This window comes from Thamnophis elegans, chromosome 7, assembly GCF_009769535.1.
Source record: "Thamnophis elegans isolate rThaEle1 chromosome 7, rThaEle1.pri, whole genome shotgun sequence".
Classification (NCBI taxonomy): Eukaryota; Metazoa; Chordata; class Lepidosauria; order Squamata; family Colubridae; genus Thamnophis; species Thamnophis elegans.
This window is the reverse complement of record NC_045547.1, coordinates 24,613,822-24,849,930: the sequence shown is the minus strand read 5'-3', so window position 1 is coordinate 24,849,930 and position 236,109 is coordinate 24,613,822. Positions and strand designations below refer to the sequence as shown.

The 236,109-nt window shown below is 39.2% G+C and overlaps 1 protein-coding gene across 2 annotated transcripts; it reads right to left on the bottom strand.

Annotated features, from left to right (window-relative positions):
- Positions 1–14,419: 14,419 nt before the first annotated feature.
- Positions 14,420–219,465, bottom strand: CHST11 (carbohydrate sulfotransferase 11). 2 transcript variants are annotated; one of them, XM_032222085.1, is made up of 3 exons: positions 219,297–219,465; positions 124,650–124,735; positions 14,420–15,291 (listed from the first exon to the last, which is right to left on the bottom strand). In XM_032222085.1, the coding sequence occupies exons 1-3, from the start codon at positions 219,412–219,414 to the stop codon at positions 14,437–14,439; spliced, it is 1,059 nt and encodes a 352-aa protein (XP_032077976.1). In that variant the 5' UTR covers positions 219,415–219,465; the 3' UTR covers positions 14,420–14,436. The 2 variants fall into 2 exon arrangements, with proteins under 2 accessions (XP_032077976.1, XP_032077977.1); XM_032222086.1 differs by having other exon boundaries at positions 219,312–219,465.
- Positions 219,466–236,109: the final 16,644 nt, after the last annotated feature.

The following is a 236,109-nucleotide window of genomic DNA, read 5'->3' as shown; positions in this document are numbered from 1 at the left end:
AGCAGGCAAAAGGGAGTAACTTAAGGATGACTTAAGGCTTAAGAAAGCAGTAGTGCCAATGGGATAAACTTCCCACAAGCACATGAAACAATACTGTGGACATTCTGACTTCAGAATTCTACTCCCATAAATCAAAACCTAGGTTAGTCGAGCTCTTTGCATATTATCCAATGTAAGAAAACCCTTTCTTTGGTCTATTGTCCAGTCATGTTAACTGATGCTCTCATTAGCCTATTGCATGGGTGTCAAAATTACATTGCTATCACATGATGATTCACAACGTTTGCCCCATTCGCGGAGCTGGGGTGGGCGTGGCCTGCACGTGATGCATCTGGCCCACAGCCACCAGTTTGATACTCATGGTCTATTGGATATGTTGTCTGTTTTGATAGTTAGGATTCTACAAATAGCTACCTGGGGTGTCCATAGACTATGATCAAAACACATGTATCTTTAATGCGCTCATGTTGCACATAAAGAGAGGACTTCAACAATTGCATGATTGTGGCTGCCTTCTTGATTATTTTGACCATCTTTTGCAGATACCCCTGCAACTATCCTCGAGGATTTTAATCTCTTTTGCATCAGCATTGTTTCACCTTACACCAAGCAACTACTCAGAATCACGCAGGGTTTCTCGTTTATTACATACTCTATTCAGCACACCCAAGAGATACCTTCAACAATAGCATAGCCTCATTCCACGGTGTTTTTCATTAGTCTCCAACTGATACTCTGCAGGAGAAGGTGATGATGTGTTTTTTTTTAAAGCTACTGTTTCTTAACTGCTGAAAATAAAGGGAGCACTACTATGAAAAATGGTGTGGGTTTTCCCTTGAAGCAGGTGGTTACATTTATGACACTCCCCAATGGGCAACAAAGAGATCTTTGTAATTAAAAAAAAGAAGGATTTCCCCCATTTCAGTGTCAGTGCTCGAAATGAATTGTAGAGATGTGTTTGACGAGATTGGATACTCAAATGCCCGCTTTGTAAACTGGGTTGCAAACTCTCAACCCTCGGCCAGTTTTCATCATATCAATTCTGTACCAGTTGCACCCCAGAGAGAGCGGAGTAAAATCCTTCTTATTGGAATACAATAATCAGCTGCCCAGAAACATAACTAATGTCATACAGCCACCTTGAGAATATTATACAGTTACGTACATTATTTTGAAGTGAGGAAGTTAAGTTTGAAATAGCATTAAGTACTAAAGCAAAATGATAATAATCCTGTGACTTTTACCTATTTTGGGCAACAAACCTAGATGCACCATTGAGAAGATAGCAAGTATATGCTGTTAAGTTTTGTCACACTAAATTGGGATATCCAGGCCAAAGTTTGTGTATAAAGAGCAAAATCAAAAATAAATAAATGTTATTTCAAGAGAAGCACAAATACATATACCCAGATATCAAGAACCAGGCAAATATAGCAAGTGTCACTAGGCAAAGTACTGGAACGATAATAAGCACAATTATACATTTGTTAAAAAAAGAAAGGAAAAAGGAAAAAAAATCCAGTTTGTCATTAGATTTTTTTCCAGTAATTTTACATAGTTTTTCAATTTCACCTACAATTTCAGAATTTCATTATATGGTAGTCCTTCAGTTTGAAGAGGGCACATTGCTGTGCATGTTATCTGTAAACATTGGAATGGCATTGCAATCTTAGTCTGGAAGGGTAGAGTCTTGCACCATGGAGATATTGGAAGTCCATTGTAGTCACTGGGTGTTATTCTTAGTGCTATTCTCATGGTTTTCTATCAGTTTTTGCTGGGACCTGTCCTCAGTTGGTGGAGGTTTAAAAGTACAAGCTTGTGTAGGGGTTTTGTCAGCATCTGCAGCTTCTAGTTCCTTTGATACATAGCATAAGGGTTTCTTTCACAATGTCTTGGTAGCACTTTCATGATTGGCCTTGAGATTGATATGCAGTAACTGGTGGAGCATATCACAGTCTTCCATTCTGATGATGTATCCCTCCCATCTCAACTGGGCTCTGATAATTGGAGTCAATCCTGGTGGACTCCATATGATCCAAAACCTCCAATGTAAGCCAAGGACGTGAAATTTCTCCAAATTATTTGACGAATGAGCTCCTGGCACACAAAAACAGAGACGTACCAATTCTATATTCTTCAGCCTGATAGCTGGAACAAAACGGTGTCAGCCTGTGCCAAATACCAAGCCGGTAGAACCAAAAATCACTGGCGATGACAGCCAGATCACCAATTCAAACAGCTTCAAATACTTGGGATGCCTCATCTTGATAGATGGGCCAGCTGGCTCCTGGGGTGACTGCATATTAAAGTGCTCAATTGACATGCCATCCATATCTCTACAAAGCTAAAAGCCTACAGGTGCTTCATTATAGTTTATGGGGGGGGAAGGGGAGGAATAAACTGGGTAAGAGGCATAGTAGATCCCTATGAGCTGCAGCGGCACAGTGGTTAGAATGCAGTACTGCTGATCACTGGCTGCCAGCAGTTGGGCAGTTCGGATCTTACCAACTCAAGGTTGACTCAGCCTGCCATCCTTCTGAGGTTGGTAAAATGAGGACCCAGATTGTTGGGGGGCAACATGCTGACTCTGTAAACTGCTTAGAGACAGCTGTAAAGCCGTTATACATAAGTCTAAGTGCTATTGCTATTGCTATCTTGAGCATCCAGAAAAATAGAATGCCTTTCAAATGAAATATGCATAATTGACTAACCATCTATTTTAACTGATTCAGATTAAGCAGACACAATATCGTCTGTCTCATTACTTCTGGAGAACAAAAGCATGGATGGGTACACTATGAGTGAATTATAGTCCCATTGGTAGGGACAAATAGGAACTATAGTGTTCATTGTAGAGTTTGGGTTTCAATTAAAATATAACTGCTTAAAATAAAATAATAAAATAAAATATAACCTAAATGGAACTTTTAATTGCCCATTGGTCATTTATGGAGTAGGAGTGATAGTCAAATGCTATTTTTTCTCCACAATTTAGATGCTGTTAATACATTTCATGTAATAATACAAAGTAATTATATTTCAACAGGAAGCTCTCCAACATGCTGGCTAGGAATTCTAGGGTTTCCAGCCCAACACACTAGGAGAAACCAAGTTGTTATGTTTACTCAATTGCCATTTTCAAATAGAGCATCTGTTGCATGACTACACATATATGCAAAGTATATGCTGGGGCTGTAGACTGGAAGGTTGGTCCAAGTACTGTGTGACGGGGTGATTCTTGCCCAAGCTCCTGTAAACCTAGCAGTTTGAAAGCATGAAAATGCAAATAGATAGTTAGGTACCACTTCGGTGGGAAGGTAACAGAGTTCCTATCCACAGTGTGAATAGTCATGCCGACCACACGACTACAGAAGTATCTTCCGAAAATGTTGACATCTTTGGCTAGGAGATGGAGATGAGCACTATCCCTAGTGTCAGTCATGACTGGAGAGGAGAAACCGTTACCTTTTACTTAGATTTTTGCTATCTAAAATATAAATACTCAAGTTCTTTGTTAGGGAGAGAGAGTAATGCACCAAACAACCTCTGTTTTTTATGCAGAAGGTTCTTAACACCATAAATGCCAGGTGATCACCTGGGAGTCACTCTTAGTCAGAGCAACCTGCATTAGGTTAAATAGCTACTGAAGACCATTGAAACCATGCTCAGCTGATCCAGTCTTTAAAGGATATACAATATTGCTTAGTACAATGTAATTCCAACTTGGTTTTGTTCATTCATTTTGCAGATTCATCTACCTTTACAGAAGATCCAATTAGTCAATGAAATTTATTTCAAGGTAGAAATAAATCTATGCAGTCCTGGATTGCATAGGACTGCAGTGTTAATCTCCAGTTCCCCAGTCACTTGCTCCTTCACCAAACATCACAGGATTCCTTTTATATCTTGATATAGACTACATTTTTGCATTGCAGTATGTTTTGCTCTTTTGATAAAATACAGATCAATCAAAACAACCAATGTTGTTTTTATGCAGAAGGTTCTTAACACCATAAATGCCAGGTGATCAAGGCATATTTTTTGTTCATGCAGGGACCAATTTCAGGTATAAAAATTGGTACACAACTAATTTCAGCAAGATGCAATATATATGAAAACTACTTGGAGTAGACCAATGTCAGCCTTGTTTTTGGCAATGGAAAATATTCTTCTCAAAGGACCTGGCAGTATGATTTTTTTATTTACTACATGGTCCATGACAGGATAGTATCATCTTGGTGGATAGTAGTTACCTCACTGTTATAAGAGAGTGTGAATATGAGTGTATCTGTTGTTGCTCTTGCATGTCTAACAGAGGTGATATTCAGCATGTTCTGGAGAACTGGTAGTGGAAATTTTGAGTAGTTCGGAGAACCGGTAAATACTACCTCTGACTGACCCCGCCACCAGCTATTCTCTGCCTCCTGAGCTCCAGCTGATTGGGAGAGAATGGGGATTTTGCAGTAACCTTCCCCTGTAGTGGGGAGGGAATGCAGATTTTAGAGTATCCATCCCCTGTCATGCCCATCAAGACACACCCACCAAGCCAAGCCACACCTACCAAGCAATGCCCACAGAACCAGTAGTAAAAAAATTTTGAATCCCACCACTGATGTCTACATATATGTGTATCAGTCTTTTTCAAGCTGGTACTGTCCAGATATATTGGATAATTATTCACAAAATTCAAGTCAACTTGGAAATTGCAATCTGGACAAATTTGGAAAGGCTAATACATACACACTCACAAACGTTGTTGGCAACCTATAAAGTGCCCTAAGCCTTTGGAGTGTAGAAGATTTGTTTCAGACAACTTTTTATAAACAAGATTGTCCATCCCCTTCCATCCTCCAATAATTCAGTTGTGTTAAAGAAAATTCAGACATTTATTCATACCATCTAGTTTTCCCCATTCTCAGGATAATTCTGAGCGTTATTCTGACAAATACTTGATTAAGACCCACTTAATCAGAGTAGGAATTCTACTCCCTTTTCAGTCACAGGAAATAAGACAGATGAGAACTGTAAAGAAAAGAATTCAATTTATTCTCCCCATAGTATATTTTTCTCTTGTCCGGTAGAACAGCTTTGTGGATAAAAATCACTCTGTTGCATCATAAATAGTCCTCTAGTTGCTTACCTAGTTCTGCATCTCAAAAGTAAAAAATAAAAATGAAATTGCAAACTACCATAACTCAACATTTGCCAGTGCCATTCATCAAACATAATTTTTTTCCGCTTTCATTGTAATGAATCAATCAGTCATGCGAATCGGTTTAAAACAACTTCTAGCCTATAATTTACTCATTTTGTCAAATTTTTGCGAACTCAGATGAGAAAGAGAGAGAGAGAGGGTGGGAGGCAGGGAGAGAGAAAGGGGGAAGAGAGAGAGGGAGGGAGGGAGGAGAGTGGGAGAAAGAGGAAGAGAATGGTTACCCTCAGAAATTTATCATTTGTGGGGTGGCTCAGTTCTTTTATCACACTTCAGTCGAATATTAATGTGATAATAAAAATTAAACATTACAAACAAAAGTATTAATAAGCAAGGTTTTAACTAGAAAGGCATTGGTTTATGAACACCTTATGAAATTCTGCAGAATAGATAAAAGGAATCTTTTGTTACATAATTCATTGAATTTATTTCTTCAGGCCATTAATCATGTCATCTTCTAGGTTAGGCCTGCTTCACCTATAATTCAGAAGAACTGCTTTGGACTTCACAGAAACACAGCATCTCTCTGCCATTCATTCAAGAATGACATTCATTAAAGAGGTCCCTTCCAGCCCTATGATTCTATACTTCTAAAGCAGCCACACTTTATGTAAGCAACGTGAGAACCTAGGAAAGCTACTGTGTAATGAATAAAAGATTTTGTAATTGTGCTCGCACAAAATTCAAAGCCATTCTTTTGAAACATGTGTAGAGTACCATCTTCAGGAGAAGAAGCAGTGTGCCTCTGCATTATTAGCTGCTTGGTATAAACATGGGAGAATGCTATTACTTCCATATCCTGCCGGGAGCATGACAGAAATGTTGCATATGTTTAGGTGGAACTGCCCCTAAATTGGATATTCAGGAATCTTTAAAACTGATTATGTTTTACTGCTTTAAATGTTCTAAAACCAGCTTATTAAATTTTGGCCAATATTTCTTAAATTGGAAGCAAGTATGATAATATCTTCCAGAGTTTTTGGACTTCACTTCCAACCAGCACTTCAAGAGGTTTTTGGAGCTGTAGCCCCAAACATTTGGAGAATGCTAGATTGTCAAGCCTTGAGAAAACAATGTCAAGATATGTAAGAACAACTGCTGAAGGGAGTTCTGAAGCATCTCATAATCAGCAATTGCATTCTAAGAATATCAGTTCTCAGGCAGCATTCATGATAGTGATTCATAGTGAGAATTGCTTTAATTTGTTGTTGACACTACAGTCTACAAAACTGTTTCTTCTTTATAAGATTGTCCTAAATGAGATGGTGGACCAATCACTGCAATTCCAAAGAACTATGGGAGACATGCTAGTACAGTGATGGCGAACCTTTTCGACACTGGGTGCCGAAAGGGAGCATGCGCACATGCACGCTCTTCGGGGATCCAACCCATAAGAGGAGTGGCCCAGGGGGCATGTGCGTGCCGGGAAATAAACTTCTGGTTTCTGGTGCGCACATGCACACCAGCCAGCTGGTCTTCTGGTTTCTGGCACACATGCACACATGACGATCAGCTAGCCAGCATGCATGCACACACCCGAAAATGGAAAACCAGGTCTTCCAGTTTCTGGCACTGCTGCATGCACAAAGGGCAGTTGATCATTGCGCTTGCATTCCCGAAACCCAAAAGAGGAATGGGTGACGCTGCACGTGCAAAGTGACATGGCTCCCCATGCCATTTCAGGAATGTGTGCCATAGGTTCGCCACCATGGTTCTAGCAGATTTCATATTTCCCCAAAGGATGCTAAGTTTATTTTGAGCAAAACACCTACAATTTACACCATCAGGTATGTGTGAAAGTCATGGCCATCACCTGCTGTTTGCTCCTCCTTGCTATCACAACCTCTCAGTCTGCTTACTTTTGGGAAGGGGATATGAGAAGGGGACGATAAACACTTCCTACAAGCAAATGAAAGAATGAGCTGCTGCAGGCATGCTGCCCAGGCCACTTCACCTCTGTCTTCCATTTCAAACTGTCACTAGATCCCTCTCCCTCTGTTTCTGCAGGATTACGTTCAGCTTTTGAAACATCTTCCTTTCTCAAAAATGCGGTGCTTTTTGACCTGCTGGTCGGCAGCTGAAACAAACATCTCAAACCCTCATGAGTGTGCAAAGCTAGTTGTGCGGCTTTTCGAGTCCCAGTTCCTTTTACAACAAAATTATAATTGAACATTTTGTCTGAGCTGATAAGTTAGCCCAATCCTAGCTTGCTCTGCCAACTATTTGTGGTTGCTCAGTGGTGGGTTTCAAAATTTCTTAGAACCTCTTCTGTAGGTGTGGCCTGCTTTGTGGGAGTGGTTTGCCAGCCATGTGAGTGGGTAGGCGTGGCCAACTTGTAAAATGTGGTGAAACTCACTTAACAACGCTCTTGCTTAGCAATCAAAATGTTGGCTCAGAAACTCTGGCATTTGAAGCACGCAAGTCTTAAAGCTGTCAAGTTACAAGACCCTTGTACCCCTAACCCTTTAGAAAAAAAACCCCAGGGGTGTTCAAACTTGACAGCTTTAAGACTTGTGGACTTCAACACCCAGAATTCCTCCTCTCGCTCTTCATCTTGATGATATGCGGATGGGTGGGGGGAGGCAGCTGGAACTGGTTCTAAACGGCACGGTAGATTTGTGGAACCTCTTCTATAGAAGAGGTTAGAACTGGCAGGAACCCACCACTGTGGTGGCTGCAATTTTAGGACGATAAGACTGCTATTCATTAAAGCCATTGGCCCTTTTTCAGATTTTTGCTTGAGCTATGCCTTGAAAGTCTGAAAAATGTCACGCTAGTTTAATGAATAGCAAAAATGCTGTACCTTCATGAAGCACATCTTCCAAATCATTTTCATAGCCTTATCAGCGATATTGAATAATTTATACTACATTTCAGTGAACCACATGGATGAAGGATCACAGTCCAAAATTTAAGTCAGGATTATGTAGATTAATATATAGGAGTAACTTCCCTGCTTTCTTACATTTTAAGAATTATTTTAGCTATACAATTTAAGATGAAGACCCTTTGAAGAGTGCGAGAGTAGGAATGGATTTCCAGAGGAAAAATTGTAGACTACAGGAACCAGGAACTAGTCAGGTGACCCTGAGGACACAGATAAACCTCCAAGTACTTCAACGACCCTCTAAAAGGATGCAAATGACCAGCTGTCTGCAAGGAATATAAATCCTTCCATTCCCCACTATCCTATCAGAGCTGAAGAACCTTCTTGGATGAAAAGTGAAATGTCTTCAAAAGAAAAAACAAGAAAGTCTAGTTGCCTCCTGAAAAAAGCACTGTTAAGGCAACCATGACCTGGACGATTAAAAAGCTCTACAGACTTTCTGCTTTCTTACAGTTTACCTAAGTTTCTCCAGTCGGATTGTCATTAAAATCATGTCATATTACACTATTTTTGATCCAGTGTGACCATATGAATGGAGAGGCCAAGTCTTTGAGATATTGCAGAGACTTACGGGCCATCCTGTTTCAAGCTGGAAGAAGTCTTGGGCAAGACAAATCGCTGTCCTGCAGCTGAGTAAAGTTACCTGTGAAATAAGAGCAAGCTTCCCATCTGGACTGGAATGATGTCATTGGAAAGGGAATCTGTCTCTGTCCCTGTTTAATATTTTTGCCATAGAAATACCTGGATTTTTCTCTCCCAAAAATAACAAAGGCAATCACAAGTTTATAGGTTTGCCATGGGTTTCAAGTTTGCTACAAAACACAATAGAATCTGGACAGAGTTGTTTGTTGTATTTCTGAAATCCACTAAGTTATAGTTTTATGTAACTCTCAGACTCATCTTCCACATAAATGTTACAAATGAAAAATATTCATCTTTAGATCACGAAGCTAAGCTGGATTTTCAAAATCATTACTGTGTTAATTTGGGATATGTTGAGCTACATGTTAACAATAATAATATTTCATTTCATTTCATTTATTTGGGATTTATAGGCCGCCCTTTTCCCTGAGGGGACTCAGGGCGGCTTACATTCATAGGAAAAGGGGGGTGCAATACAGAGACATAAACAATATGTGAATAAAATAAACAGTAAAAACACAACTTTCATTCAACACTCAACACTCGGGTGGGGCGAATTAGAAACTTATCCCCAGGCCTGACGGGATAGCCAGGTCTTAAGGGCTGTGCGGAAGGTCTGGACGGTGGTGAGGGTGCGAATCTCGACGGGGAGGTCATTCCACAGGGTCGGAGCTGCTACTGAAAAGGCTCTCCTCTGCGTAGTCGCCAGTCGGCATTGACTGGCGGATGGGATTCGGAGGAGGCCCAATCTGTGCAATCTAATTGGTCGGAGGAAGGTAATCGGCAGGAGGCGGTCTCTCAAGTACTCAGATCCACTACCATGGAGGGCTTTATAGGTGGTAAGTAATACCCTGAAGCGCACCCGGAGATCAACAGGTAGCCAGTGCAGCTCGCGGAGGATAGGTGTTATGTGGGCGAACCGCGGTGCGCCCACTATCACTCACGCGGCTGCATTCTGGACTAACTGCAGTCGCCGAATGCACTTCAAGGGCAGCCCCATGTAGAGCACATTGCAGTATTCCAGCCTAGAGATCACAAGAGTTATCCTCCAATTAAATCAATCTCAGTTGATTAATCCAGAAGTTGTGAATGCCCCAACACTGGAAGTCTTTAAGATGATGTTGGATAGCCATTTGTCTGGAACGGTATAGGGTTTCCTGCCTAGGCAGGGAGTTGGACTAAAAGACCTCCAAGTCCCCTTCCAACTCTGCTATTGCATTGTATTGTATTAATTACATGCTTTTAATTGGTTGATTAAATTTTATTGTATATAAATCAATAGTTACGAAGCAAAATACTTCTTCAAATGTTTTAGATGATGTATGTAGGCACTGCTTAAAAGCACGAGAAGAGAAAGTAATTTTTTTCTAAGATACTTGTCATCTATGTTTAGAGAGGAGCCTTTATTTAAAATTGTCAAGTTTAAAATTTTGCTATCCAATTAATTGGGAGTACCATCCAATGAAGTGATTTAAATTATTTGATCATCCTAACTATGATGACTCCCCTGGACCAGGAGTGGGTACCAGCTTCTTCTACTGCCGGTTCACTCAGGGATGTGCTTCAGGTGTGCATGCATGTGCAGTAGTAAAAAACAAAAACAAAATGGCGGTGCCTATGGCGCCGAAAGAACTGGTGTGGCAGGCTGAGTTACTACCTATTCGGCTGAACTGGTAGGAACCCACCTCTGCTCTGGACACTTCCCCAGATGTCAGCTTGGAGGAAGACGAACCAGTTCTAGGAGGCACATCTGGAGGGGAGTTGGTTCATGGCTCCAAGCAGCTGTCTGAGACAGCTGCAGCACAGCTGCAGGAGGACAGCCCTGAGGCTTCAGGTGGCGAAATCATGCAGCTGCAGCCAGTCAGTGATGAAGAAGAGGAACTGCCTTCTGCCCCTGATTCAAGAACACACAGGGCAGAGAAAAGGCAGGAACAGAGAAGGTCATCCAGACCAGGGGTCTGCAACCTTGGCAACTTTAAGACTTGTGGACTTCAACTCCCAGAATTCCTCAGCCAGCTTTGCTTAAAGTCTTCCAAGTTGCCAAGGTTGGAGACCCCTGATCCAGACTACTCGTGAAGAGAAAGCCTCATCCTTCTTGATGGGCTGCACCAGAAGCTGGCTATTTAGCACAGCAGACAGATGGAAGCGATGCTGGGAACAACGTGTTCATTTCCTAGCTGTTGTTGTGATTCTTGCCTTGCTTGGATTGGCAACGTGCCTTGACTTGCATCGTGCCTTATGAACTCTAGACTTTTGTTGCCTCGTGAACCCTCTTGTGGATTTAATTTTGCTATGTGAGTTTATTTTGACAGGGAAACTTTCAAGTGCCTTGTGGCCTCATTGGCCATTGCCTGTGGACTAGCATTGGTTTGCTTATGGTTGGACCTCATGGGGACAGTCCTGGGTTTTTGGTGACGGGAATTGCAGGGGAATATTAATAAATAAACCCACTAAACCACAGGTGTGTGTGTGTGTGTGTGTGTGTGTGTGTGTGTGTGTGTGTGAGAGAGAGAGAGAGAGAGAGAGAGAGAGAGAGAGAGAGAGAGAGAGAGAGAGAGAGAGAGAGAGAGAGAGAGAGAGAGAGGGACAGCACATTAACCAACTATTTAAGGGAACTGGGATCCTAAATAATATTACTACAGCTATTTGTAAAAAAAAAACCCCATCATTATTACGCATATTAAAATCAAACAAGTAGGAATGCAGAAATAATTTTAACATGACCAACAAAGTAGAATTTTGAATATACTTCTCTCTAAACCAGTGGTTCTCAACTTTTCTAATGCCGTGACCCTTTAATACAGTTCCTCATGTTGTGGTGACCCCCAACCATAAAATTATTTTATGTTTTCCATATTTTTTCAAAAACATGTGTTTTCCAATGGTCTTAGGCGAACCCTGTGAAAGGGTCATTCAACCCCCAAAGCGGTCCTGACCCACAGGTTGAGAACCACTGCTCTATATAATATAGTCACATTTCATTCAGTCACAATCTCTCTCTCTCTCTCTCTCTCTCTCTCTCTCTCTCTCTCTGTGCGTGTATGTGAACATACTTATATGTAAAAATCAGTGTTTCTTCTTCCCAATGTTAAAAGATAACATCATAATATCATTTTCTTTAAAAATAATTATTGTTGAAGTCTGGAAGTGAGATAAAATTGCATTACTGCAGGATTTTTCTTTCTCCTCTTATTCTAGAGTATACATTTTGTAAATATTTAAGTATATCCTGCCAGCAGTTTATCCATTGATGGCTGTGTTGTGTTATTTTGAGGGGACAGCACATTTACACTGTTATGCAAACTGTATGCTCACTCCTTTACATTGTAGCCAATTGTAGTCATTTTTTCAATGTTGTCACATGAAAAGATATACTTAAATATTTACAAAATGTGAGGGGGATGTACTCACCTCTGTATATACTGTAGGTAACCACCTACAAGAAGATTAGGTATTATTTAATATTGCAGGCTATGCAATGAGCCTTTTAAAATTTGGCTATAATTCAGAACATGATATACAGGAAAACCATCCCTAAATTGCAGTTTATTCTTTGCTATGGCATGAAGTTTAGGTTTGGGATGTCATTTAAATCTGTGGGGCATAAGGGGACATTCCCTTTTGTGGAATGATCTTCTCCAAAGACCCAAATTGAGGAATGATGGATGCAAACAGCAGTGTATAGATCTGAGAACTCCTATATAGATACTGTATAGTTCTATTGCTCAGATATGTTATGAAGCAAAGGAAGTGATTGCGCTTTTTTGAATAGGAAAAGAGCCAAAGATTCTTTTGTGCACTGACCTGTTTCAGAACTTCTGGGGGGGAAAAATCCTAAGTCTCATTCAGAGGAAAAAAACGTTACAGTAATTGGATTCACTTACCTTCCCTACCGGTTCACAAATGTGAGCATATGTGCCATGTCTGCACATGCGCACCGCCTTCTGCACATTATGTCGGGGTGGGTGGGTGGAGTCTCTTGCAGCCACTGCAACCGGTTCTCCCAAATGGGAGAAAACCGGCTGAATACCACCTCTGAGCCCTAAGAATGTTCTGTCTATGAAAGATTTGTGTCTAATCAATCGATGATGCCTCCTTGCATGTGATCAGATGAATTCCCTATTGGACTAGGATTCCCTCTAAGGATAACTGGGAATCACAAATAACTTTAAGTAGTCTCTGGCTTGGTTGTCTCCTTTAGGGGGCAAGAGACTGAGTCATGCTATCACTTTCCAGGACATTTCCTTCCTTCTCCTATTGGTATTTTGGATGCACAAAGGTATGACATTTTAATAGTCTAAACCAGGGGGTCAAACTCAAGGCCTGTGGGGCGGGCCTGGAAATAGCAAAGCACCTGCCCATGGCGTCTCTGCAGCCAAAATGGGATATGGGGGCATGTGTGACCCCCCGCTGCACCCCATTTTCAGCCTGGAGGGCCTCCTGCAGCAATCTGCCAGACAAAATGGGGCATGGTGAGCCTGTTTTAGCTGGCAGGGTGCTGCAAAAGGTGTCCGTCACATCTCTACCCCCCAGCCGGCCAACAGAAGAGAACTACAATGCTGATCCACAGTGGTGGGTTTCAAAATTTTTTAGAACCTCTTCTGTGGGTGTGGCCTGCTTTGTGGGAGTGGCTTGCCAGCCATGTGTGACTGGGTGGGAGTGGCTTGCTGGCCATGTGTGACTGGGTGGGAGTGGCTTGCCAGCCATGTGACTGGGTGGGTGTGGCCAACTTGTAAAATGTGGTGAAACTCACTTAACAACACTCTTGCTTAGCAACCAAAATGTTGGTTCAGAAACTCTGGCATTTGAAACATGCAAGTCTTAAAGCTGTCAAGTTACAAGACCCTTGCACCCCTAACCCTTTAGAAAAAAAACCCAGGGGTGTTCAAACTTGACAGCTTTAAGACTTGCGGACTTCAACTCCCAGAATTCCTCCTCTCACTCTTCATCTTGATGATGTGCAGACGGGTGAGAAGAGGGAGCTGGAACCGGTTCTAAACGGCACTGTAGATTTGTGGAACCTCTTCTATAGAAGAGGTTAGAACTGGTAGGAACCCACCCCTGCTGATCTGTCCCTTGAAGAAATCCAGTTTGACACCCCTCTCTTTATTCGTCTTGCAAAGCAGAGAATCGGAAGGTCCATAAATCTATTGTAGCTCCTGGGCCTTACTGCCCATTGCAACATTTCCAATTTTATGAGCACATTTATTCCCCCCTTCCCATAATAAAATAATATTTACGGCAGAGGAAAATTCCAGCAATAAGAACACAAGAAACTTTTTTCTTTTTTTTCTTTTTTTTTCTTTGCCTAAACAGCATTGCATTTCAGCTTTTAACGAGGAATCTATTCTGTAAGCATAAATAACCTAAAGGCTCGGATTTATTAAGAATGCAAAAAAAAAAAAAAAGAATTAAAAAAATAAATCAGGGCAAAAGAGACATTTCCACCCCAAAACAGTGTAGCACTTTTACTTCTCACATCTAGAGCTATTGTCACTGCAATTTTCTTACCCTGCAAACAAGGCTGTCATTCCTTACCAACCATTTAAATAATAAATTTCCAACTATGCTGCTCGCAGCATTACTAAAAAAAAGAGAGAGAAAATATTAACTTACAAAATAACCATACATAATGATGACAAATAAAAAAATCTTAAATTAAACAGCTTTCTGTCATTCTCTGGGTATCCACATTTCATTCCAGTTTCAGGTAGCTTGGCACTGAGTAATTAAACATTAAAAAATCAAGTTTGTAGACGTCATAGAGCTGTGTTTGGTGCTCCGAACTGATGTTCTGGAAGAACTCTGCAGTCATTTCATCAGTAGTTCTTGTAGACTTTGCATAAGTGGGGAACTTGAGATAGTTTCCTACTCCTGCTAGTTGAAGGATGTAGTTGGAATCCTCCTCAAGAGTCTCGTACTTCCCTATGAGGTCATAATGGATGTGACAAGGATGGCACAGAGAAAAGACAGTTTGCCAGTGTTCATTGAATGGCTCTTCTCTTTGAGTTTGCGGGTCTATGAGATAAGCCACAAACTCTTCAAATTTTACATCATCACCTTTCTGCAGAGCCTCTTGTGTCGCATTTTTCCTTTGGCGTTTCACAATTTTGGTACCATATCTCTTGTGAAAGGAGGTGTTATATTTTTGGGTGAATTTGTTTCTGTAGGCTGACACCAGTCTCTCAAAAGGCTCACGGACAAACAAGAACTTCATGTAGTTTTTCAAGCGATGGTTGATCTCTGGAATGCTGTACTGGTTGAGGGTTTTCAAGTTGGATGAGACATGGGCTTCATTTGCTGGTATCTCCATAGGATCTGTGTATTTTCCTCTCCCAGTCAACACCATCATGACTCTTTTCCAGTTGGTACAGGCCACTTTGGGGACATAGCAATAAATCAGTTCATGATCTTCATCAACCACTAAATGTTTGAGATCGTTAGGGGTCAGGACACGGCGCTTCTTGGTGGACATGCTGTTGGCTCGACAGGTATCTGTCACTTGATCTCTCCGGATTTGATGAAGGATTGCAGTGCTGGATAATTCCAACTATGTAAATAAAACACAAATAAAGACAACTTAGTACTGTTTGAAAATATTTTTCCATCTTGTTATTAATACTGTCTATTATCCTTCTTGCTAAAGCCCACTGAAGTGGTACACTAGGTAAAGTAAATGTTCCTCTCACACATATGTGTTAGTCGTTCCCAACTCTAGGAGGCAGTGCTCATCTCCGTTTCAAAACTAAAGAGCCAGCACTGTCCAAAGAAGTCTCCGTGGTCATGGGGCCAGCATGACTAAACGCCGAAAGCGCGCAGAATACAACAGCCTTCCCATGAAAAGTGATTCCTTTTTTTCTACTTTTTACGTGCTTTTGAACTGCTATTTTGGCAGTCCATTACACGGCGCCAGGGATTCAAACCGCCAAACTGCTGACTTTTCTAATTGACAAGCTCAGCATGTTAGCCACTGAGCCACCGTGTTCCTATATCTTAGGCTAGATGTCAAACTCACGCTGTCACATTGTCGACACGTGACGTAATGTGATTTCCCCCTCCCCCTTTGCTAATGCAGGTGGCGTGGCCAGTACTTGAAGCATATGGCCCACGGGATACGAGTTTGACACACCTGCCCAGGCAGAAATTGTTTCTAATTCTATGCTAGAGCTGCTTCTGTAGAGATTCTTCTGCTGTTTGATTGACAAACAAAACTTACAGTTACCACTTTGAAATAAAACAATTACTAAAAATGCACTTTCCTGGAAAACTAGTGGCTTGTTCAAGACCCATCTATCCAGTCTTCTATGTCCAAAAGCAATATTACAACTTAGGGATGATGCTGAATCTTGTACTTTATAGGTATACTTTTTAAATGAAGTCTGGAGTTCATAAGTTACAGTACACTGTTTGCAATTCTACTAAGAAAAAAAGGTACAGTTCCTTTGTGTATCCTCTGCTCTAAAAGAATCCCTTGGTGATGATAGCATTCTATTTATCAGTTGCTGCATTACACTCCAGCTGGGAACCCAGAAGACAAATTTGCATGTAACATGTTCTCTTTCCATCCTTTTTCTCCCCTGTGCTGGATTTTGATGCATCTGTGGTTTATCAAAGTGCAATTCCCTGTTGCCTTCAAATTATGAAATAGATTTTATACTGAACTTCAAATGAGGATCAGATCCTGATGCATTTCCAGTGTCTAGTTTAGTAAATAAACCGATGTTTACCTATGTGGAAGCAATGGAAATTGAGGTTTGATTAATTCTACATGTATTGGAATCGGCCCCAGGCAGTAAAGAAGGATAAAGAAAGACTATAAACAAAAGATCCCTTCTCTGGTCAGATCAAGTTGCTTTCCCTGTAAGACAGGGGTGTCAAACTGGATTTCTCTGAGGGCCGGATCAGCATTGTAGCCCTCCTCCATGAGCCAGCCAGAGATGTTTGAGGGGGGGAAGACAGGATGGGCAGCGAGGCCCCCCTGTGCCCCATTTTTGGCCTGGACGGCCCTCTGCAGTACTTTGCCAGCCAAAATGGGGCATGGGAGGACCGTGTGAGGCTGTCTGATTCCCCCACATCCCGTTTTTGGCCTGGGCTGCCTCCTGCAGCATTCTGTTGGCCAAAATTGGGCGTGGGTGATTCAAGAGGTCATCCAGGCCAAATATAGGGTGTGGGGGTTAGAGTTAGGGTTACTCTAACCCTAACCCTCACCTCATTTTGGCTGCCAGAGGCATCACGGGCCAGTACTTTGTTATTTTCAAGCTATCCCCATGGGCCAGATTTAAGCACCCCCATGGGCCGGATACAGCCCAAGAGCCTTGAGTTTGACACCCCTGCTGTAAGAGCTAAGATATCCTACTGGAAACATAGCCTATAGTGTAAATCAATTAGCCTGGTTTAATGCTGAACCTACTGAAAGGCACTGGCAAGCTGCTAAGAGGATATTAAGATATCTTAAACAAGCGATGCATTATGCATTGTATTTAGAATCTAGAGATGATCTGAGCTTAACTGCATATGCTGATGCAAGTTTTGCTACAGATCTCCCAACGGGGAGCTTACATAACAAAGGGTATAGAAGATCAGGTTCTGCAGAAATGTGGAATGGCATTTACCAGAACGTAATGTCCTTTCAAAGCGTTCTACTTACAATAATTGTATTTCTTAACAAGTGCAGAAAACTCATGTTTTCCAAGAGTTGCCAAGAAGATTTTGGGATTTCAAGCAAGAATGAGAATGAATTTCCTACTCGTTTGCCCTAGAAATCCTGCAATCAGAATCTAACATCTCTATGGACAGCTGTTTCTTTTGCAGATGAGATAATTATGGCTGTTATCCTAGCCCTGCCCAACCTGCAAAGGCACTTATGGCCATAATTACAGGTGAAGCTACAGATGGAAGCAAACACATTTTATGGGCTCCTAAGGACAATGCAGCCATAACCTGGGTACTGCAAGTATTTCAGTCCACCTTTCTGAAACATGGCAATAGAAATCTTTCCCTTGTCCTCAAAAGACTTCTTCCCGCAACTCTGGTCAAATTCATTTTGAAAGAAGATCAAAACTTGGTGTGACCTTTGATGCTGAGAACAGAAGGAGGACACTGGTTTCCAAGCACTTTGAAAATGAACACAGTATGTGCTCCTGCTGTTGATATGTATCTCAACCTAAGATTAATTGTTTTGTCTTCCTCATTGGCAGTGACCTTGGCGTGTGAAATAAACTTTGTGGAAAGGCACCAAAGGAATTTTAAAACATGCTTCCCAGAAGTAGTTGTTTTATTTTGTTTTGCTATCAGTGCTGGCTTCTGAGACTCACAACATCAAATAGACAAGCATCCATTGGCTTTGAACATGCTTTTTGCTTATCATGTTCTTTGTTTCTAGATGGATATATATTAAGGATTTTTGTAGTTCTAAATTGAATAAATTTTCCTTTGTAGAATGGGTTAAATTATAGGATAGGATTACATTCTTTTTCCTATTTTATTCCTCTAATCCTTCTCACACTGCAAGTTTTCTGGGGTAGATTATTTAGTTACTTAAGATATCGCAGCAAAAACGAACAACTCTATAATACACTGGAACTAGAGGAGGTAAGCAAGTTCTGACCAGTTCTGGAGAACCAGTAGTGGAAATTTTGAGCAGTTGAGAACTGGTAAATACCACCTCTGGCTGGCCCTGCCCCCATCTAGTCTCTGTCTCCCCCGTCCCAGCTGATCAGGAAGAAATGGGAATTTTGCAGTAACCTTCCCCTGGAATGGGATGGGAATGGAGATTTTACAGTATCCTTCCCCGTCACGCCCACCAAGCCACGCCCACAGAACCGGTAGTAAAAAAATGTTGAATCCCACCACTGACTGGGACATAGCTCATGGATGTTTCAATCTATTAAAACAGTCATTATAACAATATGATGTCAAAGGATGTCAAAAATCACTTAGCAAAAGCCATAACAGTTTAAGCATGAATATCCCAAATTTCTTTTCCATGTAGCCAGGAATATGTGTTGTAAAAATTGTGCTAACCCAATTAAATTCCATTATATTGACCAACCTATTGTTAAGCCATGAATTATTGATCAATGGGATTGGTTTCCACAACTAGCCATTGATAATATACAATGCAGTAATTCAATAGCAAATTACACTATTTGTGCAAAATCATGATATAGAGGACATTACATACCATCCCTTGCTGCCACTTCTGGACATCCATGCAGGGATTATAATTTTTAAGTGCTGCTTTCATCTAACATGCTGAGCTTACTATAATGCCATAACTCAGATATTACTGAGAAGTGACCCATTAAATATACTTTGATTTTCCTTTTAGGAGAAATATTGATATTATCAATATTCTAATAACCAGACTATTGTAATACCCAGGTATGTGATGGCTAAGATGCTGAGCTTGTCGATCAGAAAAGTCGGCAATTTGGCAGTTCAAATCCCTAGCGCCATGTAACGGGGTGAGTTCCCATTACTTGTCCCAGCTTCTGCCAACCTAGCAGTTCAAAAGCACATAAAAATGCAAGTAGAAAAATAGGGACCATTTTGGTGGGAAGGTAGCAGTGTTCTGTGCACCTTCAGTATTTAGTCATGCCGACCACATGACTACGGAGACATCTTTGGACAGCACTGGTTTTTCGGCTTTAAAACAGAGATGAGCACCACCCCTAGAGACATATGTGCGACGGGAACCTTTACCTTAAAATCCAGAATGCATTTTCATAAGTAGCAACTTTTTACATTTGCATTAGTATTGGCTGCGTCCATTAAAATAGGCATTATCCCACCCCCCATCATTTACAAGCACAGTGCTCAAATACCCCATTTTCTGATCTGAACTACCTTAAAGAGCTGATTATAACCTATCTTCATTTCCCCCCTTTCTCCCTTCATTTCAAAAGTTCCACTTATTTGCCATGTATGAATGAACACGCAAACATTCATAAACATTCTGATACCATTAACAGGCTTCATAATTTACACAAAGTCTAATTGCAGCAGGAATGTAGCCATTATATATTACCAATAGCAATCAATGTCTTTCCTTTTTCCCCTTAATTAATACTCACATTGCATTGTGTTAATTTATTCCTTTGATCTGAAAGTTAAACTTTCATTTAAAGTAAAGTGCCATGTAAATGCCATCAAGGTCCTGGAATCATATTTTCATGATTTGTAGACCCCCCTCCAGTGTTTACATTTTGTTCCTGCTGCGGTGTCTGTGTCACCTTGAGCTCGTGGTTGCCATATGTGACTGCCATTCCTAATGTGCATATGAGACAACTGACCTAATGACCTTTATCCAAAGTCTTAATGACAACAAATTAAAAGTCACATTGAAGCATATCTGCTTTTTTGGCTACTGACATACCTAGAAACCCTCGCACAATTAAAAAAAAGACACAGAGTTAATTGCAAATTAGCTTTCTAGCTAGCGGATCTTTTGATTGAAGCTGCACTGCAACAATGCTAATTTTTGAAGATACGAATTTGCATCAATAATGCTTAAGGGTTTTTTGGCAAACATTTTGAAACTAATAATAATAATTGTTTTTTTATATGCCCACTGTTTTTTGCTGTAGGCCGCTCAGAGTCACCTTTTTGCAAGATAGTTGGCCATATAATTTTGATAAATGCATAAATAAATATTCTCAATATCTTTAATAGCTAGGGACAGATGCCTCTTCTCCGACCTTTTACGACACAATCCACTATCAGTTGCAAGAAGAAGGCAGGTGTGACACTTGTCCAGGTGGTAGACCTTGGCTTACAACCACAATTAAGCCCAAAATTTCTGTTACTAAACGAAAAATTGTTCAGTGAAATTGGCCCCATTTTACAACCCCTCTTGCCATACTTGTTAAGTGAATCACTGCAGTTGTTAAGTTAGTAACATTGTTGTTAAGTGGCTTCCCCATTGACTTGGCTTGTCAGAAGCTCACAAAAGGTGATTACATGACCCCGGAACACTACAAATATCATAAATATAAGTCAGTTGCCAAGTGTCTGAACTTAACTTTTTGGGTGCATCTCCCATGGATAGACCTGTCTGAAATAAGCTTTTCTATTACCTTTTAACTAATAGCTTTTGCGATCTTGAATGCATCGTTCCATCTGATAAGTCTCAAATATTAAACAATTGTGCTTAAATTAGGGATAGGAAACAAAGCACAGTGGCCCCAATTTTTATGAACATCATAGATTGGAAAGGCTAGAGGTAAGTATTGTGTGGGTTCCAATTCAAAATACAGCCCCAGGTACTACCGGTAACTAAAAAAGAATCAAGGTTGTAGGCAATTCATTTCATGGCACATTTAACTAAGACATATTTGAAGGGTGGGGAAACATTATTTGTTTAAAACTCCTGTAAATCATAGCTTGCTATTTTTTTCTGAATGAAAAGAAAATCCTTTCATTTTTACCTTCGGTGGGTTTTTGCTATGCTTCTTGCAAGTACATATTTTATTTACTTTCTTCTTAGTTTTCCTCCCTTTTGTTATTTGCTCCTACAGTAATTTTACTTCATTTGCAGATAGTCATTGCCTGCCTTGCATTATAATCCTTTCATCAGTTTTGAACATCTGCCAGGTCCTAACTGTTTCATTCTGTTGATGTATTTGAAGATGCTAATTTCACTTTAGATGGCTTTGTATCCTATCCCAACTCATTGCATAAAACCCCACAGCAAGTCCAGAAATCTGGCATCTTTGCCAGATATGTACATGCAAGATCCTCCACTTTGTCTCCCTGCTAGACTTCAAGAGACAATCAGATAAGGTGGTCCTTATAGCCCCTCTGGTCTATGACCTCCAAATGTGATCCCATTGTGCCTTCTCAAGCATCACTTATGTGTCCACTTACGCTCTGGGTAAGTTCTTTCATAGAAATGAATATATTGGTTTTCACCTGTAAGTCAGTCAAATTACAATGAGTATAATTTCCTTGGGAGGAGAGAGAAATAATGTAGGTGCAACACACTTTGTGATTCAACAGTTCAAATGATCAAATGGATTTATATTTTTCATTTCAGGGGAAAAAAAATCCCCAAGCCTAATAGTTAAATATAATCCCAAATGTTATTTCAATTTTAGGAGGTCTCTTATATATGCCTTTTGATATGGCCATTGTCTCCAGTGGACAAAAAATAATAGCAATAGCAATAACACTTAGACTTATATACCATTTCAGCATTTTACAGCACCCTCTAAGTAATTTACAGGATCAGCATATTGCCCTTTATCAACCTTGGAAGGATGGAAGGCTGAGTCAACCTTAAGCCGGTCAGGATCGAACTCCTGGCAGTGAGGAGAGTTGGCCTACAATACTGCATTCTAACCATTGCGCCACTAAAGCTCGCAAAGCAAGAGAGGAATTGGATGTTGATGTCAAGCAGAAGGAAGGTTCTCCTGGACTTCTTAAAATATACCACCAATGCAGATGGTGAAGATGGAAGCAGCAGTGTGGTTCAGTGAGATTCCAAAAACAAAATACAATGGCTGCATCCTGGGAAGAATTGTCTCAGGTATTGGAGAAAAGTAATTTACCTTGTTAAATTGAATGAAATCTGGTGAAGAAAAATAGAGGTGAAAGTTTTGGCTTGGTAAAAAGCAATGCTCACATCTTTTGCTAGCATTTAGTTTGACTGGAAACTAATCTGTTAGTTCACTATTAAGTCAGAGTAATTTATAAAGGAAGAATGTGGAATGAGTTTTAGGATAAATATTTAGCAGCCTAAGCCAAGCATGGAAAATCCTCACATAACTTTCCAAAATCTTTGGTGTAGCTCCAAAAACTCCCCCATTGCTATTAAATTAATTTAGTATAATAAAATGGTGAAATTAATTGATGCATATAATCATATTATCTGTCAGTAACAATGTAAGATGAATTAAATTTTAACTATATCAAATTCTACCATCCACTTTTTTGCCTTGCCCCCACCCAGTAAAAGTGTGGCTAATTGGAAGCCAAACACCTCATCCTGAGCTTCACAAAAGTATTCTATTTTTCAGAATATTTACTCATCATTTCTACTTTGGTAAGGGTTAACCTCTTAGTGTGCCCACATTCAAGGGATGGGTATGCTAATTGAGAGTGGTTGTATTTTCTCTAACTTGCCATACCACATTTTATTTGCTTCCCTTTGAGAGAAGATAACTGTCACCAGCTGGAGTGGAGAAATGCAATAGATCTCTTAAAATACCTGAAATAATGTCTCATAGATGAAGGTCAAGACTTGACCTCTACTATTTAATCCTGTAGGACAGGGGTGTCAAACTCAAGGCCCATGGGCTGCATCCGGTCTGCAGGGTGCTTAGATCTGGCCCAAGAGCCACCCTGGAAATGAAGAAAAGTGAAGGACTGGCCTGCCTGAGCTCTGTTTTTGCTGGCAGAGCACTTGGGCACCACAGGCAACCCCCCTCCCCCCAACACGAGTGTCATTGAGCTGATCCACCTACCCTATCCCCCTAGGGTCAAACACAACCCTGATGTGGCCCTCAATGAAATCAAGTTTGACACCCTTGTTGTAGGACATAAACTAATGGATTGGCTAATGGTTTAAAGTTATGGGAAGACAACTTCCAAATAGATATTGGGGTGGGGAGGACGTGTTCAGGATGAAGGTGAACATTCATTTGTTGAGGTAGCTTTGATCTGGATGCCTGGAAGATGGGGATGGTAAAATGCTCTTCCAACTTCATGTTTCCCCGCTTGTCTGACTTGGCAGCTTCCCTTTCTGTGCAGGTGATATTAAGATTCTGAGGTCAAACCTCCCTTCTGTTGCTTTTCAGTGATTATGACCTTTGAAAGATACTGCTCAGATTCTTTGGCATGCTGTCATTTCAGCCATCTGGAAGAGGTTTTCTGTCCTGTGTTTTTATTTTTACTCCTTTGTTTTCTTTTGTGTCTTCAGAGGGGCTCATTTTCCTCTGTTCTACCAGCAACAACAATAACATGAAACGGAAAAGTTAAATGAAAGCTACATGGGTGTAATAGATGATAGATGAGCTTTCCACTACCAGGAAGTCATCTTTCAAATGTATGGAAAGGGGAAAAGAATACTCAGATGTATTCTTACAAGACAGAATTGTTTACAATCATGCACAAGGCTTTCCCCTTAATAAAAAAAATTAACCTCCACCCAACCCCAAACAATCAGCCCTCTTGTTTGTGATGTGTCCAATAATTATAATGGCCCTTTTTCATATTTACCTTTGTTTACGTTGACATACGTCAAAAAGGCATGTTAGCATTTTGAACCATCCTTTGGAATTAGAAGCTATTTTCAGATCTACTTTAAAAGCTTGATATCTAAAATTATGAAGCTTGCTAGAACAAAATGTCAGCTGGATGTGACAGCTCCTTTATGGTGTTTTTTTTTTAAAAGTTGTTCTGGAAACTTTTGAGAGCACCTGAATAAAACCAGTAAAACAGTGGCTGTCAAATTGTGGTTTATGAAGACATTGAATAGATCAGTGATGGTGAAACTTTTCAGCATTTGGATGTGCAGGTGGGCAGCATCAAGTGCCAAAAAGGGAGTGCATGCTCGCCTGGGCTGCAACCAGAAAGAGAAGCTGCCCAGGGCGCATGTGCGCACTGGAAAATGAACTTCCAGTTTCTGGCACACACATGCACACTGGCCAGCAAGTCTTGCACCAATCAGCTGGCCGGTGCGCATACTCACGCCAGATACCGGAAGACCAACTCTTCCAGTTTCTGGTACTGCCACATACATAAATTCCAACTGATCATTGCGTACACATGCGTGCCAGAAACTCGGAAGAGGAATGGGCGAGGCTGCATATGCCAGGTGACATGGCTCCACGTGCCACTTTGGGCACTTGTGCCATAGATTTGCCATCACAGGAATAGATCATTGATTGCAACATTCCTACATCCCCTAACAATCAATTGGTCAAACCAGACCAAAACCCCTCCCACCTCTTTCCCTGTGTTAGTTGATTTGCACAAATGGATCAGAACCTGAAAACGGATGCATTTGTGCATGGGAGTGATAGCACAAGTAGTTTGTGTGTGAGAGGAAATAAACATGACTTGAGTGAAGTTAATGATTGTAAGCTGTAGATTCTGTGCTAAGTGGAACTGGGATTCCACAAAATCAACATGTAAGAAAAAATGCAAAATGAAAATATGGTGATTAATATAAATATATATAACAAGGATTTCATTGGCTTAGAAATCCACTAATACCTAGCCCACAGAAATCCACTAATGCCTAGCCCACTAATACCTAGCACATCAGAAATTTCGATTGAACATTCCCGAATGACAGTTGTTATGATGGTACAAGTTAAAATTATGAGAACAGCAGTAATATCAAAATCTTAGAAGATAATCTTTTTTATGTTCTCATCATCGGAGATTCTGCAAAAATGTCCTTCCTTCCTTCCATCCATATTGCATAAAATTCAAGTAATGGTTCCTCTGATTAGCTGATCTTAATGTCAAACCATAAACTCTTCTACAATACGTAGACCTAAATCACCACATTATGGTTTACTCTGAGGTGAAACGCCAATCATTTTGTCTGTACCAACATTCACAAACTCTACTGCTTCCTTCTATAAATACTTGCAAGAAAGTCCCCCAAATGAGAAACAGCATGGAAATCTGCCTTTTTTTGTTTTCTTTTGGAGTTTTCTTTCTTTTGTTTTCTTTATTTATTCATATACAAACTTCTCAGTTGTCCTTTAGGGGAAGCATACACTGAGAGTGCTTATTTCATTTGAGCTTTTAATCTGACAAAAGAGAGCAAAGCAAATATTTACACAAGGTAGTGAGGCCAAGACACAAATAACTGAAACTTGCCTCAAGAGTCTACAGATTCATAATTAATCTGACATTACTTTTCATCTGTCTCCCTTGTATAAAACCTGTTTGGTCCGTATGTATCAATTGTTGAATGACCAACATTAACCTATTTGCTAATATTTTAGTAAAAATTTTATAATCTACATTCAGTAATGAAATGGGTCTATAATTTTTGGGTTGAGTAGTATCTTGATCTTCTTTGGGTATCAAAGATATAAACGCTGTCTTCCAAGATGGAGGGACTTTACCTTCCGTTTGAATCATATTAAATAATTCTCTAAGAGGTTCTACCATTTCTAACTGTAAGTTTTTGTAGTAAACCACTGTCAAGCCATCTGTACCTGGTGCTTTCCCTGGCTTTAATTGCTTAATTACCTGCAGGATTTCCCCCGAGGTTATTGGTTGATTCAATTTTTGCCTGTGTTCTTCTCTAACTGAAGGTATTTTCTCCTTGTCTAAATATTTGTCTATGTCTAAACCATTAATTTTATCCCCTTTATACAGTTCTGTAAAAATTCCCAGAAAGCCTTTTGAATCTCTTCCTGTTGGAACACCTCCTTCCCTCTGTAAATCAGTTTAGATATATTTCGAGTTTTCCTTTTTTTCCTAATCTGATAAGCTAACCATCTGCCAGGTTTGTTTGCATTACAAAAAGTATTGTGTTTTGCATATAATAAATTAGTAGCTACCTGGTCAGAGATCAACATGTCAAATTGAGATTTTAATATGTTAATAGCTTCCTTAACCTTTGTATCGTCTGGTTTCCTTGTTAACTCCAGCTCTTTTCTCTTAATTTCCTCTTCCAGTTCTGTTCGTTTTAGCCCTTGCTTATTTCTATGTGTTTTATTTATATTCATCAAAACTCCTCTCATATACGCTTTGCTTGCATCCCATACAAATTCCATAGATGTACCCTTATTCATATTCAAAACAAATATTCAGATAGTAATTTTTTACAATCATTAATATAGTTTTCATATCTAAATAAATTTTCATTCAGTCTCCAAAACCTTCTTGCCTGCACTACCCTTCCCAACTCCATCCAAACTGGGTTATGGTCCGAAAGGACTCTAGCTGCAATCTTTGTTTTCTTGACCCTAGAAAGCAAATCATTAGTGGTTAGAATAAAATCGATCCTTGAAAGGGATTGATGCCTGTCCGAGAAGAAAGTGAAGTCATATTCCTCTGCATTTCTTTCTCGCCAGATATCTCTCAATTCAAAATCATCCATAATGTCAAAGAAAGATTTGGGTAACTTTGCTCGCATCTTGGTATTTAGGCGGGAAATCTTCTTATCTCTCTTAGTGTCTATCACTCCATTCCAGTCACCCAATAGTATACAGGAACTATAGTCCCACTGTACTAATTTAGCATGAAGATTTCTATAGAATCTATCTTGCTGTTGATTGGGAGCATAAATTCCCAAAAGTAATGTCTTTTTCCCTTCTAAGATTAAGTCTAAAGCAATATATCTTCCGAAGGGATCTGCTTCTATTAATTCAGCTTTCATATCTTTTCTTAAGTATACAACTATACCATTCTTCTTTTCCATAGCAGAAGCTGCAAAATGTTGACCAAGTTTTGAGTTGATCAAATATTTTTGATCAGTTGACTTGATATGAGTTTCTTGCAAACAAATTACATCGTTCTTAAACTGTTTAAGATAATGAAATATTTTCTTCCTCTTCTGTGGAGAGTTCAGTCCGTTGACATTCCATGTTAAAATCTTAGTTGTCATCTTTGGTTGGTTGAAGCATTTTTAGAGCTTCCTGCACGGCCTGTTTAACCTTAGGTCTAGCTCCTCCCACTGCTTCCAGATTTGTTGTTGTAGTTCCTTGATCGATGGCCGATGATTGTTGATGCTGTTGCCTCTTAGCTTGTTTCTCCATACGTCTAGTAGTCATGCGGCTAGGTCTTGGTTCCATAGCACCTTGCACTTCTAGAGAAGAGAGATGCTCCATCTTGTCTGGTGGTTGTGTAGTTTGCTGTCTATCCTGTCCTTCTTGTGGTCTTTCTCTAGGTCCAGATGGTGCAGGGTGTCCGGCCTTCAATATATTATAATAAAAATCTCGGGCTTTCCATACAGAGTTGAGGCGGTACCTTTGCTTATCAAATGTAAATATGATGCCAAATGGTGCATCCCATCTATACTGTATCTGACGATTTCTGAGTTCTTCGACCAAAAAAGCGTAGTCTCTTCTGGCTCTTAACATTTGAGGTGGTATCTCTTTCAAAACAGCCAGGTCTTGACCGCCAATTTGAAGCTTAGTGTTATAAGACGCTTGCAGTACCATATTTCTGAACTCTCTTGTAGTAAAATATATAACGATGTCTCGAGGAAGCTGCTTCTGCTTTGCCAGCCAGGAGTTAACGCGGTAAGCTTTGTCAATTTGCCAGCCTTGGTTGGTCCCTGGTCTTCCCATCAGGCGGTCAAAAGCTTCCGATAGGATCTGTTTCAGGTTCTCCTGTTTCTCCTCACGCAGCCCCCTTACTCTTAATGCGAACTCCATTTGTCGGTACTGTATCATAATAATTTCTTTTTCAGCATTTTCCACTTTTTGTTCCACCACCTCTGTTTTCAATGTCAAGTTAGCATTGGCATCATTAAGAACCTCTAGAGTATCTTCCACTCCAGAAATATGTTCTGTTAATACAGTTACAAGACTCAGCATGTCGTCTCTAATTTTATCAACCTTAGCCTCAAATTTCTCATACAACTCCTGTTTAAGTCCTTTTATTTCACTTTTAATTTCACTTTTAATTTCTTCTTTCATTTCTTTTATTTCCTCTTTTCTCTCCTCTCTATTATCTCTAAATTTATCTTCCATTTTAATTGTCTGTGCATTAAGAGCCTCGCTTAGATTACTCAGAAAAAATTCTTTCGTTAACACATCCCCAGCAGGGGGCGTAGGAAGCGGAGGCTGCAGCTTTGTACCAGGCACTGAGGATGTGCCCCTGGAAGTAGAGGGTGACGACTTCAAGTTAATATTTGGTTTTGAGGCCATTTCAAAATTTGTCTGCCTGCAGTTAATAAAACTCTATTGCCTAAATATGCAGCTTTAAGTAAAGAGGCTTTTATTTTGAAGTTTAAGGCTTGGCAAAAGTTTCAGTGAGTAAACATTGTAACAAGACCGTTCAACAGATTCATCACCATTTAACTTCCAAATAAGCAAAGTTAATGAAGGAGTAAAATTCTTCTATTGTGAAACCAAAACATGTGATAAGCTATCCCTGCTGCGTTTATATTTTTGGATGCTGAGAAGGCCTTTGATCGAGTTAACTGGCAATTTCTGCTGAAGATATTGCAAAAAATGCAGATAGGAGATAATTTTTTACAGTCAATTAAAGCAATATACCAACAGCAAACAGCACAAATCATAGTCAATGGAAGTTTAACAGACTCTTTTCAAATTGGAAAAGGTACAAGACAGGGTTGTCCTTTGTCCCCATTATTGTTTATTATAACTTTGGAAGTATTGTTGAATAAAATACGGGGCTTGGATGGTTTAAAAGGGATCAAGATTAGGCAGCAAGAATATAGAGTCCGCGCTTTTGCGGATGATTTGGTCATAATATTGGAACAACCGCAGGAATCCAGTATGGTTTTAATGAATACGATTAATCAATATGGTCAAGTGTCTGGCTTTAAAATAAACTTAGGAAAAACCAAAATATTAGCTATAAATATGAATATTAAACAAAAGGAAGAATTAGGAGTGATGCTAGGATGTGAGGTAGTTAAAAAAGTCAAATATCTTGGAGTTAACATTTTAACTTCAAATGGGAAATTATATAAGGATAATTATGAACCACTTTGGCATAGCATACAGACAGAGATGAAAAAATGGGAGAAATTGCACTTATCTTTGCTGGGCAGGATAGCGGCAGTGAAAATGAACATTTTACCAAAATTTTTATTTCTTTTCCAAATGTTACCTATACTTAAAAAAGATGCGAACCTTTTAGAATGGCAGAAGGGTATCAACAAATTTGTGTGGGCAGGAAAGAAGCCGAGGGTAAAGATGAAAATAATGCAAGATGTACGCGAGAGAGGAGGATTGAAACTACCTAATTTAAAACTATATTATGATGCAGTGGCATTATCTGTAATTAGTGATTGGATTCATTTAACCAATGATAGAATATTGAACATTGAGGGACACGATCTGGTATTTGGTTGGCATGCTTACCTGTTATTCAACAAAAAATTGGATAAGAACTTTAAAAGTCATATTTTGAGAAATGCTTTATTGCGGGTTTGGAAGAAATACCAATATAAATTAAATGACAAGATACCCATGTGGGCAATTCCTAGACATGCAATTGAAAATATGAATACAGCACAAAAACAGGACAGATTTACTTACAGACAGCTTCTTACCTCGGAAAGGGGGGTATTACAATTAAAATCTTTAGAGGTATTAAAAGAGGAGAAGGTAGTTCAAACATGGTTCCAGTATGGGCAATTACAGGCTAGGTGGAAAATAGATCAAAAAATTGGCTTTATTCAAGTTGAGGATAATCTGTTTAAACAAATAAGAGATCAAAGCTTAATGCATATAAAGAGGATATATAATGTATTAATACAGATGGATTCGGAAACAGAATTAGTTAAAGATTGTATGATAAAATGGGCTCAAAATATTGAGGAACCAATAATGTTGGATACATGGGAAAGAATTTGGGTAAGAAATGTGAAATTTACACAAGCTCAAAATCTGAGAGAAAATTTTTACAAGATGTTTTATAGATGGCATTTAGATCCTAAAAAGTTGGCTTCTATGTATCCGAATGTACAGCCTAAATGTTGGAGGTGTGGTTCTCTCGATGCTACATATTATCATATATGGTGGACCTGCCAAAAGGTTAAGGCATTTTGGATAAAAATATGGTGGGTCATGCAAAATGTTTTTAAAAAAAGGATAAAGTTTATTCCTCAGTTATTTTTACTAGGTATATGTACTGATTTTACAGTGGTAGAGACCAATTTGATTCTGCACCTGATAACTGCAGCAAGACTGTTGGTGGCGCAATATTGGAAGAAGGAAGACTTGCCTACAATCCAAGAATGGACATTGAAAGTAACAAACTTAGCTGAAATGGCTAAAATATCGGCATATCTCAAAGATCATTCAAATGAGAGATATAAACGAGACTGGAAAAAATGGATTGACTATATACAAAATAAATACGGGACTAAGAAATTCCAGTTAGCCTATGCTTAAGATCAGAAATGATTTAAACTGTTAAAAGTTAGTTCAGTAAGAAGAAGCTAAGTTCAATCTAGAATGTCATTAATTTCTTTATTTCTTTTTTCTCAATAGATTTTAGACTGTGTTAGTTAAAAATCCATACCGTGTACGGGTTCTGGGAAGTCGGGGGGGGAAGGAGGAGGGGGGATGGGGGGGTGGAGGGAGGGAGGGGTACACACAACAAAAAAAAATTGTATTTCAATGTCTTAATGATTGACAAATGATGACATATTTGTGTTTGTTTTTTTTAAAGAAAAATAAAAAAGTTCTCTTAAAAAAAAAAAAGAGTCTACAGATTCAAATAACACAACTCTCTCTGTCCTACTTTAAACCTGATGCAAAACATTTGCTCCTGCTTACGGTAGGTTTATGTCATTTCTGTTTTCTTACCTAAACCTGTAAAGAGAAGGTGGGGCCAGATATGACCAGATATAAATGAATCTAAAATTCTTGCTAGAAGTAGAGAATCCTTATTGTGCCCAACTGAATATTCAGAAAGATACCCAACAGACTGAAAGTTCAGGCAAATAAGGGGGAGATTCATTCTTTGAAATCCTCTCTTAATCTGCCTTTTTTGTTGCCCTTGTACCCTAAGAAATCTAAGTTATTGATTTTGTTAGAAAGCCCAAAGGGAAAAAAAGAGGAGTGTGGAGAAGAGATTAAGAGAGAGACAGAGAAAACAGGTATTATAGGAAAGAGAACAGTGTATAAATCAAGATTTTAAAAAAATATTTGTCTTTGAGTGTCAAATCCTGTCTAAGCTTAAAAAAAGAGACTTCAGAATTGTTTGATTGTTCCATGAAGGAAAGGCACTATCAGATGTCCCCCTATTCCATACAAAGAAACTGAATCAATTGGCAGCTTAGGTTGACAGTAGAAAGAAGTCTCAAATCCTAGGCTCATTCTGAGGTTACAAGCTACTTCCAAGTGGGGAGGGAAGCAAGTTCAGGTACTAGAAAATAGTACAGGCCTGCAGAGATTTCTTTGCATCATCTTCTGCCTGCCCAGAGTCAGTGCTTCCAGTATTATGACTTGTTGACATGGATTGTCCTAAGAAAATTGTTTTTATACAAATTTAAACAAACTTACTTTGAGACCTATGTAAAATGCATCTATTTGTAATAGTTCTTCAGATTTTTAATTTATAAGCAGAAATATATGGGAACCAGCAAGTTATTCGGTAAATCTTACTTTTTCTAAGCTGAGAATCACATTCTTTACCAATAGATTTAATATTCTTCCATCTGCACTTCTTCAAGGAGGTATAATAAAATCCTTGTAGTTGAGGACATTTACCCTTGTAAGGTTAGCCTTCAAGGAGGTTGAACTCATCTCTCATGTACTATTGCATTTTGTAAAGACATTAGATCAATCTTCATTATGCCACTAATAGATACGTTTTCTGGGAAGCCAAATACATTTTATGTGAATCATCTCCTTTGGGATTTAAAACCATTCATTATATGTAAATAGCTAAATTTTGGGTTGCTGCCATTGAAGTATGATATAATGAATTAAATATTTAATTACTTGGTTTTAAATATTACTTTTGGTTTGATGCACCTTAACTAATAAATTGTGTGTTTGTGTGTGTATATGTATGTGTGTGTGTATGTATGTATACACACACACACACACACACACCTATCAATGTTTTAGATTTATTACCAGGTAACAGCTATATTAACATGGTAATAGAGGAGTGAATGTTGCATTGTGTGATTTATTTTGCTAGTTGTTAGTATATTATTGTATTTATTTGCTTCACTCTGTTTTTGTTCTTTTAAATTTTGCTAGTCATTGACTGAATAAATATTGATTGAATTATAATTTATGGTGAATAATAATGCAACATTGAATGGCATACATAAAAGGTATATATGATTATATTATCTCCCCTGACACAAATTATGTATACTTCCCACATGGACAATAGGTTAGGAATTATAGCATTATCTTATTGGCATAATTATTAAATAATTATGGCATTATCTTTCATTGACTAGATTATTCTTCATGAGTCATACAGAAGGTAATTGGCAGGCACAAGAGAAAAATCTAAATAGTGGAACCAAACAGCAGTAAAAATAAAATACAAGTGTGGCCTATAACAATAATTAATAGGTACTAACACAATGGAGTTAATTCCAGCTTTACCAGTGTACTTCCTCTCTTGAGGTTTTTAAGAGATTGGACAGCTACTTCTCAAGGATGTTCTAATTGGTTTTCTTGCACACTGAAAAGGGTTGGACTAGATGATCTTTAAGATACCTTCCAAACCCATAATTCTACGATTCTGAAACCAGTTGCACTGTGAATCCCAGCACTTTAATTATATTGCCTAGAGTAAATAGATGTGGGAGTAGGTGAATGGCACTGCACTTGTGGGCAATTCAATAATTAATTGAATTAGTTGAGGTAGGTAGCCACACCAATCACACAAGTTGAGATAGGTAGCCACTCAAATAAAAAAAAAGATTTGTGTGGCCTATCTAGCTTAAAGCACAACTCTGGGTGGCTCACAACAATAAAACTACAAAACCCTAGTGTATTTGTTTTGTTCAAACACCAAATATGTTTGCACATACTTGCCCTGTATGTCAATGTCTTTGTGAAAGGAAGAATATTTACTCTTCCTGCTTGAAGCCTCTTCTCATACCTCTGTTTATGGCTGGCTATGCAACAAGTAATTTTTGTCACACACACAAAATCAGCGGGCTTCTGTACACTGCATGCCAGAAATACAAAATCCTTTGGAAACAAATTAAAAACAAGTATCATGTGTACTTTACTCTGAAGTGAAGACTGTAAAATTAAACAGACTTCTGTTGGCGGGATACCATCCTGGGCACTGAATGAGGAGATAACACAAGACTCTTGTCTTGTTCCCTTGGAAAAATACCACAGGAAGGAAGACAAGGAGAGCTTAGTTTCTGCAGCTGAGCTATAATGTACCCAAAGGAGCAAGATTAGAGGCCTCGAGTTAATTATGAAAAACAGTGTTTTCATAGGAATGCACTTTCAGGCACCCAAATTACCATGTATATTTAACCAAGGCAAATACCTGTGTTGGGAGAGGGACTGAAGAACATAAGGGCTGTTGTATAGAATCAAGCCAACAATCCTTTGGAGCAGGCAACCATTTCCCACTGAAAGTAGCAGGAGCATGGGAAGAATCTGGGAGAGGCACGCAGGGATGGGTCCCATGCCACTTGCTGGGAATGTCGAAGCCACTGTGGATGAGGGCAATCATCCTCTCTGAAGACACTTTTGGGGGGACATCTATTTTTCCCCTCTTTTTGACACCCTCCTTTCTTTTCTGTTCCCATCAAGCAAGCTCACAGAGAAATGCTAGATTCCTTTGTCCAGTGGTTTGAATTGCAAAACTTGCAAAATTGATAAAACTTTTAGGTTAAGAGCTGGTGGCTTCCCCCGTTTTGAGGTATGATTTGAAGCAGGGGCCACAGGTATTTTTTCCCAGCCCTGCAACTCTGGGAACTACCTAAAAAATAGAGGTTGATAGCAGTGGTGGTTGTCAATTTTTTTTACTACCGGTTCGGGTGCGTTCCCACATATGCTCACGTTCGCACGCAACACTTATGCACAAGCGCAGAAGCATCCGGGTGGGTGGGTGGAGCCTCCCACCACCACCGCTACTGGTTCGCCCGATCCAGTCTGAACCATAATAAACCTACCTTTGGTTGATAGAATGATATCACAGAACTGGCTAGAATAATTTCTTTTCTTTCATTTTTGTATGGTTTGAATTTTTATTTATGGTCACGTAGCTGAATATCTAAAAGCATTCTGGGTGTCACATGGTTATGGAGGGACAAGCCAAGAGCTACGTAACATATCATTCTTTTGCAGTTTTAAGATTCAATCACTTTAATAAAAATGTCCGGAATAATCAACGCTGAAACATTAAGTTATGTTAACATCACTTCTTAAGTGGAACTCTGGTTACACAATTATGTTTGAATTTCCTTCTGGACGTCAGGCCAAAATGTATAGACTGTTCCTCATCATTAATTCCTGTAATTGCCTGTATTCCTTTACATTACGGTTTTCCACCCTAAAATAATACGAACTCTACATGTCTGTCTGACAAATAAAGTAGACATATTACTATCCATTTATCATATGCTCCACATTTTCCCCAGTTAAGAATTTGACACTTCTGGCACAAACCTATCATGAACTAGCAGGATCAATTATTTTCAGTTAATGTGAATTTACTCTGGGCACGTAAAATGCATGCAAGCAATTCATTTTAACTTGTTAGAAATGCATAGGGCATATTACATGCCCTATCTTATATTGCCTAGGCACTTTTGACAAAAGAACACCCTTCTTTTACAAAGCAAAAATATTTGTCCGCCCGCCCTCCCGCCCATCCATCCATCCATCCATCCATCCATCCATCCATCCATCCATCTATCTATCTATCTATCTATCTATCTATCTATCTATCTATCTATCTATCTATCTATCATCCATCTATCTAATTTATATGGCCACCCATGTTATTTGTGCTCTCAGGTTTGGCTTATGGTCCCTCATTCACACACTCACAGTCCTGGTCAACAACTGGAAAATAGTTAGGATGCTAATTTACCTCCATCTCAAGTAGACTGGCACACAGGATTAGCCAGAGGGATGGAAGCTGTCAAGTTGGGATCCAAAGACAACTCAAAGAGGAAGGATGTTCCATAAGGCAGAGGAGGCCCACCTCCTAGGATCTGCCAAGTGTAAATCCCTAGCAGACGGGACCCGCAGCACGCCTTCTTCTCTGCCAGACCGAATGGACTGGACTTGAGCATTCATGATTGCTAACACGTTTAGTAAAGGTGATGGAATTGGCAGAGATGGCAAAGCTGACTGTTTTAATAACGGTAAAGAAATTTTATCTTATTTTGTTTCTCCTTGGAAACCGCTTCTGGATTTTTTGCTCAAAACCGAAGAAAATGAATTTTGGATTTGGATGATTAGGATGATTTTCTTGTAATAGGAAACAGCTTGAAATGTTGAGAAATATAAAGTAAAAGGTTGATTTTGTAATTCATTCACACACACACACACACACACACACACACACACACACACATATACACACATCCTCTCACTGAAAAAAGTTGGAAGTCATTACTCACTTTTTCTTTGTTTTCTAAATTTTGTTTCTTTTTGCATTTTTATCATGATAAACTTTAATAGGTTTCTTTAAAAATGATTGCTAACCAATTTAATGAAATTTAAAAGGGAAAAAATGGTTTCAGAGTCATTAAATTTAAAATCCTGAGGGGATGAGATGGTTCTCTATATTGATTTTGAAAGAGTTTCAACAACAAAAATTCAAAGACTACTTATTTTTATTTCACGAAGGAAGGCAAATATTTTTATTCATTGAAGTATTATTAAACCTAGGAAATTAAATTATTATGTAAACATTAATACAAGTCAATGTAAACTTCAGGAATATTTATTGTTTGCGCCAAAAACTCACAGAATTACAGCATCAGATTTTTCTTGGTAGGATAGCAGCTTTAGCTGCGCCACATTAACTGGTGTTGAAATATGTGTTTATCCTCAAGAGAGTTTCAGCCAATAACTGAAAAATGCTGTGCAGATGATCTCGCTCTCTCTTCACATCCAAAGTAGACAGATGAAAAGTTGTCATCCTTCAGCTGGCTAAAAATATTGCTGCCAGAGAGTGAGTTAACTGCACATTATAGCATATTGTCTACACTCTTCTGACACTTGAACATGTGTTCATTTTTTATTAAAAAAAAACCCCAACAACCCTAATCCGCTGATGCATGGAAGAAGTTTCAAAACACTTGGCTTAGCTAATAATGAAGCCCCAGGAGCCACCTCTCAGGCAGCAAGTGAACAAAGAACGTTCAAAGGAAATCTGGGATATGAAAAAGATGGATCACCGAGAAGCCAATTTGCATGCAGAAGGAGAGGCCAATATTGCAAGCATCTTTTCTAATAACACTGACCAGGGAGTCCACAGGGCAGTAATGGCTAAACTTTCTCTCATTGTGTGCCAAAAGCGGGGATAGCGCAGGGGGGTCATGTGCAGGCGTGCCCACACTAATAATTCTATGCGTGTGACACACACACACATACACACACACACACATGCATTCCCTCCGTTTTTTTTGCCTCCGGAGAGCGAAAAATGGTTCTGGGCAAACCGGAAGTCTGTTCCTGAAGCCTCCAGTGGGCGAAAAATGGGTGAAAATGAAGTCTGAAGTCAGCTGGCCAGCATGCGCATGCGTGCTGGAGCTGACAGGGCAACACCTCGTATGCCCTAACAAATGGCTCCGCGTGCCACCTGTGGCCTGCGCACCATAGGTTCGCCATCATGGCCAAAGGGTGGGTGGGTGGGTGTAAGATGGTGGGTGGGAGCTTGCCACAAACAAAATGAGTAGGCCTTCAATCTGTTATCTTATTCTTCTACTATTATTTTAGGGTTTTCCATTTTTATTCTCTTCCAGTTCTGCATCTCTGGTTTTTTCCCCCCCTTCTGGAAATTAATCTCTTTTGATCCGCTAATCCATTTTCAATGATATTTGAGTCTGGATAAATGTTCAAACATTCGCTTTAAGTATTCCTACTCTTAGTAGGATTTATACTAGCAAGCCGTAATGATGTAACTTTCAAACACAGTATACTTTTTTCTTGTCTACGTTTGTCGTTCTTCCGGTGATGCTACAGGGCTAGGCCCTGGTTGCCTAGATGTTGCTCCTGAGTTCCATTGCCCATTTGTAAACAAATGCCCAGGAACTCTAACATCTGATATAGTCATTGTTGATTTGGGTGATAATCTCCCCATATTAAATGGGTTGATGGGAGTGGTGCTGTGGCCTAGAGGTGGAGCTCTTGCCTCACAATCAGTAGGCTGTGAGTTTGATCCTAGGTAGAGGCAGATATTTCTCTCTCTGGGCACACTGAGACTATATCTGCTGAACAAACCTCCGCATCGGTGACAGGAAGGGCATCCAGCCATTAAAACACTGCTAGCTCCATTCAGTTGCCCAGACTCCACCCCGCAAGGGATTATGGGGTCGTTAAAAGACAATGAAAGATTAAATGTGTTGATGAATATAGTTAGTCTGGCTCCTCTGCTAAAACTAGTCTGGCATGAGTGACCTTTCTGGTAGAATACACTACTGCCACCAAGCTCTCAAATTCATCAGAACAGCTTCCAAAAAAGCCAACACAGTTCTAGGCTACATAAACAGACGGATAGAATCGAGATCATGTGAAGTGTTAATACCACTTTATAACGGCTTGGTAAGGCCACACTTGGAATATTGCATTCCGTTTTGGTTGCCATGATGTAGGAAAGATGTGGAGACTAGAAAGAGTGCAGAGAAGAGCAACAAAGATGATTAGGGGACTGGAGACTAAAACATGTGAAGAACGGTTGCAGGAAATGGCTATGTCTAGTAGTTTGATGAAAAGAAGGACTAGGGGTGACATGATAGCAGAGTTCCAATATGTCAGGGGCTGCCACAAAGAAGAGGGAGTCAAACTATACTCCAAAGCACCTGAGGGGAGAATAAGAAGCAATGGATGGAAAATAATCAAGGAGTAAACCAACTAGAACTAAGGAGGAATTTCCTGACAGTTAGAATAATTAATCAGACTTGCGTCCAGAAGTTGTGGGTGCTCCAACACTGGAGGATTTTAAGGAGAGATTGGACAACCATTTGACTGAAATGATATAAGTTTTCCTGTTTGTGTAGGGGTTGGACTAGAAGACTTCTAAGGTCCCTTCCAACTCTGTTATTCTGTTCTGTTCTGTTTCTCAAACAATTGAGAAAACTATTGCATATTAGCAGGGATCTTGGTCTAATTTCTGCTAGCATCTTCTCTAAAGTTTAGGGCATGGAGGACCTCCTAGATAAAGTCTTTGTGTGAAATAAAAAAAATATATGAACTAACACACAAAAAGCAAACAGAAGTATAAACGTCACTTGTAAATAAATGTTTCTGAAATATCTGCCTTTAGTATACAGTGAAAAATCAAATTTCTGAACCTCAATTGAATTACCTTCATGTGCAACTTACCATGTCCCATTGCAATTTCTTACACTTGCATCATCACAAAAATGAAATGATTCAAATGGGGAGATTTATACCATTTTCACCAACATAATGCCACCTCTTTAATTTACCAGGCTTTCAAGAAAGTAGTTATTCTTCTCCCTAGCTAGACCGTTAAAAAGTGACTTCACTATTCTATTTTTATTTCATTCTATAATTATTATGCAGTCGATAATGGGAGAATTGTCATAGAAATATAAAATAAGAGTACTGTATAGAAACAGCATGACCTAACTGAATTGTGTTTCTTCAGTAACTATCACTATGTGTGTATTAATCGTTAGATGGCAGCACGAAACACAAAACTTTGATCGCTTATACAATTTCCTATTATCCAAAGCAGTAAATGAAAGACTAAACTATATTAAGAGGTCCCAAAAAAAAATTAACAAAGCAAAATTTGCTTTTTTTTTGGTCATCTATCAAAGTGATAGTTGCACTTTTGCAACAATGTCAATATCACATTTCTAGTGATGCTTATTTATGGGAGAGGTAATAAAAAAAATAAAGCAGATACCGTATGTTGAAATGTTCCCCTATTATTTACCCCAATGACCAGAAAAAATGTGGGGTTTTTTTTGCCACAAATATTGATTCTATTGCCACTGAACTAAAGTATTTTTGTAAATAAGAACTAGGCTCGTACGATATCTGTTCTGTGATGTTCCTGTTGCTATAACAATGAACGCTAGATGCAGAGATTCCTAGATTTCATTTACAGTGAGCTACTTGGTATGGAAAGCATTTCTCTGTATTTTTGTAGCTGTTATTGTTCATTTGCACTTTGACTTATTTTGCTTTTCAACGATCTCTCTGCAGTCAAAGCTTCAGTCCATGCAATTGATATTCAGCACGACTACTAAATAAACAGTAGTAGATGATGGGCTCCCAGGAAAAGCAAACTCAAAGACTAGGTGATATTACACAGAATATGCAGCATTAACTACAGCTCTTAATATTACATAGAGGTAATTTACCTGAAGTGAAAAGAAAAATAATAATAATGACAGTATAAACTCTAAGACGTAATGCCAAGTTCTTAAACTTTGATTCTAATCTCTAGCCTTTGTACCATGAAGTCACAGATGGATAAAGCAAAGACAATTATTTATTCATTATTTCACATTGTTTGGGTCCAGTTTTTTTAAAGCCAGAAAACAGTTGAATAATGAATTGTTAGTTACAGCCCTTATCGAAGTTCACAATTGAGTTAAAAGAAAGACTGACTTTTAGCTGGACCTGCTGGTGCCATTATCAAGTGATTACAGCTTTTTGCACTAATAATCACTGCTTGGTACTACGAATACCTATGAAACTCTTTTGTTAGTAAATAAGGTACATTTCTAGTAGCTCCAGCCACTTGAACATTATTTCTCAACCTTGGCAACTTTAAGATACTGTATATGATTGGGGAATTCTGAAAAATGAAGTCCACACATCTTATAAATTGCTAAGATTGAGAAACACCACACAAGAGATATCAAGATTTTCTTCCTTTCCAAGCCAGGGGCAACTGAAATAAGACACTAAATATGTCTTCAACATCATTTCAAACAACCTTAATAAAGAATAGCAAGATCTTTCATAATTGCATTCATTAAAACACTTTGGGGCTGCCCTTCATCCTTGCAAACACCAGAGCAGTACATAAGGCTTCAAGCAGAATTATTATACAATGTATCAAAAAAAGCAATTAGAATCATTTCAACAAACAGCAAAAATTCAACAAAGGCAATGAACCAATCTGATTAATCAATTACAGCGACTGTGCCAATTGTGAAATATAATTGATACTGAACAGATTGCAGTGCTGATATAGCAACTGCACTTGAAAGCAGACAGCATTCTAGAACTGGGAACCCTTACAAAGAAGGCTTTATGGTCACATATTGTAAGAACATATGTAGGATTGGAAGTTCAACCTTTTTCCATTCACTCTGTAGTCTCCAGGCAAGTCCCCCTTCCATTGCAACAGTTGATAGCTGAGGCGGAGAAGGTTCCATTTACGCTACCGAGTACTTCCTTTCTGGGACTACTCGCAACCATAAAAGCAGACTGAAATTGCATTAGAATGTGTGTGGTATTAAACCAAACCATAACCATTACAGAGTTAGTATTTTATTGCTGTGCTCTCTGGTCTAAAGACCTCAGTAAAAAAAGGTTGGTTTTGGAACGTGGGTTGAAGCTTCTCGTCCTACTGGATTCATTGCTGATGAAATCACCCTGCCTCTACTGATTGTTTAATTGGTAGGGATATTGTTATTGGCCACTGCCTTTTTTCTAATTCAAAAGACAGTGGATAACTGTTCAATCAAGTAGATGTCTTCTATTGAAGAGGCATATAAGCATGGTTATGTGAAAACTATTTCATGATATTTTGTGATGAGTTGACCGATCACAGGTATAGTTATTACCTTCTAAGACAGGAATGTCAAATTTGTGATGACATGTCATCTTGTGACGTATCACAACCCCCCCCCTTCGCTAAACCCGGGGTAGACATAGGCAGTGCATGACACATCCGATCCATGGGCCACGGGTTTGACACCCTTGTTCCAGTGGTGGGATTCAAATTTTTTTTTGCTACCAGTTCTGTGGGCATGGCATGGCATGGCTTTGTGGGCGTGGCAAGGGAAGGATACTGTAAAATCTCCATTCCTCCCCACTCCAGGGGAAGGTTACTGCAAAATCCCTATTTCCTCCCGATCAGCTGGGACTCGGGAGGCAGAGAATAGAGGGGTGTGGGGCTAATCAGAGGTGGTATTTACCGGTTCTCCGAACTATTTTAAATTTCCACTACCGGTTCTCTAGAACTGGTCAGAACCTGCTGAATACCACCTCTGCCCTGTTCTAAGAGATGCTATGATAGTAATGGCTCCTAGCGTTACATATTTGAGTTTCCTACAGAGGTGGCCTTGATCCAGGCATTAGGGTTTACTGTTTTATCCAAAACGGATAACCACAGAGGATCTTGCCAATCTAGTTCCTCACCATGAAAATCAAAAACAATACATGGTAATTCAGGCCGCTTGTATTAGTTCTATCAAAGATTTGCAGGGTTATGGCATTTACTGTCATAAGCTTGTAATTCAGCTAGACAACCAGTCTGTTAGGTAAGCTCCCCGTTGGGAGAGCGAGTACGTTCAGAGAAGCATTGTGAGAGTGTTGTTGGAGAACACACAAACCAGCATACAGAGACACTGCAGTTTAAATAGGCTTTTACTTTTGTGGAAATAGAGTCCATCAAACAGTCCAAGTCATACACGGATAAGACAGTCAGTCATCAACGTCTTTCAGTTAAGGGATAATCCAAATAACATAGTCCAGTATCATATAATCAGTTCGGTACTCAAAGTTTGCTAGCAGTTGCAAAATTTACAATAGCTCAGGGCACTTTCTAACAGCCAGCTTCCAAAAACACTCAGATCAGATCAGCCCAGCATATAATAAACAGAGAGCTAACAGTCATTCTGGCTCCCTCTTATGGCTGATTGAGGGAAAACAGCAATCAATCACATTTTACAGTATGATTTAAAGAAACAGGTATAGCATTGTTACAAATGTATAGATTGCCAACCCAACCATTAGATTATATTCCTAACACAGTCCTTGTAGGCAAGCAGGGTTAACAGTAGAGCTGGACAACTATCAGCACTGCCGGAGGCTCTATACGATGTAAAGACCTCTTTTTCTTAGTGTGGTGCCCTTACTTCTTGTCCTCATTTAAAAAGCTGTCACAGACCTTTCACAAAGAACTCTCATCATTCTGTGTCAGTGACATAATACTTGCTAACGAAGTGCGCCCCTTTTAAAAACTATTCCCCTGAGCTTCGTATCTGTCATAATCTCAATGCCTCATTTTTATCCTCTTATCATCAGAAGGAGGCAACATCTGATACCCAGCTATTCTTTCATCAGTTTTGCATCAATAAGATGATTTATAGCATGACATTGCGGTTTTGGAAAATAGCATTAATAAAACATTTTAAAACGAGCGCAAGTTTTTGCAAACTACCCCTTTGGCATGCATTTAATCCTAAAATATGACTTTTTATATTTATTTTAGCCTGAAACTCCCATTTGGAGGAAGCATGTTGCTACCATAAAATGTGAAGAAGCATAAATAGAGATAACTGGATCCCAGTTTGTCCAGAAAAGTTTAACAACATAAATCAAGTCTCTTTGGAGTTTTGACTTACAACAATTCATTACACAGAGATGTCTCCAAAGTTTTTTTTTTAGTAGCTAAAGGCTTTTTTTAACTTCCCAGTTTGGCTTCAGATTTTCTGATGCACTTACATCCAAATACTAACTGGATCTAACTATGCTCGTTTTTTCAAGATCAGCAAATTGGCTTGATACTATCAACTTACAAGTAATAACATCACTTGTACAAATAAGCCGCACAAAAAATATTTGCAGGGATTTTTTACTAGGGATGGGATTCAGCCGGTTCAGACTGATTTGGGTGAACCGGATGTTAGTTTTAATCTGGATCGCTGAACAGATAGTTAAAAGGAATGGCTGACCCTGCCCCCTCCCCTCCCCTCCTCCCAGGAATCTTCACACCACTCCTTTTTGGATGCCAGATAAGTGCAGAGCCCGCGCAGAGGCTCTGGGAGAGCAAAAAAATGGGCCTACCAGAAGAATGGAAACAGGCCCAGAGGGCCTCCAGAGCCCAGAGAGGCCGTTTTTGCCCTCCCGGAGGCTCGAAAATAACCTCCGGAGCCTGGGGAGGGTGAAAAATGCACCTACTGGAAGTACCAGAAGTCCATAAATGAGTCGGAAGGTAATGGGTCTTAACGGGTTGGAAACGGGTCGGAAACGGATCTTAAGGGCAAACTGATAGCAAAGGTAAGTTGATTTCACCCCTGGTCTGGTCACATTGTTGACATGACTTAATGACAATTTTTTTTGGCTCCATTATGGTTGTAAGTTGAGGCTTACCTGTATTTTGCAGATAATATTACAGGGGAGTATTACCTATCTGGGCTACAAAACACGAAGGTGTAACCATGTCGTCAGGCAAATATAGCACAATGATATCTAAATGGAACTTGTTAAATATGAAACTGAATAGCTGACAAACTATTCTGAAAGAAATGCACAATTATATATGCTTACAGGAGGGAGAGAAATATGCATTATTGACTTCATTGTTTTATGCCAATGTGGATAAGGATGGTTTTATTTTAAGAATAACTGCCAGTTGTCAGGATAGCTGCAGCTTTAAAATACAGTCAGTTGCCTTATAATGCAATATTATGAACTCTACATGTTTGCTTGACAAATAGAACAGCAATAGGGATTTTTCAGCATAACCAAAGAAGTTGAATGAGATGTTACCATTTTAAAATAAAATTACAGTGAAGGTTTTTTAGAAAGCACTTGCATCCTACACAGACTTCCTGTGGTTTGGTATGTACCTTAGAAACAACTTTGTCAAACATAAACAATCATTTCCCACTACTTTTTAGTACTATATAATAGGCACAAACTTTTCCCAGCATACAAAGATGCTTTTTAGAGGAACTGTAGAATGAACAAAGGTGGCTCTGAAATATTATTTAAAAGTGTCAACCATTATGTCTATTTTTAATGCATGCTCTTCTCTATAAGTTGCTATCATCGAGTTTTTGCTAAATTATACTAAAATGTCAACACCAACAAGCCTTCTTTTGTATTCCATATCCAAGAGCTGAAGCTAAGGAAAATGGGTCACAAGTTGAACCAAAATATGCTGGTGCAAAATATGAGCTACTGCATGACTGTAACTTCAAACTGCTACTTCAAACAGAAGAGTTAGGTTGCAGAAAAAGAACTTTAATAAAATACTGAGATAAACATAATAGGAAACATTAAGAGGAACTGAGCATTTGGCTTGAGTTTTAAGGGCCAATCTCAACCCAATATCTAAAGCTGTACTTATAATAAATAGAAAGCAACCTTATATTCTGTCAGAACTTTGTATCCATTTACCCATTAAAAGTGGAGTGTAATGGTATACTGGGAACAGAAAGTCCTAGGTTCAGAGAGAACTCACTTGGAAATTTTGAGGTGATCATTAATTCATATTCCAGTAACTTCATATGTTTGTTTCTTATGAAGATGTGACGAAGGGAAACACTCCCATTTGCCGCTTTAAGCTTTTAAAGGAAAGAGGATATGAATGTAGTAATAAATAAACACTTGTCTACTAAATGGTGATCCAAATTCCCTGCTCCAGGGCTTTCACGTTGACTGCTACATTAATTGGCCAAAATATGGTACAGCTAGTTAAATATATTGCTTCAAATAACCCAGCTATTAGCAATGAACAAGGATCTAACCAGGGGTGGGCTGCTGGAGTTCACAGGGGTTCGGGAGAACCTCTAGCTAAGATTCTGTGCAGTTCAGAGAACCCCCAAATCCCACTCCTGGCTGGCCCTGCCCACTCTGCCCCACCCATTTCAGGAGTCCTCACGCGGCCAATTTTGGAGGCAGTAAGTGCAAAGCATGCACAGAGGCTCTAAGAGGGCAAAAATTGGGCCTTCTGGAAGTTCAGGAAGGCTGGAAATAGGCCCTATTTCCGGCCTCCAGAAGGCCTCTGGAGCCTGGGGAGGCCATTTTCACCCTCCCGGAGCTCGAGAAAAGCCTCAGGAGCCCGTGGAGGGCAAAAACACCCCCCCCTGCCATGGTGCAGGTGGTCGATAGGCCACGCCCACCATGGTCATGCCCACCCAGCAACCTGGCAGAGAACCCCTTGCTAAAATATTTGAAGCCCACCCCTGGAACTAACTTTTTCTCTCTCCTTAAAATCATGTATTTATTATCTCCTGGTTCCACCGGGATTTTCCTTCAGCAGTTCTTTATCAGCTTCAAACAGGAAAAGCTGTAAAGCAGTTTAGTTTTTTTTCTTAAAATACAGTTAACGTCTTATTAAAAGGAACAGTTACTGCCTGTAAAACACATAAACAACAAACACACTTAGGAACAGAAAAATAATATTAAAATGAAAAGTTTGAAAAAGAATTTTAAGTGCACAATATGCTTCTACAAATCACACCTTCTTGTACTTGCTACAAATTTGCTAGATACGGTCTCACACACTTCTTTACAGTGATTGGAATATATAGTGCCTGCAGGGCACATTTTAAATCTGTGATGACGTTCCTTTGAATTTCTGCATAATCTCCCCAGACCTTTTACTGGGACTTGCATATTTTGCAATCACAGCTTTTCTATCCTGAAGATTTGTGATATGATGAGGTGCATTATCATCTCTCCTGATTAGTTGTTCTAAGTAATATTCTTGTAATTGTTATTTTACAATTATTCCACAAGTAATATCTTGTTATTGTTATTCTACAATTGAAGCAATGGGAAGCTGTTCAGGGGTGGTATTTACTTACTGTCCCTACCAGTTCGCAAATGTGAGCCCGTGCGCATACTCTGTGCATGTGCTAGGCTTTTTGCGCATGCACTTTTCACTAAAAAAGGGCCTAAATGGGATGCCGTAGAGCCAGGGAGGGTTGGCAGGGCCACCTGTGATTTCTGCTATCGGTTCGGGCAAACCGGTCATCATTTAGAAATATTGGGAGAAACTGTAGGATACAAGGGCACTGAAGGGGATGTTCTCCAAGTTAAATCTGAGACTCTCTTGAAGGCCTCTTATCAAATGTTTTAACCTCCATTAGCCTCCAAGAAATCTTCCATTTCTTTTTAGATCTGTTTAAAAAGCTAAAGCAAATTAGAGCAGACAATTCTAATGTATTTTCATTTTTTCCTTTACAATAATGAGGATAAGAAACTTCCTTCCATCCAAAAATTAGTACACTTAAACTGCTGATTTTAAATAAAAGGAAACATCACATAAATCAAAGGTGGTTTAAAAAAAAAAAGCTTGAATCATGGCTTTCCTAAATATAAGTTGGGATTTTCAGGAAACCAGATGTAACATTCCATAGAGTATAAGCACATAATGACCTGGCCAAGCATATTGAGTAACCAATGTCCATAGGAACGCAACTGGCCTTTGATTTTAATTTTATGGTGCTCTACGTGTAAGTTCAAAACTCTTTTATATGTGAACAGTTTGAAAAGAACATTGTAATGCTCAGAGGTGATATTCAGCAGGTTCTGACCATTTCTGGGGAACCGGTAGCAGAAATTTTGAATAGTTTGGAGAACTGGTAAATACCACCTCTAACAGGCCCCACCCCCATCTATTCTCTGCCTCCTGAGTCCCAGATGATTGGGAGGAAATGCAGTAACTTCCTTTGGAGTGAAGAAGGAATGGAGATTTTACAATATCCTTCCCCTGCCATGCCCACCAAGCCACGCCCACAGAACCGGTTGTTTAAAAAATGAATCCCACCACTGGTAATGCTTCCATCAGCAGCATGTTTCACAAGGAGAAAGAAAAGAGGGAAACAAGGGAAAAAAGAATAAGTCAACAATTTTGATCTGACTGATGGGTTCTTTTTTTTGCCAAAGATTTGCTTTCCCAAGAACATTATTCTTGAGCCCTTTGACAAAAAGAAAAAAAGTCTCCCCAGTTCTGCAGTGTAGTAACACTTTATGACAATTTTTATTTGATGAATAAGTAGAGTCAGAAACCTTCTGGTGCAAAGGAAGAATGGAACATTCTGGAGTTGTCCAGAACTTTCCATCTTGAGAACAGGATGTTTGATATATTTCCTCTCTGCTTTCCTGTATATAAGAATGTGCTTTTGTGGATTTTGGTGGAAAGAGAGATGAAAGCATACTTAAAAATAGGACACAATCAGAGGTGGTATTCAGCAGGTTCTGACCTGTTCAGGAGAACCAGTAGTGGAAATTTTGAGTAGTTTGGAGAACCAGTAAATGTCACCTCTGAGTGGCCCTGTCGCCATCTATTCTCTGCCTCCCGAGTCCCAGTTGAGTGGGAGGGAATGGAGATATTACGGTATCCTTCCTCTGGAGTGGAGAGGGAATGGAAATTTTATAGTATCCTTCGCCTGCCATGCTCACCAAGCCACACCCACAGAACTGGTAGTAAATAAAAATTGAATCCCACCACTGGATGCAATAATTATACAACCCAGAGAGATCCACTTGTTCTAGGATCAAGCTGTTTACCACAATTTCAGCTTTGTCTGAGCATTTTAAAGATTGCGGAGTGTCTTTATTCCTATCCCCATACCAAGAAGCACTCTAGGCTTTGATATAAAAAAAATGTAACCAGTGATACTGGAATCAAAGAGGCTAAAATCTGGCCTTCGTATCATAACCAAGTCTCCACACTCTGGTCTGTAAAACAGGAATTTCAGTTTTTTGGAGTGCTGTCTTTTAGCAGCTTCCCTAATAAATTGATCCCTTCTGCACCAGGCAACTGCACCCACATTTGAGTGTGTAGCAAATGTGTTTGTCTAATAAAAAAGGGCAAAGGTCTGGCCCCTTTAAAGCCTTCCACCTCTCATGGAATGACAGAGCACAGGAAAAATGTGTTCTTCTTGAAGGAATAAAATGTTACAGTCCGTTCACATAATTTTGCAGCAAACGTTGCTTATTTGGAGCTTTCCATGGTGCTGAAACGATTAGGCTGTCTTATCTCACATTGCCCCTTCATACTATCAAGACAGAACAGGACCATGATACATCGTTATGGGTATTGCCTGTCATCCTTCTGATGGCCTACTACATAAGTATGTCGGTGGCTTGAAGTAACACTGAAAATATTGAAAGTTGAGTATACTGGAGGGACACCAAATTGTGGAAAGCTGTCATAGAGTTTCACGTTCTGAGGCAGATGAGCAATGGTAGCAATTTGTCTCTGTTAGATAAAATAATTTACATAGTGAGAACAGTACTATATACTTTATATGCTGATGACTCTTTCAGGCATTAATTAGTTTTTCTTATTAACTGATACCTGACGCTTTTAATAAGAGATGCTAGGGACTGAACCTGAGACTTACGCAGGAAAAACTGTATCCATTAGGTATAATATTAATAAAATCTGTATGCTCAGGTTTTTTTAAAAACAACAACAGCAAACAAAATTTATACAACAGATGAATATAGAAGCTTTTCTGGACTTTCCTCCATCTAAATCCCCATCCACAGTAACTACTAAATCTCATTTTGGTGTGGCTAAAACGTAAAAGTAGTTATGCAGAATCATTATCCTCACAAGAAGCAGGACCAATAGCCACTTTATAGAAACGCTAAGTAAAATCTCCCTCAAGCTGGGCTTAGCTTCTAGTGACTATTTCAGGTGAATATATGAACAGTCCATTTTGTTTTCATGTCAGTAATAAGGAAGATATTTGATGTTTTCTCTTTTATTTCTCAGTGGAGTCTACTGTCTTTGGAGTTTTTTGTGGTCTCTCTTTTAGGTATTAAGCCCAATTCCACTCAAATAACTCAAAGTTATCCAATTGTTACATTTAGGAAAATAGGCACAATTTATATGAAGACAAAAATACAGGTAGTCCTCAACTTATAACCACAATTGAACCCAACATCTCCATTGGTAAGCAAGGCAGTTGTTAAGTGAGTTTTGCCCCATTTTATGAGGGCAAACAACTTTTTTGCTACAGTGGTTAAAGTGATTCACATGCTCATTAACTGGATCTAGTTTTCCCCATAGACTTTGCTTATCAGAGGCCAGCTGGAAAGGTTACAAATGGTGATCACATGACCTGGGGATACTGCAACTGTCATAAATACGCGCCAGTTGCCAACATTTGAATTTTGATCACAGGACCATGGGTATGCTGCAGCAGTTGTAAGTGTGAAAAAATGGTCTAAGTCACTTTTTCAGTGCCATTGTAACTTCAAGTGGTCACTAAATGAATAGTTAACTCAAGGACTACCAGTATGAAAATAAAGTGCTACTATATCTGTTCTGTCCGGTGATTCTAATGAATATGCAGACACAGGCTTGGCTGTCTGCCACGACTAATGAAGGAGATATAGCCATGCCTTGGCTAGGAGCCTAGAACGCTATCTTCAAGAAACCAAGATTAGACTTACGGAATGCTTTCTCAACAGCTAGTAAAGTGGACTGTTGTTTCCTGCAAAGATTCCCCTCTCGTCGCTCCACCTATAAGCTCTTTGGGAGGGGCCACAACAGTAGCCACCTGTCCCTATTTCTTTCTATGACGTCTTCTCCCCAGCTGCTCCCTTCTCTTCTCAGCTCTACGCACATGCATATCAGGAATAACCTCCCTCTGTTCCTCCTCACTGCTCCCTGACTCAGATGCCACATGGTGACCAACAGGCCTCTCTAGTCCCTGCTCTGACTCCAAACACCCTCCAGAGTCTTCTTCATCCTCCAGAGCAGTCCCATAATGTTCATCGCTGTTAGAGTCCACCAACAGCTCAGCTGGCCGCTGCTGGGCCACAAAATATTGCTACAGTATTTTTGAAGCCGCCAGTGGCTGCATTTAAGCTGAAAAAGAGAAGTCCAATGTTATGAATTTCCAAGTCATAACCATACTGATTCACATAGACAAGGCATATACTTAATTCCAACACCGCGGTTAATGAATGAGAATTCTGGAATGTTATTTTACCTATCCACAATGGACCTCTAACTTCAATCTTCTAGTTGTATTCTACCAATTGAGGATACAGTCAGAATTCAGTTTACAATCCTATACACCACTGTCTTAAATGTCTCTTATAATCCACTGCTGTCTGGAGATGGCTACATGCCAGAGTCCATCATCTCTTGAAGCATGAAAGCCAGATGCTGAAAACACAACCTCTTCTTAGAAAGGGTAAATACATATAGAGGTTGACTTGTTGCATACAAAGTGGCTTTCGGCCAAAGCCAACATGGAAGGAGTGAAATGCAAGAGCTCCATAGAAATTGACCTTAAGTTTAAGGATAGAGCTTCTTTCCCTTTGCCTTCTTCCCAGCTTGCTTATGAGCTAACTGACAGCCTTTGACTTCTTGAAACAAGATTGCATTGTATAACTCACTGCCCTTAATCGCTCAAACTTCCCTAGCTTATATAAGGTACCCCAGAAACTTGTCACGTTTTAGAGATTCAAATATGATAGTGCTTCAATATGAGATTCCTCATCATCATTTAATGCCATAATGCCTTGCAGGCTGGATTCTGGGCAACTGAATAGAGTTAGCAGAGCTTTTAATGGTTGGATGCCCTTCCTGTCGTCAGTGCAGAACTTCGTTCAGCAGATACTATTCTCATTGTGCCCAGAGAGAGAAATATCTGCCTTTACCAAGGATCGAATTCACAGCCTCCTAATTGTGAGGCGATCTGTTTAAAATCCTCCTCCATGAAACATTTTTTGTCAAGTTAAGAGGTGAACCATGTTTTAGATTTAAGCTCAGAAGAGTTCAATGGATTTGAAGAGTTCAATAGAATCCATTGAATTTAGGCAAATAAGTATAGGAGTCCAACACCACTATAAATTGATATTGTATGCTTACTAAAAATATTTAATTTTCTCTTTAATAAACAAGCAAATGAGGATGTGCAAAATCAATTCCAGGATATTCTGGGTGCTTCCAGATCACTCCAAACCTCTTCTGGATCCCATTAAGGAGGCTAGTGTTCAGAAGTTTCCATGAATATATTCTCTGAACCAAAGGAAGCTCACGGTGCTTGGAACATTCTCAAACAGGCTTGGTTTTAAGATAAGATCATCCCAGGAACATCTCACATTACTTTTTGCTTAGAAGACTTACTTCCAGAAATGTCCCAGATTTCCCTTCCAAGAACAGCCAGGCACAAAGGAAATGAAATATTTCAGAAGGGTTTTTGTTTTTTTTTGGAACAGACTCTTCCAGGTTGACTAATTTTGCTCATTTATATGAACAAATATTCAAAAGTATTTTATATCCTTATAAAAAGTAAAGTAAAGGTGAAGGTTCCCCTCACACATAGGTGCTAGTTGCGCCCGACTCTAGGGGACAGTGCTCATCTCCGTTTCAAAGCCGAAGAGCCAGCGCTGTCCGAAGGCAACTCCATTGTCATGTGGTCAGGCTCACTGAACGCTGTTACCTTACCACCAAAGGTGGTTCCTATTTTTCTACTTGCATTTTATACATGCTTTCAAACTGCTAGGTTGGCAGAAGCTGGGACAAGTAACAGGAGCTCACTCCATTACACGGCACTATAGATTTGAACCGCCAAACTGCTGACCTTCTGATCGACAAGCTCAGTGTCTTAGCCACTGAGTCACCGCATCCCATTAAAAAGGAAAGTAGTAAACAATTTTAAAAATCCAGGTTTTGTTCAGTAAAAATAAAAATAAACTATTGTTCAATTGTCATTAAGGGTAAGCAAAGCTACAATTGCACATTCCTCAGAAGACTCAAATTGTTCCGTAGACACCAAGTCCAAGACACCGCAGATAAACATTGTGGAAATGATATATTTGTATACTAATCCCTCCAATGTGAGACACACATCTAGATTCACTTTAAGTCATGCCTGTTGCCATCTTCCTCTCTCAATCATGTGAGTGTATTGAGTTTTCTGAAATCTGCAGTCATCATATTGGCATCATGCAGAATTTTAAATCTGTAATCTAAGAAACCTAAAGAAATAACAGAGGCATGAATTCCTGAAGGATTGAGGGGATGAAGAAATGCCTTCTGCATTAAAGTATTTCCAAACTGATAACAAAACAGAACTTTGGTGTATGTAAACTCGCGAGATTCATTTTTCTCGCCATGTATAATGAATACATCTGAACTAGATTGTGTTATCTCTCTGTGTCATATAATATATGTGGGTATTTGGATATATGCATACTTTTTATTGTTTTTGTCATGTTTATGTAGTGTATATTGGAGATGGTGACCCTTTGAGAGTTGTATGCAACAACATTTCATTTTAATGTATGCTGATTAGTGTACATTTAAATCAGGGGTGTGAAACTCGATTTCATTTAGGGGTGCATCAGAGTTGTGTTTGACCTCAGGGAGATGGGCGTGGCCAAGATGGGCATGGCCAGATTGATGTCATCATGTTTGGGATGCTTGTGGCAGCCTGAGTGCTCTGCCAGCAGAAATGGGCTCCTGTTGCTGGCTGCGATGGGCCTCCTTCAATCCTGTGCCAGTGACAATGGAGCTTGGAACGGCCTCACGCAGCCCTCGCAAGCTCCATTTTCAGCTGTGATGGCCTCCTGCAACCTCTGCCAGGGACAATGGAGCCCAGGATGGCTTCATGCAACCCTTGCAAGTTCCAATTTCAGCTGTGATGGCCTCCTGCAACCCTCTGCCAGGGAAAATGGAGCCCAGGATGGCTTCATGCAGCCCTTGCAAGCTCCAATTTCAGCTGTGATGGCCTCCTGCAACCCTCTGCCAGGGAAAATGGAGCCCGGGACGGCCTCACGCAGCCCTCGCGAGCTCTATTTTCAGCTGCAATGACCTCCTGCAATCCTCTGCCAGGAAAAATGGAGTTATGGAGGCTAAATGCTCTGCCAGCTCTGTTTTCGCTGGGAAAGGCACCATGGTATGGTCCTTTGTTGTTTCCAGGGCAGCCCCATGAGCCAGATCTAAGCACCTTGCAGGCTGGATCTGGACTCCAGGCCTTGAGTTTGACACCCCTGATTTAAAGTGACAATACAGTTATTCTAAGTCTAAGTCTAAATATGTATATTTTAAGGTTTTTCACTTCCCCAAAAATGATAGAAAAGATAAAAAAAACTTTCTTATACAAAGAGTTGAAATTTAGTAAGTACAAATATGCATAATGAATCCCATTATGAGAATATGATGAGACTGGCATCTGGTCTTAAATGCTGGGCGTAGCCTAGGTTCTGGGGTCACAAGAGATTCTAATGCATTGTATTTAATTTATCTATGAAATTTGCTACCACCTCGCTAATTGCTTATAAAAAGATACATTTGGAGACTCAATGTATATATATATATAACATCTGTCGAGGTAAATAAATAAGAAACCCCATATATATAAACAGGGAATTCCTGAAAGAAATATAAGACAACAATGATGGCGATGATATGATGATGGCAATAATAGCTAAGATTCAAGACAAATAAGAGCTAATGTTGTCTCTAATAGATCTTGTTCTATGTTCTTTATAGCAATAGCACTTAGACTTATATATTGCTTCGCAGTGCTTTTACAGCCCTCTCTAAGCAGTTTACAGAATCAGCCCATTGCCCCAACAATCTGGTTCCCCATTTTACTCACCTCGGAAGGATGGAAGGCTGAGTCAACCTTGAGCCTGGTGAGATTTGAGCTGCTGAACTGCAGCCAGCAGTCAGCTGAAGTAGCCTGCAATACTGCACTCTAACCACTGCACCACCTCAGCTCTTTATCCTTTCAACTATCCCAGATCTACCGATAAAACATGGCCTTGGATTATACTAATTGGCATCTGGAAGATGTTGCTACAAGTCCTGGGAATTTATACCTGAAGTTATGCAGAAGACTTAGGAATGAACTGAATCATACATAGTATAACTTCTTTTCTCTCAAGTTAAATAGCAAGTGACTGGTCTGTTGCCAAAGGCACTACATTTTGATGCTGATATAAAAACTTAGCTGTGCTCTAATAGCATCTGTGATAGATGACTAAAGGCCAATTCACAAGGCCATTCTGCTGCTTTTTTTTTGCCATCAGTATGCCTAAGAAGATAGTGTGAATTTTCTGTAAGTGGCAAGAGAATTGATGGGTAAGTTATATTTGGCCTTCAAACATCATTCCTTGAAACGCAAGCAACTGGAGATGTAACACAGTGTTCCACAGCTGTCAAAACTGAGCATCAAGATAATCTCATGAAATAAAAAAGGAGACAAAACCCCTTCAGTCTTTTCTAGAGTTCAAGGTTGATGGCATGATGGCATCTGCCTTAAAGGCAAAATAATGACAGCTAAGATGAATTCATTAGAGTCATTTGTTTTCATAGCCTCCAGGTGATTATTTTTAATAGAATAATTTAACAACCTTCTAATTGTTGCTAGTTGAAAGACAGTGGTAATTGTGATTTAGCAATATTTGGACCAATCCCACAAGGTTTTTTTGCCTTCACATTCCACAATTGTACAGTAGACTATAATAATCCTAACAGTCTATGCAAAATAAATCAAACACAAATGCATACATGCACAAATCTCTATCTATGTGATCCTGTACAATTCCCCTTAATACATTTTTGGTCATATCCTCTTTCATGCAGCCCTTGTATTGCTTATCAGTGCCACACATTCTTCCATGATGATCTTCATGATCAGGCTATTCCAATTTATTCACCCAACCATTTAAAACAATCATATTGATATTCCAAATTTATATAAAAAATAACCTGTCTCCCACCATTTTTTTCTGAGCTTAAAACAAAGCAGCCCAACTCTGAACAGTCAAGACTGGTGTGTTTCAAGTATGGGATACTTGAAATGCAGGACTTGGGACATTCTGCTCACCACTATTAGACATGTAGATAATTACCACCCCACTACTCAGCATCTTGGCTGACAAAGTTTAATGAAAGAGAATGAATACCATCTATCTTTTCCTGCAATCTTCATTGATAGCATAACTAAAAGCCATCATTTCTCCCTTAGATTACTCTTCTTGGAATGACTTCCCATTCCTACCTCCAGATGACTCTCCTTCTCCCAGTCCCATTAAAGAATAGATACCCTGTTTCCCTGAAAATAAGACCTTCCCAGATAATAAGCCCAATTGGACTTTTGAGCATGTGTGCTAAAATAATCCCTCCCCTGAAAATAAGCCCTTCCCAAAAATATTGCAGCAGCAGGCATGAGGTGACCACGCTCACTGCTTCCTGAACCTCAAAAATAATAAGATCTCCCCCAAAATAAGGCCAAGTGTTTATTTCGGGGGTCCCACTCATTTCTATCACTTTTAAAAAAATAATAAGGGAAAGGCAGGCAACAAAATTTGTGAAACTGAAAAACCCCTAAAGCAATAACAATTCTATTGAATTCAGTCAAATGTAAAATACCATATTGAGTCCAAATTCCAGAATTCTCCAGGAAGCAGATTAAAGATCATGCAGAATTCTGAGATGCTAGAGCAGGGGGGGTCAAACTCAATTTAATTGAGGGCCGCCATCAGGGCTGTGCTTGACCTTGGGGCACTGGGTGGGCATGGCTGACTGGGTGGGCATGGCCAGCTTCATGCCACTCATTAGGCATGGCTGACTGGATGGGTGTGGCTGACTGGGTGGGCATGGCCAGCTTGATGCCACTCCCAAACTGCTGGCAGGGAAGCCTCCTGAAGGCCCCTGAAGGCTCCGGAGGGCTAAAACTGGCCCTACAGGCAAACCAGAAGTCCATTCCCAAACTTCTGGTTTGCCCATAGGGCTGTTTTTCATGTTCCAGAAACTTCAGGGAAGCTCCTGAAGCCTCCGGGGGAGCGGGGGAGACTGCTTTCGCCCTCCCCAGGCTCCTCTGGACCCTGGGGAGGGCGAAAAAAGCATGCCAAAAATGGAGGGGAGCGCTGGTCATGCATGTATGCGTGCTGGGGTCGTGTGCATAGCATTATGGGTGTGGCACGCCCATGCAGGACCCCCTGCCCTTCCCCTGCTTTTGGCATGCGAGCCAAAAATGGTTCACCATCGCTGATTTAGACTTTACCTAATGTTTTACCCTTCAGAACATTTAGAAATTGCAAAGTAGCCTTCCCTACTGTAACCCTGAGCTCTTCTAGGCCTGTCCAGGCTTGCAAAAATGGTGTGACTACACAGAAACTCTTCTGTTAAAGGCATGATGAGAACTGCTTTGTTTCTCCTTGGCAGAGCAAGCAAGAGAAGGCCTTTGCTGAACATTGTATCAAAGCAAAGATCTATGCTTTTTTTTAAAAAAAATGATTTTTACAAATATTTGGAATATCAAAAGCGGGCACACAAACATTGGTGCCATCATTTCATTCCTGTAACCTGTAACCCTGTGTAGGTAAACACAGGGATATTAATAATAATGCCTTTATCCCCAGTTTTATAAAAGAAATTGGTATTCAAGCTCACTCTCACTCAAAAGATATTGCCAGAGACTCCAGAAAATTGGAGAATTGCGTGTATGCTGGGGCATGCGGGCCCTCTGGAGAACAGTCATAGCTCAGCAATAGAATACACTCAGTCAAGCAAAGATACCAGAGTCAGGCGACTACTGACTGTTTTACCCTGGACAGCTATTTTCAGTCAGTGGATAAGATGTCAGTTAGAAGTAAGCAGTCTATGATCCACTTGTAACTCCCAAGAATCTCTCCTCATATGTGATTCAAAAGCACCATTTCTTTTCTGAGATAATTTTTTTCTGGGACAATTTTTTTTTTTTTGCAAATAGGACTTAAAAATCGAAAATATATTATTATCTATACTATTCTTGTCCCCCTCTCTTATTTTATTCAATTTCCCCCACCCAGCCAGTGGTAGGTTCCGGATCCCGTTGCAACTAGTATGGTGCAATGGGGCTGGGTGTCCATCACATGGATGCACGCATGCATGCAGTGCGCACATGCATACTTACCACCTGCGATGCTCCACAATGCTCCAGCTGCTCAACGGAGCATTACGCATGCGCCGTACACTCGGTATACATGCGTGGAAGCCCCGATCGGCTCAAATACAGGTAAGGATGGACAGCGGGCGGGTGGGCCCTCCGGAGCACCGTACCAGAATGGTACCTGATGCTCCCAGTAGGCACCAGTACACCCATACCGGGGCGTACCAGTCCTATCCCACCACTGAACCCAGCCCACTGTTTTTGAATATGACCTTGACACAACACTCAATGGCAGATGAAGATCTCATACTCCCACCTCTATGTTTGCCCTACTCTTGGTGTAGGTCTGGCTCTATCAATATAAGCAATTTCTAGAAAGGTTTCCATCTACCCCATGCCAGGACATGATTTCCAAAGGCTTTTACACAGGGATTCTTAAAGAAGCAAAAATGAAAGGAGGAGATTTATTAGAGGTAGAGCTGGAATATATATTATTCCTCTCTCATTCTGCTGCCAGTGTCTTACAGTGACTTATGTAAGGGTCCTGACTAAAGGAATATTTGGAGACAAATCAAAGTAATAGATTAAACATTCTGGGTACTGAAATAAATCCAAGGCAGAAAGAACCTATTCCAATATTTAATTTCCCCCCCACCCCCATACTGTGCTGTCTTATAGTTTTGCACCATATTATTCTTTAGAGGGAGCAAAATTGCAAGCCGAGGAAGGTCTCACTTCGTGTTCTATGAAGCCAACTGCTTGAAAGGACCACACATATTCTGGCATTCCTGTGCCTTCAAATGATAACGTCCCTCCAGCAGCAGAGAAATTTACTACAAAAACATAACAGCGCTGTGACAAGTTTAAGCTCTTGCTACCTGATCAAGGAGCATTCAGTCTACCAGGGAGGGTTTGCTGGTACACTGCTTTATATATATGAAGAAACAATCCCCTACTCAAGTTACTACTGAATCATGATTGTCCACAGCTACCCCTTGCTTTTAGACTGCAGTCATGTCCCTTGTTTCATTTAAGCTGCCTTCCAGAGGTGATATTCATCAGGTTCTGTCCAGTTCTGGAGAACTGGTAGCGGAAATTTTGAGTGCCATGTTTTTTGGAGTATAAGATGCACATTTTTCCCTCAAAAAAGAGGGTGAAAATCTGGGTGTGTCTTATACATGAAATACAGCATTTTTGGCCTCCCGAAACCTCACCCTCTTTGCAAAAATGGCCATGCATAGCCTTTAGGAGGCTTCCAGATTGCTTCTGTGGGCTGAAGAGGGCAAAAATGAGCGAAAAACAGGCCATTTTTGCTTGTTTTTGCCCTCCAGCCCCCAGGAGCACCCTATAAGCCTCCTAAAGGCTATGCATGCCCTTTTTTGACAAAAAATGGGCCCGTTTTCACAAAAAAGGGAGATCTGCAGACTGCAAAAACTTTTTTTTAAAATTTGCCTCTTCAAAATCTTGGTGCGTCTTATACTCCAGTGCGTCTTATACTCCAAAAAATATGGTAGTTCGGAGAACCGGTAAATGCCACCTCTGATTGGCCCCATCTATTCTCTGCCTCCCAAATCCCAGCTGATCGGGAGGGAATGGGGATTTTACAGTATCCTTCCCCTGCCACGCCCACCAAGCCACGCCCACCCAGCTATGCCACGCCGATAGAACCGGTAGTAAAAAAAAATGAATCCCACCACTGCTGCCTTTCCTAATTCTCCTGTGAGTCTCAAAACTATGCATTAACTTTTCATTTCTAGCAAAAACAAACAAACAAACAAAAAAAAACCTGAATCGTTTGAAATGGAGGCCTCCACTGGTAGCTTTAGCCTTTCTGTTCTCCAACTGAAGATACTTCCTCATCTAAAACTCTTCCAAGAAAAGAACCATCTATTGACCGGAAAAGAGGATTTCTACTACAACTCTTGCCATGTGAATATGCTTTCTTTCTTCGGCCCTTAGCAGAAGCCACACCTTACCATTCTCCAACACTCCTTGGACCTGCTTTTCTGAGATCTAACTAACATGGTCTGGACTGCTTGACCTAATTGATTTACAGAACAGTATCTGCTGTCCTGTAAAATTTTCTGTCACATTGCAACATCTTTTCTCTTTTATGTTGTTCCTGCTGTTTGTTGCATGGTATTTTTTCTTTCTCATGATACTAATTTGTCTGTTATTACTTTAATTGTTTTCATTCTTGTTCCTAGAGTTTCCTCTGTTTTTCTGATTCTGTCCCATTAGCACTCACCAGTGATGTGTAGTGAGGTTTATGGCTGGTGAGGCACTGACGTCATCACAATCTTTTTATTAAAATGCCTTTTTAATAAAAGGATCCGCACCGTTTTGTCCTGTCCTTGTGTGTTTCGAAGGGGTGGCGGGCAAGAGTGTATCGCCGAGGACCATATGCGGTGACCATCAGTGGCCAACCCAAAAAAAAAGAGATTGGGGGGGAGAGCAAGGAACCGAGGAGTTCCTTGTTGTGTTTTCCACAAGGGAGGACAGTTCCACTGAGGGGGGGGAGGAAGAGAGAGATGGTGATGATGATGATGACAATTAAGTATCAAAAGCCTTTTGAGTTTGACAATATAATACGTTATCCAAAATTATAAATAATCTTATTTTCAGTTGTATTTTTTGCCATCTCTGTTATTTTCTTTTTAAAAAAACAGGCTTGCTTCCAATTTGTGCCTTCTGGCAAACTACAGTTTTCTTGGCAAGAGATCTAACTTGTCATTGCTTTCGTCATAGGTCTGAGAAAGTTTCTTTCCTTTCTTTCTTTCTTTCTTTCTTTCTTTCTTTCTTTCTTTCTTTCTTTCTTTCTTTCTTTCTTTCTTTCCTCTTCCTTTCTTTCCCCTATTTGTTTGAGCGATCATAAAACGACTAAAAAGTCAGACTAGATGAGGCATGCAGTTCTCCTGCCTCATAGTAGAGGGCGCTTTTTAGAGGCTTTTTTAAACAGTTAGGCAGTCATTCAGGGTGAGGCAGCAGCTAGCTAGCCTCACCTCAGCACTCACCTTTTTCCTTTTACATTTTTTTCTTTTCATGATGAGAGCTGTGAGACTGTGTCTCACTTGCCTCACCTGACTGCACGTCACTGGCACTCACCCACCCTCATCATTTTTAAAAATGCTGGTCTTATGTTGCCTAACAATTGAACTGAGTTTTCCACCTAAGATTGGGAGGAAATTGTACCATGAGTTTTTAGCATTTATGCCAGGGAACTTTTAATGTCTGATATCTTAATGTTCAATTCTGTTATAGTATTGTAAGCCATCCAGAGTGGTTTGGTAGAGGGATAGGTGTCACACAAGTTTAATAAATAAAATAAATAACATATATATGTTAGCCACTTTTCCAATTAGTCTGCGTACATCCCCCTTATCCCTTTCTTAACAATTAAACATTGCAAAAGAAAAAGAAATTAAAAAACTATTAAACACTACTAAAAACAATACCCTTTTTTAGATATCAAAAACTAATTAATTACCCCATTAGATATTTCCAAAAGAAGCACTATCCAATCCAGATAACCATTCAACATTTCTAGAAATAAGAACTCATTGTTTACTCATAACGAAATAAACCCATTTTATATTTTTCTTTCTTCCTCCAAACTATCTTTAAGTCTCACGAATAAAATCCTGACTCTTTTCTTCTAGTATCCTTTACTCTCGTCTCGAAATTTTTATCATGTTTCAAGTCCTCTTGTAGTTTCCATGAAATAACTTAATCAATTTCTTATATTTCACATTGAAAGGGCAATGTCTTTTCCAATTTTAAAATAATCTCCAATTGCTTTGGAAATCTAGTAAATTCATCTCTGTTGCACCCAGAGGGATTTGTTCAGCTTTGGTCTTTCTGGTTCCAGTAAAGGGTTAAACAGTTCAAGCACTTCACAGGCCGATAAATCAAATGTTTCCTTTAAAGTAGCTTGTCTTGTGCTCTAGTGATTGACCTTCAAGGTTTTGTTTTATAATTGATATGTAAACCCAGTTTTCCCAGAGAACAGGTTCTTCCTATTCAGTCTTTCAAAAATAAAAGTTATTTCTTTACTAAACAACAAATAAATTTAAAACTGGAATAATTTTTATTACATTCATTAAGAGGAAATTACTGTAAAAAAATCACAATATATCATGTTACACATAATAACAGCAGCCAGAATCATATTTGCACAAAACTGGAAAAATGATATCATCTCTTCTGATGGAATGGTAATTAAAAAATGTTATAATGTGCAGAGATGGATAGGCTAACAATGGAAATAAAAGAAAGAGGAGAAATGGAATACTATTTGATTTGGAACACATGGTATAATTGGTTAAAGAATAGAAGCCAAGATCAAGAATGTTAAAGTAAATTAAGAGGTGACAAAAATGTATATTATATATTAATATATAGTGATGTAATTGTAGCATATTGTATAAAAAAGATACATACATAAAAGAAAAGGAAAAATAATGTAAATAACTTTTATGTACATAATTAGATATACCAATACCGGAGCATTGTAAAGATTGAAATTGTGATACAAAATGAAGAAAACTGTTCAATAAAAATTATTTAAAAAAATAAAAGTTATTTCTTTCCATTTAAATCTTTTAATCTTTTTAGTTGTCATCTATTTGTGAGGCAAGCTAAAGCCCATTAAATTTTTTTGAGGTTTCTAAATATTTTAATCCTAGAAGTAAGGAAAATTACCAAAGAAAAACACAATGTGGAGAAAAGTCTCTCTTAAACTGAAGGGCAAACTATAATCTCAAAAGTGCGTTAGAAATGAGGAAGATCAATTTTAGTTCCTATAAATTTAGGATGCATTGCATCTGTGAACTTGACAGAAGACCCTGCCTCTCTGTCTCTCAATTCAATTCAATTCGATTTTCAATTTATTAGATTTATAGGCCGCCCAATCCCGGAGGACTCATTCATCAGCCAATTGGAGAAATCTGTGTTTCTACAACTTGCTCCTGAAGAAGCAGAGTCTGGAGGATAAATGGGTTGATTTCAGGTTTCTTCCTTAAATCTGAGGAAGAAGACTCTCCTCCTATCCCTGAGTAACTAGAGGCAAAATAAGCTGTGAGGCTGTCCCTTCAGAGACAAATTGACATTCAACAACTTTCAAAGTGCTGCTGCACTGGTGAGATGCCATCAAAAGTTCTCTGACTGACTTTGATAGCATTGAAGTTCTATTGAAGGAATACAGCAATGCACTAATTGGGGGCAAATTTAAATTTATTGGCTCCATTGCCTCCATTTTTCTAATACCGTGGTTCCCAAACTTGGCAACTTTAAGACTTGTGGACTTCAACTCCCAGAATTCTCTAGCCAGCAGAACAGAGCTGGCTGGAGAATTCTGGGAGTTGAAGTCCACAAGTCTTAAAGTTGCCAAGTTTGGGAACCACTGTTCTAATATATCAAGAGAAGTAGCTGCATTTCTCAGATACATGAAGTTGATTCTGTTGATGAATGTTTTTTGCTTAAATGACTATGTGCAAGGTTCTGTAAAATTTCTCATGTAATGGAACACTTTACTACCGTTGATGAGGAAAAATAGTTTCCGCTAGTTCTTTCTTCAAGTTAATGGGAATGGAGCACAGTGTTTCAAATTTGAAGCTGTAGAGTACATTTTATACCAGAAGTAAGCAGCAGAAGTGTAGTAGATCAGAATTCATAAATTCATAAACCTTTAACTAATCTTTATCCAGAAGATACATATTTAGTGAATGACTTTTGTCCTGCAAGATTAAGAAATACTGAATTTGTTAAAATTTCCTTCCCTTTGCTCCACACTAAGATATTAATGTTTTCGATAAATTATAAATACTATTGTCAGGAAATGTGTCAGGAAATTTCTCCTTAGTTCTAGGTTGCTTCTCTCCTTGTCCTTCCTTTAGGTGCTTTGGCAAATACATTTTTGTGACAGCCCCTTAGATATTGGAACACTGCAGTGGTGGGTTGCTTATCCCGTTCCAACCGGTTCGGTTGGAACAGGGCCGACGGCGTCCTCGTGCACGCATGAAGTTCACGCATGCGTCGTAGCGCCTGCGTGATGCTCCAGCTGCTCGCGGAGAATTGCGCAGGTGCTATATGTGCCATGCGCCTGCGTGGAAGCGCAGAAGCCTTCAAAGACCGGTAAGGAGCGCAGGCGGGGAGGTGGGCCCTTCGGCGTTCCCAGAAGTTACTTACTTCTGGGTTCACCGAACAACCGGTTCGCGGGAAATGCTGCAAACTGGTTGAAACCCACCCCTGGAACACTGCTATTGTATTACCCCAAGTCAGTGGTGGGATCCTAACCGGCTTACTATCGGTTTGCTGAGAGGGCATTTTGCAAGAGTGACTGAGAGGGTGACCCAGGCCACCATACCACTACCGGTTTGGCTGAACCGGACCAAATTGGTAGGAACCCACCAATGACCTTAGTAGTCCTTCTTTTCATAGACTAAACATACCCAATCCCTGCAACTGTTATTCATGTTTTAGCCTTCAGTCCCCTAATCATTTTTGTGGTTCTCTGTACTTTTTCTAGAGTCTCAACATCTTTTTACATTATGGTGACCAAAACTGGATGCAATATTCCAAGTGTGATCATATCAAGGAAAATTTATACAATAGAAACATTTAAACGTGATTAAGTTAGTCACAAAAACAAAGATATGAAGAACCTTCATAAATTCACAGAAACTTTGAAAGCATTCCTTTTACCCAACATTCTTGAACTTCAGTTATTTTATTTTGTATTATCATGCAAAGGCATTCTAAAATGATAAATCAGGCTTTTTTCATAAGAGCAGGTTTTACAGAATTTTAAGGTTTAGGTCCAACTGAATGAAATGATAGAAAGCATACCATTTCCATGGGCTTTCATTGCTGGTCTAAAGGGCATTAAAAACACAATCTTGTTAATGATCCAAAAACCAAACAAAACGTGATTAAAAAGGCATTTATCAGAGAAAAGTTGCTGACTGCTGAAAGGCAGAGGAACTAAAGACAAATATTACTGCCAGATCTGCTAATCCACCTAATTGACCAGTAGCCAATTATGGAAAAAAAAAAGAGGATTGAAAGAAATAGCTGTGAATACAACCTGCTATTTACTTCCAAGACATTCCGTCCCAAAACTTTGCATTTGAAAAACTGCTTTCTTCATGAAACGGTGACCTTGTTCCTTTAAAAAAAAACCTCTACTTATTTCCAAAGTACTATGATTCACTTCAAGCCACCAATGTATGCCAGTAACTCTGAGAGGGATCTTGCAATCCTAGTCACTTAATCACTTAATGAGCCAACAGTATGCGGCAGTAGCCAAAAAAGCCAATGCAATCCTGGGCTGCATTAATAGAGGGATACAATCAAGCTCACATGATGAAATTCTAGTACCACTTTACAAAGTCTTAATAAGACCACATTTGGAATATTGCAACCAGTTCTGGTTACCACAATATTAAAAAAAAAAGATGTTGAGACTCTAGAAAGAAAGCAGAGAAAAGCAACAAGAATGATCAGGGCGCTGGAAGCTGAAACATACAAATAACAGTTACAGGAATTGGGTATGTCTAATGAAAAGAAGGATCAGGGGACACATGATGGCAATGTTCTAATATTTTAGGGGCTCCCACAAATATGAGCGGGTCAAACTATTTCCAAAGCACCAAAAGACAAGACAAGAAACAACAGATGGAAACTAAATAAGGAGAGAAGCAACCTAGAACTAAGGAGAAATTTGCTAATAGTGACAGCAAGCAACCAAAGGAACAGCTGGCCTTCAGAAGTTGTGGGTGCTCCATCACTGGAGGCTTTCAAAAAGAGACTGGGCAACCATTTGTCTGAGGGGTTCTTGGTGCTCTATGAGCATGTCTGTTTTCTTGTAGACGTTTCATTACCCTAAGTAACTAAGTAACATCATCAGTACTATACCATTTGTCTGAAATGATATAGGATGTCCTACTTGAGCAGGGGGTTGGACTAGAAGACCTCCAAGGTCCCTTCCAACTCTATTATTCTATGTCCTATGCCACCCAGTCAAGATCCAGTCTTATTTTAAAACTACTACATCTTCAGTTCTTATAAAGGCCCTCCATCAAACCACATTTCTTCCTCTTAAGCCCCCCCACCTCAGTTTTCAGTTGGAAACCTAAGATTAAACAAAAACGTGTTCTTTGTGGTAAGCTATTATTACTAAATAGATATGTATATAAGAATTACAACAAAACAACAACAACAACAATAATGTCAAATCCTGTTTAGACATCTAGTTGACTGTACAACCAATAATAATTTTATTTATTTGTTTGTTTGCTTGTGCATTCATTTATTCAATTATTATTTTTACAAATAACTCAAGGCAGTGAACATATCCAGCACATCTTCCTCTTTGTATTTTCCCCACAACAATAACCCTGTGAGGTAAGAGTCAGTAGTTTGGTAACTCTAAAATTGTTTTAGAGAAATGAAATATCTCCACATTTACTCCCTCTGAAACATATTTCTGCATCCTCTGCATTTTCTACACCTCACTCAGTCATTTTTTTTCTGCCTCTAGAGAAGTTCTCCTCCTATTTTTCAAAGACGTATATCTCAGTTGCTACATATTCTCAGAGCCCCAAAGAATCTCTGCATCTCAGATGTCATGTCAACAAATCCATCTGTTTCATTTGCCACTGTTGCATGGCAAATGCTTCCATATGGGCTTTCCCCCCCTACTCTAATAACATTTGCTCAGTCACTCATTTCAAAGAATGCGAAGAATATTCCCACTTTGTTATCCACTTTCTCCCTTTCCCCCCACCTTAGTGGTTTCTTAAAAAAAATCATTATCTACTTATACCAAGGCTGAAGGAGGTAAATAAACATAGCTAACATTGAAGTACAACTTGAAAGTTCTGACAGCTATACCATCTCTTTGTGTGATACAAAACCATCAAACCCATCTGTCATCGGCACCACTATAACTGTCTGGTTTGGTTCTGCAACCCAACAAGACAGACACAGACTTCAGAGTATAATCAGAACTGCCCAAAATACAATTACTACCAACCTGCCTTCCATTGAGGACCTGTACACTGCACGAGTCAAAAAGAGGGCTGTGAAAATATTTACCGACCCCTCACATTGTGGGCATGAATTGTTTTGACTCCTACTCTCAAAACAATGCTATAGAGTACTGCACATCAGAGCAACTAGACACAAAGACAGTTTTTTCCTGAACACCATCATTCTGCTAAACAAATAATTCCCTCAACTCGGTCAAACTATTTACTAAGGCTGCATTACTATTACTATTACTCTTCTCATCGTTCCTATCACCCAACTCCTCCCACTTATGACTGTATGACTGTAACTTTGTTGCTTGTATCTTTACGGTTTATATTGATTGTTTCCTAGTATGACTTGATTGCTTATTTGTTCTCTGACTATCATTAAGTGTTGTACCTTATGATTTGTGACGAATGTATCTTGTCTTTTTATGTACACTGAGAGCACATGCACCAAAGACAAATTCCTTGGGTGTCCAATCACACTTGGCCAATAAAGAATTCTATTCTATTCAAAAAGAAAAGGGACAGCTGAGAGAATCTTCTCCCTGAAAAAATAGCAATAGCAATAGCACTTACAGCATTCTCTGAGCGGTTTACAAATATCAGCATATTGCCTCCAACAATCTGGATCCCCATTTTACGGACCTCGGAAGGATGGAAGGCTGAGTCTACCTTGAGCCAGTTAGGATCAAACCCTGGGCTCTGGGCAGAGTTAGCCTGCAACAACTATATTCTAACCACTGAGTTACCAGGGCTCCTTAACTCAGGAGATAACTGATTTTCCTAGAAGTAGGAAGGAATATCTTCAGTAAGCAGTGCAATAGTTTTCCTTAATTTATTGCAAAATCATCCTTCTGTGTTCCATAAATATACTGGTCCCTTCATGGTAGTGGATCTGGGTACTTGAGAGACCGCCTCCTGCCAATTACCTCCTCGCGACCTATTAGATCGCACAGATTAGGCCTCCTCCGAGTTCCACCCGCCAGTCAGTGCCGACTGGCAACTACGCGGAGGAGAGCCTTTTCAGTAGTAGCTCCGACCCTTTGGAACGATCTCCCCGTGGAGATTCGTACCCTCACCACCGTCCAGACCTTCCGCACAGCCCTTAAGACCTGGCTATCCCGTCAGGCCTGGGGTTAAAGATTGCAATCCGCCCCCGCCCGAATGATGAATGTTGTGTTCTATTTTTAATTATGTAGTGTTTTATGTCTCACTGTCTTGTATTCCCCTCCCTATGAACTGTAAGCCGCCCTGAGTCCCCTCAGGGAAAAGGGCGGCCTATAAATAATAAACCTATAAACCTACTGATTTTTGCTTTATTTTACTATTTCTTTTAGGGGAAGGCATTGGAACAGCAGCTATCGAAGAGCTGAATTTTAAAAAGACAAAGAAATCCCATGGTTTGATCAAAGGAATCCAATCCAACACCATTTGGATACAAATGTAGCAATATATTATTACAGCAATAGAATAACATTTGCCTTACTGTCATTTGGTGTCATTCCATGACTTCTTCCTTAAACTTTTGGTGACTTTGTTATTTAATATCTCAACAAGCTATCAAAAAAAAAAAAAAAAAAAATCCAGGCATTTTGCCCACTTCTTGGCAGTATTGTGAGATGATTGTGTTATGCACACGTTCTGCATGCTTTGAAGCTTTTTGTTATTCTATGCCATTTCTCTCCATTAAAAAACCATAATTATGGCAAAACTTGAATTTATACTACAAGCAGAAAAATGCTTAAAAAAACAAACTTAAAACTGGAAATTAAGAAATGTTCCAAGAACAAAAGTAAGTTGCCATGGAAATGGCTAGTTTTCTCTGTATGTAATTTGTAAACAATAGTCAAAATTGATTTAATGTTCTAATCTTAATGACACTAAATAATTCAATGACATTTTTTAATGGAATTTAGCCTTCTGGTTAAATTACTCTGCAAACTAATAAGGAAAATGTGCACCTGATTGTGTGCAGTGTCCTTTCTCCTTGACAGGGCAAACACTCCAAGTTCTCAAAGGAATTAAACAGAAATATATTTGTGATGGACATTATTATTCAAATTACAGAATCTTTCAACTGATGCTCTTTTGACAAACCAGTTCAAAAATGCACTTAGTAGATACAGCTTATGATGCTTGGCTTCCTAGATCTGTTTCTTGCTTGATGCAAGCATTTGTTTAAGAGTGAGGGAAGAAATGCCAACAAATTCTACAATCTTTTACAATATTATTAGGAAGTATAAGAATCTCATAGTAATTCTGCCTTAAAATAAGGTATAAATTGAGCTGCCGAATGAATTGACAGGCTTTTGACATTACAATGCTCAACTATCAATAAAGATCCTTCCCAAAAGTTTTATCCCCTGAGTTTGCTTGTCTCAAAGTACTTGACAAGTGGCAGCTTAAAACAATGAGTATTCACAATAAATTGCAGGTGATGTGTTACATAGATATTTATAAAAAGCTTTACCTGAAATTGGCAGTCTGTTAAACAAGTAGCGCTAATGAGTTGGCTTATGTATATATATTTTTTTGCTTCTTTTATAAAATCTCCCCCTCTGTGTGTATAATGTAGCTTTCATCATGCACAATAAAGTGTAACACCTTGGCTAGGTTTTATGGGGTTTGTGGTTCTATTCCAGTAGTGGGTTCTGGATCCGATTGCAACTGGTACGGTGCAACGGGGCTGGACGTCCACCACATGCACACTCGCAGCACGCGTGCAGAGTGCACATGTGTACTTACCGCCTGCAATGCTCCAGCTGCTTAGCAGAGGTCGCACAGGTGCCGTACGTTCCATGCGTATGCGCAGAAGCCCCAATTGGCTCAAATACAGGTAAGGAGGGCAGGCGAGCAAGTGGGCACTCCGGAGCACTGTACTAGAATGGTACCTGGTGCTCCCAGCAGGCACAGATACACCCAAACCAGGGCGTACTGGTCGTATCCCACCACTGTTCTATTCATTAGAGTTTATCAGATTTGGAGAGGATCCCTAGTGCTGCATAATGGAGCGAGCTCCCGTTACTTGTTCCAGCTTCTGCCAACCTAGCAGTTTGAAAGCATGTAAAAATGCAAGTAGAAAAATAGGGACCACTTTGGTGGGAAGGTAACAGCGTTCTGTGCATCTTTGGCATTTAGTCATACCAGCCACATGACCACAGAGACATCTTTGGACAGTTCTGGCTCCTCAGCTTTGAAACAGAGATGAGCACTGCTCCCTAGAGTTGGGAACAACTAGCATACATGCGAGGGGAACCTTTACCTTTAGGTAGTTCTTGCTTAACAAACATTTCAGCAATTGTTAAAAATTATGACAGCACTGGATGAATGATACTTGTACCCAGTGGTGGAAGTTGTAGCTATTGCAGTACTGCCATGGTTGGGTGATCAAAATTTGGGTGCTTGCCAGCCAACCTGCATTTATGACCAAAGGATACACTTTAACTTCTCTCCACCCACCTAACTTCTCTTGTGTCTGCCTTTTTGGCCACTTTGTACTCGATCACCTCTGCTGCTCCCACCACCCCTGCTGCCCTGCATTTGGCCACCCTTACCACCTGGTGCTCTACCACTTCTGCTGCCCCAGGTACCCTGTGCTCTGCCACCCTGCTGACTATGGGCTGCCTCCCCTGCCACCTTGAGAAAGGGCACATGCTCTGCACCAAGAGGACGAGGATGGCAAAAGTCAGTTGGGGACAGCCACAGGGGTGGTGGAGTACAGGGCAGCTTGTATGTCCTCCCGCTCCTGCAGAAGCACCACAAACACACAAACACACACACACACACACACACACCCTAGCTGTCAGGCCACAGCAGTCACTTACCTACCTGTTCACCCGTTTGTGATCCTCCCAAGACTCCCAATTTCCTGTTGGCTTTTCCATTGACTTTGCTGTTGGAAGCTGGTGGGAGGTCATGAGGAAATCCTTTCATAATAGCCTGAAATCCTTGATTAACAATGGCACCTGAGAGGACCAGGATTGTTGCTAACCTATGTGGCACATGACATCACACTTTAAAACTTCATCACTTAGTGACAGAAATTCAAGTCCTCCTCACTATCGTTAACTGAGGACTATCTATACACTATTCACCCCCAACAATGAATTTTTGTCAGTCTCTTTAAAGGACAAGGGAGTAAGCATTCATCTTTGTTATCCTCCAATTTTCTAAGATTTAACAAGTGAACTAAGTCGATTTCCTCTCTGTTTCTTACTAATTTATTTTCTCTAAATTCTTTCATGAACATCTGTGGCTATGTAGTTCCCCAAACCTTCAATATAACCTCCAGGAATCAGTGAGTAGTCTTTTGGGATTGCTTCATATTAAATAGTACTGTCCTTTATTTGTTTCTTTGCCTTTACAGCTTCTTTGAGTTCACTGCAGTCTGTTCCAATGTAAAGAAATAGGATGCCTTCAGACAGACAGGATAACTAAATTGAAACTGGGAATAAACTCCATATAAAAGAAAGCAATTACTTCTAAGTAGGTAAAACACAAAAGTGAGTTGCATGAATGTTAAGGGGTGGGGGATGAGGGTAAAGGCTTAAAGAAAGAATATGCCATAGTCAATCTTAGATTAAAATTGGTTTGCTACCAATTCCTGTTCTACATCCTAGTTGGCTCCCAAAATCAATTCCTAACCTAACCAAGTTAAGAATTTATTCTAATAATATTACTATGCCATTCTTTCTTTGATCAGGATGTTTTCTGGGAGGAAACTTGTCTAAGGAGACTTTTCTAAAGCTTTATTTCAAAGCAACTTTGGGTTGAGATTTCTCTGTGTCTACCCCAATTATTTTGGAATGAACTCTATACTGGGATAAGGGGCCCAATCTCTTTCTCATTCGCCCTCCCCTCTTTTTTTGGCCTTTAAAATGTCCTAAAGTACATCTTTGAAAATAAGGTTTCAGTTATTGTCATTAACATCATTGTTTGAAATTTAATTGTATAATTTATTGCAACCTGCTTTACAATGTTGATAGTCAACACCAAAGGAAAGAGGGAAGGAAAGAAAGAAAGAAAGAAAGAAAGAAAGAAAGAAAGAGAAGGAAGGAAGGAAGGAAGGAAGGAAGGAAGGAATCCCTTGGGTCAATACAAACTTAAGCATCATTGAATATTATTTTTGGAGTACATTTGAACTTCTTTATGAACATAGCAACAATCATTCTGTACAGTTGTGTGCCTCACTCTGTTAAATATTTTATTATTTTCACAATTGTCCAGGTAAATTAAGTGGGTCTCTATTTACATTAAGAGAGAAGGCCAAAGTGCTCTTAATATAATTTTAACTGCTCTCATTTCAAATTTCATCCACCTCAGATGCATAATCCATCTTTGAATCAAATACAATTCAACCTTTGGCTTCTGAAGATGAGGCAGTTGCATTCTGCAGCCCACCTCCTTTTGAATAGAAACCTGATAGCTATATTATAAGTCCTAAGCATTTTTAAAAAATCTAACCAAAAAGGAAAACTTATCCTAGGAGTTGAATCAGTCATTATAGCCAAGCCAAGCCAAGTCCCCCACAAAAACCCAAGAAGGTTTTAAAAATTCTGCGCATGGAACACTTGACATCTATGCCTCCTTTGCTCATGTCCAGAGTGGTTGCATAATAAGCATCATGTTGAATATCCAGTAGTATTCACTCTATGTAGTCAGTCTGGCACCATTTGTGTTTTGTACAAAGATTCCTGGTTTTCTGTTTATTCTTTATCAATCATTCCCCAGTGCCAATAAATCACTGCCCTGTGGAGCTTTAAATATAAAAATAAAAAGCTGGTTTAAGAAAAAAAAAAAATAGTGCAGCAATTAAAGTGGAAAGGGGCCATAAACTGACTCATGGTATGCATGGAGGAGGCTCTCCCAAAATTAAATAAACACCGAGGAGCAAAATGTGAAAAGGGCTTTCAGAATTGCCAGGAGCCATTACTCTGCATTAAAATTCATTATGACCATTTATTTTCTTTAACAGCTTGGTATAAGGAATAACACAAAGGCAACAGATAGATATTTAAATTTAGAATTGTTTTTATTCCAGTACATCAAAATATTATTAAAGTATTGGGAAACACTTGCTATTTTAAAAAGTGCAAAAGATTTAAGTGCTTAACTTTTGAACAAACTGAGTCCAAGCTTAATATTCTGTGCATAAAAATTGACCATTTGTGTCTAAGCAGCCATGCGGAGGCACAAGAATACCACATCAAAATCTGGATCCACCAGATCTGGATTTCACAATTTTTCAAGTAAGAATCACTAAGGGATCTCACAGTCCTATGGATGGAACTGAAATCTGTAGAGTAATGGGTGGAAGACTGAGGAAGATTGCTTGTCAGTCTCCCTGAGCCTATTATTGTCTTTCTGCTCCAGAGACCAAAGTGGCAGCTCTTGGGCGACCATCTCTCCTCAAAAACTTTGGTTGATTGGTGATATAATGCACAACACACTCTTCAGTTGCACTGGCCTATATGCTCTTATTTCATTAGAAGGAGACTCCGAGACTCCATTACCATTTCACTCTGTGGTCATTGCAAAGCTGGAATTCACCATGACTGATCCATCTGAGTTGAATAACAGCATCATATATGATGATTGTATTTTATGACCATGATTTATCACTTGTTGCTTATATGAGAGCTTATGCATCAGAGCCAAATTCCTTGTGTGTCCAATCACACTTGGCCAATAAAAAATTCTATTCTATTCTATTCTATTCCATTCCACTCCACTCCACTCCACTCCACCCCACTCACCACACCACATCACCAAACACCATTACTACTCCACTCCATTCCATCCCTAGTCTGGTCTGGTCTGGTCTAGTCTAGTCTAAGGTACAATTTCATAACATTTTATTATCTGAGTAAATCTGGAAAGTGCTGAATACAACAGCTTAAACAGCACCAGTGCTTTTAAAAATTCTATTCATGACGGTATTGTTAATTGAACACCTACTGTATAAAAACCATATTTTGTAGATAGGAGGCATCTCCTCTAGAACATTTCATTTCATTCACTTCCTTCATCAACTGCTCATTTTCTCTATTTCTAAAAAGTTTTGCCCCCCTTACAATTTGATGAATTATTAGATAGGCAAAACTAAAATAAATATGAAAATTCCCCACGTGAGTGTTACACTACCAGAGAGGTTTCTCTACAGACCATAAACTAATCTCATGCCTCCCATCTTCTTGTCTCTATGGATACATGATTCTGCACAAAATTGGGAGTAGTTGATGATAGAAGTGAGATGAGATTGAAGGTGTACAAACTAATTGTCCAGGAGAATCCAGGAGAAAAAGGAGAAACAGAAACATCAAATTAAAGAATTCAGAGTTCAGAATTTAGTTTTAGCTTAAAATATCAGAGCTACCGTAAACAGAGAACATGCTTTATACATGTGCTTCCACCCTGGCTAGTAGCTACCTTAATTTTTTTTCATGTCTTCATTTTATTTTTGGGATAGAAGAGAGCTATTTCCTTCTATTAACAGAGCCATTAAGAATCATAAATATTTGCCAATCAAAATAGCCAATAAATCTTCCAGTAAATCCAGAGATATATTGTACCCCTCAATGGAATCTCCTTGGAAAGAGAAACTGCTATAAATATGCAACTGTAGGGATTATTTCTTCACTGATTTACTGTTAAAATTGCATATTATTTTCACAACCACTGTTCATTTTCTAAAACTGGTCAGTGGATCTAATGGAAAATTCTTTCGTAGCACTTGCTGTCAGATATATTATTTCATAGACGATCCTTTCCCCCTTTTTACCTATAAAGTGTTCTTTTAGACTCTAAGACTATGCCTAAAATAGAAAAAAAAATGTGCTTCCTAAAAAAAAGAAGGCAAAGTTATGCTCCCTCTCTCCCTGTCTTTCATATCAGGAGGCTTTGAAAATCATTCAGCCTATTTGCCGGTTCTCCGAACTACTCAAAATTTCCGCTACTGGTTCTCCAGAACTTGTCAGAACTGGCTGAATACCATCTCTGAATGTGAATCTTGCTAAAGAGCAGAGTCACGAAACTAGCATGCTATGTACTATGCAAGCAGAAAACACAAGGACCATGTGTCCCTACTATGGTAATTTATTATGACTTAATACTTGCAATTATTGCAGAAACCAAAGCAATTACTTCTGTATCTCACCATACCATATGGATCTCTGTTACCAAGTTCAACAGTGTCAAGATGTTAGTCATTGAAGCGATATATTAAAACTTAAAGTGTTATGCAGACGCACTGACCCAATATGTGTCATGGCAAAAATCCATAATCTCAGTCTGATGTGTTGCATTTCAAATGAAGAAATACCAAGCTGGTATTTGAGTGGTGATTGGATGTAAGCAATCTCAGTTGTTTTTTTTAACTATCATGTCACTTTCGTTAGAATCAGGCATGCTTCTTCTGGATTACTTTTTCCAAATTGAATATGGAATCTACAATGGGTTGGTGAAGTTCAGTTCAATGACATATTTATAAATCTAATATTAGAGGAAGGATAGTCATAAAGAAGATCCTAAAGTGTTTCTATTCTAAAATCATGAAAAGTGTGTGTGTGTGTGTGTGTGTGTAATTGATCATTTCCTTTGGTCACTATTTCAAGATCTAAGAGATCTTTAACAGCAATCTAGGCAAAAACATAACAGATTCTGAATAAAAGCTACATAAGCAAAGTAATGCAAAATAGGGAGAAAGAAATATGCCAATTGGTGTTTCCCATTTGGTCAAGAAAATACATGTTTGTCAAAGATTAGATGACAGGTCAACACACTTTTTGGTTATTAAACCCCACCACGTGATTTTATGAGTATGAAACAAAAATAATGAAATTGCAAAATGCAAAAGGAAAATGATCTAGATTTCATGAGAAATGCTATGGTATCTGGATACCTTGCAAAGTTGGGTGAAATTTTAATTTTTAAAAAACGTTACGAACAATATTGGGAAACCACTTCGGGCATATTATGGACTCCACTGTACTGCAGAAGCATACTGCTGAACTCACAATTAAATCTTTGGTGCTGTTTATATATGTTCCTGGTTTTTGGACCAAAGATCCTTTAAAACATGTTCAAAACTGTCTTCTAAAATGGGTTTTACTATCTTCCTTTTGTGCTGAAGTATTCCATTTCTGAGAGCCAAAGGAATGTATGAAACAGTAACCAGGATTAAGGTATTAACACTGCGCCATTTGTCCCATGACAGCTGGCAACGATCTGAATTTCCAGAACAAAAGGCAAAAGGACACTGATTTTTTTTTACACGTTTCTTCAATATAGTTTTACTTAGAATCCATTGAAAAAAATGTTTGCAATTTTTATTGTGTGTATCAAATTATATAGTTGACTCAAATCTTTTTAACTAATGTATGGACTGATACCCCCATCCATAAGGGTTTGCTCTTTTCAAATGTTCAAATGTTGAAGTTTGGAGTTCAAAGAAGATATAGGAACAAATACACATGCACATTCTCAGCATAAAATATAATTGGATATATAAATATTCTATAAAAAAATCGTGGCCCGACAAAACCGCGGTCTACTAAAGCGCGCCCGATTAAAGCGCGTCGCTGATGTCATCAGCAGCCCGACAACAGCGACCGTGGAGAAAAAAGGGCGCTTTAAAAAGCGCTTTGAAAGCAAGCCGATTCACGTTAAGGTAAGGGTTAGGTTTAGGGTTAGGGTTAGGTTAAGGGTTAGGGTTAGGTTAAGCGTTAGGGTTAGGTTTAGGGTTAGGTTAAGGGTTAGCGTTAGGTTTAGCGTTAGGTTAAGGGTTAGGTTTAGGGTTAGGTTTAGGGTTAGGTTAAGGGTTAGGTTTAGGGTTAGGTTTCGGGGGGGTTAGGTTTAGGTGTTAATTTTAGCTTTAGCGCTCACAGCGTGCTTTTTTCGTCGCACTGTGATGACGTCAGGTACGCGGTTTCGTCAAGCGTGCTTTAGTCGAACGCGGTTTTGTGGTGGAACCCAAAAAATATCCAGCTCTCCCAAAAATTTGTTAATTTTTTTTAATGGGGATTAAGATAGAATTAAAATAAATGTGTCGATGGATACATAGAAAACAGACACTTGCAAAACATAGACCATGAGCTATGACCCCTTGTTAAAAATTTATATTTATATTTTATAACTTATAGAGAGAAGAGGGTTTGGTGGGGGGAAAATAATTAGGACCACGGTCTTCTGAACAAGACTTTGGAAGTTGGGAAAGAGAAAGCTGCACAATGTTGCACATTGATGTAGATCAATGTTTCATATCATCTGAAAGTTGATGATACTTGCAAAATATATTTTGACATGCCAAGGTTAAGAAAGAAAAACATAGATGAAGGATCTGTCAATCAAAAGCCAAGTCATTGCTAAGAAGCCAAAAAAGGAGGCAAGTAGGGCTGGGCATTCTCTTTGCTTATTTTTCTTCATACATATACTTATTTATTTTTTTGAAAGAGTGCCTAAAACTCTCCATTGCAATTACCAGTATTTCAGCAACTGTGGAAAAGTGCCTAAAAGAGGCAAGTCCAGTGTCAAAGAACACTGCTGACTTTGTTTCTCTCGCCAACCCAATACCTTCTAGCTCAGATGCTGGGAAGAATGAATGGTTTTTTTATTCTGTTCTCAAGCTTGCTTAGAAACTAAAATTTCCCCCTCATCATCTTAAATTAAATAAGTCACAGGTAACTCACTGAATAAGCTTCTATTGCCTACTTCTTCTGCATTGCCGAAGAATCTACACACACAATTACAAAATTAATATTTTTTAAAACCATTGGGGGGGGCGGGGAAATAAAAACAGCTGGGGGAATATGATAGACCTGTTTGATTATAGTGAACTCCAGGCATTGAAATTTTTATTTAGTCTTCTCCTTTAATAACCCCTGCACTTAGAAGACAATTTCCCTAATGTAACAAATAAAATTTAATACCTGTTGGATCACCTGTGCTAACACTAGCACACTCTTTGAGGGATGCCAGAAACGGGTTAAAGGTCTTTACATGCAGAGTTTGCATCTTCTAACTTGCCACTAGCTGTGTCAAAGAATGAAAGAAGTTCACCTTTCACCTTTTCCCATTCTTAGGATTGGTAGTGGTAGGGAATTGCTGGAAGACAACAGACCACTCTACAAACAGCCCACATTTTGCTTCCCTCTGTTAAAAGCTTTTTAACGGTCTCCCAATTGATTTTGCCAGACACACAGGGAGAATTAGCTAAAAGGCTCTTTAACAATTCATCCTTTTGAATTAAGCTGAGCCTCTCAAGGATTACTGTTCCTCTCTCTTCTTTTCTTTCCTGAAACAATTTCTCAGTGCAAGTAAATTATTAAAACAAACCTGAAATGTAAACCAGGTGAAATAAAAGAAACACTCCAGGTAACCCACCAAGCACCACAGCTTTTAGCTCCGCGAAAGAAAAAAACCTTTGGATGAGGAACTAGTAAAGTATATCACAGTCCAGAACATATTTATTATTCAGATGTACTCGAGGCGTCTTAGGGGGTAGCAATGGTGAAGAGTGGGAAATATTGAAGGTTTCTTGCACCATCTGTGCTCTATATTAGTAAGTAAATTAGTAATATTGTGGGTATTTCAGTGAAGACTTAAACATACATGCCTTCACAATTATCTTTTGCATTAAAATAAACCATGTTTTGGGATTAAAAGCCAAGGCATCCCAACTGTACCCTTCATACATTAAAGTTCTGCATCCACGGTTGATATGTGGAACAGGCAATGCCACAGAATTAGGCTATCCCAGGGGTGTCAAACTTGCGGCCCATGGGCCAAATGCATCACCCACTGGCCAGGCAAATCCTATTTTAGCGAAGGAGGGGAAAGTTGGGCTATGTCATGTGACAATGTGGCGACGTGAGTTTGACACCTCTGGGCTATCCGGAAGAGGCTGTAGAGGAGGGGCTCAATGACTTCAAACTGATGGGCATGATTGGGCAATTGAAGCCCCACCCCTTTTTAGATGCATGGCAGACATATAAAAGGGGCAGGCCCTCGTTCTCTCAGTCACATCTACAATTTGACATCACTGACACCTCCATTTGTATGCCCTTGTCTGTAGGTAGGTGATACCAAAAAAGCATGAGAAGTCCATACAATGAGAGCAAGGAGGAAGGAAATTATTTATATGTCTTTGTATATCATATTTTTAAAATGCCCATCTCCCTCACAGAGCGAATTTACCATTGCCAGCCTTCCTAATTAACAAGGAGAAACGTAATAGTGGATCAAGACTATTTTGTTATCTTCCCAACAGCAGTACCAAACCAATTGATGTTCAAAGAGTTGGTGGCCTGTCAGCACTGCAATATTAGAGACATGAAAATCAATGAAGAGAGATTCTTGGTAGCCTCTTGCAAAACATTAGATTCATCGTTCTTTTGGGTCAATAACTAACTCATTGCTTAGTAACATTTTTAACATTTTCAAAGGCCAGAACGTTGGAGTTCATAGATTCAAGATTGCAAGAAAAAAATCACTTCAATCCTGCAAGACTGGATTACAGAAATTAAGACCAAATCACCTCCTGTGCCCTGATTTCTGTGGACATAGTTCTTACTCCAAAGATCCCTGCAGCTGCTAAGATACCACATCCAACTATCCTTAAAAAGCAAAGCAAAGCGCGTCCCATTTCTCCAAACTTCCTCAGCCAAGCATTTGGCATGTACCAGTTTAATTTGGAGAGCAGTGTGAAAATATTTATAAAGTTTGTGCTGTATAATTAATTTCCTATCTATTTGTCGCCTGTGTTTTGTTTTGCAAAACAATAGAGTTATTGTTTCTTGGTAGTTGAAAGCTGTTGAAAAGTCTGTCAGAGACACATAGATTAAATGAATATTCTGTTCCCCATTTGGTCTAGGGCAAACTTAAACACTCTAAGAGCCATTTGGACCCATTTCCCACAGAAAAGAAAACACAAGGAGCCACAAAGGTTCTAACCAGAAGCCACCTGTTCAATTCTGGAGCTGACTAGAAGTTCAGTTCCCCCATTATAAAGTCTCCTCCTAGTGCGGCGTACTTTTTCCGCTACCTGTCATAACCGAAAGCCCTATCAATTGTGGAGACAACTGGAAAACCCTCCCCTTGCCATAGAATCTTCTCCTGGTGCACTGTGCTTCTCTCCCCCCCCCACCACTGGAAGCTCCTCTCAAAATTGTGGCACCAACTGGTGACGGAACCGCAGCAGAGGGAGGAAAGAGCCACATGAGGCTCCAGAGCCACAGTTTGCTTACCCCTGGTCTAGGACATACCAGCCCAGGGGTGAAATGCTATCGGTTTGGACCGGTTTGCCTGAACCAATAGTAAAAATGCTACTGGTTCAGGCAAACCAGTATTTGGCACATGCACGCTCACATCACCCGAACCCGTAGTGAAAGTAAGTTGATTTCACCCCGGGGCCATACATCTTCCTGTGCATGTGTGTTAGGAATATAATCTAACAGTTGGGTTGGCAATATATAAACCATGTAACAATCCTATACCTGTTTCTTTAAATCATGCGGAAATGTGATTGGTTGCTGTTTCCTCAATCAGCCATAAGATGGAGCCAGAATCACTGTTAGATGCTGATCTGATCTGAACTGAGTGTTTAAAAGCTGGCTGTGAGAAGTGCCGTATTGTGATCAGCGTGAGCTATTGTAAGTTTTGCAACTGCTAGCAAACTTTGTGAACCGGACTGTTTGTATGATTATGGACTATATTATTTGGATTATCCCTTAACTGAAAGATGTTGATGACTGACTGTCTTAACTGTGTATGACTTGGACTGTTTAATGGACTCTGATACCTTTATTTCCACGAAAGTAAAAGCCTACTTAAACTGCAGTGTCTCTGTATGCTGGTTTGTGTGTTCTCCAACAACACTCTCACAACGCTTCTCTGAACGTACTCACTCTCCCAACGGGGAGCTTACCTAACAATGTGCAAAGACTCAGCTACAGCCACAGAATGACAGTGGGGCCATTTGTGAGTTAGATCTGTGTTTTTAGCTCTGGGAAGGGGACACATTAAATTAAAATTAAAGTGTAGTTGACTCAGTGTGACTCTCAGAATGTTGGTTTGTCATCTTCCTGCCAAATCTTGTTCCAGGAAGGCTGAAGTATTCAGCAACAACAAACATTTCCCGCAGTCCCACATGAGGTTAAAAATACCAGGAGTCTGTTGTTTTTGCAGCAAATGTATGGTAGGGAGAAAGTGATAAATTATTGACAGCAGAGCTCAGCTATGTATTTGTTGGTTTTATTTCCTTTCTGGCAGGTTCCTGCAAGCGAGGCTGAAAAAAGATTGAACAAAAACATTTTCCATGACAGTTTTTTCAATAGTAATTTTATTAAACATTATAATTAAGAAGGTAAAAACTTCTTTTTTAAACGCAAACTAAAGAAAAAAATAGAAAGTACAGAAAATAAAAAATAGGAAGCAAACTACAAAAGAAACAATACAAAAGTAAAAAAAGAAAATAAATTTATAAATGAATCCCCCCTTCATTGCAACAAGTATGAACAATTTTAGCAACCTAGCATCTTCACTTAAAATACAACAGATATATTTTTTTCCTTATCTCATCTCTTCTCAGTAAACAAATCTTTAAAATCTTGTTATTTAGTTATAATCAGCAAAAGTCCATTAAGGGTTACCAGAGTTAACCCTTATATCTATTTTAACCTTGATCCAAAAATCAAAAAATCCCAACGTTATGTCCCTTCCTTTTACTTTTAAAGATCTTGATCTTTTATCCCTTCAAATATTGTCATATAACTTGATTTCTTTTCATTTTTTTCTTTGATCCACCTCATAAAATTCTTTAAAACTGCCTCTTTTGTAAATCCAACATGGGAAAATTATCCTGGTCATTCTTTTAACTGATTATTAACTCATTAGCAGGTTTTATTTCTATATCCAATGTAGCACTTTTCATCATATAATTCTCATGGCTTATGGCAGACACTCTTAAAATTAATTTCTGGGTCCATTGTCCATAAATATATTTCAATATATTCAATGTTTGTTCTATTCTGTATTACTAATTCAAAGTTGAGTGTTCCTCTCCTTGAATTATAATCTTCCATTTATTTTCTTCTAGTGTCCAATGTTCAAATTGCGATCTTAGCATGATTTTTTTTAAAGAATTTAAAACAACAACCTCTTCCTGTGGGAAGGATTCTTATAATTAATTTCAAACCTTGTTTCAAATCTGTCTGAACTCTTAAGTCTGTTTGTAATTTTCAAAATCAATGTTCTAATCACCCTTTTGTTGTTTATTAAAAAGAAGATTTTTTTTGAGTCTTTAAAAGTCGTATTTAAAACCCAGTGCTGTGAAATTTATCATACCAAAACTTCTTAATAACTAAAAAGTAGTTTAATAAGAAATTTCCCAAAGTGATTAGAAAAGGAAGCACGCGAACCTTGTATCCATAGTTTGGGGAAAGATGCCATTCCTTTGTTTCCTAGAACTCTAAATCCACCTCAGACTACTGTCTTGTGGTCTCTTCACAGGAACAGCTGTCTGGAACATGTGTGGCAATATAAAATCCTTTCCTTGTCTATAAAGCTAATTCACTTAGTCACCACAGTTGTCAGTTCTGCTATTTCTTCCCCAGAAGTCAAACATTTTCCGCTACAGTTTACAAATAAAATTACTGTTAATACTAAGATCTCTGGCTGGCACCTTTTCACAATGTACCACTGCTAGGCAAACTACTGTAATTCCCATAATTCTCAACTGGGATTAATTATTGATATTGTAATGAAATACATATAGCACAGTGATGAAGAACCTTTTCAGCACCGAGTGCTGAAAAGGGAGCATGCGCACTCATCTGGGACGCAACCCGGAAGTGAAGCTGAACAGGGGGCATGCATATGCCAGAAAAGGAACTTCCGGTTTTCAGCGCATGCATGCGCAGTGGCCAGCTAGTCTTCCGGTTACTGGCACATATGCATGCATGATGATCAACTGGGCGGTGCATATGCTTATGCTCAAGACCAGCTCTTCCAGTTTCCGATATGCCACACACACAAAAGCCAGATGAATGTCACACGTGCATGCACGCCAGAAACCTGGAAGAGGAATGGGTGATGCTGCACGTGCCAGGCGACATGGCTCCGCATGCCACTTCAGGCACACGTGCCATAGGTTCGCCATCACAAATATAGAGAGTGTCAGACGGTGAAAAGCTGCCCTAATATTTTCAGATAACAAAGAAGATATAATCTCTTTCCTATATTACCAGGGGGAAAAAACCTTCTCATCTCTAGTCTTGAGATATGTTCCTCCTTGAAAAAAGAGTGAACTTGTGTAAAATCTTCCAAAGCATGCCTTGACCAGGGCGATAAGATTGGCTCACAAGTCAATATGTATCAGTCTACAGATGTTGTGGTATATAGTCACAGGAGGAAAAGGCTCCTTCTCAGGGGGTGAAGAGATAGTACAGCTTGGAATGTCTAGTAGGCAGGAAGAGGGCAAAGACAGACCTTCCCTAGCAGAGTATATCTATAGTTATGCAGATTGTTGTTTAATCTGGCAAGAGGCTGTCTGAAGGCTGAACAACAATAAACAACTAACTTCCACATGTTGTTTTTGGTTCTTTGGGCTGACATCAGCCTAAGAATAAAGCAGGGAACTTAACTATTTGAATTGGGCCATCCAAAGAAGTAGGTGAGGCCAGAGGCATCAGTTGTGGAGACATAAAGGGCAGAAATGACCAAAGCAATATTGGGATGTAAGTTCTGTCTGTTTTGTATTTGTAATTTGCCTAAATTGTATTTAAGTTAATGTTACATTAAAATTGAACACATGCAATATGTGACCCTGATGCCATTGATTAATGCAATCCTGGATACCTTTCTTGGCTCGGCAATCACAGATTCTTGCAATACTTTATTGCAATACAGCAGCCAATGCGATACAGTTGTGGCAAGGATAGCAAGATGAACTACAATTACTATATTCTCTTAGCTGTGGTGGCGCAGTGGTTAGAGTGCAGTACTGCAGGCTACTTCTGCTGCCTGCCTGCAATTTGGTAGTTTGAATCTCACCAGCCTCGGTTGACTCAGCCTTCCATCCTTCCAAGGTGGGTAAAACGAGGACCCAGATTGTTAGGGGCAATATGGTGACTCTGTAAACCATTTAGAGAGGGTTGTAAAAGCATTGAGAAGCGGTATATTAGTCTAAGTGCTACTGCTATTATCAAGGGCATCACTGATAGTAATTCAGCAGAATTTTAGAGAAAACCTCAGATATTTGGAGAAAGCCAGACTGCCTCTCATGAATGTTAAGACAGAACAGGGGAAATACAGTTACAGGAAGTCTGTGATTTTTCTGGACCACAGGAGGTCTCATGACATGAGAATATAGATTTCTTTTTTTGTACATTGATCTGTTTTCAATTATTTCTTTATTTACCAAACAGAGTCTGTGTACCATATCTCGGCTCTCTTCTGGTGCTGAAATTGTGTTTTACAAAGATAAACTATAAGGACAGATTTTAATAAATAGAAATGGTAATGTTTTAAAATATTGTAATGTAATTATAAAGTAGATAAGTAATGTGATAACAAAATTTACAAAATAATACTCTGCAGTCACTTCTTTAAAGAGAATGATTGACAGCCAGTTAAAACACCTTCAGATAAAAATTTATACTGAAAGATGTCTCGCAATTTCTCAAAGGTTTTTGAATCTTGGCCCCTGTAAAAGAAGCTTTTGGTTTTCTACTTTATTTAATTTATTTCTGCACTGCTCTTGATGTTATTCTTCATCTTTAATGTGTTTTATTACTGTGGTATATCAATGATTGTTTGACCTCTGTAGATGCCATCTGTTAAACAAACAAACAAAAATAAATAAAAATAAAAACTAAAAAGCTATGGGAAACAGACCAGGATTCTATTACTATTAACAATAGTATTTCCCAGGGATTTAATAGAAGTGAGGAAAGTCAGGAAGACTGCTGGAAAGATGATTGGAGAAAGACAGGACAGGACCCCCATGGACCATCTCATGATTAAATAAAGGTAAAGGTTCCCCTCGCACATAAGTGGTAGTCATTCCTGACTCTAGGGGGCGTTGCTCATCTCCATTTCAAAGCCGAAGAGCCAGTGCTGTCTAAAAATGTCTCTGTGGTCATGTGACTGGCATGACTAAATGCCGAAGGTTCATAGAATGCTGTTACCTTCCCACCAAAGGTGGTTCTTATTTTGGTGGTTCCTATTTTTTCTACTTGCATTTTTACATGCTTTCGAACTGCTAGGTTGCACAACATTCTCAGAGACTCTTCCCATCCTGCTTACAATCTTTTTGGACTGATGCCTTCTGGCAGAAGATACAGAACAATTAAAACTCAGACCACGTGTCTTCTGAATAGTTTTTTTCCCCCAGAGCTATAACTGAACTCAATAATGAAACTAGTATCAGTGAGCTGTTGGACAGCAGTACTTGGTTTGTTGTGTGGATGCTTTGGTGGTTTAGGAGTGGGGAATTTTGGAGGATGTAAGGATTGTTGTGTGTGTTGGGCCTGATCTCTGGGTGTTATGTGAATTTCGTTGTATGGGTATATACGTATAATGACAATAAAGTAAATCTACAGTGCCAAAGTCTATTTCTAGTACCATGATTAACTGTAGAGTCTTTCCACCAAAAATGTATTTCATACACAAAGTTCTTTTATTTTCCATCTTCACTGACCCAAACGTATATCAAAGCCAAGCTACTATAATGCTGTTACAAAAGAAATATATCAAGATGTAGTTCTGGAGTCCTATTTTTTTTTTCTAAGTTTTAAAACATGTAAAAAAAATTCTTGAAGATGGGAAAACTGGAATTTGAAATCGATTGAGAGAAGATCTACTTTTTTTTTAAAGGTATATTTGTAAGATTTATATATGGATCATGAGTGATCTATTCAATTAAAGGAACAGAAATAGCAAGATGAAAAAGCTCACAGGAAACAATACTAGATACATATACGTCCTTGTGTACAGACATCTGGAACACAGCAAGTAAATAAGGTACGCCCATGACAAGTCATTCTATTCAATGCTTTAACATTTATGACACGATTTGTATCAAGAAAGTCTAATACCCTACATACTGCAGGTGATTCGTGTCCCTCCAGATGTGGTTGAGCTACAACTCAGTCTCTATTCCTGTTGGCCATGTCATCCAGGACAGCTGGAAAATATAGTTCAGCAACATTTAAAGAACCACAGATTCTACCAGCAATCTTACTTCGGTGCCTGAAAGCCTGCCAAATCTATTATTGTCTTTCAGTTACTGCTTAACTACAAGAGGGAAGATTTATGAACCCTGCAACAAAGCAGATAAATTATATATCTCAGAAATGAAAAGGGGAAGGCAGCCGTTGAAGCACAGTTTTTCTTCTGGTCTAAACCCATTCCAAATTTCCAGATTTCATTTTATGATTATCTAATAGTGGATAAGAATCGAAGCTACTGCAAAGGGATAAAGCAAAAGGACTTTAAAGGCTGCATGATGAAGTCAGATTTTCTCCCGAGAACATAGAGCAATACACAAGACCAAAAAAGTATATTCAGTCACAAGGTTTTTAACTCCATTTCACTGATACTTAAGTGTAAAATGTAAGCATGAAGATTGCTTTACCTAATATTGTGAGTGAAATCAGTTAAGGCTTCATTTGCTTACAGAGCTATCTCGGTTTTATAAGCTCCTCCCCACTGGATGAAACTGGGTTTTCCACAAATATTGTAGTTCATTCCTGTATACATGCATTCACTACATTTACATCCCACCATAATCCGAATTTTCAGTGAATTCTTTGAAGTATAATATGGGTGCGGTGAGTGCACCTCCCCTCCCACCTCCTCACACCAGTGGTGGGATTCAACATTTTTTATTATCGGTTCTGTGGGTGTGGCTTGGTAGGCGTGGCAGGGGAAGGATACTGTAAAATCTCCATTCCCTCCCCACTCCAGGGGAAGGATACTGCAAAATCCCCATTTCCTCCCGATCAGCTGGGGATGCAAAGAATAGGGGGCAGAGCCAGTCAGAGGCGGTATTTACTGGTTCTCTAAACTACTCAAAATTTCCACTACCAGTTCTCCAGAAGTGGTCAGAACCTGCTGAATACCACCTCTGCCTCACACCCTACAGTTTCAAATGCTCAATCATATTTCAATCTAATTGAGTCATGGTTGAAGGCCATGAAGTCAAAGATTTGGGATATGTTTATGGGCCCTTTCAAAAGAAAGGCAGAACTGTGTTCCCAATTCTCTTCCAAGAAAAGAGGGGGACTCTGATTTAAGATTGTAATTTACATGAATTCCCCCCCCTCCAAACAAAAAGAGGAAACATTTGTTGATATGTCTTTAAGGAACAAGTAGTAAGTTTAGCAAGGGATATTGCAAAAGATTAATTTTTTATTTTGAATATGTGCTGCTATTTAAGCTTATAGCGAGAGAAGAAACTCTTTATGTTTGGAAACTTGATATATGTATCAAGTAGGACCAAATCTACATTATCTGGTGGTTTTCTGAGGCTTATCATTTTCTTTAACCTTTCCTATTAGAGGTTCTTTTAAGATGCTGTCAGTTAACAAGTGTTCTATTGGTTGCTATATGTTTTATGTGTAAATAGAAAAGAATGTTAAATTATCCCTCTTTCTTTTTAAAATAACATTTTATTTTCTTTAGCCAAAATGCTAGTGCAGATAACCTTCTAAGGTCTGGGTTCCTGATTTGTGGGCACATTCTGCCCTCAGGTGCCAATCTTCACACCATGCCTAAGATTTGGTTAATTGAAAAATAGAGTAGTGGGATGCATGCAGACTGCAATATAAAGGATTGCCTTCAACTGTAGCTGGCGTTTCTAGTGCTGCCTCTGAACTCTACATTTATTGCAAGCAAATTATTTAAAAAATAGAATGGCGGATGGCTAGAATCCTGTGCTATGCCTGCATTCTTTGTTGGTGAACCATCCAGAGTCATATAGTTCTAATGGGCAGCTGTACAAATGGGAATAATAAAATAAATAAATAAGTAAATGTTTACTCTGGAAAAACAGCTCATGTTATGTTCTTAGCATTGCAAATGAGCCATTATTCCCCATAGCTTGAAGCACCCTTTCTAAACCAAAAACTGAACAAGTCAGTTATTGTTGAATAAGTCACCTAATTTTGTGAAGCTTCTTCTCCGGTTACATTGTACCGCTAGTACATGTGCTACATACAAAACCTTTGCCAGACCAATCCTCGAATACAGCTCGTCTGCTGGAATGTACACTGTATATCGGATATTAATATAATTGAATGGGTCTAGAGATATTTCACGAGAAGAGTACTCTACTCCTCTGCCCACAACAGAATCCCTTATGCCACCAGGCTCAAAATTTTGGCCTTGGACAACCTGGAACTACGCCGCCTATGGTCTGACCTAAGTATAGTACACAAAATTGTCTGCTACAACGTCCTACCTGTCAATGATTACTTCAGCTTCAACCTCAATAATACACAGGCAAACAATAGATATAAACTCGATTGCAGAAAATATGACTTCAGCAACCGAGTGGTCAACATCTGGAATGCTCTACCTGACTCTGTTGTTACATCCTCAAACCCCCACAGCTTCAACCTTAAATGGTCTAACGTGGACCTCACCCCATTCCTAAGAGGTCCGTAAAGGGGGAGTGCATAATCGCACCAGCATGTCTACCATCCCTGTCCTATTATCCCTATTTATTTGTGCCCATTTCCTGTGTTCATGTCCATGTTTAAACTTATACCTGTTATCTTGTACATGTTGGAATAAATAAATAAATAAATAAATAAATAAATAAATAAATAAATAAATAGTTCAGCACAAGGCATGAACTGCCTTTCTACATAATGTCACTTCCGAGCTGCCATATTAAAAACTAGTGGAGAATTGTATCTAAATCTTCAGGAGAGAATGCTGAGGATATAAAGAAATTTCTAAAGGGAAGGGAATGCTCTTTCCCTGCTTCTACTAATCCCAGCACAGATAATATTGTGTTATCATATGACAGAGCAGGGGATAATTTCATTAATTTGTCCCTTCCCATTTTTTTCCTAATGCAAAATGAGACAATGTCACGGAAAAGGTATCCACCAAGCCAAAGAAAGAAATTCACGCTGGAATCTATCCATCCTCCAACAGTGTGAAAAGAAACAGTTAATTCTACTAGCACCAGACATTATAAATGATTACATTTTATTGCAGTGACATTAACTACTATTTTATTTCCCTTCCGGTGGGAATATTCACACATTTCATTTCCTTGTAATATTAGCAGGAATCTTTAGAAGATTAGATACTTAATAGACCTGTAACCTACTAATCCGGTTAGTTAATTAGCAACACAAAAATCTTAGTAACCTGTGTTTTTTTTAATTAAATGCCAAAAATCAAAGCATCACTTATCTAGGGAGGTGGCTATTCACTTACGGTAAAGGCAGACCTGCTTTTATTAATTATCATTTACTCATGGTGATAAGTTCCAGCACTGACTAGCATAGTTACAGCATAAATAGTAATCCTAAATGCTAAAGAACTGGAAACAATGGGTTTGTTTTTGCAAAATGAATCCCCATTTACCAAAGCCATTTACCCAGTGTCTTTCAACAACTCTCTTTATTAGACTATCCAGACAATTTTCTAGGTTTTATATTCAACTAGGCAATGTTTCTCTCAGGACCTTTAAGATGTATGGACTTCAATTCCCAGAATTCCCTAGACAAATGGCCAGGGAATTCTGGGGGTTGAAGCCTACTTATCTTAATGTTGCTGGAGTTGAGATACACTGAACTAGATAAACTGAAAAGAACAAGAGAAATGTTTTCACATTTTCTATATCTCCCTTTAAACATAACTGGATAATGTCCACTTACTAAAAAAACTAAAAACAAAGAAAACTATACATCTGGGTTTAGGAGTTATACTGAAAGCTGATTTTTAAATTCTTCTAAACCATAGGGCAATAGCTCACAGAATTAATAACTAGCATAGGTCATAGGCTTGCTTGTCATCAGAAAACTCTGAAAAAACATCAGAAACAACATCTAGATGTTGATTGAGGAAGATGAAAGTAATAAGATTAAATAGGTAAGAGCCCACATTCAAGCTATACTGTGGCATCTTCCGTGTTTCCCTTAAAATAAGACAGGGTTTTATTTTCTTTTGACCCCCCCAAATAAGCCCTTGGCCTTATTTTTGGGGAGGTCTTATTATTTTTGAGGATAGCTGTTTCACATAGCCAGCCAGGATGTGGTTATATGATTGGCGGTGAGCATGGCCACCTCATTGCTGCTGCTGTGTTATGTGTCGCTGGGCCTGCTGCTCGTTTTGTGACGGCCATTAGCGTGTCAGAAGGGGGCACGATGGCTAGGATTGTGGGAGCAGCTGTTAGATAAGAGCATGTGGGGAGGGCATGTTATCCCTACCATTCCTCCCCCCCTCCGGCCTCACCTCCTCACCGCATGTTGTTTGCCTGGCAAGCAACCATAGGAAATGTTTTTTCCATTCTTATTGGGACAGAAAATGATCTGATCCCTTTGTACTAAGTGGCTTACTCCTGACTGGAGGAAAATGGCAGGAGGATCTGTAGCATGTTGCAATGACATATTTCCTAAAATTTTCAGCAATAAAATTGGTCAGATTAGTATTCCCATTGGCAAATTCCAATGAGATGACTAATGTAATGTTTTGCCTAGTCATCTGGGACTTTTCTGAACTTGTGATGGGATTCTCTGTAATAGGAGTTCTGCCATTTGTTACATCTAGCTCTTTCACATAGGCAGGATGTGGTTATATGATTGGATTCAGGAGATGTGAAATCACAACATGTTTCTTAGAAGAAAGGGGAAATTTTGCATCTTCAATTGGCATTTCCTTTATAACATGTGGGTGAGAAATCAACTATTTGTTTAAAACGTCAGTGTTCTATTAGAAAGAATCCTTCTTTGTTAGTTATCAGGCTTCCAAAACAAAATGATAGAGATTCTGGGAGCTTCCAGGGGCCTGAAGTAATCTTCACAAATACCACTGTCCAGCACAATACCAATGAAAAAGAAAAGCAAGAAATCCAAGAAGAAACCAGCAGGGTTGCACAAAGATCTCTCTGATAAACTGAAAGACAAAAAGTACAAAAAATGGAAAGCGGGACACATAGCTAAGGCAGAATATCAGCAGATAGACTAAACCTGCAATGATGAGGTCAGAAAAGCAGAGGTTCAGAATGAACAAAGACTTGCAGCAAAAATCAAAGATGAAATATTAGTATTGCTTTATAAAGCCTTAGGAAGGCTGGAATACTGCATGTTGGAAAAAGTGCAAAGAAGAGTAACTAAGATAATTAAAGGCCTTGAGATTAAAACATATGAAGAATAGTTGCAGGACTTGAGTTTGACTAGTTTAGAGAAAAGAAGCATTAGGGGCGACCTGGTAGCAGTATTCCAGTATTTGAGGGGCTGCCATAAAGAAGATGGGGTCAAATTATTCTCTGAAGCACAGGACAAGAAACAATGGATGGAAACTAATCAAGGAGAGAAGCAACCTGGAATTAAGGAGAAACTTCCTAATAGTAAGGACAATTAAGCAGCAGAACAGCTTGTTCTCAGAGGTTGTGGATTCTTCATCACTGGAGATTTTTAAGAAGAGACTGAACAATCACTTGTCTGAAATGATATAGGGTCTCCTGCTTGAGCAGAGGGTTGGACTAGAAGACCTCCAAGGTCCCTTCCAGATCTATTCTGATTGATTTAAGAATGAGGAACTATCAAGTAGACTGATCCTTCAAATCCTCTCTGGGGAAGGAGAGGCCAAGGTTTATTACAGATTGAATAGTACAGACTGAAAAACAGTCTGAATAGTAACTCCTCACAAGCGGATCATAGAACAGGAGTCATCCTGTGGAATTGAACACCAGGAGTTGAGGTGATACAGGCACATGCAGCCTTTACAAAGAACCTTAACCCAGTTGAACTCACTTTCTATTCACTTTTGGAAATAATAGAATAACAGAGTTGGAAGGCAATTTGGAGGTCTTCTAGTCCAACCCCTTGCTCACATAGGAGAAAATTAGATTAGATTACATTAGATTACCTATTTAATTATCTCACGGATATTTGAGATCTTCACAATGCTGAGTTTAATCAGACACCGGGTGAGTTTTGCTTTCTTCCTTTGATACTCAATAGATACTTAACAGTTTAAAAAGCAATATATAATTGGCAAAAAGAAAAAATAATAATTTTGATATAAGAATGTTATAAATGGACTAGGAGACTAGAGGAATTTGGAACTTTTGTGCTTTTGCTCTAAGATTTGAAAAACAAGTATCATATATAATTAAATAATATCTCTGTGGGGAATGGCTGAAATGGAATTAAATCCATATTAGGAACTGATATTTTTTTGTTGCAGATGGACACTAGAGGGGACCAAAGGACCAGGCAGTAAGAAAAAAAAATGAAGTGCATCTATCAATGTTTAATGGACAACCCTGGTTGAAATAATTAAAAGAATTCTTTGAAAAATGGACTAATAACTAAAGCATACATAAAGTATACAGGTTCCAATGGTTAAACTTTTATAAGACATTAAAGGAGATGTTTAAGAAAGCATCTTATACCTCACACAGATATAACTCGCAAGTACAGAATATAATAAGACTAAAAAAATTACTAAAATCCAGCAATGGGAAAGATAAATCAAGAGAAGGTCATGGACAAGGAGCAGTTGTGACAAAAAAAAAAAACCCATCCTCTTCACTGGATTTACAAAGCATGGTTGGGAAAGGATTTGAAAACTGATGAAAGATAAAATCTTGCAACACTACTGGCATAAACTGAAGGCCAAGATTGTTAAACACAAAAGGAAGAAGTATAAAGTTGGATTATTTGATCAGAGATAGATTATATATTTGATATTTATGATAGCTTCTAAATGACTTTTTGTTAACTCGGGACTGAAAAGATGAGAAATAATTCTGGATTGAATGTATGTGTGTGTGTGTTAGATATAAGAGAAAGAGGCTTTTTGTTTTTAAAACAGGATGAAAAGTTAGCATTTTAGCTTCAGTTTAGTATGATTAAAATTGGTAGCCACTTATCTCCATTTTTATTGGGGTTTTTTAATTTAATATTTTTAATTGTAATGTTTTTTAAAAAAAACTAAAACAAAAATATAGAAATCTAACTGATATTCCTTTGTTGCTCTTTGCATATTTCTTTCATTTGAGGAAATGAAGCGATCCTTTATAATTAATACTTGGCCATCTTGATAACCTATGTTGATTACTTTTTATTGTCCTGTTATTAACATTAATTTTCAATGTTACTTATGTTTTTTTAATTTAGTTCTCCAATGTTTATTTTGTACAGGGGTCTCATGCATATACTGTATATAAATTATATTTTTGATTATAATTGTCGCTTGCCTTGTTCAGATTTCTTGTATTATTTTTAGGGGAAAAATATATCCATCTTGCTATGACCAGTTTCAAAAATGCAGCTCTTTGTTATTGCTTCCATAATTTCAGTGAATAGAAATAAATCTGAGCTTTTTGTTTATAATGAATATACCCACAAATATATTACTTGTGTATTTTGGGTATATTATTTTTCACCAAGGATAAAGGGCAAACATTTGAATACTTCTGCAAAATTTATCACAGGTGTCTGTAGAAGAAATACTTATTAAAGTTTCCTTGAGAACGGTTACTATCTTCTGAAACTGTTCTAAAATGGAAAATCTCCAGATGTGTTAGGCTTTAATTTAAATAACAAATAACATAAATAACATCAAGGGGTTCATGAAGTTAAATTTAAAGGGTTCATGAAGTTAAATTTGAAGGCCCTAGAGTAGAAAAGATTGCTGTGCCTGGATGCACAAAATATGTGGCTGTCCAGATGTTGCTAAATCATAACTCTCATCAACCTTATCCATCATGTAGGTCACCAATATCTGGAGGACCACAAACTGCACAGGATGAATCCACAGACAGTATATGAGGATCCAGCCTACAAAGAACATCTTATATCAGGGATACCTATCAATTTCTGGAATTTGTCTTAAAGTGGTTACCAAACTGTAATTCTTAATGTGAGAGGAGAAGAAAGTTAGGGCTAACCATACTGACCATATTTTATAAATCCAACAAACTAAGTTCTAGATCAGAATAGTTTGTACCATTGTAACACAATACAACCTAGACAGCATACTAAAAAGCAGAGACATCACCCCGCCAACAAAAGTGTGCATAGTCAAGGCTATGGTTTTCCCAGTTGCAATGCATGGCTGTGAAAATTAAACCATAAGGAAGGCTGAGCACCAAAGAATTGAGGCCTTTGAACTATGTTGCAGGAGGAGAAGATTCCAGCGAGTCCCTTGGACTGCAAGATGAACAAACTGGACAGTCCTAGAGGAGATCAACCCTGACTGCTCTTTAGAAGGCCAGATCCTGAAGATGAAACTCAAATACTTTGGCCACCTAATGAGAAAGAAGGACTCACTAGAGAAGAGTCAAATGCTGGGGAGGCAAATGCAAGTTGTTTTTGTATACTGGGTTGCAATTATTAAAAGAATTTCCAAAGCAACTGATTCGGAAATTTAAAGCAACCTCATTTGTTGCTAAATTTCCACTAGTAACATCCTGAGGCTGCAGGCCAATAATGAGGGATGCTGGAATATCTTCAGTTCAGCAGTATCTGGAGGACCATCGATCAGCCACCATTGTTTCTAAAACCTGAAAGTTTGAAAACCAAACTTGGTGATTTTTCTAGGATGAAAGACAGAAGAATCAGGAACATATTTAGAATAGAATAGAATAGAATAGAGCTGGAAGGGACCTTGGAAGTCTTCTAGTCCAACCCCCCTGCTCAAGCAAGAGAACCTATACCAGCGATGGCGAACCTTTTTTGGCTCGCGTGCCATAAAGGGGGGAGCGCAGGGGGGGTCATGCATGGGCGTGCCATACCCATAATGCAACATGCGGTCCCCCAGTGCGCATGCACACATGACAGGCACCCCCCCCTACTTTTTGCATGCTTTTTTCACCTTCCCCAGGCTCCAGAAGCTTTATAGGAGCCTGGGGGAGGGCGAAAACAGCCTCCCCACCCCCCCCCGGAGGCCCTCCGAAGGCTTCAGGGACCTTCAGGACGCTTCCCTGAAGCCTTCGGAGGACTAAAAAGGACCCTACGAGCAAACCGGAAGTGACTTCCAGTTTGCTTGTAGGCTCGGTTTAAGCCCTCCGGAGACTTCAGGCACCTTCAGGAGGCTTCCCTGAAGCCTCCAGAGGGCTTAAACCAGCCCTACAAGCAAACCAGAAGTCCGTTCCCGAACTTCTGGTTTGCCCATATGGCTGTTTTTGTTTTTTTTTTGCACTCTGGAGGTTTTAGGGAAGCTCCTGAAGCCTCCAGAGGGACTCTGTGGTGGGGGGAGACTCTTTTTGCCCTCCCCAGGCTCCTATAAAGCCTCTGGAGCCTGGGGATGGCAAAAAATGGCTTTAAAAAAAGCTGAACTCCGGGATTTAACTTTGATTGGCAGATTCAAAAAATTTATCGCCAGAACTCGTGTGTAGCAAAACAACGACAGCTTCCAAGGGACATAATTATATATTTCACCACAAGAGAATCCAGAAATGCGATAATACAGAAGTTCTACAATAACAGGCTGCGAATCGATGGACAGGACTTGATTGTTTTTAAAGAAATACCATCTCAAATATTAAGAGCAAGGAGAGACTACACTTTCTTAACTGAAAAACTCAGAGATTCTCAGATACAATATAAATGGGAAGTGCCATCTGGTATCACAGTCACATTTGAGAACCAAAAATATCGTCTCAATTCTGTTTGCGAAGCCCGAGATTTTTACTACAAAACTCTGAAGGCGGGACTTCCTGATTCACCCGGACTTGGAGAAAGACAAGGAGAAGGAGAAGATAAGCAGCGGGACACGTGGCTACAAGGCGGAGGGTGTTGCTTTCCCCTTCCGGAAGGGCAGAAGAGTAAAGAATAAAAATCCAGCTATGCCTTTAAAATACTTCTTAAATCTTTAATTTGAATAAAATTTCAGGACTCCTGTCTGGTATAAAATGACAAAGCTGTATACCGATGAAGAGATATTGAGACTGAAAGAAGCCGTGCTGAATTTGGACATATATTGTATGGGACTTATATAAGACTTGTTTGAATCTTAATTTAAACTGCGCATGATCTATTCTTTGGGGCGAGGAGAGCGGAGATCATAGTTTTCTTGGATTGTGGTTTGGGATGAATGGAGTCGGGTGGCGTGGGGTAGATGGAAGGGTAGTGAAAGTTCAATTAGATTACCTTGATCCAGAATGTAAGCTGATTTTTGTATAAATTGTTATTTGAATACAAGGTTAAGAAAGATTATCTGGAGAGTCTACACGAGGGTGGAGTAAATATGAGAGGAGCAATGGATGAGGATAAAATATATATGCGGACACGGGTAAAGGCAGGATGGGAGGTTTAGAATTTATATGCGGAAGCAGGTAAAGACATTGTTTAAGATTTTAAAAATAATGAGAAGCTGAGTTTAATGTTAGAGAGTATATTGACTTCTCTTTCTTGGGGGGGGTTCCCCCCCTTTTTTTCTTTTTATTATTCTTTTCTTTTTTGTTCTTTTTTTTATTATTATTATTTTGTAACTTCTAATCTATTTGGTTTCAATATACTCCAGACTTTGCTTGATAAAGAACGATGCCGGGAATGGGACCTGGGAAGTCGGAAGGGGGTCAGGGAGGGGGGTTCAGGGGGTGGGTGGGGGGGAGGGTGGAAATATAGACTCAATTTTCAGAACAATGAATGCACTTGGATACTGTTGCTTTTTTTTCTTTTTTTTCTTTTCTTCTTTCTTTTCCTTTTATTTTTCTTTTGTTTTAGTACAAAACAAATAGACCAATGAATACTAGAAATACACCGAAGCGAGGTGTAGAGGGAAAGAAGAGGGGGGAATTAAGAGGGAGTGAGAAGGGAATGTAAGGAGGGTGAGATGGTGGTAAGGGGAGAAAGGAATGGCTGAGGGGGAGGGGAAGTAGAAGAGGGGATTGTTGGAAGGGAGAAATGAAAGTTGGAGGGGTAGAAGGAAGGGTGTATGTAGGATAGAAGTGTTATGAGTTGTTTATTGCTTCTTCTTTTTTTAACTGCACAGTATTTAAGTGATTGTATAAAGGAAAATGAAAATGTAATAAAAGAATCTTTGATTAGGAAAAAAAAAAAAAGCTGAACTCAGCTGGCCAGCGCGCCAGCTGACAGGGCAATGCCTCACATGCCCTGACAAATGGCTCCATAGGTGGCACACATGCCATAGGTTTGCCATCTCGGACCTATACCATTTCAGATAAGTGACTAGTCTCTTCTTTAAAAACTCCAGTGATGGAGCGCCCATGATTTCTGAAGACAAGCGGTTCCACTGGTTAATTGTCCTCACTGTTAGGAAGCTTCTCCTTAATTCCAAGTTGATATGGATGGTTGCCACCTCGTTTTTCTATCAATAGAAAGTTCATGGTATTTTTCCCCCCATTACAATCCTGAATAAAATTTTCGTCCAATACTGCCACCACCACCACCCACCTCTATCCTACAAGCTTTCATTTGTTCCAGAAATCGCAAAGATGCATTTTTTTCAAAAGGCAACTGAACTTTTTTTTCCTTGAAAACATTTCACTTGTCATCCAAGAAGCTTCTTGGGGGAGAAGCAAAATGACTTCAAGGAAAAACGAAGTCCAGTTCCCTTTTGAAAAAGCACCTTTGGGACAACCATGACCTGGATGACTGAGAATCTCCATAGACATTTGCTTTGGAAGGAAGTGCAAACAGATAACAGCTGATAGAACAAATAGCATCTTTAGTCCATAGGAGGATTTTCACTGGGCAAAATAATAAATATATATATTTTTAAAAATCTATCTCTCGTACCATGAATCTGATTCTTGTAGCAATACATAGCAATACACGCATTATCAGAGTAATATGTAACTAAATGACAAGTGAGAGATTAAAGGAATTGATTTATTGCATTTGGTTTTTATACTCCTTTCACACAGTTCAGCCTTCCCTAAACCCTGATTTCCTTCCTTGGCTCAACCAGCCAGTGGAAACTCTTCATCAGCTCAAAAAATGCCATCAAAGCCATAGACAATTGGATTTAATAAGTGATTATCCAATGAGAATAAATGCATATGACTACTGCTTTGTCCTCATCTGAATGGATGTGCAAAAGGAAGGAAGTGCATTTATGCTTGAGGTTCATAATAACGGTTGTCTATCTTCCCAGTCTGTGTTGCTGATTCCTCAACTCTGTTAGTCAGACCCCTTGATTATCTGATTGTTCCTTCTTTCTTCACCGCCTTCAGACAGTCGACAACTATTTTTATCCTCTTTTAGGGGCAAAAAACTCCCCCGAACCCCTGTCAAAACATGGCGTGTTTGCAGTAGGTAGAGCTTGTTTCATCTCTGTCCTTAATTACAACTTTTTTTCATTCTTCTTTTTTGTATTCCTTTTCTTTCCTTCCAATTTTATTCTTTGATTTTAAACAAATTAAAAACAAGGCTTAAATTTCAAACTGTCTGCTATTTAACTTGTGTGTTTTCAAGCAAGGCTGGGCACGCAGCTGGATTATTTCCCATACACATCCCTCCATCCAGAACACCAGAAAAACATTTGCTTCAAGTGGATGATCACAAAAGCACCTGCTTGATCTCCTGCTCACGTGATTAGAATTTTAAGCATTGCATCTACCACAATCTCCAATTCTTTCAAATTACTTACTCACACTTCTAGTGGCTGTCTTTTGAAAAAATGATTATTTCTTAGACCATATAGACCAACGGTGTCAAACTCAAGGACACTTAGATCTGGCCTATGGGGCCACCCTAGATACAGCCAAGGACTGACATGTGGTGCTTCTGCCAGTGAAAATGGGCTCCCGGGCTCTGTTTTTGGATGCCACGGCCTCCTGCAACCCTCTGCCAGTGAAAACGGAACTTGAGAGGGCTGCATGTGGAGGCCATGGCAGCCAAAAATGGAGCTCGGGACCCCGTTTTCACTGGCAGAGTTCTCGGGCTACCATAGGCACCCCTGACATGAGTAATGTCAAGCTGGTCATGTCCACCGAGGTCAAACACAACCATGAGGCAGCCCTCAATGACATTGAGTTCAACACCCTTGATCGAGGAGCTGTCTTTTTCATTCATGACCCTTGAAGCACACAGAATCTGAAATGGGATGAGAGGACAGAGAAAAAAAATCTTCCTCTGTGAAAGTCACATCCATTATATCTACGTCTAGAGATAATTCTAAAGATGCATCATATAAACATTTTCAAATGGAGAGGTTTGTTCACTTGTAATTTCTTCTAAGATAAACTGTCATGGATCTGTAATTTATATCCATCTGCAAAAGTGGTAGGAGTTCAACCTAGAATTAACACATAAACCCTAGTAAATGTCTTTATCCACAATTGCATAAACCCATAAAACAAACACCATTCTCCTCCCCATTTGTCTTTCTGTGTGTGTTTTTCTAACTTCAAAAGGAGACTTCAAGCACCCTTCTAAAAACAACTCAGAATTGCTACAGTATGATGTTACAGAAGAAGAACTGTGCATGCAGACAATTTACTTTTTATAGTTGCAAATGGTGGTGTCTTCATCTGGAACTGCTATTGTTAGGAGTTCATTTGTTTGTTCTTTCCTTTATATAGAAAATAATGACTGGTGCTATTTAATATTATCCATCCATCCTTGCTGGGTTTGCTTACAGAAGTGTTGTCAAGCATATTGAAACTGGCTATTGTATTTCCAATTGCTACTTCCTTTCAACAGAGGATTGGTTAAATATACACAGCATATTTACTGGGACAGTTCCTTTCCACCACTTAATTATAGCCAGTAATTATATCAGATTTCACATTACTAGTGTCGGGATGCTGCCAGAAAAAAAGCCCCCCTTTTACGGATGTACAATGTTGACATCAATCTATTTGGCAACTTTAACATGTCTGGAGGTCAACTCAGAACTGAGAGTTGAACTCCAAACATCTTAAAGTTGCCAAGAAACATTAAGTTTTGAAAAACACTGGTCTACATGCAGTGTGCTTCAGTGTGGTATTCATTTATTAGATTTTTATCCTGCCTGTATTATTTTTATAAATAATGCAAAGTGGCATACATACAGAGGTGGATTCCTACCGGTTTGGACCAGTTCGGACAAGTAGGTAGTAGCTCAGCTGGCCACGCCCCCAAACCAGTTCTTTAGGTGGCACCATAGGCACCACCATCTTGTTTTTTGCTTCTGCACATGTGCAGAAGCAATTTTTTTTACTACTGCACATGCAAGCATAGCTCGTATCAAGTGCGCACCCCCGAAGCGCATCCCTGAGCGAACCAGCAGTAACAGAAGCCAGAACCCACCCCTGCATACATACATAATACTCTTCTTCCTCTTATTGTCCCCGTAAGAGCAAACCTTTGAAGTGGGTTGGGTTGACTGCCCCTAAGTCACCCAGTTGGCTTTTGTACCTAAGTAGTGGAACTAGAACTCAGTCTCCTGGTTTATAGGCTAGCACCTTAAACACAATTATTTTGTCAGAAAACAGTATTTACTTGCAATTCATTCTAATATATATATTATGCACAATTCATCCTTTGTATACAACTTACTTTAACATATTCATTAATGTGACATTCATTTATTATCTACACTTGTGTATGCAATTCACAAGATGTGTGCATCTTAGTATAAGTTTTGAACCAAGTTTTGAAATTTTTTTGAAAGTATAAGGAATTCAACACTATCTATATGAATCTATCTAATTGTGAAGCATAACGTTACCAATTCATTTTAAGTACAAACTACTACTCTACGTTCTCCACTGTGCTTTGGCTTTTTTTCAAAGATGCCATAAAGCAGACAGATCCAGGAAGTAGAGCTGGTACCACAGAGAGACACCACTAAGGCACTGGCTAAAGCCACATCCTTATATTGGGGGCCCTGCCAAAACCTCTCCACTACGTCTCTTCTTTGTTGCTATTACTTGTTCCCTTCCTCTCTCTGAGAATTCTAATAGAGTTCAGAGAGAGAAAGTAAACTTCATTTGCTGTAGCTCTCCTGGAGGAAAGGGAATTGAATAAAAAGTCCTGTGAGCCTGAATCCGTGTCCTAAAGCAGATGTGTCCAACACACGGACTATGGGCTGTATGTGGCCCTGAGCAGTTAGTAATGTGGCCGCACAAGATATATATATTAATATCAATAAATATTGATTATATTATGTATTTCATGTGACCCAAGAAAACTCCTCTTTACTCAATACAACCCAGACAAGCCGAAGGTTGAACATACCTGGTCTAAAGTCACAGGAACATCACCTGAACAAAAGCCAAGGCACAGGGGATTGTCCATCTCCTTGGAAAAATAACCTTGAGAATAGTGATCCAACTAACATGAACAGAGTTTATTCAGTCCAAATCATCTGGATCTCCCAGCCTTTTATGAAATCTTGTAATTCTTTGCTGCTGTATCTTTTTAACTTGAACTCTGGACTGGATCTTGGCCACACTATTTTCAGCTGCTACCCCATCAGCAGGCTTTGATCTGAAGGTTGGACAGGACAACTATCCCCCAGGGAACCTATAGAAACTGGGTTTGAAAATATTGAGCAGGTCAAAAGGCACTGAGGACTGAAGGATTACCGTAGTTCTTATTTATTACAATAATCAGTACTATTGACCAGGGTTCCTTGGTAACATTTTTCCATAAAACAAGAATGTTAGTCATGAATAGCAAACTTACATGAATGAGCTCAAACAATTTTAATTACATAAAGCTCAAATTCAGAGGTAAAGGTGAAATACAGTGATCACCATAAGCTCCTAGAGATACACCACCTCAATGGATTCTGGACAGGATTAAAAGATCTAAACTCAGGACGGCAGCACCCAATATGGAAGCCAGGCAAATGAAATGTTGGAGAATTGCACAATATCCTTGGGAGTAAAAAAAAAAAAAAAATCAGCTGCAGGTTATTGTGTGGGACTCAGCTTCAGAGGATATCAATAATCTTTGGGCAAATAGTCAGAAATAATATTTATTTAAAATATTAAACTATATACTTAAAATATTTAAAACTATATACTTTGCCAATCTATGTTTGAACTCTCTCTCTTGTGTTTGCCTAATCAGAGGGCCCCTTCAAACCTAGCAAATAACTACTGTTGTGACTGTCAGAATCCTTGCTCTTTGTGTGAGATTAACAGTCGCTTGACTGTGCCTTCTGACTCCCTTGGACAGAATATCTGGCAAATTCAGATAGCTTTGCTGTTATGCCTAACTAAGTGACTGTCTATTTAAATAATGAACCAATAAGAACTTGGCTGACACCAGCCAGAGCGTAGAAAAACTCTCAGAAGTAATTCAAGATTAGAAAATGTGGAGAGACCTGATCCATAAAATCGCCAAGAGTCAGACAAAGCTGAATGGGTGGTACCATCATCATCATCATCATCATCATCATCATCATCATCATCATCATCTTAATACTAACAAAACCTAACATCCTTGTAATGCAACATAAACTCATTATCACGTTTCAATATATACGTCTAAATTTTTCACATATAGTACATATGTTTTTCAGTGTTTTCAACTTTAAGATATGTGGACTTGAACTCCCGGTAAGTACTATGTAGCCAACATGTTGAGAAAGTTGGTCTTCTTATAATGTGAGTGATATTCTTCATTCTTATAAAGTGAGTGTTATCGTTGTATACATATTATAATTGTTGAATGTGAAGCAGACTTAAAAGCAAGGGCATGTTATAGTCCTTTGTTTCTTTAATGCATTTATGTACAAACGCAGATGGAACACTTTTGATATTGATGGTGGGTTGGTTAGGGATGTAAATTTAAACGATTACAACTTTTAGATTTATGCATGCATGTTGCCAGCTGACACAAATGATAAACCAAACAATGCAACAAGGAGTATAAATCTGAAAAGTATGATATCAAAGACCAAGCCAGATGCTTTTGATAAAGAAACTTCAAATTATATATAAATATTAGTCCATATAAACCCATTCACAGATAAATCAACCTTATTTTTTTTTAAACTAAAACACCATGAAAAAATGTGCCACTCATGGATGAGCCAATCCTCAAAATTTTTGCATGATTTAATTTTCACATCTGTGGGTAATCCATGGTTTATCCATTTTTTATGGTATTTTGGTCAAAACTTTGAGGCTTGGCTTATATACAGGGACTTATCCATAGATTAGATGAATCAGTTTTGGGGTATATTTTTGCACCTAAATTTTATGTATTCATTAAACTTTTATGCTGCCCATTTCTAGGTGGCTTATGAATGTTCAGTAAAAATATACTATAAAACAATAAATAAGGATCATAAATTTAAATAAAAATTTGAATTTATTCAAGAATAGCAATAGCAATAGCACTTAGACTTATATTCCGCTTCACAGTGTTTTTACAGCCCGCTCTAAGTGGTTTACAGAGTCAGCCTATTGCCCCCAACAATCTGGATCCTCATTTTACCCAACTTGGAAGGATGGAAGGCTGAGTCAATCTTGAGCCTGGTGAGTTTCGATCTGCCAAGCTGCTGACAGCTGGTGATCAGCAGAAGTAGCTTGCAGTACTGCACTCTAACCACTGCGCCACCGCAGCTCTAGGTTTGGTATTTGGTAGAATTTGTCTAAAGATGCAGAAGTGGATTTTACCACAGATAGCAAATAGAAAGAAAGCAAGATAATCTGTTGCAAGGAATGAATATTTGTTAAAAGAAGCAAACATGGCTGAGTATGAAACAGTGCTTCGGGCTCCTTTGTTATCTAGAAGTGAGAATTGGATGCATCAGTAGAAACAAATTCCTCATCTGAATGCAGTGGAAAAGCTTATTTAAGCAGTGTATGCAACAAAACAAGAAGAGACAGTGTCAAGAATGAACGAGTGATGAGTGAAAGTGAACTGCACGAAAGTCAGTGACCAGCATAAAGGAAATATACCAAGGTGACTTTACCATGTGGAAAGAATCAATGAAGATCAAAATGCAAGATAAATATTTTAGGAATAATGTTTAGGGAGTTGTGAATGGATGGAGCTCATCAGATCTTAAAGAGAGGGAGGTAAGAATGCAGTAAATATGGACATGATGAAAGGAAGAATGATTTGCAAAGTTAAAAAGTGTGGAGAACTACAGTTAAAAGTGTTACTGCAAATTAAGCTGAGTTACATTTTCTTTTCTTTTTATCATTTAACCCTGGTAATTTGTGTCTCAAATATAAACTCTAGATTGATCTTTGAATAAGTGGGAAATTTATACTTTTATCTCATTTTTGTCTGGCTGTATTTCCTGTCTGGTTCATCTAGGAAGGTTGACAATAATCAATTTCTTTGATTTTTTGACTATCCATGGCATTCTCAGGAGTCCCTTTCAACATCAATGTTCAAAAGTGTTGGTACTCTTTCCATCCCTCTTCTTCAAAGTCCAAAGACATAATAGCTTGAGGAGTTCTTGTAGTTCTCTGAGCTTGTCTATTTTCTTGCATTTCCCAAACTAGGTAACATCAGCCATGCTGATATTTCTTAGTATTGCCCAGCGAGTTCAAAGCAGAAGCAGGGGTGAAATGCTACCGGTTTGCACCAGTTCGCCTGAACTGGTAGTAGAAAAATGCTACTAGTTCGTCCGAACCGGTAGTTCCGATGATCAGTTGTGCAACAATCAGCTGTGCTGCATGATTTATCGCTGATCATTGGAACTACTGGTTTTGCCCAAACTGGTAGCATTTTTTACTACAGGTTTGGTTCCGATGATCAGCTGTGCAACAATCAACTGTGTCATGTGATTTAGAAATTGGATATCACAGCTGATTGTTGGAACTACTGGTTCAGGCGAACTGCTAGCATTTTTTACTATCAGTTTGGGTGAACCGGTAGTTCCAACGATCAACACCTGCAGTGCGCCTGCACGCAAAGCAAACCGGTAGCAGACTTCAGAGCATTTCACATCTGAGCAGAAGGGAGATTTGAATGTGGAACTTTTTAGTTAAAAGCTAATCTTTTCCTGTTCCGTTTTGGATGTATTTTCTCAAATAAAGTTCCATTAATTTCACTGAAGTTTCATTTGAGGTAAGAATGACTCTCCTAGTCAGTGTGCTATAATTATTCTAATACATTAAAGAAGTCTGCAGGCAACGAGATGAAAAAACAATAACAAACAATAAAACCCCGCTACTAGGGAGATGATAGATATGTAGAAATGAAGATTCCTGATATTTATACTATAAATATTCTATTGTTCTTTTCCAAGGGCAAATGTGACTCAAGTAATCACTCTATACTGAATGAATCACTTGGCAAACTGATTGTTGTCAGTATCTAAGTCTGCAGCTCTGTGTTTAAGATATCACATAGGAAAGGTCTATAATTTTATTTAAGTGAGCAATAACTTTGCCTTGCAGTTGCATGGAATGTAACATGCAATGCCCAAAGTGCTGGTACATGAATGGTACATAATGCATGGATGTGTTGGTGCATGAAAATGTGAAGAAAAAAAAGGCAATTAAGTTAAAAAAAAATCCAGTTGAAAAGTTCATCAGCGTCCTTGCCACAGCACAATGGAACACTCCTCCTTTAAAAATCAGTGCATAAAATGATATTGGAAATACTTGATATTTCCCTTTGAATCCTAACAAAGTGAAGTGATATTCTGTGATACTGTACATATTATAATATGACCTCCCAGAGTAATTTCTAAAAATAATCTTACCACACCCTAACATTGAAAGGGAACAAAAAATCGACTTCATTTCCCTAATTCTGAATATATATCAATGATATCACATTACCAAATTTCAGCACCAACCCACTGATATAAGGGGAGTGAAGGACAGTCTGTTGGTTTTGTGGTTTTTGTCTTATTGGAACTGTGTTTTATAGCTCTCAAAATATTTAGCTGGTACAAAAATGCATGAATTCATAAATAAATTGAAGTATCAAGGACTTGATGTTTTAATAAAAAATATTTTAAAAGAGGATTTCCAGCAAAGAAACAATGCTATTCACCAGTGGGATTCTACCGGTTTGGACTGCTTCATCTGAGCCAGTAGCAGAAATCATGGGTGGCTCCGCCCACCCGCCCCGACTCTACAGCATCCCATTTAGGCCATTTCTTTTGCCAAAAGCACATGATGGAAGGCATACGCCCACTCACATTTGCCAAGTCATCCCAAATGCAATTTGCCCCCATTCTGGGTTCAAAAGATTACTTTAATGATTAAAAGACATTTAATCACCCCAAATGCCTGTTGAGAGATGAAAGATATATGTACAAATGCAACTGGAGAACGAACCAGTGAAAATCAGCTCCTTCCTAATCCTGATATGATGAAGTATGTTCCAGGCTCATTGGAGGACTACTGGACTCAAGTCAATGACTGACCAACTAAGCTAATATAAGAGTTGGTAACTCTTACATTAATTTTGATATCAGATGCAGATAGTTGAATCAGGCTTGTATAAATTTACCTCCCCCTTTTCAACAGTTTCTGAACAAACCAAAATCTGAAATTAAATCCATACTAGCTGGGAAGAAGATGTGAGATGTAGCCTATCACCTTGACATATTTTTTGTATGTAAATATTGAGGAAATACACCAGGGGTGGGTTCCGGCAGGCACTATTGCCGGTTCATTCGTGTGCATCCTGCATGTACGTGCTTAATGCACACTGCACGTGCATGCACGGTGCTATTAAAATAGTTCTGCGCATGCGCAGAATTGAAAAACAAGATGGGCAACCAGTTCGGGGGTGTGGCAGGCCTGGGTCACTGCTGGTTCAAGTGACCAAGGCCACCAAACCACTACTAGTTCGGCCAAACTGGTCCGAACCGGTAGGAACCCACCACTGATGTACCCTAATCTGTCCAATCCAAATACAATTCTCAAAGGTGCAATTCTGGTTAATTCATATAGTATCAAATTTCGCATGCCTTCCTAGGTACTTATAGCCACCTAGCAAATGCTTATTGATAAATCCAAATCTGAATTAGGATATTTATGCTATCCTGTTCTGACCCCCCCTCTTCATACACCAAAGCACACCAAGACAAAGATACTTCAAGGATTTATTAACACACAGACTAGACCTTGGCAGCAATCCAGCACAGATCAGACCTTCACAGAAATCCAGCACAGACTGACCTTGGCAGCAATCCAGCCTGCCAAACTAGCCACGATAGCTTCTCCAGCTCTAGTGAATACGTTGATTCCTGCAACACGCGTGTGGAAAGTCAATCCTTTTATAGTCTTGAGAGAAGCCTAATTACCACCAGCTGAGTTCAATTATCTCCTGTAACTGCGTAACTGTTCTTTACGCCTATTAGCCCTCCGTTGCCAGGCATCCAGGACCAACTCCATTGTCTCCTCCCCACTGCTCCAATGCATGATGTCAGGATCACACTCCCTTGTCTCCTCCTCACTGCTCCAAGGCTCAGGCGCCTCCTGGTGGCCAACCAGCCTCTCTGGGCCCTGCTCGGAGTCGGAACCCTGTCCAGGGTCCTCCACATCCTCCAGAGCCGACTCATAGGGCCCCTCGCTGTCAGAGTCTGGTGGCAGCTCCAACGGCTCCTGCTGGCCCACAACGCTATCCTATAAATATCTTTAACTTACCATTTGCAGGGGCATGATAGTTCAGCAGTTAAAGAAGCTGGGTTTGTCAGCTGGAAAGGTGTTAGCTTGAGTTGGGACCTGATCACCCTATGATAGGGTGAGCTTCCATTATTTGCCCCTAGGATTTTGAAAATTTGCAAATGCAAGTAAATAAATGGGTACCAGTTTGGTGGAAAGGTAACAGCATTTTGTATGCCTTGGCATATAGTTATACTGACCACGTGAGCAAGGAAGTGTCTTCGGCTAACACTGGCTCCCTCGGCTAAGAAATGGATATGAACACTGCCCCTTAGGAAAAGGAAGACATGTTGGATATGTTCGCTGCCTCGAATTATTTGTAAAAATAATAAAGACAGGAGATTTTTATCTTTATCTTTATCTTTATATCTATCTATCTATCTATCATCTATCTATCTATCTATCTATCTATCTATCTATCTATCTATCTATCTATCTATCTATCTATCTATCATCTTTTCCTATTTTCTCCACCAACACTCTGTGATGTGAGTTGCACTAAAACAGAGTGATTGACCCAAATCACCTAGCTCTGCCATGGTAGATCACCCAGCTGGGACTTGAATGCATGGTCTCTCACTTTTTAGCTTTAACCACTAGACCAAGGGTCTTCAAACTTGGCAGGTTTAAGACTTGTAGACTTTAACTCTCAGAATTCCTGAGCTAACATACCTGGAGGAGAAGTTGAAGTCCACAAGTCTTAAAGCTGTCAAGTTTGAATATCCCTGCACTAAACCAAATTGGTTCTCTTATCAAATTTATATAGCAAATTTATATCACAAAAATGAGATGGGGGGTATACAACAATTGATACAACAATAAACATGTAAAAACAGGCATTACTGTCATTATTTTTTTAAAAAGCACAAGGGAGAATATGTGTTAACTGCAATAATGAAGCCATTTCTCACTTGTCCCCTAGAGAACTCCCAGGCATGATGACATAGTGAGCTCTTGAAGGACATCTGGAAAATTAACAGAGATGGATCTAACCTCACTTTAGAGTACGAGAGGATGTTCCATAAAGTGGCACCACGGCAGAGTGGACCCACCAAATGTAAGTCTCTAGCAGATGATAGCACAGCATGCCTTCTCTGCCAGATATGACAAGAAACTCTACAATCAGGGAGTTACTTGTCAGTCCTTCAGATTACCAAGCCCCATGCCATGAAGGGCTTTAAAGGTTAAACCTGATCCCTGAACTTGACCCAGAAACCAAATGGCAACCAATGCATCTTATGAATCAGAGGTGTAACTAAGGCACAAATAATTGCCCCTGTCATTGTATGAGCTGAAGCTTCCAGATACTCTTTAAGGGCAGTCCCAGCTAGAACATTGTAATCTTGCATCTAATAGTAGTAGTAATGGCAGGATGAGCAAACCCAGCGTTGAGTTTCAAAATGAATGAGAATATCGGACATGTTTTGGAGAGAGAAAAGGGCAAATCAATCCTCACCTCCGAGACTGCTCTGCAATTTAATAATCCTTTTTATCTCAGCATCTATATGGTTTATAAAAAGCTGTGGAGCTCCCTCAAATGAGTCTCATGTTGTTACATTTATTTTAAAGAAAAAGAAATGCTCTCTCAAAATAGCAGCCCCAATGATGAAAGCATAGGCCATGTTCTGGGGATTAAAATGACTTCCTAGGGTTAATGGCTTTGAGCAATTTGTTCCTCTCAGGCAGTCATTAATCCCCTGGAAATGCCAACATGCCTTCATTGCTCCTGCTCATAGATTGGCATAAATACAAAACTCTGTCTTACCCTGGGATCCTGCGGAGACTAAAATGTACAAATTTGAAACAACCAAACCTATTAGAACTGGAACTGCAGCCCCCTCCTCCCGCCAACCAACTTTTCAGAGCAAAATAAACTTTATAACTTCTCAGGCACAGATGATGTCTGGCAGTATGTTATTAATTGTACAATTTCAGTATTTTGTTAAAAAATACTAGAACTTGAAGAACAACATTTGGCTGGAAAGAACAATATTCGGCTGCAATACCAAACAATATTTGGTATTTTGAAAAGAGACATCTTGGCACCCAGCTAATATACACCAGGCAAGGAAGAACAACAATAAATAATGTATTGAAACCCATTCTTTTGCCATTCTTTCCTCTCATGTATTTCATTTCAAGATCATTTACACATTGCAAAGTCTGCCTTTAAAAAAGCATCCTCCTATTGAAATAAGACATAGGAAAGCTAAATAAGCCAAGTGAGTGAAGAGCGGGTCAGCATATTCTCCAAAGCAAGGCAGGACAAGAAGCAATAGATGGAAACTAATCAAGGAGAAAACCCTCCTAGAACTAAGGAGAAATTTCCTGACTGGGTTAAGGATTTAGGGTTAAGGCAGAAATCAAGTCTTTTCAACAAGGATTTAGGGTTAAGGCAGAAATCTGAGAGATGCTTTGTTGACAGGTAACAAGTGGAGTTGATTTTTATTAACTTCACCTACTATTTCATCCCTCTCCCCAATCTTCTAAAGATTAGGTATTGATGATTTTGCATTAAGTAATTTTTTTACCCCTTTTGCTTTCCATTAGCCCAGTGGTTCCCAAGCTTTTTTTACTCATGTCCCACCTAAGCATCTCTAAAATCCTGATGCCCCCACCCCCACCCCCAGTAACATATAATTCTTACTTTACTCAAAAAGTGAAGTCTAATCACACGGAGGAAGCCTAAAAGGTCATTAACTTGTTTTAAACAAGGTTGAAATTGCCCCCATTAAAAATCAAATTGCCCCCCTGTGGGGTGTGGGCCCCATGTTGGGAGCCACTGCATTAGCCAAAACAGTAATATCACACAATGACCAATTAAGTGAGCTTGGGAAACTCACAAGAATGGAGAGTTTCAAAGAATAGGTTTCTTTGGTTATTTTCTTCCAACAACTTGAGCCATCGTAACCTTTGATAACCTACCGTAATCCAAGAATTTATCAAGTCTTCTTTTAATGACATCCATACTTACGGCAATCACTATATCTGACAACAGCAATGTCATAGCTTAATTCCCCCCCCCCCCTGCATTCAAAGGAACAGCTAAATTTCTTTGGAAAAGGACCTGGAGGTCAAACTGCACTTGTGGGTGCAGTCAAGGCTTCTTCAAAGACAAAACAATACAGATTTCACATAGCGTGACTGGGAAAGATTTCTGATTGGAACCCTGGAGAATATCAGCCTAGCAGAGAAAACAGTATTTATCAAGGGAAAATAATTGTTCAGTTTAACTTTCTGTCTCCAGCTCTGACAAGAGCTCAGCATTTGGGTTTTAACAAAAATTAAAAGAGACAACTTTGTCTGTACAAACCACGTTTATATCATTTATTCAACCATTTATGAAAGGTCATTCTACCCTAAAAGATCTCCACACTCTTAGAACAATGTCAAAATGGTTAGAAAGCCTTGAAAACCTGGCTGTTTTCCCAGCCCCTAGAGTAGATTGCATGGACATTTCACCTCCTTTCAGAATTGCCTTTTCTTGATTGCCATCTGTAACTATCTCCTCATTCTTTTTGGATTAATTTTATTGCATCGCTGTTAACTATTTTTAAAGGATCTAGCCTATTTTCAACATACTACATGACACTAAATCTTTTATCACTTAAAGAGATAAAAGAGAAGCTTTTTCAACAAGGTCTGTCATTTCCCAACTTTATTTTGTCCTTTGTTCTCTGTTTATTGGAATCATTATGTCCTTTGTAACAATCCCTCCCTGACCCTCCACATTCCTAGAAAAAATGCAAAGCATAAGTGGATCTGTGATAAAATGTTGCAGTGTGGAGCCTTTGCTCCTTGAGAGTTCAGCTACGGCATCCCATCACCCATCCCCTTCCACCTTTGCTGTATCCTGAGGAGGCTAAATAACTGTTTTTTGTCTTCATTTGCTTTGGCATGGATGAAAATATTCTACCCTTTGCTTCTCTCAGCATATTGGAAGCCATTAAAATTAAGGAAACTGGCCATATAAGTATAATTCTCCTCGACGTATGACCACAATTGAGGCCAAAATTTCTGTTGCTAAGTGAGGCAGTTGTTAAGTGAATTTTGCTCCATTTTACAACCTTCCTGGCCTTAGTTGTTAAGTGAATCACTGCATTTAAGTTAGTAACACGGTTGTTCAGTGAATCTGGCTTCCCCATTGACTTTGCTTGTCAGAAGGTTGCAAAAGGCGATCACGTGATTCTGGGACACTGCAAGCATATAAGTGCATACCAGTTGCCAAGCATCCAAATTTTGATCATGTGACTGTAGAAACACTGCAATGGTCATAAGTGTGAAAAACAGACATAAATCGGTTTCCCCCCCAGTGCTGTTAGGGATAGTTCAGTCACTAAATGAACTGTTGTCATCAGCTTGCGAAAGGATAATGCCACCTGCCATTTTTACAAATAAACGGTCCATTCATAAGTACGAATTCTGACTCCAGTACAAATCTGGGTTGAAGACAGACTTAGGAAGAGAAGTCATTTTTAACCTGGGGCTTGCCTGTATAACAAAATGCTTTATCTTCCACCGTCTCCACTGATAAAATAAATTTGAAGTCATCCACAAGTGAGTTTTAAATTAAATTCTAAAGAATGCTCAGGTAGAAAAAAAACAGGAGCCGCTTTATAGGGGAACAAAAAATTTGAGAAATTGCAAATACCAGCTCTGCTTCTTATACAAACTCTTATTAGTAAGTTACATTTAGCTTATCTTGGGAACAACTTCCCCTTATTCTGGTTTTTTCAAAATAAAGATATCTGACTAATTTGCCTTGGCTTTTGACATATAACGCTAGGATATGATATATGACCCAGAGCTGAAGCAAAGCAGTTAATTTCCCTGATGTCTAAAATATCACATCCTTTCATGTGTACATAATAGTTAATGATATTGCCGCTATGAGATTAAGGTAATATGTCACCATCGGTCATTTGCATGCATTACAAAAAAAAACCAACAATGTTAAAATATTTCCTGAGGAATCATTCCTTTAATACAACAAGAAAAAATATTTCACAAGTATTGTATCAGCTGTGATTGCAATTCAATTGGCACAATCGCTACAATTTATTGTGGAAAAAAGAGAGCTGATTTATTGTAGGGGGGAAAAGCTGGGCTGGGCACCAGTGAATGATGGTTTGTTGTGGTTCCATCATCATTACTATTTTATTGCACAATGCCCTTTCTCCAAGGAACTCAGACTGATATCCCCTTTGAAAATGCTGTCCCCACAAAGAATGTATCTATTGAAACTTTAGACCTGAGAGTGGAATAGGAATTTTAAACCCAAGTATCTAACAGCAGTTGGTGCCCTCAAACTAATTCAAAGCTACGTAGGGTCAGGCTTGGTAGGAATTTTGATGGGTGATCACCAGGAAATCCTAAGATTAGCAAGTAGCAAATGGCACAATGGCATATTTTGCAATATGCTTTAGTTCCAAGCGCTGATTCAAAATTTTAATGATGTGCTCTCTGCTAACCATAGTAGGCTCCAAATGCAACTGAAGGAATGCATATGTATCAGTTCCTCTAATGGCCTGTGAGAAAGACTATGGCAGATGGGGCAAAGAGATGCTACTAGGAAATGGACAGGTAAGAAGGCAATCAGTTGATTTGAAGCTAGTTTATGAAGATACTTTTAAACAACTTATTTATTCTTGGGTTTAATATTTTGGCTAGGCAGTGATGGGAAGTATAATCTAAAATTGCTTTAAGGAACAGGCACGGCTGTTTCCCATTGACATCTCGAGTTCATAAAACCAGAAGTGTTTTATTAGTTCGTATCATCTATTTCTCAGGCTGCAGTTCTTGTTCAGCTCCCACCCCAAAAAATATATTTATAAACTGGGATTTAGTTAAATCAATTGCATAAGTTGTTTTACTATCAGGAACATGGTAAATCCACTTTCTAAACCTTTCCCCAAATCACATCTCCTTATAAAGTTCACCCAAAAAAGACACTGAAAGAAACAGACCTGGATATTGGTACATAGCTAAATGTAAGTATCCATCCAAATATTACCTGAGGATACCAACAATCTTTATAAACAGAGACATCTAAGTGCTGACATCAATTTGATCAATCCATCAGACAGAGATAGTCAAGTGACAATCCTACAATATATCAGCAACAGGTACTGATGTAACCACTGAGGCTTAGCTTCAGCAACCTGGATCAAATTTATAGTATAAGATGATGTTCCATTGTGCATATACATCAACCCCCACATCATAAAATAGTTCACTATGTAATTAAAGAGCTGAGCAGAAATTTATGTTGCAATAGATATATTAGTCACAGAGATCTCGGTTTGTCAGAAATTTTAGTCACTTCTGGACAGACAACAGAGATTTAAAGCTGCCAAGCAAGAAATGTTTGCATCCCAGTTGTCCAATATCCTTTTTCAAAACCATGATTAATTTTTACAGGGTATCAAGAGATCTCTGAACATAATTCCTGAAGTAAGCAAGCATTAGAAATATGACTTAGAATACTGGGTCTAATCAATTTAACTTGATTCAGAACTCTATGTTTTTAATGAATCAAGTAAATTTGGCACACAATGAAGATGTATACTTAGGAAATAAGGATGCAATGATCTGGAAATTTAATCATTATTGGAATGAGAATTGACACATGTATAAATCATTTCTGACCTTCATAAGGTGTCAGACTGCAATTGACACAAGCATGGGCAGTGATGAGAAATGATACTTTGGTACTTTAAGGCTAAGGAAGAAATATAGGATCCCCATCTCTTTCTAAATACAGGTTTTCCTCATTTTATGTCAAGCTAAAATTCCCCCATAACCTCACAGGAAGTCAAGTTGCATAAAGTAAGACATTGAACTACTGTAAAAAGAAGGTTGTGCTAGATGATCTAATAGAGGTGTATTGACAAATGTGCTTGTAAATTTATAGAGCTTTATTTAAGTACTATATTGGGCAAATGTTATCTTGTCTCATGCTCTAATTAGAGTGAAATGTAATTTCTCCAACTGTATATTTTACAACCAGATTTCTAATGCATGTGGCTCAGTGGAGGGATTCGAAATTTTTTACTACTGGTTCTGTGAGCATGGCTTGGTGGGCGTGGCTTGGTGGGCGTGGCAGGGGAAGGATACTGTAAAATCTCCATTCCCTCCCCACTCCGGGGGAAGGATACTGTAAAATCTCCATTCCCTCCCTGCTCCAGGGGAAGGATACTGTAAAATCTCCATTCCAACCCCACTCCAGGTGAAGGATACTGCAAAATCCCCATTTCCTCCCAATGGGGACTTGGGACTCGGGAGACAGGAGACTCAGGACTCAGGAGACAGAGAACAGATGTGTGCAAGGCCAGTCAGATGTGGTATTTACCAGTTCTCCGAACTACTCAAAATTTCCGCTACTGGTTCTCCAGAACTGGTCAGAACCTGCTAAATACCACTTCTGATGTAGCTATCAGCAAAGAGGGTAGAATGCATTGTAGGCATGTTGAATTTTATTCATATTCTTTGTTGTATTGCACACAGTAGATTCACCCAAGTTAACAGTTCAACCTAGGTTTCAGAATTCTTATACTATACCCAATGTTGTTTCTAATGCTAAAGAGGACTTTTCCCTTTTAATTTGGGGTAAGGAGATTAGCGAAGATACTAATGGCCATTTTGAACCCAGCAGTGACAATAGTAGTTTAGAATGAAAATAAGTAAGGGAGAGGATACACAAGTAGAAAAATTGCACAATAGGGTAAACTTATGAGTGAAGACAGAAGGGAGTTTCGGCAAGAGTTTTGGCATGTTTCCCAATACGGGGGAAATTGGCAATTGCTTGCACAAAGTGATGCCCTCCCATAAACCAAATTCTTGGATAAAAATCACATTAAAGCAAATTGCGATGGACTGTGAGAACAACCTTGGGAGACAGGAGGAAGAGACCCAGCCTAGACTACAATCAAATAAAATCTGAATCCAGAGAGGAATGGGGATGGAGAAGCCATCTTAGATGGAATTTTCCCTAGTTCTCTATCGTGTAAAGATAGGGGAGGGGAAAGGACTTTCAGATTTGCAAGAGTGGAAGTTTGCATTATACTAAAGGTAATATTAGTACCCATAGTTTTGTTTTCCTATCTGGGCTATCTCAAAAAGCAGACACAAAATAACTGACATGCAAATTCATATAAAGTGAAAGGAAGCTACATAGTAAATGATAGTCATGGGCATTATTTTGATAATTTATATCAATAAACAGGAATAAACATTCTCCAATTGCTTGATTAGTTAAGCCAAACATAAGAGAATTCTAGAGTTATTTTTGAAAAAATCACCTCTTTAAAATAGATTTTTTAAAAATTGGCATACCAAGGAAGAATTCCTAGCATTTGATGAGAAGTTTTTCTTACATAGGAGAATCAAGACCCCCATCTAAAGAAGAAGGATAGCAATTTTCTTTCCCATCATCCTCTCCAATCTGGTCACTAAATTAACTTATGATTTGTTTGGCTGTTCAGCTGCAGTGAAAAGATCAGTGACACCCACAGATGTACTCAAACCTCAAATATGTTGGCATCTTTGAACCTTAGTTGACTTAAGCTCTGCAGACTGGTGGGTAATTAACTTATTTTTAGACCACCACAGTCCTACAAGTCCACACAAATTACAAGATGCTTCAGTGTGTTGCTTTACTAAGAATATACTTTGCAAATACATATCTATTTTTAAAAAAATGAGGCCTGGAAACACAAGCAACAAGACCTGAGAAGTTTGATCCTTTTTCTATTAAGTTAATTCTAACTTCTCCCTAACTCTGTTATACATGACATTCACCTACCCTGATCTCCTTCTGCCATCACTGGGCAGGGATGGGATTCCATAATCATGTGGAATCATGCATTATGCTTTTCTTCCCTATACCTTCAATACCATCTAGATAGGTGGACTAAAACTTTCCAGAATAACTTGGTAGCATGGCTATCTGGGGCAAGTGATGATCTATCACGGTCAGGGATGAAATATAGTAGGTTCTGACAGTTCTGGAGAACCGATAGTGGAAATTCGGAGAACTGGCAAATACCATCCCTGACTGGCCCCAGAGTGGGGTGGGAATGGAGATTTTGCAATATCCTTCCCCTGGAGTGGAGAGAGAATGGAGATTTTAGTATCTTTCCCCTGAAATGGGGAGGGAATGGAGATTTTACAGTATCCTTTGCCTGGAGTGGGGACGGAATGGAGATTTTACAGTATCCTTTGCCTGGAGTGGGGAGGGAATGGAGATTTTACAGTATCCTTCCCCTGGAGTGGGGAGGGAATGGAGATTTTACAGTATCCTTTGCCTGGAGTGGGGAGGGAATGGAGATTTTACAGTATCCTTCGCCTGGAGTGGGGAGGGAATGCAGATTTTACAGTATCCTTCGCCTGGAGTGGGGAGGGAATGGAGATTTTGCAGTTTCCTTCCCCTGCCATGCCCACCAAGCCATGCCAACAGAACTGATAGTAAAAAAAATTGAATTTCACCACTGATCGCAATGTTTCTTAACCTGGATAACTTTAAGGTGTATGGACTTCAACCCAGAAATCTTCAACCAGCCAAGATTGAGAAAGACTGCTCTATCATGAAATGAAAAGGACTAGGGGTGACATGATAGCAGTGTTCCAACATCTCAGAGGTTGCCACAAAGAAGAGGAGGTCAAGCTATTCTCCCAAGCACCTGAGGTAGGACAAAAAGCAATGGGTGGAAACTAATCAAGGAGAGAACCAACTTAGAACTAAGGAGAAATTTCCTGACAGTTAGAACAATTAATCAGTGGAACAACTTGCCTCCAGAAATTGTAAATGCTCCAACACTGGAAGTTTTTAAGGAGAGATTGGACAACCATTTGTCTGAAATGGTATAGGGTTTCCTGCCTAAGCAGGGGGTTGGACCAGAAGACCTCCAAGGTCTTTTCCAACTCTGTTATTCTATATTCTATGACGTCTAAATGAAGCCATGAAAAACCTTTTCTTATGGGCAGTCCATGGGCAAAGGAAGCACAAATCCCCCACATTCCAAATGCCTTGTGACCTGATTAGAATATGGACAGGAGAATCCCAGGTCTATAGACTACACTGGGAAGTTGAAATAACACTCCAAAATATATCAATGGCGAACAACTGCCATATTGCTGCCAAGAAAAACCCACACATGTATCCATGAACTCATCGGAAACCGAATTCAATTTGGAGAAGACTTTATCTTAAGAAACAGGCTCAGAAGGCTATTATAGGAGGCTCTCTCAGTGTAGTCATTAAAAATAATGGAGTAAAAGTTGGGAAATTAAAAGCCAGTTGGCTGACTTTCTTTCAGCGCTAAGAAAAAGGTATCAACAATCAACCTCTAAAAATGTTTCCAAGGAAACTACATGGACTTGTTCCTGAAGTCACTAAGAGTCAGGATTGATTAGAAAGACCCTAACAAGGACATGAGACTATATTCTGGGGTAATTAGAAAACAAGCAGCATATGCAAGTTACTCATATTCTGATCTGCCTCAAAGAGGAAGCCCTTTCCCTCTGTCTGCTGAGAAAGAAAAAGCAGCAAAAGAAGAGAGGCAGTGTTATGGTAGATAGGTGTGAGGCAAACCTACGGCATGCGGAGATGCCCTCTTCCAGGTTTCTGGCACACATGTGCTCACGACAATCAGCTGGACTTTGTGTGTGCAATAGTGCCAGAAACAGGAAGAACAAATATGTTGTCCAGCATGCACATGCGCACCGACCAGCTGATCATCTGGTGTGCATGTGCTCCAGTAACCAGAGGAACGTGCTGGTTCATTTTCTGGTGTACACATGCCCCCTGGACAGTTCCTCTTCCGGGTTGCCTCCCAGACGAGCACATGTGTGCACGTGCTCCCTTGTTGGCACTCAGTGCCGAAAGGGTTCTCCATCACTGGTATATGGGAATGACCTTGGGAGACGGAATGAAGAGTCATAAACTCAACCAGAGTCCCCAACGCTCAGGCCCATTACTGGGTCTCAGCCCATTTGGAACCGGGCCATGCAAGTGGCAGGACAGCACGCATGTGCGAGCAGCTCCATTTGGTTTAGGGTATCCTGTTTGAGTAGGGGGTTGGACCAGAAGATTGCAACCTTGTTATTCTGTTAATGGCTGGAATGCTGGGATTTGCTCAATATCTATAAAGTATATCCGGAGGAGTCTGAGAACAGCTTTTCTGTCTAACCTTTCCAGCTTGGCAGCCCAACTGGGAGGAAGGGCCGGCTTTGTGTGAGTGGCAGGCTTGCGTGGATGTGCAAAGCTCCATTTGTGCGAGTGGCGAGTACGGGTGCCCGCCCTTGGCACAAATGCAGCTGTGCTTGCACCTGCCACTGACAAAGCCATTTCCTTCCCCCACTCAGCCAAGCTTGTGAACTGCTCAGTTAGACAATGGTCAGATCAGTGTTAGCTGTGTCTGCAGAAGGAATGGGGTGTGGCAAGTATCTCAGAAGGGACCCTCCCTAGTTTCTTGGACTTGTAAAGGCAAGAGGGGAAAGATCCACTTTCAGACTTGCAGGATTCTGTAACCTTACAATAAAGTTAGAGCTAGTTTTTCTGGGTCTGCTTCTTTGTGGACTGTCTTGCAAGGCTGACAGGCTGAGGTAAAGAATTCTGACAGAAGAGAATATACATAGCTCAAGTCAAATTGTAGAGTCCTTGGTGCTGCCTCAGCTTGGTTGTTAATTTGCAGACATCATATTACTGAGATGGGTAATGAAACAACTGCACACCAACAACCAAGCTCAAAGAGCAGTAAGGACTACGAAGATAAGAATCATTTAAGTTAAAGGTAAAGGTTTCCCTTTGTGCTAGTTGTTCCTGACTCTAGGGGGTAGTGCTCATCTCCGTTACAAAGCTGAAGAGCCAGTGCTGTTCGAAGACATCCCCATGGTCATGTGGCCGGCATGACTCAACCCGAAAGTGCATGGAATGCTGTTACCTTCCCACCAAAGGTAGTTCCTATTTTGCTACTTGCATTTTTTACGTGCTTTCAAACTGCTAAGTTGGCAGAAGCCGGGATAAGTAACGGGAGCTCACTCTGTTACGCAGCGCTAGGGATTTGAACGGCTGACCTATTGACCTTCTGATCGACAAGCTTAGCGTCTTAGCCACTGAGCTACCATGTCCTAAATGTTTTGCAAGAGCAGTAACATGTGGGCTGCCAGAAGGAGTCTTATCAGGTAAGAAAATCTAGAAAGAAGCTCCTAAGGTATCCTTTCACCAGAAGCTGCATATTTCTTATTGAGAAAATTGCCTTCTCGGGTTTTCCTGCCTTTGTGCAATTCTAAAATACCTGCTCCATACCTGTGTAACTGAAAGCGATGAGAGAGACATTCAAGATGGCTATTGCTGATGCTCACCTCACTTCACCTCTCCTGCCTGGTTTTCTCTTGCTATTTTCTCTCCTCTGAAAGAAACTGTGAATGTCAACAGTGCACTGTTGGAATGTTGCTACGCCATGTGCCCTCTCTCTATTTATACACACAAAGGCTGTCCAAAAAGGTAGCTGAATGCTCTCTAGAGTCTTTCCATTTCTTGCCCTTCCTCTCTCTTCCCCCTTCCTTCAATCCAACATGAACAGAAATGCCAGTGTACTGATGGCAATTCTCCATGTGTGAAAAAGTCGCATTCAATCATGTCGATGAGAAATTCTGGCCTTATTTAAACATTGACTCTACTTACCACCCCCAGTTGGAAGACACTGAAGGAATTCTAATGGTGAATATTTGTAGAAAACATAATTAGAAAGGAATGAAAGAGAATAGTATTCTCAAACTGGGACTCACTGCTTACCCACAAAAGGGGCAGGATATAGTTGCATTCATTGGTTCTACTGGAATTCAGGTCTATTGAATGGTCTCTTGCTTGCATCCTATTTTATAACTTTTAGCAATGGGAACTGGAAAATAGCAAGCACATACTGCAGGCTTTTCAATACCCACCCAGAAATGGTAAGTCATAGAGGTTAGAGTATATTTTCCTCACCACCTATTCACTAAAAACATATAAAGGTTTGCTATCATCAGGAAAGTTCTGGAAGAAGTTACCTGTATGATCAGATAGAGGTACATTAATATGCTAATGATATTCAGTTATATATCTCAAGCCAAGGTCCAGGGGAAAACGCAGTAGAAGGCATGATCTGGTATCTGGAGACTATCAGGGGCTGAAAGGGTAAAAACAGGCTGGGACTCAACCCAAACAAGATGGAATGGCTGTTGATTCACAGACTGACTGATTCCAGGCATGCTGCATCTTTGTTTACTAATGGGATTGCAGTTCAGAAAGAAATGAAGCACAATTTGGGAGGTCTTCCCAAAATCACACCTCCTGCTTGAAAAGCAGCTGGAAACTGGCAGGAGGGCTTCTGCACAGGTGGCATTAGTGTGCCAGTTGTGACTTTATCTGGAATAGGATGCATGAAGATGGCCACTTGTCATCTCTAGTTTGGATTATTATAAGTCATGGAGCTGTCCATGAAGATCAACTGCTCCAGAAAATTGGGGTATATGCATACGCAATACTCAGTCAGAATATTGCCATATTATAGTGCTGGTGCAGGAACTGCCTAGTTACTAGTAGCTTTCCAAGTGCAATTCAGAGTGCTGGTTATTGCTTAAATAGGTAAAGGTAAGGGTTTCCCTTGCACATATATGCTAGTCATTTCCGACTCTAGGGGGTGGTGCACATCTCAGTTTCAAAGCCGAAGAGCCAGCGCTGTCCAAAGATGTCTCCGTGATCATGTGGCCGACATGACTAAATGCTGAAGGTGCACGGAATGCTGTTACCTTCCCACCAAAGGTGGTCCCTATTTTTCTACTTGCATTTTTACATGCTTTCGAACTGCTAGGTTGGCAGAAGCTGGGGCAAGTAACAGGAGCTCACTCCATTACGGATCGCTAGGGATTCGAACCGCCGAACTGCCGACCTTTCTGATCAACAAGCTCAGCATCTTAGCCACTGAGCCACCACGTCCCTATTCTATATTGCTTATATATAGATATAAGTAATATACAGCTTAGAGACTGATTATCTTAAAGACTACTGTTCCCTACACAAACAACTAGGGATTGGTTATTTCCTCCTCCCAAGAGGAATGGTAGGAGAGGACCCTATAATGAGTATTTTTTGTAGCAACTTCCATCCTTCAGCTTGCTACCTAAAATAAGGATTTTCTCCATTCTCAGGATCTTGCAAAAGCAGGTGAAAACATGGCTCTTCCATAGGTTCTCTGCATATTAATTGCAAACTGATGATAAATCAATAAATCTTAAATTATATTTAGCTATTATCTTTGATATTTAAATGATTAATTAGAATATATTTTGTTATTTACATTATTTTTAAAAACTGACTTTATATTGTATTTTATAGTGTAAATTCGATAAGCCAGAGTCCACCTGATTTTAGTAAGTGGATAATTCATACATAAATATAGATTTTACTATTTCCTCTTTGACAGATTTACTCTCTTTCTGTTGATAGTTTTATTTACCTCTTCCAGTTAGCAATACATGTCCTAATTTATACAATCTCAAGTAAAAAAACCTGTGACCCATTAATGACATTATATTAATATGCTTGACAGTTTCAACACTCCTACATGATGGCAATTATGCATCTCTCAACTTCTAGCACTTTTGTTAAAAATGAAAAGGAGCCCAATTTATAGTCAAGGTAAGATTTCAATCATTTAGTGACTTATTAAATCTAGCAAGGAGATTTATTATGGGACACGTCCCTTAATATCTGACCAATTTTCACAAAATGTCATTCACTGTTAATAAATATAATGTACAATCAGCAAATCTTGATGCAAATAAATATGGTTAGAGTGCCTGCTTTCCATTGCTAACATTAAGCCATACTGCAACAGTCTGTGAGAATGAGGAGGAAGAAGAATCACAAACTAAGCAATGGTGATATAAGAGGCATCGAAGCCCTCAGAAAGAATGTGGGAGTGCCAAATACAGGCGGTCCTCGATTTGCAACAGTTCATTAAGCGACCGTTCGAAGTTACAAAGGAACTGAAAAAAGTGACTTATGATCATTTTTCACACTTATGACTCATCATCCCCATGGTCCCATGATTTACATTGGATGCTGGACAACTGTTTCATATTTATGAGGGTTGCAGTGTCGCAAGGTCACCTGATCCCCTGATAAGCAAAGACAATGAGGAACCCAGACTCACTTAACAACCAGGTTACTAACTTAACAACTGCAGTAATTCACTTAACAAAATGTGGCAAGAAAAGTCATAAAATGGGGAAAAACTCACTTAACAAATTTCTCACTTAGCAGCATAAATTCTGTGCTCAATTGTGGTCATAAGACAAGGATTACCTGTATCTCAGAAGGAATCCTACCTAGTTTCTTGGACTGTAAAGGCAGGGGGTAAGAAATGTATCTTCAGATTTGCAGATTGATGTCAACCCTTCAATAAAGTCCAGACCAGAAGCCCCAATCATGAGTGCTAAACTACCCTTATTTTTACAATAATAGAATCTTGCTATGGATATTTTTCATTAAGTAAAGGGGCAATATATGTATAATTCCTAAGAATAATTTTTGGCACATAAGCTTTATTGCCAAACTAATTGGAAGTTTGTAGATGACTAATATAGATTAGTATATTAAAGAAGAGGTGAGTTTCCCAAATCATCTTCTTCCTATAATGCTTGCAATCCCTAAACATACTTTCTCTTCCAAGATGCAACAGAAAATTGGGATTGTATTCTACTTCTCTGATACCTGAAATAATTGAATACATATGTGAATATGAACACAAAGAAATCTTGTTTAATTACAATACATGTTTTAACCAGCTGGTTGGTATAGAATATCTGCCAAATCTTAACTACCTCTTTTGTTTACAGTTACAATAAATTTCAATACTTTTTAATATCTTTCTTTTTACAATTCCCTCCTTCTCTCTCCCACAAATAACAGGGGAGGGGGAACATTATACACTATGTTTACAATACTCCTTTCTCAAGACGATATTCCAAACATCCAATAAAGTGGATTGTGATCCACAAAAGCTTTAAAATGAAACATAATGTGTTAGCTGCTAAAGTGCACTGTCAGGATTCCGACCAATGCCCTAATAAAATTAAGAGTCTCAAGCCATTTAGCAAGAAAAATCCAGTTGTTTATTAGGAGCGCCATGTCAGCGCTACCTATGTAGGTGAAGCCAGCTCTGGCTTCACCCAATTCGCGCCTTGCCTCTGACCTTGTTCCACCCCCGCCCCCCAAGTGTGTCACCAGGCACATTGCCCAATGAAGCAATTTCACGGGTTATAGAAGTCCCTCCCTACAGCTGTTGCGGGTCTCCGTGAAGATGGCCTTGACTTTGGCTGGCTAGGCTGTGTCTTGTTTTGACTGAGGTGTGAATTCCTTGGTGCAACTGTGAAGCGCGATTCCCATTCCTCCACCTATGGCAACTCGAGAGCAGGTCAGGAAAGCTTTGTGAGTTGACATGAATAAACATTGTTCCTTTACATACAAGGGGTTTAATTTTTTTCCCTCTGAAACAGGTTTGACTTAACACCACGATGAGCTTTTTCATTCTTTCCCTCTATATCGTCATTTTCACTATCAGCAGTTTCTCCCAAACAATTAAGAAAACAAAGGTACTGTAAGTTTGCAGGTGTTGTCACTACTTAACTGCTCTGTCCACATAAGGACTACACTCTCAGATAAGCAAAGGTGGCATCTTCTTTTGGCATCGTAATGTACTTCACTATATAGCAATAGCACTAAGAATTACAGACCGCTTTTCAGTGCTTTATAGCACTTTCTAAGCCAGTGAGGCAAACCTTTTAGACACCGAGTGCGCAAACTGCACGCAAACATGCTCAAACTGAAAGTTGTGTGCACATGTGAACACATGCATGCACAAACATGCATATGTGCAGACATGCATGTGCATATCCACAGACATGCATATGAGTGGACATGTGCACGCATATGCACTGACATGTATATGCATAGACATACGCACATATGTGCTGACATGTGCACATGCGTGCATATGCAGCAGAGACCCTAAGACCTGCTGGCCGGTGGGAGGTAGGGCACATCAACAAGCAGGGAAACAGAAGCTCATGAAATAAACCCCACGGAGATCTGATCTGGGGCAACAGCTCGCATGCCAGAAGAGAGGGCTCTGTATGTCACCTTTGGCATGCATGTCATAGGTTCACCATAACAGCTCTAAGCGGTTGACAGAGTCAGCCAATTGCCCATAACAATCTGGGTCCTCATTTTACTCACCTCAGAAGGATGGAAGGCTGAGTCAACCTTGAGCCTAGTGAGATTTGAACTGCCAAATTGCAGGCAGCCAGCAGGCAGCAGAAGTAGCCCGCAGAACTGCCCTCTAATCACTGTGCCATCATGGCTCAGTAGTAGTAGAAGTATAGTACAGTAGAAGATTCTTTGCATAAGAACAGTGTCTCCAGAATGACTGGAGGGAACTCACCTGGGTTGGGTTGTAGAGTTCTTGTAATGGGCTTCTTGATCCTTTTCGGCAGCAGATGTCCATCCCAAAGCTATTCCTACGTATTACTGATAGAAAACAAACTGAAATTAGTGGACAAAATGCTAACATAGACTCAAAGCATGCATCAAGGAATTAAATACAGGTAGTCCTCGACTTACAACATTTAGTTACCATTTAAACTTACAAGAGCACTGAAAAAAGTGACTTATGACCACTCGTGACACTTAGAACCCTTTGCAGCATCCACATGGACACAGATGCTTGGCAACTGGTTCATATTTATGACGGTTGCAGTGTCCCAAGGTCACATGATCCCCTTTTGCAACCTTCTGACAAGCCAAGTCAAGGAGGAAGTCAGATTCCCTTAACAGCCATATTTACTAGCTTAACAACTGCAGTGATTCACGTAATAACATTGGCACGAAAGGTTGTAAAATGGGGCAAAAACCACTTAACAACTGTTTCGCTTAGCAATAGAAATGTTGGGCTCTATTGTGGTCATAAGTCAAGGACTATCTCTATTTTAAAAAGTGAGATACAGACACAGGTGTACATACTCACGCACATAAATATTTCACATAGCAAAAACCAGATGTACATCTAAGAGGAAAAATATGACATTACTTGCATTTCAGCCATCCCAAAACATTCATCATTGCAATAATTTTGCATTATACTAAAACCCATGTAAAGATGAAACAAATTACAAAAGAAAACCTCATTCTAGTTCTAAGCATTTGGAGGAGAATGTTTTGCACTGTATTTTCATATTGTTTTCATTTTGCAGTAACATTATCAAAGATCTAACTTTAAAAAGAAAAAAGAAACAGAGAAGTTTACCAGATTTAAGTTAGTTAAAGGCCATGATAGAAAACCTAGAATCCTTCACAAATGAAAAAATATGGCTGGAGATAAAGAGGTCCATTTATGTGATAGGAAATCCAGCAAAAAGCATATTCCACATCTGGTGGTGCTTTTAGTCACTAGCAAACTTCCATCCACAAGGCCGTTCTATCTTTAGGAATAGTGGACTAAGGTTTCTATTGTGGCAGAAAGCAAAGGGGAAGTCAATATGTATGTGCCTCTGTGCACCATAAACTTACTATTAGCTCTGATATATGCCTGAAAAAAATATATAAGGAAATATCTTAAATAAACTGAGGCAAGTTTATTTTTTATTGAATTAAAATCTGTATAAAAATACCAGAGAGACTCTGCAGAAGTGTTTGGGTTTCAAACATTTAAAAAATAAATCTTAATTTCAATGGCAATATTTTTTTAAAAGGTTATTTTTCTGTAACAACGTGTGACTTTACCTTCTTTACAGAGAGGTGTACCACAGCTTGGTAGGCTCTTGAGTGGCTTCAATAAACAAGTAATTATACATGCTTATTTAATTATCAAATGTGTACCTGCATGCTCTCAATAAAATCCAAACACTTAATCAATCCTATATGTTTCCATTTTCCTTCACAGTTCCAATGAATGGATATTACCATGTGCTATAATTTTAATTAACTGTTTAATCAAATAGCTAATTGGAGCAATTACTTAAAATTAGAACACATGAAAGGTAATAATCACTAATCTTTTGCAGGCACAAATACGGCAACTTGGAATAAAAATGTTTTTCTATAGCAGTGATGGCTAACCTTTTTGTTGTCGAGTGCCAAAGTGTGTGCATGTGTGCGTGTGACACCGTGCACACCTGCATTTGTAATGCAATTCATGTGTGACCCCTGCATGCCCTCCCATTGCCTGCATATGCGCGCACGACCCTGCACATGTGCAGGACCCCCGCACATACATGTGTGAAACCCCCGTGCTTCCCACCCCTGATGCATGTGCCTTGACCCCCCCCTCACCAAAGTTTGGCTCCCAGGTTGGTACAGGAGGCTTTCCAGGCCCAAAACGGGGCGCAGGGGACATGCACTCCTCCCTGTGCCCTATTTTGGGCCTGGAAGGCCTCCTGCATCAACCTGGAAGCCAAAATGGGGCACAGGGACACTGCATTAGCCCCTAAAATACAATGCAAATGCCCCCGTGCATGCGCCACACCACCATGCATGCGCTTGCATGTCCCCTGCATGTCCCCTGCTCCTGCGCATGTGCGGCAGAGACCCAAAGACCAGGTGGTCATAGAGTGGCGCATGCGCATGTGCAGTGGAGTTGGGCTGGGGTGATGGCCTGCATGCCCGCAAAGAGGGTTCTGTGTACCACGTGTGACGCGTGTGCCATAGGTTCACCATCACGGTTCTATAGGGAGCCATTTGAAGCTCCTAGCTTCAGTCAGTATAAGGTACCACCTTTCCAAGTAAGCATCTCTCATGTCAGTTAGGGCTGAGTGAAACTGCTTCCCTCAGACTCCTGCCTGCTGCAAAATTTGTCCTGGAATGGACATTTTGATGGTATCAAACTGCGGCATTTTCTACTGTTAGCAAGGACAGTTACTACAATGATATTTACACATCACAGGAAGATGGAAACTTGGATACTGAGAAATGTGTCTCTTAGCAACAGCAGTGTAGGACTCTGGATGATTTATAATTGTTACATGGCACAATATCAGTAAAACTTTGCTTATTTTTTTAACAGTGGACTTCTAATAATAATGGTTTACTTCCACTTCCTAAAAACCTTCTCCTCCTTTTTGCCTACTTAAAAATGAATTGCCTACATTTTGCTACCAATAATTGCTAGGCTTCTACTGGAAAATGTTCCTCATACAGTATCTTGTAAATACTGTTGCAATGTTTTCAGGGAAATAATCCTCCATTTTAAATGCTGTACTACATATTGCAAGTAGCGCAATAGACTGGCAATGATTTTGATGCTCATCACTTCACCCCCAGATGTTTCTGCTCCAGGAAGATAAGAGTGAAACTGAACCTTTTATTAAAAAAAAAAAAAGAGAGAGAGAGAGGCAATTCTGTCTACTCCAGTACTTTGAAACTGTGCAGGCGTGAATGAATTTGTGAATTAAATTATATATTAAAATTGCACTATTTAAAGAAAGAAAGATAATTGGATTCCTGTGAGGAGCTGTAGAGTGGAGATGTACATGCCATGAAGGAAATATGTGGAAAACTTGAACTTAGCCTGGGAAAACAAGAAAGTGTGAAAAAGAAATTCAAAAGTGCCTCCCACTGACTCTGTGAGGGAGGGTGTGAGTCTCCTATAAGAGAGTGGGAAGGAGAAATCCTATCAGCCTACATCAATAAAGTAAGCTATAGTATATTATTTTTCTTGGTCTTTTCCCCCCTGTCTTGGTCTCCCTTGAAGAGCTATCATACAGCTACATTTCAGTTCTAGCACTCTGAGAAGTTCAGTATTGGCACCAACAAGAACGGTTCCACCACAAAACCGCGGTAGACTAAAGCGCGCTCGACGAAAGCGCGTACCTGACGTCATCACAGCGCGACGAAAACATCACGCTGTGAGCGGTAAAGTTAAAATTAACACGAAAACCTTACCCTAACCCCCCCAAACCTAACCCTAAACCTAACCCTAAACCTAACCCTTAACCTAACCCTAAACCTAACCCTAACCCTTAACCTAACCCTAACCCTAACCCTAAACCTAACCCTTACCTTTACGTGAATTGGCTTGCTTTAAAAGCGCTTTTTAAAGCGCCCTTTTTTCTCCGTGGTCGTATTTATCGCGCTGCTGATGACATCAGGTACACGCTTTAATCGGGCACGCTTTAGTGGACCGCGGTTTTGTTGTGCCACGACAAGAACAACCATTACTCAGATTCAATAATTGTACTTCCCTTAAAATAAGAAACCCATCCTCAGCCTTCATATTCCACCTGCTCCATTTGTTCCTAACCTTCTCCCACATCAACACTCCCTATCTTTTATCAAAGCCATGGTAGCACAGTGGTTAGAATGCAGTATTGCAGGTTAATTCTGTCCACTGCCAGGAGTTCGATCCTGATCGGCTCAAGATTGACTCGGCCTTTCATCCTGCCAAAGTCAGTAAAACAATGACTCAGATTGTTGACCCTGTAAACCTCCTAGAGAGGGCTGTAGAACACTATGAAGCTGTATATAAATCCAAGTGCTATTGCTATCGCTAACCACCTGCAGAGATCAAAACTCTTCCCAAATTCTCAAAACCCAAGGGACATCTGTGGCCTTGTGTGACATGGTGCCCCGCAGGCATTTTGTACTGAAGCTCTCACATTAACCAGCAAATACTGTTGAAAAATATATCACAAGGTCAACTCAGCTTTCCACCTTGTGAAGTCAAGTGAGCAAATAGGAACATTTAAGCAGGGAGTTTGTCAAAAAGTCTTTGGCAGATCAGGCAAAAGCAGAATGGCATGAAAATATCTGCTAGTGCAAGGGCAGAACAGAATTTTCTACCAAAGTTAGAAATAATTGACTGACCTTTAAAATATATCATACTTGTATTATTTTTGTGTTTTCACTTAAATACGAATGCTCTTGTTTTTTGAGAATTCAGTGTAAATAGCCAGACCACTAGGATGGGTTTTCCCCCCTAGTAATGTTATTGTATTTACATTGTTGCTATTGTCATAATTTTAATTTAGATCATTAAAGTATACAGATATGGAGAAATTGCTTTGTGAGCTGTATCTCATTTTACTTTTCTAAGATATTTCAAAAAATGTTAACTTTTCACTATAAATATGATTTACGTTAATGGAGTTAATCCTTGCATTGACCTCATAATGCAAATTTCTGCAAATAGCGTCAATTCTGGTTTGTTTCAGGCAGATGAACAAATAAAATGACATAAATGTACAGAAGTGGCATAAATAGGTACAAATGGCTTATGTAGAAATAACATGTTTAATTCATGCACACAGTTTTGGATGGAATCAATTTGTTCAGCATTGGGGGGGTATATTTGGATATAAATTTCATTCACTTCATCTACAGTGAACGGTGGCTTATTAAATCAAGGTTTCATTATGCAAGTTTTGTGAGCGATTGCAGTGAAAGTCACTTTTCCTGGTAGTGATGGTCCAAAAGGCTGGTCAAGATGGTGATTAATCTTTTTTAAAAAAGGAGGTACCTTGAATGACTTTACTTTCCATTGTGTTTCCTTATGAAAAGTTTTGTCCCAATAGGTTTTTAATCCATTTCTGAAACAATATGCCCCAGGCATGGGTGATAGTGCACATATTAAGCACATGCGTCCCTTATTTTTGTCACCACAATGTAAAAAAGATGTTGAGACTCTAGAAAGAGTGCAGAGAAGAGCAACAAAGATGATTAGGGGACTGGAGGCTAAAACATATGAAGAACGGTTGCAGGAACTGAGTATGTCTAGTTTAATAGAAAGAAGGACTAGGGGAGACATGATAGCAGTGTTACAAGATCTCAGGGGTTGCCACAAAGAAGAGGGAGTCAGTCAAACTATTCTCCAAGGCACCTGAGTGTAGAACAAGAAGCAATGGGTGGAAACTAATCAAGGAGAGAAGCAGCTTAGAACTAAGGAGAAATTTCCTGACAGTTAGAACAATTAATCAGTGGAACAACTTGCCTCCAGAAGTTGTAAATGGTCCAACACTAGAAGTTTTTAAGAAGAAATTGGATAATCATTTGTCTGAAATGCTATAGGGTTTCCTGCCTAAGCAGCGGGTTGGAAGACCTCCAAGGTTCCTTCCAGTTTCAGTTCAGTTCAGTTTATTAAATTTATATGCCGCCCTTTTCCTCCAAAGGGGACTCAGGGCGGCTCACAACTCGAACCGGGGAGGAGGATACAGACAAAAGATTTAAAAACAACAGCATAACAATATATAATTTAAAACTCACAACAGTCATACCATTTGAGACGGGGGCAACAGCTCTTTAGCCCCAGGCCTGTCAGAACAACCAGGTTTTGAGGGCTTTGCGGAAGGCCTGGAGGGTGGTGAGGGTTCGAATCTCCACAGTCAGTTCGTTCCAGAGGGTCGGAGCAGCCACAGAGAAGGCTCTCCTCCGGGTAGTTGCCAGTTGACACTGGCCAGCGGATGGAATTCGGAGGAGGCCTAATCTGTGGGATCTAATCGGTCTAGTGGAGGTAATTGGCAGCAGGCGGTCTCTCAAGTACCCAGGTCCAATACCATGAAGGGCTTTATAAGTGACCACTAGCGCCTTGAAGCTAGTCGTCACCTTCCAACTCTGTTATTCTATTCTGTTCTGTCCTGTCCTGTCCTAAGCACATTCAACCCTAGCATCCTTTTTTTCCCCAGCCCAATAGCTATTGGGAATAAAAACACTTGCCAGTGAAAGGTAATATCCCTAGTTTGGGAGAAGGCTGAAGGACTTCATGTCAAGCAGTGGAAGTTATTTACAGTTCTTATTTCCATGGCCACCAATTTCTTAGAAGCAGATACCTGAATCTCCAAAACTTGATTACTGCATTTTTTCCGGATCTACTTCCCTACAAATTTTATTGCATGACAATATCCATTCACTCCAGTCAATATGTGGGGTAATGCCTTAGAGTGGATCCATGTTTTTTAAGTGGATCATTATTTTGGAGCACAAGCAATCTGTCTTTGATTTAACAGAAGCTGTGAACCCACCCATTATGGTTTAATGGTGTGCAGTTTTAAAATTGAGTTAAAATGTATGTGAACGCAAGCAATGTATGTATATGTAATTTGGCAGTAACACTGTAAGGGGAACTGTAAGGTAGAATTCATATTGAACCAAGGATTCTACATTAGAATCCAAATAGTTTATTTTCTGGAGTACAATGTACCTTGATGCTGCCTTGATCTCTGCAGTACTGTAACATCACAATGACAAATGGCTGGGGAATGCTATTGCAGCTATAATTTTGACTAGGATCAGGGGACACAGGAGACCAATATTGTTTTACCTACTGATTCTCATTTGAATGATTTATTCTTCAAACACAAATTTAATTTCTTGGAGTGCCCCCTCCCTTAACTTTCTACTTCCCTCATTACTACCTTCTCGGGCATCATTTTCCCATATGATTCATTTAACCCTACAATTCTGTGGCTAGGAAGACTTTGAGATCTGTTAACTTAAGTCCTAGACATCAGTCTCTGTTTATTCTCTGTCTGGAGTATTCATGTTAGGAATGTATTACAAACTATCTGTCTAGTGGGTTGCATTTTTAAGAATTAAATCAGCTTTCCGGTTGATTTTGAATGATCACAATCCTATTTATATAAAAGTAAAATATAAAATGTACTTCATTTAATGAAAATGTTCACCAAAAGCATTTTAGTTGCCTTGAAGAATATATAGGTGTATTTGCTCGTTTAAACAGGGTGCATCTTGTTCTGAATAGACAGATGAACACAGGAATTCTGTTGCTATACCTGGCAAATACCTGAGTGAATTGGCAGAGATGGTTACATAGGTGCTCTTCCAAACTCCATTAAGATTTTGACCATGAGTACTTTCTGGATGGGATTGAATTCCCTTTGTGGGGGAACTCTGCCATCAGGTTATCTTTCTGGTGCTGATGCTGGACATCCACATAATATTAGTGGAAAAAAGAGGGGTTTTTTTGGTCAACATTGATTGACAGAGGAAGTCCAGACTTACTTGCAAAAGTAAGACCTGTTTTCAGTGACTCATCTGTTGGAAAATGTCATGGTTGATTATTGCAATGTGCTCTTCATTGTGTGACCTGCCAACACTCTCTAGAAATTACAGCTCATCTAGAATATGGTATCATGAGTGCTTCAGAAGTCTTCCTTGTGTTCCACACTATTTTAATCCTGAAACTATTTTCCTGGTTGTTGGCTGACTTTGCAGCCAAGTTCAAGGTACTCCTCATAGAAGAATATAAAGCTCTACAAGTCTAAGGGCCAAGGCAATTAGGGAATTGCATGCTTCCCACATCTGATATTGGGACATCAGAGGGGTATGTTTTGTGGTCCTATTATGGGTTTATAATATTTTATATTAATGAATTCAGTTTTCTCCTTGGCAAGATTCATATCACAGATTAAACGGTCATGGCAATTAAAGTATAAAAAGCAACTCAATATTTGTTTATGTTCCCAAGGCTTTAAAATGCCAGCATTTGAGCATTTGTGTGTTTTGATCATTACATTTTTAAATGGACATTAATTATGTTTTTATAGTATCTTACATGCCACATAGAACCATTAAGGGAGTAGATGACATATACATTCTTTAAATAAATGAATAACTTATGTACCCATGTAACTCAAAATGAAACTGTGCTGAAAAAGGAGACAGGATTAATTGGATCATTAAACAACCAGACAAAAACTAAAATCATCAACCAAACACATCCAAAAGACAGATCATGTGCCAAAATTCTGGGAGATGTTTACAGTAGCATAGGACATAGTCCTTTTCTTTTTGCTGTGAACCAGTTTGACCTTTCTGTGACCTTATTCCCTTGTTACATCAGGACAATAACATCTGAATGGCTGGATTGAGTCATTATAAGAAATGCAGGCTCTTTGACAGTGCAGTTGTAAAACTTTGAGGTCAATAAGGTGAATGATAAACGGAAAAGTGGGTTGGATTTTCTGAACGATGTGTTGGTTTCAGAAACAGCACAGGCTGTACTACTGCTACCCAATGATTTTTGAGCCCCCCCCCTCCAGACTAATAATTTTCCCCCCCAATATTATACCACAATTAGAAGAAAATATTTGTAGCTCAGGCTTGAACCAGAGGTCCTTGATGCTCTGTGATCTTGGGTGTTTTCAAGTAGAGGTATCATTATCAAACTAAGTAGCATCTAAGTAGTAGTGCTAATAGCGAATGGGGTTTGGTCTCATTTTATATGCATACTAGCCGATAACCCAGAGTTGCTTGGGTATTTATTTATAGGAGGGAAATGTCCAGACCAAGCATAATTTCTAATGTTGGATTTTCCCCCTTACCAGGGAGGGAACCCCCTTATAGAGTACTGTGAAGCTGTTACCATAGCAACTCCACTGCGCTGTATAGTAGAAGCCAGTACAGCAGTATGGCACAACAGACTGTATCTTTACAGAATACACACACCAAGGAGTGTTAGGGTTTTTCTTCAGAGGGTAAGTCATCTGCGCACTAAGTTTGGTTGAAATTGCTTGAGACGTTCCAGAGTTATGCTGGAACACACACACACACACACACACACACACACACACACACGTGCACACACTTTATATGTAGATAGATAGAGTTGTATAAAATGAGAAGAAAAGCAACTCCCTGTTAGCACTGCTGATGTTACCTAGTAACATCATGTATATAAAATGTACATAAAATGAGAGCAAACCCCCCTCTCCCTATAAGCACTGTTGTTATGTAATTCAATAAAAAACTCAATATAGTAAACATTTGCATGAAAACAACCAAGTTCAAAAAATAACCCCATAGTACAATTAAATATTCAGCCCCACACTGATTGATTTCATTTTTATTGCTCTCCATCTCAAAGACACAATGTGGGGCAGCTAACAATATTAAATACAAGCCGTCCTCGAGACAACAGTACATTTAGTGACTGTTCAAACTTAGAAAAAGGTGACTTATGACCATTTTTCACAGTTACAACCTTTGTAGCATTCCCATGATCATGTGATCAAAATTCAGATGCTTGGCAACTGGTTCATACTTATGACTGGGTCCCAAGGCTCATGTGATCACCTTTTGCAACCTTCTGACAAACAAAGTCAATGGACAAGCCTGGTTCACTTAACAACCATGTTATTTACAACTACAGTTATTCACCTAACAACTGTGACAAAAAAAGGTTGTAAAATGGAGCAAAATTCATTTAACAAATGTCTCACTTAGCCACAAAATGTTGGGCTCAATTGTGATCATAAGTTAACTACCTGTAGGAAATCAAAACAAATACATATACAATGAATTAACACATCCAGCAGCCAGGAAAAATAGACAGCCATTCACACAACCAGGAAACAGGCTCTGTTACAAATTCAGAACTCTAGGTTCAGGCACAGAAACAGGTAATTAAGGCTGTACTAAATAATTAAGATTTGTATCAGATTTTAAAAGTAAAAGAAATAAAATATTATATCTGTAATAATCTATTCTAGTGTAGTTTATTAGGTCAGAGGTCTAATAAAGGGGAAGAAGCAGTAGTCCATGCAGGGGTAAGATTCAGCTGGTTTGGACCAGTTCGGGCAAACTGGATGCTAATTTTACATCTGGTTCGCCAAACGGGAAGTTGCAAGGACTGACTAGCCCCACCCAACCTGCCCCACCTTGACCCACCCAAGAGTCTCCACAAAGCCCGTTTTTGATGCCAGATAAGTGCAAGGCTCACACAGAGGCTCTGGGAAAGCAAAAAAACAGCCCTCCCAGAAGTTCCGGAAATCTGGAAATGGGCCCGTTTCTGCCCGCCGGAGGTCCTCTGCAGTCCGGGAGAGGCTGTTTTTGCCCTCCTGGAGGCTTTTGCAACGTCTCTGGAGCCTGGGAAGGGCAAAAACGTCCTGTCCCCCCCCCCGCCGTGGTGCAGGAGGCCGAATAAACGATGCCCACTATGGCCACGCCCACCCAGCAATCAGGCAGAGAACCGGTTGCTATATTGTTTGAATCCTACCCTGAGTACATGAAACAGAAATCTGTTTTCACACAAAGAAGAAGTTCAGCTAATTGTTAGTTTCAGTTTTGAATGACATGCTAAGACATATTGCTTAAAAAGACTAACCAACTATCAAGTGTGATTAATAGATTCTCATTTAAGCTTGAAGTAACCATGTTTCCAAGTTCAGACAACCAAGTTCCAACCCTGTACATCATGTAACTAGAGTGACAGTTTCTGGGCTCACATATAATGCTAAGCTAGTGGCTTAATTGGTTTATGTGCAGCGTTAAGTGAGAACTGCAATAGTAGGGCTTATTCAATACACCATTTTTTTAAAAAAAAAATATTCCATGTGATAAATCTAAATTGCACACAATTTGTCTTCCACGTATGCTTTTCTCTTTTAACTATGAATGCCTAGTTAATGTTAAGCATTTAACTATGAATTTTATCTGCAATTTGTATTGCTTGATGTTTTGCTTTGGTTTGCTTTGCTTTGTTTATTTGCTTTTAACATAGTTTTTTAGCAACGGTTTTATCTTTTGGATTTATTATTATTACGATTATTTTTGAAAGAGAAAGAACCAGCTCCTCCTTGATTTGGCCAATTTCCATAGCATCCCTCACCACTGGTCCAGGGGGCTAGACTGCTGTGCATTTTAATTCAGCAATATTTAGAGGCCACAAAATGTCTTGCTGGTGAATGAGAAGAATGTAATTAGCCGGTAGAATATAATAGTGATAGAAAAATATTGAATTAAAGCAGCATGAAAGAAGATTGAAATAGCACAATAAAACGAGATGAGATTAAGAGTCAGAAGTAGGCTAAATGTTCTGAGATGCTTCCAATGGCTCTTATTTTCTGTCTCCCTTGGCTACATAGAAACACCTGTACAACCCCAAACTCATCAACAATGAGATAGCTTGAAATGGATTGTGTTTATAAAAGCTATTTAAACAAATTGCATGCCCTTTTCTTGCTGCTTTTATAGACTCCCAATCCCTTTAAGGAATTAGGGATAACTTTCAAATCTCAGTTGAGACATGAAAGCTCTCTGTATGGGGGCATCTCCTTTCATTCCTTAAAGGGGAAGGAATTTTAAAGGGGGAGGCTGTGGGGGTAGAATACTATACTTTCATAATCTAGAATTTGTCGCTTTTGTATTGAATTGTATTCTCTGGTTGATTAGAGTTAATTTTAATCTCACTCGCAATGGATAAATTCAGAAGAGAGTTCCCAGTGTGAAAGGACAAATTGATTGACCCTTTTGCTCAGGTCAAAATGGAGATAGATATCTCACTTCAGAAGTCTGTAGGTTTTGTAGCAAGTTAGCACCCACACCTCTCCTAGGAAAATGAGATCTTTTAGGAAATATAAAAAGGGCAGAATATTTCTCTTAAAAGGGAGGCAGAAACTCGCCCCACCCACACCTTTGTCAATGGGCCATTAGGGCCAATCTATTCTACATAACATAGATCTACCTCCTTCAGACAGAGCCATAATAGGAATCCCAAAGCCCTTTCATTATATCATCACCCAGCAAGAGTCAACCAAGCCTGGGACTCAGGACAGCCTACAGAATTGCCCCTGCATGGCCCCTTGGGAGTCTGACAACCAATCAGAATATAAGATCTAATTCAAAAGCCCAGAGAGGGTATAAAACTCAGGCACTCTCAGCATCTCTTCCCTTTTTTTTCTTCACCCATGTGAAGAAAAGGCATGTGATCCTGTCCACCATTAAAACCATCTTTCCAAACAGCCAGCATGTTTCCCAATATCTTTCTCCCCACTTGGAACTGAACCCAGAAGGACATTTCTTCCAACAGTTTCAAGAAGAAAGAGGAACAAGTAACTCATTTTCCACATTTAACTTATAGTTCAATATTTACTTCTCCCGGGTAAGGGATGTTTACTTGAGTTTTTAGGTGAGATTTAATATTGCTCTGAATATTACTTTTTTAGATTTATTTTGTATTTAGCCAGTCTAGACGTGAGGGCTGCCCTTCTGTACTGAATCCTATTTATTAAACTCTGCTAAAATAGGAAGCTTTTGCCGGATCGTTGGTTTATTTAGTTTATGTCCAGGATGGTTATAAACAGCATCTCCATAGTAGAGGTTCTGACCAGTTTTGGAGAACCGGTAGCGGAATTTTTGAGTAGTTCAGAGAAACTGGTAAATACCACCTCTGACTGGGCCTGTCCCCATCTATTCTCTGCCTCCCGAGTCCCACTTGATCAGGAGGAAATCGGGATTTTGCAGTAACCTCCCTCTGAAATGGGGTGGGAATGGACATTTTACAGTATCCTTCCCCTACCATGCCCACCAGGCCATGCCCACCAAGACACGCCCACAGAACTGGGAGTAAAAAAAAAAATTGAATCTCACCACTGCTCCAAAGCTTCTCCAAACTTTACCTGGGAATACCAGGGAGTGATTCTGGTCCTTTTGCATACAAAGCAAATGTCCCCCAGTCAGCTTCTCTTAACTCTTCAACGTAAAATAATCTCCTTTTGCAATCAGATCCAATCAAAACAAGGTTCAGGCACCATTTAATAAACATCCTTACTAATTAATCACCCCAAGTCTATTTCTTCAGATTAAATCAGCAGGCCAGTTCAGTACACAGATGCACCAGGGTGATTTTTAAATAACTTTATAATAAAAGGTTTATTATATCTGAAGTGTGTTTGTTTTATTTTGAATGAAGACAAAAATAATACATTCAGTTCAACTGTCTCCTAGAATGTAAAGGAGACTGATGCTAGCCTGTTCAATTATAATCAAGGCAGTAGGCAGGACCAGCAGAGAACCAGAAGCAAGGAACAGAATAGTAAGGAGTTTAGTTCTAAGATTTTCAGCATGAAACAAAGGCTGCTCATTATCCTTGTTGGATTCATTAAGTCTTATTGAATAAATTAATATAGAAAACTTTCAGAATAACAGCAGATGATCACAGTACATTACCACCTACTGCTCACATATATAGATCAAGTTCACACATCATATTAAATCACCGTTTGTTTCAATCACAGTGGGAATAACCAGATTGGGGAGCGTCACCCAATTTATTAAGTCAAAATTGAATAAATAAATCAATGTTTGAAGCCAACTACATACATGTACCCAGAGGTGGCATTCAGCAGGTTCTGACCAGTTCTGGAGATCCGGTAGTGGAGATTTTGAGTAGTTCAGAGAACCGGTAAATACCACCTCTGAGGGGCCCCACTCCCACCTATTCTCTGCCTCCCGAGTCCCAGGTGATTAGGAGGGAATGGGGATTTTGCAGTAACCTTCCCCTGCCACCCCCACCAAGCCATGCTTTGCCCACTAAGCCACACCCACAGAACCGGTAGTAAAAGAAATTGAATCCCACGCCTGCATGTACCTCATTTCCATTAAACTAATGATTATTATCAAAGAAATATCATTTATCATTTTATTCAACAGCTTTTCCCACTGCATTTCTCTGATTTCAATAACACTGAACTTCAATATTTTTCTGTACCAACAGTCTTGAGTAAATTGTCAAAATCTTCTGCATGAAATAAACGCCGTCAATTTCTCTGCATGCACCTGTTCTTGCAAAATTTGCTTGGTCAGTAAGAACAGCCAGAGTGGCTTCTTTATTATTTTCCATTTCTTACAATGTCAGAGTCATGGAAGGCTATTCCATCTGGAAGTGGGCTTTTCTCAGTTCATGTTTTGGAGAATTCCTCACTGCATAACATCTACGGTAATTCCAATCCTTGATATTATCCTCTCAGCTTTCTTTCACTTCTTAATCTTCTGATTGATTTATTGAAGGCTTAAGTGCATCAACAGCATTTTTAAAGCCATAGTTTTAAAGGCAGAATATATATTTTAAATTGTAATTGCGCAGAGAGAATGATCTTTCTTTGATCATTGAATGCACTTATGGAAAAATGTTTAAGGAATGTTTGTGGTAACACCAGATGTTCATTGGCTGAGTACATAACTTTACTTTTCCATGTAGACCAATGGACCATCATGAAACATTATTGACTAGAAAACTGGACAATTTGCAGCAAATATTAGATTGTTTACCCAATGCAATGAACAGTACAGATCTGAAAATAAATGTATCCAAGACCAAAGAGAAAAATTAAGTGAGAATTGCAAGATATATAAATGGTGAAAATCTGGAACAATCAAATAAACAAATGTTCATCAGTAACATTATTACAAAAGATGGGGAAACGAATGGATTTTTTTTTACCATGCAAATGTTGGTTAAAAAAATAGTTGCATGGTAGTCTTTTGTGAGAAATGAATGTTTATTAAAAGCAAAAACACCAGTGTCTGAAAGTGTGCTTCCACCCACTTGTATGTCAGAGGAAACATAAAAGGGAAATGAAAGAAGCAGAAATTGATAATGTGACATAAGGAGGCACAATAAGATGAGAATAGGTTCAAGAACAAATCAGTGATGAATCAATGTAGACTGAATATAAAAGTGGGTGACCAATACAAAAGAAATATGTTGAAATGGTTTGTTGATACAGGGATTAAATCAGAGAAGACACCTGGCCAGGAACTAGAAGGTAATGAGTTATAGTTGTACGTGAGGCATGTGACTATTTGGGCCAGTCACTCTTTTTCACCCCAACTAACCTCACAGACTTACTGTTGCAAGGAAAAATGAGAAGAGGGAGTATTAATTATTTTCACCATCTTGAGTTATTTATGGGTAGTTCTCATCTTACGGTCACAAGTGAGCTTAAAATTTCCATTCCAGTAATTTACTTTCCAAAATGTTAGGAATATAATCTAACTGTTGGTTGGCAATATATAAATCATGTAACAATGCTATACCTGTTTCTTTAAATCATACTGTAAAATGTGATTGGGTGCTGTATTCCTCAATCGGCCATAAGAGGGAGCCAGAATGACTGTTAGCTCTCTCTCTGTTTGTTAGATGCTGGGCTGATCTGAGTGTTTTGGAAGCTGGCTGTTAGAAAGTGCTGTGAGCTATTGTAAGTTTTGCAACTGCTAACAAACTTTGAGTACCAGACTGTTTATATGATATTGGACTATGTTATTTGGATTATCCCTTAACTGAAAGAGGTTGATGACTGACTGTCTTAACCGTGTATGACCTGGACTGTTTGATGGACTCTGATACCTCTATTTCCACGAAAGTAAAAGCCTATTTAAACTGCAGTGTCTCTGTATGCTGGTTTGTGTGTTCTCCAACACAACTCTCACGGCGCTTCTCTGAACGCACTCGCTCTCCCAACGGGGAGCTTACCTAACATGAAACACCAGAAGGCAGGACAAAAAACAATGGATAGAAACTAATCAAGGAGAAGAGCAACTTGGAATTAAGGAGAAACTTCCTAACGATGAGAACAATTAACCAGTGGAACAGCTTGCCTTCAGAAATCAGAGGTGCTTCATCACTGGAGGTTTTTAAGAAGGGACTGGACAGCCACTTGTCTGAAATGGTATAGGATCTTCTGCTTGAGCAGACTAGAAGACCTCCAAGGTCCCTTCCAACTCTATTCTGATTCTGATTTAAAAAACAAAAAGGAATGTATAAACTGGATATGGTGGAAGCTAGTTTGGTTTGCAAGGAGAGACACTTACCAAAAGGAATAATGCACAGTGTTTGGGTAAACTAGATTGAGTTGTATTTTATACCTCTTATTTCATGTTCCATTTTTTGGACTACTATTTTTAACTTCTTTTCAGGTCTTTACATCACTTATACATGAAAGATATTGTGCAGTCATGTAAGTATGTAAATTTACACTTGTATGCATTTAAAAATTTTCTTCTTAAACTATTTAATTATTCTGTTTATAAGCTCTTTTTCCTCCAGGACCTCAAGGTAGCATACCAGATGCTTCTCTGAGCATTTCTTAAATAGAAAAGTGGGACAAAATATTTTAAATAAATAAGGAATATTTATTGCCATCAACATTAAGTCTGTTGTGGCATAGCTCCTTTCCCTCTTCCCCGCCCTTTTGAAAATAGAGACATGTCCTTTTCCCCAGTCCTCCTCAAAAATCACACAAAGTGGCTCTGAAATGACAACACCAAGCTCAATCAAAGGCCCTCACACGTAATTGGCAGTCCTGGAGATTTAAATACATTCAGGGCAACCAAGTGTTCTCTTAACCATCTTTAATTACCTGGGTTGCCCCTCTGCTCTTTTGTCAATCATTCAAGCTTATAACACGTTTTTCCTCTAGGAAGGAGTCACAAAGTAAAGTTGTGGCTGTCCCTGGATGCTGTTAGCTTTATGTTAAATCCACCTTAAGCCTATCTAAGTCATGGATTGGAGATGAAATGAAAGAAATGAGGACATGGGGCAAAAATGTGGTTGCAAAGGATGTTTATATTGTGATAGGTGCAATTGAGCAAAGGCTCTTATGGTATCTTATACTTCAAACAGTCTTCCAGTACATCTGATTAGCATTCTGAATGGGTTGATCACCATCCTTTTCTCCACTGTATAATAGATGAAACAGAATCTCATTAGCAAAACTTCAATGGGTTTACAAACACCATTAACAGTTCTGTCTTCTCATCTAACACCTTTCTTTAAGGATTTCAAGGAGCTTTGATGATAAGTAATTACCTTACCACAGAAAACCCATTAAAGGGGGAGCTCTGGTTTTACCTGTTTATATTGCCACTGTGATTAAGGGAGGGGGAAAATCATCATGCCATATGTTACACCCTTCTTTCCATTTACCAGTCTCTCACCAACAGATTGGTGCTAGGATACATGTCACATGTTGACAATATTTTATTCACAGCAATAAAAGTTTTGTTTCTGTTATCTCCTAAAAAGCTCTTATCTTTTAAGTGATCTTGAGTCTGAGCAAGTCATCTCTTGCTCTTAGGCCATTCTATGTGGTTGCTATATAAAGGTGCCATCTTGAATGCCTTGGTTCTGAATGAAAAGCCTCATTCCTATGGGCACAATATAGTTGCAATTCTAACTGAATGCAGTGAGACATTTCCTGAGCATTCTCTTGAAATCTAAGCTAGGATATATTCTCAGAGTTCGTTAAGTGCTTGGAGAGGAGAATAAACGCAAAGATTCCAGTAAAAGTAAAGGTAAAGTTTCCCCTCCAACATATGAGCTAGTCGATCATGACTCTAGGGGGCAGTGCTCATCTCCATTTCAAAGCCAAAGAGCCAGCGCTGTCCGAAAATGTTTCCGTGGTCATGTGGCCGGCATGACTATACACCGAAGGCGCACGGAACACTGTTACCTTCCCACCAAATGTGGTCCCTATTTTTCTACTTGCATTTTTACATGCTTTCGAATTGCTAGGTTGGCAGAAACTGGGACAAGTTCTGTTACGTTAGGAATTTGAATCGCCAAACTGCCGACCTTTCTGATCAACAAATTCAGTGTCTTAGCCACTGAGCCACTACATCCCTTTCCAGTAGGAGAACATTTTTGAGAATCCACTTCTACTTCTAATTTAGATTTTACATTTATTAGACTCTGTAAAGAATTTAGTTGGTGTTATAAATGGGCAATCTTTTTCAATTGATCGTTCTAAACATCCGTTCTATACACAACCAGCCCTCCAGATCTGAAAGGACAACAAATACCAGAATTTTTTAGGCAGAATTGCTAGGCCATATTGACTGGGAATTCTGGGAACTGCAGTGCCAAAGTTCCAGATTGGATACACTTGAGCTTTCTCATTGTACAAGTTGAGCTAGAAGAGAGATGAAGAATTTAAATGTGTTCATTTGCAAATAGGATTGCATGTAATGTCTGTAGGACCTGAAGAAAGTGTGCACGCACGCACACACACACACCACACATAAACACAGTAACTGTGATGATATGCAACACACTTTCATTCCAAAAAGAATCATTGCCTATGTATAAAGTTAAACCTACTATATTAGTGCTGACTTTAGTAGGAGGGACGAATGTAGAATAAAGTCAATTCGGAGAAGTAGAAAAATACAGGGGGATACAATTACTTTGAAAAGCTGTTTGTTCTGATATTTGACAAGCAAACATTTCCCTGTCTACTTCCCTTCCCCCATCTCCACAAGCTTTGAGAAAGGTACACAATGTGATTTTTGTCAGGAAAGAAAAGTCTTACTTGTCCTCAAAGTCTTACTTTCACTGTATAACGTTCCATCACAAGCACAGCTTATCTGTGAAGGAAAACTGATGACAACCCGTAATTTTATCTCTGACTTGTGCTTCAACAGCTTTCAGATTAGAAATTCAAAGGAACATGAAGGGAAAGGGAAAGGGAAAGCCTCGTGAAGAAGACAACGGTTCGAAACTGCAGCCAAAAAAGCTACATCGATGGACCCCTGAAGTGAGCAGGAGACAAACTTAGCTCAGAAGCTTAACTGTAATCAATCACTTCCTATTGTGTCCCCTTTGCCTCCAGGACCCCAGAAATGGATTATTCCCTTATCCAGTGGCGAGGAGCAGAGAGTGTGCTAGGACAGCATAGCTCTTTTTATTTTTATTTTTTTAAATATCTAATACATGCAACAAGAAGCAGAAATTATAAATTTGTTTTTCCAGATGTTTTGTTTTTCTTCTTCTTTCTATATGTATAAAAAAGGTTGTGTGTGTGTTCCAGCATAACTTTGGAACACCTCGAGCAATTTCAACCAAACTTGGTACACAGGTGACTTACTCTTTGGAAACAAATACTGTGGGGGTAAGACACCCCTAACACCCCTCAAGGTGTGTGTTCTGTTAAGATACAGCCTGTTGTGCCTTAAAATGACTTGTACTGTACAGCCTTAAAATGGCTTCTACTGTACAGCGCAGTGGAGTTGCCATTCTAACAGCTTCACAGTACTCCATAAGGGGGAAAATCCAACATTAGAAATTATGTTTGTCCTGGACATTTCCCCACTATAAATAAATACCTGAACAACGCCAGGTTATCGGCTAGTATATTATAAAACAATGGGCAGAGTGAATCAGGGCTTGCCTTTTTGCAGAAACTGCTACAACATCGCAATTACAATCTTAATTAATGTTGCTTAATTTGGTTTAAAAGCCCACCATCCTACTATTTTTGCTTTTGCGAATAAACCTCACCAAATTCAGCTGGACACATATATGCTCTATATGCACAATAGGCTTGCAACGCTCAAATGGTGATTTATCCAAATATTTCCATTTTATTTTGTTAGTGGGTTTATTTGAGCAGACAAGGCACCTGACAAAGACAAAATTAAAGTGCATAAAACTTAAGAAAACAAAAACAATTAAAACAAACATTAAAATATTTAAAATTTAACAGCTTGACAAAATAGGGTTTTTTTTTTTAACCATCTTCTTAAATACTGCAAAGGGAGCAGTCTAGAGCACCGCCTTGGAAAAGGTATTTCCAGAGCATGGCTCTGGAAAATCGTTTCCTGTATATCCTATCCAAAAACTGAAGTTCTGGCCAGGAAAAATAAACCGGGGGGGGGGGGGAATCTTCAGACAGGTTCTTAGCTGGAGAAAAGGTCTAATGCATAATCAAGCCTTAAGTCATTTAAATTGTGCCTGGTAAGCAACTGGTAGCTAATGGAGATCTTTTAAAATAAACATCCTCTGACCCTGGATCTTCCAATGGAAAATAGCTTGGCTAACATAGACACTTTTCAAGGATAGCTCATGTTAAGTACATTGTGGTCCTAACAAAGATGTAATTTTCATTACGCCTGACTGGCTCAGTTGGTGCCCTAACTGTGCAAACGTGCTTCTCACAACCACTGCCACCTGAAAGTCCAGTAGATGCTGGAACTCAAGAAGCCTAAACTGCAGACTTACTCTTGCTGGGGAGTGGTTTTTTATTGTTTAAAGAGAAGCTCAAGGTTTGTTGTATCTTTTGTCATTCAGGATTACAATTTAGCCCTTGAAACATTCAGAATTGAGTTGAAAAAGAATTTCTGTCCCTTGTTGTCTGATGTAATGTTTTACCTCTCCCTGACTATACAGTAACCTTGACACTCCTCCATTTACTGTTCTAAAACTCTCCTTTGACATGATCTGGAATACATACATGTCAATGATCTTTTCGACAAATCACTTACCAGTTAGTTTCCCAGTTAAACATACAATGCCCTGTGCTGAGTCTTTTTTATACAGGGAGCCTTCTAATTCCCTCCTGAAAGTCTTCCCTTGAATACTGAGGTAAACTAATCAGATGTCATAATTTGTTTTTCAAAGAGAAAGGCCTTCTTCCTCTGGGCTAAATAGCTGGATTCCTGGTACTCAGAGAACCGTCTTCTCCTACCTATGAGATTATCCCATGAAAGACTATTAGTTGTTCCTCACTTCCATGATGTGAGGGAAGCTGAGGTTAGGAAATACTAATCATGGTCATGGTTACGGTTTTATAGAATAGTTCTCTCTTAATGGCTCCTTCTCCAATGTCTTTGCAAAATATGACAAAAATCAGGTTGTTCCAAAAAGTATTTGGTGACTAATTCTCCCATCTTTATTATTTCTGTCATAATGTTTGTTGGTTTTAATAGTTTATCACTTAATACATAGTGATGAAACTTCATTAATTCTTCCAATTAGTTATTGATTGTAAGCATGTATTACTAATGTTTAGTGGCTAATTATAGGTTTCTGTGAGTCTTGGGCAGATTTGGTGATATAGAAACATAATTAGCTATTTAATGAATTAAGACAACAAATAAAAGACTGTACATTTGAGTAATCTATTCAATGTATCTCAAATACAGCTTATCCCTTTTTCATGTTCCTTCACTAGTCCATCCCTTAACTACTACTGGAGAAGAACCTAATGCTGGGAAAGATTGAGGGCAAAAGAAGAAGAGGACGACAGAGAATGAGTGGCTGGATGAAGTCACTGAAGCAGTCAGCGTGAGCTTAAATGGACTCCAGAGGATGATAGAGGACAGGAGGGTCTGGAGAAACATTGTCCATGGGGTCGCAATGGGTTGGATACGACTTCGCAACTAACAACAACAGAAGAAGAAGTAGAAGAGGTAGAAGAATTGACAGTTGATGTTAGGCCCAAAGAACCAAAGATGACATATGGAGTTACTTCTGAGTAGTGTCTTTATTGTCCTACAAATGAAATCTTACCAGACAAAAGCAAGTATCTTCTACAACTATAGATTATACTCTGTGAATTGCTAGGGATAGTTTTATCTTGCTCTCTTCCTGCCCACTAGACATTCCAGGTTTTGCTCTTTCTTTGGGATAGAGCATTTCCTTTCCTGCAACTCCAGACTACATTCCACCACAAATAATGAGGAAGAGAAGGAATGGCAGAAGTCATAACTGCTGTAGATACTTTGATTTCTTAAAAGGACAAGTTACTGTATCTTCAGATAAAATAGGCAACTGTACTATAAATTGTTTGTCTTCTAAAAATACTGTATCTGGCAAACTAACCCATTTTCCATTGAAAGAAAGCCATACTAGATGATCTTTCCTTCCTTCAAAAGTGGAGGAGGATTCCATAAGTAAATCCACTCTGTCTTTCCTTCACACATAGCCATGAACCATTTATGGTTTTGACCTCATTCCAATTCTCCTTTTCCATCTTACATTCCATCTTACACGACCTCATTCCAACTTTCCTTTTCCATCTTACATGACGTTGATTTAAATTCCTGACATGCATAGACTGTTACTTGACTTCAGTGTAAGGATCAAGCAGCAAAGAATAGGAAATCGGAACTAAGCTTGCGGTAACATTTTTTCTTTTGGTAAATAATGATGATTCACAAGAAAAAGAGGATCAGCTGTTTTATTACTGTTTTATGAGGCAGCAGGGAGAAATATTGTGTCCATAGATTGCTTGTTTTAATGTAGGCTTTTTTTGGGGGGGGGGGGGAGGGACGAACAGTGCTCTGGTCTTGCTGAAAATAAATATTTAGTACCTGAACTTCTATAAACTCGATAAAACCTCTGTTAAATGCACTGTGCTCAGGTAGCTTTATTTTCATTTTTGGAGGCTATGAGCAAATGGATGGGCAAAAGGCTAAAATCAGGCAGATCATCCTTGGACTCTAGGCAAAACAGGCAATGATTTGGCCATCTATACCCCAATCAATAACTAGGGGGCCACCCAGAACCAGGCACCATATAAATACTATGCATGAAATAACCCAAAGCACAATTCCGGTAGAGAGAAGCTCTCTGAAGATTGGCTCCAGCATGAGTCCAAAAACTTGGAAGACTAAACTTCTGGTTCCAGTGACCAACTCAGACTGGATCTAGACAAAAGTTTCTGTTGAATGGCCAGTCATGCTATAGATCACCTGTTGTCAACAGGATAGGAATCCACTTGCTTAAAGGTGACTCTGGAGAACAGAGGTTAGGTGTGAATCTAATATTTATTACATCACTGGCTTCTATATTTTAAGAATCGTCTTCCTTCTACAGAGATATGTCTGTCTGGGCAGCAGTTTCTCCCAGTGAAGTAATTACTTGTTGACTGGAAGGTCTCCATTGCGGAGTTTCCCAAAAGATGCATACTGTTTCCATTCATAATGATTCACTTCTATTCTGCATAAATGGCATTAGTCATTGTTGCCACACATCCCTGCACAACAGATGCTGCTGCCACACATCCTTTCCCAGAAAGAAAAATGAAAATACGAAGAACATTTTGTCGTCCTATCTGTGCTATTTCAGTGTATAAATCAAAGCAAGTAATTCTAGTTTTACCAGATACACCTGATCCCATTTTTCTATTCTGCATGTCTTTGGAATAAAAAAAAGAGAGTAAGAAAAAGCAAGTTCGTATTTTACAATATGTTTCTAGTGAAAAGATTTGATTTGGTAAATATTAAACTAGGTCAGAAGTCAGCAACTTTTGGGGGCTTCCTGGGAGGAGCTTACTGGTGGAAGCAGCAAAAAATCAGCTGCCTCCGAATTCCTGGCTACGTACCTGATTAGAGGATCTTCCATCTGACGTCTTATCAGGTTTTCTTATCCTTCAGGCAAGAGGGAAAGAAGAAACTGTTTTGCTGGCAAATGCTCTTCGAATTTTGCAGCTTTTGTGCTTGCAAGGAAAGGGGGGCTAGCCCAAGGCAGAACGGCTGTCCGTGCTGGGAACTTCAAACTGCCTTGTGCAGGACAAAGTAGGTCCCTCCCACTCTGCTCTAAGTTTTGTTTGATTTAATCTTATCACGAGCTGAATCCGTTTACTGCGAGGACAATAATTGCTTATCAACATTTTAGCTTCTTCTCTTTTTCTCCTCCGAAAAATTATTTACTCAGAAGTCAGCAACTTTTGAGGGGAGTTACCAAGTCAAATGTTGTGTCAGAAAAATGGCTGCCATGGTGAGTTTTACAAAATACATCTTTAGCAGCAGGTAAACTGGTAAAGAAACTCTCAGCCAGTCCTTCCCCTTCTCAAAATGATCCCTACCATCCTTGCAACTTCTCCCACCATTGTTATGAGTAAGCAAAAAGGTTTTTTGTAAGCAAAAAGGTTGGTGAAGTGCTTTGCATCCTGCCACATTCTCCATTATTATTTACTTATTCATCTAAGTTATATGCTGAAAAAAGTGATGTAAACTACAATTAAAAATTACAAAGCCTAATATAGAACATCATATGTTAACAAACATATGGCATTACCTCAAGATCTCACTGGTTTCCTGGGACCTCCAATCCAGAAGGAGGAGGATAAACAGGATTTGAGGGAGTTCCAGAAAACCAACAGGAATGGAGCCAACCTGACTTCGGGGGGGGGGGGGGGGGAGAGATGTTCCATATAGCAGATGCGCTCAGCAGAGAAGGCCCACATCCTGGGATCCACAAAGTGCAGCACCGTAAAAAGCTCTGGAAGTTTTAATTATAGTATCTTTTGAGATGGATGTGAAGTGAAGACAGAATCAAAGAATTTAAACACAATATGTTGAGGATGCCATCTATAGTAAAGCTTTAGAAGGAGCACTTCTCATTTCCCTGGCTGCTTTTATCTCTCTCAGCCAAGGTTCTGTATATATATTTTCAGAGCTATAGGGAGCAGAAGCAGTAAGAACTGAGCTGCAGGAAAAGATAGCTAGCACAACGAGGTTTTGACCTTTCCCTATCATTTCCAAATTCTCCACTAATTAAACAGTAATTTTCAGGTAACGTTTAGCCTATTATGGTGACCAAGGTTCTCTTTCTTGTTGTTGTTAGTTGGGAAGTCATTGCGACCCCATGGACAACATTCCTCCAGGCCTTCCTGTCCTCTACCATCCTCTGGAGTCCATTTAAGCTCACACCGACTGCTTCAGTGACTCCATCCAGCCACCGCATTCTCTGTCGTCCTTTTATTCTTTTGCCCTCAACCTTTCTCAGCATTAGGTTCTTCTCCAGTGAGTCCTTAGGTGGCCAAAGTATTTGAGTTTCATCTTCAGGATCTGGCCTTCTAAAGAGCAGTCAAAGCAGTTGACCTCCTCAAGGTTCTCATACCTGTCCTAAAACATTGAGTTCAACCTTGGGGAACAGTTCATTCTTTTCATTATCAATCTGTAGCAACTTCAAAGAATAAGCAATTCCAGGATTGTTTTTATTGGTTGGGACCTCTGATCCTTATACTCACTTGACATCAATTTACCATTGAAATTGAGAGTCGAGGGAAAAGAAGCATTTAGGAAATCTTAAAATGGAGTTTTATTATTCTACTTGACATTTTGAGGCAAAGGAAAGGAATACCCTGCTGTTTAAAGTCACAGTTAAAGCTGAAGACCTCCCTTCCTAATGATCAGGAAAAGACTATAAATGACTCGTTTGGAATGTATAAATGTATCATGAATGGGAAAGGTAAATATAATGGCTAAGGATTGCATTACTACGGTCCTTTATGAAATCTTGGCCAACGGTAGATTTTTATGAAACTGATAATTTTTATTCAGATCACAGTAACTATCTTGATAGTATCCAACCATTTCTTGTATCCAGAAAAATACAAGGATAACTGGCTTGGTAACAAAATGGTTTGGCTTTATATTCCTTGTCATCTTTACTCTATCATTTAAGTTTAGGTGGGGACATTCTAAGTATATTGGAAACATTTGAAAAACTTTTGGAAGGGAGTTTGACAATTGGGTGTAGCCACTGAGAAGATCCATTTTTCATAGTTACCTTTGAGTGGAAATTGCCTTAAATTCAAAATAATTCCTTCATTGTATAATCTTGTTGAGTGAACTGGAAGAAACATTCTCATATAGTATCAGAAGAGGATAAACAGTCATCTGTATGTTCAGAATTCCTTGCTCTGAATTCTAAAAGTTATATATGATATGTCATCCTTTCCAAATCTTGAAACCCTCTAGATCAGAGCTGTCAAACTCTTGGACCCCCGTTCGGATGCGTCACACACTATCCACACCCACACCCGGTTTAGTAAGGAAGGAAAGTCCCGATACGTCATGTGATATCGCCATGATTGAGTTTGACACCCCTGCTCTAGATGCATAAGGATTGTAATTCCCAGAATGTTGGCCAGACCAAACCAGAAATTCTGGAAATATGGTTTTAAAACAAATAAATGGCAGCCAGCTGTGGAAAGCTTTGTGCGCCATTCATAGTGGTTACACACAAGGCACTTTCTAATGTACAGACTTTTCTTGCTTAACAGCCACTTGATCAATGACTATTCAAAGTTATGGAGGCTCTGAACATATGGTAGTTACACCCGATCCGATTTTCAGTCATTGCAGCACCCATCACACAATTAAAATTTGCAGACTTGGTAGCCCATCTGCACTTACAATTGCAGGGGCACTTCAACTCCACCTATCCCACTTTTTGCTCATTTCTGCTGTTTTGGCCACCCTGCAGTCCACTACCTTTGCCAGTCCTAAACTCCACAGGTTCGGTTGGTCCTCCTTCCCCACTATCTTCGGGTGACCTCTGCTATCTCCTTTCTGCTGCTGAGGTTGCGTAGACTGGCCCTTCATGATGGAATTGATGACTCTGGCAGGTCTTCTTTCTGGAGCTGTGTCCAAATTGTGTGTAGATTTCTATGGAGCCCAGGATGGCAACATCGCTGGAGTACAGGGTTGGCAGAGGCAATGCAGGGCATCCCAAAAAGCAGATAGGAGGAGGAAGGTGGGTAAGGGGTGTTGAAGTAGAAGCAGTCTCTTACCCTACCAAGGCTCAGGGCTGAGAGAAACCAAGCTGAGAACGGCTTGGATCAGAGTGGGTCCTCCTCAGTGGTGGGTTTAAAAAAATTTTCGAACCTACTCTGTGGGTGTGGCCTCCTTTGTGGGAGTGGCTTGCTGGCTATGTGACCTGCTGGGAGTGGCTTGCCAGCGATGTGTTTTCTCTCCCTCTCTCTCTTTCTCTCTCTCTCTCTCTCTCCTTCCTTTTGTCTCTCTATCCCTTTTTCCTTTTTTTTCTTTCATCTCTCTCTCACTTTTTCTTTCTTTTTTTCTTTTTTATTTATTTATTTATTTCTTTTTTCCTTTCTTTCTCTTTCTCTTTCTCTCTCTCTCTGTGTTTGTGTCTCTCTCTCTCTCTCTCTCTCTGTGTGTGTGTGTGTGTGTGTGTGTGTCAATGGTGGGTTTCAAAAAATTTTGGAACCTCTTCTGTAGGTGTGGCCTGCTTTCCGGGTCCACTGGTGGAACCTCTTCTAACCGGTTCGGTAGATTTGACAAACCGGTTCTACCGAACTGGTGCAAACTGGTAGGAACCCACCTCTGGTCCTCCTTACCTAAAAATGGATGGGATTTGGTTAACAATGGCAACAAGGAACGCTAGGATTACATATGATGTGGTCATATGACATTGCATTTTATGAATCACTTTGCTTACAATGGAAATTCCACTACTTATTTATGTTGTTAATCAAGGACTAATATGCTATTTCACCATCTTTATAAAATCTACCAAGAAGTCCTGCATTTTTCTGTTTTTTTTTAATTGGATCTAAGCCTCATCTATGACCCAGGCTAGAAGTCAGGAGACTGAGTTCTAGTCCCATTTTAGGCATAAAAGTCAACCATGTGACTTTGGACCAGTGACTCTCGGCCCAACTCACCTCACAGGGTTGTTGTAGTAGAGAAAATAGGAGGAAGAAGGAGTATTTGGTATGTTTCCTGTCTTGAGTTGTTTATAATAATAATAATAAAGGTGGTATGTATATATAAATAAATAAATAAAATCGAGAGCATTCCTTTCTTTGCTTTCATCCCATAACATGGAAATCAGAAGACAATATACCATTACCAAAGTCTTTTAGCCAGGCAAAGTCTTGGTTCATTTTAGCTTGCAGTTCATCTTCTGGAACAGTCTTAGTCATAATACTAAAAACTACTTTCCCCCTATTAACAAGCTGGTGTTTTGGGCATAGTCTCAGAAACAGACAGATAAGTACCAAGTAAGAGAATTGAAAGGAACAGAAATTACCAACCATTATAGCTCTACAATGATCACCTCAGCCCACCCAGGTTGAGCTTTAATCACACTGCTTGCAAATGTGTGTAAGTTTTTATAGACAATTTGTGACAGCTATCATTTTCTAGTGGTTCTGATCATGCTAATAGACACTCTCTTCAAATCTTTGCACATGAGGATAAAATCAGCTCATACTAACTCATATTAAAGCAGCTACATGAATGGCAGCTTGTAGAGTATTGTGACCTTGTACTGAACAAGTAAATAAAAAGCTATATATTTCCATACATATGAAAACAAGAGAAGCTCTTTGCCCTATTCCTCCCGTGGTCATTACATGTTATAATATTAATATATCCTGAGATTCCTAATCTGGTAAACACAAGTGAAAACCATCTTGTGAGTGTGCTCACAAAAAATCTGTTGGTATGCCTCCCCATTTTAAAAAATGGCTACTGTTAGGTAAGCTCCCTGTTGGGAGAGCGAGTATGTTCAGAGAAGCATTGTTAGAGTTGTGTTGGAGAACACACAAACCAGCACATAGAGACGCTGCAGTTTAAATAGGCTTTTACTTTCGTGGAAACAGAGGTATCAGAGTACATAAAACAGTCCAAGTCATACACGGATAAGACAGTCAGTCATCAATGTCTTTCAGTTAAGGGATAATCCAAATAACATAGTCCATAATCATACAAACAGTCTGGTACTCAAAGTTTGCTAGCAGTTGCAAAACTTACAATAGCTCACGGTACTTTCTAACAGCCAGCTTCCAAAACACTCAAATCAGATCAGCCCAGCATCTAACAGAGAACTAACACTCGTTCTGGCTCCCTCTTATGGCCGATTGGGGAAACGAGCAACCAATCACATTTTACAGTATGATTTAAAGAAACAGGTACAACACTGTTACATGGTTTATATATTGCCAACCCAACCATTAGATTATATTCCTAACATCTACTATAGGACAGGGATGCCTTCAGGCTAAGGCTGAGTAGGCCCTGGCCTAGAGAGCCAAAGCTTAAAGGGTACCAGTGCCAGCCCTTCTTCTGAATCAGACTAAAAATGCAAATCTTTGCATCAGTGGGACGTAGCACCATCAGTCAATGTATCCTAGGGACACTATATGTCCTTGAGCCAGAACTGCCATAGTGATAAAATCAGTTACAAGATAAAATTCAAGGTAAACCGCTCCAAACTCGATTGCAGAAGATATGACTTCAGCAACAGAGTGGTCAACACCTGGAATGCTCTGCCCGACTCTGTTGTTACATCCTCAAACCCTCACAGCTTCAACCTCAAACTGTCTACCGTAGACCTCACTCCATTCCTAAGAGGTGTGTAAAGGGGGGCGTGCATAAGCGCACCACCGTGCCTACGGTCCCTGTCTTACTGTCCGCATTTATCTGTGCTTACTTCCTTTATTTATGTTTATACCTATACTTGCTATCTTGTACATGTTTGATAAACAAATAAATAAATAAAATAAATAAATCTTTTCAGAGTGCTATTTATCACCCTTTCTAATCCCCACACCCCAAGCAAAGTACTTGCCAGCTGTACCAGGTAAGCCAGACAGGAAACACAAGCAGATAAACTCGTTCAACTTTATACTAAAGCTCCATTAGCAAAATTTTACAAGTCTGAAAGTACAAAACTCCCACAGTTTCGTTTACAATCTAAGAAACTAAGGGTGGGGCTGTTCCCTTCTGAGCCCCAGTTGTGAGCTATGCCTTCTCTTACCTGATCATTCCCTAAGCAGCATCTCTTTAATCCATCTGTCAAAGATTTTACACATCTCATTAACTACCAGCTTGCAGCCACCCCTGTTTTATTTTCTAAGAAAGCACTGTGGTTGACCTGGGCCAGAGAAAAAATCTTGGAAACTTAAGATCTTGCCAGGCTGTCTCTTCTCTTTGCAGCAGGTCAACCTTTCTCCATGGGATGTTCCCAATTGCATCTGATTAACAAACACTACGTGGACACGGTGACTCAGTGGCTAAGATGCTGAGCTTGTTGATCAGAAAGGTCGGCAGTTCGGTGGTTCAAATCCCTAGCGCCGCATAACGGGGTGAGCTCCCATTACTTGTCCCAGCTTTTGCCAACCTAGCAGATCGAAAGCACTTAAAATGCAAGTAGAAGAATAGGAAGCACCTTTGGTGTGAAAGTAACAGTGTTCCGTGCGTCTTCAGCATTTAGTCATGTCAGTCACATAACCACAGAGACGTCTTCGGACAGCACTGGCTCTTTGGCTTTGAAAATGATATGAGCACTGCCCCTAGAGTCAGGAACAGCTAGGACATATATGCGAGGGGAACCTTTACCTTAACAAACACTGGATTGTATAAGGAGCCTGTAGGAATTCTACCTGCTGGTCTCCCTCTTACCCAAAGCATTCTTGGACAGCCATCAGTTACCAAATCTCTCCCATTGTATCCGAGCATACTTAAATGAGTCCCCTTAGGGAAAAGGGCGGCATACAAATGAAATAAACTCAAACTCAAATCTAGAAATACAAGCATACAGCGTCCTCTTCAAACAGGAAAGGGAAGGAGCACCCCCTCCCCTGTGTAATCAGTCCTGTTATTTATCCTAAGGAGACTGGTCTCCCCTCCTGTTTCCAGAATGCAGCATTCTGGAGTTTCCTTTTTAGTGCCCTGGTACTCATTCACTCCATTTAAACCTAAGTCCACCCTGCAAGCAGCTGCTAAATTACACCGCTAAGCAAACAACTAACTAGCTATTGCCATAGATAGCACTGATTAAAGGCTGCTGCTTGTGCTCCACATTCCATTATATGCAATAGAATGAGCAAGCAGAAACCACCCAGTCAGAAGGGACTATAACTGTACTGTATGTGCTGCAGATGGAACTGTGTAATAGGCATTTCCTGAGCATGCCACTTGGAAGTCAAAATCTCTCAAGATTACCTTCCAGACACACCATTTTTTCAAAGGCTAGCTGATCATGATTCCTTCTCCTCCCAACTGCCAATCCAAGAAAGGAACTCTGTACTATCCTTAAATTGGGAGGGGGAGTTGGGGCAGCCTGCTCTAAGAACCAAGGTGTGCTCTACTTTCCATGGATGGAAACTAATCAACGAGAGAAGCAACCTGGAATTAAAGAGAAACTTCCTAACAGTGAGAACAATTAACCAGTGGAACAACTGGCCTTCAGAAGTTGTAGGTGCTTCAACACTGCAGGTTTTAAAAAAGAGATTGGACAGTCACTTGTCTGAAGTGGTATAGGATCTCCTACTTGAGCAGGGGATTGGACTAGAAGATCTCCAAGGTCACTTCCAGTTCTATTCTGATTGATTGATTGATTGATTGATTGACTGACTGACTGACTGACTGATTGTTTGATACCAAACTTCCATAGTTTTGGTAGTTGGCAACCCCCTGCCATCTTTGTCTTTGGACATTTTCTACCCAATTAATTCTGGGAGAGAGGTGTGTACATGAAGTCTTGGAAACTAAGAACTATTAAGTTCTTGTGTGCTAATAACCTCCATGTTGTATATTTCAGATGGGGTGTTTTTTTTTCGCAAATAAATTGTTGTCATGCATGTTCTGTTCATACCCAGAACTTATTGTTGTCCTCTTAAGCAATAAGTGGGAGGACCTTATCTGGCTCCACAGCCTTCAGAAGATGGTTGATGTCATAGATAAGGGCTTCCAAAGGACAGAATGATCATGAATGAAAATATTATCATCAATAATGCTATTACATAGACATAGCCAAATACGGGTATATCTTTCATTACACATTATGAAATGTGTAAGCTTATTTGATGTTATACATTTCTTTGGTTAGGCAACTCTTTTTTTCTTTTTCAATATGCTCTGAAAAGTGGCAATATGGCAATATCAGTTAATTAATTGATGGTTTTGCAAAGTTGAAAGTAAAGCAGAAGAAACCTTGCATGAATTAAATCCACGCCTCCACTGCTGTCAAGTAACAGAAAATAATGCAATAAAAGAAAAATATGCAACAAAGATGAAGGTTTCTCAGATATACATTCTTGTAGTAAGTACATGAATATTAGTGACCCTTTGCTACTCATGAAATATCATTACATAAAAAGCTCCACTGTTTTTGAATCAGATTTTGAATTTTGAAATCCTGTTGTAGGAGAATAGACTTATAGCAGATTGCACAAGATTGGAATTTAGCTTCCGCTGGCTTTCTGGCAGCAGCTATTTAAGAGTTTATTAATGTTCACGTTTTCTCTCTCCTCACAAGATTTTCTATGTTTAAAGCAGTTCTGGCATTAACAAAAATGTACTATAGAAAACAACTATCTTAAACTATGTTGAAGACACAGAAGCTATTTTATTTCTTGATGCTCTTCAACTGCAAATCACAAGTGAAATTGTCTTCTAAAGCACAACAATGGCACAGTAGGGTATCAAAGGTCTAGAAAAGGAGGCATTAAAAGATTTAAGAGACAAATCACATCACACTCATCCTGGCCTAAAATGCTAAAGAGGTTGTTTCTCCTAGATAAAAAAAAAATGTTGAAAAGATTCTATGGAGGGGAGAGGTGTGATACAGTGGTGGGATTAAAAAAAAATTACTACCGGTTCTGTGGGCATGGCTTGGTGGGCGTTGCAGGGGAAGGATACTGTAAAATCTCAATTCCCACCCCACTCCAGGGGGAGGTTACTGCAAAACCCCTATTTCCTCCTGATCAGCTGGGACTCGGGAGGCAGAGAATAGATTGGGGCAGGGCCAGTCAGAGGTGGTATTTACCGATTCTCCAAACTACTCAAAATTTCTGCTACCGGTTCTCCGGAATGCTCAGAACCTGCTGAATACCACCTCTGGTATGATAACTATAGTTAATAGTGCCCAGAAGAAGACCGAGACCTGTTCTCTATTTTCCCCAAGAACAGGACTTTGGTTAAAAATGGACAGTTCTAATTGAACCTTTATTTCTTAATGCAGTGTCTATAGAGATTCTCAGTCATCCAGGTCATGGTTGTCCCAAAGATGCTTTTTCAAGAGGCAACTGGACTTTCTGGTTTTTCTTTGAAGATGAAAACCAGAAAGTTCAATTTCTAAAGAAAAAGCAGAAACTCCAGTTGCCTCTTCTTTATGCGGTGTTTTCCAAATCAGGATAAATTAACCCAAATTGGGTAATAGTGGGTTTTCCTTAGGTAATAACACACAAATCCTTTACCTAGTCACAACAGGGACATTTATATTGACTTGTTTTAGTTCTATCTACGTTCTATCTGTTGGATTTTTAAAAAAAGACTTTCTGATAAGCAGTTCTGAGTAATAGTAATAGCAATAGCATTCTGTTTCACAGTGTTTACAGCCCTCTCTAAGCGGTTTACAGAATCTGCATATTGCCCCCAACATTTAGGGTCCTCATTTTATCAACCTCGGAAGGATGGAAGGCTAAGTCAACCTTGAGCCAGTGTGACTTGAACTGTCAAACTGCAGGAAGGCAGCAAGCAGCAGAAGAACCCTGCAGTACTGCATTCTAACCACTGCACCACCACAGAAGAAAAAATTGGGAAGCGCCCGGTTAATGGTACCATTCCTAATGGTAATAAAAATCTCACATTGGAATAAGTTATGGAAGGAGTTGACTCATTGGGGAATATTTTAATTTATATTCCTACACTAAACAAGGACATAAGTGCAATGATTGCCAAACTTCCCTCCCCCTTCAGTTTAATAGAGAAAGAAATACCCCCACACACATATACACAAATACATATTTGATAACATTCTCATTTCTGAAGGACTCATGTATTTCTCTTAGTTACAAGACCAAATTGTGGGTATGAATGTTCTAGCTTTTGCTGGACAATTATTTCTCCAGAAATCTACCGCTTTCCTGGCTTCTCAATCTATATTGAGATTGAGCAAATCAATTTCTCCTGTGGAGCTTTTTCAGATCAAAAATATGGGCTCCAAAATAATAGACAGCTGCATAACCTGAAGAACATTTTCAACCAATGAAACAAATTTGAAAGTGCCACTAAAATACATTGCAACGACATTTGAAAGCTCAAGAATAAGGTAGAAAAGGGAACCCTTCTTTGCAAAAATAAAAAATAAAGAATTCAGGAAATTGGAAGAAACAATGTCTGCTCAGTATTAGTGAAAACTGACTTTAAAAATTCATCTGTGAGCTCTGGTCAGCAGAGATTAAAAGCAAAGTCCAGAGACTTTTTGACTGCTGGAATTATAAAGAAGCAAACATAATAATTTGCAGTCACCACAGGAAAAAAAAGTGATTTTCATTATTTGAGAATTTCAGAAAAGCAACAGTAAAGCATTCTGAAAGCAATAACAGAATAGAATTCTTTTCAAGAAGAGGAGAGAAAAGAGAAGAGAAATTCTTTATTGGCCAAGTATGATTGGACATACAAGGAATTTGTCTTTGGTGCATATGCTCTCAGTGTACATAAGGGGAATAAAAAGTACATTCATCAAGAATAAAAAATACAACAGTTAGTGATAGTCAAGGTTACTAATAAGCTATCAAATTGTACTAGGAAACAATAAAAACAATATAAATTGAAATATACAAGCAACATGGTTACAGTCATAGGCAGGAGAGATAGATACTAGGAAGAAAGAGAAGAATAATACTAATACATTCTTGGTAAATTATTGACAGTGTTGTGGGAATTAGTTGTTAAACAGAGTGACGGCATTTGGGAAAAAACTAAGAATTCAGAGTATGGTTAAAAAGTGGCAAACAAGCATACAAAAACCTGAGTGCTTCAAAAGGCCATAGACCAGTGTTTCTCAACCTTGGCAACTTGAAGACGTCTGGACTTCAACTCCCAGAATTCCCCAGCCAGCGAATGCTGGCTGGGGAATTCTGGGAGTTGAAGTCCAGACGTCTTCAAGTTGCCAAGGTTGAGAAACACTGCCATAGACACAGCCGTCAAGTATGAAGAGAGACAAGGCATAATTGGCGAGAGGTGTTTTTTATGAATCACAAAGCAGAAGGGCCCTCCTAAAAACAGCTTCTGAAGGAAAAAATCAGATACTTTACAGCCTCCTTAGCTGATATATGGGGATTGAGAATTTTTTTTAAAAAAAACAACAACCCTGCACATCTGGAAAAAAAATGGATGCCATAACTTGCTTCCTCTTCTGCAGAATACTCAGAAATCATCTGTTTGGGAAAGAGATCAGAGATGGGGATTTAATTTCTCCAAGTGATTTTCTTCCAGCTTGATGCTTCCTTCTGCAAATCAGTTCAAACCATCTGGCCCACACAAATTTAACCTCATTTGCATTTACTGTCGCAAAAAAAAACACAAACAATCCGGAGATTCTTGGATATCTAGCACAAGTTACATATATATTTACACAGTCAACCCATATTTCATTCACTGAATGGGCTATCTATAACAAGATAATTTTTCTCCTCCCTAAATTTTTATATATAAACTATATCAGAAATAACTACATTTCTACAGAAATAGAGTACAGCAATGATAAAAATTATCTTGAATGCATTTGGGTCAATATTAAAGGGGGAGAAATGACATTGCCATAGATCTATACTATAGGCCACCCAAACAGAGGAAATAGATGAACTTTTTACTAGTCAGCTAACTAAGGTATGTAGGAAGCACATCACAATAGCAATGGGTGATTTTAACTACCCTGACATCAACTGGGAGACAAACTCTGCACCAAGTGGAAGATCCAACAGGTTCCTAACAAACCTAGCAGACAACTTTGTTTCCCAAAAAGTAGAGAATGGAACAAGGGGATCAGCCATATTGGATTTAATTCTCACTAACAAAGAGGAAATAATGGATGACTATTAATGATTACTGATGGAAACAAGAACTGATGATTATAAGGAGACTTCAACTTACTTTCATATGAATACGAGTAAGACCTCATTTCAAATTTTGTGGCTTAATTTTTAAAATAAGAAGCAGTATGTAGTTTCTTAATAACTACATATTATCTTTCCTACAAATGCAATTAAGATAAATGGCTTACTTAGATTACAGCATTCATAGTAGAGACAACGTTTGAACAGCGTACTTCCTGATTTTTACCAGCTGTATCAATATGATTGCAATTGTGCAGCAATTGTGATTTATAGCTTAGTGCTGTGTGTGAATCAGGACACTATGACTTGTTCAATAAACATGGTAAATCAATGATTCCTTTCCCATGTCACCATCCAATTAATTTGATGACACTATCATGAGGACACTAAGACTCAACATAGATAAGAAACTGGGTGGCCTTCCTTAATTCAGTGCTAGCCAAGGATAGCACATGGGTGTAACAAGTGATGTATGAGCCTTGTATTTGCACTGGACAAAAATACAATAGTTAGCATTGTCTCACATGTGTGACATTTAATCACTCCACCTTTATTCCAAATATAACAGACAAAGAAACAAGAGTGTGAACTTCCATATTTTTTCTCAGAAGCAGATCGTATTGACTTCAGCGAAGCTTATTTCCAGATGGCCACAGCAGTGTTTGGCTCAAACTAAATAAAAATGAAGAGTGAAATATCACTTAACAAATGTAATGGCGTGATCACTTTGAGCTAACTAGAAAGGGTTAAATAAAATCTAGCAGAATTCAAGTGTCCCTTCTATGTATGTATGTATGTATGTATGTATGTATGTATGTATACACATACACATATATATATATATATATATATATATATATATATATATATATATATATATATACATACACACACACACACACACACACACACACACACACACACACACATATATATATATATCAGTATCTTAAGACCAAAAATTTAGGGACCAGTCTACACTAGATTTTTCTTCCAGCCTTGACTCAAAAGATATACAACATACATTCTAAATAAGTCTTCTAATACACTACCTCTACATTCCATTTACCCCAGTTTTCTTCTAAGTTTCAACAATTGCACTTTCAAGATATATCAAGTTACATGCATTCTAACTGAGCAGTACTATACTATAACTGTTTCTGATGTAGAACAAGGATGGATAGCCCTCATTTGTTTTGAGTCTCAAGGTTACTGCCAAAATTTGATGCTCTGGTGTCTTTTTTCCTACACCATTTCGGCTAATTAATGCTTTTAATTAGTCTGTCTACTTTTTAAAACCTAAAATACTGCATTAAGACAAAGGTCATATTTATGGCAACATGACAATTCTTTTAATTTCTATTTTCCAGCATAGCTGCAGAGAGAAGGATGGAGTTATTAGCCTAAAAAAGAGAAAAAAAGAAGGAAGAAACTTAAAATCTCCCACTGCTCCCACACTAAAAGTGCTACAGACAATTTGTGTCATGTACTTAGGCAAATGATAAAATGTATTTGATCTTGAATGCTCAGGCTTCTTTTCCACAAATATAAGAAGATACATGGCATTCAAATGCTATATAAATGTGGCAGCTTCTATGTTGGATTCATGTGCCCCATGAATAAAAATAACCCAGCAAAAGTCAAGAAACCAACAGTGCAGTTGTGTAGAATGACAACGAAAACTCATTACACCACTAGGTTGAACTGTTTCTGCCATTTTTATTTTGCAGTATTTACTCATTTATCTATTTATTCATTAACTTTGTTAGAGTTCCCACATCAACTCCAACAGATTCTGGGCAGTTTACAAAACTAGTTTTCCTGAAGAAGTAATTTTTTCCAGGTTGGAAAGCTTTAAAACTCACTAAGAGATAGTTTTAGCAACGATGCGTATGATAGGATAATCTATTAATATTTCAGTGATAAAAATGGCTTAGAAAAAGAAGATGTCAAAATATAATACCTTGTTAAACATTCTGGGGAAAAACATTTTTTGTAAGAGTATACAATAGTCTCAACATTTTATACCAAAAGCCTGTCATTACATATTGTATGCAAAAACCCAAAGGATCAGATAATTCAAGCTGTAGGTTCATATAGCTACTAAGAGTTAACACTAACCTGACAGCATGTAGTCAATCAATCCATCCATCATCCATCAGTCACATATCTTGAGATACCTTTATTCCTAAAATACCGGAGTCCAGAGTTGTTTTATCTACTCTTAATTAAGAATGGCGGAGTAGTTAGAGTGCTGTTCTGCTGCCTGCCAGCTGCCTGCAAATCCCACCAGGCTCAAGGTTGACTCAGCCTTCCGTCATTCCGAGGTGGGTAAAATGAGGACCCAGATTGTTGGGAGGCAATATGCTGACTCTATAAACCCCTTAGAGTGGGCTTTATTTATTTATTTATTTATTTATTTATTTATTTATTTATTTATTTATTTATTTATTTATTTATTTATTTATTTATTTGTCTTGTATGCCGCCCACTCCCGGAGGACTCCGGCCGGCTCACAAAAGACAAGGGAAAGGGGGAAATGAGACAAAGACAACATATTAAAACAAAACCAACATTCACAATTTCTGTGGAGGTAGAGGCTTCTCAGCTCCCCCCAGCCTGCTGGAACAGCCAGTACTTGGTGGCTTTGCGGAAGGCCTGGAGGGTAGTAAGGGTCCGGATCTCAACAGGGAGCTCGTTCCAGAGGGCCGGAGCTGCAACAGAGAAGGCTCTCCCCCGGGGAGTCGCCAGCCGACATTGGCTGACAGATGGAATCCGGAGGAGATCTAACCTGTGCGATCTAATTGGTCTGAGAGAGGTAATCGGCAGGAGGCGGTCTCTCAGGTACCCAGGTGGTTTAAAGCTCTGTGAAGTGCTATATAAGTCTAATTGCTAAAGTGCTGCTAATTAAGCATTTGTTTTAATATTCTGATTATCAAAATCACATAACATACCAAACAAACTTGAGATAAAAGCCTTCTCATCATTTCAGGGAGAATTTACCAAAGCAAATATTTAGCCCCATATGTGCATGGTGTTTAATAAGATCATATACTATGCAGGTGGGAGGCATGATGGCTCAGTGGTTAAAGACACTGAATTTGTCAGATGGAAAGCTGACAGCCTGGTTCAAGACCCAATTGCTGCACCATGGAGTGAGCTCCTGTTATTTGCCCCAGATCCTGCCAACCTAGCAATTCAAAAGCATGCAAATTTGAGTAGATAAATAGGTACCACTTTGGTGGGAAGGTAACAGCATCTCGGCATATAGTCATGCTAGCCACATGACCACAGAAGTATCTTCGAAAATACGACTCCCTCAACTAAAAACAGAGATGAGTACCGCCCTCTAGAGTCAGACATGACTGCAAATTATCATTACCAAATCATTACCATTACTATTATTCTAGGCAGGAAACCATTCATACAAGATATTTGAAATGTCCTTAGTAGGAACTTTATTTTCCATCATCTCAATTTCACATTGTTCGCTATGAATAAGAAGTTTTTGTTGGCATTTACCTACTGGTTCTGTTGAGACTAAGGGGGTGTGGTGGCTCAGTGGCTAAAATGCTGAGCTTGTTGATCAGAAAGGTCGGCAGTTTGGCAGTTTGAATCCCCAGTGCTGTGTAACAGGGTGAGCTCCCATTACTTGTCCCAGCTTCTGCCAACCTAGCAGTTCGAAAGCACTTAAACATTCAAGTAGAAAAATAGGAACCACCTTTGGTGGGAAGATAACAGCGTTCCATGCACTTTCGGCATTTAGTCATGCTGGCCACATGACCCCGGAGACATCTTCAGACAGTGCTGGCTCTTAGGCTTTGAAACGGGGATGAGTACCGCTTCCTAGAGTTGGGAGCAACTAGCACATATGTGCGAGGGGAACCTATCTGTTGAGACTACAATTCCCACGAGTGATAGTGGCTAAAAATTCTAAAGGTTTTAGGTCCAACAAATCTGAAGAGCACTAAGGTCAGGATGTTTGCTCTAAGACACTTGTCTCTTTTTAGCAACAAACTACTCTAGCACTTACACAAGTCTAGTTTGAATAACTAACTAGAAGCTTTTTTTCTTATTATTGTTAGCATTTACCACATGTACAAATACTCCACATATCTTTTGCTTTCCTCCACAATTAAAAATATCCAATGAATATTTTGCTTTATAGTCCTAAAATAAGAGCTGGACATTCCGTAGGTTGCAGGATTTTTTCAATGTGAGTTTTAAAGTTCATCCAATTATAGCTATATGCAAATTCATAACTTTATTGTGTTGAAAAACAAGATGTACATGGGTTAGCCATCAACCCAGGATTTCATTTTTATTATTAAAACATAGACCTGGAACAAAACCCCTGTGGAAAGCAACCAATTCCTATTTTATTCCCCAATTTTTCTGAATTTCAGCAGCAGCCTAATAAAGGAAAAAAAGGCCTTTAATAGTAAGGTTTAGGGAAACCATTGCTGACATAAAGTGAGTTAACTCTTCATCATACCCTTCAAACTATACAGATGTGACTCACTGGCAGATGATTCACAAATGATGCTTTTAGCATTTATTCCCATATCTAAGCATTTTGTATTTTAACACATTTGATATGGTAAAAGAGCATTCCCTATTGGCTAAACTGTGAGCAGAAACATTCATATTGGTTTGTATACCACAACTAGCTGATAAACCAGTGTTGCCCGGGTATTTATTTATAAGGGGAAAATGTCCCGACCAGATGTAATTTCTATTATTGGATTTTCCCCCTTGCTAGAGGGAGCTCCCTTGTGGAGTACGGTGAAGCTGCTATCATGGCAACTCCACTGTGCTGCAAAGTAGAAGCTATTTTATGGCAGTACAGTAAAACCCATTTTAAGACACAACAGGTTGTATCCTGGAAACACCAAACCTGAAGATGTCTGAAGCAGCCTGAAGATGACGAATGAGACTTCGTCGAAACGTCGCCAAGACATCTCCAATTCTACGCGGGAGAAAACCCGAACAACTAGAGACCTACATACTAACACCCGCGAAAACCTCAGAAAACAAACACACACACACACACACACACACACACACACATATACACATATACATACACACACACACATATATATATATACATACACACACACACACATATATATATATACACATACACACACACACACACACACACATATATATATATATATGTATACATATGCATATACATATACATATACACACATACATACATACATACATACATACATACATATATACACATCAGTGACTTAACCTGCCAAGTTACACCTTTAAGAACTGGATACTTCATGAATGTGAAGTAATGCCAACACATATCAAATGTAAGTTTCAATATATTTTAATTAGATGCTGATTGCTAGAAGCATGAGAAAATAGAGTTAGTTAACAAAGACTTCTGTTACTTTATTGCAAAAATCAATCCAAAAACTTAGCTTTCCTTTTTTCCACCTCCCTCAGCCTAGTGTCAGATGCCACCAATTTCATACCAAATCTCATCATGGCAACTTCACTAAAGCAACTTCAATAGAGGGTCAGCCCTACAGCCAGACAGAAAGAAATACCTCCGTCCAAAATCAGAGTGGAGAGGTGATTAAAGTTCAGTCATTAGATTGACTATTATTGCATTTTTATTGTCAGAACTATGGAGAGTATTTGTGTCAAGCATCAGAAAACCAGGAGATTCAGACAGTTCAATCGGGTATAAAGATTTATTGTAAGCTTCAGCTCTCTATGAGAATCTAAACTACTAAGGACCAAGGAAAACTAGCAAGAGATAAGAGTAGAAGGAATTCAATGTGGGCTAGACTTAGATCTCCTGTGGGTGTGAGTGGACTCATGACTGATAACACCTTTTACCCCTCCCTCTGTCTCAGCCTCCTTCAATTTGTGGGCTTTTCTACTCATATTCCAATATAGCTCAATTGTCTTTAGTACCATAGATATTAAGAAGATAAGCTGGAGACAGGGCTAAGCACCAATGGTTATTCCACTTCTGGCAGCAAACCATCTCAGCTCCAAATCAGTTTGTCATTTATGGTCTTTTGCCATTTGACCATACTTCACATCTGTATATATTTAACTGAGTCTAGGAAATGCCTGATATATGACCACACTTGCCTCTTCTTAAATTCAATATACTGATTTGTTTCATAATTGATGAATCATTTGCCCTTCTTCCTAAAATGTGGGTCCACTTAAATATGAGTTGTTGGAAAAAAACCAACTTCAAAACATGAATAAGAAAACCCAGGATCTCCTCCTTCACTGAAACAGTCTTGTCTCTTATATATGTTTACAAGAACAGGGCCTCTTATTTTATAGCATAACCTTTCTTTTCTCTCTGGGGTATCAAACTCGATTTCATTGAGGGCCACATTAGGGTTGTGTTTGACCTCAGAGGGAGTAGTGTGGCCAGGGGACGTGGCCAGCTCTATGTCACTCATGTCAAAGCTGCCTGTGATAGCCTGAGAGCTCTGCCAACAAAATGGGCTCCTGAGCTCTGTTTTCAGCAGCGATGGCCTCCTGCATCCCTCTGCCAGCGAAAATGGAACTCAGGAGGGTGTGTCCATTTTTGCTGGCAGAGGCACTGTGGGCTTCTTCATTGTTTCCAGGATGGCCCTGTGGGCCAGATCTAAGCACCTTGAGTTTGACACCCCTGCTCTACCCCTTCTTTTTTACTTTTGGGTGAAAGCAATGGTGGGATTCAACCAGTTCGCACCACTTTGGTGGAACTGATTGTTAAATTGCTCGTGCGGGGGTGGGGAGTCAGGCCCCCTGCAGCCTGTTTTTGCTCCCAGGGGGGCATAGGAGACCGAGTGCTGTCTGTCACACCTCACCATAGTCACGCCCACTCAGCCTGTCATTAGGGCAGAAAATTGGTTGTTAAATTATTTGAATCCCACCAGTGGCTGAAAACACTGTGTTTCTATAGAAATTAACCCAACAGTGGTTTATTTGCTTTCTGTAACATTCTGTACCTGAATGCGTGGTTTACTCCCTGCAGTTAAATATCATGAATCGGGGAGGGGGGATTTAAAAATTGTGCACTTCTAAGAATGCTCTCCTATAAGGAGATAATGGCATATTTCAGTTATAGTATCTATATTCAATCAGACAGGGGCAATTAATTTTTCACTTAGGAGAAAATTTATGAAGCATTATAAGTAGACATGAAACATTTTTCTTTTCCCACAGTGACAATTACCCAATTCATTACTGAAGAATACAGACTCATTATCTTTGGGTGGAAGTCTTGCTCTTCTTATTTATGTGGCACCATGAAGCAACATAAAACTTTACAAACATAAAAGCAATGTCCATACTTTGAAAATAGGCTTAATTTTATAGCATTTCCTCATGTTAAATACTGAAATAGCATTCCCCACATAATTAGGTACAAGGAAGTAAGAACTAAAGGGCAAAGAAGGTTGTAAAGTGGACCACAGACCACTTTGCGGTTACTTTCTATATCAGAGTTACCACATAAACTTACTTTTAGGTTACCCATCTGGTTTGAACATGGAGGATTCCCAGAATGTTGACCCTAAAATTATAATTTCCAGCTTCTGAAATGTTTGGCTCTTCCTGCAGTAGAAATATTACAATTCAAACGGAGTATGGACATAATTATACTAGGTATCTGCACACTGAGCAGTTCTAGAATTGTGAGCAATTCTGAGTCTCTTTGAGAGTGGGCGGCACACAAATTAAATAAATAATAATTACAATTATTCAGATCTTGAAAAACCATGGTTGATGAAGTCATTGTTAAGCAACATGGGACTCCCTTGCCTTTGCCCTCTGCTCAAATTGCTTTGGCTTCTACATTTAAAATATGGCTTCCGTGAAGCAAACATTCTCAATTGTGTCTGATCTGGTGCACACTGATGTAAATGTTGGCTGTGGAACAAAGTTTAGGCTTGGAGAGCATCTTGTGATAACAGCTGTCTATCAATCTCACATGGCAGATTTGGGGCTTTGGTATTTTGATGGTGTCTTTAATCCATGCTTCTGTTTCTCTGCTTAATCTGTATACTGTATCTGCATCTCTTCATGACAAGAACTCGAAGTAGATAAGTATTATATCTCTGGAATTTCTTACTGCTCATAGAAATAGGAAGAATGCAACACAAATAGTTCACAGAAAGAATTGTGCTCTCAACACTCAACACCAAGACCCGAGCAGCTGTTACAAAGACAATTACTAGGAAAAATCCCAGAAGAAATTCAGAGAAATATGACTGGAAAAAGGAGAGCAATGCATCTTGAAGCAATGCAATATTTTTTTATGAATGAAACAGTGATGGGTTTCCATTTTTTTTACTACTGGTTTGCTCATGCGCGCATTCGAGGGCGGAGCCTCCCACCGCTGCCACTACAGGTTCGCCTGATTCGGGCCAAACTGGGAGCAACCCACCTCTGAAATGAAACCTCAAGGCTGGAAGAATGAAGGAACATGAGAAAAGAATTCTTGGGATGTTGAAAAAGCAATTTGACTGATACTTTATTTCTACCCAACACATGAAAAACAACAGGTAACAAACAGAAACAGACTAAGTAAAACTGAGTTTCTTGCAAAAGAAAGCATGTCTACCATTCTTTACCAATTCATATCACTTCTCTGTAATCAGACAAATGAGATCCCTTAATCTGACAAAGGCAGCAGAAAATACAATAATGCACAGATTGTATCTTCTTTCTCATTTTAAGTATAGGAAGAAGGAGTTATCCTAAAGATAGGACGTTTTTATTAATCTAATAGTAAAAGGTGAAAGATGTATACAATCTGAAGAAAAATAGTATTGGCAGACCAAGGTTGCTCAAAGCGATAAAGCTATTGGATTTGATTAATCTAATATTTTTAAGAAAGGCAGCTCATAGAAATTTGTGGGAAATGAAAAGTCATTGCAAATCTTAATAGAAGACTGAGAAAAAAAATTTGTATAATAGTTTGATAAATGTTATTAACAGTTGTTATTATTAACTGTCATTAACTCAGATTATGGTTACTTACTATTTAAAGATATTTCTTTTATCCAATGACCCAAAAAAATCAGACGTGAGGGGTATAGTGCCTATATAAATTAAGTTGTTCTGAATTACCACGTACTGTAAGGCATGACACCTAAGCATTTGGGAATATCTTAACTTATTTAAACAGAAATTTTAACTGGATTTAAACAGAAATGTTAATAATTGGACTAAAATCCCTTCCCTGAGTCTTCAGAAATAATGCTTTCCTTTTCAGTCTCATTTGAGTTTTCTTAAGGGCCAACATCAACTCTTGAATTATGACCACAGACTGACTTTGTCATACACTACACTAAGTTATGATTTACTATAACATAACAATATACATACATACGTATTTTAAACTTAACATAAAATATGTTAAAATTAAACCAAGTGGACAATACTATAGCATTGTTCAGTACATAAAACCAATTATTTCATCAGCTAAAGAAGGAAATTTGCATTAAATGGGGGGAATTTATTTAAATCCTAAACAAATTTTATACTTACAGAAGTGTTCAAAATTTAGCACTAAAAACCATATAAAGCACTGTATTGTAAATATATATTTCATTTTAGTTTGGTGTTCTGACCTCCTTCTCCATCCAGTAACAAATGCCGAGACAAGCTTAAATGAGAATGTCCTTTAATAACAAGTTCAGACTCTCGGTGGCTGAAAGCCAAGTAAATAAACAGATAAGGATCTTGGCAGCAAGGCCGACAAACTTTGGCAGCAATTCAGACAAACTCTGGCAGCAATCCAGCCTACCAAGTTTGTTTCTCTTTAGTCAAAGCGTTGACTTCTGCAAGAAGGGTGTGGCACAAGCAGTCTCTTTTATAGTCTGCAGAGGAACCTAATGACCATCAGCTGAGCGTAATTACTTCCTGTAATTACGTAGTTGTTCTTGACACTAAGTAGCCCTTCGATGGCGTGCATCCCGGAACAACTCATAGTTGGTTTCTGGATCACTCTCCCTTGTCTCCTCCCCACTGATCCAAGGCTCAGGTGCCACCTAGTGGCCAACCTGTCTCTCTGCGCCTGCTTGGAGTCGGAACCCTGTCCAGGGTCCTCCACATCCTCCAGGGCCGACTCATAGGGCCCCTCGCTGTCGGAGTCTGGTGGCAGCTCCAATGGCTCCTGTTGGGCCACAACAGTTTGGTATCAATGACATTTCCCATGAGTGACCTACACTTGTATTTAGAAAAAATTTGGTTTCACCGAAGCTGCTTTTTCACAAGAAATACTGTAAAATTAAATGTGACATTCAAAGCAAACTGCTGGATATTTTTAATTTAGGCTTAGACAATTATTTGTTAGTCAGCTGCCCTGTTTCCACGAAAATAAGACCTCCCCGCATAATAAGTCCAGTCGGGCTTGAGTGCATGCACTAAAATAAGCCCTCCCTGAAAATATTGCATCACAACTGCAGCCATGAGGTGACCACACTCACTGCCTCCTGCATCTCAAAAATAATAAGACCTCCCCGAAAATAAGGCCAAGTGCTTATTTCAGGGGTCAAAAGAAAATAAGACCCAGTCTTATTTTCAGGGAAACACGGCATGTAGAACGAGCAGTCCTTTGAAGGAAAAATAATCTGTTGAATGTTATTTTAAATATACATTTCTGAAATACAGTGAAAACAGTTTTTCTACAAGACAACTAAATACAGCATCTATTATACTCAAATAATAACGAATCTGAATTGTTGACTCAGAACTATTGTTGCTCCATTTCTGGGAATCATTATATCCAGAGATGCAGTATTGAACAGATCAAGATAAAAGCAAAAAGCAGTTCTAAATCAGGGTTGGTGATGCACTTAAACAGCATAAACAATAGCACAGCCTTTAAATTCACTCTAATTTTGCCCTGTATCACAATCAACATATGTACATTCACTTCTTTCAATGTTCATTCATTCACTGTTAGGTCATTCCTGCACAGCAGTTACATAATACCCGAATCTAGTCATTTTGACAACAAATGAGATTACAATTTCCAGAAATCCTTCTCAGGCCAGGCATCCTTGGTGTTGTAATCCCACAACATCTGGAGTGTACCAGAATAAGGGGGAATGGTTTTTTAAAGACCTGTACTAAAGTAAAAGAAAAATCAAATAAATCGAATTTTGTTTAGGTTTCCCAGCTATAGAATGAATGCTGTATTGATCTCCTTTCCATAAAATCTCACATTCTTGAAGAAGCATATCAACCTCAAGGGGAAAAAAAACGGTTTCAATTGCACCTGTTCAACTATGACATTGTTTCATACCACTTTGATCCCACCTATGCCTACAGCCATTCCTCATTTAATGCTCATCTTGGTCAGCAATGATTAGCAAAGATAACAGTAGTAAAAAGTAATAAAAGAGAACTTTTCTGACCAATATGCACTTTTATGACTACATTTTGCATGCACGATGACAACCTAAGATTGGCTCTTACCTTGAAGGTTTTTCCAAAGCCCCTCAAGACATGATAGTTCGGCCTTCAGGCTTGGGGACCCTGGTTGACCTGCAGCCAATCAAGTGGTTGTGTTATTGTGCCTGTTGCCACAATAACACAACACAATGCCTGTTACGGAGGTGGGGTGGGGTGGATATAAGTTTTTATACTATGGAGTTTCTATGGTGTAAGCCACCTGGAGTCACTGTGTGTGAATTGGGCAGCCATATAAATGAGTTTAATTAATTAATGGTGTCGCAATAATAGCTGTATCAGGAAACTGAATGGGACAACAGCAATCGGTGTTGTTTGCAGTGTCTCTATCTCTCTTTGCCAGAGGTTCATTTACTGACCATTTTGCTTATTGACCAAGTTTCTGGAACAAAATGCAGTTGTTCAAGGACTGACTGTATTGTGCATCTCATCTTTTGATTATGCTTTGTAAACAACGCATCCTAAGAGGATTAGTTAGGAGACACACTAGAAAAAGCTAAAAAGCTTTGTTATCCTATGGCAAGACGGTCTTAGCACACGCTGCTTGATAGTTTGGTTTTCGCTGCAAGAGAGAAGCCACATCACAAAAGGTTGAGCTAACAAAAATGCCACATTCTACCTCTTTACAATCCAACCGTTACCACTTTTGCTCAGCGCAAATGGGGTTTTGAAATTCTCAACCTAATCATTAGGTGATTTCTCTGATGTTCTGCAGGAAAAAGAAATTTGGTAATTTCTCAAGGATAGGATTCCTCTCAATGCTGATAACTGCATCTGGCAAAGCTCCATGGGAGAATTTGCTTTGTGTTATCTCCCCGGTCTGAAAGATTCAATGGGAAAGGTGCTCTTTCAGGAGGCAACTGGACTTTCTTTATTGTTTTTTTGAAGATGTTTCGCTTCTCATCCAAGAAGCTTCTTCAGCTCTGACAGAACAGTGGGGATTGGAAGGATTTATATTCCTTGCAGGAAATTGGTAATCTTCATCCTTTTAGAGCCATGATGGCAAACCTATGGCACACAGGCCAGAGCCCTCTCGGTGGGCACATGCACCATCACCAGCTGCTCTTCTGGTTTCCGGTAAGTACATAGCAATAGCAGTTAGACTTATATACCGCTTCATAGGGCTTTCAGCCCTCACTAAGCGGTTTACAGAGTCAGCATATTGCCCCCAACAACAATCCAGGTCCTCATTTTACCCACCTCGGAAGGATGGAAGGCTGAGTCAACCCTGAGCCGGTGAGATTTGAACAGCCGAACTGCAGAACTGCAGTCAGCTGAAATAGCCTGCAGTGCTGCATTTAACCACTGCACCACCTCGGCTCTACATGTGTGTTGGCAAGCTGGTCTTTGCAGGCACTGGAACATCGGAACATGGCCTGAAAAGTGCCCCCAAACAGGCCATTTTTCAGACCATTTTCAGGCTGTATTTGGCCTGAAAATGGCCTGAAAATGCCCCCCCAAATGGCCTGAGAATGGCCCCCAAAAAGACCTGAAAACAGCCTGAAAACTGGCCAAAAACCAGGCATGCACATGCTGGCCAGCTGCTCTTCGTGTTTCCAGAGCTCTGGCACCGCACATTCACACACATTCCAGTTTGGGCACTCAGTGCCGAAAAGGTTCGCCATCGCTGTTTTAGAGGATTGTTGACGCACTCATCTATGTCTTCAGGGTCACCTGAGTAGTGCTCCTGGTTCCTTAGTCTGCGTAGATCAGTGGTGGGTTTCAAAATTTTTTAGAACCTCTTCTGTAGGTGTGGCCTATTTGTGGGAGTGGCTTGCTGGCCATGTGACTGGGTGGGTGTGGCCAACTTGTAAAATGTGGTGAAACTCACTTAACAATGCTCTTGCTTAGCAACCAAAATGTTGGCTCAGAAACTCTGGCATTTGAAACATGCAAGTCTTAAAGCTGTCAAGTTAAAAGACCCTTGCACCCCTAACCCTTTAGAAAAAAAACCCAGGGGTGTTCAAACTTGACAGCTTTAAGACTTGTGAACTTCAACTCCCAGAATTCCTCCTCTCGCTCTTCATCTTGATGATGTGCGGACGGGCAGGGAGAGGGAGCTGGAACCGGTTCTAAACGGCACTGTAGATTTGTGGAATCTCTTCTATAGAAGAGGTTAGAACTGGCAGGAACCCACCCCTGGCGTAGATAGTTCCTTAGCCTCCTGAAAAAGCACCTTTGGAATAACCATGACCTGGATGACTGAGAATCTCTACAGATTCAATGGAAGTGTGCAAGGTCAAGGATTTTACAGACTGAGAATTTATTCTAAATTAATTTCTTCTTCAAAAGAACTTTCTAAAATAAATTTCCCTTCATTAGAACTGCTTATTTTAAAAAAATTTGCAGGCAAACTTCTGTGCCTGCCCATAATTGTAACATATGCAAATTAAGCTGCTTTATAGTTAATCACTTCCAGAATGACACGGATAAAGCACCTGAAAATGGCAACCCCAAATTAGTATCAAAACTGAAAGAACCACAAAATCTTTACAAACTGAAGAATGGAAAAGCAGCGAAGAAGTACAAGGTCATTTTGAAATGCAGGAGGGGAAAAAAAGGCGGCCTTCGCCTGTTGTACAAACAGCTAGAGATATTTATGTCTCCAGACAGCATGATTTTTTTCCAGCTAACAGCCGAGGAGAAAAAAAAGCAAGATGACACGTTGGGAACATTGGAGCCCACCGAATATGAAACACTACCATTTGGTATTTAAAGGTGGTTAAAAAGTGCCCAACCCAAAATCTAAAGCCTGCTTTCTTGCCTGCTTGAAACTATCTTGTGAATGTTTGCGATTCGTGCAACCTTTCATTTCTTAAATATGATGGAACAAGACAGATTTTGCCAGTAGGACATTGCAATCAATCTTAATGTAGCTGTGCAGGATGATGTTGTAGCTTGTCAACTCTTGCTGCAAGAATTTCAAAAATCTGAAATATTGCCTCTTTTGAGTGTCCAGATTTATTGGGAAAGAGGAAGGTTTCAAATCAATTAAATTCTGCTCCAGCCTTTAAAACTCTGCGAGACGACAAACTGTTCATACCCCAAACCAGAGTTTCTTAACTTGGTGCCCTCCATATACGAGGTGATGCAGAGGGGATCAAATGGAAAACTACATGCAGTATATCTGGAGGGCACCCAGTTGCAGAAGATTGACATAGATCCATGATGGCAAAACTATGGCATGCGTGCCGGAAGTGGCATGCAAAGCCATCTCTCTGGGCACGCGAGCTGTTGCCTGTTGCTCTTCCGGTTTCTGGCACACCGGCCAGCTGGTCTTCATGCGCATGGGAGTGCCATAAACCAGAAGGGCAACTGCCCAGTGCATGCGTGCACCAGGCAGCTGCTCCTCCAGTTTCCAATGCACGCATGCACAATGGCCTCCTGCTCTTCCAGTTTCTGGCATGCGCATGTGCACAAGTCAGCTGGTCTTTGCATGCACATGCGCATGCCAGAAACTGGAAGAGCAGCCACCCAGCGTGCACATGCATGCTGGGTGGCTACTCTTCTGATTTCTGGCACGCTTGTATGCACGTGCACTCCCATTGTATGCACGTGCACTCCCACACTGGCATAGATAGTATAATTGTCTACAGATCGTGTCAGATATTTGGCTGCATTAAGACTTGTGATTTCTCTGGTTTGGGCTTTCCCAACTACTTGATTTACAAACCATGGCTTATTCCATATTATTATTACATGTGAATCATACCTTTATGATCCATTAAACAAATCTTCGTTAAAGCACACTATGGCACAGTATGAAACCAGCTTCTGTATTATCTGACCTCTAAAGCTCATTGCATGCCCCTCCTTTGCAGAGATGGAATTGAGGTGGGTTGGGGAAGTAGCATTTTAAGGGGAAAAGCATCATGGAATTCAGAAAGAGGTAACAGTCTGTACCTTAATGCTTAATAGTTGCAGATTCTTAGAACTACTTTAGTTGTTTTCTCTCTACTTGCCAGTTCCCCCTTTTGTCTTCCTTTTTCTTTTCTTTTGCCATTATTTCCAGGATTAACAAACAAATTGCCATCTGTGGAAATGCTTAGCATTTATGGTTGATCTTGTCTTATTCATCTTCAATCTTCCATTCTGACTCAAAGCCGTAGACAGCTCAAGCAATTGTCATAATCAGACAGCTGCAAGCCTTATATTGGCAAAGAAGCCTTACTTGGACTTCTTTCCTTTCTATCAGGAAAAAACATTTAATATTGATCAATTAATGATATTCTGCCCATGCATTGGATGCTGAAAACATCCAGGAGCAAAGCCAGATCTGTCACATAAACGCTTATAAACCTTTGAAGACACCAACAATAATTAAAGCCATGTAAGTAAAAACTGAATGTCACCCCTTCCATGGCATTATGATTACATACAGTATCGTAGCAGTACAAAAATGGCCCTTCAACCTTTCACAAATGTATAATTAAAATAGGTTATCGACCAGTGGTGGGTTTCAATTTATTTTACTACCCGTTCGCTCGTGTGTGCACGACGCTTCTGCGCATACGCAGAAGCATCCGGGCGGGTGGGTGGAGCCTCCCACTGCCACCACTACCGGGTGAACCGGCAGAAACCCACCTCTGGTATCGACTCTGAAATATTAATTAGCATCCCTATGAAAAATTGTTTAATCTGTTATGGGGAATCCTAATAGCTGAACTTTTACTGATCGGCTTGCTATGTTTCTAAAATTTTCAGAACTTCCTCTTTCATGAAAGAAAGAAAAAATAAGAGATACTGTAGCTGTTAAAAGCCATAGAAAGTATCCGTGGAAATAGTCAAGGAAGAAAAGTTAAAGGAGACCTTTAAATAAGATTTTAAAAGCCCAATATTAATAAGAATTAGTACAGCTTCTTTTTTCCCAGTCAAAAAGGCAGCTAGATTGGGTTTATTATGTTATACAGGAGCCATTACTAAAGCCGCTCCAGATAATACCAACAGTTCAGTAAACAATAATACTAAGCAACTACTAGGTTTTCTATACTCTATAGAGATGTTCTACAGCACAGCTTTAGCTATTGATCGTACTAAAGAATAATGTAACAATGGCCTTTGTACAGTAAAGACCTTGTACTTCCTGTTCTCAACCGTTTGTGGTAAGTTCAGAAATTAATTTGAAATTTTCCCAGCATCATCACTACCATGACCAATAACCAGAAAAAAAGTGCTACCTTTATTGTTGCAAACAAACACAAAGAACAGGCTGTGTGCACTTCTCCTTTCTCTCCTTCTGTGGTATTTCAGTATCGGGGGAAGAAGGTCTTCTAATGTAATAATGCTTTTAAACAGTGTGTCCTGATGCAACCGATAGGGGAAACAAGATGAGGATGTAAGATTTAAAAAGTTCCATCGTTTTTTAAAATTCCACTCATTTGCAGAAGTGCCTTCACCAATGTCACCCACAGACCCTGACTGAGTTTTGCTATGAGTTAACAAGCTTTACAGGAAAAAGGGTCCAAGCTTTCAAATGTACAAAAAGAAGGATCTTTCCGCAAGCCTGTATAAGTGGCCTGCTTACTAGCTGGTGAATTTGCCAACCTCTTATATGAAAATTGAGTATGCATCTGCTCAAACCTAATGGCTGCGTCTGTTTTACACATCCTTTTAAAGTACCCACTATAGTCTCCTTGGCAATCAGAGCTAATGTACCCGTTCTTGAATCTGATGAACTCTACTCATGATGAGAAGATCGAAGTATTCTTATCAATCAATAGCCAATATTTCAAAGGCAGTAGCCATGTTTTATTTATTGAAACCATTTGGTGTCTTCAACGAATTGTTAATTTATAGTGTTTCTCCCTCTTATATACTGTATGTGTGTATTGCCACATATGTATTAATGGTATATTGTATTTTCAATTTTGTAAGTTGATTTTGCACTGTAGATAAACAAACCTACATAGAAAACTTAGTCTAGACATAGGTTAAAAGACTTAAATTGACCCACTCTACTTCTCTGGCAATAAACCATCAGTCACAGGACGAGAAGTATTCTTTTATTAAATATTTACTTAAAATTCCATATGCTGTCTGCGTCTTACTTCTTTCCCTGATCAGCAAACCTATGGTTGAACAGACCAATCACATATTTCCAGCTTTTATGAACATAGGCAAGCTACATTACATATGTGGAGTATTAGCTTCTCCCCAATCTAATACAGTTAGTCCATATTAATTCTTGGCTGTAGAGCAGAGATGTCCAACCTTGGCAACTCTTAACACTTGTGGACTTCAACTTCCAGAATTCTCCAGCCAGCCAAGTCCACAAGCTTTAAAGTTGCCAAGGCTGGACACCCCTGTTGCAGAGGTTTGTGGACATATATACTTGTTCATAAGAGGCTGCATAATTTCTGAATTATTCATTTCAAATCATTTCTATTCAAAAACCAATTATTACTATGACTCATTTTGTATAATGTAAGATGTGGAGCTCACTTAGCAATTCAACATGACATTCTGGAAAATAAAATTGCAGATATCTTAAACATGAGCAAATGTCCAAACTTTTAGGGCTTGGTGGGCACTTGTGAAATGTTGAAGACGTATAGAGAAACTCCTGTTGAAACAGCTTGCTCATTTGCAACATCCATCCATTATCTATCTATCTATCTATCTATCTATCTATCTATCTATCTATCTATCTATCTATCTATCTATCTATCTATCTCTATCTATTATCTTCCTTCCTCCTTCTTTCCTTCCTTCCTTCCTTTCTCTTTCTTTCTTTCTTTCTTTCTTTCTTTCTTTCTTCGTACTTACCTATCAATCTATCTATCATGCTACCATTATCAGGGGTCTCTTACCAGTCACACACTTGATTAATTCAATATGAAACATCCTCAGGAAAATAAATAATAGTAAAGTAACAGAAGCAACATGAAAATTGCTGCTATATGGGACATACATAATTAGAAAGCTCCCATATATCAGAATGCTGCCTATCTCAACCTCATGCCAGACCTTTCCTGCTCTTGGCTTGATTGATTATGTGCCAACTCTTAGCAACCACATAGATAGATTTTCTCCAGGAACTGGCGTTCAGTTTATCATCATTGTAATTGAGTCCATTCACCTTGCTGCTGGTTGTCCTCCTCTTTTTCTTTCCACCTTTCCCAATATTAGAGGAGCTCTGATGGAACAGTGATTGCAATACAGTATTGCAAGCTAACTCTGCCCACAGTCTAGAGTTTGACCCTGATGGGCTCAAGGTTGACTCAGCCTTCTATCCTTCCAGTAAAATGAGGACCCAGATTGTGGTGGGAAATATGCTGATGTTGTACAGTACTCAGAGAATATTGTAAAGCACTATGGAATGGAATATGGGTCTATGTCCGTGATGGCAAACTATGGCACATGTGCCACTGGTAGCACACGGTGCCCACTCTGCAGGCATGCGAGTTGTTGCCCCAGCTCAGCTCCACTGTGCAACACCTGCCAGCCAGCTGATTTTTGGGTCTGCCACATATGTGGGAGACACATGCATATGTGAGGGAGGCATGGGGGTACAGTGCCCCCCGTGACCCATTTTTGGTCCCAGGAAGCTTCAGGTAGGCCTGCGAGGCCCAAAATGGGCAGCGGGGGATGGGAGGTCACACACGCATGCACGGGGGTTGTGTTGCATGTACATTGCACTATGGGTATGGGCATGCGCACGAGGACAAAAAGGTTAACCTGGTCAATGTGCAATTGCTATTGTTAGAGCCTTCTCAGAGAACTAGATCTTCACATAATGAGTTTGAACTAGGTTAATTTGAGTTGGGTTATTTGGGCTCACATTAGAACTTGGTTGATTTGTTTGATGATCCATTGGGGGGGCTGTTTGTTTGTTTTTTGCTGTTCAAAGTATTTTTAGGAGTCTCCTTCAACACTAAGTAGTATCAATATATTTCCTAGGTGACTGCTTCAAAGTTCAAATTCGATCTTTATGGAAGGAAGATACATTTCTAAGCAAAGCACTAAGCTGTAGCTGTCCATTTTTAATTTCTCTGAAAGCCTATAGGTGACATTTGGGGCTTAGAAGCAGTTCTTGGAAAAGATAATGTTAATACAATGCTTAGCAGTCTGCTGCCCCCCCCCTCTCTTAAAAGCATTTGTAGATGAGGTAGGGAGGCTGGTGCTGCAAGCATCTTGGGAACTCAGATCCTGAACTTTTCATACCTTTGACATTATATGGTTATAAAACTACCCATATTAAAAAATGCCATTTTTTTTACATCTGCTAACATTCATTTGATGCTTGTATCTTAAGTTCCAATGATATGCAGAGACTGTGCAAAGTACCAAAATTCAGACTTCAAATTCTATTTATAACGTTACAAAGAAGAATCCTTTCAATTTGGTAATATCTTCAGAAATGTCACAAAATGTAGAAAAGAGGGTAAGATGAAGCACACACACACACACACACACACACACACACACACACACAAATTACAGCTTAACATCAGCGAGTCCAATGATTAAATTGATTTTTCTTCCTCATTTTCTCTTACAAAAATTAAAAGATACAATAAAGGGTTTTGGAAGAGTTTCGGGAGGAGATGACTCACAGTGGCAAGGTCAGTGTGGATGAGTGGATGTGTGTGTGTGTGTTTGTGTGTGCTTGGCTGCCAGCAGTTTAGGGAGGCGAGCAGCTGATGGGGCATCAAGTTGTCCCCACGTCCAGTTAGCCATTGGGACTTGTTCCGCATCAACACAGCCACACCCATCCATCTGCACCCACCTGGTCACGTTGAATCAGTGGTGCCAAGTCAGTGGTATCAATCCAGACGTACCCACTCCTATGTGGCCACCTGGCCATGCCCACCCATTTGCCACACCCATCTATCCACACCACATTCATGACAACTTGGAATTGTTGTGGAATTGTTGTGGCGGTTGATCCAAGTGTTTCTGAAGCTACGTAGCTTCATTTTTTATTTAAACACATAAAGAAACGAATACATACATCTGGAAATGGGAGCAACTAGAAAACTATCCTCAAAGGCCTCTACATAAGCAGGAATTAAATCTGTTCTATCATAATCCTAGAAAAAGGCCTAACTTTGATTTTAAAAGTCCTCCCTTTGATATCACCCAACAGGTACAACTGTAGTCAACAATGAAAATTCTACCATAGACACTTAAAAAAAAAAACTGCATTCAGCTTTGGTTGCCACGATGTAAAAAAGATGTTGAGACACTAGAAAAACTGCAGAGAAGAGCAAAAAGAGGATTAGGGGACTGGAGACTAAAACATATGAAGAACTATTGCAGGAACTGGGTAAGTCTAGTTTAATAGAAAGAAGGACTAGGGGAGACATGATAGCAGTGTTCCAATATCTCAGGGGTTGCCACAAAGAAGAGGGAGTCAAGCTATTCTCCAAAGCACCCGAGGGTAGAACAAGAAGCAATGGGTGGAAACTAAACAAGGAGAGAAGCAACTTAGAACTGAGGAGAAATTTCCTGATAGTTAGAACAATTAATCAGTGGAACAGCTTGCCTCCAGAAGTTGTGAATGCCCCAACACTGGAAGTCTTTAAGTTTAAGAAGATGTTGGATAGCCATTTGTCTGAAGGATTGCAGAGTTTCTTGCCTAAGCAGGAGGTTGGGACCTCCAAGGTCCCTTCCAACTCTTGTTATTCAATTCAGTCAAAAAAACTCTTCAAGAACATTGAAATCATATTTTAGCCAGTGGTTTCCTGTGAAATCAAATATATATCTCTGGTAGGCCTACTCAGTCACTTCTTCCTAACTACAGATAGTCCTCAACTTACAACAGTTTACCTAGTGACTGTTCAAATTACAACAACACTGGAAAAAGGTGAATTATGGCCATTTTTCACATGTATGACCATTGCAGCATCCCCATGGTCATATGATTTGTATTCAGATGCTTGGCAACTGACTCATACTTATGCCTATTGCATGATACCCTTTAGCAACCTTCTGACAAGCAAAGTCAATGGGGAAGCAAGATTCATTTAACAACCATGATTCCAACTTAACGGTTGGAGTGATTCCCTTAATAACTGTGGCAAGAAAAGTCATAAAATGGAGCAAAATTTACTTAACAATTATCTCATGCAGCAACATAAAATTGGGGCTCCACTGTGGTCAAAAGTTGAGGACTCTCTGTAAACAGTCTATTAGTTCTTCTCTTGAATGTGTATCTCAACCTTTACAGTTAGGCAATATTCCTAACATACAACGTAGTACATATGCGCACATATTTTCTGCCCCTAGAATCAACTGTATCTAATGAAAAATAGACTGCAAGTAGTGTCTCATGTCTCCCTGTAATGTTGCATTGCAAAATGATCTTCCACATCTCCAGCACTGCAAACCAAACTGCCATATAGCAGATGTGCACTCCGGACTCCCACTGGGTAAAGAAGCAATTTGAAGAGTATAAATGTGCAAAGGGCTATATAATTTACTCTATATAATTTCCATCCCTGGCATTAGTTTTTAAAGGTAGAACTCAAAAATAATTGCTGTAAGATGATGTTACTTACTACTAACCCTTCCCTGCTCCAGACAGAATGTATACAGTATCTCAGAATATTTACCTGCCCATCATATTCAATATCAGTTGATTTAAAATTATGGACCTTTTCACAAACAAACAGATGTGTACAACAGATAAGAATAAAGAGTTAATCACTATTGCCTGTACTGTATATTGCCTGGCAAAAGTCCTCCGGTAGAAGAGAATATGTGAGGAGTCCTTGATGGGCTCTGAGCCTGGTTGTTTTCTTGCAGACGTTTCATTACCTGACAAGGTAACTTCATCAGTGCTGCTAGGTGTGGGGTTTGCTCCCTAATTATGTATCTACAGTAGCTTGCTCTGTCAATGTTGGTGGGGATGTGATTCTCTGCTTGGTAGTTCCTTGATTAGGGTGTTGTCTTCTGCTTGCGTACTCCAATATTTCAACAGAATTCTTTGCCCTTTGGTCTGGAAGTATGCTTACCTGCTCAGAACAGAAACTAAATATAAGCAAGATAATTTGACACACAGCCCACTCTATGCATCTGATGAAGTGGACTGCAGCTCAAGAAAGCTTATGCCTTTTAATAAAATTTGTTAATTGGAAAAAGTGCTGCCATATTCCTCTTTGTTTTTTTTTTAAGATGGAGTTGCCACTGAAGAAAATTCAGAAGTTTTAGCTAGTCCAAAAGGAGCAATTATCTGCTGATGGAAGGAAGCTGATTCAGCAACATTGACACCCATGTATAGTTGCTGCATTGATTCTTGCTTTGTCTGTGAGTCCAATTAAAAATGCTGCTGGGTTATTGTTTTTTTCAGTCCTATGTTGCTTTGCTCATCCTATGTAAACTTTGCTTCCTAGTTTTATGCTTCCTAGTTTTTAGGAAGTTCTAAACATCATTTCAGAGAGCATATGGACAATCATGACATTGGGTAACCTTTGTAATTAGATCCTCAGTGGCCTTTAATTACTGTGTTATTTTAACTGCATAACAAATGTCTTTGGGGAAATGATTGGCCTATAAATAATTGCATAATAAATAAATACATCAAAGCTCCAAAAATATGGGTAACCATGACAGATTCAGTGTTCCTTTGGATTTTGGCACTTCCAAATGTTGAATCCAGAGTACAACAGCTGGATCAATGATGGTATTCTGCCAACCGGTAGCAGCAACTGCTGGAGGCTCCGCCCGCCCATCCCGACATAATGCGCGACCTTCTGCGAGCGCGCTCACATTTGCGAACCGGTAAGTGAATCCCACCACTGAGCTGGATCTCCCAAGTGCTGGGCCAGCATTATAATGGAAAGTTGGACTTCTCCCAGAAAGGAAAATGTTTCTTAGCACAAGTAATGCATTGCCTTCAAGCAATCAGATAAAGAAACATTTCTGCATTACAGGAAAGTTTAATGTTGGCTATTTAAAAAAAAAAACACTTTTTCATCACCAGCTGATCGGAGAATTCAACAGGAAGATAGATCAGGAAGTTTTCAGTAGAGATAGCGGAGAACAATGTTTTGAAAGGCAAGTTGTTTAGTTCATTGTAATGCAGTGAAAACATCAAAAAGGGGTGGTGGTTATTGGCAGTGTTTTTAGAGAAATTAAATTGTCAGAAGTCACAAATCACCAATAGCCGATCATAAAATGTCTCCTCTTTTCTACAGTCAAAATACTGCTTTTAAAAAACATTATACTCTTTGAGTAGAAATCAAAATATTAAAAAGGAAAGAGAATTGGGAAATATGTATTAGATCCCTCCAGACACAACGTTTTCAGGGAGTTATATAAGCATCCAGAAGTGGAAATAAATAAATCCAGGGATGGGCTGCTGGGTGTTTGCAGAGGTTCGGGAACCTCTAGCTAAGATTCTGTGCAGTTCAGAGAATCCTCAAATCCCACTCCTGGCTGGCCCTGCCCACCCCTCCCCTCCCAGGAGTTCCCATGCAGCCCGTTTTGGATGCAGGTAAGTGCAGGGTGCACGTGGAGGCTTGGGAAGGGCAGAAAACAAGCCTACCGGAAGTTTGGGAAGGCCGGAAAGGGAAACACACATCACCGTGGTGCAGGAAGCCGACTAAGCCACACCCACCATGGCCACACCCACCCAGGTGTGAAAACCCCTTGCTAAAATTGTTGAAGCCCACCCCTGAATAAATCTGGTATTAATCATAAACATAATTCTGTCTGAATAAACTAAACCAGAAAATTACTGCAATGTCTAAGGATTATCTATATTTTGCAGGATGTAATTATACATTTTTTTAAAAAAATAACCTTAAATTCGCAAGAAAAATATTTTTCAAATTAAGTTCATTTTGTGTTATCAACACATGCAGTGCAATTCTGTTCCTGCCCCCAAATTCCATTAAGCATGGACCTGCAAAGACTGTCCATCTCTGATATATAACACATGAATTTCCCATTGCTAAAGCATCATATTCATAGAAGTAAGAAAACGATAATGATTCAGAGTTTACACCTCTTTGGTATTTTCTAGAAATCGTCAATATAAAGATAGTTCTGACAGCTTCCGGTGAGGATTCCTGGTGAACTAGATATTATCTGAGGAGACAGCATTGAGGCAAGATCAGTGCCACGCAAAATGTCTAATTGGCATTGTCTCTCTCTTGATAAAGGAGAGATTGTGAGATTACCCATCTGTACTCCTGACAGCTGCTTCTCATGAATAAACTGCAGGAATCCATTTTTGAAGTCAGCTCATGAGTTGAGTGGCTGGAAGTTGACCCAATGTAACCTAAGTGGACAAAAATGTTCTGAGCCTCATTTTTCAAATCCCTTTTGGAAATTGCTTTTTAATTGCTTTTCAACTATTAAAAACCTTTCAGTTGACACTTATAGCCTCTACCAGTAAATCTCTTTTAACCCTTAGTGAAAGATGCTTATGCATAAATGATGTGATATTGGATGAAGAGTTTGCTTCTGGTATTTTAAGAGAATGTGATAAGTTGTTAAAATTGTTTACACTTGTGAAAAAGAGGGAAATCACACACACACACACACACATTCTCTTTGCTATGCTTTTTTTCTTTCTTTTCTATTTTTCTTTCTCCTTATCCATTTTTTCTACACTTTCTTTTTTTTCTTTCTTTTTTTTTGCAGGCTTTTTTGTTTTTACTTTGTTATAGACCACAATCAATAAAAGAAAGCTCTAATATTACTAATGGTGTCTATTTTCTGACTGGCCTGTCTTAAAAGGTGACCTCTGTCTGGAGGAAAGAAGAAAAGAGCACCACTGAAATCAGGGATGTAATGAGTTCTCATGATCCTATTAGTATCAGCCAGTGGTGAAATCTAAACTTTTTTCCTACCGGTTCTGTGGCTGTGGCTTGCTGGGGGTCATGTGATTGGGTGGGCATGGCTATGTAGTCATGTGAGTGGGGAGGGTGTCAAAAACAGAAACTCACTTTAACAATGTCCTGCTGGAGCAGGGGATTGGACTAGATGATCTCCAGGTCCCTTGCAGCCCTGGATTGCTGTGCTTTTTCAAGGTATCATGTGACTGGGTGGGCATGGCTATGTAGTCATGTGAGTGGGGAGGGTGTCAAAAGACAGAAACTCACTTTAACAATGTCCTGCTGGGGCAGGGGGTTGGACTAGATGACCTCCAGGTCCCTTGCAGCCCTGTATTGCTGTGCTCTTTCAAGGTATCTTCTGAAGCTGTGTCTAGTGCCAGGTTTGTGGTCCTTCCTTCACCTCCTTTTTCTCTTTCTTTTTTTCTTTCTTAGCACCCTCCCACTCCTATTTTTGGCCTAGCAGGCCTCAGGGAAGCCTCCTGGGAACAAAAATGAACCCCAAATGCTAAAAAAAAGTTTTATAAAGTTCCTATCATCACGCAGGACAGCTGATCATTGGAACTTTTTTTTACTTTGTTAAGCATTTCTTACTACCGGTTCAGGTGAACTAGCCCGAACTGGTAGCACTTCACCCCTGGTATCAGCATAATATGACAATTACTCATTGATTCCAGCAATAACTTAATTTAAAAAGATACATATAAATATATTTCCTTTGATAAACTGAATATGGAAAAGAATACATTTCTTCTCGTGTCCTGCTGCAAGCAATAGGTTATTTTCCTAAAATGTTACTATGCATTCCAAAAAAATCAGGATTCACCTGCTAATCTACCTAAACAACCAACAAATTATCCCATGCCAACTTCAACTCCTGAGAACAAAAAGCAATACGAATCGTACAGCAAAATTAGTAGGGCTGATGAGATTAAAACAATGCCTTCAGATTATATTCTAGATTGCAAAAATCAGCAATCCTGATTTTTTGTGAAATCTTGTGACATTCAAAGATAGGAGAATTTATTCCCTGGTTAATATCAAATCAGCCCAGGAACCTAGTCTGCTACATTTTTTCCATATTAATTGTCAGAGTGCGCACAGCGTGACTACTATTTTGAGACAACCCAGGAGCAAAATACAATACATAGAGGTTTTGTCTTTCAAACAGTGGTTTATATACAAAGCTTATAAACATATAAGCTTTGTATATATATATATATATATATATATATACACACACACACATACATACATGCATACATACATTGTATATATACATTATATATATATATATATATATATATATATATATATATATATATATATATACACACACACATACACACACACACACATACATACATACATACATACATACATACACACACACACTCACACACATGTTAGGCAAAGCCAGGAAAGCAAGCAATCTTCTACTCTACACTGAGAACTACAATGCATATAGAACATGAGGAGAGAGATACACCAGGAGAGATACCCTCACATGGCCTCCCTTATATATACAGCTTCTTAAAGTGGCAGTAACTCTGCTGACTCAACTTCATGTCATCATCTCAGTTTACAGCCTTACAGAAGCTGGTCAGCTATTAAATCGTCATTACCCTGACATTAATACACAGGCCATTCTAGATCAATCCATACTGTATATAGTCTGCATCATTCTGCAAATTATTTTTGGTAAGAAAACTGACAGTGATTGAAATTATAGTACCCTTTCCTCTTCCTCCTCCTCCTCGTGTCTATTTAAGAAATAATGGTTTTAAATGGCTCCACTATGTAAAACACATTTGTACTATATCAATTCAGCCTGTGGAATAAATCTGAACCTTTTCTACAGCATGAATGCATAAGTGGCATCTATTGGGTGCAAACATTAACAGGGACTGATATCCACAGAACCCTTTCATTGACAAGAAATTGGATCGCTTGCAGGGCAATTTACCAGCCAACACAGACTCTTCAATGTCGTCCTTTCATAAAAAGTAATGAAATACTAGGTCCATCCAAATTCTGGCTAGCATTGTACATACACATCTTGCCAAAGTAACCTAAATAGAGGAAAATCAAAGAAGGAGACACTCACTGAGTCACAAACTCCAGAAGAAAGCACCCTTTGCTACTAGTACATTGCATACTCGTTCACATCCAAGTATTCATGAATATGTGTTAATAAATTGTAGGATTTGAGTCCATTTTCTAGACTGAAACCCTAATTCTATTTTGTCAAAGGAAAATCCCATGGATTTTAATAAAACTGCAATGTCAACCTTTCTTTTCTTGCCCTCAAGTGCTTTGAAGAATAGGTTGTCCTCTTCTTTGTGACAGCCCCTCAAATAGTGGAAGATTGCTATCATACCACCACCCCAGTCCTTCTCTTCGTTATTATACTAAAGAGGCCAGTTCCAACAACTGTTCATCATGTTTTACCCTCCCAGCCCCTAGTCATCTTTGTTGCTCTTCTCTGGTGTGTCTAGAGTCTCAAAATCTTTGTTTATTATTATTTTAGTCCTGCTGTCAGGCATCCCTCCTTCAGTATCCAAGAAAGAAAAACCTCAACTCCATTTGAATAGAGATAAAGTACTTTTACTAGATATGAATTTATAGCAACGAAAAGGAAAGCAAGATCTGAGCCAAAAAGGCGCAAACAAGTACATATCAAATGATTACCCAGCCCCCTCCCTCCAGTTACCCCAGCCCAGTATCCAATCTGCAACTCCCTAAGGTGTCATGTGGGGTGCACCTTCAAAAGGCCTCATCAGGTTGGTATGCGAGACGGTTGGTCTTGACCAAGTCCAAACATCAGCCATCAGCATACGCAAAAGATGGTGAGAACAAAACTCCCTTTACATAACTCCTCCAGTACCATACAATTCCCTTGCCCAATACCATGCCCCCACCTTCCCGTTTCTATGGCAGCCGATAGCAAGCAAGCGAAGCAGAGGCTGACACCTCCCTTATATGAAAGCTAGTCGAGTGACTTTAGGCTAGTCACTCTCTTAGCCCAACCACCTTATATTGTTGTTGTTGGGTGGGTGGGGAAATAGGAGGAGGAAGGAGCAGGGACGTGCAGTCAGGGGAGGCAGGGGAGGCAGAGCCTCACCACTGTCATCATGAAAAGAAAAAAAATGTAAAAGGAAAAAGGCAAGAGCTGAGGTCAGGCTGAGCTAGTTGCTGCCAGAGTCACAGTGGATGACTCTGCTTAGTGCTTAACTGTTTAAAAAAGCCTCTAAAAAAGCGCCCTCTACAGGAGGAGGCAGGAGAATGACGTGCCTCATCTAGTCTGACTTAGGCGTTTTATGATCACTCGAGCAGAGTTAAGCAAGGGTTAAAAGCCTAAAAATTCCTGATGTAGGTGAGGACACACACACACACACACACACCTGGATAAAACTATATAAGCCCAGCTTCACTGATTACAAGTTTGAAAAGGCAACGTGGCTCTGCCTGCAATCAAAGGCTCGGGTAGGCTCCAATCCAACTTCTGTGTTTGTGTTTGTTTGAGAGAGAGTGAGTGAGAGAGGGAAGGGGGTAGGAGAGATAGTCCAGTCCAACTTCTCTGTGTGCGTGTGTCTGTTTGAGAGAGGGGGAGGGAGGGAGAGGGGGAGAAGGAGGAGGAGGGAGAAGAAAAAGAATGAAGGAAACTTTTTTGCAGAGGAGAAAAACAAATGCTGTCGCTTTAAATCAGAACTGAGCTGCCTGGCTGTGGAATTCTGGGAGTTGAAGTCCACAAGTCTAAAAAAATTTGAAACCCACCACTGTATCAGTGCCTCACCAGCCATAACCCTCACCACACGTCACTGGGAAGGAGTATTAGGTAAGTTCACTACATTGAGTTACCTATGAAGTAGTAAAAGCAGGATAAAAATCAAATATATAAATACATATACCCAATTTACCAGAAAGTGTTACAGAATTTTGTAGCCATACCCAAGTAAGCATGCATATTATTACACTGAAAAGCTGAAATTATATAGTGTACTGTAGATAAAAACATGGAATAAAATGTGATGAATACCCTACAAATGGTGTGCAAGTATGAATGGATTTCCAGAAAAACTGCAGACTACAGGAACCCAGTTGAACTTCAGTTTGAGAAGCAAACAACACACATTCGTCCCCAACAGCCTGCAACTCTCTTCAACAGTGAAAGGACATAGGGCAGAAAACATCCTGCAGCCAAGAAGGCTCCACACCCATTTGCACTACTCGGGGGACCCTGAGGATAAACCTCCGAGTGGCCTCAATGAGTCTCTAAAAGAATGCAAATGACCAGCTGTCTGCAAGGCATATAAATCCTTCCATTCTCCACCATCCAGTCGGAACTGAAGAAGCTTCTTGGATGAGAAGTAAAACATCTTCAAAGAAAACCAAGAAAGTCTAGTTGCCTCCTGAAAAAGCACCTTTGGGACAACCATGACCTAGATGACTGAGAATCTCCATAGGCATGAAACAAAAGCAGTCCATGCCCATTACATGGCATTTAACTTCAAAAGGAGGGTGGACAAACTCCCCTGCTAAACCATCTTCTCCATCCATAACCTGCACAGTAGTAGAAGCAGATAGTAGCCTAAAGAAACTTCTGGACAACATAAAGCCATCGGATCTAATCTTTGTTCTGATTTCACATGATGTCTTCAATCAGCCATCTGCTGCAAGACATTACAGGAAATAAAAATAAGGTCTCTATCTTGGAAGCTTTATATATTTTATTGCTTTGGCCTCAGGGGTGGAAGTGAGGGGACTGGGAATGGAATTTAAGGAGAAGGACAGAAGGAATGGAGAAATTCAAGGAAAGGAATGGCTATCCAAGAATACTGGTGTAAATGTCAGCCATAAATTTTTCCAGTGGAAAAGGATCACTTTGGTGCCCAAGGAGAGAAGCCAGAAAGTGATGTGCTTAAATCTTTCCGAACTGACTGCTGTTCCACTAAATTTTCCAAAACGTTAATTAGAAACCACTAGTCCTTCCTGCATCTCTATAATGAAACACTGCAAGATGGGCAGGAGAAGGAAGCATCTAAAAACATACTTGGGAACCTTTGCAAATTGTGACTAAAATGATTGTTCCTACAAATCATTTTACAAACAGATAAAACAAATGATAAGAAAGGTTTATTTATTTCTTTATAACTCATCTCTCTCTCTCTCTCTCTCTCTCTCTCCTCTCTCTCTCCTCTCTCTCTCTCTCTCTGTGTGTGTGTGTGTGTGTTGTCGTTCCAGCATAACTCTGGAATGCCTTCAGCAATTTCAACCAAACTTGGTACACAGATGACTTACTCTCTGGAAACAAATGCTGTGAAGGTTAGACACCCCTAACATCCCTTAGGGTGTGTGTTCTGTTAAGATACAGCCTGTTGTGCCTTAAAATGGATTCTACTGTACAGCGCAGTGAAGTTACCATGGCAACGGCTCCACAAGGGGGCTTCCTCCTTGGTAAGGGAGAAAATCCAACATTAAAAATTACATTTGGCCCAGGATTATTTATGAGGACAAACATATGGATTAGGATAAATAAATACTCGGGCAACGCCAGGTTATCAGTTAGTGTTTTTTATAAATAACTTGGATGGCAAACATACTTAATACTTCTTCCTCCTCCTATTTCCCACAATAACTCTATGAAGTGAGCTGGGCTGAAGGAGAGTGAGTGGCCCAGAGCCAGCCAACCAGCTTTCATGCCTAAGGCAGGACTAATATTCCCAGTCTATTGTTTTCTAGACCAGCACTTTATTCACTCGGCTAAATTGGCTCTCACATCAATGTAATGCATACATCTCCTACCTGGTGGGATGCATGTAACAAACATGTTGCCTTGCAAATTAGTATCTACACACAGGTAGTCCTTGACTTATGTACACAACTGAGCCTAATTTTTTTGTTCTTGAGACAGTTGTTAAGTGACTTTTGCCCCATTTACAACCTTTTGTGTCACAGTTGTTGAGAATCATTGCAATTGTTCAGTTAGTAACACAGTTGTTAAATGAACTTGGCTTTCCCATTGACTCTGCTTGTCAGAAAGGTTGCACAAGGGATCACATGATTCCGGGACACCGCAACCGTTATAAATATGAACCAGTTGCCAAAGGTTTAAATTTGGATCATGTGACCATGAGGATGCCACAATGGTCATCGGTGTTAAAAATGTTCATAAGTCACTTTCTTTGGTGCCGTTGTAGCTTCAAACAGTCACTAAATGAAAGGTTGTAAATTGAGGACTACCTGTACTGTATTACTGACGATAACTTCATAGAATAGTCTGAGTTTGCTTGGGGTAAAAACTGAGCTTTGCTTGTGCTTGTGACATGTTAGCCAAAAAAAGCCAGCATTTGCCCTGAGTGTTCCCACTGTTAACAGGGAATGCTGTGCAAGCATGGGTACAACTAAAGCTAAAAATCCAAATTGCATCATTTCTACCTCCCTAAAATGTGTTATTCAGAAGCCTCGATTCATTAAAGCAGTGATGAGTGACACAGAAATCCGTGGGCCCGTTGGGAAGTTTGTGACTTGGAATGTAAGACAAGTAATTACAAAAAGACTGAATTAACAAATGAGAAGAGTAGACATATATATTACCGCTTCTGTGTTATTGTTTTTATATATAAATCAAGGAAAGTCAGATACGATGGCCTTAAAGAACTGCCAAGAAATATATACAGTATATAAATACATTGTTATTTAAGAGAAAAGGGGAAGGTGTAATATATCTGAAAAGTGGTGATCTGAACTTGTGGACTGGAGTTGATTTATACACGCAGGGAAGTGAAGATGAAGGCTTAATTATGAATGACAGTTGTATGTTATGCTTCGGTGAATGGTGCCAATGAAAGAGTCAGGGATGCATTTTGTGGATGATTGTACAGCATTCATAATTTGTACTCTGAATGCTGAGAATGTCAGATTGTTTGGCTGAGAACTTGAAAGATTTACAGCAAATATTAGATACCTCTACCATCTAAAATACAGTATGGGATATGGCTCTAAAGAGAAATGTCTGAAACATCACGGTGGTTTTATGTGACAGAAAAAAGAAGTAAGCAATAAATGGCAAACATAAACAAACAGATGAATCTGGCTACCTTGGGTGAATTTACTAAAGACAGGAAAATGGAGAAATTTTAATACATGCATATGTGAATCAAAAAGTAATGGGTTGTCTATTGGCAAGAAGTGAATTTTTGTCAACAGTAACTACTTGTAAGTGCATGGTTATGTCCACTTTGATATGTAGGAGTAAGAGTTAGGTATGTCACAAGAAACATACAAATAAGTCACATGGCCCTAGGAATAGGATACTTAAGAAGTGTTTACAATAAAAAGAGAAGAGATGGGACAAGAATAAATGGATGCTGGTTAAAAATATATGGAACAAACAATGTTGGAATAAACTAGATTTAGCTATATTTGCTTTTCCTTAAGGTAAAGGTAAAGATTTCCCTCACACATATACGTTAGTGATTCCCGACTCTAGGGGGAGATGTTCATCTCTATTTCAAAGCTGAAGAGCCATCGCTGTCCGAAAACGTCTCTGTGGTCATGTGGCCAGCATGACTAAACATCGAAGACACACGGAGCGCTGTTACCATCCCACCAAAGGTTATTCCTATTTTTCTACTTGCATTTTTACATGCTTTCGAACTGCTACGTTGGCAGAAGCTGGGACACGTAATGGGAGCTCACGTTACACAGTGCTAGGGATTCGAACCGCCGAATTGCCAACCTTTCTGATCAACAAGCTCAGCGCCTTAGCCACTGAGCCACCACGTCTCTTATTGCTTTTCCTTACTTAAGCCACTGATGGCAATATCCTACTAATTCTTATTTCTTTTCATGCTTTTTTTTAGTTAAACATTTTTAAAGAAAATAATATAGCCAAAGGAAAATACAAAGTATATAAAAGAAATAAGAGAACAAAGAACAAATATGGGTAGTCCTTGACTTACAATAGTTCATTTAGTGACCGTTCAAAGTTACAACAGCACTGAAAAAAGTGACCTATGGTTATTTTTCACACTTATGACCATTGCAGCACACCCATGGTCACCTGATCAAAATTCAAATCCTTGGCAACTGACTCATATTTATGATGGTTGCTGAGATTACTTTTCGTGACCATCTGACCTCCAAAATAAATGGGGAAGCCAAATTCACTTAACAACCCTTTCAGTGACTTAACAACTGCAGTAATTCACTTAACAACTGTGGCAAGAAAGGTTGTAAAATGGGGCAAAAGTCACTTAACAACTGTCCTATTTGCAACAGAAACTTGGACTCAGAAATGGTCATAAATCAAGGACTACCCGTAATGAAATGCAAATGGATAAATATAGAATTTGAGATATCAAAAACATTTTCAATATATTGTTATGTAGGTATGGTATAAAAGACAAGATGAAAATTCCTATTAAGCTTTAAACTAAAGATATCTAATTAACACAATATAAGTTGCTAACGCTTTTCAGTGTTTTGCATAATCTTGCTTCTCCCAAAAGGGAATAGTATGATTGGCATTACATTTCAGTACAAATAAGTATAGAGTGCCTTCTCTAATTAATCTTTTAAATTCTATCAAACATAAACACTGTTTTATGCAGCATCAAGTACATCTATTATATGCTTCAAGCTCTAAAGCATGAGCAATTATTTGCTTTCATGCTTAATATTTAATCTTCTAATTTCTGACGTGGTTGTTGTATTACAGATTATTAGAGAATGCAAACTCAGTTGACATTTGCATAGTTATGCACAGAACCAAAAATTGATACAAAAGTATGTCTGTAACTCTAGGTTTTGCATGATTGAATTTACGGATTCGAATCACTGAAGACTTTTTACATAACGATGGCAAGAGGATGAGAGAATCCAATTATGAATATTCCTGACTATATCCACACAGTTCCATTATCCACTTTGTGCCTTCTTATCGCTGTGCCAAAAGGGATGAGTTTGTGAAGCTAATTAAAATCCAGCAATTATTTTTCATTCTTTTCATTGCACTGATAACTTCATAAAAGGGTTTTCCTTCAGTAAACCTAGGATTTTGTTTTCTACATTAAAACTCCTGATTGGCTGTTTTCAAGAGAGGAACCATTAAATATTTTCAATTTCTATAATTGAAAGTGAAATTAGAAGAGTATTCCTCATGGGACATAATACAGCCATACTTTATTTACCAAGATATTTATATGGACAAAAATCTCTGATAAAACTAATTCAGAATTAACATATTTTTCAGACTATAAGATGCACCTTTTTCCCTCAAAAAAGAGGGTGAAAATCTGGGTGCATCTTATACACTAAATACATCATTTTTGGTCTCCTGAAATCCCTCCAGCTTCACCAAAAGGGCCATGCATAGCTTTTAGGAGGCTTCCAGAGTGCTGCTAAAGGCTGGAGAGGGCAGAAATTTTAACCCCGCCCCCCGGCCCGCGGAAGCACTCTATAAGCCTCTTAAAAGCTATGCATGCCCTCTTTTTGACAAAAAACGGGCCCATTTTTTGCAAAAAAGGGCCCATTGTTTGCTCCTTTTGGGGGGGCACTCAGGAGCATTCTACAAGCCTCCTAAAGGCTATTCATGCCCTTTTTTGACAAAAAATGGGCCCATTTTCGTGAAAATGTGCCATTTCTGGGAGGTCTGCAGAGTGCAAAAACTTCTTTTTTTAATTTGCCTCTTCAAAATCTTGGTGCATCTTATACTGTGAAAAATACAGTAAGTCCCATAAGCAAATCTCCCCTACAATTTCATTTAAAAGCTTCTTCCTACCCTATTCAACAAGGTGTATTGCAAGGTCTATCGGGGTGTCAAACTTGATTTCATTGAGAGCCACATCAGTGTTGTGTTTCACCTCAGATGGCTGGGGGAGGGAGTGTGGCCAGAGTTGGTGTGGACAGCTCGACGTCACTCATCGAAGCTCCATTTTTGGCCGCAACAACCTCCCGCAGCCCTCTGCTAGTGAAAACGGAGCTTGGGAGGGCTCAGTTTTCACTGAGCACCATTTTTACTGGCAGAGGGCTTCAGGAGGTGGTTGTGGCTGAAAATGGAGCTTGGGAGGGCCGCATGTGGCCCATCTGAGCTCTGCTTTCGCTGGCAGAGGCACTGCGGGCCAGTCCTTCACTGTTTACAGGGTGGGCCCGAGGGCCAGGTCTAAGCACCCGTCAGGCCGGATCCAGCCCCTGGGCCTTGAGTTTGACATCCCTGTTCTATATGGTTGAAATTTGTAATAGCTTGCCCCCACTGTAGCAGAAATCAGATTATTTCGAACTATATTCCTTTTTTTTTTCAGAAAAATAACACTAGCATACAAGTCAATATTAAAAACACTTGTAAATGCCATCTGACACAATATATTCAAACATGCTGAATGCATATCAGAATAATATAATCAAGACATATTAGTCCTGATAACTTTATAAAAGTTTTCTGTCAATCTCATCAAATATGCTTGTAAGACATTGCATCTCAAAATTACTTTCCTCATTTTATAGAAAAAGTGTTCCAATTTAACAATGAAATCATATCAATATGGAATAATAAACCCCCCCCCCAATAAAAGGACATAAATTCATCCTTCATCATATGTACCTGGGCCACATCTTGCTCTTGTTCAAACCTCTGTAATCTGGAATACATCCTTTTGATTCCCCCTTTTAAAATTATTGTTTTTTCTTTCCTCACCATCAGCTGGCTTGAGATACTCAGCTAATGTCCAAAAAAATCATCAAATGAGGAAATTACAAAGACTAGTATAGGAAGTTCTATGTGGCAGTTTCTAGCATAATGATCAGAGGTGGTATTCAGCAGGTTTTGACCAGTTCTGGAGAACCATTAGCAGAAATTTTGAGTTGTTCGGACAACTGGTAAATACAACCTCTGACTGGCACCACCCCCATCTATTCTCTGCCTCCTGAGTCCCAGCTGATCAGGAGGAAATGGAGATTTTGCAGTAACCTTCCCCTGGAGTGGGGAGGGAATGGAAATTTTACAGTATCCTTCCCCTGCCAAGCCACACCCACCAAGCCACACCACAGAACCGGTAGTAAAAAAAATTGAATCCCACCACTGATAAGGATCCTATAAGAGTTGATGTTGATGAGGATGGAATCCCTTCTCACACCTAAGACATTTTGTAAACAAGGGACAGATAGTAGACACAGCTGATTATTCAAAAAAGTAGGAAGAACACATAATTTGAACCCGTGACTAATAGATATAAAGAGCAAGGTTCCTTGATATTATTAGATGGACAACTACTTTTATGTATGGCAGTGTAATTTTTTACCATAATCTATTTATCTAACCTTCCTGAGTTTACTGCAGAAAGCAGTCTAATCACCATATCTGGTACAAATTCATGACAACAGTAGACAATGCATGTCAAAAGCCATGTTACAGCTACTCCAGCTCCCCTTCCCAGTAAAGCATTATTTCCTGCAAAAGAATCTGGGGGGGAAAATGAGGTCATGTTTTAAACATAAAAGTTCAAATATTGATGTTCAGAGTTCCAAGAACTTGTCATACCAAAGAGTATGTGCGATCTGCAAGTCAAACCTACATTTATACATGAACATCCTTATTACCAGTCACTAAATGATTAATATCCAAAGCTGTTAAAAAAATTAAGCATTCTATTTTATATCTCTATATAGATTTTTTTTGTAATTGTAAAGAAAAAAGTCTCTAAGAATCTGCTGGAGCAATTTGATTTAATCCTGCAAAACTGATGTCTATGTATTATTTTTCAAAGAAACTATTCATCTTGGCAACAACTGGAGTTGTTTACAAATCTCAATAATGATGTAGGAATCTTTGTTTTGCTGCTATGGTAGTGAGGAAGAGAGGGGGGATACTGTTTGCACAGCAAGTCAGAAGGACTACATAAATGTTCATTAATGAAAGAATTGAGCCTTGGATGCATTTGTTCATTAAACTTCAGTGTTCATATGCCAAGACAAACAGAAAGGCAAATATCATAATCACTTAAATAAACCCACCAAATTAAAAGAGAAAGAAGAGATTGCAGAGTAACTATTTAGATAATGTTAGACTCCAGAATTAATTGCTTTCTGCCTCCATCCTTTATAGGATTTCATGTATCCATTCCAAAGTAGTAGAAGCCATCTCTTCTCCTCAATTTGAAGCTTTCTGTTTGTTCAATTAAGTAAAACCATGGCTTTGCCATTAAATCTTGCCTTCATGAAACTACTCCAGAAATCTCCAACTCAACTCTTTAAAAACTTTGGCAAAGGGCTATCTGAGCAATTTTAAACAGTGTGCCTCTAAATAGGCAGTTGCAAAAAAAAAAAAAAATCCACGTCCTTGACCAAGATTAGCATCTGGAAAACAAATTAAGCAGATATACAGATCATCTCTTCTCCACCATGATACAAACCAGATTTCTTCCTAAATTAAAAACAACCTTTCTACCCATAAATATGCAAAGATACATTTGGAACATGCAGTTGATTGATAGTTGTGTCTTGTCCTGTGCTTTGCTGATATTCTTTTCCTTTTGATGGTATGTAAGTGGCCTAGCATCTTTTGTGATAAATCATCATGAAGCTTCTACATGCTTCGAATGAAAAATACTATTACCAGTAACTCCAACACTTGTGAAAACACAAAGAGCGGCAATATTCCAAAATGGATAGGTCATAAAAAAATTCAATATATCCTTAAGTTCAAGGCACCCCATTATCTACCATAAATACAAAATCACCTACAAATGTCAATATCTGACCTCATATTATTTTTGCTTCTTCTAGCTCATATCCAACAGAATTACATAATAAGGAGGGAACAACCCAGAAAATTGCTTTAGATCAGGAATCTGTGCTTGGGTGTGGGTTCAAGGACCATACCAGGTGTATTTCAAAGATCACAAAAGTAGATGTGCAAGGATCCATTGTGAGAGAATTTAGGGTTTGAGGGATGAATTGTTTGCCTTAAATTTCACCATTTAGCCAACTGTATAAGTACAAAAACGAAGTCAAAATGTTTGTCCTCAACCAGTCTAGTGGGATTTGGAGGCCATTAAAATGGTGCTGCAGGCTCCATGTGGCTTCATCTTACACCTGCTTTAGACCAGAAATCCCTTTTCTAATCTTATTCAGTATTAATTCTGTTCAGAAATGCTCTGGGTTTTATTTCTGATCAAGGTGAAGTAGAAGTATTCACTGGCAGGAATAGTGGGAAATACACATTTTTCTGTAATTGAACATTATTGTCTATACATGCATGTAAGTATCATACCATACCACACCAGAATTTTTGTCTTATAAAATATACATGTAAACTATCCAATTTTCTTAAATTCTTTGACATAGAAAGTATACAATATTAGAAATCTCAAAACACCTAATTTTGGTATCTGAATGAAAAGCTTATTTGTCCCATATTTCAAATGTGCAAAGTTACTCGCCCAATAATTTTAATTCTCGATCATTTTCTATCAAATTAACCACAACAAATTTTCAGTGACCCACAACTAAACTGACAATTTTTTTTATTTCAACTGCGAAGTTTCAATTACAGTGTTTCAAATATAGTCGTGATGGGAAAACATTGGTACAGGAAATCCAGTTAATTGAATTTTTTTTAAAAAAATTAAAAAGCTAATACAAGCCTTAAGCAAATGCTTCCAGTAAATAAGTAAATAAAAATCACTCCCTGGAGTCAACTATCATTTTCAAACTCCATTTCTCCACTTAGATTAGACATTATCTTATTGATAAACATAGATTTTGATCATATAATCCATAAATGCCTAATTATTTCATCTTAATTATGGATTAAGGCAGCCATAAATCACATGAATCAGCCTACCCCAATGGTTTGTAAAGATGATTTGAGATTGTAAAATAAGCACATCTGCACAAGCACAAAATAAACCAACTCATGTAAAATAGAGCATTTCTGGGGGGGGGGGGGAAATGGAAAGTTCCAAATAATGCGCAGCACAAATTGAGTTGGGGACACAGGAAATTTCTTCCATTCCTGTGAACTGTAAAGAGCACCAGACACATAAATAAACCCTCCTGTCATCCTGCTAAGCTAAGTAGGGTGAAGTTTGGTTAGTATTTAGATGGGAAACTACCAGGGAATTCCAGGGTTGAATGTGAAATAGGGATTTTAAAAAAATTCAGAAGAAGATTGTGGGAAAGATTTTTTTACGCCACTGCCAAGAAAACTACAAGAATGTGACATGACATCATTAGAGGTAAAGTTCAACTTAATGAAGTTTTTTAATCCTGCTAAAAAAGGTATGTGTGTGTCTGTGTGTCTGTGTGTGTGTGTCCAAATAATACTAGTAATATGTATTGCCTTGGTGAAGGGTTTTTTTTTTTTTTTTGTTATTTTGGGGAAATAGTTTGGGATGCATGTATGTATGTATAGTTATTTTGGTGAATACACACAGACACACGCACACACACTGATCAAAATAACAAAATAACAAAAAATTAAACTTCACCAAGCAATACATATTATCCAGATGAAATGTATGTTTCAAGTTCTTCCTGTTAATAAAAAAGGAAAATCATGGGGGGGGGGGGAGAAACATAGGAAATTTTAAACCCTGAAAAAAGATAAAAAGTAAGATTTGAACCAATTCTTGACACAGTTCACCCAAAATATTAATCTTAACAAAGCTTCCTTGCAATTTAGAAAGGATCCAGGATCCAGGATCCAGGAAGTATTTATATTAAAACATAGATTAAGGTAGGATTTTGGGACCTACAGTAAGCAATATATTTTGCTTTACAGAAATGATAAACAACGAAATAACTAATTTCTTACAATTTGAAAATTAACAGAAAATTAGCCTGAATGGTTCTAGCATTTCCAATAATCCCAGATAATTTCTTCTTGTTTTTAAATTGCTCAGTTAATCGAAAAACAAGTACTATTGCAAGATATACACAAGGGTAAGGAGAAAGAACTGTGTTGTTAATACAAGCAAACATTTATCCAAAGTTGCTTTGTGCATTATAAAAAGGTAGAAATTATTTTTGAAAGATGTTATTCCAATTTAAACAGCCCCAAATCATTTTATGTCTGACTACAGTTTGGTGAACTTTTCATAGGCACATTTCTATCGCTCCTTTTAGATTCTTTAGTAGCCTAAGAATATAAATGGAACTATAAATGATGAGTCAAGTTTCCACACAATCACCAATATTACCAAGTGTCTTGATTTTTTTTTATAGGATGTTACATAATATTTCCTTCATCTTGTAAATAATCTTGTACTGAATAGCAAACATTCAAATTAATGAAATGTGTACTTTTTAAAAAAGGCAGAACAGGTAGCCCAAAAAATGATCATACTATAACGTCAAAGTACAGTATGTTAATTTAATTATAGATGTATCCCTAATTGTCAGAAAATTTAAGAACACATAAGATTTGTAATCTGGTTTCACTACACACAGGCTTCCAAGATGCCAACAAAATATTTTTCTTTTGACAAGCCATTCTGATTCATTTGTATCCTTATATAATAAAATTCCTTTGTCTTTTTGAAGTCACACCTAAATCCTCAATCATTCCTTTGTGTTTGACTTAATGATCCTGGATAGATACCAGTATTTTCAATCTGGAACATACTGGCACTTGATCATTTATACAGTGTGGGATTATTTAAATTCTGGCATCATTAAACTAGTGCCCATTTGTGAATATCCAGCCTTTCCCTTTCATATGCGTTAAACCCTGGAAAATGCAGGGTTTCCAGTAATGATTGTCACATAAACTATAGGAATAACCATAAAATATATTCACTGTTGGGACTAAGTGGCTGAAGATCAGGGGTGGGTTCCTACCTGCGTTGGTACTGGTTTGCTTCGCTCATGCACACACCAGATGCGTGCTGCATGCGCGTGCACAATTCACTGTAAATTGTTCTGCGCATGCACGAAGACCATGAAATACTAATAAAAAACATGCCAGCAACAGCAGCAGAGACCAGGGAACCAGTTCGGGGGCATGGCCAGGCTGGGTTGCTTCCGGTTCTGCGCCGCAGGCCAAATTATTACTACCAGTTCGCCCAAACCGGTGCAAACCGGTAGGAACCCACCTCTGCTGAAGATACTCAGTACAAAATATCTAGGCAAGAATATATTGTATGCAAAAGATCAATCTATTCATCACCATTCTTCATCATTATCATCTTGTTTTTCCATGAGACAATATTTGTTGTATTACATCCAGACTTTGGTTCAAACTTCAGCACTATTATTCTGTGGGCTACTTATAGATTCCAAACACAACCCCATACTCATTTGTACGCCAGGACAATGTATTTCACTCTTAGAAAAGAGAAAGAAATAAAGACTACACCAATGCACTTAGAGGAACTAAATTATATTGTTAATTGTCCACCGTGGATGATTTAATGACTGCTTCTTGTTGAGTAAACTGAGCCTGTAAGGCGAATATAAGGTATCCAGTTTCCAGGAAGCAAGCTTAAATATAGAGCGTTAGATAATATAACTTGTTTAGAAAAGTGCATTGGGGGATTCCCTAAGAAAATTTCCACCTAAGTCAATAATTTGTATTGGCTAAACTGAAGGAATGGGGGGGGGGGTTAAAAAGAAATATGAGGTTTCCAACAGCTAATTGCCTAAGAAGCAAAACTGAAGGTGAATGGACAGAGGTCTACACCGTGATTTGTAACACTTGTGGAATGTTTGTCCTCTTGCTGCAAAGCAATATAACATATACTTGCAGCAAGCATAAGCTTGTAGTAGCACATGAAGAAAAGGTCATGATTAGGGCAGAGGGTGGCCACACTTCGAAACAGACGATGGGGATTTTATTTAATTGAAGAAAGGAAACACTATCAAAACAACAGAAGAGACAGTTCCATAGAGAAGATAATCAAACAAAGGAACAAGCCCTGTGTGACAAGAGCGATACTCAAAAGCAAGAGACAGAAAAATATTTTGAACCACTAGAACTGAGAAGTCGTTTTTAGTCCCTTCCAGGAAAAAAAAGGCTTTGAAATTGTTGGCAAAGAAAAAACAAACAACAGTACTGAAAAGACAACAGCACAATAGATTCCTGAAGGATGTAGGAATTCTGAGTAGATGCAGCTGCTCCCTGCAAGAAGACAAAGCAAATATTCTTTGTAGTTGATGATTTACTACTGCAAGGAATTAAAACAAATATATGCTACCTGGATCTATCACCTCATAAGGTAAGCTGTCTGTCAGGAATAGAGAACAAAGATATGACAGAACAACAGAGATTTATAAATTTACGGTAATCTCTTTATGCTAATCCAAGTAAGACAAACCATGATGCAAAATTCTTACAACTCTATTACCCTTGACTTTGAAGATTTGGGAGGGAAGCTCAGAAACCTGGAAGCTGAGAGCTTCCATTCTATTACACGGAACAGCACTACTGGTAGATAAGTAATAAAGAAGCACATGCATGAGTTGCTATACAAATTCTAGACAATGGACTTACTCATATGTCGTGAGAACTGGTTAAATTACGTGGGGCCAAAACGTGCCAAAACTTCAACTAAGCTTAAAGGAGCCTATTAAACCATTTAATAAAAATTAGGAAAAACACTGATTGATTATGTTCATCGACTTTGTCATTTAGGCACTAATGCTCAGAGTACACTTCAAAAGCTTTTAAGAACCAACAAGATGGTCTTGAACTCTTAGTACAAAAGGCAAATTTGATTTAATGCGTAACATGGAGGTTTTGTGAAATGACTTCCATGATTGGAATACAGGCTTTGGGGAATACAGGCTGTTCAAAAGGAACAGCATCAATAAAAAGGGGAAAGCAGCTGAGCAGAAATCTAAACAAATGAACTTGGCAGTATTATAAAGTATATAACGTAGAATGTATACTATAAAAAAGTATTTCAGAGATATGGATCAATACCTGGCATAGGCAAGAATCCAAAGACAGCAACAAAGCTCCTACTTATACCAGATCCAAAGCACTTCCTTTAAAACACTTTTAAGTATGAATGGCTCTGTTTACTGGTACAGGTAGTTCTCAAGTTACGACCGTTAAGGGAGCCTGCCCATCACAATCATGATGTGTGACAGTAGTAAAATGGGTCAATCAGGTGACTGACCCATTTTACGACTGTCAAACCCAATAGCAACAGCACTTAGATTTATATACTGCTTTACAGTGCTTTTACAGCCCTCTCTAAGGGGTTTATAGAGTCAGCATATTGCCCCCAACAATCTGGGTCCTCATTTTACCCATCTTGGAAGGATGGAAGGCTGAGTCAACCTTAAGACAGTGAGATTTGAACTGCAGCTAGCAGTCAGCTGAAGTATCCTGCAATTGTATGACCTGTTTGTTAAGTGACTCACCATATTGTGAGCCGAGGTGGTGCAGTGGTTAGGGTGCAGTACTGCAGGCCACTTCAGCTGACTACGATCTGCAGTTCAGCGGTTCAAATCTCACCGGCTCAAGGTCGACTCAGCCTTCCATCCTTCCGAGGTGGGTGAAATGAGGACCCAGACTGTGGGGCAAGTTGCTGACTCAATTTGCTAAAAAATCTGTAAACCACTTAGAGAGGGCTGAAAGCCCTATGAAGCGGTATATAAGTCTAATAAATAAATAAATAAATAAATATTTGTTAAGTGAACACCACAGTTGTTAAGCAAACAAGTGGATTGCTATGGGGTAGTTTTACCAAAAAACAAAATCAATTTCCCATTTTTGGCACCACAGTCATAAAACAGTCATATAACCATGAGATGCTGCAAATGGGTATAAATATGACCCAGTTGCCAAGCACCTGAAATGCAATCACATAATTGCAGGGGAGTTGACCATTGGAGTTTTGAATCTGGCTTGTAAGTACCCCCCCCCCCCAAAAAAAAATATAGATGAATGGAATGGAACGTAACAGAATGAGAACAGTACAACGGAGTTGGAAGGAACCTTGAAGGTCTTCAAATCTAACTTCCTGCTCATATAGGAAACTCTATACCATTTCAGACAAATGGCTGTCCAATCTCTTCTTAAAGTCTTCCAGTGTTGGAGCATTTACAACTCCTGGAGGCAAGTTGTCCCACTGATTAATTGTTCTAACTGTCAGGAAATTTCTGATCTGCTCGAATACTGAAGAGTCGCTAAGCTACCAGTCATAAATTGAGAACTACTTATAGTTCCAGAAAGTATTTTTCAAAGGTAGTTTCCCAAGACAGTTCTAGAAGTACCAAGGAGAAAATCACACCCTAAGCCACACTGGGCAGGGCAAGCCATTATATACTGTATATAAAAAAACAGTACATTCACATTCCCCAGCATAGATTATCTTCTCTAGTTGGGTAATGAAACATCTTCAAGTAACAATCAAGTTCAGAGAGCACCAAGACTCCACAAATCAGTCCTGAATTACACATATTCTCTTATTTTGATTTTGATTTCCTTGTCTTTGTTATATTTTGTAACCTTGTTATAAGCCCAGTTGCATTATGTAGTATAAGATATAAGTATAAGAAAGAAAGATTATAAGTATAAGAAAGAGTGCAGAGAAGAGCAACAAAGATGATTAGGGGACTGGAGGCTAAAACATATGAACAATGGTTGCAGGAACTGGGCATGGCTAGTTTAATGAAAAGAAGGTCTAGGGGAGACATGATATCAATGTTCCAATATTTCAGGGGTTGCCACAAAGAAGAGGGAGTAAAACTATTCTCCAGAGCACCTGAGGGTAGAACAAGAATCAATGGGTGGAAACTAATCAAGGAGAGAAGCAACAGAACTAAGGAGAAATTTCCTGACAGTGAAACAATGTGCCTCCACAAGTTGTGAATGCTCCAACACTGGAAGTTTTTAAGAAAATGTTGGCTAACCATTTGTCTGAAGTGGTGTAGGGTTTCCTACCTAGGCAGGTGGTTGGACTAGAAGACCTCCAAGGTCCCTTCCAACTCTGCTATTCTATTCTAAAATGGTTGGTTGTATTAATATATTTAAAAAAAAAAAAAACTCTGAGCACCAAAGTTGCTACAGCTGGTGCATCTCCATTTTGTAGTCATTCCTACCTTGCAGCTCTGTGTCTGGAGATGGGAAGGAGTAATTATCCATCCATTAATCTCCCTCTCTGGGCAGAGATGGCAGACTGAAAAGGTCAGGTTTAAAACCAAATTGTCTTGAGTTAAGTTCAAATGCTCTGATATAAGGAGAATTTAACTTATTGTCCAAATTCAGACACTGAACCTTGCGATAAGATAAATACTACACAATAAAGAAATTCTCCTAATCACAAAAAAACCGCACTACTTTCTCTGAGATGCAAACTATAGCCAATTCATATCTAATCACTTCACAAATATTATTTAATTCAGTTTGGTTTTTCAATCCGAACTGTGTCCTTTTGTACTCTTCCTTTCAGTTTGCAGCTAGATCAGTGTTTCTCAACCTTTAGCCACTTGAAGATGTGTGGACTTGAACTCCCATGCTGGCTGTGGAATTCTGGGAGTTGAAGTCAAAATTTGAGGTTGAGAAACACTGAGCTAGATCAAAATAATAAACCACTGTGCCAAGGTGGCGCAGTGGTTAAATGCAGCACTGCAGGCTACTGCTAGGTCAGCAGGTCAGCGGTTCAAATCTCACTGGCTCAGGGTTGACTCAGCCTTCCATCCTTCCGAGGTGGGTAAAATGAGGACCCAGATTGTTGGGGGCAATATGCTGACTCTCTGTAAACCGCTTAGAGAGGCCTGAAAGGCCTATGAAGCGGTATATAAGTCTACTGCTATAATCAATATCCTAAATTGCTTCCCCAAAACTACCCAATATCATAAATTGGAAAAGAAATGTTTTACTAATTTCATAAATTGAAACCTAAAAAAGTTCCATTTGTCCTAATCAAGTCTTTGTATTAAGTCAAGAGTTGTTAAAGATAATCCAACCCTATTTTGGAATGATCAATGTGCAAAAAAAAGCATTTCTTCCTTTGTGGTTAAGTTCACAAGCCACAAATCACCCAGGACTCAGTTGAAGCCTCATGTAAATTACTATATTTGCCTTCAGCTCCTTTAGCTATGAACTGAAGTTTTATCATTTTGAACAGTTAAAAAAGGCAACAGAAACATATGTGAAATTAAGGGGAGGTAGTATAGTGACACAACGGAGGTTGCTATATTAATTTGCTTCAGTCCTGAAAAACTGACCCTGAACATGTCTGTTCAGAAAATAGATATACAGTATTTCATCAGGATCAAGGACATACAAAAAACATATTCAATAATATCTAGCACCGTTAGACTGCAAAGCTGAATCAGTGTGATGTGAACATGATATAGTTAATTAAGTTACAAATGATCCACAAATTCAGAGGAGTCATTCTCATGAATCAAAACCAAACCCTGGTTAATGTCCACCAATGAAAATGTACACAGTTGTGGTCACTCTGCTTAAAATCTACTGCCTTTTTCCTTATCCTTATTTCCTTATTCAGCAACACTCATGTAAAACAGATCATCTGAACTGGCTGCCCAGAACAAAATAAAATGTAAAACAAATGGTCCAGTTACATATTTCTTGGCTTAATGCAGCATCTCAATTAATGCAATTCTACTGAATAACCTGAAATAGCTGTCAACATTTAGCACTGGCAACATTATTCATCAGCTCTTGAGGGGAGGTGCGGTGGCTCAGCAGTTAAAGACACTGTGTTTGTCAATTGGAAAGCTGACAGCCTGGGTTTGAGACCCAAACACTGGGTGACAGGGTCAGGGTAAGCTCCCGTTATTTGCCAAAGCTCCTGCTAACCTAGCAGTTCAAAAGCATGCAGATGCAAGTAGATGAATAGGTACCACTTAGGTGGGAAGGCAATAGCATTCCATGCACCTTGGCAAAAAGTTATGCTGGCCACATGACTACAGAAGTGTCTTCAGACAATGCTGGTTCCCTCGGCTAAAAAACTAAGATGAGCACCACCACCTAAGAATCAGACAGGACTGGAAAGGGGAAACTTTTATATATAAATGGCTCTGTGTGCGTATGTTCCAGCATAACTCTGGAACACCTTGAGCAATTTCAACCAAACTTGGTACACAGATGACTTACTCTCTGGAGACAAATACTGTGTGGGGTAAGACACCCTAACACCCCTCAGATATGTGTTTTGTTAAGATGCAGCCTGTTGGGCCTTTGAATGGCTTCTACTGTACAGCGCAGTGGAGTTGCCATGGTAACGGCTTCACAGTACTCTACAAAGGGCTCTGGTAAAGGGGGAAATCCAACATTACAAATTACATTTTGTCAGGACATTTTCTCCCTATAAATAAGTGCCCAGGCAATGCCGGGGTGTCATCAGAGAACAGGATCCATGGATTTTTTTAAAAATTCTGACACATTTGAAGATAGAAGAATCAGCTATAATTTATGGTTGAAATTTGTGGTTGAAAGTACAGGGCCTTGGGAATATGCTGTCTTCATTAGAGCAGCCACTTATACAGCTTACCACTACCTTTCCTGAGGTAGAGAACAAATATAGTTGTGAAAGAAGATGAAAAAAGAGGTGAAATAAATACCTGCAGAAACGCAATTCCTAATCACAAAGACAAATCCGTAACAATGAAAGTTTTAACCATCTGCCTTCCAGATACACACTACCAATCATAATTCAAAACCTTTATTCCTCCTGATTATTCTTTTTTAAGTCAGAGTTTAAGCCCTTCGGTTAGAAGGTGTCTTTCTATTTTAAAGAAAAGCATGTCATCCACCTCAAAACTAGATTTTCCCTAGCTATGTGTGTGCATAGATCTCTCTATTTTTCAAAAATTTGCATTTTATAGTTTTCTTAGGGATATATTTACCAACTAATGAAATGTTTGTGGGCAGTCTATCCAGCAAAGGATATTAAAAAACCAGTTTTCTCCTCAAGGACAGAACATAGAACTTGCTCTATTTGCAGAAAATCATTTTCCTCCTGGAAACATCGGAGGTGTACTCAGCTCATTGCAAAGGGTGTGTGATTCATTCATTAAGAGCCAGTACCCAAAATGTGGAAGGCCACCGCAACCGTTTAGGACAGGAGGTTCTTTTGGGGAGAGGGAGGTGAACCAAGACAAGACATATCATTCTACATCCAGCCCACCTTTTAATCTAATTCTGTGGCAAAAAACAGAAGGAAGTGAAAGAAACCTCACATGATTATCTTCCACAGGCCTGCTATTTTCAAACAACTGCTTTTAACCAAGAGCCTCTTCCCATTAGATGCAATTTGCTTTAATTCAGAAGCCGACTCCAGTCATGGAGATGCATTTCCATGTTCCTTTTAAATGTTGGGCAAAGGTTCAATTCTCTAAGTCAGACCTGTATTATTTGATTGCAATTGATTCTCACAGCAGCTGCTTCAGCCAAAGCTCTTTGCTTTTTTCTCTCTTTAAACTCTGGGGAAATTGGCTGCCACCCTCAGGCTAAACTGCCTTCTTTTACAAGGTCAGACTACGCTGACTGAGATAAAGGCATACGGTTCTTGTTCACTTCTGTATGTTTAGCGAAGAATTATCAGAGCTGGCTAGAAAATATAATTTTATTTAATTCAGAGATTGCTTGTAGACAGGAAAACAACTTGATGCCACAGTAAAACAGAATGGTTCTGTTCCCAATAATGCAGAATCTCTGGATCTAGGCTGCAAAAAATATGGATGGCTATTAGATTATAGCAAGTGTATTCTCGGTGTCACTTTGGTATCCTGTAGGAGTTTTCACATTCTTATACTCAAGGCTTGTTTTGTTTACAACTCTAAGTTTTAGCTTAGCATATTGTATAAATCCCTTCTACTCTCTTCCATGTGGCACGTGTCTTTAGAAAATGTAGTTAATTGTGATCTGCTGGTCTTGTGATTATTATTTTTATATCAATGTTTTGACTTGCTTTTCCCCTTCTCTCTCTTTCTCTTAAAGCATAGCAATTAAAAGTATTGGAGCAGGCAAGAGATGATGGATAGATGAATTCTCTTTTTTTTGTTGCGGTTATGATTTGCTTCTCCTTTTCTCTCTCTCTCTTTGCTTATCACTTCTTTTCTTTAGGCAGGTGACATGATTACAAGTTAGATAGGAAAGAAAGAAAGTATCTTTTAATAAAGGGTGACATGATTAACAGCTAGAATAAGTGATAGAAATAAGAGAAGAGAAGGAAGGGAATAAGATTTTATATAAAAATGTAGTGTATACATTTTTATATAATAAAGTGGAAGTAATAATAAGAGAAAATGTGGTACAATGATAGATTGCAACCTAATATAAAATGTATTTTTATTAGAAATACATAAGTTGACTGAATGTAACAATTATTATACCTTTATTAGTTTTATCTGTATTAGAATGTATGACACCCAGGTGCCACACTGTTCACACATTGATTTGATATATTTATAAAAAAATTAATAATATTTTTTTAAAAAAAGGAAACTGAGTTAACTGTGATTTGCAGGTCTTGTGAAAATAGCCACAAGTGATGACCTAGCATATTAGTTCCATCATGTATGTACTAATACACAAATCTATAATATTTCCAAGAACTGGTTGGTTGGTTGGTTGGTTGGTTTTGTTTTTATGAACACTGTAAAATTTTTAGTTGCAGAAGTAGAAAGGAATTAAGATTACTCCAAAACATTTTCCTGCCTCAGACAAAGCACTAAATATTTCATATTCCACAATATTTGGATATTTCTCTGGGATTCCCTGTGAAACTTTTTTTTAATAATGGTCATAGAAAAATATTCTCCATCACAAGCAGCACCTCACTGTCTTCTAACTGATGGGAATGACTACAAGAGCCTTGAAATTAGTAACAGTCCTTAACTGCTATCCTTAGCATCTGCTATTACATGGCTCAGCTTAAACACAGTCATTGGACTCACACAATAAACTAAGCCAAAACCAAATAAAAAACTAAGCCAAAACCAAATACACCACTTCATTTTAGCACACTGCATAAACTGGCCAGTATAGTGATAAATTATAATTAATGGTTTAGTGTGTTACATAAACACAGCTGAGTTTATTTAATAAACTATTTTTAAACAAAACATCATTTAGCATATTGTGTGAATCAGGTCGGGGTCTGTAGAATTAGGAGCGTTAAAAAGTAAGAGTTTACTATGTTTGAAAATGCACTCTTATACAAATAGATAACAATTGTATAGAGACTTTAGGGCTTTTTTTCCCCATAGTCCTCCAATGACAATTTGTATGACTGTCAAAGGCATGTCACTTAGTGCAACTGCAGCTCCATTATCTGAACTGGATGTTGCTAAGTGAGACATTTGTTAAGTGAATTTTGTCCCATTTTACGACCTTTCTTGCCACAGTGAATCTCTGCAGCTGTTAAGTTATTAACCTGGTTGTTAAGTGAATCTGGCTTCCCCCACTGACTTTGCTTGTCAGAAGGTTGCAAAAGGTGAACACGGGACCCCACACAGGACACTGCAACAGTCATAAATATGAGTCAGTTGCCAAGCATCCAAATTTTGATCATGTGACCATGGGTATGCTTAAGTGTGAAAAAGAATCATGTCACTGTTTTCAGTGCCTTTGTAACTTTGAACAGTCACTAAATGGATTGTTGAGGACTATCTGTAGTTCACAGATATGCTGGGACTAGATACTAGGGTGAGAATTAGAGAATGTAATTGCTCTCTAATGCACTTTAGAGAGCTTTCGAATCCATTTTCTTCCTAGAATCTTTTTCATTTAATTGGCCTTTAAGTATAAACTTTTGCTTAGAGATTTCCTATAACAGATTCACCAATATTCTCATTCAAACCAACTGTTCAAGTGCTTCGTCACATCTTTTTTTAGGGCTTAAGATTCCCAGAGTGGAGAAGTCACTACTATCTTTCAGTAGTATAGTACCTAAAGACTGGCTGTTGATCTCTTTCATGGTTATAATATGTTTTGAACTATCTAAGCCCAGAACCATAATTTGCTTCTCCTAAAGAGAAAGCTTGCATTGTTGCAATGGGAAGCCCTCCTTCTGGAGTAATTTTAATCATAAACGTTTTCATTCAGACTCTGTAGGAGGAAGAAAAGAATACATTTCACGGCATGTTTTGATTGCAGTGATTTTTTTATTTATTTTTTTGCTAAATGAAATGTTCATGTAAGGAAGTGGACACTGCTACTCTATATTTAACATTATCTCTCTTTTGGCTCTCACTCTGGTTTTAATTTAAAGAAAAATAATCCAGAATTAGAGGTAGATAAATGGTCGGCAACAGCAAACTGTGTTCTGTCTGCCATGTCTACCCAGCCCAACTAGGAAAAAGAAATGTGTTGGTCTTTTTAGAATATTAGATGACTGAATTGCTTAGGCACAAGCTTCTTGAAACAAAAACAATTCCCCTAAACTCCCAATTTATACCAAGCAGAGAGCAAAGGCAGAATTCTTCTAGGTAATCCATCATTTAAACATTGTAGGACATCGACCATGACACCCAACTGCCTAATCTTTCGCTAATGAGAAGGAGAGAGACTGCAGAAGAAATCTCCCCCATTTGATTAGTCAACGTAATCACAGAGCTGTTACTTGGGCTTGCAAGGTGACAAATGTTACTGTAAGAGAAGTGGATTCAGTTAGAGAGTTGTCTCCAAATAGCAAGTCAAAAAAATGGAGAAAATTTTGAGTACATAAATGAGTTTTTAAAATCTGAATGGAAGAACTTATGTGATGGGTAGGATCTTTGGGCAATGAGGTAGCGTCTTTTGGACGCCAGCATGGTGACTCAATACACCAAATAAGAAATACACACTGCAGTCATTAACATAACTACTGATTACTTCTGCTAGTCCTTAGTTGTTTGTTTTTCATTATACTACGCCACGGGTGTCAAACTCACCGCATCACGTTGCTGTCACATGACATTTTGTAACATTTTCCCCATTCACAGAACTGGGGTGGGCGTGGCTGTGCATGATGCATCCAGCCTGCAGGCCGCCAGTTTGACACCCCTGAACCAGAGGTGGTATTCAGCCAGTTCTGACAGGTTCTGGAGAACCATTAGCAGAAATTTTGAGAATGAGGAGGGAATGGGGATTTTGCAGTATCCTTCCCCTGCCATGCCCACAAAGCCACGCCCACAGAACTGGTAGTAAAAAAATTTGAATCCTACCACTGCCCTGTACTACACCTTCTTGAAGTGTTAAACAGGTAACACTTATTGTAGATGACGTCCCAATGTTAGGATTATTTGTAGGCGTCACTCTAATTACTGGGAGAAAGCATGTCACAGTCTCATGAAGAAGGGATGACATAGCCAAACCAAAGAAGCAAGGAAGTGAAGTTTGATGACACAGTTACTAACAATCACAATATCTAAAGCAAGAATACATTGTAAAGCAAGAACACTTGAAATGAAATGTAGGAAATTGAGCATTTAAGAAGTAAACAAACTTGAGTGTTTGTTTACCCCAAGTGAAATTAACCAGTAAATATGAGTTAACATGATGAGCTATGCACTTTGACAACCTGCCAATTGCTGCAGATTCAGTGGTATACAAATGGGAGAGACCTGTTTTGATCTACGCTAGCCAAAAATCAGGAGGAGTCTGGTAGAACCTTTTGTTACGCTTTTATTAAAAGCAGTGGTGAAATTCAATTTTTTTTCTACCGGTTCTGTGGGCGTGGTTTGGTGGGCATGGCAGGGGAAGGATAATGCAAAATCCCCATTTCCTCCCCATTCCAGGGGAAGGATACTGCAAAATCTCCATTCCCTCCCTACTCCTGGGAGAAGGATATTGCAAAATTTCCATTCCCTCCCCACTCCTGGGAGAGGGATATTGCAAAATCTTCATTCCCTCCGCACTCTGGCCAGCCAGAGCTGGTATTTGCTGGTTTTCTGAACTAGTCAAAATTTCCGCTACCAGTTCTCCAGAACATGCTGAATTTCACCCCTGATTAAAAGGCATACTATTTTGTGAAGTACACCTCATTTCCTCAGATTCATTGAGTGATCAATGGATGTAGGTTTTAAATTAGGACAAGGTGGGAGAATAAAGCGAGAGGAAGACAGGTTCCAACTCATCTCAGTTTAAATTTTGCATCAATGTAGTTGCTTCAAGCAACATAAACCAGACTCTAAATATATGGGCACTTCCAATAGTATGTCGAGTGCATGTAATTTACTCATCCAGATAATCCAAGTGTAAATTGCATAGCAGTTCATGGATTATTGAGGTGATATATATGGATCAAGTTTAGAAAATTAAAGAAAGAGTTGATCCAGCAAGTCTTGACTTGAATTGAACCTCGAGTCAGAATCTAAGATCAATATAAGGAAGAGATTCAGAACATTCTAGTTATAATATGTGAAAGAGAATATGAAAACCTATGAGAAAAAAATAAGAGTGTATGAAAACCACATTTTTTTCTAAGCTGATATATACAGCTCAGAAAAATAGGTACTGAGAAAAGAAGAAACAAGATAGATGGTTTCAAATTAGGCGTTTGGATATGGTTAGTAATACTGTAGTATCAGGGATTGCAAGATAAGCCAACAAACTTGGACAAAGACTGGATATTTCCTTGAGGTGATGGTGAGCAAGCATAAATGCATGTATTTTGGACACCCGATTTAAGTGAATGATAGTCAAGAAAAATGACTGTGCTTGGCAAAATTGAGAGAATTAGAAGAGCAAGGCAATGGATCAAGTGATGGAGAGGATCATGTTCTTGGAACACTACACATTATGGCCAAAGGCAAGTTGAGATGTTAAGCATTGGATGCTCAAGAATCAATATGTGATAGTTGCATCTCATGTTGTAATGCTGCTACTCATGCATCCATCCATCCACCCACCCACCCATCCATTTACAGTACATCTATGTACAGATCTACAGTACATTTTAAATCTCATGCATGATTGAGAAAACAGTATCTGTTTTCAAATAGTATTGAAGAGATCTATGATAAGCTATCATGTGAATGCACATGTATCTTTCCTCATTTTCAGCATATCTGCCATGTTGGCTTAGTAAATCATTAAATGAATGGTTTTTCTATATCAAAATCTATTTTTATGTTCCTCTTTTTGATTGTCACATTGAAATAATCCTCTGCACATATCCAAAGAGTGTCATGCGATGCCCTGGATCCATGTGTGTCAACCAGCAGGGTGCCATGGAACATAGGATCCATTATTATTGTTTTTATTTATGCACTTCTAGATTTGACAATGGCTCTTTTTTAATTTCTCTGTCAAACACGTTTAGATTTTGAAATGTGGATGCATACAAACTATCAAAATTTGGAGAGTGAACTATTGTTTATTGATTTCATCTGTGACAATAGATGTGCATAAAATCAGCAGCTTATGTAAAGTTATATATCTGAGATTTAGGTTGGTTGTGGAGTGGTAGCACAATGAATGATTCATTGAACTCCCCAGTACAGTGTATGAATGTGCGTCTTTTGAAAATATTTGGGAGAGGCACGGTTTCTATGATTCATAAGGATTTATGCCTCAGATCCGCTCTGATTTAACTTTTCATATAAAATTATGAAAATTAAGACTATGCACCTCAGAATCTTCTTCCCATAAGGTCCCAAAATAATCAGATCAGCTGAAATTTAAAAAAAAAATCTATTCTGTTTTGCATCCCACTAGAATAAAAAATAATTAAAAGTTGTGATTTTGTTCTTTTTGTCTGTTGAGAAAGAAATGGGATTTATAGCTTCGTGGTATTTCAGGTATCATGTAAAAATTTAGAGCATCCATGCTTCAGAGCCACATTTTGAAACCATCAATGTCAGATATCTATGGAGCTTCACAGGTAATGGTTGTTCCAAAAGTGGTGTTTTTTTTTTTTTTCAAAAGACAACTGGAACTTGAATTGAATTTATTGCATTTATATGCTGCCCTTTTCCCCGAAGGGGACTCAGGGCGGCTCACAATCCAAGTCAGGGAAAGGGGTACAGATAAGGGTAAAAAAGACAAACAGAACAATACACAATTTAAAAGCACACAACAACCATACCATTCGAGGGGGGGGCAAAAGCTCTTTAGCCCCAGGCCTGTCGAAACAGCCAGGTTTTAAGGGCTTTGCGGAAGGCCTGGAGGGTGGTGAGGGTTCGAATCTCCATGGGGAGCTCATTCCAGAGGGTCGGAGCAGCCACAGAGAAGGCTCTCCTCCGGGTAGTCGCCAGTCGGCATTGGCCGGCGGATGGAATTCGGAGGAGGCCTAATCTGTGGGATCTGATCGGTCTATTGGAGGTAATTGGCAGTAGGCGGTCTCTCAAGTACCCAGGTCCAATACCATGAAGGGCTTTATAAGTGACGACTAGCGCCTTGAAGCGTATCCGAAGACCAATAGGCAGCCAGTGCAGCTCACGGAGGATAGGTGTTACGTGGGTGAACCGAGGTACACCCACGATTGCTCGCGCGGCTGCATTCTGGACAAGCTGAAGTCTCCGAATGCTCTTCAAGGGCTGCCCCATGTAGAGCACTTCTTTGGTTTTTCCTTGAAGATGTTTCGCTTCTCTTCGAAGAAGCTTCATTGGTTCTGACTGCATGGTGGAGAATACCAGGATTTAGATTCCTTGAAGATATTTGGTCATTGGCACTTTCTGAGAGTCGTTGAGGCCATTTGAAGGTTTATGAAGGGACAGCCCTTTCAGCAGTTCCAAAAAGGTTTCACGCCCATTTGCACTATTGAGGTGACCCTCGGTGCACAGATAAACCTCCAAGGGGCCTCAATGAATCTCAGAAAGAGTGCTAATGACCAGATGACTACAAGGAATATAAATCTTTCCATTCTCCATCATTTAGCCAGAACTGAAGAAACTTCTTGGATGAGAAGCGAAGTGTCTTCAAGGAAAAACAAAGGAAGCCTAGTTGCCTTTTGAAAAGGCAACTTTGGGACATGTCAATGTCAGAATTCATCACAATAATTATGGCTCAATTCCCTGCAGAAAATTATGGTATGGCTTTGTGTAAATGTCACCAGAAATTGTGAACTGCAGTGAGGCTCATTGGCTCAATTCCATGTTTTCCCACCACAGTAGTGCCAAAATATCTTAGGATATATAATTGTGATGGCAGACTGACTGCTGTGCAAATCAGTAAGATCTAAAGAAATCCACATTTTGCCCCATGCTGGCACCAAAAATAATTGGATCTGTTATGCTTAAAACTATGGTTACGGCATGGTCCCCAGGTAAAGTTATAAGAATATTATAGGAACCACATCTCAGATTCCAAATAGTTAAGGTACCCTCTGGACAGCTGGATATGATATGTGAGAAGACAATAGCTTCGTTGGGTCTCATGTAGAAATTATGTGAATCCATAATTTAGATCCACATTTTGTACCACAGCAGAATGAGAAACTGTTTGTTCCTGATTTTGTTGCTGATTCCATGCAAATAGCTGTGATCTACCATTTGAGTGTGGTTTCCTGTGGATTCTTTATAAAAAATTATGCAACTCACAAAAACTCAAGTCTGAGTTCCACATGTTTTTGTTATCACTGTGTCAATAATTACCATGCGATAATACATGTGCTCGGCATCTCCCATACAGATCATGCAAATGCGTTGGACTTTTTAACTGTACAATGAACATATGATGTAATTTGTTAGGACTTTTGAGGGGAATCCCATGTAAGAATATTACAGGCTGGATTTCAGGAAGCCAACTTTTCTCCAAACCTTCTCCTCCCAACCCCCAATCCTAAATTCGAGCCACAAGAACTTGGTAACTAGGGCTAAATTATAAATCCGAGGAAAACAAAAACAGAAGAGCCACAGGACCAGAAACACAAAGAAAATCCCTGAGATGAGTGAGAATAACGTTAAAATACCCCCCTCCCCCAACTAGTTGGGAAGTTACTTTCAAGTCCGATGACGATCGGGCTTTATTCCAATGTCCCGCTCGCGATTTAATCCCCCCCCCCATCTACTGGGGGAGGCAGTTTGCTCCCACCCACCCACTCCAAACAGACGAGAAGGTGAGATCCTGCCGGGTTTTCGCTCCCCGGCAGGATCGCAACCCCAGGAAATAAATCCAAAACAGCTTAAGAGGAGCCTCCGCGTCCGTTCTCCTTCCCCATCCTCTCCCAGTCGCTGCCGCCGTAGCTGAGAATGCCCCCCTCCGTGCACATGGCCAGCAGGGCAAAGAAGAGCCGCCGCCGCCGGGAGCATCTTCAGACTCGCCTTCTTCTTCTTCTTCTGCACTAGCAGAAGCAGTCACCGCTACCGCCGCCCTCCTTCTCCCTCGGGACTTGATCGCAAGACAGCCCCGATCACAGCGCGCTCTCTCTCTCTCTCCTCCCCTCCCTCCCTCCTTCTCTCCCTCCCTGCCCCCCTCTCTCATTCTCTCCTCCCTCTCTCTCTGCTCCTCTCCCTCTCTCCTTCTTTCTCTCTCTCTGCTCCTCTCCCTCCCTCTCTGCTCCTCTCCCTCCCTCCTTCTCCCCCTCCCTCCCTCTCTCTCTGCTCCTCTCTCTCCCTCCTTCTCTCCCACCCTCTCTCTCTGCTCCTCTCTCCCTCTCATTCTCATTCTCTCTTTCCCTCTCCCTCTTGCTCCTCTCTCCCTCCCTCGCTCCTTCTTTCCCTTCCTCTCTCTTTCTCTCTCCATCCCTCTCTCTCTGCTCCTCTCTCTCCCTCCTTCTCTCCCTCCCTCTCTGCTCCTCTCTCCATCTCATTCTCATTCTCTCTCCCCCTCTCTCTTGCTCCTCTCTCCCTCCTTCTCTCCCCTCTCTGCTCCTCTCTCCCTCTCTCTCCCTCTCTCCTCTCTCTCTGCTCCTCTCCCTCCCTCTCTCCTTCTCTCCCTCCCTCCCTCTCTCTCCTTCTCTCTTCTCTCTCTCTGCTCCTCTCTCTCCCTCTCTCCTCTCCCTCCCTCCCTCTCTCTCTCCTTCTCTCTCTGCTCCTCTCTCCATCTCTCTCCCACCTTCTCTCCCTCCCTCCCTCTCTGCTCCTCTCTCTCCCTCTCATTCTCATTCTCTTCCCCCTCCCTCTTGCTCCTTTCTTCCTCCCCCTCTCTCTCTCATTCTCTCCCTCCTTCCCTCTTTCTTTCCCTCCCTCCCTCTCTGCTCCTCTCTTCCTCCTTTTCCCCCACCCTCTGTCCTGCTCCTCTCTCTCCCTCTCATTCATTCTCTCTTCCCCCCTCCCTGTTGCTCCTTTCTCCCTCCCTCTCTCTCTCATTCTCCCTCCCTCTTTCTCTCTCTCCATCCCTCTCTCTCTGCTCCTCTCCCTCCCTCCCTCTCTGCTCCTCTCCATCTCATTTTCATTCTCTCTCCCACTCTCTTTTGCTTCTCTCTCCCTCCCTCTCCCTCTCATTCTCTCCCTCCCTCTCCCTCTCTCATTCTGTCCCTCCCTCTCTCTGATCCTCTGTCTCACCCTCCCTCTCCCTCCTTCTCTCCCTTGCTCTTCTCTCTCCCGTTACCTCGCTGCCTCCGTTTCACGCAGCACTCTCCGATGCCCTCCACCTGCGTGGGCCGAGGACGCCGGGGCTGGCAGCCCCTCGCATCCGCGCCAACCCACTGAAGTTCCTTCTCCCCCCCCCCACCACTCCAGCCCCAGCTTAACTCCCCAGCGCGGTGAGGAGAAAGAGGAGGACACCGGCAGCACCCCCTCCCCTCCTGATCACCTCCACCTCGGGTCCAACTCCAGGGTCCCCGGAGAAGCCCTGGACAGGACCGAGCAGGCAGCTGTCCTTACCTGGATGCAACATACTTTGGAAATAGAAGATGACGAGGGCGAAGGATCCCAAGCAAGTGACCAAAACCATCCGACAAATCCGATTGATCCTCATTACTTCCAGCAGCGCCTGCTTCATGGCTTTGTCCCGGCGAGAATACTGTAGGTAGGTGGCGGGGAGGAGGGAGACCCTCACCCCGCAGGCTCTTGCCCAAGAGTTGCGTGACGGAGGAGCCGGAGCGCACGACCGCAGGGGCGAGCGGCAGCCTGGGCAACCGGCCGGCTTCTTCGGGGAAACTGGGCTGGCGCGATGCTGGCGGCGGCGGCGAGAGCTCCCGCCTCCTCCTTCCGCTGCTGCTCTGGAGGATGCCTCGGACAGCAGCAGCTCGCAAGCGCTGCTTCATTTGGCTGGGAGCTAGTCCTAGCCTGGGGTAAGTACCACTCGACTTAGATTGAGGGGGGGAGACCATGTGTAGCCTGCGGAAGGCCCGCATCACCTCCGAGAAGGTCGCCTCGGAATACCATTCGACTCACCCTACTGGAGATATATGGTCGCGCCCGACTGTTTCCCCAAGCCGCCTGGCCGCTTTCTTCGCGGTCCTAAAGCCTCCCGAGTCGTAGACGGATGCAGTGCGCTGGCTGAGGTGGTGTTGGTGGTCTCGGATGGTGAGGAGCATCTCCTCCTCTTCTGTCTGGCCAGGTGAAAAAAAAGGTTTTTCTGGGGAAAGGTGGCCATGCTCTCCTTTCTAAGGTACCCGGAGCTTTTGCTGTTTGAACCCTCCTGATGATGAGTTCTGGGATTCTGAGAAATATTCCTCCTTTTTCCTAGCATTTTTGTTGGATGTAATACAGGTACGGTGACCATATTTTCTTGGGAAAACGCTTGAAAAGGGAGCAGATCTGAAAAGGTTCATAAGCATAAAATGTGTTTGCAATTTTATTTTTTTTTAAAAAAACGTTTAAGAGCACAACCAAGAAAACATTCTAATAAAAATATCTAAAATTAAACAGTATATGTATTAAAAAAAACAATTCAATTTCTACCCATTGTGTCCATTAAGAGTCCATTAAGTGACACCCATAACAGTAAAAGTTAAATGACCAAAATAATGGACAAAAGTGAAGAATAAATTCTTTTTGAAGAATAAATAAATCTAAAGCACAACTTTTTGGAATAAAAGTCTGTCCTTTATAATAAAGGACGTCTGGTCAATGTAAATATAGATATTAGCCAACTGAGGATTTTTTTTCTCTGTATATTTCATGGTCCAGTACAAATATTTATGTAAGAATTTATTTTAAATAGAAGGAGAGGTTTCTTCAGAGAATAAAAGGTCAATGTGGAGCAAATAAATAAATGAAATACTTGCTTGAAATACATTTTAAGAAACTCTTAAAATGCAGCCAAACTGTTATACACATCAGCAGGCTAAGACATTGCATCCAATGAGTATTAAGCAACCTAAACTGAAACAACAACAACAGCAGCAAAAAGAAATATTCTCTTGGTTTTAACTAATTTCAAGCTGTGTTTTATTTTATTTTTGTTCTAGATGTTGTAAACTGCCTTGAAGAGGTGGGATTACTGAGTTGAAATAAATAAACATGACCCAAGTTTTCAGTGTCCTTTGATCAATTTTGGAAGCTAAACTTCAATTGATAAAAAATAAACATGATATCCAAATATCCATGAGGGAAGGAGGAATTGTTCAGCAAAGGAGGACATCTGAATTTCAACAGAGAAATTTCTAATTTTGGGATAGGAAATATGTGAGCACTATCTGGTAAGAACTGAAATAGGGTTAATATTTTTTTAGAAGCTCATAGACCCCAGTTTTTAATTCTCACACTAAAGAAGAATCAAGCAAATCTGGACATTACCTGCATAAGAGATGCAACTCCAATTCTATCACTCAATCCTCAACTTGTTTCTTTTCTAATACAGGGAAATTAAGAAGCTGGAAAACTGCAATTCTCCATGTAAAAAAAGAGGCCACAGTGACAGGCTACCTTGTTATCTACAGATGCTGTCTGCAGATCTTCAGATTACTTATTAATTCTTTCTTTGTTACTTGATGGCATGACCTAAAAAAAAAATCCTTTAAAATAAGGATTTGTTTAAATAAATAAAGAGAAGGCCCATCTTCTGTCTGTCAACAATATTTCTTTGAAAATTTATTCTAAAGACACAAGACACAACATGTTTATAGCCAGGCAGGAACAAACACAGAATAACCATAACTTTTTGAGGCTATGATAGCACAATGGATACTTGCGGAAAAAATAAATCTGAACAACTTGGCTTTTCGATGTTCGAAAATCCTTAGGGAGACTTTTGATGCTACACACCCTAATCTGTGAAAGTAATCGATGCAATGTACTGAATCAGTAGAATTTATGCATGCCTCTGCATTGTGTAATACTGTACTTCTTTCAGCTGTAAAACAACCTCTGCTGCAAAGATTATAAAAGACAAAGGCAGGTAGGAGAGTTTCTCCTTGATGCTCATTTCAATAGCACTAATTTATGACTAGTTCTATATGAAAAACAAATTAAGATAGCAGATCTACATGACTCGAGTGTCCAAATAAATCAAAACAGATATACATGCATTCATACAAGAGTCCAGAATGATTTCTTTTATTTTCTTCTTTTCTTTTTTATTTTCTTCTTTTCTTTTTTATTTTCTTCTTTTCTTTTCCTTTGCCAAACTTTGACATAGCTTATTTCTTTATATATCTCCATTGCTACATATCAGATTAAGACACATATTGTAGTTTGGTATTGTTAAAATAAAACAGGTTAAAATATGGTTTTTTGAAGAATTCAAAGCAGCTCATTTTACTAATATTTCAACACTGCCAGCTCTAACATGCTTGCAATTAATTGAGTTTGCTTTAATAGCAGGGTATCCTATGGACTAATTCTTTCTTCGGGTCAGGAGGTTGTTCCAGTAGAAAGGCATATTCACTGTCATCCCCACAATTTCCTGTATTTTACTTCCTAGAAATTACCATTCTCATCCCTGGTATGATATAAGCTTACTTAGTACTGAAGTTCTCTGTCTTGTCCTCTTTTATCTCTGTTAATATCAAATTGAGAAGTATACAACCTGAGGTTATCAGGCTTTAACTCATTTCATTCTATTATTGTTCAGTTTACGATGAAATCAAAATTAGTTTTCCCTGGTCCTGCTTGATTTTTCAAGCATGTGGGCCTTCTAAAGACCAAATGAGCTGTCACCCTAGAAAAAAATGAGGTGCAGATCTCTTGCCTAATGATGCAAAATGTGTGGCATGCTATAAGAGGCAGATTCTTGACCAGTGAAAATATCTAGGATAGGCAAATGTTATTGTTTGATGGTGTTAAAGGTACTGTCACAGGATGTAAGCTGTTCCAACTAAAGCTGCCTTTTAGAAATTGACTGATGATGATTTTGTCAATGCCAATGGTCTTTAAGCGGTGCTTCAGATGTTTTGGGTTTGCATCCAGGCACCTACTATTACTACTATTGATCATCACACAGCCAGTTGTTCAGACTGGCTTTGGCATTTTTGTCTACCTATCGAGTTCTCACCAAGGACCCGGGATAGGAAAATCTGGGTTTTTGAAGGGGTTACAGATATCGTCGCAGGATGGAAGCTGCTGCTGCTGTTTTTGTTGTTAATATTGATTTAATCTTCAATGTGATTCACAGTCTGGGGCTGGTAAAAACCTAACAGTTCAAGTCCTCACCAAGGACCCAAGAGCTCTTAAGACATTATTATTATGCCTGACTACTGATGATTCTGAAATTCAGCAATGCCATTATTGAAAACCACTAAGTAAAATGCTTTCTACTCATCCAACTCCAGGGTGGTATTCAGCAGGTTCTGATCAGTTCTGGAGAGCTGGTACTGGAAATTTTGAGTAGTTCGGAAAACTGGTAAATACCATCTCAGTCCCAGCTGATCGGGAGGGAATGGGGATTTTGCAGTATCCTTCCCCTGCCACACCCATCAAGCATGCCACACCCACCAAGTCACACCCACAAAACTGGTAGTAATTTTTTTTTGAATCCCGCCACTGTCCAACTCATGTACTTTTAAAGCACCCATTCCAAGTTGTGTTTCTGATGTCATAAAAGCACAACAAATTGTGAATTATCAAATATTTATCACCAAGTTGACTGATATTTTCACTGTCAGGGAGGAGGAGAGATGCTCTTGGAATCGTATACCTCAAGAGCCCAAAGAACTACAAGATCTGACAGAGTTGGCATGCTCCATATCCCATCAATTAAACAGTGTCATCTTATGGGACCCAGGAAGCATGCCTGCTCTGTAGCTGCATTGCCCTGTGGTACAATCTCCACCTCATATTGGGTTGGCCCCAATCCAGCTGGCTTTTAGGAATGTCTTGAAGAAATGCTTCTTCTCCCAGGCATTGAATAGGATGTTATATTGAGCTTGTTTTAATTATGTGGTATGTGTCTTAGTGTGTTTGGCATAATGTGTTTTATTGCTTTTTCCCCTTACTGTGATGTTTTTAATCCCAACTTGGTTGGCAAGTGGGTGGCCATGAGTGGCCATTTAAATTGAAAGAATGTATGAATGTACTGCTTTGGCTACCAGCAACACAAACCCACACAACTTTAAAATAAAAGAATCTACAACGTATAGCTGGCAAATAGCTGATTCAATCAGATGGACCCAAGCAGAACAATTGACAAAAGGAAGTTATTCTGTCTGTGAGAATATAGATCTGGAAATCTAGAATCTCACTATGCTAATATTCATTTATGGTGCTTTGTAAATGTTTATTATAGTCCAAACTAAGTTTATTTTCTATAGCAAGTTCATGCTGAAGGTACTCAGTTTCTGAATACAATAGATGTGCAAATAAAGACCTTATGAATTTGAAACAGATGCTGGTTGCAAAAAGATAACAGATGATAAAATGATGAGTAAATTTTAAGAAATATATAGAGCAATGAGGAAAGGAGTATTGTAGCTTGCTTGGACAAGCTATTGTTAATCCCTATGTTCTCATCTCAATAATATAAGGTCTCATATTGAACAACAAGAGGGCCTTGAGATCTCCATAGTTCAAATTTTTGCCAAGCCTTAAACTTCAAAATAAAAGCCTCTTTACTTAAAGCTGCATATTTAGGCAATAGAGTTTTATTAACTGCAGGCAGACAAATTTTGAAATGGCCTCAAAACCAAATATTAACTTGAAGTCGTCACCCTCCACTTCCAGGGGCACATCCTCAGTGCCTGGCACAAAGCTGCAGCCTCCGCTTCCTACGCCCCCTGCTGGGGATGTGTTAACGAAAGAATTTTTTCTGAGTAATCTAAGCGAGGCTCTTAATGCACAGACAATTAAAATGGAAGATAAATTTAGAGATAATAGAGAGGAGGGAAAAGAGGAAATAAAAGAAATGAAAGAAGAAATTAAAAGTGAAATTAAAAGTGAAATAAAAGGACTTAAACAGGAGTTGTATGAGAAATTTGAGGCTAAGGTTGATAAAATTAGAGATGACATGCTGAGTCTTGTAACTGTATTAACAGAACATATTTCTGGAGTGGAAGATACTCTAGAGGTTCTTAATGATGCCAATGCTAACTTGACATTGAAAACAGAGGTGGTGGAACAAAAAGTGGAAAATGCTGAAAAAGAAATTATTATGATACAGTACCGACAAATGGAGTTCGCATTAAGAGTAAGGGGGCTGCGTGAGGAGAAACAGGAGAACCTGAAACAGATCCTATCGGAAGCTTTTGACCGCCTGATGGGAAGACCAGGGACCAACCAAGGCTGGCAAATTGACAAAGCTTACCGCGTTAACTCCTGGCTGGCAAAGCAGAAGCAGCTTCCTCGAGACATCGTTATATATTTTACTACAAGAGAGTTCAGAAATATGGTACTGCAAGCGTCTTATAACACTAAGCTTCAAATTGGCGGTGAAGACCTGGCTGTTTTGAAAGAGATACCACCTCAAATGTTAAGAGCCAGAAGAGACTACGCTTTTTTGGTCGAAGAACTCAGAAATCGTCAGATACAGTATAGATGGGATGCACCATTCGGCATCATATTTACATTTGATAAGCAAAGGTACCGCCTCAACTCTGTATGGAAAGCCCGAGATTTTTATTATAATATATTGAAGGCCGGACACCCTGCACCATCTGGACCTAGAGAAAGACCACAAGAAGGACAGGATAGACAGCAAACTATACAACCACCAGACAAGATGGAGCATCTCTCTTCTCTAGAAGTGCAAGGTGCTATGGAACCAAGACCTAGCCGTATGACTACTAGACGTATGGAGAAACAAGCTAAGAAGCAACAGCATCAACAATCATCGGCCATCGATCAAGGAACTACAACAACAAATCTGGAAGCAGTGGGAGGAGCTAGACCTAAGGTTAAACAGGCCGTGCAGGAAGCTCTAAAAATGCTTCAACCAACCAAAGATGACAACTAAGATTTTAACATGGAATGTCAACGGACTGAACTCTCCACAGAAGAGGAAGAAAATATTTCATTATCTTAAACAGTTTAAGAACGATGTAATTTGTTTGCAAGAAACTCATATCAAGTCAACTGATCAAAATATTTGATCAACTCAAAACTTGGTCACATTTTGCAGCTTCTGCTATGGAAAAGAAGAATGGTATAGTTGTATACTTAAGAAAAGATATGAAAGCTGAATTAATAGAAGCAGATCCCTTCGGAAGATATATTGCTTTAGACTTAATCTTAGAAGGGAAAAAGACATTACTTTTGGGAATTTATGCTCCCAATCAACAGCAAGATAGATTCTATAGAAATCTTCATGCTAAATTAGTACAGTGGGACTATAGTTCCTGTATACTATTGGGTGACTGGAATGGAGTGATAGACACTAAGAGAGATAAGAAGATTTCCCGCCTAAATACCAAGATGCGAGCAAAGTTACCCAAATCTTTCTTTGACATTATGGATGATTTTGAATTGAGAGATATCTGGCGAGAAAGAAATGCAGAGGAATATGACTTCACTTTCTTCTCGGACAGGCATCAATCCCTTTCAAGGATTGATTTTATTCTAACCACTAATGATTTGCTTTCTAGGGTCAAGAAAACAAAGATTGGCAGCTAGAGTCCTTTCGGACCATAACCCAGTTTGGATGGAGTTGGGAAGGGTAGTGCAGGCAAGAAGGTTTTGGGAGACTGAATGAAAATTTATTAGATATGAAAACTATATTAATGATTGTAAAAAATTACTATCTGAATATTTTGTTTTGAATATGAATAAGGGTACATCTATGGAATTTGTATGGGATGCAAGCAAAGCGTATATGAGAGGAGTTTTGATGAATATAAATAAAACACATAGAAATAAGCAAGGGGTTAAAACGAACAGAACTGGAAGAGGAAATTAAGAGAAAAGAGCTGGAGTTAACAAGGAAACCAGACGATACAAAGGTTAAGGAAGCTATTAACATATTAAAATCTCAATTCGACATGTTGATCTCTGACCAGGTAGCTACTAATTATTATATGCAAAACACAATACTTTTTGTAATGCAAACAAACCTGGCAGATGGTTAGCTTATCAGATTAGGAAAAAAAGGAAAACTCGAAATATATCTAAACTGATTTACAGAGGGAAGGAGGTGTTCCAACAGGAAGAGATTCAAAAGGCTTTCTGGGAATTTTTTACAGAACTGTATAAAGGGGATAAAATTAATGGTTTAGACATAGACAAATATTAGACAAGGAGAAAATACCTTCAGTTAGAGAAGAACACAGGCAAAATTGAATCAACCAATAACCTCGGGGAAATCCTGCAGGTAATTAAGCAATTAAAGCCAGGGAAAGCACCAGGTACAGATGGCTTGACAGTGGTTTACTACAAAAACTTACAGTTAGAAATGGTAGAACCTCTTAGAGAATTATTTAATATGATTCAAACGGAAGGTAAAGTCCCTCCATCTTGGAAGACAGCGTTATATCTTTGATACCCAAAGAAGATCAAGATACTACTCAACCCAAAAATTATAGACCCATTTCATTACTGAATGTAGATTATAAAATTTTTACTAAAATATTAGCAAATAGGTTAATGTTGGTCATTCAACAATTGATACATACGGACCAAACAGGTTTTATACAAGGGAGACAGATGAAAAGTATGTTAGATTAATTATTAATGCATTAGAATATTTGGGAAAGAACAACCAGATCCCTGCTGCGTTTATATTTTTGGATGCTGAGAAGGCCTTTGATCGAGTTAATTGGCAATTTCTGTTGAAGATACTGCAAAAAATGCAGATAGGAGATAATTTTTTACAGTCAATTAAAGCAATATACCAACAGCAAACAGCACAAATCATAGTCAATGGAAGTCGGACAGACTCTTTCAAATTGGAAAAGGTACAAGACAGGGCTGTCCTTTGTCCCCATTATTGTTTATTATAACTTTGGAAGTATTGTTGAATAAAATACGGGGCTTGGATGGTTTAAAAGGGATCAAGATTAGGCAGCAAGAATATAGAGTCCGCGCTTTGCGGATGATTTGGTCATAATATTGGAACAACCGCAGGAATCCAGTATGATTTTAATGAATATGATTAATCAATATGGTCAAGTGTCGGGCTTTAAAATAACTTAGGAAAAACGAAAATATTAGCTATAAATATGAATATTAAACAAAAGGAAGAATTAGGAGTGATGCTAGGATGTGAGGTAGTTAAAAAAGTCAAATATCTTGGAGTTAACATTTTAACTTCAAATGGGAAATTATATAAGCATAATTATGAACCACTTTGGTATAGCATACAGACAGAGATGAAAAAATGGGAGAAATTGCACTTATCTTTGCTGGGTAGGATAGCGGCAGTGAAAATGAACATTTTACCAAAATTTTTATTTCTCTTCCAAATGTTACCTATACTTAAAAAAGATGCGAACCTTTAGAATGGCAGAAGGGTATCAACAAATTTGTGTGGGCAGGAAAGAAGCCGAGGGTAAAGATGAAAATAATGCAAGATGTACGTGAGAGAGGAGGATTGAAACTACCTAATTTAAAACTATATTATGATGCAGTGGCATTATCTGTAATTAGTGATTGGATTCATTTAACTAATGATAGAATATTGAACATTGAGGGACACGATCTGGTATTTGGTTGGCATGCTTATCTGTTATTCAACAAAAAATTGGATAAGACCTTTAAAAGTCATATTTTAAGAAATGCTTTATTGCGGGTCTGGAAGAAATATCAATATAAATTAAATGACAAGATACCCATGTGGGCAATTCCTAGACACGCAATTGAAAATATGAATACAGCACAAAAACAGGACAGAATTACTTACAGACAGCTTCTTACCTCGGAAAGGGGGGTATTACAATTAAAATGTTTAGAGGTATTAAAAGAGGAGAAGGTAGTTCAAACATGGTTCCAGTATGGGCAATTACAGGCTAGGTGGAAAATAGATCAAAAAATTGGTTTTATTCAAGTTGAGGATAATCTGTTTAAACAAATAAGAGATCAAAGCTTAATGCATATAAAGAGGATATATAATGTATTAATACAGATGGATTCGGAAACAGAATTAGTTAAAGATTGTATGATAAAATGGGCTCAAAATATTGAGGAACCAATAATGTTGGATACATGGGAAAGAATCTGGGTAAGAAATGTGAAATTTACACAAGCTCAAAATCTGAGAGAAAATTTTTACAAGATGTTCTATAGATGGCATTTAGATCCTAAAAAGTTGGCTTCTATGTATCCGAATGTACAGCCTAAATGTTGGAGGTGTGGTTCTCTCGATGCTACATATTATCATATATGGTGGACCTGCCAAAAGGTTAAGGCATTTTGGATAAAAATATAGGTGGGTCATGCAAAATGTTTTAAAAGAAGGATAAAGTTTAGTCCTCAGTTATTTTTACTAGGTATATGTACTGACTTTACAGTGGTAGAGACCAATTTGACTCTGCACCTGATAACTGCAGCAAGACTGTTGGTGGCGCAATATTGGAAGAAGGAAGACTTGCCTACAATCCAGAATGGACATTGAAAGTAACAAACTTAGCTGAAATGGCTAAAATATCGGCATATCTCAAAGATCATTCAAATGAGAGATATAAACGAGACTGGAAAAAAATGGATTGACTATATACAAAATAAATACGGGACTAAGAAATTCCAGTTAGCCTATGCTTAAGATCAGAAATGATTTAAACTGTTAAAAGTCAGTTCAGTAAGAAGAAGCTAAGGTCATCTAGAATGTCATTAATTTCTTTATTTCTTTTTCTCAATAGATTTTAGACTGTGTTAGTTAAAAATCCATACCGTGTACGGGTTCTGGGAAGTCGGGGGGGGGGGAAGGAGGAGGGGGGGTGGGGGGGTGGAGGGAGGGAGGGATACACACAACAAAAAAAAAATGTACTTCAATGTCTTAATGATTGACAAATGATGACATATTTGTGTTTTTTTTTAAAGAAAAATAAAAAGTTGAAATTTAAAAAAAAAAAAAAAAAGATAAACAAGAAATATATAGAGCAATGAGGAAAGGAGTATTGTAGCTTGCTTGGACAAGCTATTGTTAATCCCTATGTTCTCATCTCAATAATATAAGGTCTCATATTGAACAACAAGAGGGCCTTGAGATCTCCATAGTTCAAATAGCCTCTAGACTTCATTGAGTGCCAGAGGATTTTAGGGTTGGAGTAGTTATAGTGTGGGCTGGTTACAGTCCTTACTCCACATGGAAGAATCTATGCCCAGCAGGATAGTTTAAGATGAAATGATAAGTAACTAACAGCATTACAGGAATGACAACTCAAGCTAAGACAGTTTGATGGTTCAGAGCAGTTGAGAATGTCAAAACAAATTGAAGCTTCCATAACCAGACCAATTACTTAACTAAAGACTCTTGAAGAGTCATTCATAGCCACTTTTTGTAATCTTTAACAAGATGGCTATAATGCCAAGGGAACTGAAATAGTCAGTGTCATCTGACAATTGAATTGATCAAGGAGCAGGAGAAGGAGGAGCAGGAGGAAGAGGAGGAAGAGGAGGAGAAAAGAGGAGGAGGGAGGAGGAAGAGAGGAGGAGGAGGAAAGAAGAAGAAGAAGAAGAAGAAGAAGAAGAAGAAGAAGAAGAAGAAGAAGAAGAAGAAGACAACAGATGGAAACATGACACTCATAGAAGAAAACACAAACCTAGTACAAAACCCATCCAACTTGACCCATTCTGATGCAACACTATTGGTGCTAAGCAATCGTTACATGGACTCTTCCTGGAAGAAAACATGCAGAGACATAGAAAAAGAAGCCATTACAAATGTCCCTTAAAAAGTAGCACTGTCCAAATACTTCTGTGATAGATAGAAAATAGCCCCAAACCTCCATAGGGAAAAAAAGGCGAGTGTTGGTGATAGGAGATTCAATTCTCAAGGGAACAAAACCATCCATCTGTAGACCAGACAGTCAATTCAGAGAAGCATGTTGTTTCCCTGGAGCAAAAATCAAAGATGTGGCTGAGAACCTAAACAAAATAATAAAACCCACAGATTACTACCCTTTTCTACTACTACATGTAGGAACGAAGGACACAAAAAAGGACTTGGAAAAAAATTGAAGTGATTATGAGCAACTAGGCAAGAAAGTCAGGACTTAGGTGCACAAATTAGTTTTTTTCAACTGTACTACCAATAAAAAGACCACATCCGGTAAAAGAACCCGGCTTCAAAGTAGGGGAAAAGAGGATACAGATGAGCACAAACCAGTTAGCTTGAAATCAGTATAGACCAGCAGTTGATTAAGCATTAGAAAAGAATCCATTGCTTTCCAGGAACCAATGGAATTTCTCAATCATAAATCATGTCAAACCAATCTAATCTGGCTATCCTATCCCTTCAGACTGGTTTGGAATAATGGGCCGGCAAGATGAATTTCAAAGGTAGCAAGTCTTAACATTAGTTAGGAAAAGTAAAAAAGGCAGATGGATATAGAAAATGTGGGTGGGTGGGGATATGCTGGGCTGGGGAATTCTGGAGTTGAAGTCCACGTAGTTTAAAGTTGCCAAAGTTGAGAAACTCTATATACTATGAGAAAAGAGAAGAAAAAAACCTTGGGCACGGAACTGTTGCTTTTGGAGGTGACCCTGAATCTGATGTAATGCCTAGCTTTTGCCTCAAAATGAAAGATCCACAAAAAGTGAAATACTAATATCCAATTGTTTATTATTCATGTGGCATTTCCATTGCAAATTGGATTTCAATGGTTAATACACACTCTGTCCCCAAGCTGGAAGGATTGAACAGAAATAAATTTCAACAGAGTAACTGCAAATGTGTGTGGGGGGGGTGGGAGGAATCCATTGCACTGAGTTGCTACAGCAGCCCTTGTGTATTTATTTATTTAATATATTTTTATACGGCCATCCATCTCATACGCACCTTCTAGCTATCATTTAAGAAAGAATAAAAAGATGCCAATTTTTCAGACTATAAGACGCACTGGAGTATAAGACGCACCATGATTTTGAAGAGGTAAATTTTTAAAAAAAAGTTTTTGCACTCTGAAGGCTTCTCAAATACTCTGCAATGCCCCCCTTTTTTACAAAAAGGGGGGGCATGCAGAACTTTGGAAGGCTTGTAGAGTGCTCCTGGGGGCTGGGGGGGCGAAAAACGACAAAAAACATCCTGTTTTTGCAAAAATGGGCTTTTTTTTTGCACACAAAAAGAGCATGCAGAGACTTTGGGGAGGCTTGTAGCATGCTCCTGGAGGCTGGGGGGGGGGCAAAAACGGCATGGCTTTTTTCTTTTTTTCTTTTTTGCCCTTCCCAGCCCTCGGAGCTCTTTGAAAGCCTCTCAAACCCTCTGCATATCCATTTTTACAAACGTTGGCAGGGTTTCGGTAGACCAAAAATGCTGTATTCAGTGTATAAGATAAACCCAGATTTCGCTCTCTTTTTGAGGGAAAAAGGTGAGTCTTATACTCCGAAATATATGGTAGTGCATCTTATACTCTAAAAAATACGGTAGTTGTTCTATAGCCATGATGGTGAACCTATGGCATGCAGAGCCCTCTCTGCGGGCATGCAAGCTGTCATCCCAGCTCAGCTCCACTGTCCAATGCATGTGCGCTTCCCATCGGCGAGCTGGTTTTCGGATTTCTATTGTGCATGCGCAGAGGGCAGGGCACATGTGAAGACACACCTGCATGCACCAGAATTTGTGTGTAGGGAGTTGCCACACATGCATTGTGGTTGTGTGCACTGCATTGGAGTCACATGCATATATTGGAGCGGGGCGCAATCAGGGAGGTTGCCCATGCATTTGCGTGGCGTGACACACATGGGGAGGTCCACATGCATGGGGGAGGGGGCACACAGGGGTCATGTCAGGGTTGCGCACACATTGCGTTATGGGGGTGTGCATGTGTGCGGGGACTTTCGGCACTTGGCGACAAAAAGGTTGCCATCAACTGTTCTATAGTATTGGAATGAATAAGGTTCCCCTCAAAGGTCAATTTAAGGAGAAAATAGAAAAGCAGATGTACAAGCAATAAAATCACTTCTGAATTCTAATTAAGTGCAACTTCCCTACTTTCCTCCATCTGCTAAGAAAATATGGTACTTTTAACATTTAAATAATATGAGGCAATATTTCAAGGGAAGGAAGAGAAATTATGAAATCACATGGAAGCCTTATGAGGTAATGCAACTAGAATCACTTCACACATTATATCCAGCCCAAAAAGTTTGCAAAGCATTATTCATTAACGTGGGCAAGTTAAATAAACACAAAATGATTCTGAATATTCTGCTTTGGAATGCTGTCATGAATAGAATAACCATATTCCATTCATCTGAAAGAAGGTTGTTGGAAGGGTGATTTTTTTTCACTGTTCCCAGCAATAAGCTACTAAATGTTAGGCAACAGTTGAAGGCTATTTGTAAATCAATGGGATGAAATATACAAAATCAGATGAGTAGAACCACAGTTCTACATAGATAATGAAACTCTCTAGGTGTTTTGAAAAGGTTGGTTTGCCAATAATTGTTCCCATGCTTTTAACCCATTATCCTGATGCAGAAACTAAGTAGGGGAAGCATTTGCTGATAACATTTTAAGGGAGAAAAAGAAAAAAGAACATTACCAATTAAAACTGTAGAAGGTTCAGAAAAATTATGATTAACCTTCTAACAGTGGCTATTCACAGTTGTTGAAGATGGCACTTAAATTATTGCATTGGGAATGTGTACTGTATACATATGACTAAGTTCTCCTTAGCCTTTGTTACTTCATTGGAAAAAATGAATGTCTTAATGAATGTAGATTAATGTTTTGCAGTAAAATTAGTCTTCATGGGGATTTAGTAAAGATTGGTACACCATAGCCCTTTCCCGCTGTTTTATTTACAGAAAGTGGGATGGAGATCAGGATGCAAGAGATAAAAAGAAAGTCAATCACAGATTCTTAGCAGCAGAGACAAAATTAGAATAGAATAGAATGGAATAGAAATAGAATAGAATAGAATCACTGCTATCACTGCTATCACTGCTATCATGTCTCCCCGAGTCCTTTTCATTAAACTAGACATACCCAGTTCCTGCAAACCGTTCTCATATGTTTTAGGCCTCCAGTCCCCTAATCATCTTTGTTGCTCTTCTCTGCACTCTTTCTAGAGTCTCCACATCTTTCTACATCGTGGCGACCAAAACTGAATGCAGTATTCCAAGTGTGGCCTTACCAAGGCATTATAAAGTGGCATTAACACTTCACGTGATCTTGATTCTATCCCTCTGTTTATGCAGCCTAGAACTGTGTTGCTTTTTGGCAGTTGCTGCACACTGCTGGCTCATATTTAAATGGTTGCCCACTAGGATTCTAAGATCCCACTCACAGTTACTACTATTGAGCAAGGTACCATATATACTGTACCTGTGCATTTTGTTTTTCTTATGCCTAAATGTAGAACCTTAGAATATAAGCGTTCATCAGGATTCTTCCTAGAAAGTAAAAAGCTCCATGTCATAAGAAGGGACAGAATGTCCAGCTAAAAAAGATATTGATATTTCTTTTACGCCTCACTAACTTATTCATCAAAGTTTTCTATTAACAAACAAACCAAATAAATAAAAAATATACTAGAATTCCTACCTTTGATTCTTGCAAGAAGCACAATAGCCTGTTGATACATTTTTCTCTCCTATTCCCTACAAGTTCAAAATTACATTTTTTATTTTAAGGCTTAAGAAGACAAGTCAGTTCTGGCAGATATAAAGTGTAAGGGGCAGCTGCAGTAATCTCTGGTTAATCCCCCTTTATAAGTAACTCATGGTATGCATACACAGTATAAAGGCAGCTATAAATGCACATGACTATTATACTTAATTCTCCTAGAATTAGAACATGTTAGTGTGTGGCATAGAATTACAGTTCAAACAATGGGCAAATAAAAAGATCTTTTTCTTTAACATGCACCAACTCAGAATTACCTTTGAAACAGATGGTGCTAATAACCGCCAGATCCATCCGGGGTATTTGGCCAAATATAATGAATTTCATCTCCCAGAATTCTCAGCAAGCTGTTCCTAAACACCTTCTAAGATAATATGTTTGTCAGTATTTTCCAGTCTCTCACTTGTGGAGGAGTAATTGTCATGAGTGCTTCTACTAGTGGTAAGTAGGCGACTAAACTCTGGACTGGTTTACATTATTTTGACTTGTAGTTTAACTATTGTTTTAGGGCTGAACTTGCTTTCTTAGGACGAAGTTAATGGAATTGATTAAAAGTCAATAGATTAATCAATTATAATTGTCTTGAATTAGTTGACAACTCTTATTAAAAAATCAAAGAATAAGTAATACACCCCTAATACATGCAATCAACAAGTCAGAGAATGCACAATAAATATTATGGGGGACAGCTATTTCATCCTTTCATAGAAAGAGTCTGGCCTTTTTCTCCCTCAGTATAAAAAAAACATTTTATTAATTTCTGTTGTGAGATGAAGTAGGATAAAAGAACTGGCAAAATATTAAGAACAAAGAGAGAATTGGTTGGCTAGTTTATTTTTGTTTTATATGTCCTGATCATTATATTCTGGGCAGTAACTCTCCCTACCCCACTTCAGTAATTTCATAAAAATTAAAAACTGATTGGAAGATAAAGGAATGCACCATAGGCAGCAAGCAACAAAAGGCAGTAAAAGTGTTTGATTCGCCCAGGTTGAGACAGATCTTGTCTCCAAGTAAAATACATTCTTGGCACTGAAACTCCCAAAGGAATTAATATTCAGTTCACTTCCTAAATCTATTACCTTTTCTTTCCGCTTGTGGCTATTATTTTGTCTGAGTCCAGCTGCCAATGCAAAGCATATAAGACCATGAACTCAATAAATTCAGAATCCCTAGAGAAGCAAGATCGCAGGACAACTCAGATGGTCATGAATAACATTTGCTAAAGTGGTAAAGAGAAAAGAAGGGGCTTTTGGTGGTGGTCCGCACATCCTTTCTGCACTCTCAATGCCCTTAAATGTCATCTCAGGATAGGTTTTGATTTGGCTAAAATGCTATAACAGGTTCCTGGGAATTTTAATCATTCCTCTACCATTTGAAGATATCTAATATAGTTCCCCTTTCTGTCTGGTTTTTTTTTCTCAAAAAAAATATGCGTAACATTATCAATTGTGCTTTTTAAAGACAATGTTCGTAGTAGCTTTATGATGTGATGTTTCATTGCAATATCATGTACATTCTACTTATAGAAACATACTACAGTATATTGCCACTTCTACAATACTGGACATTGATCAACCCATAATATTAGATTCTATAGAA

Coding starts and splice junctions, on each gene's coding strand:
- CHST11 (XM_032222085.1), bottom strand. CDS start 219,414: ATGAAGCAGGCGCTGCTGGAAGTAATGAGGATCAATCGGATTTGTCGG. Junction 124,736..219,296: donor CCAAAGTATGTTGCATCCAG/GTAAGGACAGCT, acceptor GTTTTCTATCAG/TAATACGTAGGAATAGCTTT. Junction 15,292..124,649: donor AACTCTACAACCCAACCCAG/GTGAGTTCCCTC, acceptor TTATTTACATAG/TTGGAATTATCCAGCACTGC.